The sequence below is a fragment of the Mixophyes fleayi genome, chromosome 7, assembly GCF_038048845.1.
Source record: "Mixophyes fleayi isolate aMixFle1 chromosome 7, aMixFle1.hap1, whole genome shotgun sequence".
NCBI lineage: Eukaryota > Metazoa > Chordata > Amphibia > Anura > Limnodynastidae > Mixophyes > Mixophyes fleayi.
The window spans coordinates 136,362,907-136,651,264 of NC_134408.1; the positions used below are offsets into that span (position 1 = coordinate 136,362,907).

General features: G+C 40.0%; 1 protein-coding gene across 7 annotated transcripts; it reads left to right on the plus strand.

Moving 5' to 3' along the window:
* Positions 1 to 12,614: 12,614 nt before the first annotated feature.
* On the plus strand, positions 12,615 to 221,044 carry GALNT13 (polypeptide N-acetylgalactosaminyltransferase 13). 7 transcript variants are annotated; one of them, XM_075180900.1, is made up of 13 exons: positions 12,615 to 13,345; positions 102,670 to 102,838; positions 132,574 to 132,740; positions 135,307 to 135,514; positions 138,053 to 138,223; positions 140,423 to 140,540; positions 144,995 to 145,175; positions 165,722 to 165,861; positions 174,141 to 174,239; positions 188,900 to 189,034; positions 206,768 to 206,797; positions 216,018 to 216,216; positions 219,580 to 219,702. In XM_075180900.1, exons 1-12 carry the CDS (start codon positions 13,204 to 13,206, stop codon positions 216,201 to 216,203), a joined length of 1,746 nt encoding a protein of 581 aa, XP_075037001.1. In that variant the 5' UTR covers positions 12,615 to 13,203; the 3' UTR covers positions 216,204 to 216,216; positions 219,580 to 219,702. The 7 variants fall into 7 exon arrangements, with proteins under 7 accessions (XP_075037001.1, XP_075037002.1, XP_075037006.1 ...); XM_075180901.1 differs by lacking the exon at positions 206,768 to 206,797 and having other exon boundaries at positions 12,617 to 13,345; XM_075180903.1 differs by lacking the exon at positions 216,018 to 216,216 and having other exon boundaries at positions 12,622 to 13,345; positions 219,580 to 221,044.
* The last annotated feature ends 67,314 nt before the right edge of the window (positions 221,045 to 288,358 follow it).

Here is a 288,358-nt window from a genome sequence, read left to right on the forward strand (position 1 = left end):
ATTTTTTCCCCCTCCCTCCCCATAAATAAGTCCTCTGGTTTGATTCTTAAGGGCAACATTATGACACAGAGTATATAAGTAAAACAAAGTATTGAAAGCCATGCTCTTGGCAACCGGTGAATACTCTGGCAATGTATTGTGTGGCTAATCTTTGAATTTTTGTAGTAGGGGTGCAGGCCACATCATCTCGCAGCATCCTCAATTAGTTAGATAGCAACAGCAAATTAGGTAGCTCTTTACAATAGGGTATCTACATGTCTAAATATCCACTGATGCCTCTGTCCATCTAATGACAATGGATTGTTGCACTTTTCACTCTCCATAATACCTGTGTAAAGTTTAAAATTTAGTGTGTGCATAGCGTTTCAACATTTGTATCTCTTGCACCTTACACTAATATTTTGTTGTTGTTTAATTTATCCAGTGGGCTTGCTTCAGTTAGTGGCATGGCAGATGACATTTTATTTTGCAGCCGCTGAACTGTTCTACTTGCAATCCTTGAATGTCTAAAATTCACAGAAAAAACCCTGTAACAAAAACTCCCTTTTTTAAACATAGATTTCATTGAATGACCCTTCCAAAATAGACAAGTATTAAAAAATAGAAAAAATACAATATATCGTTTTCGGGGGGTCCAGCTGCGTGCTGACACTCACAAACAGCCTTCTTTAAATATAGATTTCACTGAATGACCCTTACAAAATATAAAAGTATTGAAACATAGAACAGATTAGAATATGTAGCCTGTTTTTGAAGTGTGCTGCTGCGTGCTGACCCTGACAAACCGCCTTCCTTAAATCTTTAAATATAGATTTCACTGAGTGACCCTTTCAAAATATAAGTATTGAAAAATAGTAATAATTAGAATATAAAGCCTTTTTTTGGAGGGGGTGGGGGGGGGGAGCAACTGCTGCTGATTCTCACATGGAAACACCCTGGTTTTTTTTCAAATTATTTCACTTGTCACTGCCGCACACAACATTACTTTCACTAGAAAAACTTTCGATTTGAAAGGAAATAAATCTGTTTGTTTTTTGGATTCTGCTGCTAATAGTCTGACAGCAAAAGCACTGTTTTTTTAAAAGAATATACTAGTTAGCACAGAATGCTATCTATATAACTCAGTCTGCATATACTGTCTATTACTATTAGATCTATGCAATACAACGCATTAACAGCAATCAGTAGCCACTAGTCTGTGTAAAGTCTGGAAGTTTCTCCTCCATTAAGCCCATTGCTGTAATCTCAGCAGTAACATGTGGCAATTATTACTCATGTGGTAAACACAGAATATACTATTGCAGATTATGCATCTTTCATTCAGTCAGTGAGTCCACCCTGGGAGCTTCTTTGTGCAATAACTTTTGCATTGCACAGTGCAGTTATCTCTGCATACAGACATGACACATGGTGCATGTGAAACCAATATGAGAATAAAGCAGAACATTCCTTGTACAATAGAGTACATTGCTGTAACACAGAGTGACAACACAGTAACACATTAAGGAACAGTGCCACCTGCAGTCCCTCCAGTGTAATCACTCAAGCTGATCTGAGTCTGTTGTAGAATTTCAACATATGCTAATATGCAAAGCATTTAATTATGAGAAAATGTGCCTACATGCTGTAGTTAGTACAACTTGACACAAAATTGACCACTAAAAAATACATCATTTGTATTGTTTTAAGATCGAAGTGCTCAAAGTCAATATCATTTTCCAAAAGAGAAAAAAGAGATATATAGGACTCACCGTATATATAAGTGACTTGCTGCGAAGAAATTAAATATATACTACTCACCTATTACAAGAGTAATAAGTACCTCGCAGCAGACACTATTTTGGTGGGACTGCCCAGATTTGCAGACCCAGAAATGGGAGTGGACTCTCAATCATATGGGTGTGGTTGGGTTTGGGCAGATCAAGGGACTCATATTCTCTCAGTCATGATGTACTTTGGCCCCTCGTGGTCATATGGAGGCAAACTTTAGTTTTCATTATATTAAAGAGGCAAATTATGTTTTCTGTTCCAGTAGGAACTCAATGGTGGTGCTGACCTATAGGTGGCATACCCGCAAGGAACGGTTTATTCTACAAAAAGGTGCCTCGATTACATAAAGGCAACGTGCACACTTTAATTCTTAAAAATAGACAGTGATTTGAACAAACACATCTTGACTCAATTACAAACCACAAAAAAACGCAGATCGGCACTTCTTTAATTCCATGAGTGCACCTACTTGTATGCCAAGCTCCTTTGTAGGTGCGCGCCCACTTTGCAGTTGTTGGCACTGGTTTGGAAAATCAATCTGTGCCCAGTATTGCAGATACACCTAAAAATGTGCTAGATGGAACGAGTGAAGGCATTACTTGAAAAGCAAATATTCTGACTCTTTAGGATCACTCAGTTCATTCATTTCAAGTTCTCCATTTTTCTACTATAATACTGCTCAGTTTTATGTCTTAAAATTACTCATTGTGTCACAAAATGTTTGAAAGTTTGCATAACATTGCTTATAGTACACCTAGAAATACTCTTATTCACAAAATTGCAATTGGAAGGTGCAAAATGTGTGTCACTGTAATTAAGTAATAAAGCCTGATTTAAAGGCTGGGGGGGTATATTTGCTAAACTGCAGGTTGAAAAAGTGGAGATGTTGCCCATAGCAACCAATCAGATTCTAGCTATCCTTCTGTAGAATGCACTAGATAAATAATAACTAGAAACTGATTGGTTGCTATGGGCAACACCTACACTTTTCCTTTTTAGAAAGTTTGATATATTTACCCTGAGATATCAAAAAAGGAATATTAAAAGTAACACACTAAATCACCATAAAACAAGTAAATTGCTGTCCTCTTGTACAGAGCAACTATAGTCATGTGTCTAGTATGGGCTCCATAGTAAATTTAGCCCTGGGCATCGTCTATCACCTGTATGCCTATCTACCAATGCCACCCTCAAACCACACCACAGACCCAGCACCAATAGCAGTATAACCACTTTATGTCCCTGCAGCTCTGTGTGGGCGGCACGTTGCACAGTGGTTAGCATCACTGCCCCACATGACTATCATCATCATCATCACCATTTATTTATATAGCGCCACTGATTCCGCAGCGAACAGAGAACTCATTCACATCAGTCCCTGCCCCATTGGAGCTTACAGTCTAAATTCCCTAACATACATACATACACACATACATACAGAGAGAGAGAGACACTAGGGTCAATTTTGAAAGCAGCCAATTAACCTACTAGTATGTTTTTTGGAGTGTGGGAGGAAACCGGAGCACCCGGAGGAAACCCACGCAAACACGGGGAGAACATACAAACTCCACACAGATAAGGCCATGGTCGGGAATTTAACTCATGACCCCAGTGCTGGGAGGCAGAGGTGCTAACCACTGAGCCACCGTGTTACATGACTATGGGTTCAGTGTATGTTTATTTGTTTTGACTGTAAGCTCATAAACTAAATGATTAAAACAAAAGAACTATATGCTATAACAAATCCATTTTAATTGCCAGTGTTCCATTATATCACCCTGCAATTTGTAGCATGCTGATACCATCCCACACATATTACTTCTTATCTACTATAATAAATACTGAAAATAAAAAAATAATTTTATTATAGAAAAGAAAAGGTGAGATAGAATACCATTCAATTATGCAAGCAGCCGAAATGTGATGAATAGATTCAGTGTTCCTTTTAGGAAATTCAATAAGAATTATTTATTTATAGTTAGAAAGTAATGAATCCTTGTTAATAGCCTGAATTGTTAATGTCACAGCTGGGTGGAAAGACCCTGCCATTAGTTACATTTTAAATTATAAAATGGTGTAATGATGGGAGCTCGGAAATCTGACTGAATGGCCTAGCTGTGTGATCCAGAGGCGATGCTCGTTTCCATTATGCTCACTATTGTAATGAAAGGCCAAAGTCCTCTCGCAGGGCAGTCGGCCAGGACAAAAGGCTGAAATGTAACAAAGATTCTAAAACATTCTATATTTCAATCGCATATCTGACTCTCTATTCTCACAAATTGTTGTTTAAGTTGAACCTGCCAGGCAGTTTTTATCAGTCTAACAGTAATAGTACAGTCTGAATCAGTGGTGGAAGTGGGGGGTGTATACGGTGGTACGCCATACCGCCACTCCTCCTACTACCTTCATTGTAAAACTATCAAATGACATTAATTTCCCATTACATTTTTCATACCGTCGCTTCTAAATTTACATTACGTTATTTTTAAATTTAGATCACCGGTCTCAATAAAATCCATATAGCAATATACAACTATTAACAAATACACACCATTTTTGTAAAACTGTGTTCCCTCTTCTCGTTCTTTTACTCCCCGCTAAAATCACTAAGGCATTATTTTAATTAGCTCATACTTTCCTACTCCCGATTCGCTGGCCACCCGCCTACTGCGTGATGCTGCAAATCACGTAGTCATGCCCCCTGTACTGCCCCTTGGACCTTAGAGATCCTGGAGGGGAGGTATTTAAAGCATACTTGCCTACATTTGAGATCTCCCCTCTGGGAGGGTGATCTCACTGCCCTGGGGGTGTGACCAGGCGAATCGAGTCATCAGCCCCGCCCCCTCTGCTGAATGACACAATTTTTGTCCTACTGCAGCAGGGGGCGGGGCCAGGATGACGCAATTCACTGTGAATCGTGTCACTAAGGCCCGACCCCCACCCGCCGGTACTGAATCCCTCTGATACTGATCTCAGGTGATCATTCAGAGCTAAAGATTTATATAGATTCAGAAGGTTTTAATATCTTTTTAATGTACAGTTTTTATAGATGACAGATTTGTGTTCATACAGGGATTGAACATGCTAGACACTGCTTATCTATCAATACAGTCAAATAGCAAACTGAGAAGGCTGTGTCTGTCGGTGGTCGTCACTTTTACGAACCAGTAAAAGCCGACACTACTTACTCCGGCAGGATGGAACCGAACAGCTCATGGCCGACTCGCTGAAAAGACTGACACCTTCAAACGTAGACTTTCCTCAATTGCGGCACCTGAAGAAGCCGGCAGCGGTTGATGATGTCACATTGAAGAGACTGAGGGGTATATTTACTAAACTGCAGGTTTGCAAAAGTGGAGATGTTGCCTATAGCAACCAATCAGATTCTAGCTGTCATTTTGTAGAATGTACTAAATAAATGATAACTAGAATATAATTGGTTGCTATAGGCAACATCTCCACTTTTACAAACCCGCAGTTTAGTAAATATACCCCAGAATGTGATCCGAGTTCTTTAGGTAATAATGTAAGAAGGCAACATCTGTACAAGGTACATGGTTTAGTAATGAACCTTGTACAGGCGTTGCCTCATTAAAATATTACCTGAAGAACTCGTATCACATTCAGTCTCTTCAATGTGAAATCATCAACCGCTGACTGCTTCTTCAGGTGCCGCAATTGAGGAATGTCTGCGTTTGAAGGTGTCAGTCTTTTCAGTGAGTCGGCGATGAGCTGTCCGGTTTCATCCTGCAGGGGTGAGTAGTATCGGCTTTTACACGTCCGTTATATTATACCCAACCCGTGTCTGTCTCTCTTTTGCCTGCTCTTTGTCATTTCCAGAAACTGTCCATGCCCCGAGTATGCCACGCCACAGGAATAATATGATAAATGTATATCTTTATATTCGCATTAGACAAATACAAAGAGAAAATAAATATCGTCTTTGTGCATTTACTGTAAAATGCATTTGATTAAAATGCTCTCCAAGCACATCGACTGCTCTGAAATAGAACAAGAAGTAACACACTGTACCACGTCTCAAGTTAAACTCACTTAAAAACACATTTGGTAGAATGGGTTTTATTTTCACTTCCATTTACATAATTTAATTGGCATTAAAAAGTCATGTAAAATGCAGAATTTTAACACCATAGGGTACAAGTCAATACAGAGTTTGAATGTCGAATAATCCACTGGTATTTATGACCAATGTAACTTTAATTGCTTCTTATGAAGTCCCTGGCTGAGATTTATAAATATATATAATGTACACTCATTTTACCCACCTGCTTCAATTGCAATTCAGCATTCTATTCATAACTGAGAACTTTAGCCATTAACTAAATGCATTCTTTGTTCAGTTCATGCCATAATATGTTTTGACTATAATTAATTAGACATATGTACAGAACTTGCTGGGGTTAGTGATACTATATGCCACATTAACTATAATGTTTATAAATAATTGTAATTCTCTGCTAGGCCTCGTATTTTATATGGATTAGATAGTATTCTGTGCACATGGTTTGGGTCAATGTTTGATAACATTGGTTTACAGTTTTGTTTTGTTACAGTTTTAATAGAACTATGTGTTTATTTGTGAATCCTTAAGGGACTCAAACTGTGTTACTCCCCGGCCTAGCTGTCAGTTCTTTTGATTGGTTAGCTAAGCGGTACATATATTGTTTCTGTTGATTCATTTTGTTATCCATAACTGAAAGTAACAACTCCTTGATGATTCCGGGAAATTTAGTTGTATTTCAATTCACTTGAACAGTTTGATTGATTAGCTCCTCTCTTTAGCAGAGCATGTAGCAAGAATAGGAAGATGTAAGTGTTATTTGCTTGTGGAAATGAATCGCCAGCAATTACTCTCATTGGCATAATGTCCGTTTATGGGTAGTCGCAGCGCGGAATCACGTAATATACGCTACGCAGACAGACGTTCGTCTGAACATGAATCATAGTGTATGCAGGGGAGGGCTGGCAAATGTTAGCCCACTATGGGACCACCCCGGGGCAGATGCCCCTCCCTGCCCATCAACTAAGCCTGCCCCTGAGTGCATATAACTTTGTTAGAGGTAGTAGAGTCATGCCGTAAGAAAAATGCTTGCCTAATGGGGATCAGTATGGTGGCTCAGTGGTTAGCTCTTCTGCCTCACAGCACTGGGGTCATGAGTTCGATTCCTGACCATGGCCTTATCTGTGTGGAGTTTGTATGTTCTCCCCGTGGTTGCGTGGGTTTCCTCTCACACAACAAAAACATACTAGTATGTTAATTGGCTGCTATCAAATTGACCCTAGTCTCTCTTTAGACTGTAACTCCAATGGGGCAGTAACTGATGTGAGTGAGTTCTCTGTACAGCGCTGCGGAATTAGTGGCGCTATATAAATAGATGACGATGACCAATATGCAGTCATTAAGTAGTATTCATTTCCGTGTTTAACTTCCAGTCAGTCATCACAAAAAAAAAAATACAAAAATTATGATGTAATATGTAAAAGAAAAAACAACTTGTGAACAAATTGGTCCCGCAGGACAAGTCACCCTGATCGGTTCTTATCTCCAACTTTCACTCCCCCCCCCCCCCCCCCACCCGCACCAAGGAGACTTCACCACTGTATCATGTAGTGTTGCATCAGATAATGTTATGTGGGGACTTGTGGGGGTTAATGTTATGTGAAGGCTGTTTAATGATATGTGGGGTTGGTGGGGTATTAACGTTATGTGGGGGATATTAATGTAATGTGAGGTTAGTGGGGGTTATTAATATATTTTAGGGGCTTATTGCATTATGGGGTCTTTGTATTAAATGTGAATGATATTGATGGAAGAAGCTGAGCATATGGGGCCGTTGAAAACTAAATAGAGCTGGGCAAATTAGTGCACCTCAGGTTATGTCCTTATGCATAAAAGAAATATTGTATTGCAGGAAGAGATAATAAAATTATTTTTAACACGTGAAGAGGGTGCATTTCTGTGGGCGCCGCCTGGTTTGCAGGTGAATGAAAAGCATTTCTTCTGGTTTGCTAATTAAGAGAATGAGGGTAGGAGGGCACGCCTCCTCCATAGCCTCATTGGCTGGTGGTGGCACACACAGAGACACTTGGTTGGACAATCACCCCAGGGCTAAAAGTTTCCAGCCAACCTCTGTTCCTCTCCATTGCCCTGGGAGAGCCTATTGGTGTAAGAAGTCCCCCTATTCACACGAAGATGTAGCACTTTGAACGCTATATGCTCTGATCAGGGTTCCATGAACTGAATGGAACAATTCCGGCACCTTCTCTGGATTTCCTGGCAGTCACTGATGTACGAGCACCTATTGTACGAGCTCCCACAACAGCATGTAGAACTGTTAAAATAAAAAAAAGTGTCAATAGTTTAAAAGGGAACTCCACACATCATTTCGAAGATCCAAAACCATCAATAGATCAGATTTGCTGCCTTCTGTTGAAAAAGAAACATTTATGGTGTTTTTTTATATAACCTATCTACTTGTGAGCTGGAAATGTCATCTAATGGATATCAATTCACTATGAAAATATACTCATAAGAGCTCTCGCATCCCCGTTCCTTCTCTGTACACCACATCTGTACTTGCAGGCAACCAAAACTAGAGTTCCTTTTTTTAAAAAAAAATAATTGTTGAAACAATGTGCCTGCATTCTGCACAGCAGTTAGCCCTTAGTGTTACAGAGAAGCTGATAAGTTTTTGCTATCAACAGAAAAGGAGCAGACAAAATGAATTATATGGGGATATTCAATTGTCAGCATGTTGGTTTTTTTTGACCGCGTTAAGTCATTTTAACGCTGTTTTTATCATTTTCAAGCGAGTTAAATTTACCCACAATTCAATTCCATTTTTAACGCTACATTTTTTGTCCATGAACCGGTCCTCTCGTGCTCCAGTAGAAGGTCTATTGAAAGTATAGGGTGTGCAAGAGGCAGCCGCTTTAAAAGCTATTCAATTGTTTTTTAACGTGGCGGGTAAAACAGGAAAAATATGCTGTTCTATCTCGCACCTCCTTGGGGTGTGTTAACAAGTAAAAAACCTTTGAAAAGTATTTGAAATCATGTAAAAATGATGAAGAAAAGTTAAACTTATGTTTATCACTAATGCCTAACTTGTGTAAGTTGATTTTCTTGTGAAAAAATATTGAAATAAAAAAAGCAAAAAAAAAAAATTAAAAAATAAAATCACTAATTAATTAGATTAATGTATGTTTTTGGTACAAATATGAATGTAGTAATGTGTTTTGACATAGTGTAGATGATTATATGGTAAAAAAAATAGTTCAATAAAAAAATATGCTAAAAGAAAGGACTGTATGTAGATATTATCAATGTGTATCAATGTGTAATGCAATCTAATGTATGGAAATGTATTCAAACTTTTTTTTTGTGTTATACATGACAGCGTTATAACTCCCCTGCCACTCCCCTAAAATCTCGCAACCACAATTGTCAACGCGCTGGGGCAGCGTTCCCTTTTTTTCAACTGAATTGCACAAGTTTTCCCGCTGCGCTAACTGAAAACGGTCGCTACTGCCGACAAAAAACCCGCGGGAGATTTTTTTTTTTTTAACACGCCAGGGGAAAAAAAATCTCGCTAACAATTGAATACCCCCCCCCCATAATGTTTGAAAATCTATTTATAAATTGGAGGATGTGAATTTAAACAGTTACATTTCAGTGGACATTTCTTTTCAGTGAAATATCCCTTTTAGAGTATCTTTATATAAAAGAAGAGCACAGGAAAAGTTTCTACATTTACATAAATTGAATTTTCCCTGAATTATTCTTTAAAACCTGCAAGTTTAAGCGTAAGGTCAATTTTCCAGCCACTTGGGCAGTAAATCAGAGCCTTTCTTCACAGTCCATAATGGAACGGTGCTAATAGATTATCACATCACATTAAATCATTTATCACTGCTGAAGCTAAGCACTGTGAATAAGATAAAACAGTGTGATACAAGACAGGAGTCCTGTGGATAACAACAACTAAATGTGAAACATAAATGCATTTATACCAGGGCAGTTACTGGATTTGTCGGGGTTTAGTAAAATAACATGGCAGAAAACATAACTTTGGATACCTTTAGCTGTACTGTAGATGGCTTATAAGATAGACACGTTTATATACCACCCACCAGTAACAAAAAATGCAGGACTGGATTTCCTTTATGTGCCACCCTAGGCCTCTAGCTCTGCACCCACACTGTTTCTGCCCACAGCATTACACTGCCATCCCCACACAGGGGCAAAGGCAGGATTTGTAGTGGGGGGTTTCCTCACCATGCCACCAGTGGGCGTGACCAGCATGCATGGGGGTGTGGCTATAATATTAGACAGTGCTTGGCTGCACTCCAACACTTCCTAACCACATAATATACATGGGCAATGCTGCGTGCACTACTGTTAGGTGCAAGCAGAGCCGTGTGAAGCGGGGGCAGGGTCCAGCCACCTCAATTATACAGTGCCCCAGGCTTGGAGGGGGGTTTTCGGGCACTGGGAACCCCCCCCCCCTCAGTTTTCCCATGCCACATGCCCCATTAGTATAAAATAAATAAATGAACATTGGTTATCCTGAATGTTAGAGGGAATACAACGCCCCACAAAGAGCCACGGAGTGCATCCGGAGCAGCAGGGAAGGCACTCCACAGCGATCTAACATCACAGACTTCTCCTCGCACCCCGTATAGTTGCACAGGAATATCAGCGTTGTCCGGGTAGCATGGTACCCAGAAATGAGCACAGCCATGATTCCCGCCCCTAAGAGTAATGCATGAATCTAATTCATGTTATCCACACTGGCCATGCTGAACCCATGTCTGTCCAGTGTTCGCTTATGTACAGCAAGCTCTTTTTTCTTAGGGGGGGGCAATGCAATTCATTGCAAGATCCTGTAGGAGCCTCGCATGGTGTCTCACTGCGGGATGTTTGTACACTGATTATTGAGGTGCAAGCATAATAACCAGAAAAGAGCTCAGCGGTACATCGTGTGAGGCTCCTACGGGACCTTGTGCTGAATTGACTTTCACCCATAGGGCTTGAGTCGTTAAAGAGAGAAAAACAAAAAAATAGGAGTATGTTTGCTTCTGGAGAAACCATGTTACAATGCAAGGGGTGCAAATTACTTTATTATTTTGCACATAAGTTAAATACTGGCTGCTGTTTTTAGCACACAAATAATTGATAGCTTTATTTTTACACTGAAATTTAAAGTTGAACTAGGACATGCCCTACCCCAACTACAAATCTGTCCCCACATTTTAAATTTACCTCCCCCTTCCAATGCAACATGGTTTTGCCCGGGTGCAAAGGTACAATGACCCTAGTTTGGTTAAGCTTCACTGACCAAGATGTGAACGTGGCTAAAATAAAAGTACCAGAGATATGGGGATTGTGCATTATCCCTTTAACAAGTAGTCATTATTTATCAGCAAGACAAGAAATCCCTAACAAAGTTTCAGGGAAATGTATCTGATCATCAGCTGAAGAAAGGATTGCTACATCCTGGGTTTTTTTTGCTAATGAGCATGCATGACACTGTGAAAGCCTGAGCCGAACAAAAGGCATATTTGCACTAAACTAAATACACTGCACACCTGGATAGTTTGCAACTTGTAGATGACAAGTTGCAAAACTTGTAGATGAAAAATGAATTAAAATGCATTGAAGCAGCAAACTTTGTGAAAACCAATACTTGTGTCATTCTCAAAACTTTTGGCCATGACTGTACGTCCAATACATATGTTACCCAGTATTGTTTTATCTCCTTGAATTTCTTGATGATCCGATAAATGGTTAATTTAGATGCAATCTTACTAGCAGCAATATCCTTGCCTGTAAAGCCCTTTTTGTGCAAAAACAATGATGACTGCACGTGTTTCCTTGCAGATAACCATGGTTAACAGAGGAAGAACAATGATTTCAAGCACCACCTTCCTTTAAAAGCTTTCAGCCTGTTATTCTAATTAAATCAGCATTAGAGTGATTTCCAGTCTTGTGCTCGTCAACACTCTCACCTGTGTTAACGAGGGAATCACTGACCTGATGTCAGCTGGTCCTTTTGTGACAGGGCTGAAATGCAGTGGAAATGTTGTTTTTGGGGATAAAGTTCATTGTCATGGCAAAGAGGGACTTTGAAATTAATTAATTGCAATTCATCTGATCACTCTTCATGACATTCTGGAGTATTTGCAAATTGCCATCATAAAAACTGAGGCAGCGGACTTTGTAAAAAATATAATTTGTGTCATTCTCAAAACTTTTGGCCATGACTGTATTCTGCAGTGTCTTGTCTGTTAGAGCAGAGCGGACCTAGACCCGTATTCATATACAGACGCATCTTCAGATCAGCTCCTTGCTGAATCTGGATGTGCGTATACCCACTGTACGTATGTTTTCTTTAAAGAGAAACACACATTACATTTGTTTTGCATTTTTTCATTTGCATTTATACATGTTTTTTTATGTTGCTTGTAAAATAATGACTCCAATATGCTACTATGAAAACGCAAAAAAATGGTTCTAGCTATTATGGTGCAAACTACCTGCGGTCACTTATGAGTTAACTAAGGTCTTCTAGACATGACATGATGTGCAGTACCAGCTTTCTCCACTGTGCCTCAGCCTGTTCCTTGTTTCTCACCTCGCTCTATAACGTCGTCTATTAGACAGCTGTCCTGCTGTCTATGAAGCCGGCCCCCCTGACCACCACGTGTTTGCAGTCACACAGACTGCACAGCCCTTATTCAACCCTCCCTCTGTTTAACCTTCTGTTTCCCAAACTGCAGCAATAAACTAAATAGCCCCCCTTGCACTTCCAAAATGGGAATATTTTGCACCCAATCAGGGATGGAGAGACCCAACCAATCAGGAGCTTGGTTACATCCTGAATCCTGTTTCATATCTCAAGGATTCCTTGGCGAGGAATCAGTCATGTAAGGAGCTTTTACATTCCTCCTGGCTGTATGTATTTGCACGGATGCATGCAGAGAAGATGCTAATTCCACAGAAAGACAAGAAGCCAGGATTGGAACAAAGGGGGCTGAGCAAGTGATATCAATAGGAAAAAAATAATTAAAGCCCCTCTTCTCTCAAGTAACCTGGCAACACAGAATCAGCAATTCCATACAGTCCCCCTTTTCTGCATCTTGTCACCTCTAGCCGCTGCAGGCAAAGCGAACATCAAGGTGCCGAGGCTGCTGGGTCCATCAGCCGTGACAAATGCATTTCAATTAGCATCCATCACAATCCCGAGGCCATAAATTAGCCTTAAAAGTTCATCAGTCGTCTTCCTGCTGTTAATTACGCTGGGATGTCCTTTTCTGGGCTTTCATGCTGGATTATATCTGGGAGGTCTGGACTGGTTTCAGCAGTGGCTCGATCCCATATACAGTGTGACAAGTAGATTCTCATTAAAGGACATGAGAAGATTTATCTATTGCAAAGTGGTCCTGGCCACGTCTTTGGTGTGGGTGCTGGTGGATGTCTTTTTACTCCTCTACTTCAGTGAATGTAACAAATGCGACGACAGAAGAGACAGATCTCTGCTGCCTGCACTGAGGGGTAAGCCTTAAACTCTAACACTGTATGGTCACTTTGTATAGAAACTGCTGCAGACAAGGAACACCTTGTATCAAGCTCCAGGTGACATTGCAGAATGAATGTTATTGGGCAGAAGGCACAATATTGACATTATGCAACCTGGGTGCACCATATATTATTGACAGATACTCTGCAAAGTTATGGTTAGCAATACAATGTATCCATTCATCTGTAAAAACAAATATACTTTAAAAAACAAACAGAAATGATTACAAATGTAAACTATTTGCAATGACATATATATACATAAGATCCATTGTTCAATATTTGAACAAATCTACTCTTGGTTTGGTCAGGGGGATTATGTGGTGGTCATGTTAGCAACATGTGTAAATATGTATAATTGTGCACTACTGTGATGCTTTTATATAGCCATGAAGGTTTGTTGGACTCTTCTAGAATAATAGATTAACAGCAGAGATTTGTACAATCGACACACTGTCTTACTTGCATACCCCTAATGCCCTTTAAATGTGCCTGAGAAAAGTTGTTAACAAGGTATGTTTTGGGCTGAAGTATTCCTGGATTGTATTTAACTTGTATAAATATATTTTCAATCGTTTGTGTAAAACTTGTGTTACTAGGTGCATTACATATTTAAATGATACTGTACCTTGAAGTTGGTAACAGTTGGTGTTTTACCCGCCCAACATTATAACATTGTATAGATATAGGGTCATAAGCCTTGAGTGGTAGAACACAGAACAGGAAATAAACTTACAATAGGTTACTCATGGACAAAAAAAAGTACAGATGCAAAAAATTAAGATGACTTTACTGTCTTGTTTATTTTTGCAGATCTGAGCTGCTCTTTGTGATTAGAAAATTATGTTTAATTCATTCTTTGAATGCTGCCATATTTTTGCACAAGTCTGTGCCACTTGTCACATCATTGACTTGGTTGAGTATATCAAGTGTACTATTGCCAACAGTATACACTTCGGTGTAGTAGACATGTATTAAATATCTTGAACTAATTTATTTAATATTTTATATTATACCTAGACAATGAGAGCCAGTGTGATTGAATTTCCTTGGACCTCGGAATGTAGCACATTATCGTCTACCTTGCCTGGATCATTTCAATAGCTCTCAGACACAATCATTACAACTGATGTAATTAATTGCACAGTGGCATTTAATAGGTGCCCGTTGTAGTGTTTAATGCAACATCAAATTATATCCAGAACATTTGAAATGGATATGTGCATGCTACACTTCCCCCCACAAAAATGCTCTTAGTGGATGAGTTGCATAAATTGTCATTTTAGAAGATACACCAGTGCTTTTGGCATGTTTTAAAAGCCAAAATGAAAAGACAAATGTTCATTTATGTTTATCAAAGATAAACTAATCCAGCAAAGAAAACAAATAAAAGATTTCTGTATTGCAGGGATTACAGTCATCTCTGTCACCAACATTCACCCAGAAGATAGTCTCCGCATATAAATAATGTACACGGACGAACACATGTGTAATCCAAACACAGCAGAAAACATACATAATACATGCATTCTGCCATGAAAGACCTTAACAATCACATGTATTTCTAGAGCGAAGCATATAGGACAATATATTGCTGTATATGGATTTGAAGTATATTTGCAGTAAAGTCTAATTTCTTGGACATTTCAAGCAGATTAATGCAGCTTTTTACACTTTTAAAAGAGTTTAGTTTATTGGTTTGCTCCTGCAAATTCTACTAAATATAATGATTGTTTTCTGACTTCCTTCTGTGTTTTTCACCAAAGCCTTTACAGTATCTAGGTAGCCATATGTATTTTTTATTGTCATTGGGTACAACAAGGCTTGCTCCTGCTCAGTGAATTGAGTACAGTTATAGATGTAGAGTAGCATTGTGTCAAATCCAGAGGCAACTGAAATAAATAACTCTGGATGATATAATAGCTTTGATGCAACACATGTACACATTGTTTTTTTTTATTAAAGTCATCTATGATACCTGGTAATAGGGCTTCCTGTGCTCTTTGTGACTGTGCTAAGCACATTGCCTGGGTCGTTTTAATAATTAGATTATTGAATGGCTCCAATGCTGTAAAGCTATAATAACCAGTCTTCTGTGGCCCCCGGGTCTTTATAGAATGATCCTTTTCAAAGGTTTGAATATTAAAGACACCACCCCTGCGATATCTGTAGCAATATGGATGATTGGTCCGCTTTTGTGTTAAATGTGACACCAAAAAGACCTACAAGTCCAATAGTAATCCAAACGATGTTGGATAATTATCGTACATTTGGTAAATGCAGTCAGAAGATCATCATCATCATAAGCTATTTATATAGCGCCACTAATTCCGCAACGCTGTACAGAGAACTCGCTCACATCAGTCCCTGCCTCACTGGAGCTCACAGTCCAAATTCCCTAATACACACACACACAGACAGACAGACTAGGGCCAATTTGATAGCAGCCAATTAACCTACCAGTATTTTTTTGGAGTGTGGGAGGAAACTGGATCACTCAGAGGAAACCCACGCAAACACGGGGAGAACATACAAACTCCACACAGATAAGATCATGGTCGGGAATTGAATTCATGATCCCAGTGCTGTGAGGCAGAAGTGCTAACCACTAAGCCACCGATGACAGTATGACAAGATGGCAGTAGATTACCAGAATCGGGCTACGCTTGTTGTCTTCTTCTAAACGCACTGTAAGGCCCCAGTGACAATGGCAACTCAGCCCGAGCGTGATAAATATTTGTCCATTTTAGACACAATTGCAGAGCGTCAAATCACATATTTAATGTAAGTTGTTGCCTGAGTTTAAATCTTCAAGCTATTAAGTTATCAATGAGTTTGATATAACTGTCAACATTTTAAAAATAATGAGCAGCTAAGGTGTCATCCAAATCCATCCACTGGAAGGCCCAGAACAGGCTTCCTGTGTCAAAGTTCTGCCCAGCGTACACTAACGGGAGGTCCGGCCAGGACCCCAATCTCTCCATTAGACATCTCACACCCCTCTGTGAAGTTTTCGTCCAAATCCATCCAGTGGAAGGTCCAGAACAGGCTCCCGAGGTCAACGTTCTGCCCAGAGTACACTAACGGGAGGTCCGACAGGGACCCCAACCACCCCTGAAATCTGTTCAGGATCCAACTGGACCACTTTACTTTGGTTTTATCCCAATCGGTGCAGGGGTGTCCAAATGCATAACCGGGCAGACAAACAAACAAATGGACCAATGATTTTTATATATAAGATGACTGCTCATTAGGGAAGCACTGTAATTATTATCAGTATAGTGTGTTAATTATACTCAACCAACACAGACATCCTATGGCTGCAGATGACGGTGCAGATCGAAGTACATGGGTCATGTCCTGAACAGAAGTGGGATCTTTTCAAAAGTAGCATAACTGTGTATAATATGCATGGGAAGCATCAAAAAACCCACAATTCTCAGTTTTACCATATTCGAAGAATCTAAAGGGTATATTTACTAAACTGAGGGTCTGAAAAAGTGGAGATGTTGCCTTTAGAAACCAATCACATTCTAGTTATCATTAATTTACGACATTCTGCAAAATGACAGCTAGAATCAGATTGGTTGCTATAGGCAGCTATGGACAGCATGGTGGCTTAGTGGTTAGCACTTCTGCCTCACAGAACTGGGGCTATGAGTTTGATTCCCAACCATGGCCTTATCTCATACTTGCCAACTCTTCCGGAATGTCCGGGAGACTCCTGAAATCCGGGTAGGTCTCCCAGACTCCCAGGAGAGCTGACAATTCTCCCGCATCTGCCCACTTCCTAGTGAAGTGAGCAGATTTCAAGCCTCATCATTTTGGCCCACCCCCTGTGGTAAAAAGACACGTTTGCGTCATTACATCACAGGGTGGGGGCAAAATGCGGCAAATCACGGAGCCCTGCCCCCTCACGCCCACCTCCACGCCAGACTACCGGAGACCAATCTTCAAAGGTTGGCAACTATGCCTTATCTGTGTGGAGTTTGTATGTTCTCCCCTTGTTTGTGTGGGTTTCCTCCAGATTCTCCGGTTTCCTCCCACAATCCAAAAACATACTAATTGGCTGCTTTGAAATTGACCCTAGTTTCTGTGTGTGTGTGTGTGTGTGTGTGTTAGGGAATTTACATTGTAAGCTCCAATGGGGCAGGGACTGATGTGAGTGAGTTCTCTGTACAGCGCTGCAGAATTAGTATCACTATATAAATAAATAATGATGATGATAGGCAACATCTCCACCTTTTCAAACCCGCAGTTTAGTAAATATACCTCTAAGTCCCAGCTAGAAAGGACTGGTCCTTACAGCGTATAGGATAACACGATGCACTTCATTAAAGTACACTATATAGAATGTTGGGAAATAAAATATCATGCCAAGACTACGTTAAAAGTATAATATGGCACCCCAACCCTTTAGGTTACCCCCAGTCTAGGTGCAGGCCTTCACCATCACCCCGAACGCATACATCTAGTAAAATCATAGTTCTTTCTCAACATTTCTATAATAAATAATGGAAAATCTGCCCCAATCTGTACAAATAAGTAGTAAAATGATATTTTGGCCAAATTGCAGTATATCACTCTAAATAAATGTTTTGATGTAAATGATCATTAAAGAAATTTGATATTTTCTCTTTAACAGAATAGCAAGTTGAGTTATATTGTTATATATTTTAATTCCTAAAGCCACTCAGAAAACTGCCTCTATCGATGAACTAATGAACTAACGGAGCTTCTCATTCAGCTAACTGTTCTTTAATGCATTTGATTACAAAGGGGAGAACGCCGTGTCTGGAGCTTACAATGGTACAATTGCTCAGCTTTAATGGTGGCTGTCTGATAGAGAAACTTTTCTGGGGAACACACTGTACCGTGGGCGTGTCATACACTTCTTTTAATACTTTAGTTTCCTATAAGAAATTCACCAAAGCTCATCTGCTTTACTGTTTACTACCGAGGTGAATATCACACAGCTGCTTGTCTGCTTTTCATATTCCACCATGACTGTGCAGTTAATCAGATGTAATAAGACGTATTAGCATATGTTATTAGTCCTCCACTGCTTTACAAAATTAATTACATTTTTCAGCTGCTGATTTCTACTTTGCGCAATTTTTGGTAAAGGTGACAATGTATTAGGTACATTTGGAATACGAATTTACTAGTGTGGATTTTCTGTTCTTTTTTTCTGTTTCTTTTCATGACTGATAGTAGTTTTTTTGGGAGCTTATTGTGGGAAGTAAATTCTTATTAAAAAGGTAACACCTATAACCACTGCATCAAAAGCAGAATCAATGTGTGAGGGTCCTGACAGAAGGATTTGCATTTTATAAAGTCCTACATTTGTAGCCTGGTATTCTGTATACTATAGGTTATATAGGGTTCTTTATACTTCAATCACTGTGTTCGGCCACAGAACTGCACCCAGTGCGATTGTAGTGATGCAGGAACCTATGTAAGAAGAACACCGCTGGCTCTGAAGTCCGCTATGAGCAGTTCTTAATTATCACCCAAGAGGATAAACTGTAAAAGTCATTTAATCAAGTCCAAGAGTGACATAGCCATACTTTACAACTTTTCATTGTTGGCCTTTTGGAGATCCCAGGGGGAGGTGGGCGTGTGGGGGTGAGAATGTCCTGCTCTCCCGGGAGTCCAGGAGACCTACCCGGATTTCAAGAGTCTCCCGGACATTCCAAGAGAGTGCGCAAGTATGGACTGCAGAGAAAGCATCCTGCTGGTTTTTGGGGGCACCAAGCCAGGCTCATATTTGGGGAGTACAATAATTGGTATGACCAGAGGAAACCTACAGGGATTCCACACTGCTACAATCCAGGTCTTTAGATTGTAAGCTCTAGTGAGCAGGGCCCTCTTCCCTCATGTTTTCATTACCTATAACTTTTGCTTCCCAGCTACACTTCGCACCTCCTCCTTGGGCTCTCTGCCCCTTGACTCCACTCCTCCATTGGCTTTGCACCTCTTTCAGTGGGTTTGAAACTGTTAGTTGCGACCACACTAATGGGCACAGGTTTCAGCTTGCGCTGAATATACCCCTTACACCCCGTTACCCATCCAGGCTATCAGTAACTGTGTTGAGAGTTGTAGTGTTATTTGTTTACTGTATTGAGCTGTTACAACAAGCGCTGTTTTGTCGTTTGCCTCTGTACGGTGCTGCGGAACTCATGTGGCACCATTTAAATACAGTTAAATACATTATTAATAATAGTAATAATAATAATAAAAAAAGGTCCAAAGTGTACAGTTCATTGTCACCTGCCGCCAGCTGGTAGTTTGTTCTTTACATAGGTAGGATGTGCAGTCCTTCTCAAAGCTAAGGTAGAACTACACTCTATGCTAATACAAGTGGTTGCTTTATTACATGACTGTCTGTAAAGGGAAACAATAGAGCAGGCCTAATGGACAGTATGGTGGCTTAGTGGTTAGCACTTCTGCCTCACAGCACTGGGGTCATGAGTTCAATTCCCCACCATGGCCTTTTCTGTAAGGAGTTTGTATGTTCTCCCTGTGTTTGCGTGGGTTTCCTCTGGGTGCTCCAGTTTCCTCCCACCCTACAAAAACATACTGGTAGGTTATTGGCTGCTATTAAATTGACTCTAGTCTCTCTTTCTCTCTGTGTGTATAAGTTAGGGAATTTAGACTGTAATCTCCAATGGGGCAGGGACTTATGTGAGTGAGTTCTCCATACAGCGCTGCAGAATTAGTGGCGCTATATAAATATTATCTATTGATGACTAGCGGTCCTGGGTTTTATTCTGCTGCACATTTTAATTTCACTTGTTTCTGATACGCCTCTCTTTTTCACCTGTAATAGTTTTAGTAGTATCTGTATTTGGTAGTCGCCAACATGCTAGGTATTAATACTAGTGTGTAGAGGAGACCAGATCCGGACAACCCAGCCTTTCCGTCAGCTACACCTGGTTATGGCAAAGTTGCGATTCACTTGATTAAGTAATTGATGGTGTTAAGTTTAAATACAATGTACAATAATCCGGGGGAGGGTTAGATTAAGTGGCTCCTGGCCACTCTACCGAACAGGTTGTCATCAATAGCAAGGGACTCAATCAATGCAAACACTTGTATGAAGATATAACTGTTATCTTTACAAAATGCTTTTGCTAATGACCTTGATAGGAGGCTGAGAAAATTCCTCCTCTGACCTACTCTAATATAGTACCTGCATACAATAAACAGATTAGGTACATGTCAATGTATTTAGAGAATGTTCTACATGCATGGGGATATATTATAAAGGCAGCTCTTCTATTCTGAATTCATATAATGAAATTAGTTCTTTTTTAGAAGCATTGTTTGGAAAAAAAACAGGATTCCTTGTTCAGATGTTCAGCAGCTGTTTTATCACAAGATTGCAATTTCTCGTGAATCATGAAATGATTTTGTTGTGCTCTACAATGTGCATCCTGATTTCTTACAACATGAAAATAAGTCATTTGAATGAAGTGCTATTTTCAGTTTGATAAAAGGGGATTTAGTGGCATTGTACTGATAAACCCCCTCCCCCCAGATGAGAGAGATCTGATGTCAGGACCCTTGATATTCAGTAGATGCTCACCCTCCATAGACTGTCTAACAGCCGATTTTCCTGCTGCTGATGGTAGGAGAAATTTTAAACTTTGCTTTTCTGACACACAGCGGCTTGTAACTTGTCCAAGACAGTCTTGAAATGTTTTTAAAGCAAATATTGGCCAGCAGGGCCGCCATCAGGGGGGTACGGGGGGTACTGTTGTACCGGGCCCAGGCTCACCAGGGGGCCCGGTACAACAGCTTAGCACAGACTTACCTGGGGCCCGCCGCTGGTTTCCGCTATTCTGTCTATTCTTCCGCTATTCTCTGCCTGTGACAGATCACATGATCGCAGGGGGAATGATTCCTCCACCCCTGCGATCGGATCCTGGTGCCTGGCTGTCATGGGGGGGCCCGTACTGGGCCCGTACTGGGCCCGATTTTTTTCTGAAGGCGGCCCTGTTGGCCAGTGTTCTTGGTACAAACTGCAACGTGTCAAAAGAGATGAATTTTTGAAGTTCTACTTCCAGGAAAATCATCAATTAGACAGCCACCCGAGTGATGACCGGGACCCCTGCCGCTCTGCCATCTGGGGCAATATAATATTTTGGGTTTATATTTTCTTTAGTGTTTAGCAGTCCAGCCCCGTTGGCTCTTAAATGGCCATAACAAAGAGATTCTGATTACATTGCTGTTGTCTTGACAGTGAAAATGCAAACAATGGCCATTATTTCAGGGCTGTACGAAATGCACCTGAGAGCCCCTCTCGCCATCTCTTCAGTGACCTGTTCCACAGCATCATGCTTAGAGACTGCTTGGCTGGCACATACAGACTTTCATAGGCAGTAGCAAAAACGCCCATGCAAAGAGCGATGAGTGATGGATTTCATTTAACTAGATTACCTCTGTTGTTTGCATTCTGGATGGAACAGCAAAAATTAATAAACTACATGTCAAAAAAGTAATTTAATGTTGAATATTTCCTTGATTCTTGTGTTTGTTTGTTCCATGTCAGGAAAGGACTGGTCTTGTGACCATGTGATTTACCATGATTCGATTAGGTCCCTGTCAAAGCTTGAAGAAGCCTATACAACGTAGACAGTGGAGGTAAAAGTTCCGCCACTGTCCTCCTATCGTTATCGACATCTCAGGATAAAGCAATTTTTCCTTTTCTTTTGTAAATAAAGTTATTTTATTTTTAAATAAAAATCCACTTTATTTTCTTTACTTTTAACAATTTTTTTATGAATCTGGAACTGGAAGCTTCTATTCCAGTGTGCATGTGTAAGACAGTAAGCTGACTCATACATGGGCAGATTGACCCCAGACTGGCCTGGCGAGCCTTAAGAGTCCTCTTACCGCCAGGAAGCTGAGCATCACTCAGCTGCCCTAGCGACCTTCTAATAATAAATTGTACAAAAGAAGATTTTCTATCTCTGCAATAAGCAGCAATATCTTCATTAACAATGGGTCTTGATAAAGAGACTCCTAAGAGAGGAAGTTACTCTACTGTAGAGGTCCACATGTTGCCGTCTGGTCTCTTGTTGCCAATCACTGGTTTGGATGGCATTGAAATAAGACAAACTTTCTCAGTGTCCTCTGGTACATCCAGAAATCCACCCAGCTTACAGCTAGCGGCATCGCACTTTTGCCACTTAGGCCTAACTGTACTTTACAGGGAAGCATTGTCTACTTTATCTTACAGGGTGACTAAATATAAAATACAATTCATCTAATAATACGAGCTATTTATGACATTCAAAAGTACAAATACATATTTCATATATTTTCAAGTTAATGGTTTGTATTTCAGGTTCAGTGGCCTATAACCCATTCATGACTGGCGATAACGGTTCTAGGCCAAAAAATAAAACAAGAATTAAGCTAAAAAGCGATAGGTGACAGCTTACTAAGATGATTCATGAATTATCAAACCAACATAGTTCTATGCAAATATACAGTTATACCCCATTCATACTGCACCAAAATCCCGGGTTTTTGCCGGGGCGAGCTCAAACGACCCGGGTCTTGGTGCAGTATGAATGGTACAAGTCAAAAATCCCGGGTCTAAAAACCCGGGTCTTCAACCCGGGATTTATCAAGGGGTAATTCCCGGGTCGGACCCGGGTTGCCTGCACTATGAATGGTGCAACCCGGGTTTTTCAACCCGGGTTGCACAGAAAACAAGCTGATTGGCTGTCTGCCTGTCTCTGGAGGATGATGTCATCGGTGGGAGCCTGTGGAAGGTTCGAAATCCAGTCGCCTTTAAATAACATCACCATTTTTCAGCCAATGAAAACTGCTCTGGTGATGACTCCCACAAATTGCCAGGGCACAGACCAGTGCAGTATGAATGGGGTCAACCCGGGAAATTCCCGGGTCCGAGGTGCAGTATGAATGGTGTTTCTGAGCTGGGACGCTCCGAGCCCCGGCAAAAACCCGGCTTGAAAAACCCGGGATATTGCCGGGGCGGCAGTATGAAAGCGGTATAAGGCTGCTTCTTATCCTTAAGCACCTGTTTGGAAGCGCAATACCTAGAACAAAACAAACAAAAAACAGAAGTGTATCATCGGTAGCCGCGGCTACTCACCACACTGTTTTTGATGTATTACTGGGGCTGTGTATACTACACTGTGTTTGGCCCTTCTGTTTTTTATTTTAAGGTTCTAAACTGCCCCGGAACACAAAACAGTCGGCTGCTGTCAGTGTAAATCTATGGACAGCAGTTGGAAAGGGGTTAAAGTGAGTACTGTACTACATATTCTGAGAGGTCATCTGTATGTTAATGTGATTTACTCTAATGGCAATTTTACAGTGAGTTAAATAGGAAATAAACTTAGTGCATTATTCACTACGACTGGTAATGATATATTAGGACATTGCAAAACCTGTTTGCCAAACGCTATCGGGTTGACATACCTCTATGGATGGCCACTAACAGTTGTTCTACTTATAAAAAAACAGGAGTACTGGATCTAAATAAGATCTCTTGCTATGGTGATGTTTATTCAGATTACCAAACGTCGAAAACGTCTATATTTCCTTGTGCTGCTGTGAAGGGACAAATTAAATCAGCAATCAGCCCGAACAAACCAGGCCTTGTGGCCACACCCTATCACCTTGTGACCACGCCCCTATCACCATATGGTCACGCCCCTATCGCCATGTGGCCACGTTCTCTGTGCTTATTCACAGCACTCGAAAGCTGGGAGGTTCGCTGACCAGTGATGACAATTTAAACAACAGATCTCCATGAGGAGATTGAAAAACTTGGAAGTGATGCAAATAGTAGCATAGCAGGATTTAGGTACAATTGTCATCAGATTTGTTTTGTGAAATGTGAGCTGTTTAGGTTTGTACTTCTTCGATACTGGTTTTATTTTTTTTGTCTCCCTGTATCCCATAATAATATATTTTCACAGCTGGCCCTTTGCTCCCCGTCTCCTAATCATTATTGATTTTCTGTTAAGATCTGACTAGATTAGCATTGAAGCACACTAATATTCAATTTATAATTAGTTTGCAAATGTTAAAGCAGATGGATTTCAGTATCATTCAGGCATTCAATTTAACAATCTATAAATGGGATACTTTCGAGAATCCCTCTCCTAACATTAGCTCAGTTTAAACATTTGACAGAAGATAGACAAGTGTTAACAGCTACCATATAAATGCATGATAATGCCTCTCTTGCATCTGCCGGCTTCCTGTGTTTGTATAAGGATTGCTACTGTATAATAATGCAGATATTTAATATAGGAGTAAAATTAGATAGAATGTAGAAGCTGAGATTAAATCACTTAGCAGAAAGATGATGTTGCAATAGTGTATATAATATTATATATATATACATGGAGAGAGATAGATAGACAGACAGACAGATAGATTTGAGACAGATATAGACAGACAGACAGATAAATAGATGTGAGATGGAGAGATAGATAGATAGATATGACATAGATTGATATGAGACAGATAGATGGATAGATAGATAGATAGATAGATCGATATGAAATAGATAGATTTGAGACACATAGATATGATATAGCTATAAGATAGATAGATATGAGATAGATAGATAGATAGATATGACCTAGATTGATATGAGACAGATAGATGGATAGATAGATAGATCGATATGAAATAGATAGATAGATAGATTTGAGACACATAGATATGATATAGCTATAAGATAGATAGATACGAGATAGATAGATAAATAAATAGACAGACAGACAGATAAATAGATATGACATAGATTGATGTGAGATAGATAGATAGATAAACAGATAGATATGAAATAAAGATATATAGATAGATATGACATAGATCAATATGAAATAGATAGATAAATAAACAGATAGATATGAAATATAGATAGATAGATAGATATGAAATAGATATATAGATGAACAGATAGATATGAAATAAATATAGATAGATAGATAGAAAGTAGGTTACTAGTAGGTTAATTGGCTGCTATAAAGTTGACCATAGTCTCTCTTGGTGTGGGTGTGGGTGTGTGTGTGTGTGTGTGGGTGTCGGTGTGTGTGTGTGTGTGTGTGTGTCGGTGTGTGTGTGTCGGTGTGTGTGTGTCATGATGGTGATGGTGACAGAGAATAATAGCCCCATTGATTTTAAATAGTCCCGGCCTGAAAACAATATTTTTTTCTTCAATAAATATTTTTTTGCCATTCTATTGTCTCCGATAATACTATCTTTGATAAATAGGTTTCACCCTGGGAATGTGAAATGATCTCCAATTTTCTAGTGTCCCAAACAGAAAATATCTCATGAATAAACAATAATTTCTCTAGTGCAGTTAAGAAAATGAAACAAACAACTGACTGATTGCTATGGGCAACACCACAATTTTCTCATTGTACCAGTTTTCATAAATATTCCCCACAGCGCAGGGAGATCTCCATGGAAACCGACAAGCTACAGAGCTGATTGGCCTCTAGGCAGAGATCTAATGTGTAGAAAAGGTTAGTGAGCGCTGTCTGCTCTCTCATATAGTGCATGCATTGCTAATGATAGTCTTTAGTGCTTCTGTAAACCGTTCCATGATTAATATAGAATGATTGTTTTATTTTTTTTTAATATTGCTATTAAAAATTATTTGCATAATGCTTTCGATCTGCTTTAAATGTTTTGTTTGTTTTTTCAATCTCAATTACAGTTATCACTATCAAGTTAATTCATACGTTATCTTATTGTCAAAAGGGTTATCGACCGTGATAGAAGCATTTATAAATTAAATAAATGCTCAGTGCCAGAGTCAATGCTATCTTCTGTGCAGGTATAGATGCCATAATTCCAGTGCTCTCTTCAGAGGAGGTCAGAGTCCACTAGCGGGTCAGGGTCTCCTTACTGCCTCTGAAGAGAGCGCAGGAAATATAGCACCAACGTTTGCACAGAAGAGAGCAATGCTTCTTCGGCGCCTCAGTTATTGGATTTTTCATTATTTCATTTTTTTTTAGCTTAAAGAAGCCGAGCCACGTGACTGCAGCGGTACACTCACCCGGGCGGACCGTGTCTTGAGCCACCACTGATTAGTGCAATGCAGTAAACGGGTCTGAAAATAGAACCTATTGTTTGTAATGCCACCTTACCCTCTTGCATTTTTACTAGCATTCTGGTGCATTGTGCTCCTCTGAATACATCCTGTTCCATCTAATGTGTTTACTGCAAGTTAAACACATTAAGGATACTTAAGGTTATCTGTAATGATCTCAAAATGTGAGTAAAAATGTAAATAAATAAATGGGGTCATTTTCCAGGGACGTGTTTGAGCACAAGTGGTGCACAACCTTTGGGTCACAAGTTCGCAACCCCAAGTACCAGAATCTGATTTTAGGGTCACCTGGTTGTCAGAGGTACAAGACATTCTTTCTGAGGTTTCATAGCAATGTCACACCCACACTTAAGGCTAAAGAAAGGGTGAGCACCACTGTTTTGCACATCGTGGGGATTGACATATTTTGGGCTCCAGCAATGTCAATGAGCTTGCAGCCTATCAGTTCACTAGAAGCCAGCGATATCACTAACAAACATTATGCACTCTGGCACTTATTGAGCCTGCAGCCAATCAAATGACTAGGAATCATTGACATCATTGAAATACTTCTCGTGAATACTGGCCCACAAAATGACTGCCTCCATTGTAGACAATATGTCAAGACACAGTTATCTAAAAGGCAAACAAACATTTGCACCCATAACTAGAAACACTAAATGATTTATCATAGGGGGGCATACCCCCCAACATTTGGGGCCGTGACCATGACATGATGGGGTGTGGTCACACCTCAATGGGGCGTGGCCACATCCCCGGGGAGCGGGCTGCCTAGCGGCTTTACAGCGCTTGGCTGCCACAATCTCTCCTCCCCTCTACACCCACTTTATTGCTGTGCACAAGGCGCTCATTGACGGCTGTACTGCCATGTAGAACAGCAGGGACCAGACAATACTTCATAACTTTCCCACTGATCGGGACAAAGCTGTCCAAATTAGGTTGGCAGAACAGAGCCCTCTAATCAGAACTGTCCTGCCTAAATTGGGATGGTTGTGAGGTACAGGGTGGGGGGTGTAGGCGTCAGCTGACTGGGTAGCGAGCAGCCCAATCTATTTTACTAGCCATAGGCAAACTGAAGGGGGGGGGGGGTCCTAGTGCCTGGAAACCCCCCTCCAAGCCTGGGGCACTGTATAATATAATTGAGATGGCTGGACCCTGCCTCCGCTTCACACGGCTCTGCTTCAAAAGTGAGAGCTGCGTGCACCTAACAGTAGTGCATGCAGCATTGCCCATGTATATTATGGGGATAGGAAGAGTTGGAGAGCAGCCAAGTACTGTCTAATATTATAGCCACGCCCCCATGCATGTTGATCACGCCCACTGGCGGAGTGGTGGGGAAACCCCCCTCTACAAATCCTGCATTTGCCCCTGCTAGCATTACTTTGCATTGTGTTGAAAACCACTCTCTAACAATTATTTAAACTTATTGTTATTTGTATTTAGCGCGAGCATTTAACGTTTTGTGTATGCATTTGAGCTGTTAGACTTATTACCACGGTTATACCTATATTACCGTGCAATGCCTCTTACAGGTTCTCTATATGCCCCCTATGTCCTGTGTCATGCTTCTAAGCAATCATTAGCAAGATGAGTAACCAGCCGGGAAATACACAGCAAAGCCACTTTAATGTGCTTAAAGCGCCCTCACACTGAGCAGATGGCCAAGAGGTTTAACAACCTTACTTTAATTTTTTTTCTTTCCTTTTTTAATCTCTAAAATCCCTGACTTCATAATTGTAATTCTGCTGCACTTCAACAACCGTTTAAATGGACAGTTTAAAATACGTCAGAGGTAACATAAGAGACAGACGTTCGGACCACATGTTATGCAGAGAATTGTTGATAAAAGCAACTGGCAGAAAATTAAACTGGTTACATTAGAGCATTAGTAGTTCTGAAAATTATTTCACTGTCCCTTAAACAGCCATTACTGTAAGAATCAAACCTTGCTTATAGTACATAAAAAAGTATGGCTCTAACTGAGGAGTGTTAATAAATACCATGTTTATTTGTTTTTTTTATAACAAATCTATTGCAATATAATAATTTATTAAACCTATATAAAAATAAATTAAAAGCTATAAAAACACACGATAGAAACTAGATCCCCTTACATTACTTAACGCATTACTGCGGTAATTCTTTTGCACATTCCATTGCAGGCAGTTGTCACAAAAAGATGGGGGTCAGAGCATGTTGATATATGTGGGCCACTTCTTGCTTGAAATAATCAGCTTCCTGTTGTCTGATCCGCACAGCTCCCGCTGGCTGCTGTCAGTAACTGCTATAGACAAGACCTACTCTTATAACGGCTTAATAATTAAATTTTTATTGAAACATCCATTATTATTACCATTATTAGTAATAACATTTATTTATATAGCCCCAGCTTACACCACAGTGTTTTTCCACTGGGAGCAAACATAATAATAAAACGGAGGAGTTATTACATACAAAGAGGTAAGAGAGGTCTGTTCGCTCGTTTTCCCATCTGCATGTACAGCTGCAAGGTGCAGCTTCTATAGATAATACAAAGATAATTCAAAGATTATGGGTAAAGTAAGAAAAAATAAAAAAGTAAAGAGCAGGTGAAAAAAGAAAAAAAAATGTGCGGGGGAACAGAACAGTGGAGTATATTATAAATTATACAAATTCTTCATAGATCACACACAGGCCATAAACATTGGTATACATTGTGCACTGATGCAGTAGGTAATCTCACAATGTAATACCTCCCAAAACAATATGTTTGGGGATTGGGACATGGTGGCATCTCATTGTGGGCGTGTCACAGCCCCTGGGTGCATGCCCAGCACTTTGGAAGGGACAGGCTGCAAACTATCCTCCTTCGTTGGAATCGGGACTGCCATCCTTAAATGGCATAATTTGGAGTATGTAACAGAAAAGACAGTCACTCTAGATATATGACAGGACCCCTTCTTATATTATTTACCTAATATTGGGGCCACTGGGGTGCCGCTCCAGGAATCCCAATCTTGCTAATTACTCTGGTCTCCACAGCCTGCGAAATTGAGAAGAGACCAAGCATTGCTCAGTGCAATGATCAGCCTCTGGGAGGAAGGGAGCACTTTTTTTTTTTTCTTAACCCCCCCCAGCCCCCAAGTGTAGATACAAGTCCTACACTTACCACACTTGAGCTGGTTCCCATTATAACAGGGGGGCTCCTTCATATAATGGGAACCAGCCCAGGCTGTCTAGCCCTGGGGCTGGTTTAGACTTTGTGGAGGGTATGTGCTGCTTGTTTTAAAATTATTACTATTATTATTTTTATATAGTGCACAGGAATAGTTTTGTCTCCATAAAAGTATAGGATGAGACCTGGTCTCTGCCAACAATGAGCTGGTGCAGAATTCAAGTCCTCCGCAAATCCAGCCACTCTGCTTCACAAAGCTACGGAGATTTGCGGATATCTAAGGGCACTTGCACAACCTGAGGCGCACAGTGGACCAAAAATTCCATTTGCACCGCAGAGCGGCCACTTTGCGCTTTGTAAATGACCTCCACTATTTTAATGACGGCAGATATCTTTTCACACTTTCTGCATGATCATTTGTCTTGTTGGGGGAAGAACTTTCGATGAGGAGGCACTTGTGACCCTTGTAGCAGCATACATGTGTGAAGCCATTTTGTTCACTATGTTTGTATAGGATGAATCATGACCATTAAGGAGCACTGCCCAAACTGATAAATGTATAGCCAGGCGGCTCCACCAGCAGTGAAATAAATCTATTTTACCTCCACATCCCCTGAAGCAATTGTTATCTGGGAGAATATAGTCTGTGGATTTTTTTAGGATATAAATATCAGTAGTAGAAATCAGGGCCATCTTAACAACATTATGGGCCCCCGGGCAAAGCAGTGCACCGGGGCCCGTAGATTTAGATATAGATATATAGATGTATACAGATATAGATATATAGAGATAGAGATAGATAGATGTACTTGCTCAGTGACCCTTGAAGGGTTTTTTTTCTTTGGCAGGATTATTTATTCTCATTAAGAGCCGTGCCTATGGGGCCCCCTTGCCCGTGGGGCCCCCGGGCAGCTGCCCATCGTGTCCAATGGAAAAGATGGCCCTGGTAGAAATCTCAAAAGATTTTCTTTTATTAAAACGTAGAGAGATAATTTGGCCATACTTTCAAAAGTCTCTCCCGCTGTTGGTCGTCCAGTGGAGATCCAATAGTTTGCTCCCAGAAGACACTGAGATTGGATCTTGAGGGTTGCCCACTATGACCCAATACATTGTACATGTCGGAGGTGAATCCTTATTTCAGATGATCCTTTTTGCGATCCATTCAAGCTTGATAGGCTCAAACATCGGACATTTTCTCATTAATGGTCAAGCAAAATTATATAAAAAGTCAGATCAGACAGATAACTATACAAGCCTGTAGACAGTAAATATAGAGAGATGGCATCTAATAGTGTAAAATGTCAAAGCAAGACGACACTATGTGCAGATGTTTGGAGAGGTGCGAACCAGACAGAAATAGGCTTCTTTGCTTATCTTGTGAACTTTTACCCCCCCGACAACTCTTCTTCAGAGAAGGATGAGATGCGGGTCTGGTGGTCTCCATCATTATGTCCTTGTACAGACCCTTGTATCTTTCCAAATACTCCCTCTCCAGCTCCTGCTCAATTAGTCGGTGACCCAGAGGGCCTTTTCTGTAGAGTTTTCCGTTAGTAATGTCAGTTCAACTCTAAAGCCAGATCAGACAGACAACTTTAAAAGCCTATCAAACAAATTACATTTATCAGGTCCAGAAATTACATAATTGTAGACAATTCTTCTTTCTTGTTACAAGAAGATATATATGGCTGTGTGTCAGGTATAGAATTTTCAGTGGTATTAGATTGAAGTATTGAGTTTATCGCTGCTTCAGTTTAAGGACCTGAAATCAGTAACTTACGGTCTCCAAATTCTAGAATGAGTAGCTGCCAAGAATTTGTGAAAAGTAGTCATCACAGGAGCGTGAATATTTTGTTTTATGTGCACCAGTTGTGTGAAAGGAACAATCGATAGAGTCATGACAGTCCACTATTTTATAATTCCACTATAAAATGCTATTTATTGAAATATCAGAAAGAGCAAATAACAGCAAATAACCATAAACAGTAGAAATGTCTAATATCCCCAGGAAGTGAATGACACTGATCATTACAGGAGAGTTTCCAGCCACGGCTGGAAAAGAGAAAGCTATTTTCTCCAGCGCCAGAAGTCACCGGGGACTCTATCACAAACATAAAATCGATTTATTAAAATGCACAAAAACAAGAAATCCAAAAGGCAATAATATCTAATAAAATAGACTTATTTTATATAAGGAATTGCATTGAATTGCAATAAAAATATTGAAATAATACTATATTGTAACTATTTTACCAAACACTACAAAACCAACCAAGCATAATGTAAGATGCTCAGCAATTTGTAGCTAATATATAATGATGCGATCACAAAATGTTCCCTCCAGTGAGAATCAACTCACATGAGTGCCCACAAACAAACCAAATCAGTGGTAAATATGTGTGTGTATATATATATATATATATATATATATATATATATATATATATATATATATATATATATATATATATATATAATATATATATATTATATATATATATATATATATATATAATATATATATATTTATATGCATATTCATACGAGTTATGCAATGTAAAACTTGACAAAGAATTAAAATCCCTAATTATATACAGCGGGCCTGAGTCATTAAGGAAAGCAAAGCAAAAAAAAGGAGTAGCTTGCAAAAACAATGTTGCATTGGAGGGGAGGTAAATTTAAATTGGAGGGGGAGGTACATTTAAAATGTGGGGACAGATTTAAAGTTGGGGTAGTGCATGTCCTAGATCATCTTTAAATATCAATGTAAAAATAAAGCTAGCAAGTATTTGTGTGCTCGATGAAAAAACAGCCAGTATTTAACTTATGTGCAAAATAATAAACTAATGTGCAGCCCTTGCATTGTAACATGGTTTGTCCAGGAGAACATTTACTCCTTTTTTGGCATTAATGATTTAGGCCCAGTGTGTGCTACTCTTTGTTTCATATATGTACCTTCTCCATCAACCTTGTATGTCCTTGCTCTGTTTCAATTACCTTTATTATTATTATAGTTTATTTTTAGGCCACCAAGAGTAAACATAACACGAGTAACAATACCTGACAAGGTTAAATCATAACATAAACAGCATAAAACAAGGGAAAGCATAACGCAAATAGCATAACATAACAAGAGTGAAAAAGACAAAAATTGGTTAACCTAACACCTGTAACATTACAAAAGTTAATTTACTTTGATATAGTAAATCCATTCATACAAGAAGAGATGGGGGGGCAATAGGGGGTGTGGTGGAACAAGAGGAAGGGTGGGGGCAAGAGGAGGGAGAGCTATGAGAGCTTACATTTTATTATTTGTATGATTTGTTACTTTGTATGATTTGCTATACAGACTGTCCAGCACTGTGGAGTTGTGTAGCACCTTATAATTAGTCAATGATTTTGATGATGGTGATGATGGGTAAGATGACGATTGTGATGGGTACGCTGATGATTATGATGATGATGGTGATGATTGTTATGATGCTATACTAGTCTTAAGGATACAATAATCCAATGGAGGGGCTTATTGCTTCAAATCTATACATACGATTATAAATATGAACATCTTAGAAAAAAAGATGCCAGATTTGCCAACCGGGAGTTATTGTATTGACATTCATTAAAAAACAAGTTACATTTACACTTGCCAGTAAACATAAAGTATTGGTTAGTAAACATCAGACCCCACCTGACACTACAAAAATACACACAGAAGTGTAGCAAAAATGGTTTTAAGACTGTACATGGTTGCATTTTTTCAAAAGCATAAGCCCCATCTTGCAGCAAATACTACAGTCATGACCAAAAGTTTTGAGAATGACACAAATATTATATTTCACAAACTCTGCTGCCTCAGTTTTTATGATGGCAATTTGCATATACTCCAGAATGTCATGAAGAGTGATCAGATGAATTGCAATTAATTTCAAAGTCCCTCTTTGCCATGACAATAAACTTTATCCCAAGAACAACATTTCCACTGCATTTCAACCCTGCCACAAAACGACCAGCTGACATCAGGTCAGTGATTCTCTCATTAACACTGGTGAGAGTGTTGACGATGACAAGGCTGGAGATTACTCTGTGATGCTGATTGAGTTAGAATAACAGACTGGAAGCTTTAAAAGGAGGGTGGTGCTTGAAATCATTGTTCTTTCTCTGTTAAACATGGTTATCTGCAAGGAAACACGTGCTCTCATCATTACTTTGCACAAAAAGAGCTTCACAGGCAAGGATATTGCTGCTAGTAAAATTGCACTTAAATCAACCATTTATCGGATCATCAAGAACTTCAAGGAGAAAGGTTCAATAGTTGTGAATAAGGCTTCACGGCGTCCAAGAACTTTCAGCAAGCGCCAGGACCGTCTCCTAAAGTTGATTCAGCTGCGGGTTCGGGGCACCACCAGTGCAGAGCTTGCTCAGGAATGGCAGCAGGCAGGTGTGAGTGCATCTGCATGCACAGTGAGGCGAAGACTTTTGGAGGATGGCCTGTTGCCAAGAAGGCCAGTAAAGGAGCCACTTCTCTCCAACAAGCGCCAGGACCGTCTCCTAAAGTTGATTCAGCTGCAGGTTCGGGGCACCACCAGTGCAGAGCTTGCTCAGGAATGGCAGCAGGCAGGTGTGAGTGCATCTGCATGCACAGTGAGGCGAAGGCTTTTGGAGGATGGCCTGTTGCCAAGAAGGCCAGCAAAGAAGCCACTTCTCTCCAGGAAAAACATCAAGGGCAGACTGATATTCTGCAAAAGGTATAGGGATAGGACTGCTGAGGACTGGGGTAAAGTCATTTTCTCTGATGAATCCCCTTTCAGATTGTATGGGGCATTTCGAAAAATGCTTGTCCAGAGAAGGAAAGGTGACCATCAGTCCTGTGTCATACCAACAGTAAAGCATCCTGAGAGCATTCATATGTGGGAATATTTCTTACTCACAATTTTGCCTAAGAACACAGCCATAAGTAAAGAATGGTACAAAAACATCCTCCAAGAGCAACTTCTCCCATCCATCCAAGAACAGTTTGGTGATGAACAATGCCTTTTCCAGCATGATGGAGCACCTTGCCATAAGGCAAAAGTGATAGCTAACTGGCTCGGGGATCAAAACATCAACATTTTTTGGGTCCATGACCTGGAAACTCCCCAAAACTTAATCCCATTGAGAATTTGTGGTCAATCCTCAAGAGACGGATGGACAAACAAAAACCCACAAATTCTTACAAACTCCAAGCATTGATTAGGCTAGAATGGGCGGCCATCAGTCAGTATGTGGCCCAGAAGTTGATTGACAGCATGCCAGGGCGTATTGCAGAGGTCTTCAAAAAGAAGGGTCAACACTGCAAATATTGACTCTTTGCATAAACTTAATGTAATTGCCAATAAAAGCCTTTGACACTTATGAAATGCTTGTAATTGTACCTCAGTATACCATAGCAACATCTGACAAAAAGGATTAAAAAACACTGAAGCAGCAAACTGTGTGAAAACCAATACTTGTGTCATTCTCAAAACTTTTGTCCATGACTGTACTTTCTTGGCAACAAGTAGTCGCACTAGTGAAATTTTAGGGACTGTGAACTCCTAAATTAATTTTGTATTCTTCTATCTGATAATCTGATGTTTTTGTAAATTTTCTTTACCTTTGTCTTAAACATCAGGTGGAGGTGCAACCAGCCAGTCGCTATTAGCATCGATTGTCAGGAGAAGAATAAGTGGAACAGCCGCCCATTAGAGGTGGTAGAGGCTAATACAGTAGAGCAGTTTAAACATGCTTGGGATAGACATAAGAATATCCTTATAAGGGATCAAATAAGGTTTAAGTTTACCATAGGTTGATAAAACAATGGGCAGACTAGATGGGCCAAGTGGTTCTTATCTGCCGTCAAATTCTATGTTTCTATAAGGAAGAAAAGAAAACCAGGTTTAGAACACACACAAAAAAAAAAATTTCTATAGGACTGAATAGTGCACTAGTGAGTATCCAGCATTCTTTCTTCTCCCGACAATAAAATTTGCTAGAAGATGTCAGAATTTTTTTTATTATCAGTAAAAATATTTTTATGCATTGGTAGCCATGAAATAGGAATGGGAGATTTGGGTATATCAAAGGGACGGTACCCCAAAGATGTGTCACATATTATGATGATAGACCACATGTTTCAAGACACAAACAATAGAATGTAGTAATTATGAGAAGGAAGATTATGCAGGAGGATATGCAGTTATTTAGATTTCATTCTTAGTGCACTTTAAGGTAAACAAATCTCCAATTAAAAACATCACATTGAAATGATAATGAGTATATTGCAGTAGTAGAATTCCGCACAGTCATTTTCTATTTTTAAGAGCAATTGACTTCAGAGTCAGAGAAGCAGTTGGCTGTGATCACACCAGTGAGTGGGGTTAGGGCCGATTTTAGCACATCAAGAGCGTTTCATTTATATCATTTCCATGGCAATGGGTTCATCTGTCAGTGCACAACATGAGCAAGATAGACGCTATTAGGCTATCAACACTTTCATACCTTGTGTCATGTTAACAGGATTAAGAAGCTGTCACTATATATCAATATAAGGATATGAATATTTTTAGATATCCTTTGGTGTAGGTTGCTGAATGTTAAAAAAAAGACTTTGCAGGATATTAATAAAAACTGGTGCACAGAGGAAAAAAATGCATCTCTGAGCCCAATAGCAAAAATTTGGGTAAGGGCCCGGCGATGCCAATTTAAACTCCCGGCTCTTCTGCGTAGTCCAGCACTTGGCACAATGTGCATGCACCGCCTCAGTAGCCTCCTCCCCATGGGTGGAGTGGGGTGCTTGGGAGGGGGGCAGCCTCCAGGCACTGTAGTGGCTGCACCCCCTTAGCTTTCCATAGTTACACCACTGGCTTTAATCTACAATAACCAATCAGGAATATGTACCACAAAAATTGCAAAATCTGAAGGTTGCTATGGGTAACAGCACTTTTTTGCACAATTATGCAGTGTTCATAAATGTCCCCCTGTCAGCTCCCACACATGTACTTATTATTTATTTAACAGTTCAAGTATAGTGAACGGCTAACAGCCAAAACATTGCTTAAAAACAAACAGCAAGCACCTAAGATAAATATTAATGTTCTTTAAAAGCATTAAAATATTGATTTATCGCACGCGGGGCATCCGCAGTCCTTAAAAAGTGGGACTCAAATAAAAAAGAAATGCAACTCAAACATGTTTAACATACACTGGGAGGACATTGAAAAGAATCTTTAAACTCTGGAGACTATGGGGCCACAAGAAGGGCCATCGCTATGTTCCTGTGCGTTCCAGCACAACCTAAGTCCTGGGTTAACCCAACAAACAGCTCTGGTAAAGTGCACTTATATTGCCTAGTGAAGCCCATCTGATCACATGGACATAATAATAAATCCACACTATGCATAGTACACTTGGAGCAATCAGCTTAAGCCAGTGATGGGAAACCTGATCCACATTTGGGGGCTGCACGGTGCGGCCCTTTAACCTTCAAAAGGGCCGCACATTACCCATAATCTTAGTAATTAGGTAAAATAATACATTTAATCTGAGAAAGAGGTGCCTATCTGCAATACCATACCAGCAGGCCTTTTAAAGAAGTGTTACAAGCTATAACAAACACATCTGATAGTAAAACAGGAAGGATCTGGGGGCCGCAGGTGAGAGCTTGGAGGGCCACCTGTAGCCCATCACTGGGTCAAGCGGATTGGATTTGGGCTGAGACTGCTGTGAACGATAGACACAGATGTGGAATTTTTTGATGGGGAGCTACACATATTTGCAGTCTGCCTTAACATAAGCACACGGGGCCTGATTCATTAAGGATCTTAAATTAAGAAGTTTCTTATTTAAGTCTCCTGGACAAAACCATGTTACAATGCAAGGGGTGCAAATTAGTTTTCTGTTTTGCACATAAGTTAAATACTGTCTGTTTTTTTCATGTAGCACACAAATATCAACTTTAAATTTCAGTGTACAAATAAGCTATCAAGTATTTGTGTGTAACATGAAAAAACAGTCAGTATTTAACTTATTTGCAAAACAGAATACTAATTTGCACCCCTTGCATTGTAACATGGTTTTGTCCAGGAGACTTAAATAAGAAACTTCTTAATTTAAGTTCCTTAATGAATCAGGCCCGTGGTCTTTATTGTGGTCTCATGTTGTTACATTGCTTTACACTCACATACCACTGTTTCCATCTATGTGATGCATGTATTTCCTGTGTTTATTATATTAGCTGCAGGACTGAACAGTATAAGTGCACTTTACCAAAGCCTTTTTGTTGGGGGAAATCTCGGGTTTCCTGACTGGAATTATACAATAGCCATTCATTACATTAGATGTAATTTAAAAGGATATCTCCACCTAAAACTACAAAACTAGCTTTGGGTGGAATTGGGTGACATAAATAAAATAAGATATTGCTCAATCTTCCAGTCTGGATCCTCTGTCCCGCTCAGTTATGGAATTCTCTTAAACTGCTGCAGTGTTGCCCTTAACAGCTGCAAAATCCTGTTCCATTCTGCTCTAGCGGAGCTGGCTGTCGACAATGCTGCAGCTTCGCCTCGCGCGGGAGAACAAATCACCACCTTGGCTGATTAGAGACAATATGGAACCCGCCAGATTGTGGGAGCACAAATAAATTAAGTCTTGCTATTTTATTTACCTCACCTAGCTCCACCTAACTCTACCCGGAAGTAAGGACGTGGTACAATAACAGGTTAACACAGGAGATGAAATAATATACAATAAGGAATTGGCAAGCTTATGATTGGACAATGGATGTTGGATGCAAAACCGTGTAACACCCCAAAGGCTCATCAAAATCAGATTCACAGACAAGCTGGAAGAAGTGACAGAACTGTGTTCCTGTGCGCTCCAGCACAAATTAAGCCCAGGGTAACCCCAGCAAAAGAACTGTGGTAAAGTGCACTTATATTGCCCAGTAAAACCCATCACTTCAGATGGATATCATATAAATCCACACTGTGCATAATATTTTAGTTTATGTAATCATAGATGCAGCGTTTTATGAGGTTCATGACTAATAATAAACTTTAATACAAATAAATGCTCGACACTCTGGAAGATTAAGCAAGAGGTACCCACCAATCATTGGGACCTAGTGTACCCCAGATATACAATAGGGGATTGTACTCTTTAACTCTCATGTGACAGCATCAGTACAAAATATCCTCAGAATAAGCAAATCAAAAAGCAAATTGCTCTGGTACATATGACCTATGAGCATTAATGCACGTCATGAACAAGCAGGATCTACCTCTCTAAACTGATGAGACGTAATATTGTGTATCATTGCATGTACCTTGTCATTATTTAGTATAACACAGCTATGCACCAGGGGCTGAAATTATGTACATATTAATATCTTATTATAGAAATGTCCATCATAGCTTTAAAGCATGAAGTCACTACTATCAGAGGACTGCAAAACTGCTACAATAGAGCAATCAAAGGTTCGGAAACTAATAATAGAAATGGTTAAGTGGAACACTGACACACAGGTAACCAAATGATCTTCGTGAGTAATAAAAAAGATGGAATATATAGGAAAGGATAACCTGGCTGCTTCATGGGCTGGGTCTAGATATTATAAATGGAACCATCATTTCCTTTTTTTAGAATTGTTATAATATTGTTGACATAGGTGATTCCAATGTAGAAGCCTATTTGATTTACCTTTTTAAATGAAGACTGTATGAATGTGAAACATCATTCATTTATGCTACTTGTTTTGATTGAGGAACCAGGAGTAATGTTCAGCTCTATAGTCATTACAATTTGAAGACAGCAGCTTGTGAAGGAAACATTAGTTGTACCAATCAAAAGGTTGATTATGTTACTGATGTTTAAATTGCAATTTGAAGTGCGTCTGACTCCCTTTCAGTGTCCAGACATCTGCAACATTAGTAATAGCTAAGACTTAAGAAAAAATATATTCAAAGATGGGATGTATAGGCTATTGGTAAAGAAGTGATTTTTAAAGTTTTAAATCTTAATAAAGAAATCAGTCAGAATGACTGGTACTGAACATATGTGCATCCAACAAATAGGTCATTTGGAGTAACAATTAATTATCATGACATCATTAAATGATTAGAAATATGTAAACAATTTATCTATTTTACAATTCTGTAAATATAGAAAAGGAGCATCTTGCTGATCACACACACAAATGAGCCAATCAGGTCACACGGCCAAAGGCTGAAACATTATATAACATTCACCACAGGGAATGCATTGGCTTCCAGTCTGTCTTGCCAGATACCTCCTGCTGTGCAATGGATGTAACATCAGGTCCAGGGACCGCACACATCAATGCACCCCACAGAGTGCATCAGATGGCACTGTAGCATAATCCATCCACACAGAGAAACACACACTGTAAACTAGCTCCTATACACAGCTCTCCCCATGAATGCATGTGTATGTGGTGAAATGCATGTATATGGTGGAATGCATGTGTATATTGTGGAATGCATGTGTATATGGTGGAATGCATGTATGTATATGGTGGAATGTATGTGTATGTTGTGGAATGCATGTATATGGTGGAATGCATGTATGTGGTAGAATGCATGTCTATATGGTGGAATGCATGTGTATGTGGTAGAATGCATGTCTATATGATGGAATGCATGTATATGGTGGACTGCATTTGTATGTGATGGGATGCATGCATGGGAATGTTGGTATGGAATGTAATACATATTTTTACATACACTACGTGTCAAAATCAGTGGCGGAACTACCATTGGTGCAGCAGGTGCGGTGCATCGGAGCCCATGGAGATAATGGGGCCCACTGCTTGGGGAACTAGCAAGCTTTGGGCCCCGGTTCACTCCTCCCCACTTCCCTGCACCGGGGCCCCCCGCTCGCTAGTTACGCCTCTATTCAAAATATTTGTCTGTATGAGGCTACTGGCATGATGGTGCGTGATAGAGAATGCAGATGTGTAGAATAGAAGACAGGTTAACCGAGTTCGACCTTTCATAAATTCTAATTATGTTAATTCAAGGGAGGGCAAAACCAACCCCCACTATGACAGGTGCTGGTTTAGACTCACAAAGGAAACAGTTCCTCTACTGACCCCAAAATGGCAATAAGATGAATTCAGTGGATCAATCATCCCATAATGTCCTCTACTAATTATAGCTACAGATAATATTTCTTGTAAGAAAGGTATTCAGTACATTTTTATATTCTGTTTGTGAATCTATTACTGTGTCATGTGGTAAGGAAATCCACAGCTTAACTACCTTTACAGTAAAGAACCCTTCCTATGCTCATGGTAAAACTACTTTTCTTCCATTTACAATTGCTGAACCCTTCATCCTTTGTAGGAATCATTCATTAGACGAATCTTTGTACTCACCTCAGATATATGTACACATAATAATTTGGTCACCTCTAAGGCGCCTTAGTTTTGCTATCCTCTCTTTACACAGTAAAGCTTCCATTCCCTTTTACTAATGAGGTTGCTTACCCCTGAATCTTCCTGATGAGGCGCCCAAAACCATACCCATTATTCAAGATAGGGTTCAACTAGTAATTCATACAATGTTAGTGTCATGTTTGCACCATGTGCATGTATCTCCCTTTTTATACATCCCAGGATATTATTTGCCTTTACAGCTGCTGCCTGGCACTGTGCTGCTACTCAGCTTGCTATCAACTATTATTCCCTTTTCCATCTCAGTTTCCCAAATTGTATTGCATTTAATGTGTAAAAGATTTAAAAAAAGGTTCAGAGCCCAATACTGATCACCGTAGTACACCACTAGTAGTACTGATCACCGTAGTACACCACTAGTAGTACTGATCACCGTAGTACACCACTAGTAATACTGATCGCCGTAGTACACCACTAGTAATACTGATCACCGTAGTACACCACTAGTAATACTGATCACCACAGTACACCACTAGTAATACTGATCACTGTAGTACACCACTAGTAATACTGATCACCGTAGTACACCACTAGTAATACTGATCACCGTAGTACACCACTAGTAATACTGATCACCGTAGTACACCACTAATAATACTGATCACCGTAGTACACCACTAGTAATACTGATCACCGTAGTACACCACTAGTAATACTGATTACCACAGTACACCACTAGTAATACTGATCACCACAGTACACCACTAGTAATACTGATCACCACAGTACACCACTAGTAATACTGATCACCATAGTACACCACTAGTAGTACTGATCACCGTAGTACACCACTAGTAATACTGATCACCGTAGTACACCACTAGTAATACTGATCACCACAGTACACCACTAGTAATACTGATCACCGTAGTACACCACTAGTAATACTGATCACCACAGTACACCACTGGTAATACTGATCACCGTAGTACAGCACTAGTAATACTGATCACCGTAGTACACCACTAGTAATACTGATCACCGTAGTACACCACTAGTAATACTGATCACCGTAGCACACCACTAGTAATACTGATCACCGTAGTACACCACTAGTAATACTGATCACCACAGTACACCACTAGTAATACTGATCACCGTAGTACACCACTAGTAATACTGATCCCCACAGTACACCACTAGTAATACTGATCACCGTAGTACACCACTAGTAGTACTGATCACCGCAATACACCACTAGTAGTACTGATCACCACAGTACACCACTAGTAATACTGATCACCACAGTACACCACTAGTAATACTGATCACCACAGTACACCACTGGTAATACTGATCACCGTAGTACAGCACTAGTAATACTGATCACCGTAGTACAGCACTAGTAATACTGATCACCGTAGTACACCACTAGTAATACTGATCCCCACAGTACACCACTAGTAATACTGATCACCGTAGTACACCACTAGTAGTACTGATCACCGCAATACACCACTAGTAATACTGATCACCGTAGTACACCACTAGTAATACTGATCACCGTAGTACACCACTAGTAATACTGATCACCGTAGTACACCACTAGTAATACTGATCACCGTAGTACACCACTAGTAATACTGATCACCGTAGCACACCACTAGTAATACTGATCACCGTAGTACACCACTAGTAATACTGATCACCGTAGTACACCACTAGTAATACTGATCACCATAGTACACCACTAGTAGTACTGATCACCGTAGTACACCACTAGTAATACTGATCACCACAGTACACCACTAGTAATACTGATCACCGCAATACACCACTAGTAGTACTGATCACCACAGTACACCACTAGTAATACTGATCACCACAGTACACCACTGGTAATACTGATCACCGTAGTACACCACTAGTAATACTGATCACCGTAGTACACCACTAGTAGTACTGATCACCACAGTACACCACTAGTAATACTGATCACCACAGTACACCACTAGTAATACTGATCACCGTAGTACACCACTAGTAGTACTGATCACCACAGTATACCTCTAGTAATACTGATCACCGTAGTACACCACTGGTAATACTGATCACCGTAGTACACCACTAGTAATACTGATCACCGTAGTACACCACTAGTAATACTGATCACCGTAGTACACCACTAGTAATACTGATCACCGTAGTACACCACTAGTAATACTGATCATCGTAGTACATCACTAGTAACTCTGAATGTGTCTAATATCCTTCAGCCAGTTCTCTACATACTCCCCCCCCTAGTACTAACATCTTATGCACCAGACTGTTATGTGGATCAGTATAAAATGATTTCACAAAATCCAAATACATAACATCAATTGCACTACTAAGGTTCAGTTTGAAACTTACTTACTTAGAAAGACATGACTGGTCTTTCATTAAACCTTGCTGCAATGTATTTCAGAATAAATAATTGGTCTACCAATTTCTGAACTAACAGTAGTTCTTTAGCCCACTTTGCTGAATACCATCTGGGCCAGGTGCTTGACTTGTCTTAAACTTGGGTAGATGCAACTACACCTCCTCCTGTGTTAGACAGGTGATATTTATTAGTTTATGTAGACCATGCACAACTTTTACCATATCCTGGTACTTTTTCCTCCTTTGTGAATACAGCCTGGCTAGGTGCTGATTGGCTGATTGGTTGTGCAGGTCCTGGAGCTTGAGATTCTCCTCTCCACACCCAGCAGCAGCTTAGTATAAAGCTTTTGAAGCTCAGTGTGGGGCTGTGTAAAGGGCCATTAACATGAGGTCTGAGAAGACGGCTTAGTGAAGAGCTCGTTAGACAGACAATCGATAAGCTGGGGTGTTACTGTAGCCACTAACGGAAAGGCCTAGCTGCCCATTGGTTAGAGAGGGGCCTAGAAGTGAGTTGGTGCCCTGAATGAGGCCTATGTATATATGTATATGTTATTTCTAGCTGTTTTGTTGCCGACAAGTAAAATCGCTTTTCTGTTTACCCTCTGAATGGAGACTCTTATTTTCCACCAAACACTAGGCACTGACCAATAGACCTTTCAGCTAATTCTTCCACAAGATGAAAATAAAAAACATATTTAGAAGGTCAGCTCTCTCTTCTACAGTTCTCCTATATTATCCTTTAGTGGTGAAATATAAGTTTTATTTTTCTTCCTATGTAAGTGCTTGAAAAGCTTTTTTTGGGATTAGACTTGGTATCTTTTGCAATGCATTGCTAAATTGTTTTCCTTTTTTAAATATTCTGCTCCGTTGCTTGTATCTTAGTCTCTTCTAGTTTTTACAATTCAAATGCTCTATTTTCCCTTATGGTCTCCAATACTTTCTTATTTAACCACATTGCTTGTTTTATTCATAGATATTTTGTTGCCATATGGTATGCAATTGCAGCAATATTTGTAAGAAATAAATTACATTTTGGTCTCTGAGCTTTATTTAAGGATAGACTTTTATAGTTTAAATTCTTCTCTGAGCTGATCAGACTTTGCCCTTCTAAATTTCATAGATTGTGTATCTAACTTAAAACTTACTGTGTTGGGATCAGTATTCTTTTAATGCCCACCCACCCAGTGGCGCCGAGAGTGGGGGGGGGGGGGGGCAGACGCAAAGCACTGGGACTCCTGCCTTCCTGGGGGCTCAGGCCTGCCTGTGTAGTAGGAGGAGCCACCAAACTGGTGTAGCCACACCCCTTCGGCGGCTTAGGGGCCCTAAGCAGTTGCTGTACCAGAGCCCGAAATTATTCAGTTGATGTGAACCCATCATACTTATTCAGACATCCTATGTATTTTTAATTTAATGTTATCTCTTTGTGTTGTCCCTTTTTGCGTGATGTAAAATACATTTCCGTCATTAAATTGTGAGCATGTGGATGACATTATAAGAACATCCAGTGCCTTTTTTGTCATAGAACTCACCGAAACTATGTTCAACGTTTCATACATTTCAAACCGGAACTATGTTCAAACATTCATACGTTGAATGTTTTTCCAACGTATTTTCCAAGTTTTAAAAGTAACTTTTCAGCATTTGATGTTTGGTCCACGTGGACTTGAATCGTCCTGTCGAGCGTAGCAGGTCGGCGGCAAAATCATTAAAACGGTGCATGCGGGCTGCTTGTGTGTCGAGTCCGATGCTTGCGTGCTTCGTCCGCGCTGGTTGTGATGGCGCTGCTCGGCTTGTGGCGCTGCTCAGCTTGTGATTGGTCGTGTGGTCGCGCGCAGAGTGCTTACTGCAGGCGGTGACCGTTATGTTTCGTTACACAACTGACGTGTGTGGGTGTGTGTACAGTGATTGACTACGTGATGTGAGTTCCGGCATCTTTTTTTCTTACAAAAAAAAGCACTGGGAACATCCATTATAGTGACAAGACTCTTTCATCTCTGTCCTATTTTATTAAATAGGTACACCATTGGTCTGTGTGGGAGTTACAAACTAACAACCACCTACATGGAAATAACAGTAATGACATAGTACTGATGAGCACAATCATCAAAGTCAGACAAGATGAAGAAAAGATCTAATTACACTGCATACAGGACACTGTGTATCACTCTCCAAGCTATCCCCGTTAGGTACAGAATATGGGCAGCAAGCTGCAGGTAATTACAGGACGTAGCTGTATAAATAGAGAGTATATTTCATTTTTCATTACGACCATTCTTACTGAACATGGCTCTTGCAGAGGCTCTGTTTCTTGTTCTTTGTTTGATGTATCTAAGGACATTGGGCCTGATTTAGAGTTTGAGACTAAGGTGTAGTAGACTTATGAACCCTTCTGAATAGGTGTTGCCCTTAGCAACCAGTCAGATTCTGCGATCATTTGTCTAATACATTCTAGGAAATGATATCTAGAATCTGATTGGTTGCTATGGGCAACACCTCCACTTTTCTTTTTTAGAAGGTTTGATAAATCTAACCCTAAGTCCAATTGCATGCTGTTACAGTCCGCTTCGCCATGCTGCGCATGCGACTAGTGCAGATCTTCCAATCTCCAGCTAGACACAAGCTGCTCTGTTATGTTTCTTTTGTTATAGATCCCTATGGACTACTTTCAGAGAGAAAGAAAAAGATTCCCTACGGATTTAGGGGTATAAAATAAACTAAGGGTTTGGGAAGATTTTATTTTAGTTGGCTCCAGCATACCCAAGCAGTCAATGACTGCCAAGCTGTACTAGGAGTTGGAGTTCCACAAAATTATTGACAATTAGTTTTACACCATAGTTACCTACTCCCAAAGTTCTAGGAGTTATCGCAGTCTTCCGCATCCTGTGCACACTCCCGCATCCTGGCCTCCTCCCTGATGAAGTGAATGGGGGCCATGGCTTAATCGCGTGATTCACAACAAATTGTGTCATCCTGGTCTCGACCACCCCCCCCCCCCCCCATCCCCCAGACCCTTCCGTGTAACTTTGCAGAGAATTGCAGCATTGAGCAGCAGAGGGTGGAGCAAGTTTGGTGTGGCCGTGCTCCCAGCACGTTACCCGTATCTCCTCTCTGGAATCTCCCGGAAGAGAGAATAAACAATAAACCCGTTAGCAAGTATGCTTTACACTATTATTTCTGCCCATTGTTTGTGGTTCCAATTCCTCTTCCGAATTCCGCTGCAAGCAGTTCTTTGTTCATTATACTAGCCACAAGAAAAGGGGTCTGTATAGTACACCAGCCACCGGCAATATATTGAACACTAGCCAAGCGCATCTGTATGGCACACTAGACATCTGTAGATCTTTGGGTGTAATCTTGAGGTTCTTTTAAAGAAGAGCCAAATTTAAAAATGCAATTTTTAAAAGGCAATACTTCAATAAGTCTTTTGAATGTTTCTACATTCATCAATCCTTCTTTACTAGGGGTTTTTAACCTGTTGGCTGGGACTCAAAAAATAGGCTCCCATGCTGTTTAGAGGTTAACGCCATGATCGTATTTAGCATTTACACCACTAGAACCTGTAGACAAAAAAATAACTTAACCTCAACTGTACGTTTCATTTCCTCTGCAGCTACATCATGCTTCCCAGGTAAACCTCTTCCCATCCACGTAATTAAACCTTTTTGTCAATCTCTCAGGTAATTGTTCTTTACTGCAGAAAAAATGTTCAGCATACGTGCTATGCAGGCACAAAGTCACCCCTCAGCTTTTGCTGCCTCTAGGCATAAGCCTTAGGTGACTTATGCAAAAACTAACCTTGATTACAACTAAACTGTGTCTCCCATATCAGATTCCCAAACCTGATCTTGTCTATGCTTCCAAAAACAAATGAAGAACCTCAGGTGTACTGGGTCACTGTCATGTTGAGTGATCCTGGCTGACAATCGGTAGGAGAATAGTGGTTCCCAAGCTTGTATAAACTTGATCCTCCTTTAAGATTTATTTAATCTATTCTTCAAAACCATGTGACAAGTTGAGTGATAGATTATGGAAGATCAACACCCAGGTGACCCAGGGATTTAACACTTGTGACACTGCTGTCAGAAGTGATGACACCTGCCACAACCGGACTTGTTATTACACATCTAGCCGTGATCCCGTAGCGCACATTAATAAACCGGGTGACAGAAGTCGAAAGTGCCCAGACCCAGACTCAATAAAAATCTACTTAGCTAACAAAATCATCTTCTTGTGCCAGGCTCATAGATTAATTTAAGATGCTGACATCGTGTTATATTGTATCCCAATGTTAATTACTGGAGTACTAATAACAAGACTGTTAAAGAAAAGTTTTTTTATTTTTCAACTATGAGGATGTTCAGTAAAAGTGACATAAATGAATTTCCCATACTGGAACACCCCAACAATAAAAGGAGAAACATTTACTGGTCAAAATCCAGTCTGAAAATCGCAAGTGTCCCACACATGTATTCATATTTAAATACATTTTACAGTATATAGCAATGTGGTGTTCTGGATAGTTTTACTTGCTAAGAAATTAAGCTTTAGAAATAAATGCTTAGAGTTATGTACTCTAACCTGTGTCTGCGCTCTACGACCATTACCAGAGTTGATTATCTATGTTTGTATTCACCATATGTGAAATCTGCTGCATGCATGTAGGGAATGGAGCACAAATATAACTTTAAAAATAAAGGCTTATTAATCCATATTCTAAACCATAGAAAGATGGAACAAGTCCGCACTTGCTTCATTAAGCTTTAAAAGCGTTATGTAGTATCCTTCCAAACAATTAAAAAGTTATAAAGAGTTTTAAGCAACACCATAGGGACAAAAATTCAAATAAACCACCTATTCCTCAATCTGTCTCAGCACTGGCCTGCGTCTGAATGTGCAAATGCCAAACCTCAGTACTACAGATACAGAATGGCTTATTTGCATGTTTGTCAATAGAGACTTGCATACAGCTCTCCCTTTCTTCATTGTTTTGGTGAGGCTGCCCTTATAGCATATCCTATCTTGACAGCATAGGCAAACCGAGGGGGGGTTTCCTAGTGCCTCAAAACCCCTTCCAAGCCTGGGGCACTGTATAATTGAGGTAACTGGACCCTGATTCCGCTTCACATGGCTCTGTTTGAAAAGGGAGAGGTGCGTGCACCTAACAGTAGTGTATGCAGCATTGCCCATGTATATTATGGGGATAGGAAGAGTTGGAGAGCAGCCAAGCACTGTCTAAAATTATAGCCAAGCCCCCATGAATGCTGGTCACGCCCACTGGCGGCGTGGTGTGGAAACCTCCCTCTACAAATCCTGCGTTTGCCTCTGGACAGGTATCTCTATCCTACACTACTGAGCTCCAACAAAAGCTGAACAGTTTGTCTAGGACTGGTTCCATGATAACACATTATTGTACTTTTATACAGCTAACAACAAAGATATCTTTTGTTACTTTTTTTTTAATCTAATATTCTCTACTTCATTTCTTGTTCCTGTAATACTTCCGGAGACGGACCATTAATTGTATAGCAGAATAAATATAAGGAACTATTCCTATTCATGTAGTTTTATGTTGTTGTAGCCTATATGAATGGTTTCTACCTTCTCTGCAATGGTTAATATGATGCTAATACCAATTTAATTATTCATACTTACATGTAAGATGGATAAGAAGAACAACATTTGCCCCCTCCATCAGCAGAATATTAGCAGAACCCTTGAGTAAAAAGACTGGAATAGACCTCATCCAGCCGTTTATACTGTTCATTACTACAGAGTGCTTATAGCACAGAAGCTCCAAGTGTCTCCTGCTGTCAGCAGAAGCCTCATCCTCGGCTTTCCTTAGCTTTTAAAGCTATAATATTGACCTGTCCGTTTATTAAAGAATAAATATACACTCATTTTTCACGCAGTACTAACCTGACTATTGAGGTCTTTGTATCTGAAGTAATCTTAATGCAATGAAAATTGAAAAGAGTTAAATTGCTTTAATGCCTTCTTCCATGTTATATGTAGACTATAGGCCCAAGTTCGAAAATGTAGCTTGCACCTTTCCTCTACCTAAAACACCACTCTCCTTCTTTTGGAAGCTATTCTACCTCACCCCCAGAGATCTGTCTGTACTTCCAGCCCCCTACTTTCTTACATTATATCCCCATTTCTATCAGTACTATACTTACCCCACCTCTCTCTGATTCCCACTCCCTAGTTCCTCTCTGTCTACATGATCCAACAATATCATTCTCCAACTCTTCTCTAACAACCTCCCGTAAACTTATTCTTCATTTCTTCTTTTTCATTCATTACGAATCTGTCCTATTGAGTATTTGTAACAGCAGGTGAGCTCTCCACAGAATGTAGGCCACAGCTCACCAGTGCAAACTTTGAGCGGGATAATGGTACCCAAAATAGCTGTTTGCAAAAAAACAAACCTGCCTCATCACTTCTATTTCCATTGTACGGTGTTCACTTGTTCATATTTGTTTTAAAGGGGGGTTCTTGATGCGGTTCGTCAAATTGGCTCTGAGATTTCATGATCACACCATGAACGAGTTTGAGGTCCTCAAATTGAATTGAATTTTGAACTGGTTTGAATCATTCGCACATCCTTGCAGCCTGTGTGTTCAGGAGGTGATGTTCTAAATAATCAGTGGTCCAAGTGATGGGGCAGCTCTTGTTGTTAATTCACATAACATTTGCAGAAACAATTGTATACAAGGTCATCGGGGTTATTTGGTGTTGTAAGGCTTCCTGTTGACTGGAAATGTATAAATGGAAAAATCGTCTGGTCATTGAGACCATATAATATGCTGGCTATTGGAATTGTAGAATATGATGGTTTTTGCAGTAATATAATATGCTCATCATTGAGACAATAATATACTGATCCTTGAGGTTGCAGAATTAACTGGTCATTGGGAATGTATAATGTGCTGTTCATTGTGGTTGTAGAACACGCTTGTCATTGCTGGAAATGTTATGCTGGTCATTTTTGGGTACAATAATGTTATGTTTGTACGATTTTCAGTACTTGTAAGAGTCCTTTGAGTGGATATTCATGTAATAAGAACAACAACGCGCCCCTAAGGAAGTCATATTGCCTAATCTACCTATCAGTTGTTCTGTGAGATGTTTGGGTTATAACAAGAGAGAAGTCCTGGGGGTAAATTTATCGAGCTGCGGGTTTGAAAAAGTGGAGATGTTGTCTATACCAACCAATCAGATTCTAGCTGTCATTTATTTAGTACATTCTACAAAATGACAGCTAGAATCTGATTGGTTGCTATAGGCAACATTTATTATTATTAATATTTATTTATAAGGCGCCACAAGGCATCCGCAGCGCCGTACAGAGACAAACAAAATCACAATACAATGGGAGACAGCACAGTACAGTAAACACAGCAACTCAGTACGCTCAATGCACAGCTAGAGAGGGCGGGGAAGGGGGGGGGGAGGATCCGCAAACGACGGGGCCCAACATCTCCTTTTTCAAACCCTCAGCTTGATAAATGTACCCCCAGGAGTATAAACATGATATGAGAATTTCACATGGAACCTTATGGTCAAATTCCACCGGGGAAACATACGGGATTCCGCAGCCAAAACAGTTCAAATCATTTCGTTCCTCTCTACTTTGCATACATTGCAACCTGCAATTGGGAATATGAATAAACTCATTAGTAGTAGTGAAATAAATAAATATAATGTATTATTTCCATGATGTACCTAAAATAACTGAATGCCGGATCCACATGGCAGTTCTAATACGTCATGGTTTTCTTATTTTATTGTTCCTTGTGAATGTGTCCTAAAGTGTCGTTTATCACTAATACACAGGTATGATACTTCTTGCCAAAGAAATACACTGGGATTATGCTGGGATGGTTCCAGGTACAGTTTTATAATTGGCCCTTATGAACAAAACTCTACCGCTTGCTTTTTCCTCAGATGCTGAATGAATAATTCATCTATTTACTTTACATAATGTTTCATTTACTGGTATGTGTTTATACACGGTTACTTTCTACAATATGTGATGATTGACACATCATTGAAGAAAATAACTGAATTCCCCCTGCTGCTCTTCAAAGTGGAGTTCAATTTCGGCAAAGCCTGGCGTGCGAGGCAAAAATAGCAACTTTATATAGAAATGTCAAATCTTCTTGCAACCCAAGATAGGGATTTAGGGCTGATCATCATCATCATCATTATCATTTATTTATATAGTGCCAACATATTCCGTAGCGCTTTACAATTGAGGACAAACATAGTAAACTAAAAAACAAACTGGGTAAAACAGACAAAGAGGTGAGAAGGCCCTGCTCGCAAGCTTACGATAATGTGGATGTAATTTATATTGTGCCATTAAGGGCCTGGTTATCCCCTGACCACAAAAATATTAGGTGTTTGGTCATGCATTCAGGGGCGTGGCTAGCCAAACGGCGGTGCAAAAAATTTGGGAGGTGTGGTCATGCATTTGGGGGCGTGGCAAACATGCCATTGGGCGTGGCTAACATAAAAACCACTAGGCTCTCAATTCGCCGGAGCGTCACATATGTTCAAGCACTCCTGACTTTCAGGACATCTACCACCGCAGGGTAGTATACAAACAATGCAGTGTGTACACAAACAGTTCAGTCTTGGCCTACACCTTACATTGGACACAACATTCACCAAAAATTGGTATTGTCCCTACTAGAATCACAACATTTCACACACTGTGCTGCTCTCTCCTACCTGTTCTTCTCACTTTCTCCACCTGTGGCTGCTGCTTTCTTTAGTTGTGGCTTGTCCGGATCCAGAAATGTTGAAGGACCTATTTTGAAAAAAAAATGGCTACATTTAGAAAATTACAGCCAGCCCCGGCGTTAAATCAATGGCACCCACGATTAATAATTAGGCCTTCCTCCAGCCCCAACATTAAAATAATACTATTCACATTTAATAAATAAACTTCCCTTCCTGCAAACAGCCCCAGCAATACCTATTTCCCGCAACCATCACTGCCATTAAATAATTCATAGTCACATTTAATAAATAGACCTCATTCTCCCTAAACTCACCCCAAGATTCAATAGCCCCCAAACCACCCCATCTTAAATTAATAGTCCCTACTATTAAATTGCCTCACCATCACCCTACAAACAAAATAGCGCCCATTAATTAGCTGCCACCTACCTCACACACACTACATTGCAACAAGCCCCCTGTGCCATCACACACACAATACTGTGCCCCTTCATCACAACTACACTGTACCCCCTTATGCTCACACTGCGACCTCCATGCCGCCTTTCCCCCTTCTTTTTTACTTTGTGCCTCTCTCCCACTTTTTTTCCTCCTCTGTTCCTCTCTCCCCAATTTTTTTTTATTCCTCTGTGGCTCTCTCCTTTTTTCCCTCCTCTGTTCCTCTCTCCCCAATTTTTTTTCCTCCTCTGTTCCTCTCTCCTACTTTTTTTCCCCTCCTCTGTTCCTCTCTCCCCAATTTTTTTTTATTCCTCTGTGGCTCTCTCCTTTTTTTCCTCCTCTGTTTCTCTGTCCCATTTCTTTATAGTACTGTCCCTCTCTGTTTTCCTCCCCTTGCCTCTCTGTTTCTTTACTTACCTTTTGTCAACTTCTTTCTTTTCTTTTCTGCTCTTCTGTCTCCTCTTCTGTCTTCTTTCTTCCTGCTGGCTGCGGCGCTCCTCACTGACTGACAGGCGTGACTTGATGACGTCACGCCCGGCAGTCAGTGTGAATGGAGGAGAGGAGGGACACGGCGCCGCGCGATCACATGAGTATTTTTTTTTTTTTAGTTTATTCTTCCTCCCAGCTCCCAAGAAACCCAAGACCCCCCCGGGGCAGGGTCCAGCCACCTCAAACATACAGTACTACAGGCTGGTAGAGGGTTTCCAGGCACTAGGAACACCCCCCCCCCCACTTGGTTTGCCTATGACTGCAACAACTATATAAGATACATGTTATGAATGATCTGCAAGTGTATTATCACTATCAGTTGATCACGGTTTTTAGCACACACTTGAATAGATACAACAATGGCTAATGCGCATTAAGTTTTTATAATGTTAGTGTATTGTCGAGATGGCATAGCGATAATAACTGGATACTTTTAAAATAGGATCGCAACAATTAATTAGTTGGTAATATGCACACCAACTGAGCATCCAAACCCAGGAAATTGTAGCTGATCCTAAATTCATAAAAATGTGCAAAATTGACGGGCTTTTAAACATAAATAACACATGTAGTTCAAATCCATTTAATTGCATAAAAAGCGCTTGAAGATTTTAAAGTGCTGTCTGCTGGAGGCGCCTTACAATGCCTCTGCTGCTCCAGCCAGGGCCGTCGTTCTGACTGGGCACGATGGGCAGGCTCCCGGGGGCTCAGCGGGAAAGGGGGCCTGAGGCAGGATGAAAATAAAAAATCCTGTTTAAAAAAAGCAAAACAAAAAAAGAAGAGAAGGGGATCAGGAGGTAAGTTAAGGGGACGATGAGTGAGCACATGTAAAAAAAGTGACATATATATATATATATATATATATATATATATATATATATATATATATATGTCACTTTTTTTTACACACATATATGGGCCCCGGTGCACTGCTTTGCCTGGGGGCCCACAATGTTGTTAAGATGGTCCTAGACACCGGCCTAGGTACGGTCCTGTTACTGAGAAAATCACACTCTGGGGATAGTTTATTGCCAGATGGTATCTTACCTGGCTCCTGGATTTGTATGTTTCCTCTTCTTCAATGAGCATTTCCTCCTGTTTCCATTTTTTTTTTTTTTTTTGCATCTTTGGACCTCCCACTTGTGATCATTTCACGAGTTGTAACGTAGTGTTCTTTGTTCTTTTCACCCGCGTAAAAGACGAGAATTCGTGCTTGAAAAGGGACATTAATGTTGTCCTTACATAAGTGTGATATATTGTGATGTTATTACCTAAGTTGTATACACCTAGGTTGAGCTAACAAAACTCCGTTGTGTGTTGCTGATAACACCCCTTCCTAGCTGATGTTAAAATCAAGGTATTTTAGGCAGTAACAAAGATCTGCAACTCCCAGTAAAGTCTATAACCATACCTTGTAGCTCATTTTAATATCTCTTGTCAAGAATTCACTCTCATATTCGTGATTTAGATGCACCGGTACGCACATAAACTCTGCAGTAATCTGGCCATCATCCAGAGGAGAAATGCTTCCTTTGCAAAAGACACGATCCTTGCTGTGCAATTCCATGGAAAGGAATAGGGGGTAAAAATGATGTAACAACAGCTTTTGCACTGACCTGTGCTATTTCTACTTCCTAAATTACCCCTCTTGTTTATTGTGGGTTTTGTCCAGTGCACAGTTTACTGCATTATGGAGATAATTCAATTCTCTCCCTCGCACATTAAGACTTTCCTCTGGTCTACAAGCTTTCAAGCGTTCTCTGAAAACCCATCTCTTCAGACAAGCTTATAATATTCCTCAACCACCCTCTTAACCTCACTACATTACCCTATTACCACCCGTTCCGTTATACAACTACCCCTTGACCAACATTGTTGTGTGACAGGATCATTTAGCTTATGAGTCACTTTTACCTTGGCAGTCTGGCTGGGCCGACTGCAAATGTAGACTTAACCTCATGTGTCAAACTCCCATTGTCCCATAGATTGTAAGCTTGCGAGCAGGGCCTTCTCACCTCTTTGTCTGTTTTACCCAGTTTGTTTATTAGTTTACTATGTTTGTCCCCAATTGTAAAGCGCTAAAGAATATGTTGGCGCTATATAAATAATGATGATGTTGATGATGATGATGTAGGTAATAATTTACCTGTGAAAATGCAAATTTTTTTGTACCGCTTGTGATTCAATTCACATCATTTTCACACTTTTTCATGCATTCACTAGCAAAAAGTGAAATACCTGCCTCACATTTTTTTGCTATATAAAAGTATAGGAAGGCATGGAAAGTCCAATTCAATTGCTAAAACCTGTGAATTTATCGCACGTGCATTGGTGATAAATTCTGTAAAAACCGATCATACTTTAGAAGGTGGTGAAACCTTTGGCACATCAATAACTTTAACAGAAAATACCCCTGAACGTATGCAGAACTAACTGCTATAATTTATTTTATACTATAATATTTTTAATAAGAATAAATCAGAGAAATAATTGTCCATTGTGTCAGTGGTAAGTCCTTTCACTATTTTGAGATCAATCATCATAATAGTTATTGCAGTGAGAACGTCATTTTTATTGGCGTGATATAAGTGATTTTTATCTGTGAATTACCATTATTTTGTGGTAGCTGAGTGATACTCAGCCTGTACTGACAGACCGTTGTCTTCCAAGTCATACTCACTGTCAGTGAAATAAATATTTCAGTAGGTGTGGTTCAAATTATTATCTACAGTATATACTTTATATCAACTGCGTCTGATCAATTCATGTATCCACAAACTTTATAGCCAAATTTGGCTTATCTGTTGCAAAAGGATTCTTTACTAGATAATGTTGAAAATAAGATGCTCATCTATCACTATGGGGGGTATTCAATTGTCAGCGGGTTTTTTTTTTTGACCGCGTTAAGTCATTTTAACGCTGTTTTTTATCATTTTTGAGCGGGTTAACTTTAACCGCGATTCAATATCCATTTTTAACGCTCAGGTTTTTTTTCATGAAACGGTCCTCTCGCGCTCCAGTAGAAGGTCTATTGAAAGTATAGGGTGTGCGAGAGGCATCCGCGTTAAAAGCTATTTAATTGTTTTTTAACACGGCGCGTTAAACAGGAAAATATGCTGTTTTATCTCTCACCTCCTTGGGGTGTGTTAAAAATAAAAAGCCTCTGAAAAGTATTTGAAATCATGTAATAATGTGGAAAAAAAGTTACACAAGTTAGGCATTAGTGATGAACATAAGTTTAAGTTGATTTTCTTGTGAAAAAATAATGAAATAAAATCACTAATTAATTATATTTATGTATGTTTTTGGTACAAATATAAATGTAGTAATGTGTTTTGACATGATATAGATGATTATATGGTAAAAAATAGTTCAATTAAAAAATATGCTAAAGAAAGTACTGTAATGTAGACATTATCAATGTGTAATGCAATCTAATGTATGGAAATGTTTTCAAAACCTTTTTTTTTGTGTTATACATGACCCCCCTTCGACTCTGCGCTAACTCAAAACGGTCGCTATTGCCGTCAAAAATCCGTGGGAGTTTTTGGGTTTTTTTTTACGCTGCGATGAAAAAAACAAAACTTGCTGACAATTGAATACCCTTCTATATTTGGATGATTAATCTTCACAGGTCAAGCTCTTATATTAATACATATATGTAATAAAAGTTAGATTCCTTGTGTGTAATAATTTAAGACATTTCCACTTTTAGACAACCACCCATTAGTATAACCTGTGTTCCCTCAGGAACCCTCTTGGTGCTGGGAATTTAGGTCAGGCGAGTCCTTTTCAATAGAGCTCCATATTCCTCTCTTGGGGTCTGGACACGTGGTCGTACTTGGCTATAAGCTGCAGGGTTTCTAGTGGGATCCTGTTCCTAGATTCAGGAAACTGGGTGAATTCCTGCTGTTAGGAATGTTTTTAGTTGCTGTAGTGGGTTTACAGTTATATTAAGGATACGTCCAAAGGTTTTATTGCACAAACATTGTTTTAATGTGTTTAGGATATGGAAATGTACAACCAATTATCCTAGTGGGATCCTAATTATGTTAAATAAATGTATAACATGCAGTAGCTTGTTACATTTGAAGTCTACACTGTAGCTTATAGGAAGAGACACTGGCACAGAAATTATTGGGTCATACACCCTGGAGGAAAGATTTGCTATCTGCTGTCACATTCTGTTATCTGCAGACTTAACTAAAACAAGTGTGATAGGACATTTTATACATAGAAATGGCTCATCATTTCTTCTTTCGTTATTTGAGACCATTAGTCTTTACGGGTAAAATGTTCCTGTATGTCATGTGACCTGTGATGAAAAGATAATACAGACAAAAGACATTTTAACTTAAATTTAAAGAACAACTGGTACTAAACTACTGAAAACAATGAGTTCAATTCAATTCCTGACCATGGCCTTATCTGTGTGGAGTTTGTATGTTCTCCCCGTGTTTGCGTGGGTTTCCTCCGGGTGCTTTGGTTTCCTCCCACATTCCAAAAACATACTGGTAGGTTAATTGGCTGCTAATAAAATTGACCCTAGTCTGTGTGTGTGTGTGTTAGGGAATTTAGACTGTAAGCCCCAATGGGGCAGGGACTGATGTGAGTGAGTTCTCTGTACAGCGCTGCGGAATTAGTGGCGCTATATAAATAAATGGTAATAATAATAACTATGGGTGTTATGTAGGATCAGACAGCTCACTGTAACATTTTGCTCTTTGTCCAGAGGAAGATCTAACATGGGGGAGAGTATATTGTGAGGTAGTCAGAGATGTATGCAGTGGGGTGTGGGGGGACTGGTGAGGGCTTTGAAGATGAGCGAGTAGCTTGAATTGGATTCTGGAGTTCATGGAGGGCTAGTGTCAAAATTTGCATAGGGATCCCCTCCTTTGAAAACCTACCCAAGACCTAAATTATCCCTTTGTCCACATTATACTCTTTTGCTGTGTCACCCGCACCTGCTGCTATCTATTACATTTCCATACAACATAGTCAGTGCAGAATGAAACAATAAATTGCATTAAACATATATATTATTAACACATGCAGCAGTATGTATTGGTAAGAGCTTCACAGGAACTGAGCAGTTTATAATGATGTAATATAGAGTACCACAGGGAAGCAAATTCGATCACATAATAGCTAAACGCCAATGGGCTGATTCCACCACACTGTTCTTAACCCTAAATACCTTACAATAATGACTCACATAATGAACCTGAAATAAACCACACGGACACAGTAATACATTTTGGCGAACTAAAGTCACAGTTTATTAATTAGTTAGAAATTGTAGAAAATGGTGGCAACGAAAGCGGATGCAGACAGGCTACCAGTCAAAACAAACTTTATCAGAATACTTTAAATGGGGGTGGGCAGCCGGCCCAAATACCCCGGCGCAAACCTTACGGCGTCAGAAAGACTCCACCCCCTCTGGCCTCACGGGTACGCTTACTAAAACAATACCCAGGGCACCTGCAAAGGTGACCACTAAAGAGACAGGATCGGAGGGAGGATGACTCCCGCGGCCAACCAAACTAACTACGCCCTGTATTAACCGCTGTCTGCACTGCTTTCCCGCCTACTGCGCCTCAACTGAATGCAGAAAGAGAAAAATGGTTAGAACACATAAGACGTACTACATAAACCACATGGGTGGGAGGGCAGGTGTTCTAGGAGAAGAAAGTAGGAGCAACACCTCTTCACACAGGATTGTCAGGACGTCTCAAGACTCCACCTCAGCCACCTCATTGGCCCAGGAAAACTTAACAATTTAACCCTTTAGGGTAAACAATCAGTGTGCCTGACACAAGCCCGGCCTTTTAGTGATGGGAAGTAAATAGTGGCAGAGGAGAGTTGAGGCTTTGGTTCACCAGATGATCAGTTGGATGATCTAGAAACTATCAGATGACCAAGCGATCATCAGATGAGCTAGGGGCCATCAGAGTAGCATAGTCTAGCACAGGCCTGGTCAACCTGTGGCTCTCCAGATGTTGTGAAACTACAAGTCACAGCATACCTTGCCAGCTATCGGATGTTTATCTCCTGGCAAAGCATGCAGGGACTTGTAGTTTCACAACAGCTGGAGAGCCACAGGTTGGCCAGGCCTGGTCTAGCACAAACTACTAACCATCAGTAAGGTCTACTGTTGTCCCTCACCAGTCTTCTTCTCCCGTGTGAGCTGTCGTCTCCTCAAGTATCTGTAACACTCACCACACACAGGCTGATCTTGCCTGATGTCTGAATGGCACAATTATTGGCCAAGTTGGTCGCATACAACACATAGGTAGTAAGATTGGGTGCAATGCTGCTTAACGCACAAGCCGAAGAGCAAAATCTTCTCCTGCATCACTAGGACTTGTTAGGAAGAAGGCTGCACACACCGACTAAAAATATTCAGAGTATATTTTCCACCACGCACAATAATAATCCAATCAATTTTTAATATAATTTCAATCTGATTATTATTTGTCTCAGTTTGGCGCTAGATACAAAGCAATATTAGACCAGTATGGCAACATTGCCAGCAATATTCTTAGATGCTTTAGTTATAGTACTGTAAATTTGTTTTATATTTACAATATTTTGTAAAGAGGCGATAGACAGCATGATACATTAACCCACATATGGGTTTGATCATGGTTGAAACCTCATTTTTGGACTATAGTTGAACATTGTGTTGATGTGGGAGCCACAGAATCACTTTTCTCCAAGTCTTCCAGTTTAATTTTGTCTTCATTGAGACAGTTATCTAGATCCATTCCCAGAATTCTAAGATCAAGTGGCCAATGTGAGAGATCAATAAATGTGAAGCCTGGCTGAGAGCTGGAGATCCAGCATACTGTGGGGATTGATTATGATGATAGGATAATTGTTCTACCATATCTCTACAAGATTATTCTTTACCATAAAAAGTTGTCAGATGGCATCCAAATCTTAGACAGTAGATATCAGTGCCATGAAAATCTAGGATTTTAAGTCTTATTTTAAGCATTAAATGTTCTATCAATTAATGTAAGTGAAAATGTAATATAACGGTCCGTAGTCTTTAAGGTTGAGATCCTTTTGGATGATCTGCGCCCTGTTTTGATCTCAAAATATGGGAGCTTATTGAGAAAAGTTGTAAAAATTCTTTTGACAGTGGTTTCTACATTACTATACTCAGCGGCTTCAAACAGACCTTTAATTCTTAAGATGTAGACACACTTCTCAACACCATCAAGGGCTAGATTTACTAAACTGTGGGTTTGAAAAAGTGGAGATGTTCCCTATATCAACCAATCAGATTCTAGCTTTCATTTATTTATTGCATTCTACAAAATGACAGCTAGAATCTGATTGGTTGTCATAGGCGACATCTCCACTTTTTCAAACACGCAGTTTAGTAAATATACCCCCAAGTTTCTCCTGGTAATTATAATTCCTAGTTGTTTAAGGACAAGTGACTCTTCACCCACTTGTTCTCTTTTACTTCCCAGAGCCTCCTCTTATAAGACAAATAAATGGAATCTTGTCTAAGCTGAGATTTTTCCATGGTATGTTGAAGGCTTGTGATCAAAACATCTTTTGCAGACAGCATTGTAATGCCATCATTAAGGAAAACATATTTTTCATGATCCGGGTTCTCCAACTATTTGCAGCACGTTGTGAAAAGAGACTCAATAATCTAACTTTTGATCTTTCATCCACGCGACCAATTTTGTTATTCATGGCCGTGATCATGGTCAGCCGGCTAAGGAAAACAAACCTGTACAACGGACTGTTTGACTGAGTCTCTGAATGTAAGAAAATCCAAGCCTACCTTAGTTCCTACACTTGGATAGCATGGAATAGGTAAATTTCATAGTACGTTATTTCCCAGTTCAGTTACCACAGAAAATAATGATTACCACAGAAGCTTCAAGACACACGAGTCTCTATTGCTTATTCGTAAATCCTGTTTCCTGGATCAGTTCATTCTATTTATCTCAGATAATGCACATTTGAAAAATCATTTGTCTCTATTTAACACTGCTGAAATATAATATCTCCGGCACGTATCCCAGGCTGCACAACCACTTGAAAACCATCTTGTCCTATTTTCTGTTGTTGATTAATAATAGCTCCAGTGTTCTGAGGAGTAGGAACATCCTCTAAAGATAACGGGTTAGTTATCATAACCTATCTCTGGTCTGAAAACCGTTCTGTACCTAGTCCTTACCATCCAAGGTACTGCCACTGATGACCTCATGCTCCAGTGGGAAGAGATTGTTTTTCAAAACCACATATTAACTTTCTTTTAATAGTAGAACAGATGTCAACCTATGTCGGCTCATACAACAATATACCAGGCTAAAATAATGTCCTTTGGGGATTGATGCAGTAGCTTTGATGTATTATTTCAGATATAATGCTTCCCTCCAGCTGCTATCTGTGGTCTTTGAAAAATAATGGTAAGATATTAACCATATGAATTAAATAGCCCTGACATTATCAGGTCTATAGAGATTTAGATACAATTATTAGAAAATAGACGGTAAGATAGAGTCAGGTATATCTGTTGCGTGCCACTGGAAGGATGCACAGAGGCGTTTTGTCAATGTCCGTGTTAAAGAACATAAGAAGGAAAAATCATCATCATCATCACCATTTATTTATATAGCGCCACTAATTCCGCAGCGCTGTACAGAGAACTCACTCACATCAGTCCCTGCCCCATTGGGGCTTACAGTCTAAATTCCCTAACATACACACACAGACAGAGATTAGGGTCAATTTGTTAGCAGCCAATTAACCTACCAGTATGTTTTTGGAGTGTGGGAGGAAACCGGAGCACCCGGAGGAAACCCACGCAAACATGGGGGAGAACATACAAACTCCACACAGATAAGGCCATGGTCGGGAATTGAACTCATGACCACAGTGCTGTAAGGCAGAAGTGCTAACCACTACGCCATGGCTTTTACGTTGTACATGTTTATTATGCCCCAGGGTTAAAAGGCCCCTGTTTATCATTAGCCGGCGTTATGAAAGATTTTCTGTCGTAATTTAACAATATTTGGACAATACTCTCTGGCAGCGGTAAGGCTGAACCCTCCGCCTCGCCAGGCCAATGTGGTAGCATGTGAGCTTCTAGGTCCACTTTTGATTAAAATAGGAAACATTTTTTGAACAGTTAATTAAAAATAGGAAAAAGTATATTTAAAGTAAAATAAAATGATTTATTTGAGTAATAAAGTATTTTTTCTGGCGCAGAGCCTCTGTGGCGATAGTAATAGTAAAAGAGCACTATCCCTGTTAAATAGATTGCCCCATCCCTTCGCTACAGACCTCCTGGCGAAAACCTATCGCTGGTGAAACACAGCGATTGTTTTCACCGGCCGGTGTTTTGATAAATAGGGAGAAGCCCTAAATCTGGTGAAAACTCCCAATTTTCGCTGGAGAAAGGGCTTTTCTCCCTACCATAAAACTCAAACAAATAAATGTCTCTGGAGGCAGTCAGGCACTTTAAAGCTGACATTGGGCCTAATTCATGAAGGATCTAAAATGAAGAGGTATCTTATTTCAGTCTCCAGAACAAAACCATGTTTCAATGCAAGGGGTGCAAACTAGTTTTTTGTTTTGCACATAAGTTAAATACTGACTGTTTTTTCATGTAGCACACAAATACTTGATAGCTTATTTGTACACTGAAATGTAAAGTTGATATTTGTGTGCTACATGAAAAAACAGTCAGTATTTAACTTATGTGCAAAACAGAAAACTAGTTTGCACCCCTTGCATTGAAACATGGTTTTTTCCTGGAGACTGAAATAAGATACCTCTTCATTTAAGATTCTTAATGAATCAGGCCCATTATTATTATTTTTCTATAAAGGTTTAGTAGCACATAGTATGAACATCATTGCTAAACACATTGCACAGTCACAGTCATGACAGCCGCAATGCACAGACCCCTTTTGACACCCAGAGCCCATTATTGGGAGCCACAATGCACACAGACTGCACTGGAAGCCAGATTTCAAACAAATGTTCATCCTAAAAAAGTCTCTTGAACTGTCTGCGCATTGGTTCACTGCTTTCTCCTCCTGTGATGTGATATATGCTGAGGGCAAGAGGAGCAGCAAAAGGGGGTTAAAATGTCTGCTTTGCGGCTCTGCAGAGTAAAGCTCAGGAACAATTCAAAAGCGGTGGCCAACTTGAGAAGTCAATAACATTGGAGCCTGACTGGAATGCAGGAATCTGCATACTGTGGGGATGGATGAAAACAGAGTGTGGGACCATTCTTTCCTGCTCTCCTGGAATGTTGGACCCCCTAGAGAGCAAGCCTTTATTCCAGACGCATTTCACTGCTGGGCGGGGCCAAAATGACGTTAGTCAGTGATAAGTTTATGGCTGTATGTGGTATTTTATAGGAAGGTGTGATTGTGTATAGTGTAGCTGATAAGTAGAGGATAAGAATGTCTATGGCAGGGATGTGTTGGCTGCAAAGGCAGAGTAATGTGTTTCTGGTACTTTGCTTCTATATATATATATATATATATATATATATATATATATATATATATATATATATATATATATATATATATATATATACACAAGTTAACCCGTGCATGATACTCATGCATTCTAGTCAAATCAAGCTACTTAAGGTCTTAAAAAGGTTCTTGTCATGCATTTGGGCCTAGCCCAGGCCTCCTCAGGGGAAGAGCGTTACTTCCCGACGCAAGCGCCCTTTTTAATGTGTGTTCATGAGGTAAAATTACCTCACGAAAATGAGTTTGAGCCCTCAACTCGTAAATTTAGCCTCTACTACCCCTCCCACGGGGGGAAGGGGGGATGATGGAAGTTAACTGACTTCACTATTCTAATTTTTTTGTCAAATAATGTCAGTATACCAAATTTCAGGTCAATTGGATGAGCCCTTTCTGAGAAAATAGTTTTTCCCACACACACACACACACACTAACACACGCCACCAGGCTTTTACTTTTATATATTAGATAATGCTAAGAATTTAGTAGGTCAGTGTATAACTCCGCCCAGCAGGTTGGTTTTTTTTCCCACACACAGACTTACACACGCCGCTAGGCTTTTATATTTTATATATATATATATATATATATATATATATATATCTATATACACATATATATCAGTTTCAATAGAGAAACAAGGTTTGCTCTAGGAGATATTTTAGCAATACACAATTTGTGGACATAGTTCCACTGGCAAAGATAGATATAAGAAACTATTTTTCACTATAAAATACCTGCCTGTTTTGGGGTCCAAAACCAATTTAAATTTGTCTCTCCTTTTGGTCAGAAGTTAAATTGATAAACTCCTCCAACAGCAACATAAATTGTCCATTGTAAATTAACACAATAGCATCTACATTATCTACTATATAAATACCTAGTGGCGTGTGTGAAAAAAAAAACAAACCAAGCTGCAGCGCCACCTGCTGGGCAGAGTTATACACTGACCTATATATTTCTTGAAGGAAAAGTGACAGTTGAGAGTGGTTGGTGGTTGCCGGGGGTGACAGTTGGGAGTGGTTGGTGGTTGCCGGGGGTGACAGTGGGGAGTGGTTGGTGGTTGCCGGGGGTGACAGAGCGAGAGGAGTGTGATACTCAGGACCGCTGAGAGAGATCCCTGTGTCTGGATAGATGTGGCGATAAAGATGAAGGATGAGGTGATGGAGAAAAATGATGAGGTGGTGACATGTGGACAAAACCACGTTAAAAAAGGGCGCTTGCGTCGGGAAGTAACGCTCTTCCCCTGAGGAGACCTGGGCTATGGCCCAAATGCATGACAAGAACCTTTTTAACACCTTAAGTAGCTGGATTTGACTAGAATGCATGAGTATCATGCACGGGTTAACTTGTGTATTTATAAATGCTTTGTAATATAACGGTTGATCAGATTCTAGCTATTATTTTCTAGAATGTACAAGATAAATTATAACTAGAATCTGATTGGTTGCTATGTGCAACACCTCCAATTCTTCCTTTTAGAATGTTTGATACATTCAACCTCAAGCGTACCCAAGGGTACAATAAGTATTGCACTGATATGTGGATGAATAGTCAGGCACATTGGAGCATTTAATGGGCTTTTCCCCAATAAGACCAGGTAATAATCGTGTCCAGCAATGTACTTGTAAATCATTCCCTTCTTCAGGCTCCAAAACACAATTGCTAGGGAGAGCTTAAAATATAAACAATAAATGCCAACAAAGCTGCCATTCTTAATTGCCATACAAGATAAGCAAACTTGATTGGGAGAATTTTAACATACAAGTATAAATAAATAAATAAATAAAAATAAAATAAATCAAATAAATAAAAATGTGATATAAGAACACAACAAAAATATACAAACATAAATACGTGTATAATATAATATACAATTATAAAAAAAGTATTTAAAACAGACATTAAGATCATAAAGCCATGTTGGGATGATAATATTTAGGGTATACATATAATAGTTTCTCTGTTTCTTAAAAGTTTCAGGAGGTCATCTCCCTTTGGATTTAATTTAATAGACTCTATCTTATGTCCTTATAAAATGTCTGGATCCCTGTTGTGTAATTCACAAAAATGTCTATAAATCTGCTAGGTAGAAGTCGTTTGTTTTATATGTCGTTGGTGTTTATATAGTTATTGTTTAAATGTTCTTATCGTTCTGCTCACACATAGTGATCAACAAGTGTCAAATAAAAGGTAAACTACATAAGCAGAGTTAATGGATCCTATCATTTTATAAGTTTTGACATTGCTATATGACTTAGATGTGGTTTTCATATCAGTACAAAAACTACACATGCTGCAAGAATGACATTCTCCCATTGATCCTGAATAAGCTTCACTTGTGATATTTATTAGTGCTGGGGCTATACTATAGATGCAATCAGAAAGCACTTATGTTTTCCACACACTCTTAGGGTTAGATTTACTAAAGGGCGGTTTGCTCAAACCGCCGCTTTTTGGCTATTTTTCCGGCGGTTTTGAAACCACCAGATTTACTAAAGCCCAAACCTCTGTAAAAACGGCCAGAAATTACATTTTTCAAAACCACCACTTTACAAACCGCCATTCCGATTTTAACAATGAAGAACATACAAACAGCCAGATTTACTAAACTGGGGTTTTCAAAACTGCCGCAAAACAGCCATCCAAACAGCCAAAATGAAAGAGGTGGTTGTGAATGGCAAGATTGCTCAGACTGCTGCTGTTTGAGCAGTTTTGCTATTCAGAACATAAGAGAAAGTACCATTGACATTTTAATTATTTGGAAAATCGTTATCTATTGATTAAGGGACAAAATGAATTTAATAACTTATAAGGGATTTTTTTTTCATATATATTTTTTTAAAGGGGACACTATTATAGCATTATATTATGTGGGAAATGTGAATATATAATTTTATTAACTGATAGTTCATGGTGATATAATTATTTATGTTGCACAATTTGTCATTACATATTGTCCAAATAAAACAGTAATTAGTTTTATCCCCTTAATATAATGAAATGTTTTTTTCCTCATAAGTTAATATTTATTTCATTTTTCCACTTAATCAATAAATAATGATTGCCAAACTAAGTTAAATGTCAATGGTGCTTTCTCTTATGTTCTGAATGGCAAAATAGCATGTGCGAGCTATCCAGCCATTCTGAAGCAGGTAAAATTGTCCTGTCCTGTCTTTTGGGTGGCGATTTCATCCAAACCGCCGGAGTTTAACTTTTTCAATCCGCCGCACATCGCCAGTTATTTTACATTGAAGCCTCAAACCGCCCTATAGTAAATGTGACGGTTTGGACCACTAAACTTAGTAAATCTAGTACTTAGTTTGCAAATTGGCGGTGCATTGTGTGGAATTTGGCTGCATTTTGTTTGAGCGCTGGGTTAAAATATACTTGGTATTGATTTTATATATGAAATCAGGTTTATCTTTTAAGACCAACTGTAGTACAGGGTCCAATATCCCAGTTTTTCTTAATGCTATTGTCAACTCTCTTTATTAAAACCGAATTGGCAACACAGAGGCACAGCCAAGGGCCTATCTGTCTGGCGTTTATATGTTCTTCCCATGTGTTCTCTGGATGCTCTGTTTTCCTCCCAGACTCCAATAACATATTGGTAAGTTAATTGGATCCTGTGCGCTAGTTATTTAGAATGTAAGCTCCAATGGGCAGGGACTGATGTGAATGATTCCTTACACTCTGTACAGCTTCGTAATATGATTGGTGCCATACTAATAAACAATAATGATAATAATACTAGTAATACAAAAAACTATATTTGTAGTTACTGTTATCATCAGCAAGTATATAATGTTTGTTTAGAAGCAAGTCACATTATGTAATACCTACTGATTGCTTCACAGTGTTAAGAAAATTGGGTGTATAACCCATAGGCAAACCGAGGGAGGTTTCCTAGTGCCTGGAAACCCCCCTCCAAGTCTGGGGCACTGTATATTTGAGATGGCTGGATCCTGCTTCTGCTTCACACAGCTCTGCTTGAAAAGGTAAAGTAGTGCACGCAGCGTTGCCCATGTATATTATGGGGATAGGAAGAGTTGAAGAGCAGCCAAGCACTGTCTAAAATTATAGCCACGCCCTCATGCATGCTGGTCACGCCCACTAGTGCATGGTGTGGAAACCCCCCCTCTACAAAGCCTCTGTAACCCTTCTTCTCAGATCATTCAATGTAAAACTCTTCTGTTTCTCATAAGACTCTTTTATGGAGCAGTTACACTCTTTGGGCCTGAGTCATTAAGGAAAGTAAGGCAAAAAGGAGTAAATGTTCTTCGGGACAAACCATTTTACAGTGCAAGGGGTGCAAATTAGTTTATTATTTTGCACACAAGTTTAACACTGGCTGATTTTTCATCTAGCACACAAATAAATAATAGTTTTATTTTTACACTAAAATTTAAAGTTGATCTAGGACACACCCTACCCCAACCATAAATCTGTCCCCACATTTTAAATCTACCTTCCCCTCCAATGCAACATGGTTTTGCCCAGGTGCAAAGTTACTTATTTTTTTTTCTTTCCTTTCCTTAATGAATCAGGCCTAATATGTTCTGAATTGACAGTACGGGTGAAAGGAAGGATATTTTTCAAATATGCAGTAAATGAATCAAGGTTATGTATCCCCCTCCCCCGTACATATAAATAGAACATAATATATATTTTCCATGTGACCAAGTATCCCTGGAAGGCATTAATGTCCCAAATGGACTTGTTTCCCAAAACTCCAGATTTGCAAGGCTAGGAGCCACAGGCATACCAATGGCAAAATCTATATGTTGCCTGTATAATAGACCATCACAGAAAGTAATTGCTGCTAAGAGAAATTTAGACATTACTTTCACATAGGTTGATAACATACATTCAGTTTTTTATAAAACGCTACACAATGGGGACAAGTGGTTTCAGAAAAGAATAAAGACATTAGGATAAGTTCAAGGAATTAATCCCTGAAGTAGTTGGTCTACCAGATGGCTTTATGGAGGTTTTTATGAACCTTGGGCAGCTGATGGAATGCAGGATCCTAGGTTACTTAATAATTAAAAAACTGAATTCATCATTAGTAATAATACTGTCAGTTACACCTTGATCAAAATTAGTTTTAAGCCTCATATTATACCATACTTGGCAAGTGCAGGTATGATGGGGAGTTGGGCATGGCATCTCAGAGTACGTCATTTGGCCCCGCAACACAATGCCGCATTTCCCAGCGGGGTGCAGGGCCAAAGTGACGCAATTTGTGAGGAATCATGCCATGGAGGCCTCCATTTTGCCCACTTCACTAGGAAGTAGACAGGATGCGGAAGAATGGCCTGCTCTCCCGAGAGTCCGGGAGACCTACCCGGAATTTGGGAGTCTCCCGGAGTGTGCAAGTATGTATTATACTGAAATATGGGGTCATAGTCTAATTTAATATAAAAATATGTGTCACCCAACATATACACAGATCAGTCAAAACATTATAATCACTGACAAATGAAGTGAATAATATTGATTATCTTGTTACAATGGTACCTGTCAAGGGTTGGAATATATTAGGCAGCAAGTGAACAGCCAGTTCTTGAAGTTGATGTGTTAGAAGCAGGAAAAATGTGCAAGCGTGAGGATCTGAGCGACTTTGACAAGAGCCAAAGTGTGATCTCTAGACGACTGGGTCAGAGCATCTCCAAAATGGCAGGTCCGGTGCGGTGCTCCCAGTATGCAGTGGTTAGTACCGACCAAAAGTGTAGGAAGGACAACCGGTGAACCAGTGACAGGGTCATGGGCGCCCAAGGCTCATTGATGCGTGTCGGGAGAGTAGGCTGGCGGGCCGTTAGGCTGGCGGGCCGTCTGGTCCAATCCCACAGAAGAGCTACTGTAGCTCAAATTGCTGAAAAAGTTAATGCTGGCTATGAGAGAAAGGTGTTGGAACACACAGTACATCGCAGCTGGCTGTGTAGCCACAGACTGGTCAGTGTGCTCATGTTGACCCTTGTCCAGCTCCGAAAGCACCCACAATGGGCACGTGAGTGCAAGAACTGGACCATGGAGCAATGGAAGAAGGTGGCCTGGTGTGATGAATCACTTATTTTTTTACGTCATGTGGACGGCCAGGTGCGTGTGCAACATTTTCCTGGGGAAGAGATGGCACCAGGATGCACTATAGGAAGAAGGCAATCCGGCGGAGGCAGTGTGATGCTCTGGGCAATGTTCTGCTGGGAAACCTTGGGTCCTGGCATTCATGTGGGTGTTATTGTTATACGTACCACCTACCTAAACATTAATGTAGACCAAGTACACCTTCATGACAACGGTACTCCCTGATGGCAGTGGCCCCTTTCAGCAGGATAATACGCCCTGCCATACTCCTAAAATTGTTCAGGAATGGATTGAAGAACATGACAAAGAGTTCAAGATATTAATTTGGTCTCCAGATCTCAATCCGATCGAGCATCTATGGGATGTGCAGGAAAAACAAGTCAAAGCCATGGAGGCCCCACCTCACACCTTACCGGACTTAAATGATCTGCTGCTAATGTCTTGGTGCCAGATAACACAGCATGTAAGCCATCCAGAAGTGTAGCTAAAAAAATACATTCATAAAAAAATACATATTGCCTATCATGTGACATATAATGAAGGTATGAAAAACATGGCAAGAACTTACTTAATTGCCTTATAAATTCATAAACAATTAGACACCTGCTGATTACAATGTAAACCTTATAAAGAGTACATACACAAATATATGTATATGTTGATGTGATTCAAAGCATTAGTGAGAAAGAAAATTAACTCCACGATGGCAGAGGGATCCCGAATAGGCTACAGTGGCAATTTACAGATGTAGCCAAAGTTGCTCCCTATGTCCCACTGCCGGGTCCCTCGTTTCTTGGACTGAACTTTAAATATCAAGACAGCCGCTGCGCAGGGGGAATCAAGACTTCCGGTTCTATTCAGCTGTAATTCTAATCACCTCTCTTCCATTCTGCTTTGTTGAATAGAACACATCTCAGCTCTCTGCATTGGATACAGTTGTATCCACAGAACAAGTTTGTGTCCAAAAGAAAAACAATTCTGCCTGGATGATGTAAAGGATTTGGTGAAAGACATAAAGGGAAGCAAAAAAAGTCAAGCAATATATTTAGCAAGGGGTTACAGGAACGCATGTGAAAAAAAAAGAAAAATGGTGGAAAACCCCTTCAATATCACTGTTTAAAACAGAAATGTCTACCCACCCCCACCTGTCATACAATCAGATTAAAAATATGCACACCATACAGTGAACCCTGCTGGTATTTTTTCTGTTCTTACTGCATTAGTTAGCTTTATGCTCTATGTCAGTATAATTATATACTTCACCCTGCCATTATTTCGCTCAATTTTCCTTAGTATGCTCACACAATTCGCGCTTGTTTAAATAAGACTTATAATCTCAAATGCCGCACTGCTGAACTTCACAATACATTTACTGGTTTTTAAGGTTTCAAAATGTTTCTCTCCTTTTTTGTAGTAGTGTTTGCTGATATCTTTGTACTCCTACTTTGTACTTTTCTCTGGTTTAATCCCCCAGTAAGCCACATCCACTAAATTTCAAATAACACTTTGCATTCAGATGTCTTTGGGAGAGATTGCAACTTGCCGATTTTATCAAGTTAATTGTGACATCTGTATTTGAAGAAGTGTTTCTTATACGGCTTGGAACACCTGTTGGATTGAAGATCTTTGACGATTGCTTCATCCTTTTATATTAGTATAATTTCCCAAGGTAGAAGCTGAAAAAACTATGAACATATGGCATTTTGTCTTGGGGGAATTACCTGAATCAGAGTTAATCACATTCTCACTATTAAGCTGTTTTCTATCCTTTGCACTTTACATATATTTGCATGCAAATTGTGATCTAGTTTTTCCAAGTTGTTGAGCTGATGAAACTACATAATACGATATGCAGTGTGAAAGTAGAGTAATTAAGGCAATGCAGCCAAGGGTGGGACATAAATGATCAATGTCCAACCTTGTGTGATTTTCAAAAGACTTTAATAGGCACTGGCGATAGGATTTTATAATTGCAGTGATAAAAGTCCCTTATCGTCACAATGCATAGGCAAACCAAGGGGGGGGGGGGGGTTTCCTAGTGCCTAGAAACCCCCCTCCAAGCCTGGGGCACTGTATAATTGAGGTGGCTGGACCCTGCCCCCGTTTCACACGGCTCTGCTCGAAAAGAGAGAGCTGCATGCACCTAACAGTAGTGCACACAGCACTGCCCATGTATATTATGGGGATAGGAAGAGTTGGAGAGCAACCAAGCTCTGTCTAAAATTATAGCCACGCCCCCATGCATGCTGGGGGCATGGCATCTATGCAATACCTATGATACCGCGATCACATCATCGTACTGCGGGGGGGTCCAAAATGATGCAATTTGCTGCAAATCCATGGTCCACTCCCTGCTCTACCCACTTCTCAAGTGGCCAGGATACAGGATGGCCACCTCCCCCAGGAGTATTGGAGAACTACCTGAAGTTACGTGTTCTCCTGGACATTCAGTGAGATTAGGCATGTATGATTGCAGCAGTGACCGGTCATCTAACGGCAACTGTTTTGCCAGTTATGATTGTATTCTTATAATTCTTTCACATGCTGGCATAGCTCCTCTCACCTGAACCTTACCTACACATGAACAGGTGATAGCTGTCTGTGCTGAAATATTCTGTTCTGGCCACACCCACTTAATTTCCAGCGCATCCATGTGTAAACAGCTTTAAAGGATGACTACAATGGGCGCTGTCTGATCCTTGTCAAACTTGCCTTATAGAGAAGTGTCTAATTAGTTGCTATAGGTTACCATACCATACCAGAATAAATATTCGACCTTCTGAAGTTGTTACCTTATGTTCGTCACAATATGCGCCATTAATAACTACATCATATGTACGGTTGGCACCTTTCTGGAGAAGAATACCAATTATTTTTCTGTCATATTATTAGCATTGAAACTGAGTCCTCTGCCTGGTAGGTGGCGAACCTAATAATAGGGTGCTGGCATTCATGCTCTGTCTGCCTGCCAGTCGGGTACCTTTTGTAATTGGCTTATTATTAATAATAATATCCTTATGTAATGCAAACCCGGGCTGGTGGAATAGCTCTGTGCGTCATAGGGCCCCTTCTCCCAAGAACAAAATTAGATAGATATATAGATATAGATAGTTATAGATATATATATATATATAATATATATATATATATATATATATATATATATATATATATATATATATAGATATAAGCCCTGTCATTATTGGGTGTGGTAATGCTCCACAATATATTAGCATGTGCTGCAAGCTAGCTGTAAAAGATATGTGAGACATCATTGTTGGTGCGGTATTAAATTATTGGGTTCGTCACTAGGCCCAGAAAGGTCCAAAACAATCGTAGTTAGTAGATAGAGACACTTGAAAATCTGTCTCTCAAACTGGGTGTCAAATCTGGTATAAAGTTCAAAATTTCAACAGATAATCTTTAGAATGATTTAAAATAGAGATAAATTTGAGCAAGGTCATGATTAAGCTGTTTTGTGCATGACCTTCAAGTGTTCCTTGAAAACTTAATTCTTTAGGCTTATCAAACACCTAAAACCACCTTTTTAACCTCACTAAGCTATTATATTCTTTCTTTTCTCACTATGCCCAAACAACTGTCTGATCCTCAAACCAACATTACTGTGCAACTGGCTCAGACATCCCTACTAAACACCTTTTTCCCATTGCAACCTGGCTGGACCAACATGCAGTAGGAATACCTTCCACTATTTCAGTTCCCAGCAGCGGGACATGGGACATGTCCACTTCACAAGGGGGTCTCTATGGGGGCATAGCCACGCCCCCAGATGGCTACCTAGCGCTGTAAAGCACTAGGCTTCCCATTAGAAATCTTTCCTTCCTCCAGCATTCCCACCAACGGGACAAACATGTCCCTAGGCAGGACGGAACCCTATAATCCAGACTGTTCCGCTGATATTGGGACAGTTGAGAGGTATGAATATGTGTATCATACTCCTATTATCCTATAGAGTGTAAGCAGGGCCCTCTTACCACTTTGTCTGTATCACAATTCGAGCAGATAAAGTGGATTCACTTTCACCCGCCTGGATTAGCGCTGACAGTAACAGAGGCACGAAGTCTAACGAATCACCGGTTTTCACCAGGGACTCCCGCAAGGAGGTTTGAGCTTTGCTGCAGGTAAGTTCCTCTGCGCTGCTTTCAGGTGAGACGAGCTGGTATCAAACTGTAACAAGAGATTGGTCAACGTAGCGTGCCCAACGGCAGGTTTGAAAAGTAACTGCCGGACTTCAATGTGTGACAGACTGTCTGTTGATTACCAAGGGTAAATATATCAAGCTGAGAGTTTCCGGCGGGTTTGAAAAGTGGAGATGTTGCCTATAGCAACCAATCAGATTTTAGCTGTCATTTTGTAGAATGTACTAAATAAATAATAGCTAGAATCTGATTAGTTGCTATAGGCAACATCTCCACTTTTCAAACCCGCCGGAAACTCTCAGCTTGATATGTATACCCCTCCCCCCCCCGGTTTTGCTTTATTGTTCTCAATTGTAAAACGCTGTGGAGTATGCTGGCGCTACATTATTATTCTCATAGATTTGGCTTTGCAGTGCCGTACAGTAGGGAAAACAGGACATACATAAAACAGGGACAAGGTAGACAAAATAACTGCAGATATGAAAACAAAGAGTAAGGAGGGTCTTTCTTATAAGTGGAAGTGGGCACAGATGAAACGAGGAGCGAGTGGGACTTGGAGTGGAGACTGGGACAGTTATGAGGGTGCATTAGTGTGAATAGTGTTATCGGGGTAAGGTAAGCTATAATAAAGAGATGGGTCTTCATTAAGCATCTAAAGATTTCAAGGCTGTGGGAAAGCCTGATTGGGCCTGGTAGGGAAATCCATAACTGGGGAGCAGCACGGGAGAAGTCTTGTAGACTGCAGTGAGAGGTGGTCACCAGAGAGAGCTATATAAATAAATGTAAGTAATAATATATGAAAAATTGTGCCCCCTTCTATGACATATAATGATAATAGAAATCACCTTGGAGTTCTTTGACCTGTGTTTGGTCACAGAACCCGTAGACTAATAATATCCCTAAATCTAATCCAGAACTCTGCTTATATTTCACTGTAGGAGGTGTATTGTCCCATATACATTTTAGAATTCTATGTTTATGCAAGCAACAAAATGCTTATTCATCTCGTTATCCTAAAACATCCCGTACCTTTCATTGCGCTCATAACGGATTCTTTTCTTCTATTATATAATACGCGTCCTGTCAGAACTGGGAAGAAAACAGGCACAGTGATAATGGAAAACATATTCAACAAAATTGATGGCATAATGAAGAAAACCTCATAGTCCGCTTTAGATATACTGAAATCCCATCCATTACGCTGGATAAAGCTCTCAGTTCATCTTTGTATATCGCTGCCAGCTCCGCAGGAGAGCTGCATTATATTTTATCTAGATGCCTTCTACCCAGCATGACATTTATGATGATTCAGTCTTAGAAAGTTCCTTCCTAATAGATTTCTTTATATACTTTCTGCTGTAAAAACACATGTCACTATCACTTCACTGCAATGTATTAAATCTGTAACTAAGCAAATGTTTGTCTGTAAGATAAGGGTCATGGGAAACATGAGCAGGAGCTGCAGATTCATTGGGAGTACTCCCATCTAGATTAGCCAACATTCATCGTCATTTGCCCCTGGCTCAAAATTGTTACATGTGTTGGGTATAATTGAATCCATTTGTTATTAAGCCCACACCAAGATAGATGTCTTAAATGAATTTGGCAACAGCATAGATCTATAAGCCTCATTCTGTATGTAAGGACAGACCTCTTCTTCCTGGTTGTAATTCTCAATATCACAGTATTGTGGACAGCATGGTGGCACAGTAGTTAGCATTGCTGCCTCACAGCACTGGGGTCATGAGTTCGATTCAACAATGACCCTATCTGTGTGGAGTTTGTGTGTTTGCATGGGTTTCCTCCCACAGTCCAAATACATACTTGTAGGTTAATTGACTTCTGACAAAATTATAAAGGGCCTGATTGATCAAGGCACGTATCTGCTGATTTTGAGGGTTTCGTATGCAGAATTACTCTGCTCATGCCCAGAACCAGGATATACAGCCATGAAAGCAGCCCTGTCCGCTGCATGCACGAACGCAATGGTCACTTACTGCAGCCTGCGATTTCAGGCAGTGAACGAGATCTTCCTCTCTCACCGCTCCACACCTGCTGCACCACCTTGCAAATCTCTACACTGGCTCTTTTTGTCCTCCAGAATCAAATTCAAATTACTCACCCTTACCTACAAAGCCCTCAACAACACTACCCCTGCGTACATCTCAAATCTCATATCAAAATACTCTCCCTCCCGCCCTCTTAGATCTACCTCTGACCTGCGCCTTGTCTCGTCTCTGGTAACCACCTCTCACTCCTGCCCACAAGACTTCTCCCGTGCTGCTCCCCACTTATGGAATTCCCTACCACGCTCAGTCAGACTTTCCCACAGCCTCAGGGCCGGATTAACCATAGGGCTAACTGGGCTACAGCCCAGGGGCCTATGGCATCCAGGGGGCCCTTGAAAGTGCTCAGCAGCAGTATTGATCGGTCCGGGGCGCCCCCAGGCGCGATCAGTGCTGCTGAGCACTTTCACTGCGGTCCTTCTCCGGCGCGCTGTAGACTCCTTACTGAGGAGATCTCGTGAGTCTCACTCTCACGAGATCTCCTCAGTAAAGAGCGTACAGCGTGCCTGAGAAGGAGGTAAGTGCCGGGGGGGGGGGGGGCCCTCACGGGGGAATGGAGGCCCCCTTAGCCCAGGGGCCTCCATTCCCTTAATCCGGCCCTGCACAGCCTTCAAATCTTTAGACGCTCTTTGAAAACCCATCTCTTTTTTAGATGTGACCTTATCCTCGATAACACTATTCACACTAATGTACCCTCACAACTATCCCAATCCACACTCTGAGCCACACTCACTCCTCTTGTTTCAGCTGTAGCCTCTTCCACTTAGAATGTAAGCTCTCTAGTGAACAGGGTCCTTCATATCCTTTGTTTTAAAGGTTTGCATTTATTTTGTCTACATTGAATGTCCTTGTTTTATGTATGTCCTGTTTTCCCTACTGTACGGTGCTGCAGAGCTCTGTGAGGAAATTGCGTCATTTTGGCCCCACCCCCGCGACGTAATGACACAAATAGCGTCATTTGACAGCGGGGGGCGGGGCTAAACGCCGCGATTCACCGGGAATCGTGGCGTTTGGGATCTAATTCTGCCCACTTCACTAGGAAGTGGGGCACTTCCTAGTGAAGTGGGCAGAATTCGGGAGATTGCCACACTCGCCCGGGAGTCCGGGAGACTCTCGCAAAATGCGGGAGTCTCCCGGACATTCCGGGAGAGTTGGCAAGTATGGGTGTAGGGCTAGTCTAAGTCCTGATTACTAGTGACGACAGGCTCGTATGCCTGCTATAACATGTGTCTGCAATCAGACGCAAACTGTAAAAATGTCTATTTTGTACAGTAGCATTAAGGACAGCCTAATAAATGTTTTTCTAAGGTAAAAAAAACATTAAAAAAATCCTTTTTTTAAAAAATTTCCATTTATAATCATAAATGATCATATTATTGACAGGTACCATTAATTGCTTTTTAATTTTTTTCTGTGTATTCTTTTTTGAGTTTTTATATCCCACATAGGTATTGTACGTACCCTGCAGTGTCTGGTCTAGTAGAGCAGAGTAACACTACCCTCGTAGTCATCACCACACGTATCTTTTAGATCCGTTTCTTATCCGATTTACGTGCGGTTTATAACAAGCGCACAATGCGCTCAGTATGCGTGCTTTAATGACTTAACGGCCCATAGTGTATATGTGTTTGCCCATGTGGAAGAGAATATAGATTGCAATCTCCACTGGGGCAGGGACTGATGTAAAGTGCTTATTAATAATAATAATCTGTTATTATTCTGTGTGTGTGGAGATCTGCACAGCTGCTCGGGACCACTCCCCTGGGCTTCTGTGCTAAATGTAATCATCGGTATGTTTTCTTATTCTCTATACATTGACAACTGCAAAATCCCACTTCCCTAATTGTCACACTTGGAGTCGCCCCCTCATTGATTAAACCTTTAACTTTGTTCGTCTCGATATCCTTCTTCTTTTACCATTGTTATTGTGTGTCATGTAACTGCTGACAGCAAGGGGACAGCAGCAATGTGACACATTATTGAATTCTACTCTCTTAAATACATTGTTATATGTTTGCATATCTCTACGCATTGCGGCTCGCTGGTTTACATCTCTTTTGCCACCTAAGCCGTGGTCTATGTTCCTGGACATGTTGCGTAAGTTAAAAGTCCTACAGGGCCAGAGAGGGTAAATTAGGGCACAGTCTGGAGCAGGAGGAGGCAGGACAGACAGAAGACTGCATGACAGTGTCTGTTACCCAGCACAATCTATCTAAACGTTATTAGTATATAGCGGGGCAGACATTACTTGCAAAGCAAAGCTCAAGGATACTATGCTCTATTGGCAAATATTAATATTTGGGTCTAATAGATATAATGGAAGCAACTTCATCATCATCATCCATCATCATCTATTTATTTATATAGCACCACTAATTCCGCAGCGCTGTACAGAGAACTCACTCACATCAGTCCCTGCCCTATTGGAGCTTACAATCTAAATCCCCTAACACACACACACACACAGAGAAATCGGATTTCATCCATGCAGACAAAGTGGTATATTTACTAAACTGCGTGTTTGAAAGAGTGGAAATGTTGCCTATAGCAACCAATCAGATTCTAGCTGTCATTTTATAGAATTTACTAAATAAATAGCTAGAATCTGATTGGTTGCTATAGGCAACATCTCCACTCTTTCAAACCCACAGTTTAGTAAATATACCCCCAAGAGTGCATAGAATAGACTACCATAAACTAAAAATGTTCTGGTGTCTCTTGAGACTTGTACCCTATAGAGTTGAGCTACTTAAAGGCAATTATATGCAGGGTTGGCTTTGGTCCAATGTTTTGTAAGTTTATAATTACACCTAGAGGAGGGTAAGGACCAACAAATACTCATCTGAGATTTTCCAGCTGGTCATCGAGACCAGACAAGGATGCCCTTTTTCCCCCATTGTTATTTGTCTTGGCAATCAACCTGTCACATTGTTGGTTGCTCCCAGGAGAGAAGCACTAGGCTAGATCTTGCAGCCAGGTGATTGCAGAAACTGACTTGTCCCTACAGCATACTTGCCTACTCTTCCTATAGGTCTGGGAGTCTCCTGAATGTCAGGGAGCCTGCAGACTCTTGACACTTTCATTTCCCCTCTGGAGTTGGCTATTATTCCCTACAGTGGTTAGACCACTTTGACAACTTAAGCACCATTATCCATGGTAATGTTCCTACCTAATTAACCCTTAATCTATGGCCCATACTGGATGTATTTCAAAGAAAAGTTTGTCTTTTGTTACAATCTATTTGGCTGAATTTATATACTCAAGATGATAATGGTACCAGAGTTGCTTCCTAAGTTTCACAATTGCTTAATTTATCTTACTAAAAATACTTAAGTGTGATCAAGCCCTGCATATGACACTAGTTTGGATTGAGGCTTCCCATACGACTGACAAGCAAACTCTACTGGCCTTGGTGGCAAGAGCAGGTGTAGCCCAGCCAGAATCTCCACGTATACTATTTCACATCCTAATTGGGTTTTCTTTATTGGTTGTGTTTTCCTGAACTCACAAAAATAGCTCCAAATTTAGAAGCAGCTGTTAAAAACTCTCATTACCTACTTACCAATGCTATCTGTAGAGGGGATATTTCCAATGGTCCTTTAAGTCCCTCAACAAAATGCAGTTCTTAAACTACAGAAAAGCCCTCTCTCTTTATTGTCCCCCTAATCAGCACATCCCTTTCCTCAATGCCCCTCCATGTGACCACCCTCAATTTCCTATACTCTCTGGGTTTACGGACTTTGTGTATCTGGCTAAGGCCAGGCTAAATATATGGTACATATTTTCAATATATGCTGTATATTTAAACGATTTTAACATATTGAAGACCCAGTTTAGAGTTTTGCACCTCATATATTGTAAGTACTTAAATTTAGGCATGCAGTGAATGCATGTCTGTCTAATGATCCCAAAATGGGACCACTAGAGGCCACAATGCTCTGTAAAGTAAAAATCTGTGCATACCAGTGCCTGTACTAAACCCCTCTAAGATAGCGCCTGTTGATTAACCTTATAGCAAATGAATAGAGTATACCCAAATCTGTCTGAAGAACACTGGAAAGAAGTCCAATTGTCTTTTATGGATATTGTGATTAGAGTCAAACTAATACAAATGAAATGTAATTACAGCAGGGGCATAACAATAGGGGGACTGGCAGCTATGAGGCCTGGTGGCAAATCTCCTGAGGCTTGGTTCTTGGGAGTTGAGGAGGCATTCTTTCCTATCTGGACAGTACAGGGATTTAATGTTTTTTGACCTTAACCAGTAGTGGAAGTAGAAATTTAATGGAAAATGTAAGTGAATGGAATGTTATAGTTTTACAATAAAAGCAGTAGGAGAAGCGGCAGTATGATATACTACCATACAAGCCCACTTCCACCACTGGCCGGAACGCAGTTGCCCTCAAATGGAGATCTGCTGATCTTACTGGGCTAATGTTATAGTCCAAGTTGACAAATCTAGCACTCCCTTATTGCCAGCGTACTTATACAAGTAGAAAAACAATTTGGACTTTGGGGGTAGATTCAATAGAAGCAGCAATCCCTAATTCAGCCATATATAGGACCTGCTTGGGTATGAGAAGACCTAAATAAAGCCTTGAGAAGAAGAGAATACAATGGTGCAAGTTTTTGAAAAGTGAAAGTCATTAAGCGCCCTTCCACAAAGCAAGGAGCACCGGTGAAAATGGGCTTTTTCCACTTGATTCATAAGAGCAATAAGTGCGCGTCGTAAAATTTGTACTGTACCATCATAGGTGTAACATTACATTGATTTAGAACAAAGAAAAATTCTGTGACAAGTAGAAACTCCCTCTTTATATATGTTGTTTGGAACACTTAGCAGGTAATTTAGGCAAAGTGAAAAGTCCTCTTTGGTGGCTTCACGTGCCCCAACTTGTTCTGCAAGATAGCGTAGCGTTGCTCCTGCCGATAGAAGGGCTAGACATATGGGTTGCCTAGTTTTGCACACAATTGCAAAAAGATATTTTGTTTGGTGAGCAAGATTATTAAGATGCATAAAACGTCTAGGAGTGCTCCTTGCTTTGAAGAAGGGCACACCCCTATTTCTACTCTGCAAAAACACTTGAATTTGGTGGAGATTGGATTTTGTAATTAGTAGAGATGAGCGAGGTTGCTCTGAATTTCTGTTCAATTAGAGTTTCATAATGGAGCAAACAATTTCACAAAAGTGCAAAGTGCTGGGGATACAATCGTCAAGTTCAGTGTTGCTTTGCTGTTCTACAGAAGGCTGTTCTGCATTTCATTTATACATTTTTTAATAGAGAGGTGACCATAACGGTCAACTCATTCTGGCACACATAAAGCCAAATTCCACCAGCAAAATGAGTGAATATTTTGTGGAACAGTTTGAAAATTCCGCTCATTTCCCGTCCCTAGGTTTATAGTGGGATGCAATTTGCACCATCTATTTGTAGTTTTGTGGAGATGCACATACATATCCACACTTTGCCCAGTGTAATAAATAGCTTCTAACACTCAATAATGTCACATGCAATAAAGATAGCCCTGAGATCCCCTCATTCTCAGGATTCATTAAAGCCATAAATGATTCTTAACCGAGCATATTGTCAGGAGAAAAATGGAAAACATTTATTTAATAATAGGGTGGTTATAAAGTCGTAGGAGGTTAGACTTTGATGTGATGACACTTATGTTTGTAAGTGGATGTTTTTTTCTGCATCGCTGCAAATCTAGATGTACTTCTGGTTTGCAGAGTACTTATCTATTTGTAGCTGTGGATCTCTCTATGGGGTTTTTTGATGACTGGTGAAGCGATATCTGGGGTGGTGTAGCACTGAAGTCAGGGCTTTTTATTGGGTTTTACATAAGAAACAAGTCAAACATAATGGACAATGGAAATCACATTACTAGGTGGCTCCTGATATGTCCAAAGTGGAATAGCATCAAGCCATTATCGGAGCATGTGAGCAAGTTGGCCCCAAGTACTAAGAAAAATTACAAACCAGTAACAGACAACATAAGGACAGGGAAGGGTTAAGAGATGGGAGGAGGGGGTCAAGGGAAGGAGAGGGAGGCAGGTCTATTCTGCAGCACCCAGGAGAAGACCTCTGATGACCAGAGGCTCCAAATGACGTGTTCCTTGGGTTTAGAGCTAAAGTATGTCCTATGTAAGCTGGAGGGGAGGAAGATATGGCAAAATTTTCAAGGGAATCAATAAAGCCCAGCCGAGAGAGGCATGTCATCCATAGACCTGTAGAATTCCAGTCTTCTAAACCAATTGTAGGGGGTGAGGTTGATTGCCAATGGACCAGGATGAGTACCTTAGCTGCTGATATGAGGAACTTCAGGAGAGATTTCCTAAATGTGTGCATAGAGGCTCGTAGCCTTGCCACTAAAACCCCAGGCTGCTACTGATAGCAGCACATATTATACTGAACGGCTGCCATCTCTTTGTTATGGGGCCTCTGAAAGAGATAGTTAGTCCACTGCAGGGATTTCTTTCAAATATACACTATTCATAACCGATGAAAACGAGCATTGATATCAGACCTGGCCAACCTGTGGCTCTTCAGCTGTTGTGAAACTACAAGCCCCAGCATGCTTTGCCAGTAGATAGCCAGCCGATAGCTGGCAGAGCATGCTGGGACTTGTAGTTTCACAACCCCTGGAGAGGCACTGGTTGGCCAGGCCTGGTCTATATAATCAGAGGTTTGTACAGAGGCTAGGAGGCAGAGAGGCAATGTACCATCAAAAGACTAAAAGTTGAGGCTATGGGCTAGATTTACTAAGCTACGGGTTTGAAAAAGTGGGGATGTTGCCTATAGCAACCAATCAGATTCTAGCTTTCATTTATTTAGTACCTTCTACAAAATGACAGCTAGAATCTGATTGGTTGCTATAGGCAACTTCTCCACTTTTTCAAACCCGCAGCTTAGTAAATGTAGCCCTATGTGTTTTTGAGCTGCAATCTAATTCATACCCTTAGACTAATACATGTACTGCCACCCAACAACAACAACAACAGCATGTATTACATGATACGGTTTATTAATAACTTCAATGTGGTTTGGGCTTTTCATTTTCTGTGAGCTGTAATTACCTACTTGAATTTCAATAAACAATTTGCATTTACTTGTGTCCCAAAGTTTTTGTTTCTTTTTTGGTTTTTTTAAACGTAACTTGCCGGCACTATTACTTTTTATCCATTTACCGAGTTACTTTATTACTTGAAACAGAAGTGAGTTAATAAATGGAAATGCACAATAATTTATGATTAAAGTGAGATTGAATTTATATAGGCCTATGTAACACAGGAGTGATGTTAAGCTTATAACTGTAACACAATTGAATGTATTCATCACGTTTACCTGTAATGAAGGCTTTAGTAGACACGTACAATATGCACATCTTATTAAACATTGCATGTATACATTGATACACCTCCTAATTGCGTTACTTCTACAAACATTCATTGTGTGCTTTCATTTGGGGAGGAAAGGAAGTTCCCGTTGGCACTCCGTGGCTAATTGAATATGCCCCTTTGTGTTTCAATATTTATATTTGTCTGTGATAAAATTGCACCAGTCTTTCTTAGAAATTAAGTTTCACACTGCTCTTTAGATAGTGTCTATATGCCTGATAAATCTCTATGAATCTATTACAGCTATGTCACGTCTCCCAGTTATGAATGATACATACAATGTGTTGTTTTGTAAGATGACGTATTCATTTCTCTTCTGGAAAAAAAAAATCAATAAAAACAGCAAGTTATGAAACGGTAGACAAAACCTCATTCTTTGTCCTCACTTTGAACAGTGTTCAAAACATGTTTTCAAAGCCTCCCTGCAGCACAGTGTACTAATGAATGCTCCTATAGAACTCCATATGTTGTATTGATTGTTACCACTCATGGACTCTGCAGGCAATGTTACAAATAATGCGAATCAAAGCAAAACGAACACTTGCCAGCAAGTTTATGGATCCATCATTTTATGAAACTCACTTTCATCCTGTTTAATCCTGTTAATATAAAATAAATAATGCATTACTAGTAGCCACTTAGGACTAGGGTTGAAATCAGTAATGCTGGTTGTAATAAAAGGGATTTAACCTATACCTGCCTACTCTCCCGGAATTTCCATGAGGTTCCCGAATTTTGGGGAGTCCCCCGGATGAGTACGCATCTTCCCTTGTAGTGGTGGAGGTGGGGCTTATAAATGCAATTTTGTGTAATCAAACCACGCCCACTCATACACTTGTCACATGACTTGTCCGGGATCTCCCATGAGGGAGATTTTAAAAGTAACCAAGTATGATTTAACCATTTCTTCATGCAAACATCTCTAGGCTAACTTTTCTGAAATGTCTGCATTTTTGTGCAGCCACTGGTGTTGTAGTATGGTTGGAATGAGGAGAGACAGCAGAAGGTAGAGACACGGAAAATAAACTAGTCATTATAGACAGGCTGTCCATTGTCTTTTATCATAACTGGCTACGGAATATGTTGGTGTTATATAAATAAATGATGATGATTATGATGATAACTGGACCTCCCTACTCTTTTGGATCCAGCGAAGGTTATCTGCTCAGAGTAGCTGGGTGCCCAATTTTTTTATATGGCATCATGGTTACTTTTGGACCCAGAGTCAGGACACTCGTTTCCCATGTTTGCAGAAGTTGTGGCACCAACTGCTGTCACCAAGGAGGCTGCCGAGATCACCAAAGGATTAACAGAGAAAGTAAAAGCAATGACAGTGGAACTCTATTGGTCCAGCATCTGAACTGAGATTCCACTAAATCTTCACAGCAAGTAGGTGCCAAGCAGTCACAGCAGGGAGTGAGTTAGTCCCTGGTGTAATTAAACTCCTTGGCACCGCATTGTAATTCCCCACTGCCTTCACACATTTGTAACAGTTCTATATTAGTGAGATGATTATGTGGTTGGTAGACCACAGAGCTCATCTAGAGTGCAGCCATCTCTAACTGCAGCCAACACACCCCATGGATCTCTGCAAAGAGTCTTTAAGGTATAGGAAAAACAGAAACCCCCCAAACAAGGCCTATGCAGATTTGATGTTTACTAACCTAGCACTTCCAGTGCCCCCCTGCTGCCCACAAACCCCCCTCCCCGCCTTTTGAACCGCCTGTTCTGATCCCTGCTGTGTTCAGAGCCGGAACTAGGAGGCTATGGGTGAAGTCACCAGAGTCGGAAAAACATTTTGCTTCAACTTGGAGGGCTGGCGGGGAGCCTCAATTAGCGCGACGCCCTCCTGCCACGCTTACCGTCTTCTGCCAGCTCTACCCTGAAGGAATCTACAAAACATCACATTAGCGCCTCAAGCTTACAGTAGCCTCCAAAACTGTATTTATTTTGACCCCTTACATACTGAAGATCTGCAGTACTCTTCGAAGCTCTGTTCCTGGAAATAATTAATTACATGAACTTCATCACACTCCTCACTGGCAATTTTTATATTTTCAGCATAAGATCCAGAACTTGTATAATAAAAACAGGTAGCACAAATTAAATAGCAAATGATAACAAAAAGACAGATATGCTAAACAACCGAGTTTGTTCCTTCAGGACACGATATAATACATCTTTTCTTTGAAATAAACAAAGAACAAACATATTCAGCTCAGTCACAGAATAGGCAGAGTGGACTTTTCCTGTGCTTACCAAACACCCAGAGAGATCATAATAACAATATTTGAGAATATGTGAAACTGAAGGGTTCTTGTGCTCACCAGATGTCGGATTTAAATGATTTTTTATTTTGCATCAACAAGATTATGAAATGTCAACGTTCCTACTGATAAAACAATGGCGCACTGAATTTTAATTGGTCCTTGTATTGATATTAGCTGTCCAGATTTCTCTTCTGATTCCGAGAATCTGCTTATTACCATTAATTAGAGATAAACTAAACCGTATTTCTGTCTGGAGACTTCAGTGTTAAGGTAGCTCAATGAAAGCGCAGCGTACGACCGTCTAAAAGTCAACATTGAAATTATGGGTGGTAATGAAAACAGTGTCAGACAGTATTTTGGTTGGTGCAGCAGATGGATATATTTAGAAGGCTGCGAGGCACCTACGATGCTTTTTGTGCCGACGAGAGTGTTATGCAGCATCCATTTATTCAGAAAATCAAATGATGTGGGAATTGTGCAACTAATGTGTTGTGTTAATTACTAGAGCAACAGATGTTAGTTACACCACTGTCAGTGTGAATATTATCTATAGTCATAGTAACATATGCTCATTTGTTTTGAAGGAGTCTGTGCTTTCTATGTCCCCCAATAACCTCTCCGCTGTATCGCCACCACTACTATCAAACCACAGTAAGTTAGTTCTTTGGAAGCAGTGGATCAACTTGTAGGGTTGGCTGAGACGTCAATGCTGAAGTGCGCTGTCATCTGTTTTGACCACATGCATAGCGTACGGAAAATAAAGCAAGCATTGGGATGATTGACTCACAAGCCAGCACACCCCCCTTCACGTATAAGCTAATTTTCACCACACCAAGAATGTTACCTGCGTAGAGGAGTCTAGCACACAGTAGTATGTGGATGGAGGGGGCACGCTGGTGTCAGTATAAATAATCCATTCTCTATTTTAAGGGCACCATGACTTGGCCAATCTGTACCCCATGCACAGCACACTGATTTCTGATTGAGGCCTGGGATAGGGCTTAACTTCTTCCTACCTAGACGTGTGTTTTGTTGTTGTCCACATCACAATGGGGGTGTGCCAACACTTCTGAAGCACTAGGCAGCCCCCAAAACAACCTTGAACTGCATGGCACACCGGAGGCAATTGTGCAGCACTAGATCATCACAGTGAGTGAGGACATATCCCGCTAGTCAGAACAACCGCTGCGACCACGGGACTGCCCCAACCAATTCTGCTGGTCTGGCTCATGCTTCAGAAGAGGCCCTGGATCTGCTCTTTTGAGAGGGAAACGAGGGACCTGGGAGGCTGGTGCGGCATTGCCGGCCCTCTCCCCAAATTCAACCGCGTCTCCATCGTCCACTGTCTCTACTCATTGCCACATTTGCCACACTGCAGAGAGCTGCAATGGCCGCATTAATATTGGTGGTTGATAATGGCAGCACAGTGACCTAGTGGTTAGCACTTCTGCCTCACAGCACTGGGGTCATGAGTTCGATTCCCGACCATGGCCATATCTGTGTGGAGTTTGTATGTTCTCCCTGTGTTTGCGTGGGTTTCCTCCGGGTGCTCCGGTTTCCTCCCACACTCCAAAAACATACTGGTAGGTTAATTGGCTGCTATCAAAATTGACCCTAGTCTGTCTGTGTGTGTGTGTATATTAGGGAATTTAGACTGTAAGCTCCAGTGGGGTAGAGACTGATGTGAGTGAGTTCTCTGTACAGCGCTGCAGAATTAGTGGCGCTATAAATAACTGATGATGATGATGATTATTATTCGGCCTTACATTAACCACACACTATCCCCACCACCAGCTGTGATTGTTATTCCACTACATTATGTATCACGAGTTTCCCACAGCTCTTAGATTGTAAGCTCATTTGGTCAGAACCAGCTTTAACTACTGTTATATGTCACTTCATGTAATGTATTATTACCATGATCCCCGCAATGTACAGCCCTGATGTGTACACATACCATGCACACAGTGTGCAGTAAAACATACTCTATCTGCACTGGCAGAGCCCCTGAGGCTTCTGCATGTACATATTTTTCTTTCTGCAAAGCTGCACATTTTATGCTACTATTCAGTCCTTTAACCACCTGCCTACAACGATTCTCTACTATTTCCATCGCCATCTGAATACAGACCTGAAACATGCTTGAAATAAATGCCAGTGCGGTATCTTGTGTATCACAAGGAAAAATTTCTGTCCTTTACAATTGCACAAAAGAAGCAACAATAAAGCAATATCAGCTGTCATTTTATAGCCAATAGCAAAAGCTCCTTTGCACTAAAGCAGAACTAGAACTCTGCTCTGTTCTCACAAAGAGCCATCTCTCTGACAGATGATGAAAAATGACTAGAGGCAAAGTGCATAAGCAATACTGTATTTTGTATATATCCAGGTATCCTACACGTCAGATTTGTTAATCTTCTCTGCTTCCTACAGGTCAGAGAGTAGATGAGATGATAACTTGACACATTTGTTTTCCAAATTAATTTATTGTGTTGTCTTGAATAAAAAGGACATTACAAGTCCTTGAAAGGCTGGTGAACTGACTCCAATGCTCAGCGTCATGCTGAACAAGGTCACGTAATACACAGAGGGTACTATTTATGTAGCTGCAATGAGCAAAGAATCTAGAGTAAACAGCTGTTTTCTCCGGAGAATGTGTATGGCAGCTCTTCTCTCAAATCATCTGAGATTGTTCCTGCATTAATCTAATTTCTGCTGGTTTTCCGCAGTCCCCATAGATCTCTATGGGCACTGTGATTTGACACAGTCTTTAAAAACTAACCTTTTTAATGGGGTCCAGCATCCCTGGAGAGGCTTCACTGGATCCCTCTCCGAGTCACTATACGCATGCCTTTATTTTATTGTTTAGAAGGGGGATTTTGCCAGGGCCCACCAACAACGAGCATGTTAAATAGCTGTGGAACTAAGTTTTGTATCGCTGTGATTTGCCCACTCTTACGGAATGTTCGGTTGACTCCTGAACTCCAGGTACCTCTCCCGGACACCAGGAGATCAGGCTGTCCTTCTGCACCCTGCCCCCTTCCTAGCCAAGTGGGTGGGATGGGGATTTCAATGACTCTGTTCTTTGCGAAACATGTAAATGTGGTCCCGTCCCCCATGGCACGCCGATTCACTGTGCCCCTCCACACTAGCCACTTGACCTCCCCTTTGAGTTTATTTTAATAACATAAAGGGGGCACAGTTATTGTATTTTTCTCTTAAGGGGGCCAACACTTGTACTGGCTATTCTTGTGGCACTACAAGTGACAGTATACACTGAGGCTCCATGCTGGCACTTGTAGTGATGCAAGAGTGATGCAGTGATACTTAGCATTGGGCCAGGCGTCTCTAGGTGCCAGAACCTGAAGAAACATCCCACCTAGAGGACTGGGACCGATGCTGAGTAGCACTGGGCTGGAAGCTAATGTTTACTAAAACCAGATGTTTTACATCCGACTCTACCAGTTGGTTTGCAGTAAGCCGTATATGATTTACGGGATATCGAACCACCACAAATTGCCAGCAAGAAATCCTGTTGTTTGGAGGTGAAAACCACTAGTGATGTTGGCAGGTTAAAACCACCAGAAAAATCGAAACCTGAGCCTTAGTAAATTTCCCGCGGAAAGGGTTAACCTCCTGGGAGTCAGGAGGAAGTCCCACCCATTCCTCATAGAGGAGGAGTTTGGGACTATATAAGGGCTCAAAGTCAGTCTAGTCTTGGCTGGTGTCTGGATAGGGTGAAAGACTCACAATATACCCTGAACTTTGTGTATAGCTCTTGTTTGCTGTTCACATGTGTTGTTCTGTGGATCCTCACAATAAAGCTCTTGTTTGACCCCAACTCAAGACTTTGGTTGGTGACTTGATGGTAACCCACATCAATAATGTTGCGTGCTTCTGAGAGCACCAAATCTAATTATCACGCATCTCACCGGTTTAGTTCCATTCTGAGCCTTGTATACATGGGTTTCCCGTGGTTACCCCTATCTGTTGCACAGCCTGACATTCCTCTATCCTTGGACGCATTCTGCACATGCGCAAACCTGGGAACCTTTTAAAACCTTTGCTCCACGGTGATAGGAGGATCACCCATTTATCTGGGTCCTGCTCCTTTCTATGGGTGTTAGTTCATCAGGTCCCCCTACCTGATAGGAAGCATCTCCTCTGACTCCCGTCTGTGCTCATACTCACCTTTGTTCCTGTCTTCGCGAGTTAGGTCGTTCGTTCATCGGCTGCAGCATCGCTTATCATCGGTCCTGTTCCAGAGTTATAACCCCTCTGTGGATCTCTGTGCTTTTGCTCTCCGCAGTTCATTGCTTCACAGCACTACCTGTTCAGCTTATTCCACAGTCAAGACCGTGGCCTCACTGCAGAGCATCGCTCATCGTCGGTCCTGTTCCAGAGTTATAACACCTGTGTGGATCTCAGTACTGCTGCTCACCGCAGTGCATCGCTTCACAGCTATAGCTGTTCAGCTTATTCCGCTGCTTAGACCTGTGACTGTACTACCTGCTCAGCCTATCCTATTATTGAGATTTGTGGCTATACTGCTGATCATAGCACAGCACCCGTCCTGTTCCCGAATTCCATACACCTGAGGGTATATTCCATTCTGCCTTACAGTTACTTTGTGGTTCTCCGCACCTCTCCGGGGGTAGCTGTCACTCAAGCAGAGATCTGGACCATTCCAACTATCTGACTTTCGTGACACTAATAACATTACAGATACCAGGGATTGCAGCATATAAAATAAAAATGCATTACATATGTTCCACCGGTGTGGTGGAACCTTTGAAAACATATATGAATCTTACATCATTCTTATCACGTTAAATTGAAAAACACTTCTGTTACCTGTAGGGGTAGAAATAACCTGATATGGTATTAGGAGGAATTAAGATTGATGGAATGGTCAACCCAAGAATTCGGACAGAATCATCAGTTTATGACTGCTCTTCATGGGTCTAAACATTGGGGAAACTACAGTCTGGCTGAACGTCGATGTGGTGATGGGCTTTGGATGGACAAGTGGTTCGGTTGAAATGATTGGGAGAAAAATCTTTTCCTCTTTGCTAGGATATACTAGGATATTCAATCCTCTGGCCAAACTAATAATGTCATGAGTCTTGATGCCAGTTGTTCCAACATCAATGATAGCGTTTAATTTTATGCAATCATTCTCTCAATATGTGATGCCCTGGTTTGGTTATGTCTCATGGGGTATATTCAAGAAGCTTGAGCGTGATATGCTTTATGATATCACGCTCAAGCTTCTTGAATATACCCCACGAGACATCACGCATAATCTGTGTTTTTTCTATAAACCCGGACAGGATATTAACACCAGTTATTATAGAATTTTGAATATTCACATTCCTTATCTATCGATTTCAACTAATATAAGAATTATGGTACCATAATCTTGGACATCTAGCGCATATGGAACCTTGATTTACAATAATTTAGGTCATTCTAACGAAAAAAGACCTCTGTACCCAAAAGTAGTCTTTTTGCTATATTTGGGTCTAATGTGATAAGAACTATCCACATTATGCATTGTTTTAAATGTGTTTATATGGTTTAGGATGCTTGTGCAACTTTTTTTTACTATTAAATTGAAAAAATATTTCAGATGCCAAGGTACGTTTATTTTATTTTATTTTGTTCATTTAGGAGGGTGGGATCGGCCTCCAATTTCACTGTCCCTTATTTGGCAGCCACCATACATAGATCTCTATAAGCGCAGAGTCCCACTCCTATATTCTGCTAAGTCATGAAAGGGTCTATTTGTCATTGGTGGCTAGTCGGTAGCAGTAACTATCATTCTGTATTGCTGTACATACACCCCCAGCAAAAATAAATCTATCTATCTATCTATCTATATCAGAAGTTTGCCATTTGCTTTTGAGGTTCGCAGTTTGCCATTAAAAATCGTTAACACGTATCATTTTAAGCTCAAATTTGTCCAAGCCAATTTGCACTTGCCCATATGCAAACCAGCTTGAACACTGTCCATCAGGCAAATATGGTTGAACCTATAGCTCAATAGTTTTTAAATCAATTAAAATTCAAGAAATGTCAAAATTTTTTAGTTTTTGTACAGGTTTAGTACGAGTTTAGCCCTGCAGAACAATAAATTGTTTGCAATTATCTGGATCATAGTCTGACATATCAGAAGCATTTGGCGACTCCGGCATGACGCTATCTTGCTGCGCAAATCCATGGCCAGACCTGTAAAGATATTCACATTAGTGCAAATGTAGCTCATGGAATTTAGGTTGTTTTTTTTTTTTTTTGTAATGGAGGATGAAATAAAATGTGTTGTGCTCATTAAATGGGCCTTGCATGACTTTAGTCAATTACTTGGTCTGCTTACATTCTCTAAGTAGAGTAACTAAGAAAAACAGATGCATCAGGTAATCAGTGTGGATGAGCGCTCTTTCACATAACTTTGTCTCCACATTACGACGCTATGCATTGATTTTATTCTTCATGATGGATAGGGGGAAATTAAGGCCACAGGAGCATGGCAGAAAGATATAAAATTCTATGTACAGAGATTGTGGCAGCAACTGAAACAATACTTACACTCTCATGCTTCTAATGCTTCTAAATGGCATGGCTTATATCATTAGTGTTATTGAGTGAGGGGTTCTGACTGCTGCAGTGTTTGCTGCACATCACATCTGTAATAAATACATAGACTAAACAAGCTGTATTTTTGTGTTGTGCTGACAAAATAGGCCACCGCATACTACTCTTACAAATATAGTAGACGTTCTTTTAGTTTGGAAGCAGAAAGCAATATTCGGATAAACCAGTGTTTCTGAACTCCAGTCCTCAGGACCCACTAACAGTGCAGGATTGCCAGGTGACCAGTGAAATAATTATACCACCTGCTACAATGTGTCAATCAGTAATGACTACACCTGTGCTCCAGCAAGGAGATATGGAAAACATGTACTGCTAGGAGGTCCTGAGGACTGGAGTTGAGAAACACTGGGGTAAACAGAGTCCATATATATGGATCAGTCTCAACATTACTGACAAGTGAAGTGTATATATATACCGAACAGTCTCAACATTATCACCACTGACAAGTGAAGTGAATAACTTTGATTATCTCATTACAATGACACCTGTCAAGAGTTGGGATGTATTAGGCAGCAAATGAACAGTCAGATCTTGAAGTTGATGTGTTGGAAGCAGGAAAAATGGGCAAGCGTAAGGATCCGATTGATTTTGACAAGGGCCAAATTGTGATGGTTAGAGGACTGGGTCAGAGCATCTCCAAAACGGCAGATCTTGTGGGGTGCTCCTGGTGTGCAGTGGTTAGTACCTACAAAAAGTGGTCCAAGGAAAGACAACTGCTGAACAGGCGACACCCAAGGCTCATTGATGTGAAGGCTGGCGGCCCATCTGTTCCAATCTTACAGAAGAGCTACTGTAGCCCAAATTGCTGAAAAAAGTTAATGCTGGCTGTGATAGAAAGGTGTCAGAACACACAGTGGATCGCAGCTTATGGTGCTGAGTACCCATGCTGACCCCTGTCCACCGCCAATAAAGCCTACAATGGGCATGTGAGCGCCAGAACTGGAGCAAAGGACGAAGGTGGTCTGTTCTGATGAATCAGATGATCACATGTTCTTTTACATCATGTGGACGGCCATGTGCCTCATGTACCTGGGGAAGAGATGGCACCAGGATGCACTATAGGATGAAGGCAAGCCGGCGGAGGCAGTGTGATGCTCTGGGCAAGGTTCTGCTGGGAAACCTTGGGTTCTGGTATTCATGTGGCTATTACTAGGACACATACCAACTACCTAATCATTGTTGCAGACCAAGTCCATTCCTTCATGGCAACGGTACTCCCTGATGACAGTGGCTTTTTTCAGCAGGATTACGCCCCCTGCCACACTGCAAAATTGTAATGAAATTTTAATGACACAAACTTTTTTAAAAATGTTGCATAATTGTAAGTTTTATATTACAGAGTAGTCTAATATATATAAAAAACCAGGTCATATATATATGTAAATCAGGGCCATTAATTCAGTATACGTTAATACAAAACCAAACCTATTCCATAACATTTTTCCATATTCCATTCTAGAACTAGAGAGAGATAGTGTTATGATTGAGCAGCATATCTCAAATCCATATAGTAAAACTTTTCTGTTGCTATTTTAAACTATAGCATGGAATTATTGAATTATTTATGTCTATATCAATTTCTGTATTGATTTTACAACAAGTGTCAATTGAACAATTTATTATACATGCAGGTTAATGGAATTCTATTTACTTGACTTCAACATTCTATAGTTTGATTGTTCCTCAACAGCTCTGCTGGGTCTACGGCTGGAAGACCAGCTATTTAAAAAAAAAAAAAAAGCGCACATACAGTGGTGTCCCTAATGGCTAACATCTTAGTTGAAATTTAGGGCTGGATTTAACCCATAACATGCCTACTTTCGAGGAATGTTAGTGGGACTCCTAAATAAAAAGACACTTGTTGTCAGCGCTTCGCCTTAACACTTCATATCTGTGTGTATCTATCAAAAGTAAAACATGAGATATTAGTTCATATATTGATCAAAACATTTAACTAAGGAACTAATACCTCATGTTTTCATTTTGCTAGATACACCAAGATATGCAGTGTTAAGGATAAGCACTAACAACAACTGTCTTTTTGTTTTGTATACAGCATTTATATTGCCACGCAGCTGGTACAATATATAATATGTGATATACCAGGTGCAGGCTTATTGCCATACAGCTGGTACCATCATCGTCATCATCAGTTATTTATATAGCGCCACTAATTTCTCAGTGCTGTACAGAGAACTCATTCACATCAGTCCCTGCCCCATTGGAGCTTACAGTCTAAATTCCCTAATATAGACACATACTCATACGCAGATAGACAGAGAGGGAGACTAGGGTCAATTTTGATAGCAGTCAATTAAACTAACAGTATGTTTTTGGAGTGTGGGAGGAAACCGGAGCACCCAGAGGAAACGCACGCAAATACAGGTAGAACATACAAACTCCACACAGATGAGGCCATGGTTGGTACTCGAACTCATGACCCCAGTGCTGGGAGGCAGAAATGCTAACCACTAGGCCACTGTGCTGTACCATATATAATATGGGATATACCGAGCACGAGCTTATTGCCATACAGCTGGTACCATATATAATATGGGATATGCCGAGCACGGGCTTATTGCCATACAACTGGTACTATATATAATATGGGATATACCGAGCACGGGCTTATTGCCATACAACTGGTACTATATATAATATGGGATATACCGAGCACGGGCTTATTGCCATACAGCTGGTACCATATATAATATCGGATATACCGAGCACGGGCTTATTGCCATACAACTGGTACTATATATAATATGGGATATACCGAGCACGGGCTTATTGCCATACAGCTGGTACCATATATAATATGGGATATACCGAGCACAGGCTTATTGCCATACAGCTGGTAATATATATAATATGGGATATACCGAGCACGGGCTTATTGCCATACAGTTGGTACTATATATAATATGGTATATACCGAGCGCGGGCTTGTTTTTTCTCTTTTTTTTTGGACTCCACTGACTCTGTGGAGAGCAGCTAATTCTCCCATGAGGGCGCTTACTTGCCCACAAGGTATTTGGGGATGTGGTGTGAGGACACAATTGGTGTCATCAAGCCACACTTATCTCTGTGAACAGTGATTGAGCAGTGGTGTGATGACTCAGTTAGCCATTGCTGCCCACCACTTCTTCCGTAGGACAGGTATGAAAGGTAGTTCTAAAACAGAGTTAATAATATTCCCACCCGCCAACAAGAGCATACCTGACATATCTATCTCTGTTGATAACATGACCATAAATCCCACCCCACAAGCTCGCTGCCTAGGTGTAATCCTTGATTCACGCCTATCCTTTGTTCCCCACATTGACTCTATATCTAAATCATGTTACATACATCTAAAGAACATTTCCAGAATCCGCACATATCTCACACAAGACACTGCTAAAACCTTAATTCATGCACTAATCATCTCCCGCATTGACTATTGCAATTCCCTCCTTACTGGTCTTCCCAAAAACAGACTCAAACCCCTAAAATCTATTTTGCATGCTTCGGCAAGACTGATTTTCCTTGCAAATAGCTATTCCTCTGTTGAATCACTCTGTATGTCTCTACACTGGCTGCCTGTCTTCTACCGAATCCAATATAAAATACTTTTACTAACCTACAAGGCCATCAACAAAGCTGCACCAACATACATCTCCTCTCTTGTCTCAAAATATCTCCCAACTCGGCAACTCCGTTCTGCAAAAGATCTGCGTCTCTCATCCACCCTCATTACATGCTCCCATTCCCGGTTACAGGACTTTTTTCGGGCTGCACCCACTCTATGGAACTCTCTCCCTCGCACAATAAGACTCTCCTCTGGTCTACAAACTTTCAAGCGTTCTTTGAAAACCTACCTATTCAGACAAGCTTATAATATTCCTCAACCACCATCTTAACCTCACTACCTTTAGCCTGTTACACAATTTCACACAAGACAACTACCCCCGGACCAACATTGTTGTGTGACAGGATCATTTAGCTTATGAGTCACCCTACCTTTGCAGTCTGGCTGGGCCAAGATGCAAAATGTATACTTAACCTCATGTGTCAATCTCCCATTGTCCCATAGATTGTAAGCTTGCGAGCAGGGCCTTCTCACCTCTTTGTCTGTTTTACCCAGTTTGTTTATTAGTTTATTACGTTTGTCCCCAATTGTAAAGCGCTACGGAATATGTTGGCGCTATATAAATAAATGATGATGATGATGATAGTTACATAGCCCTATTGGAACAGGAATTTTGGACTCTGTACTACTATAACAAGGAGAAAGCCCTGATTTATGGTCTGTTTAGTCCTTCTTTAAAACAAGTCCCTAATTCTCTAACTGGCATCTTATCCTGAAATAACTACAAAATAACATACCTCCCAAAATGTATGATTGAGGTTTCAGGACAGAGTATGCATGCTGGAGATGTTCTGCTCATGTTACATGGGGCAAGGCAGTGGTGGAACTACCATTGCAGGGGCAAACGCAGGATTTGTAGAGGGGGGTTTCTACACCAGGCCGCCAGTAGGAGTACCCAGCATGCATGGGGGCGTGGCTATAATTTTAGACAGTACTTGGCTGCTCTCCAACTCTTCCTATCCCCATAATATACATGGGCAATGCTGCGTGCACTACTGTTAGGTGCACCCAGCTCTCCCTTTTCAAGCAGGGTCCAGCCACCTCAGTTATACAGTGCCCCAGCCTTGGAGGGGGGGTTTCTAGGCACTAGTAACCCCCCACCTTGGTTTGCCTATGCATTAGTGCAGCAGGTGCAGTGCACTGGGTCCATGGAGATAATGGGGCCCGCTGCATGGGAGATGTAGAGGGTCAGCGGCCGCGGTTCCCTCTTCTCTGCCTCCCTGCACCGAGGCCTACAGCTCGCTAGATCCACCTCTGGGACAAGGCCACATCACATGGTGGTTTTCCATGTTTTCCAAGAACCTCAAGCCAGGACTATCTCCTCCTAAATCAGGACAGTTGGGAGGTATGGGATAGACTTATTAGAACAAGAACCTATGAGACCTAGACAACAAATTGAAACATTCCCTCACTAACAATGTCTCTAGCCTATGTAACAGCATGATCACCAGTGCAGCTTGTCCTGGAGTCTGCCCAGAAAAAAAAGAGCAGACTTTAACTTGCTGCTGCCCTCTGCAGGCTTGGAGGTGGCATTAGATGCAGGGCTGTTCTCTTGCCATGTGAAATTATGGCGCTAATAAATGTATCATATAGGTAGTTCCTAGTATATCTGATACTATAATTACAGCAGAATGATTTATCTGTTCTCTGGAAATTTATCTAATCATACAGTCATGTGCATAATAAATAGTTAATCAAAATCTCAGTAAATGTAAGTAATGTTGCAGATGAGTGACAGTACATTTCCTCCAGCTGAAGCTACATCATCTATATCATATTATAAGTATTCCTTGGCTCAGGAGTGATACGTTGGCAGGAAATCTGTGGACATAAGTGAGATGGTTTGGCAGCAAATTAGAGAGTAGTTTCTCCATTCATTATTTGTTGATTACTCAGTCAATGTTCTAAAGTTGTAGAGTTTCTTTTGTTTTGTATTTTTTAAACTGAGGTCACTGAAATAAAACTGTATGCTGCAGCTATTTGGGGGTCCTCATAAAAGAACCACATAGTCTTCTGCCCTGATCCATCTGCCACAATGTACTTATTAATTGATTATGGGTATTTGGAAACACCTCTTATTTATATACCCTTCAAGTAGGGTGCTTCCCAGCCCCAACTGCTTCTGGAATTGGGCTGTGCACCACCAGCAAATCTGACAGCCCGGAGAGGATGGATCTGGCAGGATGAACCCATCTTAGCTGTTCAAGCAGCTACCACACAAGTGTATAGTAAATCATACTGGCATATTTTTAGGAACTCCTATCTGAGAGATCCTGGTCCAAGTGGTAAGTGCAGGGAGTGTGGGGGCGCAATTCACATGATGAGATGATTTGCAGCAGAGAGGGTCCCCTGCTCTTCGGAGAGTCCGGGAGCAGGCAGGTATGGAGAGAACACTGTCAGAGGCTGTCAGAAGATGTATTTTAGTATATACAGACTAAGTTTCAATCTTATACCCAGTTTTCAATGGCAATGGTGGCTGCACTTAATTCTCCCTGCTCTCAGCGTTACAGGTGCACTGTTGCGATCCAATTATGGTGAGAGTTCCTTGGGAGCAGCCACACACCAGTAAGAGTTCCTGGGTGGCAGCCAGCTACCAGTATGAGTTCTTGGAGGACAACCACCTACCGGTGAGAGTTCCTGGGTGGCAGCCACATAGCAGAGATAGTTCCTGGGTAGCCGCCACCTAGCAGTGATAGTTCGTGGGTGGCAGCCACCTAGCGGTGATAGTTCCTGGGTGGCAGTCACCTACCGGTGATAGTTCCTGGGTGGCAGCCACCTAGCAGTAATAGTGCCTGGGTGGCAGTCACCTAGCAGTAATAGTTCCTGGGTGGCAGTTACCTACCAGTGATAGTTCCTGGGTGGCAGTCACCTAGCAGTAATAGTTCCTGGGTGGCAGTTACCTACCAGTGATAGTTCCTGGGTGGCAGTCACCTACCGGTGATAGTTCCTGGGTAGCGGCCACCTACCGGTGATAGTTCCTGGGTGGCAGTCACCTACCGGTGATAGTTCCTGGGTAGCAGCCACCTACCGGTGATAGTTCCTGGGTGGCAGTCACCTACCGGGGATAGTTCCTGGGTGGCAGTCACCTAGCAGTGATAGGTCCTGGGTGGCAGCCACCTAGCAGTAATAGTGCCTGGGTGGCAGTCACCTAGCAGTGATAGTCCCTGGGTGGCAGTCACCTAGCAGTGATAGTCCCTGGGTGGCAGTCACCTAGCAGTGATAGTTCCTGGGTGGCAGCCACCTAGCAGTAATAGTTCCTGGGTGGCAGCCACCTAGCAGTAATAGTTCCTGGGTGGCAGTCACCTAGCAGTAATAGTTCCTGGGTGGCAGTTACCTACCAGTGATAGTTCCTGGGTGGCAGTCACCTACCGGTGATAGTTCCTGGGTAGCAGCCACCTACCGGTGATAGTTCCTGGGTGGCAGTCACCTAGCAGTGATAGTTCCTGGGTGGCAGTCACCTACCGGTGATAGTTCCTGGGTGACAGCCACCTAGCAGTGATAGTTCCTGGGTGGCAGTCACCTAGCAGTGATAGTTCCTGGGTGGAAGTCACCTACCGGTGATAGTTCCTGGGTGGCAGTCACCTAGCAGTGATAGTTCCTGGGTGGAAGTCACCTACCGGTGATAGTTCCTGGGTGGCAGTCACCTACCGGTGATAGTTGGGCAGCACGGTGGCTCAGTGGTTAGCACTTCTGTCTCACAGCACTGGGGTCATGAGTTTGTATGTTCTCCCCGTGTTTGCATAGCTTTCCTCCGGGTGCTCCGGTTTCCTCCCACACTCCAAAAACATACTAGTAGGTTAATTGGCTGCTATCAAATTGACCCTAGTCTCTCTCTCTCTGTCTGTCTGTCTGTGTGTGTGTGTAAGGAATTTTAGACTGTAAGCTCCAATGGGGCAGGGACTGATGTGAGTGAGTTCTCTGTACAGCGCTAAGGAATTAGTGGCGCTATATAAATAAATGGTGATGATGATGTTCCTGGGTAGCAGCCATCTAGCGGTGATAGTTCTTGTGTGGCAGCCACCTAGCAGTGATATTTCCTGGGTGGCAGTCACCTACCTGTGATAGTCCCTAGGTGGCAGCCACCTACCGGTGATAGTTCCTGTGTGGCAGCCACCTAAGGGTACATGGAGTGAAGGTTGTCTCAAAATAACATCCATGTTAAACAGGCTATCTGTGAAATTCCTCCATGTAGAATGGAATGTGTAACTGAATCAGTGAAGACAATGCACACCTAGATATGAGAACAATGTAATACAACTAATTTGTTATAAAACAAGATAAAAGCAGACACCGGTTGGTGATCTTGAAAGAACAAGTATCATTCTTATGACTAATTCTGTGTTCTATCCCCAGAGTGAGCCCCAATGATAGAGGGACACCCAGCGACGTTAAAATAGTGACATTATCAGGGCTTGCACTGACTGTAGGGCAGCCCAGGGCGCTGCAGGAGAGATCTGAATACCAGTGCTGGAAATATGGATGACCTGAGACAGGTTCCCCGTTACAAATAACAAAAATATCATTTGGAGCAAAAAAAGATTTTAAAAAAATATTAAAATATGAATATTTAAATTCACCTTTTTAGGGCCTTGTAATTGCATCTTACAATACATAAAATTATAATTTACCATTAGCATATCTCCTAATAGTCCCGATTTAGATAGAACACTCCTGATTTAAGGGCTCTGTCCCGAGGTTGGGAAATTTGGGAGGTACTGTGTGCACGGCAATGAAGGTGGATGTTTGGAGGGCAGGAGAAAGTGCTAGGCATTCCCCCCGGAGGTGTGACAACGTCCCCATAATGACATGACCGCATCCCCTATGTCCCAATGGCAGATTCATGCACTTATCATCTCCCGAAATGACTATTGTAATTCCCTCCTTACTGGTCTTCCCCAAAACAAACTCGAACCCCTACAATCTATTTTGCACGCTGCGGCAAGATTGATTTTCCTTGCAAATTGTTATTCCTCTGTTGAATCACTCTGTATGTCTTTACACTGGCTGCCTGTCTTCTACCGAATCCAATATAAAATACTTTTACTAACCTACAAGGCCATCAACAAAGCTGCACCAACATACATCTCCTGTCTTGTCTCAAAATATCTCTCAACTCAGCAACTCCGTTCTGCACAAGATCTGCGTCTCTCATCCACCCTCATTACATCCTCCCATTCCCGGTTACAGGACTTTTTTCGGACGGCATCCACTCTATGGAATTCTCTCCCTCGCACAATAAGACTCTCCTCTAGTCTAGAAACTTTCAAGCGTTCTCTGAAAACCCACCTCTTCAGACAAGCTTATAATATTCCTCAACCACCCTCTTAACCTCACTACCTTACCCTATTACCATCTGTTCCACAATTTCACACAAGACAACTACCCCTTGACCAACATTGTTGTATGACAGGATCATGTAGCTTATGAGTCACTTTTACCTTTGCAGTCTGGCTGGGCCGAAATGCAAAATGTAGACTTAACCTCATGTGTCAAACTCCCATTGTCCCATAGATTGTAAGCTTGCGAGCAGGGCCTTCTCACCTCTCTGTCTGTTTTACCCAGTTTGTTTATTAGTTTACAATGTTTGTCCCCAATTGTAAAGCGCTATGGAATATGTTGGCGCTATATAAATAAATGATGATGATGATTCCTAAATGTTCTGAGGTGTGCGTTAGAGGTTAATCCATCTGGATTTTCCAATTTTGCAAATTTAAAAAAACATGTTGCACTGCAGGGCAGCAAATTTAAAATGTGTGGATGGCTTTAGAGTGTCCTAGCTCAACTCTAAATCACAGTGTTTAAATTAAGCTGCCCAGTATTTGTTTGCTACATGCAAATTCAGATTCCGGTATTATTCTTGCATGCAAAAATATTTGCATCTGCACTCCATGCATAGTAACATGGTTTGTCCAGGTGCAAGTTTGCTCCTTTATCTGGATTTCCACATAACTGTAAATAAGTCCCAAATTAAACATATTTGGGAGAACAAACACTAAGTGGAAACACTGTAGAAAAGTGCCGTTGTTTTGCTTATTTTAACTTTTTCTTGGGTAACACACTTAAAATATCACAATGTCACTATGCTACAATGTGAATTTTTTCAGGGTACATTAGTTCCTTTATTTACACAGGTGCGCCCATTCGTCCGCCAAGTGCTTTTCTTGGTGCACACCCACATTGCGCTCTTTGGAAATATCCCTGTAAAAGATGGATGCATCTAGGTTTGCGTGTTGGCGGATTCACCTGAAAATTAACTTTGTGCAAGCAGCAAAAACGTCACTTCACAGAATAACCATTTGTACTTTTGTATAGTCAAAAATGAGCTTTAATGTTTACCATGTGACATCACCATAGCCAATAGAACACTTGCTAAAAGCTCTGATCATGATCATTTTGTTTGTTGAATGTTTGAACTATAAGGGACAGATTCAGTTGACCACTGTCGAAAGTATCGCGACTCGGCACTATTACTGTTACTACGGTAATAGTGCGCTTTATTACCGTTACTCCGGTAATTTCAACGCTGATTTTTGCTCACAAGCAGAAATCCGTGTTAAAATTACTATATTGACGGCAATAGTGCGCAGGTCAGTTAAATCTGCCCCAAGTGACATAATTTAAGAGGCAACAATGTGATTCTTTAAACAGTATTTTCTTTGATAACAATGGCATAACACTGAGTAATTTCTGCTTTTTTTTTCAATTGCAGCTGTCATTTCAAGAAACCAAGAAGGACCGGGAGAGCTGGGAAAGGCAGTATTTATCCCTAAAGATGATCAAGAGAAAATGAAAGAATTATTCAAAATTAATCAGTTTAACCTTATGGCCAGTGATTTAATCGCTTTAAACAGAAGTTTGCCAGATGTTAGACTGGAAGGGTAAGTTTTACAGTATGAAAGCGGCTTAGGCAGTCTGCTACTTGTGAAACAGAAAACATCTAGATGAACGATGGTAGACATAGAACAAGAAAATGCAAGGTAACCAGACCTGGGGGTATATTTACTAAACTGCGGGGTTTGAAAAAGTGAAGTTGTTGTCTATAGTAACCAATCGGATTTTAGCTGTCATTTTGTAGAATATACTAAATAAATGACAGCTAGAATCTGATTGGCTGCTATAGGCAACATCTCCACATTTTTTCAAACCTGCAGTTTAGTAAATATACCTCCTGATCTTCCATTTACAAGTTCAGAACTACAATGGCTGCCTTAAGTTGTGTACATGGTTATAAGGGACACAGACATAGACAGAGATGCCAATTTACTGATTTAATAGATTTCAGATTGCATTTGAAGTTAGACAGGGATAGTGTTAGGTGCGCAAGTGGATATATGGCGTTTTGCAAGTTCTTAGCATCCAAGGAAAACGTTATGGCATGAGCTGGCAGTGGTAGAGAATGAGTGGTGTAGAAAGGAGGGAGCTTTAAGATGACCAATAAATCCATCAAGGGATATATAGAAAAATAAGAGAGGAAATATGAGAAGGAGCGGCTGAGTTTAATGCTTTAAAGGTGAGAGTGAAGACTTTATAAGTAATATGGTGGATCAAAGCCACGAGAGAGTCTGCAGACTATAAATTAGAGACAGGGGGAAAGATTTATCAAAGCTTCTTAATCGGAAAAAATGGAGGTGTTGCCATAGCAACCAATCCAATTCTAGCTATTATTTATCTAGTACAGTGGCAGCCTGTGGCCCCGTAGAGACTTCAGCTGGGGCCCTTCAGCCAGCTACTTCTGATCTTTGTTAAAGCAGAGAATAAGGCAGACCATGGGCAGCCGATTTACGCATCACGGGACCTCACCCGAAGCAGGTAGGTTACGCCGCATAATGGAGGGGGATTGATAGCTGGATTGGTTGCTATCGGCAACACCTTCACTTTTCCTTTTTTAGAAGGTGTCATAAATCAGCCTCAGGATATCCTGGGTTCTGTAGTTTAACAAACGCACTATTTGCCCCAGGGCACCAAATTACTGATAGAAGTGCTAAAATCACCTCCAAACCTTTTCCCTCCGGGCACCAGTGTGCCTACGTAAGGGCATAATGGCTTCTCTTGTGTGACAAATATAGGAAAATCGGCTTTTGACCAGGAAAAACTGTTTGTTGCAGGGTGAATATAAATTGTGGGTGACTATCAATATATTGTATGGGGTTTAGCGGGAGATATAATGGGATGGAGTATACTGGGAAATATAGGAATAAAAGGGGATTCTTTTCTTAATATGAAAGTCAAGTTGTATGTCCTTTTAATTATTTTGCTAATTATATTATTTTTTAACTATAAATATTGGGTAATTAGTTTTTTTGTCCTAAACAACATAAATATATTGTATTCGTTTTTAGTGCACAATAGCAAAAACTAGTAATAAGAACTCAATCTTGCTAGGTAGCGACCTATAGGATAAGATCCTCTGTCCTAAGTTATACACCACTTAGATGTCCAAGATCATCTTGCTGGGAGCAGGAAGCATTATCTCCGCCGTTTAGATGCCCGTGTCCCTTACATAGCCTTGGTGGTTATATAATGCAGTCCACACACTGTTTGATACATTACTTTTATCAGATTTAACTCTGCAGCTGGAAAGATGCCGTGCTGATTTCCAAAGACCAGAGCTAAGCTTTAGTTAGCATCTCTTGTAAAAAAAAAGAAAATTGAGATTGAATAAGAGCTAATGTGGAATCGGCTCCTGTAGCAATCGCTGAAACGCATATTTCACTTTTAGCTCCCGCTCCTTAATGTAATTGCTGCAATTCAACCCGGGAGGAAGGCGGCTGTAAATATTTATAATTAGGATAGACTAATGGATTTCTTAGATTAGTAGAAATTATCAATAGCAAATCATTTATAAGGCATTTCAGTGGATGTGAAAAATGAAAAACATCTCAATATTTCTCTGCAGACTGTGTGTGTGCATGGAATACATTATACAACTGAAGAAGGTTTTCTTGAGTGGAATGATATGGGTGCAGGGCTGGATTAAAGAAGAGGTTAAGTTATTATTATTTATTTATATAGCGTATTCATATTACACAGTATGTCTTTGGAGTGATGGAGGAAATCAGATGGAGGCTCAGTGGTTAGCACTTCTGCCTCACAGCGCTGGGGTCAAGAGTTCGATTCCCGACCATGGCCTTAACTGTGTGGAGTTTGTATGTTCTCCCAGCGTTTGTGTGAGTTTCTCCGGGTGCTCCGGTTTCCTCCCACACTCCAAAAATATACTGGTAGGTTAATTGGCTGCTATTAATTTGACCTTAGGCTCTCTCCATCTGTGTGTATGTTAGGGAATTTAGACTGTAAGCTCCAATGGGGCAGAGACTGATGTGAATGAGTTCTCTGTACAGCGCTGCAGACTTAGTGGCGCTATATAAATAGCTGATGATGACGATGTACATTATTTGATTTTAAAAGCTAATAGATGAAAAGCAAAAAGAACTTCTGGTCAAACCCTTCTTTAAGTTGAGCCCCAAAAAAGTGGATCTCTCTCTTTCTCCCCCCCTTTCTCTTGAGAACCAAACAGCTCAGTCCTATATGATAGCGAGCTCCTATTCTACTCTACAGCATTAAAAACTGGACAGGGCCCCCTTGCATGTGAGCTGCTCTAGCAGCATGGTCCACTACCGAGCTTCAGGTAACGTGGAGAGGACAGGACATAATCTCTTCCTGCCCACCGTCGGTACATTAACACAATGTTTGATGCCTTTATTGTCTGGAGCTACATTCCTGTTCACCTTGGCTGACATGATCTGCTCTGAGTCTCCTTTATCTGTGTCCTTAACTTAGATTAGAGTTTATGGTTCTGTCTCCTTGCACCTTTGGGTTGCGCTCAGTTGCTATGTTTGACTGCCTTCTTTGGCCTCGACTTCACTAACCTTGCTACCGCCATCATCATGATTTTGTAGAGTTGTGATCATATTGCCTATTCCCTTAGAATGTCCAGGAGACTCTAGAATTTTGGGGAGTCCTCCCAGACACCTGGCAGTGTAGACCACCCTCAAGGATCCCACTTCCATGAGCATTGTGTCATTGTGACTCTTCCCCCACGACCCCCCCCCCCCCCGCAGCGCAACAACGCGATACGCACTGTTGCGCTGCGGGGGGAAGAGTCATTATGACACAAAGCCAGAGGGGAGGTACAGAAAGGAGACAACTAAAGCAGTCGATTATGTTCTGTGGCTTTTTTTTTACCACCAATGACATTTTTCCTGGAGTGTCCTTGGTTCTTTTATACACTATCTCACCAACCTGACTGTACGTTCAGCTTCAGAACTTCTAAGTTCCACTTTCACAGTGGATGCACACAACAATCGTATAACCCAGTTACAGGTTTATGGCAGAAAAATAGTCGACTCCTTTGAGATTTACACTTTTGAACTCGAACTGTTCCGTTTTGCTGAGGGCATTCTGAGAGATAACAAATGAATCACGTAATCTTTAGTGTTTCGCCACAGTAATACATCATCCTGCAAAGTGAATGCAGATTTAAGACTTCAAGGTTAGTCTAGTATGAAATTGACTTCCTTTGCTATTGCCTTCGCCTTCTGCTGATAGGTTATGGAATGCCCAGGAAATGATTAGTGCTGTCTTTGGCTTTACAACCTGCTAAATAGGAGATTAGTAGAGAACAGCACTTATACTGGAGCTGAATCACCTCTTCCCCAGCTCTTTATCTGAGTGTGGCTTATACCTGAGTAGGTGGGATCTGATGCTCCGTTTCACTCTGAATACCAGATGCTGCAACTTCTAGCTCTATAGAATTATCAGTCTTTTAGGATTCACATGCATTAGGATCACGGAAAACAACTAAATAGAACGGGCCACAAAAATAAGTCAATTTGTTCAAAATAATCAAACATTTAATTCACTTTAATTAAACATTTTAGTGTCTATCGTCAATATTTGTTCTGCAGTTGTACATTGATGTAAATAAGTAAAGACAAATAAAATTATGCTAATATAATTGTTTGATGTCCTTTTGGGGGAAATCTGAAGATGAATTTGGCAGTCATGTGACATCATCATCATCATTTATATAGTGCCCTCCAATTCCGCAGCATTGTACAGAGAATATTTACATCATAATCTCAGTCCCTGCCCCATTGGGGCTTACAGTCTAAGCCTTAACAGACTAGGGTTAATATTCTCAGCAATTAACCTACTAGTATGTTTTTTGAGTGTGGGAGGAAACCGGAGAACCTGGAGGAAACCCACAGAAACACAGGTAGAACACTCAAACTCCTCACAGATAAGGCCATGGTTGGGAATCAAATTCATGATCCCAGCTCTGTAGTGCTAATCACCAAGCCACCGTGCTGCCCCTGACATATGTACCATGTTTGTTCCAAACTCAACCAGGAAAGTTAGATAATACCAAAGCAGGTGAAAGTGGTGTATGACACCTTTCATTATCATCACCATCACCATTTATTTATATAGCGCCACTAATTCCGCAGCGCTGTACAGAGAACTCATTCACATCAGTCCCTCCCCCATTAAAGCTTACAGTCTAAATTCCCTAACAAAGACAGAGAGAGAGAGAGAGAGACTAGGGTCAATATTGATAGCAGCCAATTAGCCTACCAGTATGTTTTTGGAGTGTGGGAGGAAACCGGAGCACCCGGAGGAGACCCATGCAAACACGGGGAGAACATACAAACTATACACAGACAAGGCCATGGTCGAGAATTGAACTCATGACCCCAGCACTGTGAGGGGGATTTGCTAACCACTAAGCCACCATGCTGAAAACAGTTTGTGTATCAGCTACAATTTGAATTCAATATTCTTATTTTCTCATAGTACGTAGATGTCCAAGATAGCAATTGTGACACTTGTACCCAACGTTTCAGGTTAATGACGGGGGAGTTCTTGGAGTAGTAATAACAATAATATCTCAGGAATATCGTACATGACTCATTATGTAGGGTCAGGATGTCCTCCGCTACTGTTTCATAGGCAAACCGAGGGGAAGGGGGGGGGGTGTCCTAGTGCCTGGAAACCCTCCTCCAAGCCTGGGGCACTGTATAATTGAGGAGGCTGGGACGCTGCCCCTGTTTCACATGGCTCTGCTTGAAAAGGGAGAGCTGCTGCACCTAACAGTAGTCCACACAGCATTGCCCATGTATATTATGGAGTTAGGAAGATTTGGAGAGCAGCCAAGCACTGTCTAAAATTATAGCCACGCCCCCATGCATGCTGGTCACGCCCATTGGCGGTGTGGTTTGGAAACCCCCCTCTACAAAACCTGCGTTTGCCCCTGTGTTTGACTGTTGCAAACAGAACAGAAATTGTAATACCATGATAGAAATAGGGATCCAATTCCTAATCAAAATAACGCATCTTGTATTATCCTGTATCACAATGAATGTGTGCCACCCGCCCTCAGAAGCAGCATCGTTTATTATATATTTAATATAATCTATAACAATTATATATTTAATATTTTTCATATCTGCCAGTTCAGAGGGTCTTGTGTGCCATCAGGCAGTTCCACTTATGCACTGAGACCAGTGATGTCAGAACAGTGAGCAAGGCTGATATAATGCACTAATATGTGCTGACCAAAATTAAGCTTTTGCCAGCAGCGAAGCTCAGTAATGCAGCCAAGGCTTACGGAATTTCGAAGACATTTTAAAAAGAAAGGAGGGATTTATAGTGAAATGTATTCTCTGCCGGCTGTGCTGTATTTTATCTAAGGAAATGAGAGATAACAGATAATGGGAATAATGTGCAAAATATAAGCATAGCTGAAGCCACTGAGGATATCAGCGACTTTGTATAAAAGGCATCATGTCGAGATGACTTGTAATATGGTCTTTATATTTTACGGTAAGGTACATTATTATTCCTCATAATGCACAAGTTCCAAATTAAAACAAAGCAATTTACTTGTATGAGGTTATCCTCCTATCCAGGTGTGTTTTACCTTCCCTGGCCACACAACACTGTCAATATGAGTCATGTGACACAAATTACATATTGGATCACCAAATAGGAAGTTATATAATACAGGTGTATCCATGGAGGGTGAAACTAGCAAGCCATAAAGCAATTCATTATTCTTATCACCTTTCTTTTCTCTTTTGAACTCACCGGCATTAGTCCAAGTCCATTCATTGTTGCCTTCAGGATCTCTTAGTAACTTTTTTGCTGAATATTGTACATATAATTATATCACTTGTGTATTATATGTTATTACACTAGAAGAGAGATGACATGGTGAATGGTTGGTCATTATTGATCTTTACTTTTTTCTTAACCATTAGAATTACATCTTGATTTAGAGCTTATTCAAGCCCTGTGTGTTATAATAATGGAAAATATACAGAACTTACAAATAGGTTTTCTTCTCAATTCCATTTACTATTCCACAGCTGGTCATTAAACCGTTTTAAAATAAAATTCTCCATCCATAAAAATGTATTTGTTTCAATTAGCTAGTCTAGTGTGAACAGGCATATTGCTTGGGCACTGGTAAGAAAAAATGACATACCTTAATATGAAACATTAAAGGTTAATTATGAAGGTGAAAAAGTGCAGTCTTTGTGTGCGTAAATATGCTTATATTTCTGCCAGTGCATATCAAGGTGAACTCCCATCAGTAATTTGTCAGTATAGTTAGCAAATTCTAATTAAGATGAACTAAATAATTTTGGAATTTTGAATAAGCCCCAATTCATAATAAGACGAGTCACAATGTATTATAATGAACTTCTCTACTACCTTCTGGTGAAAAAAATAAGCATTAAAGCTATTACTAATCTGTCCACTAGTCTGCTAGAGATTACAGCCAACATACGTCAGTTTGGAAACATAGAAGTCTGAGCTCATATTCCCCTCCCTTCACTAATTTAGAGCTTGACAGGCAGCCAAGATTGTTTATTTCTTTAATTTGCTAAAATAAAAAAGATGGTTGTCTTCTACAAATTAGTTAATATTTAGTACCAAGGGTGTAACTACCAAATTTGAAGGGAGTACATTTGCTATGGGGCCCACAGCTGAGGGTGGCCCTCTTTCCCTGCCAAATCCCCATTTTCCCTGCCAAATCCCCATGTTCATATTTAACTTTTAATCATTGGGGGTTATGACTTTTTTTTAAGGAGGGCCAATACTAAATTTTGCTTAGGAGCCCACAAATGAATACTTACACCCCTGCTTAATGTTGTAGAGAAGCTAGTAAGATTGCTTATTGGTTTTTTTTCGACCATAAGACAACAGAATCAAGATTAATGTTTGCAAATCATTTTATTATCTACGTTTTAACTTAAATATATATAGAGTGAATACAAATTTAAGTGATAAAAGAACATTCCAACAGTGTCTATCGAACCACAAGGTGCCGGCTGCTCAGGAACATGAGAGTTCACTGTCTAGAAGGTTTTTTGATGTATGAAGCTCTGTCAGATCAAGGATAATATATAGAGAGAAGTGACCTTTATACCGAGCTGCGAGCAAGTAATCATCACTTGACTGGTGCCGTTTCTGTTGAATATTGTCAGACGAGACATTGAAAGGTAAAAAAACAATTCAGAGGCCAAGCAACTCTATAAAAGTCACTAAGAGATCCTGAAGGCAACAATGAAAGAACACGGCACTAACGCCAGGGAGTTTAATAGCGAAAAGCAGCGTGATAGGAATAATTAATTGCTTTATGGCTTGCTAGTTTCACCCTCCGTGGATACATTTTGTTTTTCTCAAACTGAACAAACTAATATCTAAATTACATCTGTGTTTTCCCCCAAAACTTTGTGGAGCGCGTGATCATGGTCTTCCTTGATCCTTTCCTAAGCAAAATCTAATTGAAGTCAGTACGCTCTTGGTATGACTCGCTGATGGCATCCAGTGGGATATTCATTGTTTACCGCAACTCATTATGTAATATCTATAATATAAAAGCCTGCTGGGCGGAGTTATACACTGACCTACTAAATTCTTAGTGTGTGTGGGGGAAAAAACTCAGAAAGGGCTGAAATTTGGTATACTAAAATGTTTTTAATTTGTTAATTTCATTTGTTAATTGTTAAAAGTGTTTATAAAGATTTTAAAAAAAAAAATATATATATTTCTTGAAGGAGAAGTGACAGTTGGGAGTGGTTGGTGGTTGCCAGGGGTGACAGTTGGGAGTGGTTGGTGGTTGCCGGGGGTGATAGAGTGAGAGGAGTGTGATACTCAGGACCGCTGAGAGAGATCCCTGTGTCTGGATAGACATCTGGATAGATGTGGCGATAAAGATGAAGGATGAGGTGATGGAGAAAAATGATGAGGTGGTGACATGTGGACAAAACCACGTTAAAAAGGGGCGCTTGCGTCGGGAAGTATCGCTCTTCCCCTGAGGAGGCCTGTGCTAGCCCCAAATGCATGACAAGAACCTTTTTAACACCTTAAGTAGCTTGATTTGACATATATATATATATATATATATATATATATATATATTATTGTTCAATCACAATAAAACAGCATCACTTCTTTGTCAGGATGACACCAGGCAACCTAACACTTACTAGTCCCAGATTCCCGCTCTGGTCACCGGCCACTAGCTGGCATCGGTCGCAATGCACACATGCACAACCCAGGTTTTAATACTTGAGACTCCTCCCACAGCCTTGGCTTGATAGACAGGCGCCGCTTCCCCTTTGCCTTTAAAAGCAGTTCCCTGTAGATATTCTGAAACCTCTCTTGATTGCCGACACACCTTTTCAGCTCTGTTGTTAGCTGTGGAAAAGAAACTGTGAAAGCATGTGACTAAAATCACATTTTACACTTCAGCTTGGTCACACATGTCTCACACCTGTATATCTCTGAACCTAGGTGCAATGCCTGTGTAACCTGGTCTGCAGCCTTACACTGCAGATTCCTCGGGACCTCACCTGTTCATACACAGGAGAGGTGTGGCATTAGGCCTCTTTGCCACAATATATATATATATATATATATATATATATATATATATATATATATATATATATATATATATATATATATATATATATATATATATATATATTATATTTAGTTTATGGGTGCTTATATAGCTCAGACCAGAGGAAGACAACCTGGGGGTTTCAGCTGTTGGGAAAATTTAAGGGAGCCACAGGTTGCCACAATTTTTGTAGTGGTTGGCTCCCCATGCAATATAATACCAAATTTGTATAATAAACTACAGATGATGCAATTTATATTTGTGGGATGTGTCCATTGCTACCTCAGTTTACAACCCCCCACATGGATGGATGACCTGCGGAGAGCTGCTCCAAGTTGTGCTGTTTGAATAAATATACATCCCCCCCCCTTCTATTCTTCATTCTTTGTATATCACAGGATCTCACTGATTAGTTACCATTATTTTCTTATTCCTAATTGCCTGTTTGTTACGGTTTTTCTTGGGCATATTTTATGGTATTTCCGTCTTATAACTTGCAGGTAAAGACTGACGGATCTCATTGCCTAGTTTGCCTTTTGGTTTTTTTAAAAATTCTTTCTACATTCACAAGCTATGAAATAAAGCAATGAACACAATCTACATAGTATCTGTTGTAGGTTCTAACATATCATCAAGAGGACGCTTGATAGAAGGTGCGGGGTGCATAATCAAGAAGGAAAAATTGGAGCAACAGAAGAGAAATTAAAGTAAAGGAAGGAGGTTTAGAGGGGACCGGTGGGGGCAATAGCTGTGCATAGTTGTGTCACGTGAAAATCTTCTGACCCCAGACCGATTGTCAGCTCTGGCCAGTTGCACAGTATCAGCAGATGAAGCCATATTTACATTTTGACTACATTATTCTCAGCAGCCAATGACTATACTTGTTTCATTTTCATTCCACCAGAGTGTGATATTTCAGTTGTGTCCTCTTATAACCCCATACAGATCATGTGAACAAAGTACGAATCTGTTTAAAGAAAATAAACTTGGGGTTATATCTAAACATATCCGCCAAGTCGGATGAGACCTTTACTCCTCAGTATTTATTGTGTCTAATTTCCAGCCAACTGAAAACTCAGAGTAACTTCTATGTCACTGAGTGATATATTGAGGTTTTTAGTCTTGGTATAGTTCAATTTAAAGATAGATAATGAAGCGAATGGGGTCAATTTCCGAACCAGGGAAGGTAAAGAGCTTTGGGGCTCGAAATAATTGCTAATACATCATCAGCAAATAATTCCAGTTTATGTTCACAGAGATCCACGATAATGCCCTTGGTGTTAGGATTGTGTCTGATTGCCATCACCATAGTCTTCATGTAGAGACATAAGAAACAGGGAACAGCTCTACTGTGTATTATAATTTATCTGAATCATAGAGTAAAGGAGTCCATTAACACACTAATGCAGATGGATGGATTGTCGGACCATGATTCACTGCAACATTGTGTCCGCTAAACCAAATCTCTTTAAGATACGATACATAAAATCTCATTCTACTCGGCCAAATGTCTTTGCAGCGTTGACCGATAGGACCATTGTACAAACATGAGAAGTACAGGCATAATGAACCAGGACCAGACGTCTAGACCTGTTAAATTTACCTTCACGGCTCCTCACAGAGCTCATCCCATCAGAATCTACTTATGGTGAAAGGTTCAGGTTAAGGCGGTTGGCTATCATTTGGGCAAACAATGTAAGATCTACATTTAATAGAAAGAAAGGGCAATAACTTTGGCAAAACACCACTATGTGTGCCTCCATTGTTTGTATTTCCCTTGGAACAGCTTTGACATCAAAACAGACTTTACAAGTTTTAGAAAATGAGGGTCCATTTGTAGTACAAAAGGGTGAGGCCATTAAGGCTTTTCCCCACTCTGAGTCCACTGAAGATCCTGAGGATGTTCCTCGATCAGTTATGATGTTTCTAACTGCTCTGCAGAGGGAGGTGTATCTGTATTTGCAGATCAGCAACATAATCTAAAAGTTTTTGTTGGCGTATTGGGTTATTTGTAAAATAATCTAAGTTAAGTAAGTTATATAGGGAGCTATAATATGTTGCGAACATGTTTGCTTTGTGATCTGGTTGGGAAGGACAAAGTCCCACATCATCTACAGTTCTCGGAATATATGCAAAGAGCTGTCTCTGTCTAAAAGCTTTGGTATGGAGACTAATACTATTTGTTACCCAGCATGTAATAGCAATGTTTGCAAATCGTAAAAGCTTAACCGACCTCATCATTAAGGTCTTATGTTTGCGTCGTACAGCAGTATGCTGGGGCTGGTTTTATGTTGTGACTCTAAAACGTGAATTCCTCCCGTGAGGTCTGTTATTTCCTGCTCTTTAGTGCATTTGCGTTCTGTACCTAGTTTAACAAGCGCACCTCTAGGAATACATTTGTACGCTTCCCACAGTGTAGCTAATGAAACATCATCGGTCTGTTTATCAGTAAAATAGGTGTCGATTTCTTGGGACAATTGAGCATTAGAAACGGGATCTTTTATTTATTCATCATTAAATTCCTTTTCCAAGATCTAAGAAGTGGGACAGTCATTGTCAAAGTGGGGAATATCGGAGCAGGTAACCCTGGCATAGTTTGATTAATTTTATATAGTTTTATGTGGCACAGTATGTCTAATCACTTTGGGGTTTATTTACTAAACTGCAGGTTTGGAAAAGAGGAGATGTTGCCTATAGCAACCAATCAGATTCTAGCTGTCATTTATTTAGTGCATTCTACAAAATGACAGCTAGAATCTGATTGGTTGCTATAGGCAACATCTCCACTTTTTCAAACCCGCAGTTTAGTAAATGTAGCCTTTGTCTCTGTTCACAGGGCGTTGGCTGCTTCCTGTGCATGCAGATAAACAGGTATTCTTAAAGTCACTATTTAGGGGGCTACTGCGGATTATGGCTCACCAGGAGTGGTCCGGGAACTTTAATAGCCAGTCTAAGTCTATGTGTGTATAGATGACAGGTGCGCCTTAATTGAAGAATAAAATTGCTCTGCCAGCCTTTCATAAACAAAACACATTTCTGGGCTTAGCCTTTAATTAGTAAACCGCAGGCAATTATGCAAAAATATTGTCATCATCATAATAATCGCAGAGGCTTCCCTTGACAGCTACTGTGAATTTACAATGGAAAATGAGGTTGTTATAAGTATGAAAATAAGGAATTTGTTTAGACTATACACACAGACAAATAAACCATTCAATTAGATGTAGATGATATTTAATTTAAAAAAATACAAAGTATCCTGTATTGAGTTGGGCTGCTGATTTTACAAGGTCAGTCCCATTGTTTACTTCCTAAAATAATAATGCATATATCTTAAAAATCAGACTGATGATGCATTTAACAGGATAACTAGGGGGAGGATTCTATAGCTGTTTTGCATTCTTTTCAGCCGTAAAGGAAGTGGATTTTGTGGTGAAAGCAAACTTTAGATCACAGGGTTCTCCCATTTTTTTAGTTTGAAAGTGATGGAAGCCATCATCATTTATTTATATAGCGCCACTGATTCCACAGCGCTGTACAAAGAACTCATTCACATCAGTCACTGCCCCTTAGCTTACAGTCTAAATTCCCTAACATATACACACACACACACACACACACACACACACACACACACACACAGAGGGGCATATTAAATTGGCCGCGTTACTGTCAAAAGTAACGCGGCTTGCGCACTATTACCGTTATTACGGTACCTTTAACGCCGGCTTTCTGCTGCGAGCTGAAATCCGGGTTAGACTTACCATAATAACGGTAATAGTTTTTTAACGCAAAAGTATGTTTTTGGATTGTGGGAGGAAACCGGAGCACCCGGAGAAAACCCACGCAAACACGGGGAGAACATACAAACTCCTCACAGATAAGGCCATGGTCAGGAATCGAACTCATGATCCCAGTGCTGTAAGGCAGAAGTGCTAACCACTAAGCCACCATGCTGCCATAATTGTTGGAGAATAAAAATGCATACAGCTTAAAAAAGTGGCAGTGGCTAGGGGTTAGGTAATGATTGGAGCCTCAGAAAATGGACCCCCATGACAGGTTTAAAGTGGGAAATTAAAAAAAAATATATTTTTCTATAAAAAGGTTCTGCTTGTTCACCCAACAGTTTGGACAGCTCTGCTTGACAGCTTGCCAAGGTCTGTTGTATTGAATGAGTCAAAACTAAGAAGCAAGGTATGGGTAGTATCAACACCAGACTTGATAAAGGTCAGTTGGATTCTCATGCAGACCAGAAGATGTGTTTAAAAAAAAAAAAATACACTACAGCTTTATTTCAAACAGAAGGCAGAAGAAAAAAACATAAATATCATAAACTTAGTACTATTTTCCATGTTGTTTTCTCGCATGTAATACAGATTCCATAAAACAAGGCGATTCAATTCATGGTATTTGTGCAGCACGGTGGCTTAGTGGTTAGCACTTCTGCCTCACAGCACTGGGGTCATGAGTTTGATTCCCAACCTTGGCCTTATCTGTGTGGAGTTTTTATGTTCTCCCTGTGTTTGCGTGGGTTTTCCCTGGGTGCTCCGGTTTCCTCCCACACTCCAAAAACATACTGGTAGGTTAATTGGCTCCTATCAAATTGATCCTAGTCTATGTGTCTATATTAGGGAATTTAGACTGTAAGCTCCAATGGGGCAGGGACTGATGTGAGCGAGTTCTCTGTACAGCGCTGCGGAATTAGTGGCGCTATATAAATAGCTGCTGCTGATGATGATGTAAGTTACATATTTCCCTTAGATTGTACGCTCCTCTGAGCAGGGCCATCTCTCCTCCTGTTTCCACCACTTCTAACTCTGCTCTCCAGCTACTTAGCCCTCCTCCTCAAAGGTCCTCCACCCCACGTCCACTTTCGCTCCCTCCTCCCCCCTGGGGGTCTCCCTGTCTTCCGCGCCCCCCTTCTTGGGCCCCGTCGTTTTCGGATCCTCCCTCCCCTTTCCCCGCCCTCTCTAGCTGTGCATTGAGCGTACTGAGTTGCTGTGTTTACTGTACTGTGCTGTCTCCCATTGTATTGTGATTTTGTTTGTCTCTGTATGGCGCTGCGGATGCCTTGTAGCGCCTTATAAATAAATATTAATAAATATTAATAATAATATTTCTTTACCAACCTTCTGGTTTGTCTTATACAAGGAGCTGCATCTTTTGGCATACACCTAACTAAACTCTAACATGGTCTCTGGAAATGTGCTTGGTCTATATATTCTAATCCTTTATCAGAAAGATATGCAGAATTAAATGAATTAACTGTAAACAACATGGTGTCTTCACACCTATTCCAACCCAGAGGGCATTGTGGTGCGTACTCAATTATCAGAAAATGATGAAGTTCAGGGAAAAGCTAAAACGGGTCATCCATTGTTCTATTTAATATTAGTTCCTCTCGAAGATGCTGATCTTGTTCTATTTATTTGTTACACTTTTCTAAATTGTTGAGAAATGTGTGTCCTTTAGCAGAATTTGACAGTCTGCAAATGTTCCTTTGAGATGTTTGCAGAGGTATCTGTGCTTATCAATCTTGCAAAAATAAATAAATGCTGTGGGATCTATGTACTAATGTACATGAAGCACTTGAGCTGCCACATGGTTCATTTTTTTTGAGCAAAGCAGTTCCATATGTAAGAATTGTTTCTGATGTTATTGGTTGCCATTGAGTGAGTGGCCCCCGTAGATGATGTATGAATAAGTGCACTGCCTCATGGGCGACAGACTATTGTGGCCCGACTGAAGGTGTTCTGTGGCCCTATTTGAATACCCAATTCGGTGCCCGGGGAAAAAAATAAACTTCCTTGGGGAAGGGCCTCCTTCCGAACCTTTCAGGTTAAAGAATATAACTTTGAGACACATATCACCATTTCTCTTCACCCGTAGCTGGGTTCACCACAGGCAACGTTTGAGTGCCAGAGGGAGAAAGAGAGAGGGTCAGCTCTTGTGACAAACTATGTGATGCTCTCTCATTTATTAATGAAACCAAGAACTGTGCTGGGGAGAATACCTACATGTACAGGGTGACCCACTTATTAACCTTTCACAACCAGAAATGGAGAGGACTGCGCTAGTACCTGGGTAGTGTAGCAAAGTTTCATGGAGCCCAGTGACAGCACCAGCTGAGGTGCCCCCAATATCTCTGTTGGTACAACAGCACGTGTGTCCCGCTGCCGAGTGCCCCAGCAATGGCACTTGCTCCTGTAAATTATTATGGATATTAGAGGTCATTTTTAGGTCTACCTCTGACCTGCTTCTCGCTCCATCACTGCTAACCACCTCTTACTCCCGCCGGCTACCGCATCGCTGCCCACTTATGGAACTCCTAACCACTTCCGACCAGGCGCTTTGCTAGCCTTCAAATCTGTAAATGCGCTATGAAAAGCCATCTCTTTACTAGAGCTTACCCTACTGCCGCCTATACTACTCACCCTGTGCTCCCCCACAATTGTTCCAATCTCTACTCTGTGCCAGACTCGCTGCTCTTACCTCAGCTGAGCACTCTTAGGGCGTATTCAATTGTTCCGAGATCCCGCCGCGTAAAAACTGCTACCATTATTACGGTAGTAGTTAGCTGGATTTCAGCTCGCGGCTCAGGGAGCTGCGAGCTGAAATCCAGCGAGAAAATTACCGTATTAATGGTTTTTCCGCGCACTATTACCGTAACAATGGTAATAGTGCACGGACGCGGGATTTTTGGCGTTTCCGCCAACAATTGAATACGCCCCTTCCAATTAGATTGTGAGCTCCGAGTGCTGCAGAGCAATGAACGACTTTGGATCTTTGTCCAGCACTTTTCCTGCAGTCTTGTTTTTTTTTGGTCAAGGATCTCATTGCTGACCTCTATACTTTAAGCAGATACATTATCCCATATGCTATACTTTGGAGTGCCAAATTGAGTCCAGCAGCTATAGTATTGTATTCTCACCAAATCTATGAACCAAGAAGCATCGGAAGTCTGAGTTCTTGGATACACATTTCTGAGATAAATATTTATGATGCCAAAATTCACGACTGTCTTAGGGAAATATGGGAGGCACGGGGAGACCCATAATCCTGGCACTGAAATGGTTAACAGAAACTGAAAGGAAGTCTGTTCCCAAGAGCAGAAGTGAAGCTGACAGCCAGACGCAGCAGATCAGCACGCCTAGAGAATTAGTGATAGACAAGAAAGCAGCTTTTAGACAGCAGGGGATCTCCCTGTCAGCAAAAAGAACGGAATTGTCTCCGCTAAGACTTCAGTTGTCTCCAGTCGGTCTTATTGCTACTATATTACAACATTGAAAACAGTTAAAATCTATAGAGTGCTGTTCGGTAATAATTCTTTGTTGTACTTTCCTCTTATGTATTTAAAGCATTTAGTACAATACTCGAGGCAGCCATATGGTCAGAATTACTGAATGCCCTTAAATTGCCAGTTTTAGTTTTGTAAAAATTAATTCTTGGTTGGTTTATTATTATTATTATTATTATTATTATCATTTTATTTTTTAAATACTGATTCCACAATACAACTTTGCTTGTCCTGTTGGTTCTAATCATCATCATCTGTTCCTACTTACATAGTGTATTACATATCTGCCAACAGCCGCCATAAAGGTTGTGGTTTAATGTAACTACTGCCGTGATGTCCTATGCAGAGTGTATGGGATCCAGCGGGAGAAGCCTGGTGGGGGGAATGGCGATGTGTGGCGCACACATCACACATCGCCAGTCCCCCCACCAGGCTTCCCCCCCCCAGCTCTGCTATTGAGCATGCAGAGAGGGTCGAGGTATGGGGTGTAGTACGAGTTATCGGTGCTGTAAACACCGACACTGTTTGCTCCTACATAATTATTCCGATAATAAACAGAACGACATAGAAAAAATAACTACTTACCAGTAAAAAGACACAGAGGAAATCCGATGAGAGGACATCGCGACACTTCCAAATGATGTCACTTGCCTTTTTTTTTTTTTTAAAAGCGGCGACCCACGGACTATGGTAATATTAATTTTATTCCTAACCCTATCCCTAACCCCTAACCCTAACCCCTAACGTAAAGGTAATACCTGAGTCCTTGCGTTGCCCGTTTAAAAGCCGAAATTACCAAGTGGTGCACGCAAGTGACATCATTTGGAAGTGTTGGTGTTTACAGCACTGATAACTCGATTACCACCGGAGGTATGTACAGTGGAGACTGTTTGGCCTTTCATGTCCACTCTGATGGAGCTGAAAGCAAAAAAGGGGGTCCCTTGCACATGCCCCAGCCCCCACACTTATGCTCAGAAGAGTATTGCATCTTTGCCCCCCCCCCCCCCTCCCCCCCATTCCCTTAGGGTATGGATGTAGTTTGGCTGGATTTGGAAATAGTTTTGGATAGACTGGGAATGTGACCTAGTTTTCCAGCCAGGAATGTTGGAAAGTCTGGTATTGTATCTAAACTCTTGCACTTGTATTTGATACAAGGTATCATTCTCAACTTAATTTCTTTAATGAGGTTACTTTGTCATAATGATTGTGTCCAGGGGTCCTGTCACCCCAGAGGATGCATCGCCACATGTCCGCTTAGGCCAGCAATGGCATTAACGTAAATAGCAAAGACAACAGACACAGTTCATACTATTAACTGAAATGCTGATAAGACAGAACAATGCACATTAGTTAAGAAAATCCAGTTGTCACTTTACTGTATCTTACTGTGTTGTTACTGTCTCCATTTTCCAGTTCAGTTGTCTCAAGGAACTATCATACTGATGTCAAACTCTAATCTTGCTTAAACTAATGATATTAGACCACATCTAAACCCTCATTGTCCATCACCTGGACACAGGACTATCTAACATGTTGAGCACAGGTTTGTGGAAGGTATTACGCATGCGTTGAGTACATGCTGGTGTAATATACTTTGCACCGGCTGGTATAACCTGTTGGACACTGGCTGGTATGTTTTTTGGGTAATAGGCTGGTATAAGAAGACGGGCATCAGGTATCTACTGGTGATGGCAACAAATTGCTTTCAAGGTTTGGATCAGACTTCAGACAATTAGGAGAGCGGTGAGAACAGGAGGAGCTACGGAATATGTTGGCGCTATATAAATAAATGATAATGATGATGAGGAGCATGCGGACAATGGACAGAACGCATGTTGGAAATAAAGGCTGCAGACATGATGCAGGGGTGCAGGGGAAGACTTTGGGAGACCAGGAGGAGCAGAGATGAGACGGAAAAGACAACTGGACATACAACCGGGGATAAACATGATATAAGGTGAAAGATGAGGATAGGCATGGGGGGGCCAAACCATGAGTTCCCGCCCTCCGGAAAATATTGTCGTCACGACAAAAGCAACGAGACTATTCAGGTTATATGAATGTGCCCTTTTTTTAGGTGTGGAGGATTGGATTGGGGGGTTTGGTGGATTCCAGTTGAAAATGGCTCAGGGTCAGAAGTCATTTTAATAACTAGGGTACATACTGAGTTATTCACATGTTTCAGATTATACTATTCTGACTTTGTATGTAGAATTAAGTAATGCTCCGAGGTATGAAGGAATTAATAATAAATGTAAAGTGGGTCATGAACAGGGCAAGATTAATAGTTTTGTTTGTATTTATAAAAGGAGATTGAAATCAGCAAATATAGTTCTTTACATATTGTGTTTGTTACTTTGTATTATAAACCATTAAGATTGTTGATTATTTATAGTATTGTAAAAAAAAAACACCTCCATAATCATGTATGTAATACCTGTTGGCATTTTAGTGCATCGTTCATGACTCTTACGTGGCTGTACTGGGGTGTGGCTCAGTCTCTCCCACCATAGGATCCAGTAGGCCAAAATAAGCAAAGAAGCAGGCAGATTTGACAACACTTGAACAGCTGTAATGTATGTGTAGCGATGGAATGGTAAATCACTTGTACACTCCATTATGTTTGCAGAAACACCAGGGTGTAAATGTATCACACAGCTGCAAATCGCTCAAGATCACTGGCGATTTTATGTGCAAAGTCACCATATGTATTAACCTGTGATTTTGACGTTCCAAAATCCAATCTCTGGTGATGTGTGTCGATTTTAAAACCCCTATCCTGCCGGAGGTTTAATCAAACTCGCCCGAGATTCAACAAAAAGAGAAACTCGCCCGAGATTTAACAGGAAAAATAAAGCATTCTGTTAGCGCTATCTGGACATTCATAACATAACAGGAGACACAATACAAGTTTTAATTATGAGGGTAATCATGACTTTTGATTTAGAGGGGTAAAAATTATTATTATTTATCTTATGTGGGCCAAATTATTTTATGAATAAATTGTGGGCGAAATTTAATCAATGATTATATGTATGGGATTTTTTTTTATGTTATTATATTCTAGTGGCTTACTATTTTATTAGCTGCGAGTCAATCATTATTGTTTTCTGATGTGGCAACACTTACTATTTCCAGATGGGACCACCATTTAAAGTACATATTTATGGCACTACAAGTATCAACATGCACATGGGCACAAGAGTCTCTTGCTGTACTGTTATTCTTAATGTTTTGGTACACGGGTTCAGCACTGTCACATAAACTTACTGTGTACTCATAATTTTTGGGTATGACTCCCACTCAGATTAGATTAGCGGCTCTCAGTGCTGAGCTTATCTTGTAGTCCGCACCTGCCCTGCATCTCCCTCTCTCTAGATTTCTGTCTCAGAGTTGTGAACTGCACATGTCCCTGTATCTCTCTCTGTGTCATTGCTCTATTAATCTCTCAACTCTCCAGGGACGTTTCCTTCCAGCTCTCTTATGCTGGGTACACACTATTGCATTTTACTCCTGATGTGATTTCTGTAACAGTTTCACCATGAGCATGCTGATTCATGCGTACCAGGGGCGACTAAACTAGACATTTTGCATAATCACGCCTCTCCTTCATTCTGACTGGCCGGCCCCGGTGGCCTCGCCCCTCCCATCGTCGATCGTGATTTGTAGGAAGTTTATAAAACCAAATCAACAGATGCGCCGTGTTTTGATACAATAAAACATGATCGTGGGAGCGTACACACTCTTCCAGTATGTGAGCAAGTGGTCGTTTATTGTGTGATCTGTTCGATAATTGCATCAGTGTGTACCCAGCTTTACTCTCAAGATTTTATTCCTGATCCTGATGATACCACTTGTTAAACTGTCTCTCGCTGAAACTCACATCTCTTCCCATCAGGGAGCGTTTCATGACAGATCACTCTCAGGTGATCACTCTCAGGTGATAAACATCTTTATTCCAACATTAACTTTGTGATGTTGCCAGTAAGTAGAATTATTGGTTCTTAACAGTTTAATAATATGAAATGTACAGTGTTCAAAGGTAATGGCAAAATAGTGACCACAGCAATTAAATTGGAAAAATATCAGTGGAAAAACATTTCAAATATTTTACCACAGACAAAGAAGTAGATGTACTAACCCTTCTAAAAAGCAAAAAAAAAAAAGGAGTTGCCTGTAGCAGCCAATCAGATTCTAGCTCTCATTTATCTTGTACATTCTAGATAACGATAGCTGGAATCTGATTGGCTGCTATGGGCAACACCTCCCATTTCGCTTTTTAGAAGGTTTAGTAAATCTACCCCCAAGAGTTAGATAGTGGAAGGAGCAGGGTCTTCAATACCACTAGAAGTAATGTCAGTTGCCTGAGATACTGATGCAAGAAGATTGTCATGTCATTCATATGTTCATTCATCCAACTTGTTTCATGGATTTTCCTCATTTGAAGTCTGAAAACATTTCTATTCATTTTTTTCTTTTTGTTGCACAACAAGCTGATCAGTTTTTCTGCAGAACTAAGGGTTAACTGCTTTTGATATTTCAACAAAGTAACAAACTAGCAGGATTGGAATGTGAGAGGTCTGATAACTATCTTCTCACTTCTGGGGGCCAATGTATCAAGTTGTGAGTTTCCGGAGGGTTGGAAAAGTGGAGATGTTGCCTATAGCAACCAATCAGATTCTAGTTGTCATTTATTTAGTACATTTTACATAATGACAGCTAGATCTGATTGGTTGCTATAGGTAACTTCTCCACTTTTTCAAATCCTCAGTTTAGTAAATATACCCGCTGATGTCAGATTAAATCGCGAGCTCACATATAGATACAGTAGTTTAGAAACCACTTTAATATATTTTTTATTTATCAGAAGGTAACAGTCAAGGTAATAATATTAAACGGCAAATCATCTTAATATAATTTAAGGGATGCAAATAAAAATAATCTTTTAAGTTACTTTTTTTTAATTTAAAGCTATTTGTTTCTGGGGTATTGTAATAAATAGTTTATTTTTATACATAAATGTCCTGCTTACAGCAAGATTCAAGTATGTAAACATGTGTTTTGTATTACCTTAGTGCTAAAAAGAGATACAGTGTAAAGCACCTTATATAGTAAACATATACATAACAAACGAGCAAATGTACATCAATTTGTGCAATTATGTTATTGCAAAGCATTGTGGGAAATCATGGCCAACAAGCTTATTTACTAAGAGGCACAACTGCAATAAACTGAGCAGAATATATAGGGAGAGTGTCTGACATTATAGGACTGCCTCTGTCTGTGTGTACACGCTATCATAAAGCGCCTCTATGGAACAAACACATTTTATAATATTAATCAGTTATATGCTGTAAATATTTACACTCAAAATTCACACCACCTCGGAATCAGAGGTGACAGAGATCAGTACCTTTTGCAAAGATTTAATTAATTCCCATTCTCTATGCAGAAGCAAATATGCAATTACAGTGCAAAATAATAATAACAAACAAAATATTTGTCACTTGAAATATAGTCAGTTCCAATTTGCCCTCTCTGCCCCTTCACAATTGTTCCTTACGGTCACAATCAAATTGGATTTGAACGAGCAGAATGAAGAGCCAGGTCAGTGGATGATCCTTATAATTGAAATAAAGCCAATACCATTAGTTCATTTCCTTTCTTATAACAAGTTGTTTCTTTGTGTTACTGCCCTATTTATGTTGTCATTTTGATGAACTATTGTTTTGTGTTCATTCAATTTGCCGTTGTAATACCAGGCTTGAAAGATACAGGCTGTTAGGTATATAAGAATTAATATAACTGTTCCGGTAGCTGAATAGAACACTATCAATATGTCAATAAGTCTTTGCCAGATTGTAGTGGAACAATTTTAATTTTAACGTCCTTTTATACTGACAAGCCACTGCCACGTACGTCCTTAATAAAGCATATTCAGACCTATTACTGTGATCTTGAAGGCTTTTACTACTGCACATTTGCAAGTAAATACCAATCTAAACCGTGCCATTCTGAAACATATCATTTTGTCAGAGGTGGCGTAACCTCCCTGCACTGCTAACGGCTGTATCATCATTTATACTGGCGGTCATACACTACATTACAGTTTTATAGCTGTTATGGTTCTCTGTAGACAGAGTGGGAATGATGAATACTCAAGGTTGCTGATATGACAAACTGTGTTTTTATGCCTATTTATAGGTGAACTAAACATGTACTTGTACAGTGCCCTCTCATTATATACCGGGCGGAAGTTAGCGTATGCCAGAGATGGTCTTAATACCGCTCGCATCTTCTAATCACTGCAGCCCTGCAAGATGCATTTTACTCTAATCGTTAGATTTAATTGGGGACGTTTAAGAAATCCAGTACATGGGAAAATGAGCTATAACCCACAGAAACCAATTAGATTCTAACTGCCATCTAGCACTGTGGCCGGATCACTTTCACCTCCCACATGGTCAGGATGGCATGGAGGGGGTTAATACCCGATGCTGCTGGGCCGAATAGTTAAACTCCAAGGCTAGGGGATGTAAATATGTATTAAAGGGAATTTCTGTTAGTTTACATGTTTATATTTAGTGTATCATCATCATCATTTACATCAGCGCTGCACAGAGAACTCACCCACATCAGTCCCTGTCCCATTGGAGCTTACAGTCTACGTTCCCTAACACACACACACACACACACACACACACACACACACACACACACACACACACACACACACACACACACACAGACTAGGGTAAATTGTTTGATAGCAGCCAATTAACCTACTAGTATGTTTTTGGAGTGTGGGAGGAAACCGGAGCACCCGGAGGAAACCCTCGCAAACACGGGGAGAACATAGCACTGTGGCCGGATCACTTTCACCTCCCACATGGTCAGGATGGCATGGAGGGGGTTAATACCCGATGCTGCGGGGCCGAATAGATAAGGGCATGGTCGGGAATCGAACTCATGACCCGAGTGCTGTGAGGCAGGAGTGCTAACCACTAAGCCACCGTGCTGCCCCAGTGTATGGACGATGTGGCGTACAGTACAGTGCCAAAAGGGTTAAGTGCCGGTGCTGGGAGTGTAAATGTATTTATTTGCATATTGTTTATTAATTGATTTATAAGTTAGTTTGAGATTTTGGAGGCATCTTGGTTCTGTAACTTTTCTGAAGAAAGGAAATCCCATGCTAATTAAGCCTTTTTATCTAAGAGTGACCAACACATTTTTCTAGCCTGAATGCACCGCAGGGGCTCGTTATCCTGTTAGCCTATGTGTTCTGTTGAGATAGAGGTACTATCTGAATAATTAAACAGCAAGTAATTTGGGAAATCACAGATTGATGGGAGTTTTTTTACATTTTTATTCCATTAAATCCAAGTTTCGAGAATATATTTCATCCTCATCCTAAACACTGAATTTAATATCTCAGATTTTGTGGTGCCCGGTATGCAGAGTGGGCTGGATTATCCCCTGCCAATATGTGTCAGAAAATGTATAAAAAGAGCTGTATTTAGTATTTCGACTGTGTATATACCACCTGTACTTCTGGATGATCACTAGTACCTCTAACTAGTGTGTAACGGTCCTTATAAAGCCCCTCTCTCAGTAGTAAACATCACTGTTTCATGATCCTGCTTTGATGCCTACTTACCTGTGATTTACAGATTAGACCACTTTAATCCATTATCCAGCTGTTCTGAAATTTGGGACCTAGCGTCTAGTAACAACACTCTGCCTGCTACCCATTGTGAGAGGGGAGGGGGAACCATCCACAGCAACCCTGACCTGAAGGAAGAGAACATCACTACCAGCCCAAGGGCCCAGCAAGGGGGTGCCCTAGCAGCAAGTGTGTACCCAGAAGGAAGCAGTTCCAGGTGGCAGTAGAGTGCCACCTATAGCGTTTAGTGGGGGCGCGTTTGGGATAAAGAAAGGGGGCGGTGGCAAGGCAGGCCCTGCCGGTCGCCTGCAAATGACAGGGTGGCATAGGAGGTCCACCTTGTTACAAGTACAAACAAGCTTTGTTTGGTTGCCATGTGTTAGAATACCTTTGTCTTGTGGGCCAGCTTTCATAAATGTCCCTGACTAACCTTGTTGGATGGTGTACTATACTGATGTTAGATGGTCCTCCATTATTTTTACTAGGAAGAACAGGTTTTCAGTAAACCTCAAGATGAAAAAGCAAAAAATAAACAATAATAACAGTAAACCTCAAGATGAAAAAGCAAAAAATAAACAATAATAACAATAATAATAATCATAATAATAGCAGTAGTAATATAAAAGAGTGAAATAAAAATAACATCAAAGCAATTATATGCTGCCCTCTGACCTTTGCATGTACAGGGAATACAGCCCAAAGAGTACCCCAAATAACAGAGAAAATTGTGTTTATATCTAGAATTATCTATTTCTGTTTAACAATGACTACTTCAGTTTTTTCAAGTACATAATATTATATTTAGAACAGTTATTCACAGACTTTGATATGTTAATGTCAAATAGTGGGCTAACTTGCATTTTAAATGTTATCATAAAATACATGTTCCACGGAACCAAAATATTAAAGTACAACAACCAGATTACCTCCAGATCATTCCATCCCTGCTGCCTGACTGAGAGGGATGAACAAGTGACAGATATAGGAGGCATCTCCCGACACTTAAATAATTGAAATAAATGGGCTGCAGACTGTCCTTGAGAGCTACAGTAGAGGGCAGATTGTCATGTGACAATGGGTAATATACTTATATCGCACTACAACTGTACAAGAGACTGTGAGAGCTATTTACTAACATGACAAGTACAGTAACCCACACCATTTAATCAGCTATTAATCTTTACTGGCCTAGACTGAGTCAAAAATATAATTGGTTGTTATGGGCTAATAATGCACGTGTGCAGCTATATTAGTAAGTAAACCTCTGTATAGTCTGTTAGACAGTGGGTTCTATTAGCTATAGCAGCCTGTGGCTCTTCAGTTGTTGTTGAACTGTAAGTCCCAGCAGGGCCAGACTGAAAAAAATCCTAACGTTGCTAGTCGTAATGTTTACTGTCAGTGTAATTGTTGTTTCGCTAAACCTCAGCAACAACATGTCGGTTCTCTACTCATTTTCCATGACAATGTGCAGAATGTAAAAGCAGAGTACCCATATATGTATATATTTGCTGAACAATTAAAGGGGAAGTACTTTTATAAATGTAAGTGAATAATGAACAATCACATCTACTTCTCCTGTCCTGACCTCTCTTCATTACTATTATCTTGTGTTACAATCTGTCTCTTTGCTATTATTATTTATGTCCACATATTGCCTGAAAAAAACATGTTCAAAATATAGCTTATCTTCCATCCTCCCAAAGTCACCACTAACATCTCACTCATCGTCAATAACACCACAGTTTCCTCCGCCCCCCCCAAGCCGGCCTTGGCGTTACTCCTCACTTTCGGCTCTTTCTCACAGTCTTGTCACCTATACCTTTTATAAATCGCTAGAATGCACAGGTTTATTACCCAAGATGCAACCAAAACTTTTCCATTCCCTCATCCTCTCCCGCTTTGACGACGACAGCCTCTCCCTGTTGTTAGAACATAAGAAGTCAGCTGTCCTTAAAGACAGAGAGCTTTATTTCCAAAACAGTGCAGCAGAGCAAGTGATACAGAATTATTATTCATAGCAAACGTCGCTTAAATGGTCCAAGCATTTTCTCCCTCTCAATTACTTCTTAGCTAACTTTTTATGCAGTTGCAGCTTAATATAAGTTTGTGTAGTTTGCAAAGTCATCCCAGTTGGTAAATATCCAAAACTCCAAATGTTTCTTGTAACCCCCTAAACATCTTTCAGTAACCAAATGTTCTTTCTCATATCTACAAATAAGCTTGATGTTCTCTCTCAAATGGTGAATTTATCTGAGAGATCTGGTGCATTGTGAAGATACAGGACCCTCAAGTTATTCTGAGTTCATTAGAGGTAAAGGATTCCGGTGTCAAAGAACTGTTTAAGGATCAGCTCAGATAACAGCTGCTACTGTTGCTCACCAGACAGCACCACCTTCCCTAAGTCCACAAGACTAGAGATCTAGTCCTGTGAAGTCCATCTGCATTTTTTTCTTCAGATCCCAACATTAACAAGACTGCCCAAGCCTTCAACTTTCCCAATCTCCATTCCAAGATATACTCGCTCCTGTTGCCTCATCAGCATCCTTTTCCCTCTAGATTGTAAGCTCATAATCAGGGCCCTTCCCACCTTTTGTTTTCAAATCTGCATTTATTTCGTCTATTGTATGTCCCAAAATACTGTTAAGCTAATGTTTAAATGTTGTGCTATAAGCGTGTATCACCAGAACAGCTAATAATGATAATTTTTATTCACTGTATTATCAATTATAGGATTTCAATAAAATGTCTGTGGTTCTCCTTTAAGGGCTTTTGCTGTGTGCATGTTGAAATTCTCTGATAACATATTCATGATCAATTAATTCCAGCAAACACCATACCGTGTTTAGTAGCCAAATAATAATTATACAAAACAGATGCATGATATATCCCTTTGTGGTAAACAAAATGTGTGACAATTTGACTTATTGCCAAAGTAATATTCAAAGTTTCCATTCATTGTGTAGCGCAAGTACCGGAGAACTAACCTGTGCCAGTAAGTCATTAGCCATCTGTACATGCTAAATGTTCCACATTTTGCTAACATGCCCCATTTTTTGGCAGCCACGTCCTCACAGTCTCTGTACCCTTGTTGGACATTAGATTACATCTGTACAATACATTCTACAAATTATATTCATTTTATGGATTAGTTCATAGCATGCAAGATAGCAACTAAACGCATCTTGGCATCCTTGGCCATGCTAGTGCTAGTTATGCAAAAGAATACAAATGTCTGCTTGATATGAGTTATTGGACATTTATGCATAATGACAATAAATTAGCCATTCTGCATCCTAAGTTTGTAATGAAGTAGAAACTGTTATTAATATGAAACAATAGAAAAAGTGGTGCAGGAGGACACACAATGTAAATTCGGGACTGAATATTAGTATAAAGTGTTCCTGATTTGCACTTAGTTGCACCAAATATCTGGCTGCTACAAACAGAATTCTCAGATGAATTGGGAATGTCTGTCATTCTTCTACCTTGTGTAACATGTTTACAGAATTGCTTCACTTTAGACTTTATACCAGGTCAGTCCACTCTTTGCCTTTTTGCTTCTATAAGTTTTTAGTAATTTAGATGTAATTAATATATATCAGGTGCTGGGATCTTGTTAAAAAAAGAAGTGAAGGAAAGAGGGAGAAGGTGATCTGAAGGAAACAAACGTGAATCAGATGGGAGCAGAATAACTAGAAGCGAATCAGAAGAGAGCAAACGTGACGTCTATAAAACAAAGGGTGATCTCCTTCCTCCATCAACCAACTCTGGTGCTCCTTCCGCCTTACTTCGGGTGAAGAAGTCCACTCCATCATTCTTTCCACTCCCTTGTCCACCTGCCACCTGGATCCCATCCCCTCTCACCTCCTTTGCTCCCTCTCCCCCACTGCCTGCTCCCACCTTGCACACTTCTTTAACCTGTTCATTCTCCACGGGCATTGTCCTCTCTTCCTTTACACATGCCCTCATCTCCCTCCTTCTAAATCTTCACCTTCCCCTTGATCTCTCTGTCACTGTTAACAACACCACCATCTGTTCTGTTCCCCAACTCCTTCAACCTTGACTCCTCCCTCTCTTTTACCCCCCCACATACAAACATACAATCTCTTGCTCAATCCTGTTGCTTCCAACTACGTAATATCGCCCACATCCGGCCCTTCCTATCTCAGGATACTACCAAAACTATTGTCTATGCACTCATCATTTCCCATCTGGACTACTGCAAATTTCTCCTCACCAGCCTCCCCCACTAACCTCCTCGCCCCCCCCCTTGCTCTACACTCATCGCAGCTGAGAGACTTATCTTTCTTTCACGCTTCTTATGCCTCCCCTCTCTGTATTGCCTTACACTGTTTTCCCCTTCCTTTTCAATCTCCTCACCCTCACCTACAAGACCCTTTCACTCTCCACTGCCCCCTATATCTCCAACATCCTTTCCATTCGCACTCCATCCTTTTCCCTGAGATCAGTCAATGACCGTCACATCTTCTTTCTGATCACCACTTCCCACGCCAGATTTCAAGATTTCTGGGCTGCCCCCCTCCACTGGAACGACCTCCACGTTCCATCCGACTGTCCCATAATCTGCCCTCCTTCAAATATGTATTTAAAACTCAAAGCCTACCAGCCATCCACCTAACCATCTCAATGCTTGATCTCCTCTCTCTGCCCCTGTCCCTGTACTTGCCCCTCTACCAAGTGATCCCTATCCACTGAGTTCCTTGTGTCTGCAGTCTGTTTGCCCTCCCTTTAGTATGTAAGCTCTTACAAATAGGCTCCTCTCCCCATCTGTCTCTATACCTATTCTTCTCCTCCAGCTTCACAGTATTAGCTATGCTTGGAGCTTTTGGAGTCTTGGTTTTGCTTGTTTATTGTCCTGTACTGCCTTACCCTGTATGGTCATCTGTTTGTACTCTGTACTGCAGGAAATCTTGTGGTGACATATAAATAAATGCTAATAATAATATAATAATAATCTGAGAGAAATGCAGCAGATAATTGGGAGAGAGCAGAAGAGAATCCTTAGGGAATAGGAAGTGGAGGGTATTTGAGAAGGAGCAGTTAAAGGTGACTGCTAGGAGGAAGAGAGTGGAAGGTGACCATTTGGGAATTGAGGAAGGTGATTTGGTGTAAGCATCTGGTCACCAGGAGGGAATGGGAGAAGGTGATCTGAAATAAACCTACAATGATCTGTAGAGAATGCAGCAGAAGGCATTTGGGAGAAAGTAGAAGATGTTGACTAGTAGGTCGTTATCTGTTGTATAATACCAGTTTCAAGAGCAGCCAGAACTCACCAAAAATAGCCATATTATTAATGTCAATTAATAATATTTAGAAAATATTTTCAGCACATTATTATTAATATTGTTTTGAAAACTTGATCTGGTGGGAGTGGGACATTGTGGTTTGAAGTAATCAGGAGAAGGTGGACAAGTAGGAGCCGTAGAAGGTGGCTGGGACGGTGTTTGGAAGGAACGAAAACCAGTGATTGACTAGAGGTGGGACAAAGCAGAAAGTGATAGGGAATAAGTAGGAGGATCCAATCAGAAGTAAGGTGAAGAACTTGATACATACTGATCAGGAAACTACAGGAAAACTGGTCGTCAGGGTCCTGCGTTTATTTCTCAGATGTAGCAATAATATAGCCCTCACATGGCAGAAATGTGTATTATAATCATGCAATAAGGAGGTGTTAATTTACTGTTCATATCTCTCTTGATACGTTTGTTTTTGACAGATGTAAGACTAAGGTTTACCCAGATGAGCTTCCAAACACAAGCATAGTAATAGTATTCCACAATGAAGCCTGGAGCACTCTACTGCGGACGGTCCACAGCGTCATCAACCGTTCCCCACACCGTCTTTTATCTGAAATCATCTTGGTTGACGATGCAAGTGAAAGAGGTACAGTATATAATTTCTTATTGCTTCCTTTCCAGTATATTTATAGGAGAACTATGCAACAGGTAAAACATTTCCTTTCTGCAGTTAATAGATTTAGTTGTGGTTCTTGAGAGTAAGTAAATCACTGTTTTAGTCAACGTTTTCTGCAGTGTCTATAATCAGCCAACAACCTGCACATGTCCTGTTTAAGTGATGCTTTATGAGACATTTTACATAAAATAGAAATACTGTGTTTGCTGCCAAAGAAACTGTGCATCTTTTTAAAGAAATGTCTACATGAAAGTTGTTGTTATTATTATTATTATTATTATTATTATTATTATTATTATTATAATTCTCTTTTATTTATAAAGTATTGATATATTACACAGTGCTGTACATTGAGGAGATCATGGCACAAACAAATCATCTATAATGACATGAAGCAGAAGGTAAAGATGGTGTACAATGAGTGTACAATCTGAGAGGTGTTGGTGGTAGAATTAATAAGGTAGCAGTATAACGATTGTAGCAGGTGGTGGGGAAAGTGTGTGTGGATACTGTAAGGTAGAACACCTTAATAATAGCCACCAATAATAAAGCAGTCATTGGCCACCGGCATTTCTTGGAAACTATTCGTTATAAAACGGGGGTATGGAAAACAGGCATTGTCGATGGTCCCTGAGAACAAGGTTTGAGAAACACTCTTCTAAATAACACTCCATATCCATTTTCACTTTCACTTTTCTCTTCTCGTTCCTTTATACTAATCTTCCGAGTTCCTGATATGGAAAACTTTGGTGTCGTATTATCATATTATACTTCATGAAGTCTGGTGTATTGATTCCAAATTTGTATAGGAAAGCAAATGATGTAAACTGTATATACAATATTTCAGGCTGACTAACTGTAGCATACTTTGACATAACTATAAAAGTTTAAATTATAGTCTTCTTCCCCCCAATCAAGCAAGAAAACTTATTTCTGTAATTTTCTGTAATTTTGATGCCACCTAATTTACAAAAGTCCAGCAAATTAATCATCAGCAAAACTTAAAGTGTTCCTATGACCTACACAGTGGAGGGTAATCATTTTGCCTGCTGATATGAACCAGTATTCAGTGTTTCGGTGATGTCTGTGCTTCTTAGTGTAATAGAAAAATTATGGTACAAATATATGTTGGATAAAACAATATTGATGTGTATAAAATCTGTTGGTCAAATGATTTTATTCTGTATTCTGTGAAATGGTTAAATTGTTTTTCTATGTAATACCCTACAATAGGCCATCTATTCATAGGATGTTAGAATGGCTAACAGTTGTCATGCTATATAAAGAAAAGAGTGTAAAAGGTCACATATGCCTTTTGACCTGCTTAGGCCCAGAGATTTTAAGTACAGTGATGAGTTTGTAAACATATATATAACCAACTTTGTGCTTATGAGGTATATTCCTTAGTACGTGAAGTGATTAGTGACGTATGTAAGAGGGGTGGTGTTACTTCTATATAACGTGTGTTTTACATAGAGGATATTGTCGTGTTTCATGATGAATACAGACCATTGCATATGCAATTTGCAAGAATAAAGATAACCTTTGCTTTTTCAAATACTTATATTTTTTTTGAATCATTTATGCGTTAACACTTAGTGTATCCATAGGCTGCAATCTACAATCATAGCAAAATCACAGAAGTCAGATATTTTTGCATTGTAAACTATAGAACAGGTGGCATCTAGTAAACGATGATTTTGTAAATTACTGTGATGTCATCACCAGTGTCAGGCAGTCAATTTTTCTTGCCCCTTTCTAACCAATGAGATGATTAAGACGTTTTGATCTGCAGTAGTCCAATTGGGAATAAAATATTTTCATCTGTCTTGATCTTATCCAATGTTGGAGATACAAAAGCGAGGCATCCATACACTAGCGCTGCCAGACGCTAAATGATCAAACCAGGTAGTACCTGGAACTTCCCTTCACTGTCGTCCAATCACAAATTGTTAACCGCAGTAGCCTTGTGATTGGCTGGTGGTAAAGGGGAGGCCCAAGATAAATAGAGACTAATTGAATCTTTATTGATGTGGGAGAAAAAAAAACAATTAACAATGCTGTGGAGCTGTACTCATTTCACTAATCCATTAATTTCAACAGCTCATTCATTTCAGTGGGGTTTCTACATGTAACATACAACCCCATTAATATTGGGAAATGGAAAAACCCTGATATTTAGAGAGTAAAACCTTTTTGTGGATCTTTCCAAAATGTATTAGAAGCACCAAAGTTTGCTTGATTTAGAAAGTAAATTGCTATATTAGAAAGATTGGTTAATGAGTTTATGATTTTACTTTGGCAATTTTTTAGGAAATATAAGTTGGTACCCAATAGATATAAAGCCATGCAGCGTGTATTTTTACATGTGTCATGTTCGATAGCTGAAACATCCTCCTTATATCTACATATGGTCTATAGCATATATAAATAGATACAAATAAGATGCAAATGATTATTATTAATTCTTTAAACAAATAACTTTCTGGTTTCATATTTTCAGATAATTTTTTTTTCTTTTCTTCGACTTTCTTAGATTTCCTGAAAACGCCACTAGAAAGCTATGTCAGACACTTGGAAGTTCCAGTAAAAATTCTAAGGATGGAACAGAGATCGGGACTGATTCGGGCACGCCTCAGAGGAGCAAATGTTTCAAGGGGTCAAGTGATAACATTTCTAGATGCTCATTGTGAATGTACAGCTGGATGGTTAGAGCCACTGTTGGCAAGAATTAAAGAAGACCGGTGTGTACTATATTCTGACATTAATTAATTGCACTGCATCTTCTTCTTCTGAACGGATGATAGCTGTCAGAACATTCAGGCTTAGAGAGTAACTGCCCTTTAAAATGATGTTGCCTAACTAAAATCATTTTTGCGTGGAGTGACACTTTAAGTAACTGATGAAATATAAAACTCTTGTCTATAAACAGAACAGTCCCAATTATTACTACCAGGAATCTAAGGGCATTGTTCTCACCTACTAGAATAAAAAGAACAACAATGATTATACCACAGAGTCTCTCCATCCCACCGCATATTCAATCTGCACTTTCTCATATCTCATTATATTTTAGCTGTAGCTATCACTTAACTGAGAATATTTATGTTCCCATAATTCAAACACTTGATACACCTGGATTAACATAATTTAAACATTTCACTGATTTTGGCATGTAAAAGAAAAATAGGGGGTTCTGTTTATAAATGTAGACTATGTCATGTATTATAATGTGCCCCAGTTTTATGCTTGAATAAAGGAGAGAGCCCTAGTCCAGAAAAAAATTGCAGACTTCTCAAGGTTTGAGCAAAGATTTGTTAAAAATAGAAAAAACACATGGTCACCGTTTTTGCTATAATTGATTAAAATGTTGTCAGTAACCATTTTACTGCATGTAATAAATGGAGAAATAGTGACATTAATACACATCAGACTCATTGTTACTACCTCTGATAATATTTTTTTAGCAGTGCTTGTAGCTAAAGAAAAAAACAAAGAAAAAGGAAATTAATCATCTATTATGTCACTAAAACAAAAGCTGCTTAATCAACAAGTTTGAGGACCTTTTAAATATTATAGTATTACATTGTTTCTAATTTTAAAATATTGTATTTCTCCTTAATAATTTTCTTGATCCTAGCTGAACTCAGATTGACCTATGATACATATGAAAGTGATATGTGCATCTAAGATTTATTACACTTACAGTCAATATTGATCCAGGCTTTAATAAATCCTGTCTGCTTAAAGATTTAGGTTTACCCACAACTCTATTGAAAAGGTTCACTGGATAACCAATATCATGAAATGAAATAAATACTAATCTTGATTATTAAAAAAAAAAAAAAAAAAAAGTTCATGAACAATTCTGTCCTTCAAAACTGTCCATATGGGATATTCTTTATCCAAGGTTTTCTGGTTTCTTAGTACATATTTTTTGACTGGCTAAGGCAGATAGGGTGATATCTAAATAACTTTGCATTAAAATCTTATACGTAAAGGTAAAGAAGTAAGATTAACATAGTTATTGTTATTTTAAGTGATAAGTGTTGACTTTCCAAATAAATATTAGGTAATAAATAAAATGTCACAGAACACATGATTTGCCCTAAAGAGAACTGACTATTTAAATCGGTCTTCAAAGCTTCCCATGTATAAGTTGGCATAACTAGGAGTGAATCTTGTGCCCATGGCCATCCCTTGTAGTTGTATATAGTATTTAAAAAAAAGTGAAAAGGTTGTGTTTAAAATAAAATTAAAAGAATAAAAAATAAGCACGTTTCCTCTTCCAAATTTTGATTTCAGTGATAATGTACCCCAAATCAAGTACACATAACATGTAAACCATATATAATAATTTCCCCATAGAATTCCTTCAAATTCAAATCAGACAGTACATTTTTGTACAAATGATGATTCTCTAATATATGATGGGCCTCCATGACACAATCCAATTAATTTGGAATGACTATAGCTCCTCCCTTATCGGCAGATTTTATAATGATATTATTATCTGGCATATAAATGTTCACTATTTGTTTTGGGCAAAAGTTATTAAACACCTTTAGTATCACCCAAGCTTCTATATACATCTCCTTATGTTGATAAGGGTAAACAAAGGATTTCCTTTTAAATGTAGATAGTTTTCCTATTCTCTGCTTAGTATCTAGGTTAGTGTTAATAGAATTAACGTACATCACCCTAAATGAAAACAACATATATTACTTCAGCAAACAAAAAAATATTGTTGTGTGTGTGTAGATGTGTGTTTGTGTAGATAGACATGTGTTTACATGACTAAATATATATGTATCTGTGTAGATGTGTGTTTTCATAGATGTGTGTATGGATGTATATACAAATGTGTGTGTTTAAATATCATAATCATCATCATCATTTATTTATATAGCGCTTTACAAATGGGGACAAACACAGTAAACTAATAAACAAACTGGGTAAAACAGACAAAGAGGTGAGAAGGCCCTGCCTGCAAGTTTACAATCTATCTATATGTATAGGTGTGTGTGTGTGTGTGTGTGTGTGTGTGTGTGTAATATACCACATTGTTGTAGATAAGTATATTCATTGAGTTCAAGATTGATATTTAGGAGACTTCTTGACAGTCTGGCAGCAAATTATATAGATGATGAAAAGAACACAAATAAGTGTGTAATTATTTATAAGAATTCAGGTGTACAGAAGATGGTGTGGAATAATGTATGGACTGAGACATACTGATTTACTTCATTCCATTTCATTCTGTTTCATATTTCTGTCTCCAGAAAAACGGTTGTTTGTCCAATAATCGATGTAATAAGCGATGACACATTTGAGTACATGGCTGGTTCAGACATGACTTATGGTGGATTTAATTGGAAATTGAATTTTCGCTGGTATCCTGTTCCCCAGAGAGAAATGGATAGAAGGAAAGGAGACAGAACACTTCCTGTAAGGTAAATAACATGGTCTTTTCATATGCATGGTTTGTTATACACATATACTTACACTGGATATTATTTTTTGCATGCGTTATGATGGGACTTTATGTTGCACATATGCATGTGTGTATCCTGCACTGTGTTCTGTCCGTCTACATACGGCCAGTAACATATAACAAGAGCGTACTTACACCCAGATTGAAATGGAAACGTTTCTTGTGATCCGCTTGTATTTGAATACAGGTGCACGTGCTTACTAGTTACCTGCATGTTTTTTTAAACGCAAGTTGCGTTCACATGGCGTTCGAAGATGAAACAGTTTATCTAATTGAAACCAACGTATAAATTTAAATTTTGCATAACATTTAAAATATATTTCTACAGGTTTCCTTTAGTTGTTACATAAGCTACATCGGTGTGGGACGCTGCTAAGTAGCTCGTAGCCTCAGTTGTATACACTGGGGGACAGTTATGAAAACCTGCAAACCATAGCAACCAAACTTTAGCTGCAATTTCCATAGTACAGCTTAGAAAACAAGAAAATTACAGCATGGTTGTAGAAGTTAAATAGGAGAGACATTATTTGTCTCCATCCAGAATACATTTCTTTCCTGTTTTTTCAAAATTGCAACTGCTTTATCTCTACCCGTCAATTAAATATCTCTAAATGGGCATCAAATTTCACCTGAAACTAATACACTTTATCTAATCCACACCAAGTCTACAGCTAGTTACTAGACTTACGGCATTTTTAAATTGTTGAGTGTGCAGGTGCTTGTCAGTGTACTGATCGCTAGCGCCCTCTGCTGTAATAGCTGTAGAAGGCTAAAAGAACCAGAATATATTGAACCTCAGTTTGTGATCAACTCAAGGAGAATTAGATAAACCTATGACTCTGCAGCCACGGGTCTGCTTCTGGCTGGTAGGGCATGCTTGTATTTGTAGTTCCACAACAGATTGCTGACCTCTGACCTGCAGTTTGTCTAGACATACATAAATCTATCAGTATGCAATAATTAAATATATATAGTGCTGCTGTGAGCATTCCCATCATCCAATTGGATAATAAAACGGGCATATATGGTACAAGCCAGAGATGAATAAAGTGAGGGGTGGGGTGACTGTAGTCAAAAACAAAGTAAGGAAGGAAAGAATATACATATATGGTCAGATAGGTGCAACTTTGTCTTAAAATAAGTGAACATTCACATTTTTCCCCTGTTTGTAGCTAAGGGCCAAAATGTGAGAACAGAACCGTTTTTCATTATAGCTCTTTAACATGCCACCAGCCCATAGGGTCCATCGCTCCCATTCCAACTTTGTATGGAATTTACACTACAAATAAATGGTATCTTTATATCTGAAGGAATAATATAACTAAAATTGGGGGTGAGTTTCTGGGACTTAAGCTAAAATTGTAGCATGGAAAAGTTTATTTACTTTTTCATTTCTACTGGTTTTCCCTACGCATTAGCTATAAAATAAAACCCAATAATTCACCAAATTCATCAAAGCGGGCATTAGAGAAGACCTACACCCAATCCCAATTGTAAAGCGATGGCACTATATAAATAAATGTTGATGATGATGATGAAACAAGTGTTTTGCTAGTAACCTCTCCACAACCCCATGTCAGACTGGCATTGGCACAATGCCCCGACCTTTGAGATGATCCTGGTTCTTCTCTAGGTTGACTCTCCCCATCTGAGAATTTTAAACTGTTCTGTTCTTTCAACACATTGTAGTTCGTCATGTGAGAGAAGACTGACCAATAAGTGATCTGGACATATCACAAGTCACAGTGTATCAAAAGAATGGATTGTCTTGTTTCTCTAGAAGAAGCGACAATTTGGCAGCCACCACAAAGGTGACCATCTCCTGAGTGGCAGGGGTTCCAGTCATTGGAGTCCAGCTGTCTTGGCATCTGGGGAGAGGAAGGTTTACTAGTAGAATACTTCTATTGGTCGAAATCTTTAAAATGGCCTGGTCATGAAAGGGATAATTAGAGTCAAATTGCAACTTTTTTTGGCTGAATGGGGCCCTAAGCTGGTAGACTTAGTATGTCTACACTTTATTAGTCATTATAGTTCACCTTCGTTATAGACATACAAAACATTGACTATTATTATTATCTTTGACTTATAAGGCGCCACAAAGGGTCCACAGCGCTATACTGTACAAGCTTTCAAAGCATACATTCTCTGTTTTCACTAGAACACCTACAATGGCTGGAGGCCTTTTCTCCATCGACAAGAATTATTTTGAAGAGCTGGGGACGTATGATTCAGGAATGGATATATGGGGTGGAGAGAATCTGGAAATGTCGTTCAGAGTAAGTATTTTATTATGTATTATTTTCTTTTTGTTTTTACATTTTATTAACCCATTTTTTTTCCCAGGAATTGGATTACTAACCTTTTGATCAGACTATTCCGATTATGAAATCAATGTATATGTATATTGTCTTAACTTACCTGCCTTTTATTGTCGACTAAAGTGTAGAACAAATCTTGCAAACAGAATATTAAAATAACTTCACTCTGGATGTACGGAGAGGGCTTTCAAACACGGGAGGTACCACCTTCTTCAATACTGTTCAACTATTTCCCGTGTTATTGGCGTTAATGATGTAATTAAGCTTTTTGGGAGTAAGGTGCAAGACTGTTACAACTTTTCCTTATCTGTAATGCAGATTGGTTGTATTTGCAGTGTTATCCAGAATTTGAGAACAGGTTTCTATTTGAAGGTTAATGCCCAATTAATTTTCGCATATAGATAGATGTTTGTCCTGAAGAATAAAGAAGAAGATGAGATTATAACATGGAGATTATACCTCGTCATCTGGGTTTAGAGTTGTCACAGTATTTTGTTGGCCTTCTACGCACTGTGGAATTGTTTTAGCAAAGTGATGTTGTTTATAAAACATTTATGAGAAAGGAGGTGAATATCGGTCGTTAAAGGAGAAAGGAAACTATTACCTGGTTACGGGATTTTCACCAGTTAAATTGAGGGTTTAAGAACCCTAAAGTATTGGCTGTATTGTTGAATAGGGAAATCAATGGGCGATAAATTCCAGACTGGTCTTTAATTTGATCTATAAAGATAAATAGTAAAGCAGAATTGGATTTTTTAGGCTCTAACTGGGCATATGTTGAACTTTAAGCCATATGAGGTCAGGTGGAGTATAGAGAGAGATTAGGGTTTTTTTCATTTTCCACCCATTTTTGGGAGTTGAGCTGCCATTGGGTTTGATTATCGACATGGACAACATGAAGATATCCAATCCACCAAGGGACTCAGGGCCCTCTATCCACAATTTTCCTGATCAACGTTTCAGACGCCAAATACCCAGGAGGAAACTGATGCTGCTTGAACTGTGAACTCTGGATTGCAGTAGTGCAGCTTTTGTGCAATGAGCCACAGGCTCAGTTAACAACCTACTGTACCCTTTTCATTATCACTTCTGTGCAGACCGGCATCATGGAATGGCCTAATGACCTGCTAGTAATGATTTCCAAATACCTGAGGCTTGTTACCATGTAAATATGTAAATGGCAAAGTGTACAGTCCAGGGATGGTATTTTGTGATCAGAAAAGAGTTGAAAAATCTTGCTATAGGTTTGGGTTCCACATATCCAACTCTCCTCTGACAGTCCTGTTTGTTTCCACCAGAAATCTATAACTTGGAACGTTTAACAAACTTGGCAATAACTGTTGTTCTACATTTGGCACAATATAGGAATTATTTAGTAAATGTTATGGTCTATGCAAACATAATGTCACATGGATGTTGCAATGTTCGGTTTCATAGTTCAGCTATCACTAACTATATGTCACTGATCAATAAACCAGAGCATAATAGAAGATTTCTCTTTCACTAACTGAACATGAGTCATTTTATTTACCATCCAGAGCATCATTTTGCAAAACAGTCCTTTGCATTTTAAAATGAGAATTTTCAGATTATTAATGTACTGTGCTCTCAGGTCTGCTGACTATTACCTACTTGGACTATCCTTGGAGAGATCCATATTGATAGACCTGGCTGCAAGCTAGCACAAAAAGTGTTTATTGCTTTCTGCAAACATCTGCAGTTAAGAGAGCTCAGTTCCCGCATATATTTTTTTACAAGACCTTCGCTCCTACACTTTGCCCCTTACATCCCTAAGAGTAAAACTGTAATAAAAACATTTTATGTAAAGAAAACCACATCTAGACCAGGCAGTGAACTAACTCCTGCACTTTACCTATGTCAACTAAAATGATGCACAATGTATCTCTAATTTATTTCTACATATTTTCTCTAGCCAAAAAGGCACTCTGTAAAATACAATGTGTATGTAATGCAGCTACTTAAACGGTGGAAGCATTTTACAATGAATCCATAGTGCAATATTTTCAGGAGTTATAAACGTCTAAAGATTTCACCTTTTCCACTGAAATGTAGTTAGGTTAAATTGGTTTTGCTATGTTGTATTGGATTACGTTAAAATTAATTAGAGAAGGCAGCTGTAAAGGGTAAGTCAAGTGCATGCTAATTAGATTTACTGTTAGGTACTACAGAGGATGGTCACTTTTCCTTTTTAAAGTTTGCTTTTTTATGTTTCTTTTTGCTTTGTTGCCACTGCAGTTATTTATATAGTATATCCAATAACATGCCACCTGAAATAGACCAAAGCAACCCCCACCCCCAATTGTGTCAGTGATAAAATGCAAGCGTTAGTATCAGAGATATAAAATGCACCAGTTAACATTTGGTACACATTCCTCCTTTGGTTCTTAACAGAGTACCCAACTTTATACCTTATGTGGCTGATGCAGACTTTCCCACAAAATCATGCTTGCACACTCTCCTGGAAATCTCCGAGAGACTCCCGAATTCTGGATAACACTCCCGAGAGAGTTGGCATTCTCTGGCATCCTGCTCGCTTCCTAGTGAATCATAGGCAAACCAAGGGGGTTTTCTAGTGTCTGGAAACCCCTCCTAGCATGGAATACTGTATGCTTGAGGTGGCTTGCCCTGTGTATATGATGGGGATAGGAATTGCCTGTGTATATGATGTGGGTAGGAAGAGATGGAGAGCAGCCAAGCACTGTCTAAAATTATAGCTACACCCCCATGCATGCTGGTCACACCCACTGGCGGCGTAGCGTGGAAACCCCTCTCTACAAATCCTGCGTTTGCCCCTGTGAATTGCGGTGAACTACGTCATTGTGCCCTTTCCTCCCACAGCAAAATGACACTTTTGCATCTTTGCGTCGGGGGTGGTTGTGAATTGCGTAATTTTTGGTCCCTACCCCAGTAAGCAGTGACGCACAAGCGTCATATTTGTTGGTGGGGTCAAAAGTACGCGATTCACCATGAATCGCATCATGGAGGCTCCTATCCTGCCCACTTCACTAGGTTGTGCGCAGGATGCAGGAGAATTGCCTGCTCGCCCTCAGTCCTCATACTTCATCCCGCCTTCGGGATCTCCCGGAGGGCATGAGTAAAAAGTTGGTAAGTATGCACCAGATAGGAGTACGGAAGAGAACAGAAAACGAGCATATTTCCACCCAACTGTTGAGCAGTTAAGGGCAGGAGGTGTCTCTGCTTCCACATCTGCAGCACATGCACCAGGGTTATGAGAAGTCGTCATCATTAGCCTATATTTGCAGCTGCCCTAAAGCAGGTGCATAAGATATGTCTCCTAACAGGCGCATGTGCGTGTTTCTGCAGGTCTGCATGAGCCGAATTTGCGCAGACACACTTTTACTCTACTCGACATTAGAACGCCCCTTAACTCTCCTCCTGGTGCAGAATCTCACACACGATACGCTACTCAAAGTGGCAAAAATTCCACAATGCATCAGCCCCTACATCTATTAACCTTTACTTCCCTGTGAAACAAAACAAAATGAAATAAATAAATAAATGAAATTGCAGCGGAGGTGATATATGTAATACAAGGCGGGGAGTTGCAGGGCAAAATCAGCTTTGAACCCACTGTGCACCTCAATTTATATGAATGCGATAAGGTTTCTGCTAAAGCGCATGGGATTTGCGGAGCAAGATGGACATTTGTGGAGTAGAAGACGTTTGCGCAGACTGAAGTGGGGAGTGGGCAGTGAAGGTACTGATGCACCTAGTTATCTGGAGATTTACAGAAACAAGACTTCATTGTGTCATAGCTAGGATGGAGAGGGTGCATTTCTAGCCGCGTCCCTTGGTGTTAGAAGTGGGGCACAACCATTTCCACCTCACATTATTGCACATAGTGGACCATCTAGACTTCGCATCCATTGCTTTGCAAATCATCTTTTGGGTGATATCAAATTGTATATAAAATGCGTGTAGTTCTATGTAACTTGCTTGTGCCTCTGTAATTACATAGTACAATGTCCTCAATCGTACTGTAACCCATAGCAACCAAGTATACGGTTACTTTCATTATCTAAACTGACAGTTGCAGTCTGGTTGCTATGTACCATGTAATAAGCCCCGTTGTGTACAGTATATATGCTAATATTTAGAAGATGAAGAAATATGAGTACTTTGTATAGTTGAATGATTTTCATTTTAACAAGAGTTTCAAATAAAATCTAACCTGGTTTCTCTCATCGGATGTGGCCTTTTATAAATGTCATGCTGTGGATTTAGGATTAATCCTTTCACATTGGTAGCAATCTTATCTCCGTTAAGACAGTAGAGTGAACCGTGGGATTGATGAGCTGAGTAAATTTTGTTTTTGTACTAAATATCCTCTTATGTTAATATATTTTATTCAACTTTTATTCAACCTGTAGATTTGGCAGTGTGGCGGGTCCCTTGAAATAGTGACATGCTCTCATGTTGGACATGTGTTTCGGAAAGCCACTCCTTATACCTTCCCTGGCGGAACAGGTCATGTGATCAACAAGAACAACAGAAGATTAGCGGAAGTCTGGATGGACGACTTTAAAGATTTCTTCTATATAATATCGCCAGGTAACTACGCTGATTTTTAAGTGTACCCATCACATGCACTCACATGGAAGGTAGCCATTTTTGTGTGTTGAAATATTTTCATGAGAATGAATTACTGTGGCATATGGTCCCGTTAGGCCTCAGTGATGTCATTGGTTCCTATTGAATTGATAGGCTGCATTGCCATGAACAGGAGCAGCTCAAGGGTAAAGTCGTTAAAGCAGTTGCAGTAGGCCTCAAGCTGTTCAAGGCAACTTAATAGTTCATAACTATCTGTAGTCTATAGTTAGTTGTGTGTCTGAACTACGGCCCCATAGTGTAGTCTACCCTGGGACCTGAAGAAGCAAAGCTCCGCATTTGTACAGGGCAGAGGTGATTGACCAATAGCAGCACTGTACAAAGTCACATGTCTACTGCTCTCCACTGCCCCATACGCCAGTACCCCCCATACCCCTCTGATGGTGGCCCTGAGCTGGAAACCCTCCCAGGTGGTTTGGTCAGTGCCCTGAAGGGATGTGATACAGGTCAGAAAAACGGAGAGTGCCAGGCATTTAAGCTGCTGTGACATCACCGGCCCTGCGACTGAGTTTGAATCAACCAACTCACATATTGCTTTTCTGTAAAGCATGGCAAGCGGTCAGTCTCTCTCTGTCTCATGTCTTACGGAAGCATCTTCTCGTAACATGGCAGCCTGCTGCAGAGAAAGAGAAGCATGGTGGATATATTGACTTAAATAAAAACACTCCAGTTACTTCATGCAAATTATTCAGCTCAGTAATACACAGCTTTATTATTATTATTATTATTATTATTATTATTAATATTATTATTATTATATTAAAGGGGTTGGAAGCCCACGGCCACAACACAATATTTACCGCTATTAACCGGGAAACTGGGAAGCATCGGGTCCTAACTTTCCTAAGAGCCTACACTGTGACTTGTTAATATGACATCCAGTCACATCTAATTCCCTTTGGCTGCCGGGCTCTCGAGGACAATCATAATAAATATTCTGATGTGGCTGGGGAGTTCTATCCCATTTAATGTCAAATAGTAGTGTCACTCGCTCGTTAAATCATATTCTAGACCCCTTTTAAAATTGCAATATATATTATATATAAACAGTACACCTAGAATATAGAGATTTTTTTTTTATATATCTTTTCATGTATTGGGAATTTATTGCTAACAATTTGTTATATATTGATGTAATCTGCTAATTCATTTTTATGCTCTCATTCTGATGTATATCAAACCTAATATTATTTATGATACACACTGCACCTTCGGATAGCTGAGCTGCACGCAGATTTTTTTTTTAGATTGTTCAGAAGTGACCACACCCCCAGCATACATGGCCATGCCCCCAACATGCATAGCCACACCCCATAAAACATGTGAACACTCCCGTCATGCATGGCCCCGCCCCCAGCATGCATGGCTATGCTTGTTCTGATTCTTCGAGGACCAGTATTGGGAGGTAATCTGATAGGTGGGGATATATGGCAAAATCACCCTGGCTATATGACATGACATGAGTGTGTAGAAGTCTATATATTAATAAGGCCAGACTTGTAGCTTGTAGTGGCTCGCTAAAGATTCTAAAATAACATTTAGATCAGGGGTCAGGGAACTTTTTTACTTTTTACCCCCAAATATATTTAGATACGCCGACGTTACCCCCTTGATTTGAAAGGGAGGAAATCATATATTATTATTGGAATTCAAAATTTTATTGAATCTATTCAAAATTTCTTTTAAAGCTTCAACTTCAAAACTTCAGGTTTTGGAGAAATGATGTTGCTTCATTTTTGATACGAGAGCATCAATATTGAGGCATTTTGATGTCAGAGCAATTTGGATACAGTCTTCAGCGTCCAATCAATTTCTCTGCTTTGTTTTTATGTTCGTTAGAGTGGAAAATCATTGTTCGCAAAGGTAGGTTACAAAAGCCAGCAACTTTTTGACTGCCTCCTCATTTGCAATTTTGATGCCTTTGCAGCTGTTGACATCCAAAATATGACAGGTCTGCATTGCTGTCAAATGCAATACGTGCTTCATTATTGCATCGAAGCTCAAGAAGTGCCTCTGCCAACCCTTGAGGCTCTTCTGGTGCAACAGCAATTTCACATTTAAAGGGGTCTACAATCCAACTGACAGCATGTGAATCTGCATCATTACCCCCAGGAATTAAATTTTCACCCCATCTGGGGTAATTTACCCCTGTTCCCTGACCACTGATTTAGATGATCAACACAAAGATCTACAATATACACATAATTCTGGGTTGTTGACAGATAAGAGAGGGAAATATATCAGTGTATCAATTTTTTCAAGTTTCTCTTGAGTAATTCAGAGGCCTTCCCCGAGTTAGGAAACCACCATTATATAGCATCCTTGATGACCAACTTGAGCCTGACTGAGCCAAATAATGTATTGCTTGAAAAAATGATATTGCATTTTTGGTCCATCCTTATGAATTATACTGTACAGCTGTTTTCATGTTGCCTCTGTGCAGGGGCGGATCTAGAAAAATGCTGTACTCAGGGCGATTTAGGGGGGAAGGGGGCGATTTCTAGCATCTTAGGCTGCCGACGGCTGCACACTATGTGCAGGTCCGTCCAGCCGTGACAGGCAGGGACAGTGTGCTGCCCGGCTGCTCTGATTGTGTTTTAAATCCCCCCCCCCTGGATCCGCCACTGCCTCTGTGTTTCACTACACATGCTAGGGACATTTGTGGAAGCTGGTCTACATATACCAGCATAGAAAAGGTGCTTTGTCTTTATTTTTTAAGCTACTCTAGACAATGACAGATAGAATGTGACTAGTTGCTATGGGCACCACCTCCTTTTCTACAGTGTCATCTCTAGATGTTCTGGTTGCTTTTATGAGTTTTCAGCAAGTTGCTGCATATAATACAACTCCCTCCTGGGAATAGAGAGTGCCGACAGGTACACAGCATAGATCTGCTTCTCACGCAGCTCATTCTTGCCTGGTAGGCACTCTCGTTAGATGTAATTGACAATAAGATTTTCATGCAAATACATTGCTGGAATTGATACTAAGGTGTTTGCAAGCTGAAATATTATATTGACATTTATTGTCCATAATTGCATAACCTGGGCTGTGTCATCATATTTATACTCTGGACATGTATTTGTTAAATCGGCATAAATATAACTGTATAATTTAAAATACAAGACAGGTATGTTGATCTGGTTCTATATATCATATACCGTTTTCTTTCATCTCTTTGTTTATTTTATTAAATGTTTTGCCAGGTTCCCTCTCGTTTTTAAGTATGTCCATGCACATTATATACAGATTTTCTGGTTATAGATGAAAACTATGCATTACACTTACACATGTGATTACAATAAGACTTGATAGATGTTTAAAAAATATTTTAGGCTGCAAGCAGATTTACCAGACTAGTAGATTGTTACAGACATACGGTGCCTGGTAGGAGAATGTAGACTGACCAGATTGTGAGTTGAATTGAGGATCCATTAGCAGGCTTCTGGAAGTGGATCTAAGGTGATACGTCCTATGTATTGGTGGGGAAAGAAGTCTGGACAGACAATTGGACAACTTCTTTAAAAAGTGTTTTGACAGACAAAGTGAAGACTTTGCCTGAACTCCAAGGACATCAATAACATATTGCAATGGCGGATACTGTAGTTAAATGGCAAAACAAAATGGCAGATTGTGTTGTAGAGTGGTTCTAGTTTTCAATGATATGTTTGAGGTGCAATACCATAAACTAGTTAATTTTATCTAGTTTCTGGGTTAGTAATTCTAAAAATATTTCAGGTGACAACAAGATTGCAAGATTTTCTAACTTCTTCCCCTTCTTCATTCACACAATTATTTCATTACAAAGGTCAAATGTTTGTCATTAAAACCAAATATTCTAAATAAGTTGGAAGCATCAGCTGCACTTTTATTTACTTCATTACCACTGACACTAGCATTGCTTCTTTTATTGTAAAATACCATGTAGTTAGCTGTGTGGGGTACTCAGAGCACATTTTCTCTTTTTTGCCCATATCTCATTTTGGGTTATCACTTGATGATAAAGTCTCCACCACCCACCACCGTGGGGATGAGTACAAATGATTGAAAGTTCTCTAGACCTGAACGAGAGCTGCAAAAAGCTTCACCAAAAACTAGGAAAGCTTAATGGGAGCACTGTACCAAAGTGTATCATTCATGAATCAATGGTAAGATAGTAAGAATAAATTATACTCATAAATGTAGCAAAAAAAGTTGTACAGAATAATGTCTGTACACTCTTTTAGGGGTAGGTTTCCACCATATCTACCATCTTAGTATAATTATTCCTTCACTTATATACATATCCTGCTGCACTGTAAAATCAGGGAAAAAAACATATAGTGCCTGATTCATATCCAATGCAACTTGCATTTAATAAAAAGAGAGTACAGAACTTCAGTATAATTCTGTGCGTATTCAAGTTTATGTGAATTTGTAAGTACGCTCTTTCTAAATGTTACTTACCGTATGCTAACAGACAGAATAGAATGCAGGATACAAACATGCATAAGTGCGATGTAAATTCACAACACAACGCTTTTTACAAAAACTATATTAGCAAATAAATGAACAACACACCCTTGGCTTTAAGCCGTAGGCAGTCGTAAGTATCATTTGTTTTTGGATATGAATTGCATGTAGTTGCGTTCATAGTCGTAAGTTCTTACACATGCATTCACGCAAGATATGGCATGCAAATGGACTTATATTCAGGCATGAATCAGGCCCCCAATAACTAACAAATACCATAACAAACTGCGAAGCAACGGGTGAGAGGGCTTCTAATTAATCTAAAGGAGATAAGGGAAACGAGACATAAGTGCTTGCTTTGTACAGAGGACCACAAAATCTCACAAAAATTGCAGCGCCCAATACGCCACTACAAAATAAATCCCTAAATTTACCACAAATGGCAACGAGATTAGAGCTGCAAATGGTCTTTACATTCTAAAAGAATATTTACTCAAACACCACATTCCAAAATAATATATATTCCATGCAACAACATAATCTAAAAACAATACAATTTTATATAGGGTGAGCGGTGGACAGTGAATATTTAACACTTTATCCTGACCGACTTGCTGTGCCAGAATCTAAAAGAGAATCCAATTCTCTTATGGAGAAGGAACCAATTTCATAAATGTGTAAACTTGTCTCCAAATGTCAAGAGTCTGAAATTCAGGACCAGAACATAGTCTCAAGTAGAGGCAACAATCACCACGTAATAGTTACCCACTCATGGTAAAATCTTCCAATCGTACCAAGACTGCGGAGCAAATACAAGGTGCCCACCTCATCGTCATCATCATTTATTTATATAATGCCACTGATTCCGGCCACCTGCTACAGGTCTCTCACAATCCTGCTGAGATCAAATCTACGATTATATTGCAGAAAGTCACAGATGAAACTTCAATGACGGCATTACGCAAGTCACACATACACCTTCCCTCTTCACCTCTGACGCGTTTCGTTGACATCAACCTTATCAAAGCTGCAGACAGGCAGCTTTATATCCTGATCGCAGTAGCAAAAGGAACACCCACCTCATTGTGTTAAACAATTTAAGCAACTGTTTCTTCATTCTGGTTAAAAATATATAATCATACCTAATATATAGATCTCAATTGAAAAGATTGTAAGAACATTCTTATTAGAAAAATATTAAAAATGCAAATATTTAACAGTATTTCTTATTACATTTACCAAAAATCCTTTTTTAAACACTTTTACAAACAAAGGTTGCAGCTATAAAAGATACAAAATAAATATTTAAGAAAGTGTTTTTGAAACCATCCTAATCCATATACATACTAAGATATACTAACGCATAAATTAACCCATTCCTTCCTGCAGAGCAAAAATGGAATTAGTCTTTTAACAAGCAACTATTTATAGCTAATATTTAAGGAATTCTATAAAGGACTCCAAGGGGTAAATGTATCAAGCTGAGAGTTTTCTGGCGGGTTTGAAAAGTGGAGATGTTGCCTATACCAACCAATCAGATTCTAGCTTTCATTTTGTAGAATGTACTAAATAAATGATATCTAGAATCTGATTGGTCTTTCTAACCCACCGGAAAACTCTCAAATAAATAAAATGTTAAGAAGGAGGAACAGGGGAGGACAAAACTAATCAGAAAGATTTAATGAGACCGTTGTAAATGAATTTGTGTGTGTTAGATGTGGATGGTGTTGTATGGAAACTACTAATACTAATTTAGAGGATTTAATATTAGGGTATTTAGGGCGTTTCAAGATATACTTCAAGGCAGGTCCTCACATGTAGTTTGTTTAAAGCCGTTATTCAGACCATGGCATCAATTTAAAAACAGCAGTTTATAAACTGCCAATACTGTCAAGATCCTTTCTCAAACAATTGCATTATTGACACATTTGCCAACATTTAAACCTCCCCCCCCCCCCCCCCCCTGTCCGGGAGATCACGGAGGAGAGGTCAGGTGGCACATGGTGGGGGGATGTATTACTGGCATCACTGTGTCCTTGTCCTTTGCTGTACAGTGCTGCCATTCACTGCACTATGCAAAGTGGGGCTATAATAACGCAGATCACGTCATCAAACCCAGTTCACACCCACTTCATTAGTGAAGTGGGTGTGATCCAGGAGGGAGGTCCGCTTTCCTGGGAGTCCTGGAGACTCCCTGAAATTTGGCAATTGGGAATCAGAGTTGTTGAGTTAAAGAGGGCAAGATGTAAAGGAGTAGGATCCAGAGGGTCAGTAATCCAGTGGGATCCGTAGAGAAGAGATGGATGACGCCAATTTTTTAGTTGTGAGATCTGTTTTGGGTGACTGTACTTTTGGGCTAAGGAGGGAGTTAAAAAAATTCTGAAGAGCCCATTGGGATTACTGGACAAGGAGGAAATGATAGATGTCATGTAGGTCTCTCTTGTTGGAAGACTACTTCTGTAAACTCACATATTCAGCAGAAGATGAAGGTCTCCGCGGGTCATGTTAGGCTGGGTACACACTACAGAAAATTTGTCCCAATGTGATATCTTAATGATTGACTGACAGTCCCGATCAGCATGTCGATTCATGTGTACACTCTGTACACGTTTTACACGATTTGCCCTCAGATCTGTGCTCTTCATCTGTCATAACCATCAGCTGAAAAGATTGTGACACACTCCATAGAGATCTGCCTACACTGCTGGTGGTGAGTGCGTACACACTTCCATATTTGCCCGACATCGTTCCATCGTTGATAGTGATTTTTAGCCAGTTAATAAAATCAAGTCAAACGATACGATGAGCTTTGTTACAATAAAACATGATGGTTGTAGTGTACATACTAATGCAATATGGGACCTAACAGTCGTTTATCTTGTGATTGACCCAATAATTGGGTGAAAATCCTATAGTGTGGACCCAGCCTTACTGTCCTATATGCCTATATGTATGGTATAGGCGTTTATTTGAATTATAAAATAGGTTTGTAATCTGTACACTTTTTTTCAAAACAGAGACTAATCCTTGACAATCTGATGACACTGGTTGAATACTGCCATACATGTAACAATACAGGACCAGAGTCTGAACAATGACACCTTGATGTGAATGTATCGTATGATACTATTATCACTTTTGCCGAATTCTAATACACACAGGAAACTTTTCTCACCACCTCACCTTGCACACAGGAACAGATGTAGAATAAGTTCAAAAAATAAGTTTAGTTGTTGTTCCCAAATACCGGAGAGCAGCTCGTTAGCAATGCTGTAATTATTTTAATTGGAGTGAAAGAGAGCTGCCTTGTGTTCAGAGTACGGTGACTTTGATCTGAATCTGCTGACACTGCGCAGAATAATTGTTCATAATACACTAATGGAAAACTGTCTCCAGGGTTGCTTTTAAGGTGTCTAAAATCTCGATTTTATATTTTATTTTAAATACAGTGCTCCCTTCAGTAGAATTATGTTGAGCTGCAAAGCAGGAATTTTGTAATTTTATGCTAATTTGTGACAGCTTTTGCATAATTTTCTATTTAATTGCAATTTTAATTACTACAGGTTAAAGAGAGTTTAAGCTGTCTCAAGTAAGTTATAGTGAAAGGCCTTATTAATTGGTATTAAAGAAGAGGAAACTATTTAAATCTAATTATATGTAACAATCAGCTTTAATGCATGCAATTCTGTACACATTACTTTAGGTTCTCTTCCCCTGCTCAGCTGAATTAAAATCTATCTTGCTCAAACCTAAAAAGGATACGTATAGGTGTTTGCCCTTAACATCCAATAAGATTCCATCTATCATTTTCTAGACTTTACCAGATAAATGATAGCTAGAATCTGATTGGTTGCTATGGGCAACACCTCCACATATGCTTTTTAGAAGGCTTGATATATATACCCTTGTGTTGAGACCAGTACAAGTTTTATATAGGTAAAATGCATTTGAATGTTCGGAGATAATGTGCCTCCCCCCCTTCTTGTAAGGTGGAACAAGAATGGTAAATTAAAAGAGGAATCTTTAAAATATTTGTTAATGCTACCAGTTTAGTTTGTAGTTTACCAAACAATATAGTGGGGTTAATGTCACAAAACTATTGGAATACTCAGTCGCACATCAGATGTCCATGGAAGATGGACAAAACGAGATCGGAAAAGAACGCAATCTATAAATTAAATGGAATTAATTTAGGAGAATCTAAAATGGAAAAGGATTTGGGAGTGCTCGTAGACAGTAGACTTAGCAATAGTGCTCAATGTCAAGCAGCAGCTGCAAGGGCATATAAAGTATTGGCATGCATGAAAAGGGGCATAGATACAAGGGAAGACAGTGTATTTTGCCACCGTATAAATCGTTGATAAGACCTCATCTTGAATATGCAGTACAGTCCTGGGCACCACTCTATAAAAAAGATAATTTGGAACTAGAAAGGGTTCAGAGAAGATCGACAAAATTTTTTAAAGGGTATGGAGTCATTAAGTTATGAGGAAAGGTTAGCCAGTTTAGGCATGTTTACTTTAGAAAAGAGGCGTCTAAGAGGAGATATGATTACTATGTATAAATACATTAAGGGTCAATACAGAGAACTTTCATGGGAACTTTTTACCCCAAGGACTATACACAGGACACACGGTCACCCACTAAGGTTAGAAGAGAGGAAATTTCACAACCGGCAAAGGAAGGGGTTCTTTACAGTAAGGGCAGTCAAAATATGGAATTCACTGCCAGGGAAGGTTGTGATGGCAGATTCAATAGATATGTTTAAGAAAGGGTTAGACAATTTTTTTGTGGAAAAGTGTATCCAGGAATACGACCGTTAATTAAAATGAAGGATAGTAGTGGATATAGGGTAAAAATTGGATTGCAATATTGGGTCTGGGGGGATTTTCACAATTGAAACAGATTGGCGGTTGCTTACTCTGGATCAATTTCAAATATAAGTGCAGGATCGCTGGAGATCCAAAATAGGTTGAACTTGATGGACTGGTGTCTTTTTTTCAACCTCATTAACTATGTTACTATGTAAACGGAGATACACTGCAGCAAGCGTACATACTATCAATGGTCCTTGTACATGTGTATTATGGATGTGCCACGGGACCACAGGGGTTAGCATAAATGCCTCGCAGCTCTGCAGGCCATGCGTTCTATTCCGACCAGAACACAATTTATCAATGGTCCGCTACATGGCAATACTGACTGGTAGCGGTAAGCAGACTCTAACCACTTCGCCAGCAAGTGCACCTGAGTAACCTGGACTATATTTAACAATAAAGCAGTATTTTCATGACCAGAGAGTCTGACATTCTCATCCTGAGATTGCGATAGTAATACGAAGACCACAACCAGTACTTGTACCGCCATTATCCTTGTTACATAAGCGATACCCGATGATTAACTTCACTGTCCAGAGAGCTTTGTTAAATAGAGAGTAGCCTAAATCCATCCCTTAGGGCTAGATTTACTAAGTTGCGGGTTTGAAAAAGTGGGAATGTTGCCTATAGCAACCAATCAGATTCTAGCTTTCATTTATAGTTCATTCTACAAAATGAAAGCTAGAATCTGATTGGTTGCTATAGGCAACATCCCCACTTTTTCAAACCCGCAGCTTAGTAAATCTAGCCCTTAGACTGTGACCCCAGACTAAGTGCCACTGGGGAAAGGAATGATTAAATGAAACATTCTTTGTACAGTACTGCTTAATATGTTGGTGCTATATATAATAAATTAATCAAATAATCATGGATATGATTATTTTTCTGCTTTTTCTACGGTTGAAAAAATTGCAGATAAAGTTAGTCCCTATAATATTAAACGTGAACTGTTTGAACCCTGGCAGCCAGATCTGTCGCATTGAGTGGTTGTGAAGAAGGCTGTGAATCCTCTACTATAATATTTTTTCGAACTACTTAAGAAAAGATGTTTGAGTTCTATTTTAGAACAGTAAATATGTTAAAAATAGCCATAAGAAGTGCTTTATGTCCACCATAAGGCACTAAAGTATGTTAATAATAAAAAAAAATGCAAATGATCCTGTTATAAATTAGGGGATACGATTCTAAGAACTCACATTTTTGGGATGAAGTTCCATGTTACATGCATTGTATGCAATACATTTATTTTAGGGCTGTGTAGTCTGTGTGTGCAGTGGTTTTGTAATAATGGTGAAGCATCACATAACATATGTTTATACGATTGTATTATACCTGCAATCAACCACTCTGCAGCAAGTGCTTAAATTATGCACTTCTCCTGGTTACTTAATAAAATAATCAATTGGCAGATATTTCAGAGAATTATTAAAAACACATTAAATACTGATTTATTTTTCTGTGTCTATTGACGACTCCACTCCTTCTGCTGCTAAGTGCGTATTGATTAACGCCAGGAGGGACACAGACCAAATGTTTATCTCCAATCGATAGAAATTAAATCTGCACTATCCTGTGTAATTGTGTGTGTGCTCAAACTTAAAATTAGCGTTGTTGTTGTTGTTGTTTTTTTAATGGATTTAAAAACACAGTTTTAAATATGTGTGTGAGAAATGAGCTGTTAATTATACTATACATGTAATTAAGAGATATATTACTGTTTTATACCTCTGGCACAATTACACTGTCTTATGTGATATAGTAAGACATATACAGGCTTGCAAATATACTTTGACCTTATCATACATTTATAAGGGATAGTGCTTCATTTTCTTTCATAACCCACTATTCATAATACATATAGGTGTTCAGTTAGAGTTGAAATTAAGTAAACATGTATCTACATACTTGCATTACCACTTGCATTACCACATCTGTATTTACAGTTGCATGCATTTTAAGCTTAGTTGCCTACACTCTCGGAATGTTAGGAAACTCCGGAATTTATAGGAGTTCTCTTCTAGGAGACCAGTGCAACCTCCTGCATTCTGCCCACTTCCCGGGTGAAGTGGGTGTGGTCAGGACTAATGACTCGATTCACAGCAAATCAAGTCATCTTATCCCCTCTGTATTAGGCCCCAAATTGCGGCCTTGAGCAGCGGGTGGGCTAATGGCGGGATTCACGCAGCCACGTCCCACATTAAGCGGCAGGATCTCCCCTCTAGGGGTCTTCCAACAAGGGGGAGAAAAGAAAAAGGTTGCCAAGTATGATTCTAAGATATGTGCAACCTTCAATCTAAAATATAGATACGTCCGGAGCAAAGATGCAACAATTATCATCTCCAAATTTTGCATCTAGTTTATATAGTTTACATCTTGTTGCTTATGTATATTGAGATTGAATGTCAGAGGCATCACAGGGATGTGCTTAACTTGTATCTGCATTCCCTTACTGTACTGTTCGTTAACACCCTTCATCTGCCTCTCCGGGAACAATGGGCCGCAAGCGCAAGATAAGTGAGACCAAATATAGACATAAGCTGTGGTCATAATCTTTTCTTTGACTTGTCTTGAATGTTCTCTGAGCTTCCTGATGAAACTCTTATTTGAAAATGCACTAACCGACCTCTCACAGACAGATGTATTTATTTTGAAATGAATTAGAGCACTTTAATAGTACAGAGGGAGACTCCAGTCAACTAATTATGTGACTCAGAAATGAATAGATTGCACCAGAATTTATTTTATTAGAATTATTATGACCTGTGTAGGAGTTTAATGGGGATGTAAATGTTGTCCAATGCTGCCATAAAACTGAAAAGTGATAAGACTGCCGTAGTATCACCAGAATTGCTATTGGACGTATTTTGCATATAATTGATTTTGCGTGCTTTGCTGGGCCAGATGTGTAACATTTTGAAGATCACTTGTGTGGTTTTTTTTTAAAATGCTTTACTTGTGCTAGATTCCATGCAAACGTCAGACATGATATATGAAAATGTTTCCATACATATTTGAAAGGCTCAGTGTCATTTTTTTGTTTTAGAATTAATGGTCCTTTAACGTGTTATCTGCATTTCAGCAAAAACCGTTGAAGTATATCAAAAGTTTACAAAATATTTAAATTTAAACCTGGTTTATTCTGAAAAGATTGGCAAAGCCGCTGAAATCTGAGTGAGATATGAAGATCTGTCGTCTTGTGTTTTGTTCTATTGCTGATGAGATTAGCTTTTTTTTCTCAGTAATCTGTTCAACTATCGAATGTGTTTGGCACAACTTTAGAAAATATATTAAAAAATAGCTTTCATGCAACTTTGTGATTGTTGATAAAAGTTCTGTTTTATATGATAAAAAATCTTGTTTATTATTTCAATGGTTTATTGTAACTTTCATTGAAGGAGTTATTTAGGCCGATAACCTCAACAAATGTCCCTGCATACTTTATAATGGAGGGAACGTGCCAGTTGCTATATTGCTTGCGGCCAGCAGGTGGAGCTGCAGAATAGATTCATTCTTTAATAGGATATTTACTGGATAACTGGACGTTCCAACACATGTTGAGCCTTGATTAGTTTTTCCTGTACAATTATCCATAAGTATACACAAAACAAGAACAGATAGTAAGAATAAGACACAACATACAAAGGAGAACTGGTCCTGTGCCATTATCCATACATTAATAGTTATATTTCAGTTTGCAATATCTAGTAGTACAGTGATGGGCGACTGGCGACCCTAGGGCTATATGTGGCCCTTCTAGCATTCACCTGTGGCCCCAGCTCCTTCCTACTTCAGATTCATTGTTATAGATTGTAACACTAGTTTAAAATACCTACTGATCTGTTATTACAGATAGGTGTCTCTTACTTAAATGTATTGTTTTAACTTATTACTGAGATTAAGGGTGATATACAGCCCTTTTTGCAGGTTAGAGGGCCACACCATGTGACCTTTAAAGTGTATCAGGTTGCCCATCACGGTTGTAGTATGTCATACTAGCCAACTTTTCCTCCTTGGCTTCAGGGAGATCCCGGGGGTGGTGGGCGTGTGGGGGCGGGGCTTGACAAATCACATTATTTTGGCCTCGCCCCTAAACGATTGTCACAAGTTTGGCCATTTACAGCAGGGGCTGGGACTAAGATGATGCGATATTTGCGTCATTAAACCCCACCCTCTGCCACTTATCTATTGTGGGGACGAGAACCGTGAGGTTGCCCTGCTCAGGAGGTCTCCCAGAAATGCGGGTGTCTCCCGGAGATTTCGGGAGAGTAGGCAACTATGCGTTAAAGAAAAGCAGCTAATGAATCTCTAGAGACTGAAGTGTCTTTTACATTTCTGTCTCCATTACTGAAGTCATGTTGTCTTACCTGTCAGTCTGATTAAATCTTGGTCTCCATGAAAATGGCCACCTCCATAGGCATCAATACATGGACATAGGACACAATTTCTGAACTGTGTCATCATTCCACAGATGGTGAAGCCAACCACGTCTTGTACTGGCTCAGCCTCAGGGAGAATGCCAGACTCTTCAGGGAGTGAGGGAGATCACCCCTATTTCAGGGAGTCTCCCTGACATTCAGGGAGAATTGGCAAGTATGTAGTATGTACAGTATTATATAACACAACACAAACAACCCCTAATCACAGTATACTGATATTTAAAGCAATTCCAATTGCTTGCGACAATACCAGCACATTCCCATACCCATTGCCCTTACTAGCTTTCTGGGACTACTGCTGCTCCTGCCCCATGGTGACAATTTAATAATCTATTGGGCGGACAATGATTTTCGCAGGGTCTTGATAAATAAACCCTTATATGTCATATATACAATTGAATATAACACTAAGTTTAAGTTAATTTTGTAAGTGCTAAATGAAGTGAGTCAGGCAGTGCTTACACATAGCTGCACCTAGAGTGCATGGAACATACAGAGGTCCCAAAGGAGCGGCAATCATTGAGACTAGGCAAACTTACAAATGGGCAGCACAGTGGCTCAGTGGTTAGCACTTTTGTCTTACAGCACTGGGGTCATGAGTTCGATTCACAACGAGAGCCTTATCTGTGTGGAGTTTGTATGTTCTCCCCGTGTTTGCGTGGGTTTCCTCCGGGTGCTCCGGTTTCCTCCCACACTCCAAAAACATACTGGTAGGTTAATTGGCTGCTAACATAATTAACACTAGTCTGTGTGTGTGTGTGTATGTGTGTATGGTAGGGAATCTAGACTTTAAGCTCCAATGGGGCAGGGACTGATGTGAGTCTGTACAACGCTGCGGAATTGGTGGCACTATATAAATAAATGGTGATGAGCAGCACTACAGCTCTGTAAAGGGGGAGTACTCTGGACATATAACTCTGTTAATAGAGAACCTGGATTGGTTTTTGTCCACAAGAGTTAGGTTGTAACCAATGACAGTGGTGCTAGGTAGAAGTGATGCCTTACTGGGTAAGGAGCGTGCACGTGATGAACTCGTCTCACTGGGTAAACCTGTACCATGGTACCTGGTTTGGGTCTGTCTCTTCCCTTGTTTATTATCTCTCTCCTAGTTAGTGTCTCTCTCCAATCTCTCACTCTCTCCCAGTTTCTCTCCCCTCGAGAGTCTTTCTGTTCACTGCTTCTCTCTCCTCTTGCTGCCTATCTCTCCCATTTGGGCAGTCTAGTGCGGTGGGGAAGTGTCAGTACTCCTCTATTATCGATCATGGGACATGAATAGGGAAAAACAACTAAGTGGCCCAAGGAGTAGATTCACTGAACACCATCTGGGGTAGTAAATTGAGTAACAATTTCAACACTGTTTCTGTTACACATTTATATGCACATTTTTCCACATTTTGCTGGCAGAATTTGCTTCATTCCTGATTCTACCCCGACCTCGCCTTATAGCAGAATGAATTGTTGTCATCTTAGTTCTCTACATAGACTACAAATCCCACAAAATGCTCATTTACAGTGCGGAACATCAAAGCTAAAGCGACTATGAAAGATTGTATCACCGGAACTTCGCACCTCGGCAAAACAGCCTGTTCTGCCGGCGAATTGGATTTGCGCAAATTTATCCTGCACCTTCGCTCATCTCTAATCTGGAGGATTGTCTTCAGATCCTTTAGCATTGAGGTACCAGCACTTCATCGCGTTGACGTCGTATTTCAGTAATACGGACAAATAGAGCAGTGGCATTTTGTCCTCACTATTCCTCTGCTACGTCGCTGTGTGCTCGTGGCTGGAATACGCATCCGTGTCACTTGTCTGGCTTAGTCTAACCCTGGTAATTCTTGTATTCAAGTCTGGTTCACAGGAATAGAAAATCTATAGTAAAAAAAAAAAGAAATCCTTAAATCTAACTAAGGAAAGAGATTGACTGACAGCAGAGACAAGTAAAGAAATTAGATTTTCACTTGTGTGCGGTAAACATTGCGAATTGCTGACAAGAATGGGGAAACAGCTCCATCTACTGGACACATGCAGTAAAGCACTATTAGATTATGTTGGATGAAAACTTTTCATTTGCTCTTGTCCACAATTACATACTGTACTATGCCTTAAAGCAGGCTTAGGAAACATGTTGCTCTCCAGGCAGACAGGTTGAGACTTGTATTTCCACATCCTGTAAAGCCTCTATGTTTTGCACATCCCCCGTCACATAGAGTCACCAGCCATGCGCTGACCAGCTGCAGTTTTATCTGAATCAGGTCTAAAATATTTTACTTTTTTACTGCGTGTTCATGTGTGGTTTGAAAATTAATGCTATATATAGCTCATTCTTGCCTACTTTGTGTTGTTATCCCAGAGGAGGGTGTGGAGGGAGGGCGGTAGGGGGAGGGGCATGGTGGATGACATCATTTTGGTCCTGCCCTGCAGCAAAAATCTGCATATTGTCAGGTGGGGTGGCAAAATGACTCGATTCACCATGAATTGCGCCATTGAGGCCCATTGGGGACAGGATGTGGGAGAATTGCCTGCTCTCCCGGGAGTCCGTGAGACATACCTGGAGTTCTGGAGTCTCCTGTACTTTCCGGGAGAGTAGGCAGGTATGATATAGCTGCTATGCATAGTTTTTATCTTGCGCAGGTCTCAAAATCATCATTGCAGTTTGCACTTTGCCAGTTTTAAAACATCAAACTGCATGAAAACTGCAAACCAGAGGAAGGTGGAGGTGTTGCCCTTAGCAACCAATCAGATTCTAGCTGTCATTATGTAGAATGAATGAAAAAAGTAGTGTATTACATTTTGCTTGATGCACTGTATTATAAATTGGGCATCAAGCAACATTTTCAAGACACAAAGCAACTAGATACAATGAAATGCATCTTAAGTTTGGAAATGTTTATATTTGTGTTTGCAGATGTTGTACTTGTGTAACACACCTTCTATTTCAGGCTTAATAAGCAGGTGATAGACTCAGCATGTGATGCTCCCCATTTGCTGATTGGCTGATACATGTTTGAGATTATATTTTCCTTCCTCTGAACGATGGTCTTGCTTAGACATGAAGAAAATTAATAGTAACAAGTATATTTTGGGAGAAAGATTTCTCACATTGATTAGTAGTCTGGCGTTGAGTCTTGTTCTGCTTCGACCTCCCGCTGGGTTTTAATCGTGTGTGTTGCATACTGCCAGCAAGCCCATTCAGTTGCTAAGGGTTTCTATGTTGGGGCTTGTGGGACTGAAAGTAATTTTCGTTCAACTTTCCTTGTCAATGGTTTAATAAAACTGTACATATTGGCGAGAAAATTAAATTTTAATTAACTGACAGAAATGGTTGAGCGGGATGCAAAATTAGTTTTCCCCAAGTTTGTATTTGCAATGTTAAAAATAGTTAAACATAGTTTGCTCTTGCGATGAGTTCCCTTTACAATTATTGCGTGTGCAGATATTTATTGCCAGGATAAGGACATCATTAGGGAAAATATGTTTTAATGTTTGTGATGAGGCTGACACGTCATTAGAGAGGATGGAACACTGTAAATTATACGTTTGGCTTATCTTATTTGGTTTTGAAGGTGGAATTATCTACTGAACACTGTTTTGTTCTACTTGAGATGGATCGAAGCCTCTTGATGACAGACTTGGAGGTATATTTACTAAACTGCAGGTTTGAAAAAGTGGAGATGTTGCCTATAGCAACCAATCAGATTCTAGCTGTCATTTTGTAGAATGCACTAAATAAATGATAGCTAGAATCTGATTGGTTACTGTAGGCAACATCTGCACTTTTTCAAACCTGCAGTTTAGTAAATATACCCCCTGGTTTCTGACATAATTAACCCTAGTGTGTGTGGTAGGGAATTTAGATTGTAACCTCCATTAAGCAGCGAGTTATGTGAATGATTAAATATTTTCTGTAAAGCGCTGCAAAATATGCAGACGCTGTATAAATAACTGTTAATTAATAAATAATAACGTGCATTGCAATCGTTGAATAATATGGATAGAGTAGACTTTAGTACCCATCCCACAGTATACTGCAGTGTATATATCACAGATATACCCTTAACAGTCTGTAATCCGTGCCAATAAATGAACCAAGTGAAAAATTGCTGCAGTAGAGAATGCTCCATATTTAAACATATTTTGGAGGAATATTTGTTCGTTTATGCACTCCAAAGCTTTTAAACTCGCAGTAGTGAACAGGAACTAACAAACGTTAGTTGTAGAATAACTTTATTAAAAATAAAAATGACAATAGCGGCACAACAGCAAGACTAACAATCTCTGAAGAGCTACTTCCCAGTCCGTGTACCTGAACGGCAGATCTATCACGCCTTCGTCACACAATGTACTGTACAAACTCTTCAGAAATCAGCCCACGTCAATAACTAAGCCTAGTCCCTCATTAAATAACTGACAGACTTGAAATAATTTTTTGAACAGTTTAACAATAAAATATTTTCTGATTTAGAAACAGTCTCCATCGCCGTAGTACAGATAGTAACGATCTTCTGATAAATACTTAATAAGCAATAAAACATTGTACAAGTCAGAATGATATAACCAGACTTCTGTCTTCTTAGCGGTCAGCTTCAGGGGCAAATGTTGGATTTCTAGAGGGGGGTTTCCAATGGTTACAGTACTAGGCAGCCCTCTGGCCCCCCGTCGAGATGTGGCCACCCCCCTGCCCCGCTACCGGGGACAGAAGGTATGGTTTTACCATGTCTTAGATTTAGTAGTTTATGACACCCCTTTTAGCAAGGATGATTTCAATCAAGCATTTTATGTACCAGTGCATCAATCCATCATCATCATCACCATTTATTTTTATAGTGCCACTAATTGTACAGAGAACTCACTCACATCAGTCCCTGTCCCATTGGGGCTTACAATCTAAATTCCCTAACACACACACACACACAGACTTGGATCAAGTTGTTAGCAATCAATTAACCTACCAGTATGTTTTTGGAGTGTGGGAGGAAACTGGAGCACCCGGAAGAAAACCACACAAACACGGGAAGAACATACAAAATCGAGCACATCGACTTGAAGGTCACCACTTTAGAGATCTGCTTTGCACACTGTTCATGTCTTGCATGAACTGCTCATTTTCGGTCATGCCACTATGAGCCTGAGTCAGTAAAGAGAGCAAAGCAAAAAAAAAGGAGTAACTTTGCACCTGGGCAAAACCATATTGCATTGGAGGGGGAGGTAAATTCAAAATGTGGGGACAGATTTACAGTAAGACATGTCCTAGATCAACTTTAAATTTCAGTGTAAAAATAAAGTATTTGTGTGCTAGGTAAGAAAGCAGCCCGTATTTAACTTATGTGCAAAATAATAAATTAATTTGCACCCCTTGCATTGTAACATGGTTTGTCCAGAAGAAAACTTACTCATTTTTGTTTTTTTTGTTTTGCTCTCCTTAAGGGCCCGTTGTGTTATTTGAGTCAAAGTCGAGAATATGACTCTTTGCCATTCCATACTGCAAACTTTCTTCTGTTTAGTAATTATTATGTAGATGTACTTATGAATTCAGGATAGAGTATAGAGTCACGTTGAATAACTCACATTTTGTTGCTATTCACTCTTTATTAGAGACAAGCAAAGTTGCAGTGAACTATGGCACAAATTGAATTTCGCAAGCCATTTCGTAGAGTTGTAATGTTCCGGCAATAAAATCTTCAAGTTCTGATTTTACTTACGTTCCATTGAATGTCATTAAACACTATGGGCCTGATTCCATCATGCAGGCATTCTGAGCGCAAATCATGCTTAGTATTCTACGCAGGTGTCCATGAGTTGCGGATCCCCGCATTCATCAAGGATTAATGTCACACGGTAATATTAAAGGCATTAATTAATTAACAGTGGGGTAAAAAGTGGTTTTGGTTTTTTGTTTTGTTTTTTCCCCCCATGAAATACATTTATGAGAACGTTGTTAATGTCTACTGAACATAAAAATAAATTTTACAGTTGCTCGTGAATGCAGACTCATCTTACATCATGCATACCGGACTGTCATCACTACCGATCCGGACTTAGACTAGCGCCAGAGCTAGTGCAAGCAATACGGCAGAAAAACAAGTAACTTTATCATGCGTAGGGCTTGATACGGGCGTGGCCGCGAGCGCTCGAGTTTAACACGCCCCTATTGTACAATAAGTATGGCAAAACTCCCCTTCCCCGCCCAGTTCACTCCCCGAAATCGTAAGCTTTCACGGCCGTATCTGTCTGTTCTGGGCATGCGCTGAGTGATTCTGCGTACCATACGCTCAGAATCTGCAAATATGCACCTTGATGAATCAGCCCTGTATATGTAAATTCACATTTTGTGGAATTCCTGAATACAGCAGAGACAATAACAGTCAATTCATTGTACTGTGTGGTGTGGCTGGGGTAGAAACATTAAAGTCCAAATTCTGCTGGCGACATGTACGAAATTTCATGGCTAAATTTGGAATCAGGTGAATAGTTTATAATTTATATTTCGGCTGTGTTTTAGTGTGAATACTCCGAAGAACAGTTTTTAAAAGCTCTTTTGATGAAGTAGAGTATTTCCTTCTTTTCAAACATAAAAAGTATTTCAAACAGACTCTTCAGTCTACAGAAGATTCCAATAGCTTCTGGTTCATTCAGGCATAGGTGAAGTTTCTTTAGAACAAGACGTGATCTTCCATCGCCTGTGCTGTTTGTACCTCTGAATATCGTTTGTCTTCTAATATTTCAGGTGTTGTCAAGGTTGATTACGGCGATGTATCCGAGAGGAAAGGTCTCAGGCAAAAACTGAAGTGTCACCCGTTTTCCTGGTACCTAGAAATGATCTATCCCGACTCCCAGATCCCGAGGCGCTATTATTCACTTGGTGAGGTATGATTTTTTACACTCTTCCATCTTGTTTGTTTGTTGTTACGCTGCAGATTGTTCTTTTACTAGACTCACAAATGATTTGCAGAACTTTGAACCTGACAGATTGAGAGAGTTATGACATCATTTATTGAACGTCTCATAATTGGAAACCACAAATAGACTTCAAACTTATTAATTGTTTAACTTTGGTCAGGTCTCTACTATATATGAAAGATTTAACTTTCCACTAGCCCAGGGTTTTGTGTTTTCTGACAAGTCAGAGAAAATATTTAATTTGCCCGTTGTGCTCGTACACCTCATGTTCTTAGCAAGTAACCAATTAAGTGAGTTCAGCGCAGGATCTGTGCCCCCAGGACTCCCTGCAACCAGTACAGTTGACTGATCTGTCCCTGCCTATAATTGTCTAGCCCTAGGGGCAATGAGGGAATAGTCATGATCTGTAAGAAATGGTTTGATTAAAGATAATTATGATTGTCTCAATTTGTCATATATATGTCATCTATACAGTGTATATAATTACTGGTTTAGTTTACTCCGTTGCTGCCCTCTGCACTCCAATTTTGCACAAAAGAGAGTAGCACATAAAATCCAGATGAGGTGGTGGTCAAGGAATAGTACAAATGACAGTCTCCACAATAGGTTTATTCCAACAGATTCCAGAGTTTCAGTTACAGTGACATGTGCTCAGTTTCAGTGACATGTGCTCAGTTTCAGTGACATGTGCTCAGTTACAGTGACATGTGCTCAGTTTCAGTGACATGTGTTCAGTTACAGTGACATGACATCACACCCCTGAGGAAAGTTATGCCACTGCAACTGAAACCTTGTATTCTGTTGGAATAAACACCTATTGCGGAGACTGTTGTTTGTACAATTCCTTGACTGCCACCTCATATATACATATATATGTATATTTATAGCTTTGGTTAGCGCTCTGCTATTCCTGTATTATTGGGGTTATATCACAGGGCACTTGCGAGGTCCGTCCATGATATATGCTTGGCTGCCAATTATTTGTCTAGTATAATCTTATATGTTTATACTGTAGCCAGTGGCACATTATGTAGATTAGGTAACACGCCCCTTCTCAGAACTGTCCAGCACCGGACTATTTTGTTATCACATGACCACTGATGTGCCTAAACAATTTCTGAATATTATTAATCATTGTTCATGTAAGTGGATGTGTTTATGAAAGTAACATATGGGGCAATAATATCTATGTATATTGATATTGTAATAAGCTTCAGGATGCAGCATAGCCCTTCCAAAATGTTGTTGTTATTTTAGTGTCTCTGCACTGAATCAATAGACATCATCCCTCTTAATTCCAGGATGTGCGTCTCGCTGTTTATTTATCTTAATAGCTTTGATTAGGGCTCCAAGAATTATAAACTGAAAAATCGCGATACCCGTGTGACCTGCTGTTTACTGGGGGCGTAAAAAAATCCAACTTTTTTGGGAGCCAAATGAAATGAAATTGTTATAGGAGCTTCTCTCTCTGAATAACTGTGTACAATGTATGTGTTCTATTTTCAAATGATACAAATCAGAATATATTTTGCCATAAAGGCCGCTAGAATCTAATGTTTAGTCAAGGTTCTAAAATACGTTTGAATACATGATTTACCTCGCAGAGTCACCAAACGTTGTAGGCAAGGCGATTCTAAGCTCTCACAATGGAATATAATGAGCAGCGCTGGCAAACTAATTTGTGCTAGCTCAAACATCACGGCTTCCTTCACAAACAAGGCCCCTGGTGTTTAATTATGTTGTATTTTGTTGCTAATTTGGTACCGCAACTCAGTGGTAGGGGATGTGATTTAGTATTTCCTCCAGAAACTGCATGTGCATTTTATGCATGGTACTGACAGTATTCTGTCAGGGATAGAGCTTGGAGATATTCACAGAAGGAAAACATGTCTCTGTGCAATCAAAGCACTCTGTACAGAGAAATGCCTTAAAGGGACTGTACCCACTTATGTAACTGTGCAAAGCCTAGGAATATGTATATGCTACATAACGATTTATGTTATTCCTCTCTGCCAGATATGTGCAAACCACATATTGTGAGGGAGTTGATCCTCTCAAAATTTGTGACCATCGAAAGCAGAGTTTGAAATATAAAATAAACTTTATTGAAACTTGTTTAAAACTACATACTTAAAAAGGGAAATATCGTGGCTACCTCTTTCTATCTACACGATGATGAAAGAAAACGCCTACAAAGTTTATTACAGGTGGTACTATACCCCTGACAAACTGTGCAGAATGTACCCCTCTAGCTCTTCAGCTTGTTGGTGAGGTTGTGGTCAGGTGGGCTCGTTTATACACATTATGGCTGAAAATCTCCTCCTTGTGGGACCAGATCAGGTCCCTTCTCTCCTCACACCTCCCGTGTCCGTCCACAAGAGAGCCCTGTACCCTTCTCCTCTGCTATCCGCTCCTAGATTCTGCTAAGTACTCTGCGAAATTGGTATCCTATATTCTGGCCGCTGCTTGATGTCTAATAAGATCCACTCATTCTTTCTGCATTTGGTTCATCGCTGGGTTGGAAAAAATGACCCACCACTTACATGATAAGGACGACAAACAGGGCCGTGCAGGGCGAGGGCGGTGCAGCCGCCTAGGTTGCAAGGCTGAGGGGGTGCCACGGCCCCCTGTTTTTAAACATGTCACAGCCCCTGGTACACATCTGGGGCTGATGCAGAATCAGTGCCGGTGGATCACGGTATGAGCAGTGGGGTGGTGGCGCTATGTTGTAGTGGCGCACCGCCCACTATTGCCACCATATAAGGAAAGTGCAGTATAGGACTTTCCACCATGAGGCCGGTCTGCCCGCCCACTCATCCTCCCACTTAGTGCTGATTGGTAAGCTAAACAACGCGCCCCTCCCCCATGGACAGCCCACCAGATAGTCCAGCCAAGCAAGCAGCAGCATGATTATGGTGAGTGCTCAGCAGAGGACCCCCCGACCCTCGGACTGTCCACCAGCCTGTCCTCCATTTTACACCTGCCTATGCTCCATGTTTCTAAGTAAGTAATACTCAACATGTGTCTCTTCCCCTGTCTCCCTCTTTGCCTGTGACTCTCCTTCTGCATCCTCTCTGTCTCCTCCTCAGCATATGAGTGTCTTCCCCGCAGCCTGTGAGTCTCTGCCTCTCCCTCTTTCCCTTCCTTTTGTCTCCCCGCTTCAGCATGTTTGTCTCCCCTTCCCCCTGTCTCCTCCTCAGCCTGTCGGTCTCTCCGTCCTTCCTCACTGGCTATTAATTTAATGGTATTATGGGTCTATTAATTTAATAGTAGTGGGGGTTACTAACTTATTGGTGGGGCTATTCATTTTATGGAGGTATGGTCTATTAATTTAACAGCAGTAGGGGCTATTCATTTATTGGTGGTAACTATTAATTTTATTGGTGGGGCTATTCTTTTACTTGTGGGGTGATTGTGGTGCTGGTTGGGCTATTCACCACCCTAAGCTGGAGGATGGTGTGTAAATTATCAATCCAATTTAATGGAAGACCAGAGATGTGTAGAGTCCCCTATGAAGGAACCTGGTGGTTCTACCTTACAATGGACAAGCTGATGAGCAAATGACTAGGTTGTATTGTGACAACCGGTGTCACCGGCACATTCACTACCAGACGGTGTACACCGAGCCTTGTACCTGAATAGTGTAAGTAGAAAGGTGGCCAATGACAATGGAGCTGGAATAAAGAAGTAACTACGTAATATATTAATGGTTTCAACACAACATCAATGAAACAAGTCCTTTATGTTTTAAAGATGTTATTGGTTTTATTAATAACAACAAAAGTTGCATGCATTTGTTTTTTATCTCTGTGTCTTCTTCTTCACCACCAGCATTCCCCAAACACTAGGGCTTTGCTTTCACGGATTGTCCCCAGTGACTTCCACAATGATTTGGCTGCAGCTACTCCAGCTCTCTTTACGTTCTCATTATCTGAGTTACTGGCTTCTTGGAGGCAGAACCAGAGGCCCATCAAGTGTGTTGGTGGAATCTCCTTGTATAAGATGTGTCCTTTCACAACATCTATGAATTCAACTGTAGCCTCTGCATCGGTACAAGTTGTCAAATCTAATAATGTCTGGTACAGAAGTGGCTTTAAGAGATGTGTATTTGCCAGTTCTTGGTATATGGCATCAATATTCTCTTTGTCCTCTCCTGGCTGGATGTTATGGCAGCCCAGGTGCGGGAGGCAGCGTATCACACAGACCACGGCAGATGTCCTTATCTCACAGTTGTTATTATGGAGCTTGGTCAACAGACTCAGGCAATTTTGCCTTATGATTTTGCTGCGGAGAACCCTATCCGTCTGTGCCAAAGAGAGTAATGGCATAGTTCTGCACTGCCTCATCCTCATGGTGGAAATATCTGGGGATGTGATGGATGATATCACAATATTTCCACAGTACCTTGCTCTTCTGCGTCTGAACAGCGTCCAAAAGCATTTTTAAGATACCAGGAAGCAAGGTGTTGTCTGCATTCTCCAGCTCCTGCACAAGGCACTTTTTCAGTGTATCCATGGATGGTCTACAGCAGATGTTGTGGCTGATGTCGTCCTGCCAGAAGATGTTCTATCGGCAGTTGTTGTATACCAAGTAGATATCCAGATCGTAATCAAAAGCCGTTGCCAAAGTTCGTTTCCAAGAATCAGTCAATTTCAACAAGCAAGTATTTCGCTGATGCTGTCGTGCCAGAAGATGTTGTGTACCAAGTCGTTAATCCAAATCGTATACAGTTATATTATTATCAGATTACCAAATAGTGTAAACTTCAGTTCTTCTAAAAAAAAAATACATAATTTATTTCCACATGATATGATTAGTCTGAATATTATTTTCAAAAGGCAACATATAGAAATCTACCATTGGCTTAATTAATGGTCTGAAGGTAGGACAATTATGTCCCTTGCGCCTTCAAGGTAAACACTTGTTATTCAAATCCAAAGGTTTGGGTTCCAAACACTTGCAGCTCTTAATAAATGATAAACGATCCGCCGCAATTGGAACCATAGCCTCAAAAGTGTCTGTTTAATTATATACAATATTGTAAATGGATATTTTTACATTATATTCTTGTCTGATTATATTCACAGTTCCATGGATGGAGACTTTTCAGCAGTCACAGCAGCTTTATGTCAATTTGTGTCTCATAAGTAATTTGTATTTAATAGACCAAGAATAAATTATTGTCTCTCACACATACAGTAGAGTCTGACTTGATATTTGTTAGGTCTGTCTGATCATGTGACCTGAGAGGCGAGGAATTCAAACTTCTCCACTATTTAGTCTTCACTCTGACACTCTCCTGTGTCAGAGCAACAAGTGTACTTGGAGTCTGGCTGCTCCTGATTCCTGTGCTTTCCCTGTGCACTTCTCCCTGTGAGTACCGGCTGACTTTCTGTGTACCGACCCAGCTTGTCTGATTAACCCTGCATCTGCTGAATTCCTGGCAACACGCACTGGCTGACTTTCTGTGTACCGACCCGGCTTGTCTGATTAACCCTGCATCTGCTGAACCCCTGGCAACACGCACTGGGTGACTTTCTGTGTACTGACCCGGCTTGTCTGATTAACCCTGAATCTGCTGAATCCTTGGCAACACGCATTGGCTGACCTTCTGTGTACCGAACCGGCTACAGTTCCTGACTCCTCTCATGTTTGTCTCCTCGTGCCTCTCTACTAGACAGCAAGTTACGTCTGGCTTCCTACTACTTACAGTTAAGCTGTTTAATATCCAGCTAGACAAGGCCTTTTACTGTGCTCCCAGAACCGTTCACCCTACTACTATCTCTCTACCACGCCGGTGGGCTAACCCAGGGGCCGCGACCTGCGGGCCTCCAGCAGCTAAAACCATCCCGCCTTGCGGCGGTTCTTGGAGAAGACCGGGGGGTCCGTTAGACTCCGCACCCTGGGAAGACCAGTGCTAATACCGGTTGGTAGTTGTCTCCAGTGAGACGTAACAATATCATAATAGGTAGTAACTGTGCTTTAAAGTAATATTTCTATTATATTATGTTTGTCACAATCTATATAGAGTATGAGTTATATTTTGCAGCCTAATAGAAAATATACACCCCCCCTATCTTTCGGGGCTAAATTGTCTGCTGTGATTGGTCATAGCTCATGACCAATCATAGCTGTGAAAATTGTGACAGGAAAATGATGAGGTAGGATACCCAACATCATAAGGTAATAAGAATAGTGTAGCAGTAGGAGAGAAGTTGTGATAAATGCCATAGTTCAAACTGGACGGACTAATAGTATAGACCATAGTTGCCGACTTTCTGAAGACAGGGCTTGGGGCCAAATGTCGCAATCCCCTGAGAATCGCTGCATTTTGGCTCTAATTCTGCCCACTTTCTAATGAAGTGGGCAGATGCGGGAGGATGCCATACTCTCCCGGATGTTCGGGATACCTACCCGGAACATTCGGGGAGAGTTGGCAAGTATGGTATAGACAACAAGCTGCTTACATTCATAGCAGCAACAAATCAATATTTCTTGCAATTGTGTCCCTTGAGAAGTACCCCTTTGGAAAGGATAGGCTTTTCTATATCTCTTTTTTATTTAAGTAGTCCACACCACAAGCTATTGTATAGGGATAGGATGATCACACCTGAATAAGACTAACAGGAGAACTCTGGAAGGTAATAGAGATTATCAGGAGGATAGAACAAGAATTGCATCTCTGTGGAATGATGAACTCTTTAAGCAGATGTACTAGAGCCATCACAGAAACCTGATGACATCTTATAATAAGAACATGTTATAATCTGTTAGTATTTAAGTTAGATAAATACAAGGGGAATAGCAAAATATAGGGTAAGAGTACTACTTTTAGGCAACTGGAGTAATCTGTTACCATTATGTTATAAGCATAGATTGTAAGCTTGTGATCAGGGCCCTATTACCTCTATGTCTGTATGTATTACCCAGTATTGTTTTATTACTGCGTTTGTTCCCAATTGTAAAGCGCTACGGAATCTGGCGCTATATAAATATATGTTGATGATGATGATAATAATCATCAGGGTCATACATTATGCAGGTTCCCTGAAAGTGCAGCTATTCTGTAATGATATGTAGAGGTGAACAAATAGGGTCAGATCACTGTGGGATCCATCATATAACGCAATGAATAATTTGCATTTCATTGGGGATACAGAGCAAAACTTTGCTTTAAAGGAATGAGTTGAAAAATGTCATTGGAAAGCATGCAGGCTACTTGGGAACATTTCTGTAAACCACAGAGCACACAGTAATAGTTATTAAGGGTTGGCCCCAAAACGTGCGCAGGAAAAGATGCATGCGAGAAAATGCGTATGTTCATCTCAAGATGCGTCGGGCTGTACAACACTAGAACATATATCAAAGATCACTTGGACCAATTTAATACAAATCTTTAAACGCTCAAAAGTGACACATGATAATAATTGTCCCAATGTCCCCTGACTCTCATGTTCGGCTACCTCTCTCTCTCATCCCTTCTTTCCTTCTCCCCCCCTTCCTCGACTCCGTCTCTGTTTCTCCCGTCTCTCCGTCTCATCCATGTGTCTGTCTGTCTTCCCCTCCCTTTTGATTGTACGCTCCTTTGAGCAGGGCTCTCCTACCTTCTGTTTCCATCACTTTTAACTGCTCTCTCCAGCTTACTCTGCTCACCTCCTCTCTGTCCCTCTGCCCTCTGTCTCCTCTCGCTTCTCTCCGCTCCCCTCAGTGACTCTCAACCTGTCATCCGTGCCCACCCTCTTGGGCTCAAGTTCCTGCCTGTACTGACTTTCCCCACCCTCTCTTTTTAGCTGTGCCATGAGCCCTCAAAGTTATAATGCTTACTGTTACTTGTACTGTGCTGTTTCACCTTGTACTGTGCCATTGTTTGTCCTTGTACAGCGCTACGGATACTTTGTTGTGCCCTATGAATAATAATAATAAAAATCAGCATAGGGTATTACTACCCATTTGTAATTTGGCAATATATTTACCATTATCTTTCCCTTCTGTTACGTGTACGTGGGCAGCTGCAGATAATCATTGATTTTGGCCCTAATATTCAGCAGAGATTTGTTCAGAAACACTGTTTTAGCCATACGCGTCCATTACCACCTAACGAAAAGAAATTCCTCCGACGTCTTCTGACTTTGTATCATTTGCTCATCTCACATACGACGGCTTCCTGATATGATCAACTTGAAAACATTTTGTCATTTTATTTCCCCAGATATAGTTGTTTAACTAAGTGTTTTCTTACTTATTAGATACGAAATGTGGAAACCAACCAATGTCTGGATAATATGGGCCGTAAAGAGAATGAAAAAGTGGGCATATTCAATTGTCATGGCATGGGAGGAAATCAGGTGAGTGCACACGATGAACGGCTTCCTACATGTTGTATGATCCTGAAGTAGATACCATTCACTTCTAGCGTTCATTCCAAAGCTGTACATTATATAATGTGGTGGATATAATGCAAGGATCAGATCATCTCTGTACCCGTATGTCAGTGTGCTCACGGCATACTTGCCAACCTGATGCCTCATCTGTCAATCATTGTCAACAGTGATTCTCACCATAAAGTCATATAGTTACTGTGATACAATGGCAAGCCATGCAGTCTGCCATGGTTTGCAAGTAAAACTAATTAAAGGCTTGGGGCTAGATTTACTAAGCTGCGGGTTTGAAAAAGTGGGGATGTTGCCAATAGCAACCAATCAGATTCTAACTTTCATTTATTTAGTACTGTCCACAAAATGACAGCTAGAATCTGATTGGTTGCTATAGGCAACATCCCCACTTTTTCAAACCCGCAGCTTAGTAAATCTAGCCCTTGGTGTTTAACTTTGACATTATGTATTGAAAGATTGCACTGTGTGGGCTATGTGATGACATAGAACCTCCCAACGTTAAAAGCCAACTTGATGCTCGCTAAATCTGTATACACAACATTTTAGCGTTAAAGACCCTCCTGCTTAATATCGTGCAGATTAGGGCTTAGATGCTGTTCAGTGTTCATCTGAATCCTATGTGATTAGCACTTCTGCCTCATAAACTGGTATAGAGACAGAAGGGAAGAGGGCCTTGCTCGTAAGAGCTTAAATACTAAAGGGAGAGCAAACAGACTGCAGTCACAAGGGGGAGTCAGTGGAGGGTATCGCGCACAAGAGGAGCACATAGGGGGCTGGGGAAGGGAGAGGTGAGGAGATCAAGCATGGAGATATTTAGGAGGATGGCTGGTAGGATTTGAGGAATAGATGAGTTTTGAGTGCCGGTTTGATGCACAGATTAGGGGACAGTCGGATGGAGCATTGGAGGTCATCCCAGTGGAGAGGGGCAGCCCGGAAGAAACCTTGAATTCTGGCGTTGGATGAGGTGATCAGAGGCGATGGCCATTGGCCGATCTCGGGGAACGAGGTGGAGTGTGACTGGAGAGGAGATTGGAGATATCAGGGGCAGTGGAGTGGGAGAGGGCCTTGTGGGTGAGGAGTTTGGAAAGGGTTCTGAAGGGGAAGGGAGGCCAGTGTAAGGCAAGGCATAGAGAGGAGCCAAAGGAAGAGCGTCGGGAAAGGAAGATAAGTTTCAAATCCAGCGAAGGTGGACGAGGTGGGAGCAGCGAGGCTGTTGAGGAAAGGGTTACAGTAATCAAAATGGGAAATGATGAGTGCATAGATAATGATTTTGGTGGCATCCTGAGATGGCAAGGGCTGGATGTGGGCGATGTTGCATAGTTGGAAGCGACAGGATTGAACAAGAGATTGAATGTGAGGGGCAAAAGAGAGGGAGAACTCAAGGTGCAGCCTTTCTAACTTAACTTAATGACAGAGGAGTCACAACTGTGAAAGGCTTCACTATTTTCAACCCAGTTGCAGTGTACCACCCTACCACTAGAGGTGCACTGTAACATCATATGGCTGTAGTGGACAGCATCATTGGCACTCTACATGGAGGTATATTAACAATAAAGGTAAAATGAGTAGTGTGTGCCCTATTCCAATCTGGCACCTGGTTCTGTCAGTGATGGGGTGTAATGTGCATTTTTTTAGGAAATCAAAAGTGAGAAATAGGGTAAAATGCAGGAATAATGGGAGTGCATCAGAAATCCCTATGCTCCCTACTTCTAGCCTTTTTACCATAGGTTTATTACACAGTACATGTAGTTTATACGTAGTTCACTTATTAGATAAGTTTGCAAGCTCCAAATTGTTAGTCCACGCCCCTTGCCCATCAGAATCTGGCCTGTTAGAGAGTCTGCTTTTAAGAAATAAAATAACTTTTTTTGTTGTTGTTTAAACAGAGAAGTAGCATTTTCCTTGAAACTTCATTCAGAAATTCCATATAAATCCACACCAATTATAGTTTATGGTACCTGTATAAAGTTATTTTATTTAGATTACTTTTTATTCCAAAGAAGTTTAGTTCTATTCTATAGCATCTAATAACATCCAACATTAATGTCATGGCAGATAATTAAATCACTGTGACATTTCTTTCATAATTAGAAGAGAAGTATAAGACTTGGGTGACGGGTATTCCCAGCGAGTAGACGGAAAGAAATAGCTTTGTCATTTTTTTTCTACAGAAGATCCTGACAACATAATACTCTATAGAACAAGAAAGGTCCGTTTAATCACATCGGCTTTGCCGCGCTACGTTAGGGAAAGCTACAGCATTTGAACCAATGTTCTTTTTTTTTTCCCTGTGAGATCAAACTCTTCCGAATTTGTCTCTGGAAATAAATGTGCCTTAGAAGTGTGCGCTTGATGTGCGGGAAACTGTGATTGTTCAGCCCTGCAGAGAAGAAGCAAGAACTGAAGCTGGATGTTGTTTTGATAACATTGTCTACATCTTTCTTTATAGATTTTATAGACTGTGTACATTTACATATACTATATGGAACTGACTTATTGAGCAGCGTTTACCATGGATGAAAATCCTTAAGTTGAGGTTCGCTTTGAAGTCAATAGTTGTCAAATGTTTAGTCTGGATTTAAAGGGCACTTAACCCTTTGATTACTATTATTTTATGTAAAATAGTCACTGCTAGCATTCTCAGACATGTATGATTTTACTTTGAATAATTATGTATAATATCAGTATACATCCAATTCCACCAGTAAGTTGCACCTCCGGTTAATACTCTTACCCATCTGGTTTAATGGCTGAGTGGTTAGCATTGTGTCCTCACAGCACTGGGGTCATGAGTTTGATTCCCAACCATAGCCCTATCTGTGCGGAGTTTGTATGTTCTCCCCGTGTTTGCGCGGGTTTCCTCCGGGTGTTCCGGTTTCCTCCCACACTCCAAAAACATACTGGTAGGTTAATTGGCTGCTGGCTAAGAAGACTCATGTGTGTTTATGTGGTAGAGAATTTAGACTGTAAACTCTACCGGGGCAGGGACTGATATGAATGATTAATGTTCTCTGGAATATTCTGCGTAGCATTGTGACACTATGTAAGCACATGATAATAATGTGCTTATAGATTTAGTTGATTTTGGCTGTATTCAACACTCTCCATGAGATGTAACTTGCTTATTCTAAGGACATAAGATAAGAAAGTACACAGGTATATGCTGCAAGCCAATACACCGGTTAATAGAATATTAAGAAATGTGTCACGAGGGTTGAGAGATCAATAAACGTTCAAAGAAATGACGGAGGAGGAGGCGGTGTTTTGACCTGATTAGCCTTGGCATATCTGTGCTCATTATTATTTAAACCCCTAAGAACAGTGTGAAAAATAATCAGAACTAGCGAGCTAATATTGCTTGTTGGGGTGTGTGCTAAGTCACCAGTCACTGTGCGCTAAATGAGACATGGTTGCTTCACGCTATTTCTTTGCTATGTAAATAGCTCCCAGTGAATACAAGTCAATGCTCTTCTTCCTTCCAAACAACACATCAAAATAGTGTTTTCAGATCTTAGTCTACTTTAGGCCAGAAGTTCAACAGGCCCTGACGCCGTAAGTCAAACGTCAACACATCCGACATGCACCAATCCGCAACATTCCCGACTGCAAGCAAGAATGCTAGTGGGTATGGTGATATTGGAAGCCATGTCACCCCTGTTTACATGTGTTCCGCTAGCTTTAAGTAAGTGTCTGTATTCTGAACCCAGTGGCCTTAAGCACAGTCTGACTTTGAAATCTAAGCATTTAAAGTAATTTTCATATACAGACCAGTAATATGCAGTTACCGCGCTCTCTCTAATAAATGTTATTTGGAATCAGGATCTTACATAGTGATTTCTATAAAAGAGAAAAATAACGACACATGCTTAGGATAGATTATTCATTGAATGTCTTTCTGCTGTGATTTTCATTTCTGTAGCTGTCTGGTTGAAGCACTTCTCTGTCCTTTGATTGCTGGTGCACTGGAGTTCAACTGGGAAGGCAGAGGAAGTGACAGCTTAATTTAAACCATTTAAAATATATTTTCACCCAAGTACATCAGACAAACCTTTATATATGTATATATAAAAAGTAAGACGTGGAATAAAAGAGAAGAGCAGAAGAACATACAGAAGAGTTTTCACTTAAATTCAAAAGGTATTTCTTAATGGACCCCCTAAGGGACTACTGAACCATAAAATCCAAATTGTCATATATAAAGCATGAAAATTAATAAATATTTTCAGTATTAGCTTGATAATATGTTTTTTAATTAAAATGTATATTATTACTTTTATTTTGATCCGAGAAATACTACCATGTTCGAGGTTCACTGTTTAAGAATCACCATTGAAAACTAAAGACAAATGTATCCATTTAGCGTGTACATGGCTGAAGAGGCGCGAATATGGCAAAGCCAACCTGAACATGATCAACCTTGTTCGACTTTCAAGTTCGCTTTCATTTTCAAAAATTCAAGAAATTCCTTAAAACGTTTGTACCAGTTTGACTAGAAAGACATGGTGGCCGATTTGAACATCTCTAGTTCATATTTTATGTCTGATTTTGTTAAAATGACTCTTTCGTATTTTAATGTTCAAGTATAATTTTGTAAACAACACAGTTTTTGTATTCGGTCTCAAGTGGTGAGGATAGAATAATCAGTAGCCAATGAGACCATCAAAATGTTTCCTGCAGCACAGAGTGTTTCAGGAGATACGTGTTCTGGTGTTGTGGTAGGCAGTGACCTGTCCACTCATGGGATTAGGTGAAGACAGGGCTGCATGTCATATGGCCAAAGTCATATGTGAGGAGTGTAATGGAAGTGGGGCACAACATGCTCTCATTCTCATGCATTCCTTATTGATGGCTGCTTCGACAGAGCGTAGGAGTAGGGCAGCAGTACACTGTACGCCCAGTAGGTTTGGCAGGAGGGCACCGCTTGCTAGACAATGTACACCCAAAAAAATAAAATTGTTCTGTTCCTGGTGGTTCAGGGCATGTCAGTCCACCTTCCGAGTCCTCCGCTTTCCTCAGAATGGAGGCATCAGAGAAAGAAGTAGGGTGGAGTAGAGGTAGGGTGGAGTAGAGGTAGGGTGGAGTAGAGGTAGGGTGGAGTAGAGGTAGGGTAGAGTAGAGGTAGGGTGGTGTAGAGGTAGGGTGGAGTAGAAGTATGGTAGGGTAGAGGTAGGGTGAAGTAGAGGTAGGGTAGAGTAAAGGTAGGGTGGAGTAGAGGTATGGTAGGGTGGAGTAGAGGTAGGGTGGAGTAGAGGTAGGGTGGAGTAGAGGTAGGGTAGAGTAGAGGTAGGGTGGAGTAGAGGTATGGTAGGGTAGAGGTAGGGGTAGGGTAGAGTAGAGGTAGGGTAGAGTAAAGGTAGGGTGGAGTAGAGGTATGGTAGGGTAGAGTAGAGGTAGGGTGGAGTAGAGGTAGGGTGGAGTAGAGGTAGGGTGGAGTAGAGGTATGGTAGGGTAGAGTAGAGGTAGGGTGGAGTAGAGGTAGGGTGGAGTAGAGGTAGGGTGGAGTAGAGGTAGGGTGGAGTAGAGGTAGGGTGGAGTAGAGGTATGGTAGGGTAGAGGTAGGGGTAGGGTAGAGTAGAGGTAGGGTAGAGTAAAGGTAGGGTGGAGTAGAGGTATGGTAGGGTAGAGTAGAGGTAGGGTGGAGTAGAGGTAGGGTGGAGTAGAGGTAGGGTGGAGTAGAGGTAGGGTGGAGTAGAGGTATGGTAGGGTAGAGTAGAGGTAGGGTGGAGTAGAGGTAGGGTGGAGTAGAGTAGAGGTAGGGTGGAGTAGAGGTAGGGTGGAGTAGAGGTAGGGTGGAGTAAAGCATGTAGAGTGGAGCTTCTTCCATGTATGCAATGTGAAGCACCAAACGTGGCTTCACAGGGCATGCAACGACCTCATGAAGGAGAACGTCAAACCCTCTATTTACTACATGGCTCCAGCATGTCTTATTGAGGATGGTTTCTTTAAAAGTGGACAACCCTTTTCACATTAACACATGGATTTATATTTTAGTTTTAATTTAATTATGACAATATATTTTGTTATGTTTTTATTTGTTTTTAGTATTTGTAAACATGGGCTATATGCTTAAAATTCTGGCGTTGTTATGCTTGGGAGAGCCAACTGATTACATTTTTTGGGGGTAAATTAATGGAGCTGCACTAAATGTGTAAGAGTTTCAAAAAGCAAAACTTTAATAAAGTGGGGTTTTTTTGGATAATTTTGCCACCTGTACCTGACTTGGAAAGCTAACTTCTTAAGTTACTATAAATTTCCAACAATAGTAACACATCCTAAAACGTGACAATTGGATTGCTCACGGAAGTGTGTGTGTGTGTGTGTGGGGGGGGGGGGGGAGATATCATCTGCTTATGAAGTGATTAATTATATACTAATAAACATTTAATGTATGACATTGATTTATAGTAATTGGATGTTTTAGTGTCAAGGTTTGATATTGGTAACACGTTAAATGGTTAAAAATGTGATTACTTTGTAAATGTATGATACTTGTCTAGTTTTCTTTAAAGCTATTACAGTATGCTGTGGGAAGCCACTTGTAGCAAGGAATACAGTAACACAGCTGATTGTAATTAGCCAGCAAACAAGAGTAACAGTTGTAAAGCTCTTAAATTTGTTGCATTTAAGCTGTTATTTTTTGTACTTCTTCCTAAGTAGCCAAACACTCATGGGGTAGATTTATCAAACCTTCTAAAAAGAAGTGGAGGTGTTGCCCATAGCAACCATTCAGTTTCTAGCTATAGTTTTCTAGAATGTACTAGATAAATGATAGTTAAAATCTGATTGGTTGCTATGGGCAACACCTCCAATTTTCTTTTTTGGAAGGTTTAATAAATCTACTCCATGAGTGTTTACAGTTTTAAAGGTCTTTGCTAGTCTGGAAATGTGTGCGCTACAAACACAGTAATTCTCTACCTAATTAGACTGTAAAAAAGTTAAACTGTTAAGTGACCTTGGATTTCCTTGAACTAGATGTCAATAGTGGTGCAGCATAAAAGTTGTCCCAATTTTATTTTGGTGGCCGGGGTTGATGGAGAAATATGGAATTTATAGTAAAAATATTGACTAATAAAAGTGAAAAAATAATGAAAATAACTTAATAGTTAATGAAAAAATTTAAGAAATGTTATTAGATGGAGATGAGGGTTAAACATATATATAACAATGATATAGAAGTGGTCAAACAAGTTCTAAAGAAATAAAATATATATAAAAAAAAAAAAAGTAGAACCTTTTTCTAACAAGAATTCCAATATCTATAATCTAAATCATAACAAATTCTAACTTCCTACTTCCTACTCAAAGTTCACAAATCAGTCACTAGCCCAACCGGTAGACTGATTGTATCATAAACTCGATACCTAAATATTTATCAAACTACATAGACACAACGCTCTTGAGGCCATATGTCATAAAAGCAGCATTATATTTTAGAGGCATATCAAGTCCTAAACATCCCCAAAGACTACATATAGAATCCTACACAAAAATGGTACACTAGCCAACAGTACAACATTAAGAATGGATCAGTGCCAGATTAAGGCCCCATGCTGCTCTAGGCTACAGTTAAGGGAAATGTGGACCGCTTCCTGCCCACTGGAACCTTGGTAGGAGCCTAAATCGCCTAATGGATATTTCGGCTATGGAGAACATGCAGAGAGTGAAAGAGACTAAGTAAGTAGCATACAATACATACTAACAAATTCAAAGAACAACTATGGGAACTAAATTGACTCCCAGCTATGCCAACCTATACCTGAACACATTTGAAGAGAATTCTGTAAATAATCACAACGCATACAAATAAAACCTAGTACTTTAGAAACATTTAATTTAGCATAGTTAGGGAACAGAATCTAAACTCAACAAATTTGTCACACACTTAAACATAAACATACGCATATTAAAATTCACAGAAAAACGCAACACTGTATATTAAGAATTCTCAAATCAACTCCAAAATATTCTACCAACCCATGGACAGTAATAACTATGGTCTAATGGGCAGCTACCACACAAACGTATGACTTAGCAACATATTATTCAGCCAATTCAGACATCTAAAAAATAAACTGCAGAAATAGGACCACTTACAAAGACCAAACAAAAGATATGGCAGAAAGATTTAAAGAAAGAGGTTACAGTACATTCACAATAAAAGATGATAAAAACAGAATAAAATAAATAGACAGACCAGAAATAATCAACATACAAGTAGTTCTGATCCCCTCCAAGCAACTTTAAAAGGATGAAATTAAATTCATAACAATTGGAACATTATTAAAAGTGATGAAAAAAACATGTGCCCCTACTTCCGGATAAACTACATGTAACACAATAGAAAAGACTAAACAGGCTCCTGAGGCCAATTAGTACCTTTATACTTTAAAACTATTATTAACTTCCATCATGAGAAAATAAAGTACCAATAAGTTCAGCTCCATAAACGCCACAAACACATATGAATTCACTAAATCAGGTGAACAATTAAAATACATAAAATAATTACATGCAAATCCTCTAAATATAATAACATGCAACCTACACTATGTAGGTCTTGCAGTAAGATCACTAAATAAAGAGATGCTAGATCACAGGAATAATATACAAGAAAATAAACAAACACAACACTTTAGAATACTTCAATACAATGCACAACGGTAAAACTGACAAGTTTAACTTTATCGACATATATACTCTAAACACTCTCTCTAGACTGTAAACCTACTGGATAGATAAACTAAAAATAATTGCGCCTAACGGCCTAAACAGAGACATGGACCTTTGGAATGTCTGCTGGTAAATGCATAACACCAATCAAAAAGGAAAAAAAAACCTCCAACTATAAATCACACTAAATAACTAAGGTCAGTAATCCAACATACTCTTATACTCAGTTTAGTAAACAGAGATGAATTACCATAGTAAGGATTAAGAAATAACATAACTGTTGGGCATAAAGCATAAACATAACTGCATTGTAAATATCATATATCAAATGAATCCATTTATAATTGGTGTTTTTCTCTACGTTAGGGTGTAAGGAAAATTACTTCAAAGCAGAGCCCTGCTCTCAAAGGGTTAATGTTTATTCTGTGGCTCTGCAGACTCACGAGCTACAAGATACCATTTTCACCTGTAGGGGAAACTGACCTGCTTCAAAGACCCCCTGGGTTGAGATATGGGGCATAAGAGTGGATTTTGGCACCTGAATAGAAGTTCTGTTCACAAAATACCACTTAAAATCCATTTAATTAGTTACCAACCACATATTGATAAATAGCATGAAGAAGAGCAACCAACTCATCAAATAAAGCTGTCTGTCACTTCAGGAATGAGAGGAAATCTGTATCAGCTCAACTAATCCACTGGACCTATGCATGTTTGGTATCTATAAATTGGTCCGTTTGTATTGGATTTATTAATAAAAAATGGGGTCAATGTGACACTCCCTAGGAAAGTTATGTTACATTTTAGCATGGAGTATGAAACAGAAAAGATGTAATTCTGGTTGTACAATGATGTCACAGGCTTCCCCTTGAGACCAAACTCCCAGGGGAGGGGAAAGGTGATAAAGTATCTTTAAAAAGATGAAACCACTTGCAAGAAATTGTCAGTCTTTTGGGAAATCAATCAACATTGACAAGCTGTCCATCTTCTAAGCCAATTTCCCTTGGCGCAGATTATACAACGCGTATGTAAGTTTATACTCTGAAACTTTGTCCTTTAATTTTACATGTTTTGCTGTATATGTCGTCACCTTTTATTAATAATTTTATAACCTGTAAGCGTTGTACTTTTTGGATATTAAATCTAACATTTAATAAGTGCTGTCCTTATTCATCTAAATGATTTCACAGCCTTTTATGAAGAAGACTGCTTCACCATGCTAACCCTTTGAATGCTGATGTGTGACTTGTTAATATATTTGTCTACCAAGCCTAGTGTGTGCCTGTGTGTACATTTGTGTAACAGATCCTTGATGTGTTAACCCTTTAAATATCAGTGTGGGAAGTGTTAAATCTTTTTAGCTATGAGAGAGTGATTTAATCCCTTAAAATATTTCATATATACATTTAAACAAAAAACTCTTCTTCATTATTATTTGCAGGCAGGTAAGAGCCTTTGCGAGAGAATTGTGTGCTCTCTTAGATATCTGGGAGGTCGTACCCTATAGGTGCTATGACTTTAACACAGATTTGCGCCTTTAAGCAGTATTAGTAAATAACCCTCACAGTGTAACTAAAAACCCACATCATTGTGTACTTAATAGGCACATGGTTTATGGATATTATTATAGAGTACAGATGCTCAGTGACCCATAGTGACCAATTGTTATTTAGCAAACCACTTATCTGTTTGAAATCATAAAAAGAAATACTCCATGAGGTTAGTATTATTGACCTAACCAGAAAACAAGCAAAAAACAAAACAAAGACAAGTTTATTTTTAGTGCAGTTAAATGTTATGAAATGGAAGGTTTCATGTGTATTAATATCACAGTTGTATTACATGTGTAAGAGAATATATTCCATGTTGTTATATTTTTAAAATTGCTTTTGCCCTGCCCTACAATCCTGAATCTCACAGTATAATAAATGTCCCCAATTTTGCGCTATCAACCTGATCCTCTGACTCATAAAGTGGGTGGGGCTTTGTGGGAATGTGGGTGTGGTTTAGGCAAATTAGGGAGAGGTTTAGGTAGATCATTGGAGGAGTTTCTTTGGTGAACATCTGGTGTTTTAAAATGTTGGGAGTTATACAGTAACAAGATGCACAACTCTCCTACGGAGAGCCATGTGTGACATAAAGCTATGACTTTACATTTGATAAACTGCTGCAGCTGGACATCTACAGATCGTCTTCCTCTGTTATCAGACAATATGTTAAATTTTTTCCCTGAAATGAACAATGCAGAACGAGCATTTACTGTCTGACTACTGACCAACATATTGTAATATAGGTACAAATTTCAGGAACAGTAACAAATTATATTGGTCTCCTAACTGTGTGAATCGAAATATAGTTTTCAATGTTTTAATCATTGTTGATATTTTATTTACAAATACAATCTGGTTATGCATAAAAAATGTTTTCACATTATCAAGACTCAGATTTCATTAATCACCATGGCAACTGGACAGAGCACATTGTAGACTGTGAGACTGCACAATATACTTTTATGATCATATTATCAATGCTTTAAGTATGGTGCAGTATAGTATATGTTTGCTTATAAAATGTACAATATTGATAAGCGCTACTTATCATCTCTTATATCTCTAATATATTGAATACACATTATTTTCTAAATTTTGTCTCCAAATGATTTTTTCTTTTGGCTTAGTGGATCAAAAAGTGGGTAGGTCTTTTAAATAAACATTATAAAAGAGCCTCGCTATTACACTGTTCTCCTTCTCTCCCTCCCTCCAACTTACCTGTTGGCTGAGCAAAGGTTTTGAATCAGCAATTGGTGGAAACGAAAGTTAAGAGCTACAAAAAAACCACACATATCCTCCACTAGGGGGCTCCTGCTCTGTGTGTCTTTAGCATTATGCTACAAAGGGCTAGATTTACTAAACTGCAGGTTTGAAAAAGTGGAGATGTTGCCTATAGCAACCAATCAGATTCTAGCTGTCATTTATTTAGTGCACGCTACAAAATGACAGCTAATATCTGATTGGTTGCTATAGGCAACATCTCCACTTTTTCAAACCCGCAGTTTAGTAAATATCCCCCAAAGTGTTTAATGCATCCAGTGAATGATACATAGGGTTAAAGGAAATGAATGCAATATAGTCACATTTTTTCACATTAACAGTGTTGTTCCCCTTCAGATGACTTTTTTGTTTTATACTTGCCCTGCAAATTTTATTAAACACCTTGCTTAATATTTTGTCTCAGTTCCTTCTGTATTTTTCAGCCATATATTTATATCATCAGCTAGAGTTGTCTGTTTTTATTGCCCTGCCATACAAGGCAAAGTTGCTGTGCTCTCTGCATGGGATGCAACTGTATCCAGGGAACAGCTATGTGTCGTATGCTGCGGCAGCAAAACTATTCTGCCTGCTAGTATAAAGACATTGCTGAAAGGCACAGAATGGGTGCTTAAAAACATACGACAAACAAGTAAATAAATTAAAATTGCCTGAAGGTTGTAACACCTAAACGCACACATACATTGGATCGAATTCTTGTTCAGAACAACTGATACTGGTATACATTACACAGATCCTGTATATAAGTGGTGAGTGCCCTATGCATGTAATGGAATATACAGCACTGTGATCAGCTGTAATACATGGAACCTATTTTCTCCAGAATGCAATAATATAATAATGCACTGTCTCAGCCAGTATGACTCAGTGACGACCGTTCACATAAACAGAGAGGATATTAAGCCTCTTCTGGTTATCCGTGGAATCAGTACGATACATGCTCCGTGACCCAGCATGATTTGTGTATTGATTGTTAGTCATTTGTAATAAGCAGATGATCTAATATACATGGGGATCACATAGACTGTAATACACTCTATAAATCTCATACTGTCATGTGTGAGATTGTAGCTAAATAGAACCAGACTTACAGTAGATAACAATTAGTTTTTATTATGTTAAAAAAAAGTAGAAATATAATGGTTAGCGTAGAAAGAAGATGCGTTTTAAATCATTCTAAGGGGGATTTAAGATGGCCGCGGTACTGTAGAAAGTAACGCAGCCTGCGCTCTATTACCGTTAATATGGTCATTTTAACCCAAATTTCTCAGGGAGCCGTGAGCAAAAATCAGCGTTAAATATTACTACACTAACGGTAATAGTGCACACTATTACCATAGTAACGGTAATAGTGCACAGGCCACGTTACTTTCGGCAGTAACGCAGCCAATTGAATCCCCCCCCCCTCAACAATATATTTAACTAAACAGTAAATAAGTAAATGATAGTAATGTGATCCTACTTTTCGCATTAGTATTTATGAAGAGGTTTGGGGGTATATTTACTAAACTGCAGGTTTGAAAAGGTGGAGATGTTGCCTATAGCAACCAATCAGATTCTAGCTGTCATTTTGTAGAATGCACTAAATAAATGACATCTAGAATCTGATTGGTTGCTATAGGCAACATCTCCACTTTTCCAAACCCGCAGTTTAGTAAATCTAGCCCTTGGTCTTCATCTTAAACTTCCCTGTAGACATTAACTGCAAACATTAAACCTCCTCCTTATAAAATGATGCAAACTCCACCAAATAAAGGGTTATGTGCAGTACCTGAACATATATAATTAGTTTATAAAACAATAAACTCGTTTGGAGCGTCCACATCAGAGGATTGTCTCAGTGGGAGCAGCCAACATGTCTGCATTTTACCAGCAACTGGAAGGGTAAATAGATGTGCCCAACTTCATGTAACTTTAGGAATTACTTAGTGAAAACATAATTTTGCACAAAGAATGACTTATGTTGCTTTGGACAGATGAATCAGCTGTAGCCTTTGCATTTTCGACCTAATAATACTGTCAATGTCATTATTGTCGACTTTCCAACCCTGTCTATATTATGGGGTTGATGATATAAATGTCGATCATGTAGAATTGCAGAATTGGGAATTATTAGGCCCCCGATTCACCCAAAACTAGTCCCCAATCTGCCCATACCATGCCTATTCATAGCAAGATAATAAGGAAACCTGGTATCTTCCTGGGAAAATTGAGACTATTGACAGGTATAAACTATGAGTAGAATTATGATTAATTCAGCTAACTTCCGATTATTTATTATTTATATGTCATGCAGTTCATAATTGTGATGATGGCATTTTTTCCTTTATATACAATGAGTGACAAACCAGAAGCCTATTTTTTTGAAACTCAATTATTGCTGTGTTGAGTATTTGCAGTATACACACACACACACACACATACACACACACACACACACACACACACACACACATTTAGAATTATAGAGTTCTATTTTTAGAACTGCAAAACTATATCAATAAATTAGCGTTTAAGTGTCTGATGTTACCATGGCAACTGCAATGACTACAGTAAGCTCCACTTATTGATTTTTTACTTCTATGCAGCTATTAATGGCTCACACCGTACTGACAGTTACCAACATTTTAAAAATGCATAGCCAAATTCCACCAGAGAAACACGCACAATTCTGTGTCCAAGTGAGGAATGAAAACGTTTTACATAAACATGAACCGGTCTAAATGGACAATCCGCATTAAGATATGTTTATTAAACTCCGCTGTAATACAGAGTTCTATATTTTAGATACTTAGGAATTTGCTGGCGCTATATAAATAAATGCTGATGATGATACTTTTCCTCAATAATTATTCACACATTATAAAGTATAAGAATAGTGAGAGTTTATTTCTATATACAGAAGAAGAGTTGTACTGTGCAATTGATCAATGAAGGGACAAATATAGAAAAATAGGGTCATTTCCAGGGAAAGTCTACGATCACTAAAAATTAGGGACAGTTGGCGACTCTGCTATACTGTACTTCCTTTGGTACAGTGTCAAACATTGGTAAAAAGTCAATAAAAAAAAATATTGTTTCTGTTATAACCCTTGACATCAATATGTTTTGCAGGTATTTTCGTACACAGCGGACAAAGAGATTCGTACGGATGATTTATGTCTAGACGTATCTAGATTGAACGGCCCAGTCATCATGCTGAAGTGCCACCACATGAGAGGTAATCAACTGTGGGAATATGATGCTGAGGTATGTCCACTACTGAACGTGCATGCACAATATGTATCTAATGGTCTTACGTATCTGTTTAGGTACCATATTAACCAGACTTATCCTTCTGTCCAGTCACTTCCACAAACAGTAATCGCAGCATCTGTTAGGGCTATTTACTAAAGCTGGGTACACACTACAGAATTTGCCACCAACTTTTTATGCCGATCGATTTTACATGCGATCGATGTTCCGATCGCTCGGTCCATGGACTGCATACACACTAGCCTTGTTTAGGACGATAAAGGGAAGAGCGGACGTCCCTTTAGTGACTTTTTACAGCCATGTTGTCGTGAGCAATGACTGTAATTTCGTACTCACTGTTGTGGATCGGTCGGAAGTTTATACACACTACACAACGGAAATGAGATTGGAACGAAAATATTAAACGGTACGACCAACCAAATGAGGCGACAATCGTCCATTTGGGCAGACTTTTGACCATCGTGTCACTGCACACACTGATCCGACTTTTGAACGAGCGGTCGTATGTCGGCTGATTTAGCCGATTATTGGACGAAAACCGTGTCGTGTGTGCCCAGCTTTAGAGTAGGGCAAACGTACCTATGATCAGCTGCATTAATCCATGCACATAGCATTCTGTGTACTCTGCTAGTACATAAACCTGTGTCACTACTGGACCATAAGGCATACTTAGTGGTAGATTTCCCAAACCTTCTAAAAAGGAAAAGTTCCGGTGTTGCCCATAGCCACCAATCAGATGCTAGCTTTCATTTATCTAGTATTCTACACAATGATAGCTAGAGTCTGATTGGTTGCTATGGGAAACACCTCCACTTCTCCTTTTTTTAGAAGGTTTTGGTAAATCCACCCCTTAGATGAAATCAGTGAAGTCGTTTGTGCAATGTGAAATGACGTTTTACCCTGACCTCACACAGAAATGGTTTAAGATTTGGCCTATTCAGCAGGTAAGCTATACTAACATTGCTGAGGTTTGGTTCATTTTCAGGTATTAAAATGACCGCTCGTGTCTTAGGCTATTAGACAGATGAGGCGGATCTCATATTCCTTGTGCTTTCAATAAATGCATGGTTGTCACATTCCTCGTTTATGGGCTTTTGCTCCTTACTGTTGCCAATAAGGTCTTCCATCCAGCGCTCTGGTGGCATCTCCATACAAACCTTTGCTCTCAAAACATCCGTAAGTTGATCTAAGTGAACCTAGAGTTTACAGGTGCTGTTTGATACCTTTATGTACCAGTCACGGGGCTTCACTGCGCATGTGCCACGCTGGCGCATGCTCAGAAGGACCCCTCACTCGCTCTTCTGAGAGCACAGCGGGGGTGGGGCTCTCTTCTTGGTTATTGATTATTAAAGTCTTAACAAAATCACTGTTAAAAATTAATAACTGCTTCCTTTAATAAGGGAACTATTTGGTGAAACTGAAGGGGCCGTTATTTATTTCTAAGATTGGTATTAGAAATGTTAGCACAACAGGACTAATGGAAAATGGCTTCCAATACCAGAGATGGGCACTATGAATATTTAGTGATATAAAGCTCTGACCCTCTTTCAAGATTTGGCAACCAATATTTTAGAGTATTTTTATGTAATATATCTCAGTCATATTCTGATTTTTTTACCCTCCTTGTCTGAATACAGAAGATACGTCATCCTAGCCAAAAAAATGGGTTATTTGCCAAATTGCAAAAATGTATCATTGAAGTCTCTGGGTTCTATCATTTCTAAAGATGACTTCCATGTGGATCCAGTTACAGTTCAGGCAATCATAGACTGGGTTCGGCCTATGGATCTAAAATCTATGCAGCAATTGTTGGGTTTGACAATTACCATTGCTGCACCAATTACTGCATTAACCAAAAATAGGAAATCATTCATTATAATCTCCAGAAGGCTCTCTGCTCTTGACGAGTTAAAGAAAACCTTTGTCGCAGCCCTAACACTTCAACACCCTGATTTATACCATATGTTCATTGTTGAAGTCGATACTTTTGGAGCCTTTCTGTCCAAATACTCCAGAAATTCTAAAAAAACAAAATACATCCCTGTGTATATTTCTCTTCCTCTGAGGTCAATTCTGATATTGGGAATCCTGAATTGTTGACTATTAAAAGGACCTTTATTTGGGCCTATATTGAATGGTCACAGAGGTTGGCAGGAACGTCTCATCAGTATATTTAGAAAATCATTACACAATTATATTATTACGTTATTAAATATTATTTCAAGAAATAGTTAATACGATGACCCCTTTCCATGTGGGAAATTCATCTAGTCCTGGTCGTTTATCTGCTGCCTTCAACAAATGTTTATTTAAGGAACCTCTTATGCTGCTGGGAAGAGTGTATAATACAATAATACAGGGAGGTAAAGCTCTTCCCTTCAGTAATTTATCCTTTATTAGATTGTTTCATAAGGAAGGAAAATATCCTAAGACTGTTTCTACATATCTCCCAATCTCTCTCTTAAACCTGAGCATTAAGAATAATAACCAAAATAAATGCAGTCAGATTATCTCAGCTCTTACCTAACCGATCTGTCAGATCTAGTGGCTTTTATAAACTGTAGAATACAAACCAAAAAAAATTAGAAGAATAATTGCTTTGACGTTACATGCAAAAGAAAGAATTTGGAAAGTGCTATTTCAGCAACTGATGCTGAAAAATCTTTTGATACACTTAAGTGGAATTATCTATAGCTGTCTATATTTTAGCCACCTATTTGGTCAATTCTCTGGCAATAAAATGATTCATTGCAAAAAAAAGCAAATCTTTTTGAGTTCAGGGGACAATAACCATTAGAAATCATCTGAGAATCCTCTTAGTTATGTAATACATAACATATCTATACATATTCCATCTGGTTTGATGCATTATATCAGTATAATATTTCACCTACTCTCAAAGCTGCAATAGAAAAATTAACAGCTTGGATAAATTTACCCATAGTTTAAGAGGAATAATTGCTTTTTTGAAAATGTCCATTATACTGAAATATTTATAAATTTTGTCTCAATTATTATCTACTATCTATTAATAAAATATAAGTATAATTTAAGTTTACGGTCTAAGATTATACATTTTACTTGGGCTGAAATTGCACCTAGAATTTCATAGTATACATTAAAATTAGACCTTTTATATTGTTACTATAAGTTAATACAAGACAGTCATATTTCCCAGATCCCATACAACTGTACAACGATTGTTCGTTCATGTCTGTTGTATCTTTCTTTCTCTATTGTCATGGCTTTAACGATCAAAGCTGACCTACACACAAGATCATGCTCTGTCCCCTTATGGCATTTCACATAGCATTTACTAAGACTAGGGATGTCCCGTGGAAATACATCTATAGAGCTAGTGACATACAATACGTAGTGTCTAGAACTGAAGCCTTGTTATATATTCTGTTATAGTCAATTTTATCGCTTGCACAAAATGCTAATTGACATATGTGTAAAGCAGAAACCCTCACACATAAACTTGTAACATTTTTATTTCCAATGTTGATTTTTTTATGTAAATATATGAAGATCCAGGTACTCAAAAGTCGACTTGCAGCTTCCTTAAGGAACATATTGCCATATTTATTTATTATCGTGCATTATTTAGTTCATAGCACATAGTGCAAACCAATTACATACAATAACATGAAAGATAAGCAGCACAAGTAGAAGCAGCCAATGAGTGCATTGTACTGAATACTGGCTCAGCCCACACAATGTCTTCCTCCAGTGTGTGTGAAAGGAACATGTAGGGCCTCATTCATTAAGGATCTTAACTTAAGAAACTTCTTATTTCAGTCTCCTGGACAAAACCCTGTTACAATGCAAGGGGTGCAAATTAGTATTTTGTTTTGCACATAAGTTAAATACTGACTGTTTTTTTCATGTAGCTCACAAATATCAACTTTAAATTTCAGTGTACAAATAAGCTATCAAGTATTTGTGTGCTACATGAAAAAAACAGTCAGTATTTAACTTATGTGCAAAACAGAATACTAATTTGCACCCCTTGCATTGTAACATGGTTTTGTCCAGGAGACTGAAATAAGAAGTTTCTCAAGTTAAGATCTTTAATGAATCAGGCCCGTACACTTTAAGACGTTAAATTCTATTATTCTACTGTAGTTTTAGTTCTTCTTCAAAAACGCAAAAAATAAAATTGTGGGCTGTTGTCAGCACTTGACCCAGGACAACAGGTAAGATGCAGAACAGATGGGAAAAACGGGAGAAACACCAGGATTTTACTGTGTCACAACGCCAAATAGTAAACGAATAAAGGGCGAGTAAATTCCCCTGAGACACAGAGAGACAGAAGTGCCCACCAATAATGCTCAAAGGAGTGAAATAAGTGAAGGCACAGGCGCTCAGTGGTTAGCACTTCTGCCTCACAGCGCCTGGGTCATGAATTCAATTCCCGACCATGGCCTTATCTGTGTGGAGTTTGTATGTTCTCCCCGTGTTTGCGTGGGTTTGCTCCGGGTGCTCTGGTTTCCTCCCACACTCCAAAAACGTACTGGTAGGTTAATTGGCTGCTATTAAAAAATTACCTTACTCTCTGTGTGTGTGTGTATATTAGGGTATTTAGACTGTAAGCTCCAATGGGGCAGGGACTGATGTGAATGAGTTCTCTGTACAGCGTTGCGGAATTAGTAGCGCTATATAAATAAATGGTGATGATGATGAAGTGAAGATAAACAGGAATTACCATAACAGCGTACTTGCCAACTTTACTCTTCTTCCCTCCAAGAGATAGGGTGGCAAGTGAGGGGGGGCAGTTGCATGGCACTGTGATTCATGTCATTTTGGCCAAGTCCCCTGACGGCGCAATCTCTCCATCACAACACGAATAGTATGATTGAGACCCCCCATCCTGCCCACATCACTGCAACATAGGTAGTGGGTAGGATGCAGGAGGGTTGTCTGCTCTCCAGGGAGTGCAGGAGAACTACCCAAAATTCGTGAGTCTCTCAGACATTCCGAAAGAATGGGCAGGTATGCGTAACAGACCACTCCTTACTGAAGTGAGACCTGCCAAGATCAGGACAGTGTCAAAGAGGATATCATCAAGGACATTTTCACATGTAACCCAAGTATTTTCCATTTAACAACACTATGACACTGCCGCTAGACCATGTGGTTGCAAAGTATTCCCGTACAAGCAGTCTTGTACCCAGCAAACAGGAGAATTTATAGACTACTAGAAGTAGCACAGAAAGAGAATTATAAACAATGGAGGTTTTATTTCAGAAAGGGGAGATCTAATATATTTTAATGTAGCTCACTACCATTATGGTTTGTTGCAGTGTTCTGTAGGCGATAAAGTCTAGCTTGGTACTTCAGCCTCTATGGCTCTCTTAGTTTCTTGTTGGAACTTATAAAGCCAATGTGTTTGCCAGTAGTTGCTGTGTGATTGATGTCTGACAACGCAGCACTGATGTAATGCAGATAGAATACGTAGAGAGGCGCACAGTGGTCTGTGAGTATTCACAAAACAATACACCCCTCCCTTTTTATTGCATGCCTCTGACATTAAAGATCTTTACTTGTAATTTCTATACAACTCCCAGTACATAAGCGAAGATGGCACAATGCCAAACTAAATGCATATGCAATTTTAACGCAATGCGGTTCAATAATTTACAGAATGAAAAGCAAAAATTGTATGTGTTATTTTGCGCCTTTGCCTCTAGTTGGAAGCTGTGCACATTCCAGCAATGTGCATATATTTTTCTGATCTTTCTACCTGTCTGAAATGGATTTGTAAGCCCTATAATAGCTCTGCCTGTGTACAGGTCATGTAGTCTATCTATGTCTTGTTTCACTGAGGGGGGAGTCAGGTGACAAAGACACTATGTTCTTGACATGGTTTTCAAATGGACACCAGTCCTGAAAAATGATTAAAATAGGTGCTGACATCTAAGTGTAGTGTGCATAAAAATTTGGAGTTAACAAATAAATAGATGGAAATGAACAGAAATGAAAATATATTTAGCAATAAAAATGTGGCCATGTCCCCCGACGGCACAATGTGGCCATCACAACACGAATAGTGTAACTTAGGGTTGGTACACATGGACATTGAAAAACAATGCCTGTTAAAAGCCTAGATTAAACCTTGTACTTTGGCCTTTCTTTTAACAGTGTGCTCAGCCCCTCTACAGCATAGTGTATTGTGTACTTCATGAGCGCTCCGCGAGAACGCCGTTGTACTGAGCGTTAAAGCTCGTTAAAAATTAAGCGAATGCTTGTCAGAGATTGTATGTACGATCCATTCACTTACAGTACTATTTGGACTCTCAGCATTAAAGCTCAAGAATGCAAGAGGGGGAAGGTCAAGGAGGTGATCAAAGCAATAAGTTACAATGCAGACAGAATCTTTTGGTCCCCATGGCATTAAAAGGGGCATTGCATTATATTTAGGTATTAACAATATAGGACAGTATCACTTCTCCACCCCGCTTGTCTAAGTCACCCCTTGATCAATTGTCACACACAAATTTGTCAATGCGGAAGCCATAGTGGGTGAGCTATTTACATAGGCCTCAGTGCATTTTGGTCTCCAGAAAAATGGCTGCCATGTGATATAACTCAGCCAGTAAAAGAAACGTACCGTAAGATAAAAGTTAATTCTCATGAAACTGATGTTCTGGGGTACGGTCCATTTAGGGACTTCTTAGCAAAGTGAGAAAAACTGGCATTTTCCTGTTTATTTCTTCTATAATACTCAGCGCCATTCTCAACATTCTTCTCATGACACAGACAGGTTTGGCCATACAGTAATAATTACTGACTCGCTGCATTAATTTCTGCCCTAACATTCATCACACAGGGTTTCAGGGGACTGTCTCACAGAGCCAGATATAATCATAGTGTCACAACCAAGAGCCACGCACCCAGTCTGCAGAGCCGAGGGTGCAAGGTAAGAAGCAGTGGGGGGGGAAGGGCCGCCACTTCTGAGAAGGGGGGGGGGGGGGGGGGTCACTCACAGGGTTTGCACTGGCCCTGGTCATCTGTTATATAAAAAATAGGGATTCTTCAGTTTCTAAATATATAAAGCATATAGAAAAAGTAATGTAAGTAAATATATTCAGACAATAATATATCAATGATGAAAATCAATAGTAGAAATAAGTAATTACTGGAGCTCTGACACCAAGGAAAAATATGAGCCAATAATCTGTTTGCCCTAGAACCATTGTGATTTGCATTCATAATTCACAGATGTAGGTTAAGGTCAAAATTAAAAGCTGAAATAGAGACCAATATACTTTAATAGGAGTTGAATAGTTTAATTAAAGCCATTTATAGCTACGAAACATACATTACGCCGACAGCTAAGTATAATATAACACGTATGCCATGTAATAAGTAGTTATTGCAATAAATAATGAAGTAGCGGTGAGTGAATGTTCCCAGCTCCTGACAACGTGTCACACTGGCATTTGTCAGCGCCCTTTTCAGGAGGAGATCCCCGGGGGATAGTACAATACAATTCCCAAATGACTCATTAGCGGCAAATCAATGCCTGGTGTTACTAAGTTGCAGCTTCATCGATATACATTTAGAGTATGTGGGTCAGATGTTTCTTCAAGAAGATTAAATCAGCAGCTTATTAGAGTCTAAATTTGCAGACGCCAAGACCTTAATTTACTTAGTAAATATTGTTCTTCTTCTAGAATTACCCCTAAAAAGGTATGTAAAGGTGTAATATATACAAACAAGATACTGTACATACCATACTTGGCATTAGTATTGAGACCCTTGACCATACCTCCTGACTGTCCCAATTTCAGCGGGAGAATCCCAATCTTAGGGCTCTGTTCCACTGTCCCGCCTGGGGACAAGTTTGACCCGCGGCTGGTAATGTTCGGGAAGGGAGGTATGTAATGGGCAGCCTAGCGCTTTACAGCCCCCCACCCCCGTAGTGGTGTGGTCACGCCCCCATTGTGCCATTGCCACGCCCTCAGTCCCGCTGCCGGCCACAGACATGTTGGGAGGTATGCCTTGACCAATTCTCTCATCTTACTGAGTTATACATCTGACACTGCAATTTGGTTCTCTGTAATAAAAAATGCAATTAACATCTTATGAAATAAGCTAAATCCTGGCCGGGAGGTCAAGTGGCAAGTGCCGTAGAGGGGGGCATGGCAACGCGATCACTCGTTGTGAGTAAGTTTTCTGTATAGCGCTGCGGAATTAGTGGCGCTATATAAATAAATGATGATTATAGGCCGTTTTATACATATAAAACCTATTGCTTTTAGTGGCTAATATGAAATATCTTGTATCCCTTCACTTTAGCTAGGGAAATGACTGTACAAACTCACAATGGCTCCGGTCACCCTTATAACCTTGCTATATTTCATTTATGTGCTGTATCGATGTTGTGACACAGGGTGGACAAATCACCTTGTCTGTATTAATTGTGCTGCGTGCAGTGTGCTATAATCAATCTAACCATTAGGTGGAGCCATTGAGAAAGATTTTGTTATTCCTTGGAAATTGTTATATGTTAATGGTGAATATAGTTGCAGATGCTTCTTACTCAGCAGTATGCATTGAGATGTGAAAACTGACATGACATCTGAAATGTAGATTCATCAACAAAGTTACAGCACAAAAACAAAATCTATGGGAGATAAATGGAGCTAGAAAAATACTCAACTGCTCCAGTTCTCTTTAGCTGTCCTAATTCGGATTATTTCTGGAGCCCTCACTTGTTAGTTTATCGGGAGATGAATGTGTTGTATATTATGCTATGGTCAGAATATATATTTATAATATAGCAGGAACGCTCTTACTGCCCACTTCATGAGCCGTTGTAATCAGGAAACTTAGACCTCATTTCGTCATGTAGGAGAGAGCATCCAAAAGGTTTTGGTGAAGTGACCCTCTGCAGGGTGGGTGTGAGGTTCTCCTCCTCAAGTTGCTGGGCAGGCTGTTGATTATTTTAATCTATAAATAAATAATAAAGCTTTTCTTCCTTTGTAAATCAGAAGCTGGAGTTAGCTTCATTTTTTGTCAACAGTTTAATATAGTGTTTATGGCTAAGAAAAGACCAGTTACATGTTACATTATATATGTATAAGTGTAACATGCCTGACAGCGCTGTGTCATGAGTTTGATTCCAAGAGAAAGAGAAGAGATACAGAAGAGAGAGGAGAGAGAGAAGAGAGAAGAGAAATGAATGAGAGAGAGAAGAGAGGGAGGAGAGTGAGAGAAGGGAGAAAGGAGAGAGAGAAATGAGTGAGAGAAGAGAGAGAGAAAGAATGGATAGATGAGAGGAAAGAGGAGAGTGAGAGAAGAGAAAGAGAGAATATATAGATGAGACATAGAGAAGAGAAAGAGGAGAGTGAGAGAAGAGAAAGAGAGAATATATAGATGAGACATAGAGAAGAGAAAGAGGAGAGTGAGAAGAGAGAGAGAAGGAGGAGAGAGAGAATAAAAAAGAATAGATAGATGAGAGAGAGGAGAGTGAGAGAAGAGAGAATGAATAGAGAGATGAAAGAGGGGAGAGTGAGAGAAGAGAGAGAAAGATGTGATAGATGAGAGAGTGAGGGGAGAGTGAGAGAAGAGAGAGAATGGAGAGAAATAATTGATAGATGAGAGAGGAGAGTGAGAAGAGATAGATGAGAGTGAGAGAAGAGAGAGAGAGAGGAGAGTGAGAGAAAAGAGATGGATGAGAGAGAGAGGAGAGTGAGAGAGAAGAGAGAGAGAGGAGAGTGAAAAAAGAGAGTACAAGACATTCAGGGGCATATTCAATTAGGGTTCCGGTTCGCGGGATCGCGCCGGAACGGGCCGCGAACTTAATCCACGTTACCGCAATAACGTGGATTTTCGTTTGCAGCCCATAGGGTTGCGTACGAAAATCCGCATTATTGCGGTACCGTAATACCGGCAAGAATGCGCACTTTTCGCGGTAACGTGCGTTACCGCGAACCGGAACCCTAATTGAATATGCCCCTCAGAATGTAAGTTTCAATGGGGAAGGGACTGATATAATACTCCCTGTGCAGCGCTGTGTAATATAATTAGTGCTATATAAATAAACAGTGATAATAATATTTATATGATTCAACCAACTTTTTATAGTAAGCTTCAACATATACGACAAATTGGGAGGAACAATACTTTAGCTATTAAAATTGAAATTAAACTTAGAAGTAAGCAATTGTCTATATTCACAAGTTACCGCCACACAACTGCCCTTAGTAGAGTTATGGAGTGGACTAGGGGAGATGGGAATGAACAGTGGGTGGGGGTGGAGAACACCACTACGGACACCCCTCTACATATTTTACTTAGACACGTAATTGTGACTCCGCACATCCCTACCCATTCTCCCCCAGTTTATTTAATCCAGATTTTCCTCCTGGTATACTCAGGAAACGTTCAGAAGGTGGGCTTTAGAAGGTGGTCAACTGGTGGTCAATGGGCAACTCTGCTCTTTCACAGAATTACAGGCTAACTATTCTATGGAGGGTAATGAGTTTTGGGGTTACCTTCAATTGCAGCATTTCTTTAGATCTTGGGGGGGGGGGGCATTAAGACTTTAGGTAGGGACCTGTCCCTCTTCGAGACTCACAGTCCTTTGCATAACGCCCCCACACATACCATCTCAGGCATTTATAAAATTCTCTTAGATGAGCGATTTGCCTCCAGAGTGACATTCGCAATGTCCTGGGATAGGAATATATCTTCGGCAGCAGTCCAAGTGTCTTGGTCCAAGATATTTCAAGCTACACATGGATGTTCTCTCAGTGTAACGGTTGTAGAAACACAATATAAACTCTTATCCAGGTGGTATAGATGTCCATCTTCCATATCTTCCACAACACAGTTTATTAGACCTGTTGGAAATGTAACAGGGCTCCTGGATCGTTTACCATATATGGTGGGAGGTATTTTGGTTGTTGGAAAAGATAGTTGCATATGAGGTCCCAGTTGACCCAGACCTTTGGCTGCTGCCCCCACAGTAGCGTCCCTATCTCAGAGTATAAAAAGACTTTGCTGAAGCATTTGACTAATGCAGCTAAAGCCATTATCCCATTGCACTGGCGTTCACCGTCTCCTCCATCAATTACTGAATGTTTCCATCGCATAGACTTTTACTTGTCGATGGATGATATTATCTTGTCGACTATGGATAAATACTCAGGCTTTCTGCTCCGTGGCTCAGCTGGCTGGAGTTAAATGAGTCTAGGGATTACGCGGCTACTTTCTCCCCGCTCGGTTCCTCATAATGTTTCTACCCAACGACCCGCGACTTTACGTTCTCCTGTCCCCGGCCTTTCTTTGACACACTCATTAAAGATGCTCCCGATCAATCCTCATTCTTTTTCGTCTCCTTCTGTCTTCTCCCTTGGATCTACTTCACTCCCTCCCCACTTCACTTCACTCAAATGACCCCCCTCCCCCCGTTTTCTATTTTTCACGTCCACGTATAAAACAAAAATGTTCTGATGTTTTATGTCAATCATGACTTGACTGTTGTACGTCACTGATCATTGGTTTTATGTGTTTTACCAATGACTCTTTGCCGTCCCGCTTGTTCCTGTTGATGGCCAGAATACTAAATAAAGAGTATATTAAAAAATAGAGTGCATTTAAACAAAGGACCCTACCCCTGGTGAGCTCACATTTTAATTAGGATTATATAAGTAAATATTAATTCAATATGTAACCATTAATTACATTAATGATAAAATATCCTCCGTCTCCTCTGTTATTTCTGCTCAGTACAAGCCATGGACTTTCCAGCGGTCTCTGAATTACAAGTCACATGGCGCTGACCACCATGGGAAAACTGGAGTGTCCACCCACACACAATGTTTACTCAGAAGAAGGCGTATGAATACAATAGGCTTAGAGAGACTAAACTAGCAGCTGATAATTGCAGTATGAAGATCCTAAGTTAAATTATGTATATTACAGTTTTTTACAATACCTAGATTATTTGTTATTTTAATTACCGGAGCTTTTACAATTTTCTGTATTGTATAAGTGCTGAACGTGGGCTGTGAAAGCTGTCGGGGTGAAGTCATGTCTTTAAGGCAAACCACACAGTAGAAAGAAACTTTAATAATATATTGTACTTGCAACATACGTGTATACATTTATTTTTATTTATACCAAGGTTATATACCGCACCGAGTATGGTCCAAAACCCCCATCATCATCATAATCATTACCATTTATTTATATAGCGTCACTAATTCCGCAGCACTGTACAGAGAACTCATTCACATCAGTCCCTGTCCCATTGGGGCTTACAGTCTAAATTCCCTAACATACACACACACAGACAGAAAGACAGACAGAGAGAGAAAGAGAGAGCCAATTAACCTACTAGAATGTTTTTGGAATGTGGGAGGAAACCGGAGCACCTGGAGGAAACTCACGCAAACACGGGGAGAACATTCAAACTCCACACAGATAAGGCCATGGCCGGGAATTGAACTCATGACCCCAGCGATTTGAGGCAGAAGTGCTAACCACTAGCTGAAGATACTATGGTTAAATATTAGGGGGGGGGGAGCACCCTCACATAAATATAATTCACTGAGAAGAGAAACAGGAGAAAATGTGTTGAACCAGGGCACTCCTAGACCAATCATTCAATGGAATACAATTCCATAATGCTTTATTGGTATACATTAAAAATATAGAAGAATCCATAATGGAGAGGCTACCGGAATATTAAAAATCAAAAAATGAATTATGACTCGTAGAAATCAATTCAAAGCTGTTAAAAAGGCAGCAAAGTGCTGCTAACCACCTCACTACTCCCTACTTTCATATCTTCAAATTATTGATCCTTAGTAATGTTCACTTTAAGTGTCAATGTTCATATCACGTATCTAGTGATTTCGTGCTGGAACATTCAATAAAATATTACAACCAGTGTGTGTTCTGAGTTAGTTATTGAAAATACAAAACTCGTGTTGTATCTCAAAGGATTAATTCCACATGTATAGTTATCCACTATTATTGTTCCAATGATTATATATCTTCAACATATGTCTTGTTAAAGGGAATGTGGCCAGATCACAATTATAATTGTAACCTAAAAAGGAGATATAAATGTTTATAAGTACATTTCTACACCAGCTATGTCCTATTATACAATAGCTGATGCGTCCTTAAGGGTTGGTTCCACCCTTCAATGTGTAAACATATTACCCACAGCTGGTTATTTCAATAGTGGTAGGGTAGTCCCTTTATTATTGTCTTTTTAGGAATAACCAGCTATGCTGCTGAGATTTATCATACCACGTAAGCACGCTGAAGAGTTCTATTCATATGTGATATAATTGTGGATTTGCTCATATATATGTCTCTATACAGCTTCCATTCCCTGTAAGATATGGTCGTTTCAGCCAGTCATTAAGCTGACCTTTAATTTCCCTATAAGAGAAGGCGCAATTATCTAAGCTTATTAAGAACACATTTATACCGGATTCTCATTCACATAGATATTGCCTATATTGGCTAATATACTGAGCATAAATCTGCTCTGGTTCTAATAGGAACATTTCTTATAAATATAAATTGCACAGTTGGAGTAGCGAGGGTGGCATGTTGACGACGCGCGTTTCGCTAGTAGCTTAGTCAAGGATAACCGAAGGGTAATAAATGTCATTTTTTATAGTACTAAGACACACCTACCTCATCAATATTCACCCCTGCTTGGAGACGTTTGTTAGTAACGGGCCATCATTGGATCATGCGATAGTATAGTAGACCAATCATCAAGAATCCTACGGTCTCCAGTAATGTGTCTGTATATAAGATGGACTTTTAATCCAGCCTATCGGATGCTAAAACCCGCCTCCTAAAACGCCCTGATTGGATAACATCCATTTGTTTGCTTTGGACAAACGGAGACTGTCATAGATAATGTGATCGGGTCGAAATGTACTGCATCGCTTAAAACATAGGAACATTTTAAATGGATTAATGGAATAGATAGTGTGATCGGATCGGAATTTACAGCGTCACTTGAAACATAGAACCATTTAAGTGGATTTACAGCTGAACGTGGGCTGTGAAAGCTCTCGGGGTGAAGTCATGGCTTAAAGGCAAACCAAAAAAGTAGAAAGAAACTTTAATAATATATTGTACTTGCAACATATGTGTATACATTTATTTTTTTTACTTTTTTTACTGTACCTTAGTGTTTGTGGCTGAATATATAACAATGTTTTTGTTATAGGACTTTATCTTCTTTTTATGACTACGTTTGCTTGTAAAGCTCTCTATTCAGCATAGTTGCCATTCTTTGTTCCCTCTTTCCTATAATCCCTTTATCTCCTTACTGAATCCTCCTGTCAATCTTATTGATGTCTGCTAAGCCATGCACAGTGCAATATCTTTGTGGATGTGGCCTATTAGCAAGGAATATGTGTGACATCATTAGGGCAGGGTATGATGCAATTTAAAATGTGGCCAAGTCCAAAAAGAGACATGAAAATATGATAGTAATCAGGCAAAGATTTGACAGATAAAATTCCCTAATTTTCCTGAAGCTTGCATAGATGGATAGTCTAAAACTATATCTAAAATATACATTTCCCTGTTCTAAGCACTATGGGCCTGATTCATTAAGGAAAGTACAGCAAAAAAGGAGTAACTTTGCACCTTGGCAAAACTATGTTGCACTGGAGGGGGAGGTAAATTTAAAATGCGATGGCAGATTTAAAGTTGGGGTAGGACATGTCCTAGATCAACTCTTAGGGGCATATTCAATTCCAATCCGATTCGCGGTAATGCGCGTTACCGCGGAAAATGCACACAACTGCTGGTAATACGGTATCGCAATAACGCAGATTTTCGTACGCAGCCCTACGGGCTGCGAACGAAAATCCACGTTATTGCGGTACCGTGGATTACGTTCGCGGCCATTCCAGCGCGATCCCGCGAATCGGGATCGGAATTGAATATGCCCCTAAATGTCAGTGTAAAAATAAAGCTATCGAGTATTTGTGTGCTACATGAAAAAAACAGTATTTTCCTTATGTGCAAAATAATAAACTAATTTGCACCCCTTGTAATATGGTTCTGTCCAGGCATCTGACACTTGTGCCTGGAGTGGGGAGGGAAAGGGGCCATGTACAGTAGAGACATGTTCACATACATGCAGCTGAGGTAGACCAGCTTGGAGACCCTTATACGTATGTCAGGAGCTGTGTCTTTTGCAGCTGCTAGAGCATACCTCCTGATGTCCTGATTTTAGGGCTCTGTCCCACTCGGGGACATATTTGTCTTGTAGGTTGGAATGTTGGAGCACAGGTGTTATGTAATGGGCAGCCTAGCACTTTCCTTTCCAATGTTAGCCACACCCCCTGTCTGGCTGCCAGGGACAGACATGTTGGGAGGTATGACTAGAGGGCAGGTGAAAATACACAATGATGATGATAACAGTTACCAGCACTAGCTAGCCGCTTCTGATTTGCTGATTGCGAATTCACTCCTAAAGCTGTATTACGAATCGGGGTCTTAGTCCTGTTTACACCACTCGGCGGTACCATATCACTGTACATCTCCCCTTTGATTGAAGGCAGCATTCTTTCCTGGAACAAGTGTGACTTCTGTCTGCAGTACTGTAGGCTGCCATCTTGGGCGAGACATTTGCTAAACATCCTACTGAGTCTGAACAACTGATCTCATCCACCAATTAGCTTCCTCTGCAGACTATAAGAGTCTCCTCCTACACTCAGCAAATTGCTAGTGCAACCGTTCCAGTTGCTGTTTGTTTGCTGCTTCATCCTGTCTGCTGTATACAGATCTCAACCAGCAACCCTTTGTGTGAATTCAGCCTCATCCTGTTGCTAATACATGGACTTCAACCATTTACTCTCTGAGTGAGTATAGATTCATCCTGTTTGCTGTTGGATGGACTTCAAACCATTAATCCTTTGTGTGAATTCAGCTTCATCCTATTGCTGTTATATGGATTTCAAACCATTAACCCTTTGTGAAAATTCAGCTTCACTCTGCTTGCTGAAATAAAGACTTTGGCTATTTATTCCTCATGTGGATTCACCTTCATTCTATCTGCTTGTTTACAGTTTACAGCTGTTACCTTCTGTGTGGATCCTCCTCTCATCAATCTAGCCCTGCCTCTACTACTGGCTATCTGGGGTAGTAGGTTGTTGTTCTGAGTCATCCACTTTCTGGAGCAATCTCTGTGCTTTGGGGTACCGACTTTCAGTTCCAGGCCTACCTCAGATTCTGAGCTCTGAGTTGTCCAGGGCCAGCTCCAGGCTTATTCTGTTCAGGAGGTTGCCACCCCCTGTATTGTCTCTGCCTGAGTTCTGACTCTTCCCAGTCTCAGTTGTGGTACTATATTTCTCTGAGTTTCTGAGTTCTTGGCAGTATTGAGTCTCTGGTCATGGGGTCAGGTCCTCTCTGTTCTCACGTCCAGGTTCCACTCCATCAGGTCCAAATTCCAGTCATTTATTCCAGTACAGAGTCCAATCCAGCATTCCTCCTCCTAACGTCTGGTATACAGGAATAGAGGTACCCCTATGAGCAAGACACTCATCCAGCCTCCCAGTTTCCACCACATCCCTGCCACAGCTAGCCCCAAGGGTCCCGAGACGGATCCCAGAAACCCTATTGCTGTGACAAGCTGATAGGTGCTTTCTTCATTGATCGAGCATATATTATGATTTTGTGGCCGTATTCTATATCTGCTATATCATGTTAAGCCCAATAAGAATTTGTTTTTTTACTATCAAAACAAACGTTAACTAACTTTTCTTGTGTTGGTTGCGTTTATGTGTAGGCGGGTGTATGTATGCCTGACGTAAAGCTGGCGCCTATGCAACAGGTGCAGGTTAGACGCATCATACGATGTGTGCCGCTCAGCATGTGGGCATAATCACGCTATTTTTACAGGCTGCCTTTTTTTAGCGTAAATAAGGCCCAACATGCATTCAACTCAGCATCCAGCCCAGTGTGTCCCTTCAAACTTCCAGTAATGACACTAGTCATCCCCCAGTGTATGAATTCACCAGTAAAGTAGATACATTTCTATTACATTGATGACTGCAAGCTTCTCTGCCTTTTCTCTCTCCTTCCCCATTCAAGTCTAATACAAAATACAGAAACTTCGCTCCTTAACAGTTTTTAAACATGTCCATGTTCAACAGAGGATTGGGGCCATATAGGTTGATGGGCATAACTTATAAAACATACAATTTAAATTAGTAATATACAGGCTTTGGCATATGTCAATGAACAATAGTGTCAAAGTTAAGTTGTCAAGTGACCAGTGAAGTTCAGATTCATACGGCCGGAGAGTGAACACACACAGGTGGGTGTTGCAAAATACTCCCGAGTTTATTAAACAAGGCAACATCTCTAGTGCTTAAGTCACATTGCTCATTGTCACTGTGCAAGCGTATCAGCTGTGTAGCTTATACGTCACTGAGCCAGCAAAAAACTTAGTACGTGTCTTCAAGGTTAAATAAGCTGGAACAGAATATAACAAGTGTGGGTGTAGATTCATTTCAACATTCCTTTGAACAAAACAATTTGGACATTAACTCTTTCAATCGTAAGTTTAGTTTTAAAGATTCTGCTACATTTTTATTGCCCTATGTTTTAACATACTATATACGTACTTGAAACAATTTCTAGTAGTCCTGTAGTTTAGAAGGAAAAATGTTATTTTAAACCTTATTTGATTCATTTTTTTTATGTTTTTCCTTTTGTCAGTATGCAGGTAAATGGGAATATAATTTTGAGGTAAGAGAATTTTGCAACATTTATAAATGTTTCAAAAACTAAATAAATAACCAAATCTATTATGTTGTTGCCATGTAGATAATAATCACAGTATTGGATTTGCGATACCCGTTATTTATTGGAAGACCAGAAATGTTTTGTTCACAGATTTTACAATTTATCTTAGCCACAGTTCCCTCTAATCTGAATAATCTAGGAATCATTATGTTAAATTTAAATTTGGAAACTCCACTGTGGAGGGTTGCACTGAACAGCAGTTTCTCAGTTCAGCATTTCAGGGTCGTTCTCATAGATTAAGCATAATATGCAAAGCAAATTTTATCTTATGTCTACATTTCATAGTATCTGATTAATGCACCGAAGAATTTTTGTATCAAATTTGCAAAAAAAAAAATGTTTCTTTTTGCACCCCAGTTCTTGCGTTAAACTTAAAGGGGATATCAATGGCCCTATTTGCTTTGTTTGTCCCCCTAGACTGATTTTGGTATGTTACCAAATCCTCTTCTCTTTGCAACAGCTTTGTGGCCTAATCACCGCCATATCTCATTTGTACAAAACACATAAATACGTTCTATAGGTCATTAAAAAAGATCATGGATTATTTAAAAGTGTCATGTACACATTAGAAAATTATTATGAGTATGACTTTAAAACAAGGATCCAACTGCATCTTTGGCCTTTTCATAAATCCAACGATCGTAGATTTACAAAATGTAAATTTCTTTTTTAACCCTCCATTTTATGGTTAACAGAAAGGAGGATATTGATATCTGGGTGTAAATGTATCAAGCTGCGAGATTTCCGGCGGGTTTGAAAAGTGGAGATGTTGCCTATAGCAGCCAATCAGATTCTAGCTATAATTTTGTAGAATGTACTAAATAAATGATAACTAGAATCTGATTGGTTGCTATAGGCAACATCTCCAACCCGCCGGAAACTCGCAGCTTGATAGATTTACCCCCAGGAGTATTAATAAATGGGTAGAAAGTGTCTTGACAACTTGTAAGGTGATGTCACGAGATTCAACACTGCACTTTTAAAGCAGCAAAAGTGTAAAGTTTGGTAGAAATGTAAAGATAAATGCTCTGAAGATGCTCCAAAATTAAGGGGAATTGCCCCTCTCTTGTTACGTGAGACCACTTTTATGTGCATTATCTTCAGAACTGAAATACCTCCATGTGGCTGGGTAAGAAATTTTACCCTTCACTTTAATGCATTATTGGAGCAATTTAGTGACTCTGAACTGGTCAAGCTGGTAAGGTTGTGTATTTATTCAATGCCATTTGGCACCAACCTAAACTTGATGTTAATTCTCTTTGGAGAAATAGTCAGTGCTATAATTGTCAAACGCCACCCAAGATAAATTTTGTCACCCTATGACACTTTTCACTAGCTACATTTATACACTTAATTTAGTCTGTGACTGAGTATCTTGAGGATAAGGAGACACATACAGGGTCCAGCTGTTAATCACCATGTACAGTTGATGTAATGGAATGTTGCGGTTCTGCTTTTGGGTATAATGGAATCGAAATAAGTGTACTAAGTCTGATGAGGCGACAAGGAGACTAATATTAATGCTCTTGTACTTTCAGAGTGTTCTTCACTGAGCTTAATGCGCCAAGACGATAAACTATTGTAAAACTTGAAGTCTGTAGCACTTATCCACAGCATTTTTTAAACACTTAACTAGAATAATATATGATGTATCATTGAACATGACACATTAGAACATTTGGAGGTTGTGATGCCAAACTAATTTTGCCTGATACCATGGCTGGCCTTTGATGTTTGTGAGGTTACAGAGGCTACCAAATAGACTGATTTAACGTTGCCCTATTCTAGTGCCATGTAAGAGTTCAGTAGCAAAGGTTTGTGCTCCATTTATAAAAACGAAAATCTGAATATTTAGGCCAATGCATTTCTCATGATTAGGACATTTCCTTAACATAAAATACCCAAATTGGACCACCACCTGAATAGTAGGCATGGCAGCAGATCAGAGAGAGTACGTCTCATAGGCAAACCGAGGGGGGGGGGGTTTCCTAGTGTCTGGAAAACCCCCCTCCAAGCCTGGGGCACTGTATAATTGAGGTGGCTGGACCCTGCCCCCGCTTTACACGGCTCTGCTTGAAAAGGGAGAGCTGCGTGCACCTAACAGTAGTGCACGCAGCATTGCCCATGTATATTATGGGGATAGGAAGAGTTGGAGAGCAGCCAAGCGCTGTCTAATATTACAGCCACGCCCCCATGCATGCTGGTCACGCCCACTGGCGGCGTGGTGTGGAAACCCCCCTCTACAAATCCTGCGTTTGCCCCTGCGTCTCACTCCTCAATATCCACACTGATTAAAGAAACTGCTATAAAGTATATCACCGTTCATATTACACCCGTCACAAGTTAAATAAATTGTTCCCAACAGCTGACCTGCGCTGTTAGAGGAATTGTGGCAACAGAGGGACTTTCCTCCACATTTGGTGGACTTGCCAACCTTATTTTGGGATGAGATCTATAGAATCCTTAACTCTATATCGGAAGCCCCAATCTTCGAAGATCCATGGATACTCCTTCTTTGTTATCCTCCCCAAAATCTTTCATTCCATAAAATTAGTTTTGCATATTTTGACTATTGCTGAAAACAAGTTGACACCAATCCAATGGAGCAGATCACATATTACCTCCGTGACAGATCAGAGGGGAAATGTATCAAGCTGTGAGTTTCAGGCAGGTTTGAAAAGTAGAGATGTTGCCTATAGCAACCAATCAGATTCTAGCTATCGTTTGGTAGAATGTACTAAATAAATGATAACTAGAATCTGATTGGTTGCAATAGGAAACATCTCCATTTTTTAAACCCGGTGGAAACTCACAGCTTGATACATTTACCCCCAGTATAGGCCCCATGGCTTTTTAGGGAAGATAGAATTGCCCTTGTGACGACTAACACCTAGTCCAATTTAGCCAAATTCATTGATTATAGAGAACAGGTTTCTCCATGCCCTGGTTCCTCAGTTCACCAGCACACACTAACTATCTGTGACCACCCCCCCCCCCCTCATTTCCTACCCCTCTTTTCCTTGTTTATAGTTTGTATTCTTGTAAATATTATTCTTGTATGTATTTTATGATTATATCATTACACTATTTGTAACTGTTACTTGTGTCCGTTGAAAATAAAAAGTGTAAAAAAAACAACACCCTAATTACTCCAGTGTGGGCTGTTTTCTTAGTCCACAAAAGCCACTTACTCCCTTTGGGTACAATAATACTATTGCGTTCTCCCCAACAATACAATTTTTGTGGGACAATCTGATTTTCATAGAGGTCGAAAGGAGGTGTGGCCTACAGATCAGGTCATGAGGCAGTTTGAGGTGTGGCTGATTATGGACATAACCAAGTTTATCCCAGTTTTTCTTTTAATTATTGGCAAAAAAAATGCTTGGGTGGCACAGTGGACAACATTGCTATCTCACAACGCTGGGGCCACGAGTTTAGTTTATAATAAGGGTGTGCACCGGCCACTTTTATTGTTTTGGGTTTTGGGTTCTGATTAGCTTGAGGTTTTGGGTTCTGATTTGTTTTGCCAAAACATCCGACGAAAGGTTTTGGTTCTGATTTATTTTTAAAAAAGCATAAAAAATGCTAAAAACCAGTTTTGTGGTTTTTTTTCACTCCTACGCTATTATTAACCTCAATAACATTCAATAACAATCATTTCCACTAATTTCCAGTCTATTCTGAACACCTCACAATATTGTTTTTAGGCCAAAAGGTTGCACCAAGGTAGCTTGAGCACATAATGCCAAAAAAAGAGGTTCAAGATGGAATTGTTCTGGGCCCTCACTCCCACCCCTCGCGAGATTCGACGCGAGACTTGGACGACAGAGCCTCGTTTTCAATTTTTTGCCCGCCGGAAATATCCGAACAGTGCTCGGATCCCGTTCGGATCCGCACTGTTCGGGTGGGCTCGGATTAGCGGAATCCGAGCCCGCTCATCTCTAGTTTATAATTCTTTTTTCCCCACTGTTTTACAACAGTATATGTAGCAGGAAACTGATCTGTAGGACAATAAGCAGTCTAGGTAACAAATTACAGTGGCTAAAGCCCAGACACTCTCATATGTCTTTAAAGGTTTATCTAGGAAGAAAAGGGTCTTACTGAGAGCTGTGTGTTCAGCCCGCTGTGTTCTCTCACGAGCAGACTGCCCATTGCCCGCTCTCCTTCACTTTCTTTGAGTCCTTTCCACACCTGGCCCCACCCCTTATGACATCACACAAATGCTTTTCCACATCCCCTAGCTATTGTCCTGTGAGAGGTTCGTTGCACATCAATAAGACTGTCAGGGGGGCTCTGAGAGGGGCTTATGGGAAAGAGTCTGTGGGCTAGATTTACTAAGCTGCGGGTTTGAAAAATTGGGGATGTTGCCTATAGCAACCAATCAGATTCTAACTATCATTTTGTAGAAGGTACTAAATAAATGAAAGCTAGAATCTGATTGGTTGCTATAGGCAACATCCCCACTTTTTTCAAACCCGCAGCTTAGTAAATCTAGCCCTGTGTGTTTTATAAAACCTAGGTTAAAACCTTCAATAAGAATCTTTTTATATTCATTCCTTGATATTTAAGTTAGACAAACAGAAAAAGAGGAAAAAAGGGGTCCCTTAAAGGATCTGAACAGAGTCAATCCCAACCCCTAACAGATCATTTGAATATCAATTTACAAAGAATATTTTTTTACATATCAGGCACAATATAGCACCTATAATACAATGCAATCCAGGTACAAGATTTGCTCACCGAGCCATGGAATACATTTTGCTGTGTAAATCGATGCACTATCATGGACAATAGGCACCACATTGCATTTAGGGGCAACATTTTAACTGATCCACAGCAACGAAACAGCGATTAGTTTTTATTTGTCTGGTGATGAACAGGCAAATACAAGTGTTCCTTTATTAGAATTAGAAAAGTTGCATATCCCCCCCCCCCCCCCCCAACTGTCTTATTTTTAAGGGGCGGGTCTTACAACAATGGAGGCGGGGCCATGATATATCAGGTGTGTGTCTGACCCATTGATTCCTCTGAGATGAGTGATTTGGTGATAATAATGGAACGATCCAGCGGAGAGTGTGTGGAGCCCTGGAAGGTGGAGTCATCATTTAATTTAATTTTTAAATGTTGTGCGGTATGAAATCATAATGTGAAGTGAAATAGGTAATACAGTACCATCAATAATATATATATATTTTAAATGCAAAGAGAAAAAAAACATCTACTGGTTTATTGTTGGGATAAATGCTTCCTCTTGCGGAGATTCTCTCTGTAGCTTTTCATCCTTAGTCGTATTTGCCTGTTACTTTACTGTGTTTATATTGTGTGCAGACAGCTTTATTATCACTAATCCGTCGGTAGCGTTGTCTATAATTTAGCTGTTGTGTAAAGCTATTGCAAAGGCACAGTGAACCTTCCGTACACACACACAGCTTTTCCAAATCAATAAAATAGCAAGAAGTTGGCACTTAACAATTACATTTGCATTAATGGCTATAGGACAGAATCCTATATATAAGAAACATAAGATTAAAACATTGTTTTCAGTTGCAATGTCCCTTTAGAGCAGGCCTGTCCAACCTGCGGCCCTCCAGGTGCTGTGAAACTACAAGCCCCAGCATGCATTGCTGGTAGACAACCAGTTGATAGCTGGAAGGGCATGCTGGGACTTGTAGTTTCACAACATCTGGAGGGCCGCAGGTTGGACAGGCCTGCTTTAGAGCTATGCGGTAAAGAAATGTGCTTTTATAAACATATAGTGGGTTCACTTAATATAGGGGGATATCTATGATAGCAGTATATAGTAATCATACAGAAGTGCCGTAATAGCCAGTATATAGCAATATGCAACCAGATCAGTGGTCAGTTTGGAAAGACTTGTTGTGTAATTCTATACTGCAGAGGGCCTGGTAACCAAGACACTTGGGCAGATCTTCCCTTCATACCTGTGGAGAGTGGATCAGATAACCAAACAGCTCAGTGGCACCTAGAGGTTTCTGCTACATCTGAAACAGTCACTGCTCCCTGTCATAGTGCTGGTAGTAGTAGAGTAGCCTGTAACAGAGAGGAACACACAACCTGCTCCTACTACTTCTGCTCTATGGGCCTGATTCATTAAGGAAAGGAAAGCAAAAAAAAATGAGTAACTTTGTACCTGGGCAAAACCATATTACTTTTGAGGGGGAGGTAAATTTAAAATTTGGTGACAGGTTTATAGCTGGGGTAGAGCATGTCATAGATCAAGTTTTAAATTTCAGTGTAAAAATAAACTTGTCAAGTATTTAATAATAAAATAATTTTCACCCCTTGTATTGTAAAATGGTTTATCCGGGAGCAAAGTTACTCTTTTTTTGCTTTGCTCTCCTTAATGACTCAGTGCCAATGTATACAGGACAGGACCTGTCCAGTGAGACAAGCAGTCAAAGTGAGACTAAGGGGTATATTTACTAAACTGATTCTAGCCGTCATTTTGTAGAATGTACAAAATAAATGACAGCTAGAATCTGATTGGTTGCTATAGGCAACATCTCCACTTTTTCAAACCTGCAGTTTAGTAAATATACCCCCAAGTCCAGCTCACACTGGATGCTTTATTGGAACTGTGAGTGTAGAGTCTTTCTATGAGAACTTGTCTGTATAATAAATAATAATGATAATAATAATAATAGCAATAAAGGATTTGCATGATCCAGCTAATCTGCTGCATTTTTGGACATGATCGATCATTCCACTTTCAACAAACAAACAATAAATACAAAAATTTAAAATTTGCAAAAAAAGAAAAATAGCAAAAAAATTTATCAAAATGATGCTGGGCCTGTTTTTAGGGAAAAAATACTTTATTTAAATAAAGCATTTTTTTCAATCAATATTCTGTGCTATTGATAGTTATGTGAGGATTGCAGGAGTACATGTCCCACCGCTATCCTACTTAAACCGGCTTCAGCGTTTTTTGTTTTCGGGAGAAGCCGGAGGGGAATACCGCCATCAGTAACCGCAGACACGGAGATACCCTATCGCCAGCGAAAATAGATTTTATAAAGTTAGGGTCATGTGATAGTGACTATTGCACTGTGATTGGTTCCTTTTTGTTTGTTTGACAATGATTTGTCTTATTCTATAGGGGGTGTAATTTATCTGATGAACCTTATCCAAATAAGGGCTGATTTGATGGGCCTGAATTGAAGAAATTGATACATATTTCTATTTTGGACAAACACATTTCATTTAACTGTACCCAACCCTTCTTCAGCATCATGTTTAACCCACATACACAGGCAGCCAGTCACAGAGAAACACCATTCTCACAAACACAGCTGGTTCCCAGCTTCACTTTTCTCATTAAAATAAATAAAAAAGAAAACAATGAAACAAAAATGTAATAGTATAAAACATGAATTAATATAATGGTAATAAAGACACTAAACTGCTTAATTTTTTACTTGTCAAAAACTGCTTAATAAGGAATAAGGTCCTAAAAAAAAATTTGAGGAGGCAGTTTGGAGTTTTGTGCCCTCTACAAAATCTGTAACCTCCTATAGTTGTATAGTTGTGAGTGTACAGTATTTAATGTATGGACTTCGTTTTAAATAGAGGTGGGTTTGAAAGAACACATATTTCTCATGCAGTTGGATGTGCAGTTTAATCCATGCAGTGTATCAAAGGAAAAACTGCAGACCAGATTGCAAATGCTCATAACGTACCTGCATCTTTAAAATATGAAACATATAAGCAGTTTGTAAAATGTGTGGTGTACTAATAGTCCATGAGGAACAGGGTGTCTGATCGGGAGATCGCAAAATCATCCTCAGTCTCTATGAGCAGGTCAGGGATGAACTGTAGCCTTTAACAGCCGATTTAATGCAAGTTCTGCCCTTCACACATTATCCTGTGTGCTTTCAATCTGTGTGCTTGAATGTGATTACACAGGCAGTGCACTAATATGACGGTTGCCTACATATATCTGCATCCTATCCTAGACTGACAGACAGGAAGCTGAGCCAATCAGGGAAGTGGGTCTGATTCCCGCTGTCAGTCATTGGACATTTAATGCAATGGCTTTGTGGTTATGACACGGTCTACCTGTAACTCTCCTATCCTCACTCTCTTATTTGTAGATACTCTGAGGTCACAGTCCTGCATCTTTTAGTGAATTTTAAACTTTCAAGCTTTTGCATGTGGTTTCTCACATCAGATACAATTTTATGCAAACATCAAGTTAATAAATACAATAGTTTGTGTTTTGAAGCCACATCCAATTGATGGTGGTTTTAAATCCGCATACACAACTGTGGCTTTATAAATTCACGGTCTCCTTTATCCATAAACAAAGTATTTAGAGAAACGACTGGGTTCTTGTTTTTTCTTAGATACAGTAAATACAACCTTGCACAAATAGTATTTTCGTACAATCATTATTAATGCTTCGATTTCCTAAATAAATGGCATAGATGGAGCTCTGTTGTATTAACCCATAAAATAAGTCCTGATTATAACTTAAAACATATAGGTGGACCCTTTGTAGGTAAATGCACAATAGGAGTTATAGGATCTGGCATTGAGGAATCTGGAGATTATAATTCAGTAGTAACCCTTCAACCACTGGGTAACGGGACGTTAGGTTGTGTGCCCGATATGGTGATAAATCGGCCAGCCGGTGCTCTCTCTCCGCTTCCATCCCCGGTCTAGGTCACCAGTCTCACCAGTAGGAATCTGGAAGTGCTGATATCATGCAGACATAACATACTCATCAGTCTAAATTGATGCACCCTCTTCCCGGTGAACATTGGGGAAGAAGGGAAATAAATGTTAGATTACGTTTCAGTCTCTAAGTAAGTAAAATGCCCAAGTCCTTCTGATGACAGTTTCTCGTTAAGTCAGCATTTTATGTTCTTGCATTATTCAAACTCCCATCAGCCATGGATAGAAACAATCCATGTGTATGTGTAGACTCTTAGAGGTAGAGGTGTTGCCAATAGCAACCAATCAGATTCTAGCTATCATTTATCTAGTACATTCTACAAAATGAAAGCTAGCATCTGACTGGTTGATATGCCAACACCTCCACATTTACCCCTTCATCCTATTCATGTATGAGTTTTTCCATTTTTCATTCATTAATCATGCTGAGTTTTTGCTTTCACTTGTTTTATTTTCTGTTGCACAGACCCATTCATTTCTTCATATCATAACCCAATCATGTTTGACTTTAAGCCAAATAGAGGATGGCACATTTGGTCCTACTGTGGAATACTGTAATGGGTACAGCCGGCAATCGTGGATACTGAGAAACTATACCAGACTGGAGGTTTTTAGAAATATTTTTTACAGCCCCACTGATTATTTTCTATGAAAGCTTTTTTGAGGTTGGTATTCTGTCATGTTTATAATATAATACATTCTGTAAGTTATCCGAGAACTAAATACCCACTAGCATAAAGTACTAACTCTATAATATTTATTTTCAGTTAGATCTATTTCAATTAAAACATGAATAAATGAATGAGTGTACTACTTAAATGAGGCATGAATGAACGGAGGTATTAATTACATTTATTATAAAGTATTTAAAGGATCTATATATTCTAAGTATTTTCCTATCTAACCCAGCTTCCTAAACCAGCCTATATTAGTGGAAGACTTACCCGTTATAACAACCTTATTTCCATAACCCAGAGATGACCTCTATCACTTCACGCTCTGAATTTCCACCAGGTCCTGCTCCTAAGCTGTTATACTTATATAATTTCACTGAGGCCCAGGTTCCATATCCCCTGCCAGTTATTCCATATTGGTGAAGCCGTAAGTTCTACCCCAGCTTGGCTATTCCGTGTTTGCACTTAAGTTGAGGTTAGCCATTGAGGTTTACTAGATGAGAATAGTATAGAAAAGAGCTGTGATTTTTAAAAAATCATTCCCTATGACTTTTATTTAATGTTATAAATAAATGTTGATGATGATGATGTTAGCACTATGTAAGCTTTTCTTCATTGTAATATATACAGCTATGTAGATACATGTAATCAAAAAGTTAAAATTGCAAAATAGCAGACAGTATTTACATTTAAGTTTTTATAGGAAAGAAATGAAAGTAGCGCGTTTGCCAGGTGCTGTTATCACTAGGATAACTAGTGTCTAAGAGGGCCGCTAGCTCACACTCCAGGTGTCGTTATCACTAGGATAACTAGTGTCTAAGAGGGCCGCTAGCTCACACTCCAGGTGTCGTTATCACTAGGATAACTAGTGTCTAAGAGGGCCGCTAGCTCACACTCCAGGTGCCGTTATCTCTAGGATAACTAGTGTCTAAGAGGGTCGCTAGTTTACACTCCAGGTGCCGATATCTCTAGGATAACTAGTGTCTAAGAGGGCCGCTAGCTTACACTCCAGGTGCCATTATCACTAGGATAACTAGTGTCTAAGAGGGTCGCTAGCTTACACTCCAGGGGCCTGATTCATTAAGGATCTTAAATGAATAAGTATCTTATTTCAGTCTCCTGGACAAAACCATGTTACATTGGAAGGGGTGCAAATGTGTGTTCTGTTTTGCACAAGGGTTAAACACTAACTTTTTTTTATGTAACACACACAAACTTGATAGCTTATTTGTACACTGAAATTTAAAGTTGATATGTGTGTGTTACATGAAAAAACAGTCAGTATTTAACTTATGTGCAAAACAGAACACACATTTGCACCCCTTGCATTGTAACATGGTTTTGTCCAGGAGACTGAAATAAGGATCCTCTTCATTTAAGATCCTTAATGAATCAGGCCCCAGGTGCCGATATCTCTAGGATAACTAGTGTCTAAGAGGGCCGCTAGCTCACACTCCAGGTGCCGTTATCTCTAGGATAACTAGTGTCTAAGAGGGCCGCTAGCTCACACTCCAGGTGTCGTTATCACTAGGATAACTAGTGTCTAAGAGGGTCGCTAGCTTACACTCCAGGTGCCGTTATCTCTAGGATAACTAGTGTCTAAGAGGGCCGCTAGCTCACTCTCCAGGTGTCGTTATCACTAGGATAACTAGTGTCTAAGAGGGCCGCTAGCTCACACTATTCTAATATCAGAAGATTTGTTCTTTACTTTTTTATTTGTTAGCGTTAAAACCTTCCTTCACAGAACAGTTTCTATCTGAACTTTACTTACGAAGAACTTGTATAGTTTACTAGAAACAATGTCACAATTCCACTGACAGCTCATAGTTATACATAATAATAAATTATTATGGTTGAAATGTTAAAGGGACACTTGCTGTTGTTATATTGCTGTGTCACTAAGACTTAGTAACAAGAGACGTGAATAGTGGTGTTTGGTTATTCCGTGACCAAGATATAAAAAACATCTGTCATCTGTACACTGTGAACATGAGAATGCAGCCTGTTAGTCAGGAATATCAGTCATCAACTGCCTCAATGATATCACTAATTCCCAGCCAATCAATGGGCTGCATACTCAGATATTTGTTCCGACCACAAAATTGCTGCCTCTTTAAAGCATACATGCCAACTCTCCCGAAATGTTCAGGAGACTCCCGAAATCCGGGTAGGTCTCCTGGACACCCGGGAGAGCCAGCAAGTCTCCTGCATCCCGCAATTTACTAGCTAAAATAACGCAGTTCGCAGTGGATCGCACCAAAATGACGCTATTGACCACACCCCTCACCCTCCCGCCCTCTAGTCACGCTTCCTCTTCGTGATCTCCAGGACTTCACTATTTGAAAGTAGGCATGTATGCTTTAAAGATAAACACCGTCGATGGTCTTGATTTATACTGGATACCTTTAATCTTTCTCTCAAACTGCACTGATATAGAAATGTTATTTCTGGCTAATTTATTCTAAAATGTGCAAGGTATTTTTCTCAAATTATGTCAAATATTTGTTGGACAAGCGTAATATGTACATCAAGAGTTTGTTGTAAACTAGTTGCCTACTTATTCATCCCATTGTAGCAAATGAAAAAGTATGTTATCATCAGAACATATTTTGATATGCTGCTTAAAACTAAACATACTTGAACTAAAGATTAATTATAAATAATGAGTTTGTTATACTGTTGATTGAATTATGATGCTGTAACTTTTCAGTAATTACAACGGGCCTGATTCATTAAGGAAAGTTAAATAAAAGTAAGTAAGGCAAAACCATGTTGCATTGGAGGGGGTAGGTAAATTTAAAATGTGATGGCCAACTTATATTTGGGGTAGGGCATGTCCTAGATCAACTTTAAATTTCAGTGTACAAATAAGCTGTCAAGTATTTATGCTACATGAAAAAACAGACAGCATTTTCCTTATGTGCAAAATAATAAACTCATTTGCACCCCTTGCATTGTAACATGGTTTTGTCCAGAAAACTTGAGTAAGAAAACTTACTCAATTTTTTGCTTAACTTTCCTTAATGAATCAGGCCCAACATCTTAAAACAGGCGGATGTCTCTATTGCAGCTGTGGATAGCATTGTTCACTGACCGAGATCTCTCTTTAATTGAAAAAGAACACAAAAATGACATCTACAGGCTGCTGAAAAGTTATAAACACTGTATAAAACAGTGGAACATTCCTGTAGGTGCATCTTCCATCTATACAATAGCTGCTTTAATCAAAAATTCTTAACAAATAAATTGTATATTCTATCCATTGAGCAAACCATGTAACATCAACTTTAACAACGTGTTGTGCCCTCTTGTCATGTGATATTTAACCTTTAGTTATTGCTGTTTATTTTGCAGCATTTTATTTTGAGACACATAAACAGCAACCAGTGTTTGGACGAGCCCACGGATGACGATAAAATGGTCCCTACCATGAAGGAGTGCAACGGAAGTCGATCCCAACAATGGCTGTTACGTAACATGACCTTGGGCGTTTAGACCTCAATAATGGTTAACGAGCTATACTTTGCAAAGTCAGTGGACCTTAATTAGCAGCTAGAAGAAGACTTGAAAGGCATACAACACTTTGCTCACTCTTACTGACGTGAAATAATTGAAAACCTCTTTGAATCCAGCTGGGAGGACATAAATAGAACTATTTTCTAATTTTTCTTCCGTTAACAATACATGACCGTACATGCCAAACTGCAAATTGTGTCTGTTTACAGGAGGAAATAAATGGCACATCGGAAGCCGTCTATTCAACCACGCATTGGAAACAACTATATTTGGTAAAGATAATACTACATTGAAAAGATTGGGTTTATTGTAAAAACAAATATTTTATTACAAAAATATAGGATATGGACCACAAAACTGTATGTCTAGTATTAAACATAACCCATTGAATAATACTGACACAATTGAAGAACAATTTGTATCGTACAATGTTTGAGGGCTTCTCAAGAATCACTAACATGTAGGGGTAGGTGTTTCGAACCTCCTTAAAAGGAAAAGTGGAGGTGGTGCCCATAGCAACCAATCACATTCTAGCTATCATTTATCTAGTGCAGTCTATAAAATGAGAGCTAGAATCTGATTGGCTGCAAGGGGCAACACCTCCAACCAATTAGATTCTAGCTCTCATTTTATAGACTGCACTAGATAAATGATAGCTAGAATCTGATTGGTTGCTATGGGCAACACTTCCACTTTTCATTTTTAGAAAGTTTGATAAATCTTCCCCGAATTGTGTATTGTTGAAGAGAATTATATGTAGAGGCCGTTCAGTGAAATCTAGAGTTTAGTTTTGTTCCCGGAGCACCTTTCGTCTACTTGATGTAATGTTTGCTTGCTTCTCTGGACCAACAAGAATGTTTTGAATTAAACCAGACTAAATAGTCTTTTCCAGATTTCCTTGCTTTTTATGTGTGAGTTTTATTAAAAAGGACAAACAAACTTTCCTCTAGTATTTACTAAGACACTAAAATACACATATAATAAAAATGAATGACTAACCACAATAACTGTCTAAATTCAGGGGGTCTTTGTACTGACATATATGTAAATGAGATTAGTGATTACCATGCAGCGTGTGCACCGCTCTCTCCATTACCTGTTGCACCCAAAAAAAATTCAGCTGAGTTGTCTATGGGACAAAAAAAAGCTTATTGTTGAAGTCCAGTTACTCTGTACCCGCTTTATAAAGTGTGTTGATTGCCTACGCAGTCTAGATCGAGCCAATCTTCATGAGAATGCAGCCTATGACCTCAATAGTGATCAGTGATGTCATCATTGTGACAGAATAAAAAAAATAAACAAATTGCTTGACTCATCTGTAATGTTAACAGGGCGAATATGTATGAAACTATTGCAATTGTTTTACATGGTTCTGTACCCTAAATAAACAGAAAAAGATGAGCCCGGTGTTGAGGTATATTTGCACACAGATGGTGGGTTCTGTACCCTACTGATTATTATTATAGTAGATCGGTAAGGCGTCACAGTTCTCCGCTGCGCCGTACAGTGGGGAAAACAGGACATACATAAAACGGACATACAAGGTAGACAAAATAAAGGCAGACATGAATACAAAGGCTATGGAGGACCCTGCTCCTTACAGAGCTTACATTCTAAGTGGAAGAGCTGAAACAAGAGGAGTGAATGTGGTTCAGAGCGGAGATTGGGACAGTTGTGAGGGGGACTCTACTTGTGAGAGTACTTGAATGAGTTCTTATCTCCAGTAACTACTGTGGTCCAGTGTAATTCCCATACCCTCTCCTGCTCTTGGCGGCTTTTTTAGAATTGCCAGACTGACGTTACTGAACTGGAACCCTACTGTGTTTTAACTTGGCGTCTCACCTCTGAAAAACACATGAACAATGCATTTTTTATTTCCACTTTAAGGGCTAGATTTACTAAACTGCGGGTTTGAAAAAGTGGAGATGTTGCCTATAGCAACCAATCAGATTCTAGCTATCATTTATTTAGTGCATTTTAAAAAATGACAGCTAGAATCTGATTGGTTGCTATAGGCAACATCTCCAATTTTTTTAAAACATGCAGTTTAGTAAATATACCCCTAAGTGACTACTAAACTTCAAAATTGAAATTTTCAAATAAGAAGCATGAAGGTAAAATACGTTGTTCTATGTTACTCTGACATTCCGATATAACTCTATTTACATTTCTTAATTTGGTTAGAGTGCTGAAGTCACATCTCACATCTTTAGGACAAAAAGCTTAAATGTCATTCAGTTAGGATGTTTTGTTATTATTTACATTTTCATGTGTATGCATTTACCCATCTATACAGGGCAAGCCACTCCCACACTGCTGGCTCAGATAGAGAGGCGCCACCCTCTGAAAAAAAGCATTAAATCAATATTTTGGTAATAAACATGTATTTTGTGTATAGGTATCAGCTTGGTTACATACACCCTTTGATATAGTAATGTGAAAAAGGGTTTTCATACTTTTTAACTTATAACGCCATCAATGAAATACAACAGCCTGCAGACTTTTCCTTTTCTATAAATATATTCTTTTGAGGCTTTTGATCTCAACAATTCCTTTTGGAAAAGTACAAATCTCCAAACCACCAAACCAAAAGCACGAGAACTTCAATCTCAAACTGTTTCTTTAAGAAAAAAAAGACACAAAACGAATAAATAATAATATTTATTGGAACACTATAAGACATTTTTCTGCTATTACAGCTGGGAGAAGATGTATCTTCATTCTCAGAGTGCAGAATAATCAATTTATACCGATATTATTGTCATCTGTTGTTTCGCGTAGTCGTTCAGATTGTATGTAACACTTAGGCACGTTGTGTATTAAATATGCCGCTTTGCGAGAATTATAAAATGATTATTTGAACCTGGGATACTGGAAGTCATTTACATGGTGCAACATGACAGGTCTGCAGAGCAAACATAGCTGTGGACCCATCGTGCACCTAGATATCCACTGGGGCCCATAGCTTTGCAGCAGAAGACGGCCGTATTGCAGAGGAGAAGTGTGCACAGAGGGGAGGAGCTGGCAAAATGTCCTGAGGACGTGCGGAGCAGACGCACCGTTGTGAATCATTTTTCCAAGCAGGGCGCAAACAAGATTTTATCTTGCACAGTGCGATTATTGTGATAAGATAAAATGGTAAAAAAGGTGCATATCCCCCACCCCTAAATCCTCAATCAGTCCTGTTATTTAAATGAAATCCAGCCCCAGGCGAATGCATCTACAGCAGGGTTGGGAGGAGAGCAGAAAAAGCCCCCACCTCCCAGGGCTCTAGGACAGGTGTAATGTATAGGACTGGGACCTTTGAAGTCATAACTTTGCAAGGAGGAATGGGAAAATATAGCTCATCACTGCTACTATCTGTGTTACTATCCAATTCCAGCACATCGTCCTTATATTAGTAGTGTGTTTAAGCAGCGCCCCCTCTTGGTGAATCTGCATGAACAGTCATTACGGCAGCAGCTATGGTAGTGACCTGTACCCACACTTATGAGACGGTGCAGGCATTGGGGCTATTATTCTGGACTTTAGGGCTACTGGGTTCCAATTTGATCTTCTGCTCTGGGCACTGAGTTACCTCCCAATTGTCCTGATTTACGTATTAAGGACAATCCCAATTTGTGCCAGGAACTATAATTGAGGCTACTGTGCCTGGGATTGGGTGTACTGATCTGGGCATTAAGCCTAATGTGTTATACCTAGTGGCTAACATGGTGGTAGTATGAACATTTTGGACCTAAGTTATTAAGCATAAAAAAAGGAGTAAATTTGCACCTGGCAAAACCATGTTGCATTGGAGGGGGAGGTAAATTTAAAACGTGGGGACAGATTTATAGTTGGGATAGGGCATGTCCTAGATCAACTTTAAATGTCAGTGTAAAAATAAAGCTTTCAAGTATTTATGTGCTACATGAATAAGCAGCCAGTATTTACCTTATGTGCAAAATAATAAACTAATTTGCACCCCTTGTATTGTAACATGGTTTGTCCAGGAGCAAATTTGCTCCTTTTATTTGCGTTGCTCTCCTTAATGACTCAGGCCCTTTATGTGAGGCAGGGAGGATCTATTTTTTCTTTAAATAAAGGGCCAAGTTTGCTTACTGAGAAGCTGTAGTGATGTTTATGTGTCACAAATGTTCTGGGAAACTCTGTTTGAATATTTAAAACATTGTATAATAGTTTGAACTAAATTCTTACTTTGTGAGCTTGTAGATTTTGTTTTACTTATTTGCCTGGAAAAGTCCATACATCTAAATGTACACAAACATACTGTATTTAAATAACATGATGTTAATATACTTGAGATAAATTTAATCTGTCCAGAAAAGCTTACAATGTAACCTTAAAAAAGGACTGGTGTTAAGGGAATCAAAAGGTAGCTGGATAAAAAATGCGCCATCAATACAGAAAGTTCACCTTCAATAATGAGATTTCACCAGTAATAATGCAATTTCACCATCAATACAGAGATGTAACACAATTTATGCTGTAATTTTGGATAAAAAAGTTAGAAAGGCCATTATAATCCACAGAAGCCATTCCATTGAATCTTTAATAACCTTCATTGTACACTGCTCAACATCTTTACTAATAAATGTACTTGAACTACTATTAAACAGTTTGTATGACACCCATCTACGCCAATCCCTGGTCTACACTATACATGCTGCTCAGTTCAGAACCAGTGACCTTGGGCCTGATTCATTAAGGATCTTAACTTAAGAAACTTCTTATTTCAGTCTCCTGGACAAAACCATGTTACAATGCAAGGGGTGCAAATTAGTATTCTGTTTTGCACATAAGTTAAATACTGACTGTTTTTTTATATAGCACACAAATATCAACTTTAAATTTCAGTGTACAAATAAGCTATCTCGCCACCCCTCCCCCCAGGTTAAAATTTGCCAGCCCCTGAACGGCAAAACTATAGAATATACTCAAATGTAAATGTTATGTTACATATCTCTAGGATTGCTGGATTGCTAATTTTTGTGTGTATATATATATATATATATATATATATATATATATATATATATATATATATATATATTGTGGCAAAGAGGCATACTTTTAACAGTTCCCTATAAGAGAACTGTTAAAAACAAAACTAGTCTGCAGCAGCAGGCTAAAGGTTCCCTAGGTTCCTCTTTGAGCACACACACACAGGTGTACCACATGGGTGTGATTGGTTTGCTGTGATTTGTTTGTAGTGCTTGGGTGGAGGATAAAGACACTGTCTGCATGTGTGGGTGGAACCACCAATGCCAGTAAGTGGCCGGCTTGCAGACAGGGAAGTTATGTCTAGCCAGATGTAGGTGGTGGGGATTTTTGTGTACTGTTACTGGATATGATTGCTGAACCAGCGTTGGAACTGTTTACCATCCTGACAACTGCTAATAAACAGCTAAATGGTTCAGTGGTTAAATGTTTTTTCACATTATATATATATATAAATGTGATTAGTATGTTTTTAATAGAGCCTCTAAATAATAAGCCTATTAAATAATATTTCATATAATTTGGTTAAATAAAAAGCAAAAAGCAAAACTTGTGTTCCAGCATGGTTAATGAATATAATTGTTTAACCATAGTGCACTTAATTATGTACTGATATTTACTGTGTACAGTTCAATATGTACTTATCTTGTTGACTCTACAGGAATCTGGCTTCCTAAATTCTTCTTACAGTAAAGGAAAAACTTAGATTATATTGTAGACTTTTTGTGGTACTTCCCGGATTGTGCCATTCTGCTCTTTACTGTAAATGTGTCTATTTATACCATTTTTTTGTAGGAAAAAAATAAACATCTAATAGTTTATTGTTCCTGTTGTACATTTGTCTTATTGATTTTAGTACTTTCACTGAAACTGTAGATCCAACTGTGTTCTAACATAAAATCAAGAGCGATCACACAAATGGTTTTGCATTATTGTGTAATGGCTAAATTGTAATTTCTGGAGCCTAAAATCAGGATCGCAGGAACGTGAAATTGTCTACTGGAATTCAAGCCAGTACCTCTCTATTATAAGGGTAGCGGCACCTGAGACAATGGTTTATAAAACACCTGTGTAATACCACCAGGGATCTGAACAGCGGCTGAACTATGGGTCAGGTAACCCAAGGCTAAAACGCTTGTAGCGACTTCCCCTCGACTTCCACGCAGGCTAATACACGGTAGGTAAAAACAAACTTACTCTTGATTTAAATTCTAGCTTCCTTCACCCCCCCATCCCCTATGTTTATGTTCCAGTGCTTTTCGAAACTCATCTCCACTTGAATTAATTCCAGTTTATACCTCTCCTTGTCCTAATTTTGTACCCCCCAAAATTTGGCACCCCCAAAAGCCTTGTGCCCTAGTCTACAGCCGAGTCAGCCTATTGGTGACAGATTGATCATAGTTACAGGAGTATGGGGACACTACCGCTCCCGTTGCTAGCAGTAGCACTTCCACTAGGCATTAGGGAACAACACAGTGACCTGATATCCTTAGTGAATGGCACTCTGCATTGCATTGTTGAATATCCCAATATGCTCAAGGTATCTAATCCCCACCTTTTTAATGGAATGGTTCAGAAAATTAAATAGTTGAGTGGTGAGTGGATGGATCTATGTCAGTCTGGGCCAAATTGAATGGCTGGACTCATGGGGCAGAATTAGTGCAGTCAGACAAATTGACACACAAGGAGGTATATTTAGTAAACTGCGGGTTTGAAAAAGTGGAGATGTTGCCTATAGCAACCACATTCTAGGTATCATTTTGTAGCATGTACTAAATAAATGACAGCTAGAATCTGATTGGTTGCTATAGGAAACATCTCTAAGAAAAAAATGAGTAACTTTGCACCTGGGCAAAACCATGTTACATTGGAGGGGGAGGTAAATTAAAAATGTGGGGACAGATTTATAGCTGAGGTAGAGCATGTCTTAGATCAACTTTAAATTTCAGTGTAAAAATAAAGCTATCAAGTATTTGTGTGCTACATGAAAAAAACAGTCAGTATTTAACTTATGTGCAAAATAAAAAACTAATTTGCACCCCTTGCATTAAAAAAAAATGGTTTATCCGGGAGCAAAGTTACTCCTTTTTTTTTGCTTTGCGCTCCTTAATGACTCAGGCCCAATGTATACAGGACAGGACATGTCCAGTGAGACAAGCAGCCAAGTGAGGCTAAGGGGTTTATTTACTAAACTGCGGGTTTGAAAAAAATGGAGATGTTGCCTATAGCAGCCTTTCAGATTCCAGCTGTTATTTTGTAGAATTTACTAAATAAATGAAAGCTAGAATCTGATTGGTTGCTATAGTCAGCATCTCCACTTTTTGCAAACCCGCAGTTTAGTAAATATACTCCAAGATCACAGTTATCATCCAACCACATTGTCCACCTGTCCCGATAAACGTCTTATAGATCCCAATCAGACGTTCATCAGAAACGGGAGTCATTTTAGTTTCCATGCAATGTGATTTGTGGCCAGTTAGGTCTAAAACTACCTAATTAGCCGGTGACTCATCAGCATGATTCATCTTTACTGCTCCCGAGATAATCATGTAAATAGTGCCTTCCTTAAGTTAACAATATTTAAGTTAATAAAGCAAATTAACTCAACACTGTAATGTCATCTAATCATTAATGAAGACTACAAGTGTCCTACACACAAATGATCAGACTTACTATTGAGGCTTACTATATAAAACCCCTAAGAGATCTTCATGATAATTAGCAACACAACAATGATTGTTTCTTATGGAAAGTTACACAAGAAACTTTACTATGCAATCCAGAATTGCTTTATTGTATAACTCAATGCTTATTTTAATTAAAAGAAAGGTTTCTTTGTACCGTGTATTCACTTGTCCCCTTGAGGATTTATCGTAGGCGCATTTGCATATTTTAGGATTCTATCTTAGAGTTTTGAAATTTAAGTTCTCAATTTCCAAAGGTGTTTGGAATTTGAATGACGATGTTTATATTTTATTATGCAAATTGCTGGCGTGCATTATGCTGCCAATGGGAATTCATCTATCAAAAAATGTATAATTACATAATAATTCCCAACAAATAGATTTACATACATTTTCTTTAAATGCTCCTATAGGAATAATAATGTCTGAAGGCAATTTAAGAGTTTTAAAAAAACATCTGTGCATGGCATTTTTTTTTAATTCTGGAAATATGTTGGGGTAAATATCGCCAGAGGCTGACAGAGCCTCTGCTTTGATATACAACAAAAAAAAAGCTCTAGTAAGCTAAAAACTAGTAGCTGTTAATGGTAAACTATGGAATTCTAGATTTGACAATTTCAACATTAAAGTAAACATTCCCAAAAACCACGGGCCTGATTCATTAAGGATCTTAAATGAAGAGGTATCTTATTTCAGTCTCCTGGACAAAACCATGTTACAATGCAAGGGGTGCAAACTAGTTTTCTGTTTTGCACATAAGTTAAATACTGACTGTTTTTTCATGTAGCACACAAATACTCGATAGCTTATTTGTACACTGAAATTTAAAGTTGATATTTGTGTGTTACATGAAAAAACACCCAGTATTTAACTTATGTGCAAAACAGAAAACTAGTTTATTATTATTATTATTATTATTATTATTATTATCATTTATTTGTTAGGCGCCACAAGGTTTCCGCAGCGCCGCACATAGTACAAACAGTAGACTATACAGGGTATAACAGTACAGAACAATAAACAAAAGTACCAATACTTCAGAAACTCCAAGCAGGCAGATGCAATAGACACGGAGCAGAAGAACGGGTAAGGAGACAGGAGGGAAGAGGGCCCTGCTCATACGAGCTTACATCCTAAGGGAGGGTTAAACAGACCAGGCACAAGAGGAGCCAGTTGAGGGAATGGGAGAGAGGGGAGAATGAGCGGAGGAGATTGGGGTTAAGTGGATGGTTGGTAGGCTTTGAGAAAGAGGTGAGTTTTGAGTGCACGTTTGAAGGAGCACAGAGTAGGAGAGAGGCGGATGGAGCGAAGGAGGTCATTCCAGTGAAGGGGGCTGCACGGGAAAAGTCCTGGATTCTGGAATGGGAAGAGGTGATCAGAGTTGAGAGGCGGCGGTCATTGGCCGAGCGCAGGGAGCGGGTGGGAGTGTGAATGGAGAGGAGGTTAGAGATATAAGGGGCAGTAGAGTGTGAGAGAGTCTTGTAAGTGGTGGTGAGGTGAAGAATTCAGTAGGGGTAGGGGAGCCAGTGTAGGGCATGGCAGAGAAGAGAGGCAGAGGAGGAGCAGCGTGAGAGGTAGATGAGTCTTGCGGCCGCATTGAGTATAGAGCGGAGGGGGGAGATTGTTACAATGCAATGCACCCCTTGCATTGTAACATGGTTTTGTCCAGGAGACTGAAATAAGATGCCTCTTCATTTAAGATCCTTAATGAATCAGGCCCCACATGAATATCTATGTTCCCCTGTGTCAAAATCAAATTCCTGAATACTTTTCAGGTTTTTCTTTCCTGGGATACAGGTAGTGGCACATGGGTTTATCAAATGCTTTCTAGAAAACATAGCTGCTCAGTCCACTAATGGTATGATCCACACTGCTGTCTGTCACTGTGATGAAACGAGGTATTAATATCACCTCAACCAGTCTGCACCTCGTTTCTCACAAACTGTGGGCAATAAAAACATATACTTTTTCTAGCCCTCTGGATCCCCATATTTGTCAATAATATTTAAACTTATATATATTGTATTTGTAAGAAGTTAACATGTCTACCAGCATGGTTTACTTATCTTGCAGACTAGTCCATTGTTTCCGCCTAGCTGGGGCGGATCTAGAAAAATGCTGTACCCGGGGCGATTTAGGGCGGGGGCAATTTAGATCCCGCCCCTTTCTAACATCTTAGGCTGCCGACGGCTGCACACTATGTGCAGGTCCGTCCAGCCGTGACAGGCAGGGACAGTGTGCTGCCCGGCTGCTCTGATTGTGTTTTAAACAAGCAAGTGTCTGCTAGGGGGGGATCGCCCCGATCGCCCCCCCCCCTGGATCCGCCACTGCCGCCTAGGCAAAAGGATTATTGTCCACCAGTCCTGTATGAATGTACATCACACCAGGAGGTCTAATGTATTAAGACAGGGAAAAGATCCACAGATAGAGCTCTATGTTTAATTACAAAGGACTGCATTGTGTATTTAAATGTATTGTCTCTGGATTGTGATCTCTCCTGTTTAAACAAACTCTGCTGTGTAGCCACAGAACAATACGTGTCTCTAATTGTATCAAGAGCGAATCATCTGATATCTGTGAAAAGGTAAACACAGAAAAGGACCAATCAGGTCCTGAAACTCCTGAGAAGGTCATTTCTACCTTTATAAAGGAGCCTCAGAGAACAGCAAGGAGGCATTCACTACCCAGTGATAGCTGAAGTCAGGCTGGCATTGAGGCTTCGGTCTCTGCTCTGACAAGGAAGGGACAATCGGCCCCTGGAGTTCTGCCATTGCCCTGATCTACCTCTCCAGGTCTTGGGATGCTGTGTGTCTGCCAAAAGTGGAGTGACAGCAGCTCAGGACCACCGTCTTGCTGGTAGCCTCAAAAGAGAGAGGGGGGAGAAGCTTGAATGGATAGACAGCAGTCCCTGAGAGTGACTAGGCTCCTGATTGCAGACACATGTTCTAGCATACGATACTGACATCACTAGGACTCAGGACTTAGACTAGCCCTGTAGCTGGTGCAAGAGATATGGCAGAAACAGAAGTAACTTGGAGACAACCAGAGCTTGATTTTGACGTAGCTGTGTCACTAGAGCTTGGCACGTCCTTACTGTACAATGACTACAGCCAAACACCCCTTACCCGGCCCGTCCATTGCCTGAAATAGTAGATTGTAGTAAGTGTCCGTTGTGTCTGCACACGCAGCAGAAGAGCTGCGTTCACGGCCATAATTTGACTCTGGCCCTGAGACTTTAAAAATATAAATATGGGTAAGAGACAGAAGTTATATGGAAGGGGGGGGGTCCTAAATTGCTAAATACATATAGGGATTATTTCTGGGTTACAACAATTTTCAGATAATAAAAATGGTTAAAATGACATTTATGTTTTAAATTATGAGTAGTAAACTGTGGAGGAAATTATTTGTGCTAATAATGTAGATAGAAAGATGTTTCCATTGTCTTGTGCTCTGCAGAAGGACAGGCTCCATATAAAGTATGTTGCCATGTTTGGCATGTTTATCATTATCATAAGCAGCTATTTATATAGCATCACTAATTCCGCAGCTCTGTACAGAGAACTTACTCACATCAGTCCCTGCCCCATTGGGGCTTACAATCTAAATTCCCTAATGTACACACATAGACAGACATAGAGAGAAACTAGGGTCAATTTGATAGCAGCCAATTAACCTACTAGTATGTTTTTGGGGTGTAGGAGGAAACCTTGCATTGTAACATGGTTTGTCCCGAGGAACATTTACTCCTTTTTTGCCTTACTTTCCTCAATGACTCAGGCCCAATATGTTTACATTCACCTATCATAGATGAGATGTGGGCATATTGTATAAACTTAAACCATGATAGAAGAAAAAAACTAGATCTCCCTGTGATCACCAAAATAAATATTGTAAAAAATAAGCTAATACCATCCACTTCATAAGAGGTGAAATGCGCTTGTTAACCTATAAACTATTCATTCTTTAAATGGATGATTATTTGTTACTCCACGATGGTCAGAAGACTACCCATGCAATGGATCCACAATGTTTTATATTCACAGCTGATTAATTTTATGATGATACCAGACTTATCTCCTCCAAATATACCCACTTTGCGCTGGCCACACAAGGTTGTCTTACTGTACCGGGGAGGTATACCCAGTACCTTCTAGGAGTTCACCAATCACTCAGGCAATGCAGTAATTAAGTACAATGGTAATTTTATTATTATACAATACACCAGAATAAAAATAATACATTTTATACAAATGCCAGGCAGGTTTTACGCCTTCTGTCCTTTACACCTCTCTAGCCGAAAGGACTGGAGTCACCTTATCTCCTGGCTCCTTGAGTCTCAGCCACTTGGCCCAAGTTTCCTCCCCCACCGAGCTATCAAAATAAAAAGACAGTTGTCAGCGCTTATCCTTAACACTGCATATCTGTGTGTATCTAGCAATATGTAAATATGAGGTATTCGTTTATATTTTGATCAAAACATTTAAGCCTGCATCCCAGCATCAAGGGCACCTCATTATATGCAGGTCCTACACTGACCGATATGCTTAAAATACCATTTAAATTAGAGATGCTCAGGCTCGGTTCCTCGAGAACCGAACACACACGAACTTAGGGGATCCAATTTCCGAGCCGAGCCGGCTCGGTACTGTCGCACGCCCTCGGAATTGAAAGAGAGGCAAAACGTCATTGTGACGTCGTCGGATCTCACGAGTTTTGAATTCCTTTTAAAGATCCAACATCACGGAGGGTGGCAGGGAGGGCGAACCCCCATTTATCTTTTCTGCCACTGCTGTGTGCCAATGTGTCCTAGATGTGCTAGGAACTGACGTGTGTTTGTGTCATTGCTCTGTCGCTTACCATCCAGCCAGGTCACTGCAGTATTTGTTTGAAAGTGTATGAAAATAATATTGTGACCTGTGAGGTGGTTTAAATTGACTGCAAATGACTTGAAATTAGTGTTATTGAGGGTAATAATAATGTAGAGACAAAAAAAGCAAAATTATGTGATTTTAGCATATTTTAGTTTTTTCTCTAAAAAATCCAAAACCAAAACCAAAACACACGAGGGCGGTTTTGCCAAAACCAAAACCAAAACACGAAGCTAATCCAGATCCAAAACCAAAACCAGTTCACTGGGGTCAGTGAGCATCTCTAATTAAAATGCAGTTAAAATCAGATGCACTCACCTCCCAGGTATAGGGGCTTACATCTAGTAAGGGCTGGCTACACTCATATGAGTCTTAAATTGGCTTGATGGACAGTTGCTATGACAATAAGGCAATATTTTGAGACAAAACCAGAGAAGGAATAAGCCTGCGTCTTTTTTTTTTTTTCTTAAAGCACTTCTAGAAGTAGAAGGGGAAGGAAACACCATAGTCAATACACCAACAATTTCTATACACTATATGACTTTCATATATTTTTTGGCTTTGTTTTCGTCTGATTGTTCTTTGCCTGAAATTGTTACTATTTGGCAACTATTCAATGACCTCTTTTTCCATCTTTCAATTTTCTCCCAACGGATCTACTTGCTCTGCAAAACAGGAAGTCAAAAGCGTATTTCAACATCAAAAGTGACAAATCCTATTGCCAACAGTTTGAGATCTGTCAGCTGTTGAAGATAAATCTGTAGGTTCTACAAATAGCGCCTTCAGTTTGCTAAATTGTGACAACAAAAGAGCAGTAAAGCTTGTCAAAGCACACCGCGGTTTAAACCTGTACTATATTATTTGGATACAGGAGAAAAATGTAAAATACAAAATGCTAAATTTAGTGATGCGGTTTATATCACAAATGATGCAAAAATAAAAGGATGAACTGGCGTTTCCCCCATAATTCACAAACCCAAAAGATGATAAGTGTCCAAATATAAAATGGTTTTGGCTCCTACTGTAATTGACGTCTAATTATTTAAGAATCTATTGAATAATATATTAGTAGACTAGTAATCAAGGACTTTATGTACTAATGTCTATAGAGCAGATTCTAATATTTATTTAATTTTCATTATGAGAGCACAGTAGAAACATATCCCCCATTACAACAGTCATAATATGAAAGAGTATATATTGCTAATTAGGTTCCTTGTATACAAATGCAAAGAAGAATTAAAGATGACAGATGTCAAACGCAGCATTAAATCACCAGATAGACAAAACAAGAGAAATGCAGATGAATTTGCTGTATGTGCAACTTTCACGAGAAAACTGTACATCACATAGCAAACAATATTCCATAATATATCCTTTATGTTTTATCCGATTATAATCAAAATCCAGACCTTGTATCCCATTAATATAAATTTTTAAGTTAATTTTTTTTTTATCCAGTGTATAGGAGAAACAATTTGACAATAGACCTCTCTCATTTGCTCTTTGTGCCTACAGTAGACATTGCTGACAATTCTGTTTTGAGAAAGCAGTTAGGAAATTAATAAAATATCTTGAGACGACGTTCGATAATGAATGCAATGTTCCAGCAGCTGAAGTCTTATCACAAAACCCTAAGTTAATATGTGCTCTGAAATGTTTTATTAAAGCCTCCTATAAATAGCAATATGAGAACAGAGATATATATAATTATACACGCTCGTGTGAGGAGCAGGCGGGTTCAAATTTCGGAACAACTAATGCGTTTTGTTAGAAGAACTATGATCAGTTTGTCCAATAAATAGTTCTAAAAGCAAAAGAGAGCCTACCATGTTAATTACATACACTTAACTGCCTTGCTACCATTATCTTAATTCTACTTGATACTTACACTGCCATTATACCACTGCCCCCAACACTTTAAATTACCCTCAATCAATTTCCTCAGTAATCTTATTTGAAAGTGAGTTTATCACCATGCATCTCATTGAAAGTAATAAGATATTAGCATAAATGGGAACTTCCGACCTAGAGATTTCGGCTGTGTATTATATTTGAAGAACAGAAAGTAATTAACACCATGGGCTATATTTACTAAGCTGCGGGTTTGAAAAAGTGGGGATGTTGCCTATAGCAACCAATCATATTCTAGCTATCATTTTGTAGACGGTACTAAATAAATGAAAGCTAGAATCTGATTGGTTGCTATAGGCAACATCCCCACTTTTTCAAACCCGCAGCTTAGTAAATCTAGCCCCATGTGTTGCGGTAGTGGGGCTAACTATGACGGGTATTAAATGAGTCATTGGCGCTGAAGCAGAGTGGGTACTATGTCAGTTTGTATAGTGTGTCGTTGGTGAAATCGCTTTGCGCATACCCAGAAAAGGAGGACACACACATGCGTCTATGCAGATTTCTGCCATACTGCTCTTATGCCGGCTTGCGCCTGGACAGATGGGATGGAGAAGGGAAGGGGCGTTTAAATGTAGACCGAGTAAGGTAACGGTGTGTTTGCGCAAATGCGGACAGAATCAGACCGTGACATACATGTGTACGCGTGCCCAAGACATATTATTTGTAGGTGGTTCAGGGCAGGTGCAAATAGCAGATAATGATGATGACAGCGACCAGAGCTAGCGAACTGCTTGCGATCGGCTGTCTGCAAATGATCCACAGATGCTGATAGATGTTTCTTCTTTGCACATTTATGCACATATTGGACCTCATTTAGAGTCAGACACAAAGTCTGTTTTAGGCGCATCTAACCAAAAAACACTGTCACGCATGTGCAGAAAGCACCATATCCGCCTGCATCTTGGACGCAATTAATACTTGCGACAGCTTGCGACTCACTACGAGAGAAGGGGAGGAACGCGGAATTGTGAAGGCGTGACCATGTAAATGCATCCTAGTCGCAGTGAGGCGCAGACGCAACACACGTCAAAACAGGGCTAAAGCTGTGCGGCAGGAATTAGGTGGCGCAAGCGGTTAGCGAGCTGCAGGAACTGCTCGCAGCTCCATAGGGTATTAGGAGTGGGACGCAACTGGGGTTGCATGCCACTTGTAATACCCTACCAAGCTGCGGCACACTCCCACTCCTACACTTCTTAAACGGATTTTAAATGAGGGCCATTATGCTTTTTTACGCGAGACGGTTATTTTTCCTGTATTGAAGGCGTTTTAGAAATAATAGCGAATACATGTTTGGCAAAAAAAACCAAATGCTTATAAACATAGGTATTAGTGTATGTGATGTATTCCTCATTTAAACCTTGTGGATATGCTACTAGTGCAAATCTGCACATATTTTGCCCGAAGTTGCGGCTTTTTTAGTGAATGCACTTTGCGGCTGCGATTTGAAGTGCAATTGCAGCCAAATCCTCATCAGCCACAATGTTTGTCACGATTTGCCCCATTCTTACAGTTGGCGCCAAAATTTCTTCTAATATCACACAATAATAATAATAATAATATCATATCTACAGCTGAAAGCCATATTACTACCTTGAGAAGCTTGTATAACACCCTTGTTATAATGTTAGAGAGGTGCTCTAACTTAAGCTACCTTGGTCCGGGAAGGGTATTTTATGAAAACAAAGATCATTAGCTACAGTTAAAGCAATATGGAATTTACTCAGGTACCAGGTCCAAACTTGGACCCTGGGACTTTAACCGAAATGCCATGGTAAAGATCATACCAACTTGCAGTCCTACAACATGGGGATATGATGACAACAGGTCCTTTGATGGGGGCAACAAGAATGGCAGAAAATACATTTAAACTAATAAACAGTATTGGTGACAGTTTGCAATAATGCGCTTTAGTCGCTTTTATTTGTAGGTAACATTATGTGGAAAGAATGAGCACTGCCAGAACCAAAACAGATATGATGGATGATTTTCTTGAATGTAACAAGGGCATTAAGCAAAGATCTACAAAACAGAATGAACTACTAAATGAGTATTGTACAGTAAAAGAGGAAATTGGAGGAGAGAAAAAAGAGGACAAAATAACACTAAAAAAACAACCCCACATACTAAGACAATCTACAGATCAGTTATGGAGTTGTAGCTGTAGAGCGCTATAAGGTGTCCCTTGATGTCTGGTGGATCGATGTCTGGGGTCCACTGGAGCCAGGGACCTGCAGTGTCATTGTTGAATGTATTAGTGAGAGTTGATGGAGCCAACTGTGCTAGGTGGATGGGCAAGAGGGGGAGGGGAGGAGAAGTGTTTGCAGAAGGACAAGTGTGGAAAGAAAGGGGTGAATGGTAAATTTACTAAAAAATGGGGATAAAAATAAATAGAATTGGAGAATAATGAATATTATGAAAAGCAAAAAAGTTAAAGAACAATTTAAGGTGAGAAAAAAGTGAGGGTTATAATAGAACAGAATATATGGAGGCCTGATGGGCATCAGAGGAATGGTGGCCCGATGGACATCAAAGGACTGGAGGCCTGATGGGCATCAGATGAATGGAGGCCTGATGGGCATCAGTGGAATGGAGGCCTGATGGGCATCAGATGAATGGAGGCCTGATGGGCATCAGTGGAATGGAGGCCTGATGGGCATCAGATGAATGGAGGCCTGATGGGCATCAGAGAAATGGAGGCCTGATGGGCATCAGAGAAATGGAGGCCTGATGGGCATTAGAGGAATAGAGGCCTGATGGGCATCAGAGGAATGGCCTGATGGGCATCAGTGGAATGGAGGCCTGATGGGCATCAGTGGAATGAAGGCCCGATGGGCATCAGAGGAATGGAGGCCTGATGGGCATCAGAGGAATAGAGGCCTGATGGGCATCAGAGAAATGGAGGCCTGATGGGCATCAAAGAAATGGAGGCCTGATGGGCATCAGAGAAATGAAGGCCTGATGGGCATCAGAGAAATGGAGGCCTGATGGGCATCAGAGGAATAGAGGCCTGAGGGTCATTAGAGGAATGGAGGCTTAAGGGGCATCAGAGGAATGGAGGCTTAAGGGGCATCAGAGGAATGGAGGCCTGATGGGTAAGGAGAGGGAAGAGTTGGGGGTGGGGTGTCGGGAGATGCGTTAGTGTAATGTAATGCTGTATATATAGGAGGTGGGATTTTGGAATGGACTATACTAACATAAAGACAAGCAGAGTAGCAGTGAACATAAAATGTAGGTGTTGGAATAGTTACAGGATAAACAAGTATGGTTTGTATAGTGAATGATACTTGATGAACAGTAATGGGTATATTGATAAGTAAAAGATATAGAATTATTGCCTCTGAAGCAATATTCCCGCCAGTGATGAAACGTGTCAGCCTGTAATGAAAAATGAGGAATTGTAGTTAAGCTGTCTAACGTGGAACATAAATGTGGAAAACTGGTCAAAATACAATATGAATGATCATTATTATATTACAGTCAGGGGTGGACCTAGACTTTGTTTTTATGGGGCGTGGCTTAGCGTAGCCCGCCCACTCCTTCACTTCGATTGGACCTGGAGCCTGAGAAACAGGCCGAGGATACTAACCGTTGCTCTGTTTGTGTTTAAAACATAATCGGATTGGCCAGACAGGATCCTGTGCCTGCCTCTCTGTTGCAAGGCAGACCTGTGTAATGTGCTGCCAGGCAATGACCCCCTCTGGATCTGCCACTGGACAGGGGTAAAATATCTGAAGTATTTATTGTATGTCATTTCTGAGTTCACTGTTGCCAGTAAAAAAGGAGTTAATTGAATTAACTGACCTCCTTCCTTAAAAAGACACCCTGCTGGGCATATAGAACGAAAGTGTTTTCACATCTGAAGGCTGTCTCCCAAGTCGCAGGATCCAGTCTGATAACTATCTAGATTAAGTTCTTTCTGGTAAAGCCAGGGGATATGGCCATGGACAGATGTTAGGTTTGTCATTTTAAAGGATGTGACTCAGTGAAATCCATATGCTGGCTAGATAAAGAGACTCAAGATAACTCCAAAGGACACCAGCTATGCGTCTATATAGAAAATATAAACTTCAAAACACACTTGTTCATATTTCATATTTTGAGAAATCTTTGTGCCAACTTAAACTCTGGGACAGGAAATGTGAAAGGAGTATGAATTATAAACAACCGCTGCAGAGAGAACCTACAGTAATGACGCATCTTCCGGAATGTGATTTACTAATATCATAATAATATCATAATACATATGCAAATGTACAGGAATCTATGACCTGTCTATTGAATGAGGGATCATGTCTCTGCAAGATATCCGAGGGAAGATATGGCTGGTGTAAGAATTTTAGACAGTTTCTGTCTAAGTTATGATTCACACCCAGGGGGATATTCTCCCCATATTAGTATATATACACTGCCCCTTTGAGGGATCTCCCAGGAGAACTTGTCCCTAAGGTATGTTATGAAAGATTGACAGCTTTTTGGGACTCAATAAATTGCATATTGGTCCCTTTTATTCTGCCCTGTCCCAGGGATACTGAAGATATGAACTATGCAAATGCTATATTTCTGTAATTTTATCCCTTTATTTTGTAACTGCATTTTATTTATTTGTATGTCATGTTATTATATATTTGTATTATATCCAATGCCCTGTGCCTTTTTATATCTACAATTTTATTCAGTTTGTCCTTGACACTGTAACAAATCCGCAAGCCAATTATACAGAAAAATATTAACTCTTTGCATACAAAGGTATGCTGTGTTAACCCTTTGAGTGCTTGAGCGTGACGTGTTAGCGTAGTGTGTGCCAATGTGCAAATCTTTCTGACAGTATTTTGGGGCCCTGTTGTCCTAATACAATAAATGGTGGTAGGAAAATTCAGCCAAACCTGTAACTTGTGATTGTGAAGTCATTATATAGTACAGACACAGCCTCCTCTATCATGATTATCTGGGTATTGAACGTGTACTGTAGGTCCTGGTGGGAACTGGCTGAATATTGCTTATGACTTAATTCCCAGTAATTAATCAGTGAAAGAATGATGCACCTAGTGTTAATTACTAATCCACAAAGAAATGAGATGCTTTAAAATATAGATATATTACAAAGTAGTGTGTAATATAATAAAAACATGATAGATGTTCCAGATTACATGACAGTAACAATAAGTAATTCCAAATTAACAAGCACATTAAGAAAGGGAAGTTGAGGCTCAATGCTAAACCAGGAATTATTGAATGCTATAGACCAGAAATTTAAAGAGTTTGTCATCCTAAAGCTAAAAATGAACTATATACTGTCTACTATGCAAATGTCTCACTCCCGCTTACAAGACTTCTCCCGTGCTGCTCCCCACTTATGGGATTCCCTACCACGCCCAATCAGACTCTCCCACAGCCTTCAAATCTTTAGACGCTCTCTGAAAACCCATCTCTTTGTTATAGCTTACATTACCCCCACCTATACTATTCACACTAAAGCTAGGTACACACTACAGGGTTTTTGTCCAATAATCGGCTCAACCAGCCGACATACGACCGCTCGTTCAAAAGTCGGGTCAGTGTATGTAGTGACACGATGGTCGAAAGTCTGCCCAAATGGACGATTGTCGCCTCATTTGGTTACGTTATAAAAATTTTCATTCCAATCTCTTTTCCGACCGATGTGTACGAAATTGCAATCATTGCTCACTACAACATGGCTGTAAAAAGTCGCTAAAGGGACGTCCGCTCTTCCCTTTATCTTCTAAAACAAGGCTAGTGTGTATGCAGTCCATGGACCGAGCGATCGGACCATCAATCGCATGTAAAATCGATTGGCATAAAAAGTTGGTGGAAAATTCTGTAGTGTGTACCCAGCTTAAGTCACCCTCACAACTGCCTTAATCTCCACTCTGAGCCACCCTCGTTCCTCTTGTTTCTGCTGTACCCTCTTTCACTTCAGAATGTAAGCTCTTGTTTGAGCAGAGCCCTCCCTACCCTTTGTTTTCATGTCAGCAAGTAGTAGTTTGAATTATAGTTTGATGTTTCAACCTTCAGTATTGGGTTTGGAGAGATTCCCAAGCTGTATCTTGATATCTTGTGCAAACAATAGGTAGTTGTATTAATGCTAATTATATGATAGCGTTGTCTATAAAAATAAATATATGATGGAGCCTTGTTACTGAGCAGACAAATATCAAGATTTAAGCATTAAAAAAAGACAGATTTTAGAATTTTTGTAAATTAGTGAGTTAATTAATTATTAGTTATTTAATTAGTCCATTAGTTAATTGTAAAGTTGCATTAATTGTGGAAAATTCATAAAATGACCTATAAAATACATATAATTCATAACATTTAATAAATGCTCCTATTTAGTTGTCACGGTACAAGTAATGCAATAAATCATGCTGATCATCCCAAGTTCTTCGGTAATGTTGATTTATAAATACCAGACACGAAACACAAATAGGAGCATAACCTTCTTCTTTATTACAAAGCTGCACTTTCATCTTCTTGGTCTATACAAATATCTAATGATGTGCTCTATATGTTCATACGTCCCTATGGCATTGGTATATTGGCAACATGCCCGGAATAATGGATCTATTGAACATATATACAGGTGCAGTAAGGTCTCAGAGAGAATGAAATCTTTGTCTCTTCATAAAACGCATAAGTTGCAATTACGACACGTGCCTGGCTCTCTCTGGCTGGGTGAAATGATATGAATAGGATTCTATGCACGCAGCCTCAACTGTATGGCAGCCAGATTGTATAGAATAAGAGATTGTCAATGCAGAATGACTTATGTCCATGTTCTGGTAATATTCATAGAAAAATAAAACCTGGATTGTGGGATTTTCAGCTGATTTATACTAATGTATCAATACACAGTGACAGCAGGGAGTCGTGCAGAAAGGGGGCTCTCTTTTTTAACCTAGTGTGCTCGCTTTTGTGCATCATAATTTTGTTGCATAAATGTGTTTCTAGTTCAGTGTTGGCTAACCTGTGACACTCCAGGTATTTGTGAAACTACAAGTCCCAGCATACCCTTCCAGCAATAAACTGCTATATATTGGCAAAGCATGCTGGGACTTGCAGTTTCACAACATATGGAGTGTCACAGGTTAGCCAACACTGTTCTAGTCAATCAGTGGTGGGATTGCAGCCCCATTGTGAGGCCAACATGAGTGTGTTCTATGCACTATAGGTGCAATGGTATAAAGCCATGTGTAAGTACTGTCTGCCTCTGATCATCTGGCCATTATAGAATTAATGCAACCTTATTGTTGATGTTTAATTGTATGTTTCACATTTACTTTGTTATTAAGGAACATGGCTGCAACTCATTACAGGTTTATGCTGCAAACTTGTTTTCGTTAAATCACACCGCCCAGCTTTCCTGAGTCCAGAGTCTTGAAAGGGGTGTGGCTTATATTGAAGTGGGTGGGGCTGTCTCATGAAGTGGGTGTGGTTGGTGGCAGGGTTTCTGCAAACTGGGTCTGTGGTTGTATAAGGGAGGAGCTTAATTTGTGGAGATTTTGTCCAGCTAAACATTGGGGGATATGGGTGAATGTCTTTTCAGCCTGCCCTGTGGCCCCAAGCATGTGAAGGACACGCCTTTACGTTTGGTCAGACAACTCCCCTTTCTGCTCACTTAAGTATCTGGGTTGCACATTTTCTTTGTTAAAAAAAACCTGTAAGAAGCTTCAAACCTAATAGTAGCTGAGATGAAATGGGAATAGCCAATTGGAGTAGCTTGGCTCTGATTGGCTGGAGCGTGAAAAACTGTACATTGGCTATTTGCCTATAGGCCCCTTGTTGTGTATGAATGAACAACATTGTACTAATGAAGTTCATTGATACATTGATATAAAGAACATTATTAATAAATTGTGGTATATTTATAGCACGGTGGCTAAGTGGTTAGCACTTCTGCCTCACAGCGCTGGGGTTATGAGTTCAATTGTCAACCATGGCGTTATCTGTGTGCAGTTTGTATGTTCTCCTGTGTTTGCGTGGGTTTCCTCCCACACTCCAAAAACTTACTTGTAGGTTAATTGGCTGCTATCAAATTGACCCTAGTCTCTCTGTCTGTCTGTCTGTGTGTATGTAGGGAATTTAGACTGTAAGCTCCAATGGGGGCAGGGACTGATGTGAGTGAGTTCTCTGTACAGCGCTGCGGAATTAGTGGCGCTATATAAATAAATAGAAGATGATGATGATGATGATATTTATAGACCATGAGGGGTCTATATGTGAATAGCCCATCAGAGTGGTTTTCTCATGATCCAGCCAACCAGAGGCAAGGTGCTATTATTGGCTATATGTGACAAGTCCCTTTTCATACACTCCAGTAGAAGCATGCCATTTACTTCAATACCCACCGTCACAGAACAAAGGCGGGCAAACAGCCCAGAGTTACCAAGTCCAGCTCTTTCCCGTTTGTTCAATTTTCATTCAACATTTGGTTAAAGAAAAACATTTTCCTACCTTTATCTGAACGAAACTTCTTTTTGCCCTTGTCAACGGCAAGATACAATCAAATGCAATCCATAACAAGTATCCCTATCTGGTTCAATCCTTCAAATAACGCCTCTATTCCCAGAAGTCTACAGAAACACTTTGAAAGGGATGGAAAACTTTAATTAGTTCTTTTGCATAAGACAGAACACAGGAAATCAGCAACATACAAAGCCACTTGTCATGTTATTTATTTTTCCTCTCGGCATTCTCATCCAGCAGTCTAAAAGAGATAAAGTCACATTGCAGGCTTTGAGGGACGTGCTAGGTAGCTGTGCCGTGATTAAAATTTTATGTCATGCCTACCCTGCATAATTCTTCTGGATTATGCACTCGTTTCTTTCCCTGTTTCTACTTCAAAACCTTTGATTAATTTTGGACACTAGAAAGAATCAGCTCTCTAGTTTAGATGATCCAACACTTCTCTCAGGTTATAAAGTATAAGTATCACATCATTACTGCACTATCTCGGGCTCATTTACTCACATGTGTTCAGGAGTGAATGTTGCATTAAACCATAACAACCAATGAGACGCTTGCTTCTATTGTGTAACTGACACTTGACAGATAAATACTAATTGTTAATTGGTTGTTGTGGTTCAGTGCAAATGTCAAACTTACACTAACACCCAACCAGGTCATAAGCACAAAAAAAGTATTATTTAACATTTGTTTTCATAGCGAAAGATGCATTGGCTCTTAGTTTTGATTTAAATTAAAACAAAACATCTCTACAATACAGCAGATATAATCTTCCTTCTGGTGTATGAATGAAAGTAACACAAATTTCAAGCTAAAATACCCCTACAAATTCGTATAATAAAGAAATGAGCAAAGATGAATGCACCTATCAGCTTCAGAGGCAAATCAGCAATCGGCCAATCAGAAGCAGCTAGCTAGTACTAGTGACGGTTATCGTATCAGTGTGGATTTGCACAACGTACCCAGGTTTACTCCAAAAATATACTGGTAGGTTAATTGGCATAAACCTAGTCTGTGTGTGTGTGTGTGTGTTAGGGAATTTAGACTGTAAGCTCCAATGGGGTAGGAACTGATGTGAATATTATCTGTACAGCGCTACAGAATTGGTGGCGCTATATAAATAAATGGTCATGTATTTTGGTTTTTGGGACAAGGCATCAAGGGCATTTAGCGTTGACTCCCAAAATCCAAGCAAGCTATTGGAACAGGATTCCACTGGAGAGCTCACCTGTAGTTTGGCTTGTTCGCCCCACCAAGGCGATACTAGTTTTCCTTTAATAAGTATAACTTTACACACGGTTCGTAGCTCTGAAAGAGGTGTAGATGGATAGAGAACACGGTGAGCAATGGCCCGACATCAGCTGAGAAGCCACAGGTTGATGAGTGTGCCTAATCCAGAGAGAATTAAAGTTTCCGCAATCTCAGACAAGGAATCAATTCAGCCAACTGCCTGTGCACTGAACACACTTCGCTGCATTGATCTTAAATAAAATAACCTGTTGGCTGGTAGGGAAAGAATTTTGTGGTGATTTCAGTATTTCACGGTCGTAAGAGCTGAACTCCACAGCTGTACGTTTCTTAGAGTTTATAAAAATAGCAAGCTGTTATTTCCAAAATTGACTGCAAAGAAAGGTTTCATGCCCATTATAAGTGATAATTAATGTCACATTTTTAGGAAAATGTGTGGAACCCATTTGGAAATCACAATGTATGCATTAAATCAGCGTAAAGATTGCAATTAATTAACAGTAATAACTCCATTAGCTTAATGTGATTTCTTCTTTATTTTTAGATGTATATTAAATAATATAAAAATGTTAAAATCTTAAGAATACATGAACCTTAATGGTGCATTAGTTTTGAAGCTGTGGGGAAAATGTGTAACTTCCATAGGCCACATGGCCTTTAATTTAAAGAGCGCACAGCGAAGGCCGTCATTTTGCACCAGACGCCTTGGGGATGTCTTCAAGTCATTAGTTCTTAGTAAATTGATAGACTGCCTGCTCATGAATATAGAGAAAATGTGTGCAGCCAATGGATCGGATGCTAGTCACCTGAGCTTTATCTTGCAATCAATATATTAGGGCCACAGTGACTCGCACCGTGAGTGGAGTTGGGCCACTAGGTGGCATTCTCTCCTACCCTTCTCCACTTAACGCTGTCAGTTCCTGGGCTACTAAGACAGTGATCACAAAAAGCAGCCAGATGACCTGAGGTATGGGAAAGCAAGATAGGAACCTGGGAGCATGAACCTCATCTCTTCTACTCCTAGTATAGTGCCGAGATGAGGATCTCAACTCACCTCATGAAAGCCATGGTCCTGGTCTATTGTCACAATATATTTCATGTATGTCAGGCTTCAGGACATCTGATCTTGCAGTCTAATCAGCCTATTATAACTTTCCAGTTCAAATCCAAGCTGACCACCCTGCAGCATAAATACTGAGGTATGTGACTTAAAATGTCAGTCTTTATATTATAACACAATTGATCAGCAAGAAACAGTATATGCAGAGTATCAGATGCAGACTATCAGGTTTAGAATCAGATGGTTCTGCTGTTATCAGGCAAAAATGCAGGATACAGAAAGTCACAATGTCAGCGCAGGCAATTAACTCAAATCAGAAGACGTGGTACAGCGGAATGTCACAGTGTAATTATCAACAGTGTATAACAAAATCCTGCGTGTCCAGAGTATTCTGAGACAGACCCAGAGCCCCTCCGAACTTACGGCCACAATAGCACTTGAAGCAGTACAAAAGTCAAAGCAAACTCTTACCACTCCAATTGTATTGAGTGGAGCTACACAAAGAAGGTTCAGCATGCAGGTAGGAATGGATGTGGAGTAACTGAGCACCAGAGAGATGTAACACAAAATGTTAGCAAACAGAACGGGTTGTATAAATGATAATGGTAAAGCTGTCGTAGCTTTACCACCATCTCCTCAGCCAGGAATGGAGCGCTGAGTATTTGGCAGCCAGGCAGGTAACCAGGAGAATGGATGGTCAGACAGAGTCTGGGATCAGAACCAGAATCTAAGACGTGGCCAGGGATCAGAACCAGAAAGCAGTCAAAGGATAATATAGCCAGGAACCAAAACGTTACCATTAGAAGCAAAACGTTATCACTGGGAAAGATGGAGTTTCAGAACAGGCCTTAAATAGTGCTGACAACCAACATGGGTAACGCTATCAATGATAACAGAAGCAGAATCCCAACACTGGGAGGCGGAGATAGAGGGATTGTGAGGGAGGAATGAGGCAACACACAAGAGAAGTCTCAGGAGTAATCCCTATTAGCTTATGTAACAATTACTTATGCTTGAAAATTTAGAATTTTTGTAATCAGTGTAGAAGGAGGTGGAGAGATGGGAGAGCAGGATCATAAGTAGATATGCTTGAAAAATTTTGATTCACTTAGAAAAATCAAACCAAATCTCACAATTTACACATGTTTGTGGTACAATCAACAATAGACCTCCGATTCGAACTGTGGGTTCAAAAATTACATTTTGCATTTGCTGTTTGTGTTTGCCATTTAGATTAGTGTTTAACTTTTTTAAAAAATACTGTTTGGGATATATCTATATTTAAATTGAACTGCAACCACAACTGTGTTCGAAGTTTGTGGTTTGGCGTTCCCAATGAGAAAAAAACCCATCAAAATATTTCAAATTTAGCCAGCCAGCCAGTTCTAATATACGTCTAACTGGTTGAAGAATTGAAACGCATCTGGCTCGAGTATCTATAAACAATAATGTAGCTCTCTAGCTCTTGTGGAATCGGACGTCTAGATTGGTCGGCCAACCGGAAGCAAAAACAGCTGGAGAGCCACAGGTTGTGCAAGTCTGATATAGACGCTTAAGGCCTGATTCATTAAGGAGAGCAGAGCAACAAAATAAGTAAATTTGATCCTGGAGAAAACCATGTTACAATGCAAGGGGTGCAAATTAGTTTATTATTTTGCATTAAGTAAAATACTGTCTGCTTTTTCATGTAGCTCACAAATACTTGATAACTTTATTTTTACACTGAATTTTAAAGTTGATCTAGGACATGCTCTGCCCCAACTGTAAATATGTCCCCACATTTTACATTTACCTCCCCCTCCAATGCAACATGGTTTTGCCCAGGTGCAAAGTTACTCATTTTTTATTTTTTCCTTTCCTTAATGAATGGGGCCCTATATGTTTATTTTATTTTGTTTGCTTAGCCTCATAGTTCCTCAGAATACACAACTACACAGAGATGTCACACCTGCATCTCTTTATTGTAGAGTTTTCCGAGATAAAGACCAACACTCAGATTAATTCCAACAAGCAATAATTACTGTACTTTTCCGTATTTGAAGAATTGGTGTAAAACTCGAAGAAGAGATTTAATGAATGTTTTCTTTGAAACACTGGCTTTTATTCAATCAATTTTACTTCACATCTGCTGCTGTCTTGTTTTATTTTGTCTTTGTATTTAGCACACACTAAAATATTCCTTGGGACATTGTTGTATGGCTTAGGCTACCTACCCTCCGGCGTTAAAATGATACATTTAACATTTATAATGCAAGTTAATTGTACGTATAAAGATGTTTAATTAAAAATCAAATGAGACCATACATAGTTCCATTTTTTAAATTAACTTGCAATGCTTTACTTAGTCCCCATTTTGCTTTGTTACCATGAATCTGACGTTCTTTAATGCAATTAAAAACTAAATTAATCCCTAAACAAACACCTAAATGCATATTAAATGTGCACGTAAATGCAAATTGGTCTGTAAGCTTTTGTACTTGTATGTTAGTATACGTTAGAAAGGGATTTTTTTTTTTAAATGCCAGTTTGCACGTAGCCTAAGGCGTTTTTATTTTCCCATTATTATTAGAAGAAAGGTCTTGAATACAGTCACTTGAAGTAAGTAGTTGCTCCTAATCCTTAGAGCATAAATATGTCTAATCATGTAAAATTGAAATTGATGTTTTCACCTTTTCTTGCTCCTGTAACGTGACTGGCTGGGAAGCTCTTAGGTTGTTAATTGTAAATTACTGTGTAAACAAGCATGCAAAAATGACTGTGCAGGTATTGGCTCTACTATCTGCAAACTCCAAGGGGTATATTTACTAAACTGCAGGTTTGCAAAAGTGGAGATGTTGCCTATAGCAACCGATCAGATTCTAGCTGTCATTTTGTGAATGTACTAATAAATGATAACTAGAACCTGATTGGTTGCTATAGGCAACATCTCCACTTTTTCAAACCCACAATTTAGCAAATATACCCTCAAGAGTTGCAAAAAGCAGAAAAAAAAAGCAAATAATTGCTGTTCTCGGTAATAATGCTACACATACAGATATTGTAACCAAGTGCTTCTTCCTACAGTCACTGTGAGGAGTATTGCTAACTAATTGGATACAGAAGGATCTATCAAGAGCAATGTGTGGAAAGACAGGTTTACATTTTTAAATAAGTACGAAGAATGTTCCAAATATTAATAAAAAAATACAGTGAACATTTTATAATCCAAGTCGCCAATAAAGTAGATTTGTTACCATCCATTAATGCTTCATGAGTCTATAGTACATCTACAGATGAGTGAATCAATATTCTCCAGAAAAGTGGGAAAAGAAGTCCCCCTCCATAAATATCTTAATACTACAAAAAAGTAAAAAATAGTGGAACCAATATATATTCCCAAAAACTTTTTATAGCATTGAAATACGTTTTGAATTGACTTTTTTTTTTTAATCAATTAAAGATTTGTGTATTGATTCATCCTTTATATAATGCCCCTAGTTTAGATTGGGAACCTCCTCAACTTTTTATTGTTTTAGTGAATTTGCGGCTTCACATGCGGAACGCCACAATCTATCCTGCACTGAAGACTTGAAGTGGATGACAATTAAGGCGGCTCAGCCTTTCATACCAGGAAACTACAAAAATCTATACTGCCCTTGGTGCATCAACAAGGAAACAGATGTGAACCTTTTTTGCAAGCGTCCCTATACACGAGTCCTGGTGGAGACCCGACTACAACCTGCTCAGAGGCTATGCCAGGGGCTATGCCACTATAGAGGCTATGCCACTATAGACAGTCCTGATGGAACATGTTTTATTGAACATATACAAAACCCTTATCCATTCTCTTATTATCTCGAGCCTTAAGTACTCCAACCTCCTCCAATGTGGACTTCCCCTCACCCATCTATATACGCTCCAATCCGTTAAATCCCCCAGCAGGAATCATCTTCCTCTTTATCATCGATCCACAGTAACTGCACCACTCTGCAAATCCCTATATTGGGGTATGGGGATTTGCAGATGCTGAAATAGTTTTTTTCTTTAAAATTGTATGTCGAATATGATGGCTCAGTGAGCTGATGCATACTTTAAAAACATGAGTTTTCTGGCAAGAGAAAAATTGAATTCTACAACAGGATTGGCTCGGAATGCTCTATGTAAGACTGGGTACACACTACAGGGTTTTCAGCTGATTATCGGGCTAATCAAATGATAAACAACCCAAAATGGCATTAGTGTGAATGTTTATCGTCCCAAAGCTCATTGTATAGTTTGATTTGATTTTTTAAACTGGACAAAAAATCTCATTCAAAGTTGTAATGATGTCATTTCAATTCTGCAGTGTGTATGCACTCAGGACTGGCAGTGTCCATAGATCTCTATAGAGTGTGCAGGGTCACAATCTTTTCAGTCGATGGTTAGGATAACAGAGGGCAGGAATTGGCCCAAAGTAGTATAAACACTGAGGTTGTCTAAGCACAAAAAAATATTGAGCTTAGCAAGAGTTAAGTTAGCAGGAAAGGTTTGGGTGAGGCTCAGCCAATCAGTGTTAGGGATTAAGAAGGGGCTATAGCTAGGGAAGGATTATAAGGACAATATTTTACAGTTAGCTTTCTCTTGCCTGTCTGGAAAGTTCCTCTCCCATCCAGGCCCTTTGTTTGTCTACTGTCTTTTCTCTCTGTTATGTTAGTTGCTCTAATTTTTTCTTCTTGAACGGTGGAGTTGGTGGAAAGCAGTCCAATCAGCGACCATTAGGACACATTTGAGTGGCGTGTTAGGCACTCTCCCCTAAAAGTGAGTGGGCAATTAGTGAGAATACCCCTTTGGTGTTATGGGGCTCCGCTTGGGCGGGCCTCAGCTAATGAGCCAAATGGGATAGATTTGGCCTCTAACACCTGGTAGTGTCCCAATATTTGGTTCAAAGTTGTGTTCAAAGTCAGCTTGTGGTGTGGTCTAAGGCTGATTGGTCTGCTTATATTTGCCACTATTTAGATAAATGTAATTTTTCATTAAATTTCTGACCTTTCATTTCGCCAAACAAGTGTCTCGAGTTGTTATTTATAGTGGTAAGATAACTTTTAGTAGGTGTAAGAATATTAAGAAAGAAACACATCTACCGCTTAGCGGATTATGACAGATGTAGAACACAGATCTGTGTAAAACATATATATTGTGTACACATGAATCGACACGCTGATCAGGACTTTTTTTTTATATCAGTCGTTAGTAAAATCGTTATGGATAACATAACGCTGGTTATCTGACCGTAGTTATGAAAAGAATTTAACAGTGAGAATCTGTACTGAAAAATATTATTCTCAGTTAAATTTAACAGGCAGAAGTAACCGTTCCATCCGTCCACTGGGGCTACAAACACAACTGTCCGACAAACTCCACTGTAGCACAATAAACCGTGCTGCTATCTCCCTCAATATACCTTTGCAGGAAGATTTTATGAGCTAGCTGTTTACAGTGTAGACTCCCAACTGTGCATCAGGAATGAAGACATATTTTAAAGTGGAGCAAGATGAAAATTCTCAACAAGTACCGAGCAAGAATGTTCTCTGCCACATCAAGTCATTTAACATATATGTAAATTTGTATGGTCGCAGCGGAAGAATTGAAACCCACTACGTATAATTTAGGAAACAGATCTTGCTGCCATGCATGAACGCTTCCAGAATAGTAATCACCTTGACTTGATATTATGTACTTTTTTTTTAAACAAGATATAAACATAATATGTGATAAATATTAATGCCGTATGCTTGAAGGAACAGCAAAGAGCAGGGTGCTGTCAATTGTCTTCTACTGAACAGTAAAGATCAACAAGTAAAAAAGAATTTCATTGCCAAGGTTGATTCTGACAGCAAAGTGCTCTGAATTTTCTCTTTGCCTTAAGGCAGCCATAGAAATAGACGTCCATATTCTGAAGCCCGCTATCCACATTTATCTGTCTGCTCAGAGGGCATGTGTGAGAGTTGGTATCTTGTTCCACAGAAATGCTGGAAGAAATTAATTAATTTTGTCTCAGTCATAAAACGTGGCATTAAACTGAGAAGGACATCTGAATTGTTCTACAGGTAGACAGAGCTGGGCACCGGTTGCAGTCACTGCTCTCATTGCTGAAAGACAAATGACCTCAGTTTTAGTAAGACCTGGGGAAATAAGTTATTTTGTACACAGGGAGCCAGATGCAGGGGCAAACGCAGGATTTGTAGAGAGGGGTTTCCACACCATGCCGCCAGTGGGCGTGACCAGCATGCATGGGGGTGTGGCTATAATATTAGACAGTGCTTGGCTGCTCTCCAACTCTTTCTATCCACATAATATACATGGGCAATGCTGCGTGCACTACTGTTAGGTGCACTCAGCTCTCCCTTTTCAAGCAGAGCTGTGTGAAGCTGGGCAGGGTCCAGCCACCTCAATTATACAGTGCCCCAGGCTTGGAGGGGGGTTCAGGCACTAGGAAACCCCTCTCGGTTTGCCTATGAGATGTTTCTGCATAATTTTATGTACTGTACATTGATCGCAACGTTACACCACTTTATAGTAACTTTTACCTCAGCTATGGTTTGTTGCTACCTTTGTGCAAGGATGGTAGCAGGGGGTGCTTAAAAAATTCACTACCTGAGTGTAGGTGCGCTTCCCTCAAGTGTCACGGCATCTGCCTCCTGGTACCATAGTGGGCTACCATGTACTTGGTCACTGACACATCTGCATTTTTTTCCTTTAAAATTTTCCTAATAGAGTCTTGCACCCTGACGATTTCCCTTTAGATCTGTGCTCTTCATCGGTCATAACCATCGGCTGAAAAGATGGTGACTCTGCACACTCCATAGAGATATATGGACACTGCTGGTCCTGAGTGTATACACACTGCAGATATGGAACAACATCGAACCCTCGTTGAACGAGATTTGTAGTCCGATTGTAAAATCAATCAATACATTGTTCTTTGGAACAATAATTGTTCTTAGTTGGAGACAGCTTAGAAACTAATGTGATAATGGACCACATGGTCGTTTATCGTGTGATTGGCTCGATAATCGGCTGAAAAACCCAGGGGCAAATACAGGATTTGTAGAGGGAGGTTTCCACACCACGCCACCAATGGGCGTGGTCAGCATGCATGGGGGCGTGGCTATAATTTTAGACAGTGCTTGGCTGCTCTACAAATCTTCCTATCCCCATAATATACATGGGCAATGCTGAGTGCACTACTGTTAGGTGCACACAGCTCGCCCTTTTCAAACAGAGCTCTATGAAGTGGGAACAGGGTCCAGCCACCTCAAAAATACAGTGCACCAGGCTTGGATGGGGGTTTCCAGGCACTAGAAACCCCCCTTGGTTTGCCTATGAAACATACAGTGTGCACTCAGCCTTATTAACAGCCCTCTACATCACAGATTCCCGCAGAAGCGGGGGTTACAACCATGGTTGACAATTATTATAATATATTTAGGAAAGACATTTAATCATCATGTAAGTAACATAAAAAAAAGGAAAAGAATAACTCAACAGAAAGATTATTTACCTAGGGCTGTCAGTCCTGCTATGGAGGGGCTCCCAAAGTCTTGTGCATCTCCTTATTCTATAAGGAGATGCACAAGTCTCCTTATTCTATAAGGAAAATGAGGCACACGTGAGAATGAACACAAATAATTGCACAATATCTGACATTAACTATCACCTGCTGAAATTTGTTGCATTCACTATTTCTTGTAACACTGTGATGAACAATTTTATTAATCCTTCAATAATACTAAATATAGACACAGCTCTTGTTTCACTGAAGCAAAGTGCGGAATATTAAACAGTTTTCATAATTTGGCGAGAGCATAAAAATATTACTGAGCTGCTGTCTCTAAAGTTATTGCTGCCGGTCTTGCAAAAATAATTCATCTACTAGAACAATTTACTATTCCTTTCTGCAACGGACATTTCTCTTAACGTATCGTTTCCAAGAATAAAAATAGTTTTCTGGCAGGAATGCTTTTAATAAGGAGGCTATCGATCACGTAAAAGGAAGAGATTCAACAAATAAAATATAGAGTAAGGTGTCGAACGTACAGTAACGGCAGACTATATTATAGGTAGATGGGCACGCTATGAATCTCATGTTTATATCAGATATTATATTGTATATATTGAAAATGCAGATATATAACAAATTTGGGTGTGGACTGAAACAATTAATCATTGTAGCTTTCAGCTACTTCCTACCAGTATTACATAGTTGCCTACTCTCCCAGAATGTCCGGGAGACCTCCGAATTTTTGGAAGTTCTCCCGGACTCCCGAGAGCAGGCAAAAATCCCGGATCCAGCTGTCGCCGTTGTTGAAGATGGTGGGGTCGGGGCTAAACGTGCCATCGCGGCCCCGCCCCCTGCTGCGATTGGCTAAAATTGCCTAAGATTGACAGGGGTGGAGCCTAACGGAGCACCACGCGTAGCCACGCCCCCTCGACGGACCCCCTCCTGGACAGCTGCCTTCAAAAGTAGGCAAGTATGCAGTATTATCTAGAACCTGAGTTCAGATGTAACAAAGAGAGGTATGTACCCATGTTGTAGACATTAAGAGGTATATTTACTAAATTTGCGAGTTTGAAAAGGTGGAGACGTTGCCTATAGCAACCAGTCAGATTCTAGCGGCCATTTTGTAGCATATACTAAATAAATGATAACTAGAATCCACTTTTTCAAACCTGCAGTTTAGTAAATATACCCCTAATAGTCAGTGTAGGATCATATCTGACAGAGGTCACTATGTCGCGGTCACAATTTGATCAAAATGTGCACTAAGAATCTCATATTTCAAATTATTTCAAATGTTATATTGTCTATTGATATTCCAGAGTCTAATACTGTATGATATTGTGATTAGTAATTCTTTAGTGTGTAAACTGTTCTCTGGCATTCTCTATTCAGTGCTTTCCACACATTACATGCTGTGGGCTGCAATATCGGACAAATATTACTATTATTATTATCATTATTATTATCTTTAATTTATAAGGCGCCACAAAGGGTCCACAGTGCCGTACATGACATATACAGAAAACAGTGACCCATGACACTACTATTTGAATCTAAAGCAGCTCGTACAGTTAGTCGGACGCTTTTCACTGACATGCAGCTTCCCTGTAGTAGGGGGGCTCCTTTTTTTGTGTTATAGGATCCCACAAATCAACTTCACACAGATTTTTGGAGCCCCTGGGGCACTATATAATTGAGGTGGCTGGACCCTGCCCCCGCTTCACACGGCTCTGCCTGAAAAGGGAGAGCTGCATGCACCTAACAGTAGTGCACTCAGCATTGCCCATGTATATTATGGAGATAGGAAGAGTTGGAGAGCAGCCAAGCACTGTCTAAAATTATAGCCACGCCCCCATGCATGCTGGTCACGCCCACTGGTGGCGTGATATGGAAAACCCCCTCTACAAATCCTTTGTTTGCCCCTGTGAGGAGCTGTGGGTAGGTGATGTTTTCCTGCTACCTGGTAGCACAGCTTTACTCATACTTGCCAACTTTTCAAAGCGGGGGCCGAAATGGTGCGGTTCCCCGGTGCACAAGCAGCCCTGGCCGCAGAAAGCCTGTGACAGCGCCGTGGCACCCCAGGGAGCCGTGGCACACACTTTGAAAACCGTTGGTTTAGTGACAACTTAATTACAGCAATGTGGAGACAGTCCCTGTAGCAGTGGAGCTTACCATCTAATTGCCCTGCCACAGGCACAAACGCAGGGCCTGTTGTTGGACTGTGGGAAGAAAGATGAGCACCTAGTGAACACCCAGCAAACATGAGCAATAACATAGTATCCAATTTGAAGAGAACATATCTGTCTATTTAACATTATATATATTGGATAAAAATATACAAATGAGAGCACTAACAGTGTAGTAATTTATAAGCGATGGAACTGAAAAGATAGATAAAAGCTGTGTACTTAAAAATAATAATTTGAATACTTTATTTGGAAGTCTGTCATGTGTACCCATCTGCATCAATCCCAAAACAGAACAGAGTCTTTATGGAGATCTTCCTTCCATGGTTATGGTCCCCGGTATAAATCCCTGGAAATAACTTAAAATAAACACATGGGGGTAAATGTATCAATGTCCGGATTCTTCAACTCCGGCGAGTTTGCCGTCTTCAGCGCTTAAATTTAAAGCAGCACTGCCTTGTAAAGGGAAACTTCCCTTTCAAAGGCAGCGCCGCTTTAAATTTAAGCGCTGAAGACGCCGATCTCGCCGGAGTTGAAGAATCCGGACATTGATACATTTACCCCATGATGTGTAGTAAATACTTTAATCAGAAAGGATATAAACTCTTATAGAATAAGTAAGATGGGAGGTCTACTGTACTCTGTCAGCAGCGCTGTATAGCAGGATATATAAATATGTGTATTATTATGTATATTAGAAGGTTATATAATAACTTACAGTGAAAGGTGCATTATCTCCTAATGAACACAGGAGCGATGACATCAGAACTAATCCATTATAAGCAGCAATATCACAACTCATCATTTATACAGATATTACGTACAGGAGTTTATGCATATATTAGCATCAATTGTATATTTTATTGTTTTGTTTTTCCTTAAGGTTGCTATTTCCTCCTGTTTAAAGCTGGGTACGTATGACAGATGCAATTTCTGTAGCGAGTTGACTGAAAGTCATCACCATCAGCTCTTTATATAGCTCAACTAATTCCGCAGCGCTGTACAGAGAACTCACCCACATCAGTCCCTGCCGCATTGGAGCTTACAGTCTAAATTCCCTAATATACACACAGACAGAGAGAAAGACTAAGGTCAATTTGATAGCAGCCAATTAACCTATCAGTATGTTTTTGGAATGTGGGAGGAAACCAGAGCACCCGGAGGAAACCCCTGCAAACACGGGGAGAACATACAAACTCCTCACAGATAAGGCCATGGTCGGGAATCAAACTCACGACCCCAGTGCTGTGAGGTGCTGCCACCGTGCTGCCCCAATAAGCATTCAGATTCATGTGTACCCACCTACACGATTGCTGGTGGTGAGTGCGTACACACTTCCACATTTGCCCGACATTGTCCCATCATTGATCAGTGATTTTTAATCAGTTTATAAAATAAAATCAAACGTTACGATGTGCTTTGATACGGTACAACATGGTTGTGGGAGCGTACACACTAATGCAATATCGAACCTAACAGTCATTTATCGTGTGATTGGTTTAAAATCTGTAGTGTGTTCCCAGCTTATCTGTCTGTTTCACACACTGTAAGTAATCCTATAATCAAATCAGTAAATATAGAAAATAAAGTCTAAATTGTTCTAATTCCGTACATATGTAGTGCAAATACGACATTTAAAACGCTGCACCAACTCCTATCCAGTTTACACACAGTACAACGACTTTAACACACAGGCGGTGCTGAGAACAGCTTGTCCTGGCAGACAATGGAGAGCTCATCTCTTCTAAGAAGTCATCTCTTGAAATAACTTGCATGAGCAGGTCAAGTGTAATAATATTGGGTCACTGGAGAAAGAGTACAAGATTAATACTTATTCAAGTCTAATGAAATCAGACAAATGTTTCTGGAATTACCACAATAATTCTATAATTCACTGACTCACAACACAGTGGCAATAACAAGAGACCAATTAACTCTTGCGGCAGAGCATGGAAGGCCAGGCTGAGCTTCTGCAAGTAAATGACAGAATAATATGTGGATATGGAATGGTAAGTGATGCAGGAGCACGATTAATCAAGCCTAGAAGGCTGACATTTACTGTTAAAGACAAAGGTAATCCATACAGCTGGAAGCCATCCTTCATATTTCCATTATAATCTTGGAAGTAAAGGACAAAGGTACGTGCGTAATGTACAATATCACAAGGGAGATTTGCTGCATAAACACATCATTTAACAAAGAAATTAATTTGTATTTTTCGAAGGGATATCCCTCATGTGTGGTCATATATACTACAAATTAGCCAGTTCTGAGTAAGTCCTATACATTGCATTTTTTTTAACCACTGCCAATGCAGAGAATTAAGAGTATAAGGCAAGATCCCACGTATAGAACAGACTGTTTCGCTCTTTTTAGAGCTCATGGGTCTGATCCATTAATGAACGTAATTTTCATTGCGTGCTGTATTCTGCTCTGCGCATGCTCAGAAACTGTCTTTACGCCAGTTGATGCAAATAATACTTCCTACAGCCTATGATTTGAAGGGTGGAACATGGGTGGGAAATGGCGTATGCATGTAATCAGTGTACAGTAAGGGTGTGCTAAGCTCGAGTGCACGCATATTCATCCAATTCTAGCTCTGGGCATCTCTCAGGTACGTGATTTTTAGACATGTCACTTGCATCGGCTATAGGGCAGGTGTAAGTGCCGATTGATAGTGATGACGGTTGCGTATGCATGCTAGTCCATGTCTTTGCAATTAACAGCAACTGTAAAAACCATGGCCTTATCTGTGTGGAATTTCTATGTTTGCGTGGGTTTCCTCCAGGTGCTCCGGTTTCCTCCCACACTCCAAAAACACACGAGTAGGTTAATTGACTGCTATTACATTAACCTTAGTCTCTCTCTCTCTCTCTCTCTCTGTTTCTGTGTATGTTAGAGAATTTAGATTGTAAGCTCCAATGGGGCAGGGACTGATGTGAGTGAGTTCTCTGTACAGCGCTGCGGAATCAGTAGCGCTATATAAATAGCTACTACTGCTGATGATGATGATAAAAATGCATTTTATGTACAGCAGGCATTAATGTCATTCTAATAAATGTATTTAAAGTTAAACAAAATGCTAGGATTTTTTTTTTATTTATTTTTTATGCATGGTTATAGTATTACCAGGTCCTAATGTATTATACTTTTTTTGTGGTGCGTTCTAATGAGACTTTATATTACACATATGCATTTAAGTATCTTGCAGTGTGTTCTGTCTGTCTGCATTCTGTCTGTCTGCATTCATGTAGCACACAAATACTTGATAGCTTATTTGTACACTGAAATGTAAAGTTGATATTTGTGTGCTGCATGAAAAAACAGTCAGTATTTAACTTATGTGCAAAACAAAATCCTAATTTGCACCCCTTGCATTGTAACATGGTTTTGTCCAGGAGACTGAAATAAGAAGTTTCTCAAGTTAAGATCCTTAATGAATCAGGCCCAACGTGTCTTCCTGTGGTTTACTGAACATTCCATAAAAACAAATGGAAATAAAGTTTACATATTAAGCCCTATTTATAAGAGAAATATTGCAAAGCTGAACTCGCTCGAGTGTGAACTTCATATTTTTTATTTATTAAAAAACTTAAAATAGTCCAATATCTCATATTTCAGATGACTTGCATACCAATGAACCTGAGTATTATCTTGTTAATTGTTAATCCACCATGTAACACCCCTTATTCTTGCTAAGGGGTGTACATGTAAAACCGTTGTGTGTGTATCACTCCCTTCTTCATGCGCAGTGCCTCCACCAAGTCATCTTAGTCTTTGTATGAATGGACGTGGATGTAATGACCACCAGGAGCGACTTGGGGACCCCCGGTAACCACACACACACTTCGCTTAACTCTTATATACAATACAATTGTTCTTTTATATAAAAATGTTTACTTGAAAATATACTTTTTAAATAGATGTACAATTAGGGAATAATATAATTTAAAGTCACAAACACTTTTATGAGGTTGAGTATTAGACTCACTATAGATATATTAATAAATATTAATACATTTGAATGTTATAATATCGATGTAATTTTGATTGTACGCTCCTTTGAGCAGGGTCTTCTCTCCTCCTGTCTCCACCACTCTTAACTCTGCTCACCAGCTACCTAGCCTTCCTCCTCGATGACCCCCTTCCCCCGTCCCCTCTCGCTCCCTCCTCTTCCCCCTGGGGGTCTCCCTCTTTTCCGTGCCCTCCTTCCTAGGTGCCGCTGTTGGCGGACCTACCCCTCTCCCCTCCCCCACCTCTCTAGCTGTGTCCTGAGCTCACTGAGTTACTGTGATTATTGTTTACTGTTCTGTGCTGTCTCACCTCGTATTGTAATTTTGTTTGTCCCTGTAAGGCGCTACGGACACCTAGTGGCGCCCTATAAATATAAATTAATAATAATAATAATATAATGTTAACTATTTCTAATAGACTTCTAATTTCCCTTTTAACATGTAACCTTTTCCTAGCATTAAGGCGTGTATGGGTATTGGTGTGTGTGGGTGTATTTCGGTTCCTGGCCCACTAGTTTATCTTTACTTGGTGCACAGTGCCTCCTTCTTGGTCTTCAGACAGTAAGCTTTTCGAGGGGTAATGCCCTTGTTCAGTGACACCAGAGGGAGACCAAGGAGCCCTCTGCCCCCTTACTCTCAACCCCAGGCTCGAATACAGAAAACACACACACCACTCTGAAACCATTGGCACATTTATTTCTAGAGTGGTTCCCCAGGCTAGTTTCTTTTTTAATAAGTTTACATAACGAGTCCGCATTTAAAACAGTATATCGGCTCACAGGTAAACTAAACAACTTATTAACCTTTAGCTTATCATATAATAATACACAGTTCTTAATATCCTAAAGACTAGCTTTAGAGGTACCTCTGCATCTTAACATTATTCTAGCGAACAGTTCACACTAAACAGGGACATGTAAAAACACGGCAGTTGAAACCAATATAACTATCAGATATAAATTTGCCTGTCCAATATATCACAATATGCAACACACATCATAAAGTGCATTTGGTATTCATATCTACAGGCTGAGTTCGTTACTTTTCAGCAATACAATAAAATGTTATTAAATGTTAGAAATAAAATGTTAACTGCAATACTCCTATGGTAGAGATCCCTCCAGCAAGCAATAACAAAATAGGAATAAACACAGATTTCTCCAATGCTTGTCACATGTAGCAGAACTCTAGAGTGGCATTCATAACAATACCGAACTCTTATAACTAATTTTCTATATGACTCAATCCATAAGCTTGTCTAACTATCCCTAAACTTACTCTTTAAAATGGAACTCACTACCGGAACAAGGGTATATATCATTAAACTTCGGGACTTCCCAAATGGTTCCAAACTAAACAAATATGTACATTTTGTTCAGTCTTTCTAGTAAAACAGGAAGTATAATAAAACTAAAGGGTACTTATCAATATGTTGCTTCAGGTCCAGTTTCAGGCAATCTCTTCAGGATCAGGGTACAGGTATTTAAAGTGGTGTAAATGATGTTTCCTCCCACACTCCAAAAACATACTAGTAGGTTAATTGGCTGCAATTAAATTGACCTTAGTCTCTCTCTACCTGTCTGTGTGTTAGACAATTTAGACTGTAAGCTCCAATGGGGCAGGCACTGATGTGAGTGAGTTCTCTGTACAGCGCTGCGGAACAGTCATGGTAGAGGAAGAATCATGCTACAGCCATTCTACATCTGAATCAATAACCACAATATTAACCAATTTCACAGGGCCCTCTCTACCCTTTGTCTCGTGTCTGCACCTTCTTCATCTACTTTGTATGTTCTTCTTCTTCTGTTCTTACATGTGATTGTATTTACTGACTGTCCAGCGCTGCAGAGTTTAGTGGCACCTTACCAATAAACGATGATGATCATGATGATGATTGTTGGGGAGTGTTAAGAATTTGACACACATTATCACATTATCTAAACATATTGCATAAAAACAGATCGATGTTGGACTAACAACTAATGCTAAAAGAACTGAGTTATACAACATAAATAACCTCTGTACATTAGTAATACACAGTAACACACAATGAAGTACAATAGAAACCTACAAATGCTCAGTGTGTTGACAATTAATCGTTTGTGTATTCTTTATGGAAATGTAGCCTCGGAGATTGAGTCAGTTCCGATGCAATTTAATATGCCCCTGGTCTAGCGCCAATTGTGTTAATTTAATGGGTCCCAGAAAAGACTTTTCTGGTAATAAACAAATAAATAAATATATAAATACAAGCGAATAATCCTGCAAACTACTGTGTGAAGAAAGTATGATACATGATCTTACCAGAGCGGAATTTGCTTCTCGAGTCCCAGCCTGATGTTGATAGAGGTCAAATGGAAACAATTTTTGCAGCTGATCCAATACAAATGCGGACGCTGTTACCAGAGCGAGTCGGGCACATGTTTAAACACTTTCTGTTAGATCAGAGTGCAAATGTTGCAAATCACAGCTATATTCCTGCAGTATATTCAAGAGCTTGTTAAGGAGCAACAAGTTAAAGATCACCACAATTACATAGTGCTTCCTCGTCTGTCTTATCCGCTTGTTCTGAATGAGCAGATAAGACAACTCCTTGACTACATATCTCTATTTTATATTATTAAAATATAAATTAGAGATACGGCCTGACAGTGTTAATTATAAATGCTAAAGTCGCATTACTCTAGGTGTATACAATATAATAACAAAACGAAGTGTCGTGCACACAAGAGAGAATGTTGTCTTGAACGTTAATAATAAATGCGAGAGACAAATTTTTTCATATCAAATTTTATTAAATAAATGGAAAAAACTCCACATCTGTCCTTTACCTCTTTAAAACGCAAATGGGAATCTTATATCCTGCAGTATTTTAAATGGAAAAGTCGATCAGGTAATGCGAATAGACAGGCGTAACTTCATATACTATAGTCACGATACTAATAATTTAGGGCGTGTCCAGAGTACACTGAGGGCGTGTCCTGAGCACACTGAGGGCGTGTCCTGAGCACACTGAGGGCGTGTCCATGTAATTGCAGCACAATAAAGACGCAGATGCGATTTTCATCTTTTAAGACAAAAATCTCTTGTAGGTAGCGGAGCTCTGGTGTAACATTACCACAATCCAGAAATACTATCTCTGATTGGCTGCTTGCGTATTGAAACCTCCATTTGATAATAGTTAATTCACTAGAGTCACAGTGATATTATGATAAGCTGCAGACGTCTATTCGCAATACTTAATTGCCATTTCCACTTGGATTACCTAAGGAAAGGATTCCCATTTGTTTTTTTAAAGGTAAAAACCAGAGATGTTGGTTTTTAATTTAGTTTTATTGAATTGTATTTATACATCAGTAAACAACGGATGTGGAGGTGTTTGAATTTAATTACATTTTATATGGAAAATGCGACTTTCGCATTTATTAATAACACTGTCAAGACACTATTCTCTCTTGTGTATATAACTCTTTATTACATTATATTATCATTATTATTATTGTTTATTTTTAGAGCGCCACAGATTCCCTAACGCCTGACATATTTGTACAAATATGACATACATGAAAACAGTAGACATAGGTACATGGGTACAGAGCAGATTAATAAATGCATGGATGCAATTAACAGAATAAATCGCATAACATACAGAAACAATTCAGCATCAGACATGACAGAGACAAGCAAGGAAGACAGAGACTGGATGGACGCGAGACATTCGGTAGAGGACCTTGTGAGAGCTTACATTCTAGAGGGAGGGGTGATGAGAAACAATAGGAACTAGAGGGACATTAAGTTTAGCCGTCCGAGTGGGAAGCAGAGGAGGTGGGGGCTACACAGTCAAATTGACAGAAGGGTGGGTTGAAGTGGTGATAGAGTAGGTTGAAGTAGGTGAGGATATTGGGATGGGAGAATGGGGAAGAGGGGAATAAGGGAGGAGAGGTAGGAGGGGAATGCAGAGAGGAAGATGGTGCACCGTCAAGCCACATTGTTCTGCTAAAGTTGGGTATAAGTGTATGCACGTTTATGTCTAACACTGGAGTTGGACCTATTTTGAGATAAGTGCCATTCAAAATGCACACATAAGACCGCAATTTTGTGGACGTCCTTTTATGAGTTTGTTTTGTGCTACAAAAGTGCTTCCAGTTCTAAATGAGACCCATGGTGCCCAATATAGGACCTGCCTTATCCATGATTTGTTACATTTCCAGATGAAAACTCTTCTGTCTATTCCAGCTCCTCTTGCTCCGCCCTCCTTTCTGTATACTGGGCATTAGTGCTTGTGTGTAAGTGTAGATAATCTCATAATAATATTATCATATTTAATAAAGTAGCAAACAAGGGTTTTTACACAAAACTTATGTGACAATTGTGCAATTGTGTTAGTAATTTACTTTTAGTATAATAGGCACTGGTCATAAGGACTCCCTTCCATTATACTAAGACCACTGGGATGGCAAATTTTTAATTACCCTGGCTCTAACTGCCCGAGGGGGTTGGGTAGCCTCTGGAAGGGGGTAACCTGTGGTCTATTTCCCCCTATAGAGGCACCAACCCTTCAATGATAAACCTGGGGCTAGTTTGCATAATAGCAGGACAACCCAACACTTCTTATCTATTTTAATGTAGTACAATATAGACCCAATCTCCACCAGCTTTGAGTTGGTGCAAAATCCAGGTTCTTCTGTGAAAGGGGAATGGCCATGCATGGAACGGGGTTGGCTCTCTCCACCTCGCTCATTACAATAATATCACTTTACAAAACTAAATCTAATTTCTGAAGTGTGCTGCATAATGAGGGCACCGGTGTCGTGGTTATGCCCACACGCTGCTCAAGTCCTCACCGCAGCCTGTGCAAATTACTCTTCCTCTGCAAATGAGGGTATTTTATTCCACAAAACTATGCATGTGACAACTTTGCTTATTATTATGGGCAGCACAGTGGCCTAGTGGTTAGCACTTCTGCCTCACAGCACTGGGGTCATGAGTTTGATTTCCGACCATGGCCTTATCTGTGTGGAGTTTGTATGTTCTTCCTGTGTTTGTGTGGGTTTCCTCCGAGTGCTCCGGTTTCCTCCCACACTCCAAAAACATACTGGTAGGTTAATTGGCTGCTATCAAAATTGACCTTAGTCTCTGTCTGTCTGTGTGTCTAAGTTAGGGGATTTAAAATGTAAGCTCCAATGGGGCAGGGACTGATGTGAATGAGTTCTCTGTACAGCGCTGCGGAATTATTGGCGCTATATAAATAACTGATGATGATAATGATGGTTATTAGTTTCAGCAGTGCTTCAAAGTAACTACTACATTTGTCTCTAAATATCACTGTTAAACTGTATCTGCCGCATCGGAAAAACACCATATAAACATGAAACAGACCAAACTCTATTAAAATGTTAAATATTTGCTCAAGTTATTTTTAAATCTGACAAGAAGCAATTTTATAGACAAGCTATAGTGCCGCATGAAATCTCAGTACAATTAGTTATCAGGAATTAATTAGACCAAAAACAGCTGAATCTTATTTTCTCCTCATATTGACTATAAGGCCCCCGAAACGATTTCGATGAAGGAAAACAGAAAATTAAGTACCTTAGGGAAAAGCTTTCATTTTGCAAACAAATTTAGTTACTGCAAAGTGTTTTAATTGATTAATTTGTTGCATCTTACATGTTGATGCAATCAGAGTGCTTTTTCGTGTTTTTTTTGTTACCCGTTAATTGTTCATTTCATTTAATGTAATGTTCATTTTTCCTAAAGGTTTAGTCTTTAAGCATTACATTATCATTGCAACTACATAGATCTAAACTGAAGAGAGTAAATTATAATAACTCGTTGCCAAATATAATAAACTACCTCCATTTTACAGTTTATCCTGCTAGCGGTGTACAATGCCATAGGCAAACCGAGGGGGGGGGGGGTTTCTAGTGCCTGGAAACCACCCTCCAAGCCAGGAGCACTGTATAATGGAGGTGGCTGGACCCTGCCCCCGCGTCACGCGGCTCTGCTTGAAATGGGAGAGCTGCGTGCACCTAACAGTAGTCCACGCAGTATTTCACTATATATGTTATGGGGATAGGAAGAGTTGGAGAGCATCCAAGCACTGTCTAAAATTATAGCTACGACCCCATGCATGCTGGTCGTGCCCACTGGCAGCGTGGTGGGAAAACCCTCCTCTACAAATCCTGCATTTGCCCCTGGATGCCAGCTCAATATAGGTTAAGGGTTTGACTATTCATATTGACTCAGAAGTTATAGAAGAATTCTACTTAACCCTAAATTATAGAGTTATAATAAACTAGTGATGGTTCGCCATCCAGGATGCTCGCTTCACCAGCACCTTTGAGAGGGTAGAATAGTTTTAAGAGCCAAAGAGTGTTCCCCGTAAGGTGCATGGCTGATCACCTTCTACAGACTGAGGCGTCTTCTGGCTATAAAGGACTAGGAATACATGAGAACACTGTGTCATCACTTATTCAAGGTGCAGGACCTGGATTCAGTCATCCTCTTGTCCGTTCCTGTTGTCAATTCATGACTATAACATCATCATGTCATGTGACTACTACAGTCATGTGATAGTTTGTGCGTGCTGCACATTAATCTGAGAAGCAGAGGACGAGCAAGTGAAAATGAGTGCACATGGGGCACAGAATGTGAGGAGGGGGGTATGTTGGTTAGGAGGAACAAAAGAACTGATGTCAGAAAGAAAATTATTTATGATAGTTATGTTTATTTAAAATTATATTAGGCTGGGTTCCCACTACATTGTTATCACCCAACCATTGGGCCAATCACATGAAAAACGATTGTTCGGCCCAATCTTGCATTAGTGTGTACACTCCAACAATGAACGATAATCGATCCACAGCACATTATATCGATTCATTTGATGACTAAAAATCTCGTTCAGGGATGGAACGATGTGGTTCCAATCCTGCAGTATGTATGCACTCAGGACCGGCAGTGTCCATAGATCTCTATGGAGTGTGCAGGGTCACAATCTTTTCAGCCGATGGCTATGACAGATGAAGAGCACAGATCTGAAGGTAAATTGTGTAAAACGTGTATAGTGTGTACACATGGATCGGCATGCTGATCGGGACTTTGTTTTTCAGTCGTTGGTAAGATCGTTAACTATATCGCATGGGGAGAAATTTTCTGTAGTGTGTACCCAGCCTTAGATGTAGTAATAGTATCGCTATATATATTATTTTTTATGCAAAACGTTATTTTACTTTTTAGAGGGAACTTATAAGAACGCTGAGTGGTTGCCACATAAACCATCCAATCACTCAACACAAGAGATGTCCGAGCTACGACATTGAGAAATCCAGCAGGTGAATTCACCTTTACAGAGTCACAAGTGGTATAAGTATCTCGTGAGCTGAGGGGTTTCTGGACCTCTCCCATCCTGTTACTTAAAAGTAAGCTAGTTTCACTTAATCAAATTTAATCAAGGTGGAACTCTGTGTAAGGAACTTAATGATAGGATGATTTGACCCTAGTTGTCACTTACAAAAGTAACATTGTGAGCAAAAGTCCAAAGTCCCCTACTATATATATATTATTAACACTGTATACTGTTGGTCAAGTTCTTCCAACATCTCAAATAGTGACACTTAGGGGGCCAGCAATTATGGTAAAAAATTTCTGCTAATTTTTCCTCGCACCCCATAGAAGTCAGACCATCTGTGAGACACTTTACGGGTGATTGAATCCTCCCCTTTTTTTGCATCTGGTATTTTTAGGACAGCTGTGCCCCGTTTGTCGCAGAAAGCCGCTTTGAAGTATCTAAACAGATTAGGAGAGCACTAAAAAAAAATACATACCCCTCCCTCTAGAATGTAAGCTCTCACTAGGTCCTCTACCCAATGTCTTGTGTGCATCCAGTCTCAGAGCGAGATTGAGTGATGACATCTCATTCATTCCCTTGTGCGGCAAAGAGAATCGTTCCCAAGGAGATTATATACACTAGACAGACAACAGTATTCATTATAGTGGTATGACCATACAGGAATAGGTTTATTAGGGACCAAAAATGGAATATTCCTCCTAAAGAGACATTTTAGTAGGTATAGCATTTATATGGCACAAAACTTTGTCTTCCCCTTGTAACTGGACGCCCACCCTAAGGCTGAGAGCGAGCGTGAGAGCTTATTGCAGCAGAGATCAGTTTCAAAATTAAACTGTGTTTGATCCTAACAAGCTTAAATGACGAGTTGACAATAATTAAATGTTTGATTGCTTATTACCATGTGTATTCTCTGCATAATCAGTAAATACAAGATCACTGGTCCTTGTATTAAATCAATTGAACAAGTACAAAGCAAAATAAATAGAGTGCAAATCAAACATTGTTGAGTAATTATACATTATGCAGGAAAACTGACACATAATAGCCTGTAATGTGTTCTGTACAAAGTCCAAGTTATACTGAGCACTCAGAATTTACTATGTGTATCCTTTAAGTAACTGGCTAATGTTCCATTGATTATTATACTCGAGAGGAAAATGTACCTACATGCATTTGTACAGTTGTACATGTCATAATTGCTAGTAAAAACATATATAACCTGTACAACGCCAGTGTTGAAATGCCTCAATTGGATGCAACAACTTGTTAGAGGGTTTCACTCTTATTTAATGCAACAGCGTGACATGCGTATATACATGTGTGTGTGAGACTGACCTTCCCAATTATGGGTGTAGAACAGGGTTGTACCATAGTTGTACTGTATTGGAGTGTAAGACTGAATTCAGTAGCAGATTATGGAACGTTAGCATTAATGGGCAGCCGTCACTTTATTAGATTTGTTTTCATGTTTTGCTGTAATAACTTAGGTGAAGAGGAGCAGATTTTCCAGGTTACCTCAAAGTGCTGTATTATTCTTTGGTGCCGGGAGACTGCCAGAACCGGCTTGCAGGGTGTGGGTGATTGTTGAGCAGCTGTAGTAGGCTGTTAGGCTGACCAGAGGATTAGCACTCTCGGAATCCCAATGGATGTCATGGACAACACTCTGGCTCTCATCATTGTCCCTAGAGCCAAGACTTGTCTATCACTACAGCACATGGTTGGATAAACAGATACGCAGACTGCCAATCAAATATATGACCAGTCATCCAGCAAAAGTGCAAATATTACCATTAAGCAGGGCCTACATTTATTATTACTGTTATCATTGATCTATAAAGCACCAGCATACTGCACAGTGATGTACATTGAGGGGATGATGATACCAATAAATTGCAAGAAACCAAATGAGCTTAAAATATAAGATGTGTTGGGAACACTTGGTATTTAAGGTACTGAAATAACAATTGTGGTGATGAGGAAAGTGTGTGTGGCTACTGTAAGGCAGAAGCCACCAATATTAAAGCCACCACTGGCCACTGGCACTTCTAGGCAGCTACCGATGGTGTGGAACTTTTGGAATGAGGAAATATAGTGGAAGAAGGAAACACGAAAGATGACGGTCAGCTACTGGCAACCATGACTGTTCTTCACCATGTATCTCAACTGAACCCCCTACCTCTTCTGGTTCTGGAGAAGGCTTACATGTGTGTGGTGAACGGGCACTCTTGTGGTCATCTCTCAGCTTGCAGTGGCTGTGTGCCCAGTATTTTTATGTGGCATTGTGTTAGCTGTTGGACACAACATCAGGACCCTTGTTCCTGTGACCCCGGAGGACACTTGTTCCTGTGACCCCGGAGAACACTTGTTCCTGTGACCCCGGAGAACACTTGTTCCTGTGACCCCAGAGAACACTTGTTCCTGTGACCCCGAAGGACACTTGATCCTGTGACCCCGGAGGACACTTGTTCCTGTGACCCCGGAGGACACTTGTTCCTGTGACCCCGGAGGACACTTGTTCCTGTGAACCCGGAGGACACTTGTTCCTGTGACCCCGGAGGACACTTGTTCCTGTGACCCCGGAGGACACTTGTTCCTGTGACCCCGGAGGACACTTATTCCTGTGACCCCGGAGGACACTTGTTCCTGTGACCCCGGAGGACACTTGTTCCTGTGACCCCGAAGAACCCTTGTTCCTGTGACCCCGGAGGACACTTGTTCCTGTGACCCCGGAGGACACTTGTTCCTGTGACCCCGAAGAACCCTTGTTCCTGTGACCCCGGAGGACACTTGTTCCTGTGACCCCGGAACTTGTGGTGACAGCTGCTGATACCAGGAACAGAGATGGCATCAACAATGACAAAGGAACTGTCTCGGGCCAGAAGATCTTTTAAACAGTCCTGTCCTTGGTGTGACAACCTTCCTTGGTACCACCTTTCCCACTGTCTTCATAAGTTTGTGATTGTTTTATGAATGTGAGAAGATGAGTATATGGGAGGTGGGGCACGGAGCTTATCAAACCTTCAACCATCCCTGACTTCTGTACACATGCCATTTGAAAAGCCCCATCCCTAATTTAACTTTTTTTGCACTATATTCCTTTTTTGACCCATGCATATGTCTCATGACAGTAAGGGAACAGCTGCGGTAATTTTGCGCCTGATCACAGGTCCTAAGAAAATAGGTGGGGGTTTGTTTATATTTTTCATATTACTTTAGCATCTGTGGACATTTGTATGTAGTAGTAAAATAGCATTGACAAAGCAACGAACGAGGGAGCCACCAACAATATCAGATGTAAAAAATATGTTGACCCACATCTAATTTTCAGCAGCCACCTGCAGAGGGGTCCGGAGAACCAAAGACCTTGCGTTCGGTTTACAAGCAGGAATCCTGCAGGTATTTGCACAGACACATTCATCCTTGCAATAAAATACATATGTATTTTTGATGTGTTTTTCATGTGTTAACCTGAGCTTTCAATCTTTCAATTAAATTGATAGAAAATCTAGCATTAAAGGATGAAAAATGCAACATGCTGTGCAGGAAAAGAGGCTGATGGAATGAACTATTCTACCTATACCTAACGCAGAGATGAGAACAGCAACAACAAATTCAATTGTGATTTATATTTATCGTGCATAAAAAGAGCAAAAGTCATATGAAGATTTCTTTGGCTATGTCATTTAACATATTAAAGGCACGTATTATAGTGGGAACCCAGAGCTGTTTCAGAGTATTACACTTGCTGAAATTTGGCAGCCAGGGATTAACAGTCATTGGGGATAAGGATTATCGTGACAGGTACCGAATAATTTGATACCAGTCATGATAAGCCCCGCCCATATTTATGCTGATTTCCATACACATTTTCTATAATTACCATAGTCACTGATGGTTTAGCTGTACAGTTGTTACTATGACAATGTACGGGTTATCTGTAACCTAAACATAGTTATACTCATCCTGTAAATGTATATAGTAAGTACTTTTTTGAGAAACATGACCTCCGGCTAGGGTTGAACTAACTAGACATATATTATTGGTTATGTAGCAGTCCTGTACATAGACTCTCACAAATTAATCTCAAACCAATACCCAGGAAACCCCCCCCCCCCTCCTAGAATAAAGAATCTTGCCTTGGTCATAGATGAGCTAATTATGGGAGATGAAGTCAGTATGACTGAATCATCCTTATTTCAACAAATATATCCTAGTGGGGTTACCATTATACTGTGACAATGTTTACAAACTTAATACCGCAATAAAACTTGCAAGAACAGCCATTTAATTGTATGGTACACACGCATTGTACCAGATGCATGAATGAGCACAGGTAGCTTGATCAAGTCTAAAAGACTTAGACACACTGTACATGAAGTAATCCTGTGATTAAGCAGAAATATTTTTAAGCTGTTCCTTTTAGAAATGCAGCAATACCCGATAGGAACCTACAAAAATTCATAGTACAGTGATCAATGAATGATTTCATATGCATTTGCTGTATCCTAGGCATAAATAAAGATAAATAAAATAATTAGGATAATTAGAATTCAACGGGGGACCTGATGCAGCATGTTTATATAATATTGTATTGCAAAATAAACCCACAGCAAATAACTTTTAAAACACACAGCACAATGGGGTTCACTTATAGAAGATACAGTTAGGTGTTAAACTATTGCTCAATTAAAAGTAGAGATGTTCACTGACCCCTGTGTTCTGGTTTTGGTTTTGGTTTTGGATCTGGATTAACTCCTTGTTTTTTCGTTTTGGTTTTGCCAAACCCCCCATGCATGTTTTGGTTTTGGATCCCGATTTTTTACTAAAATCCCTATTTTTTTTTTGGGCTAAAATCATAGATTTTTTGCTTCCCCCCCCTACATCATTATTAACCTCAATAACACTAATTTCAAGTCATTTGCAGTTAATTTTGACTACCTCACAGGTCACAATATTATTTTCATACACTTTCAAACAAAGACTGCAGATTTAGAAGACCAAGCCTGTCAGACCAATTATTTGTATTTCAGCAATGACAATTAGCAATGGAGCTCTCCTGAATGTCACTGGAGACTTTGAAGAACACTGCTACCCCTCCTCTTTCTTTTCTACCTAAGACTGCCAAGAACTGTGCTGCCCCTTCTGTGTTCCTCTGTGATATGGCGCTGAATCGCCGTAGAGGGCGGTACTTGTAGAATCCAAAGCTTGTGAGATCCGAAATCCGACGACGTAACAATGACGTTTTTCCTCGTTTTCAATACCTTGAGAGAAAGTACCGAGCCGAGCTCTGCTAAGTTCAGGTGTGTTTGGTTCTCGGGGAACCGAGCCTGAGCATCTCTAATTAAAAGCCACATGATATAGTTTCAAAATTAGGTATTGAAAGGAAATCACAAGACAAATGTTATGGAAAGTGGATATAGAAAATGTTGCAGGACAGTTGATAAATAGGATGGAACAAACATATTACAAACATACTGAAAGTCCAAACAGAAGAACTATTTCAGTATTGTATTGATATTTTCCATCATTTTATACCAGTATACGGTCCAATAATCAATATCTAAATTAAAATGTTGGAAAAGATACATAGATGATGTGTTTTTCACCTGGGATGGAGAAGAGATGGACTTCCAGGAAGTCATACATTATATTAATCGTAACACATTGAATATGGAATTCACTGCAATATACATATAGAAGATGGTGCTATAAAAACTAGAAATTACACCAAAGAATTTGGTTGCAATAATTTCTTACAATCAGCTAAAACCATAAAGGTGATATGATAACATATATAGTTTAATGGAATAGATCCAATATATCCATGTATTGTGCCTATTTTATTATATTGGATCTATTCTATTAAACTAGATATTTTATCATATCATCTTTATGGTTTTAGCCGATTTTGTATACTATTAAGTACGGGGTTTCAGCGTTGGATCGACTCTACTTTTTTGATCATATATCAATACCTCTGCGAATACTTCCACACTGCTGCTTGATCAGAGAGGAACTAATCAGCTCCATTAAAGAATGTTTAAAGGCCACGTACACAGGATTCTGGGGGGTCAATTAGATGAAGCTGCTCTCTGCTGCACTACTCAATTTGCAAAGGAAAAGAAAGATAGTGTGATGGAACGAGGGGTTTGTTTTATGTTCCCCAGTTGTCCTCGTGTATAATCCGTGAATGTGAAATGTAATCTGCTATTGCTTGACCGTCTCAACACAAATGTGCTTTAAAATATCTGCAGTCACTATTCCCTGCGCAGCACAAGCTGCGCCCCTGGGTGGGCTACAGATGTATAGCTGCAGTGACCATCCAACCAGGGTCTTCACCCTCATTCCCCATAGAAATCATATGTATAGAATGTCAGCACAGTGGCTAAGTGGTTAGCACTTCTGCCTCACAGTACTGGGGTCATGAGTTAAATTCCCAACTATGGCCTTATCTGTGATGCGCTTGTATGTTCTCCCCATGTTTGCGTGAGTTTCCTCCGGGTGCTCCGGTTTCCTCCCACACTCCAAAAACATATTGGTAGGTTAATTGGCTGCTAACAAATTGACCCTAGTCTGTGTGTGTGTGTGTGTGTGTGTGTGTGTGTGTGTATGTGTGTTAGGGAATGTAGACTGTAAGCTCCAATGGGGCAGGGACTGATGTGAGTGAGTTCTCTGTACAGCGCTGCGGAATTAGTGGCGCTATATAAATAAATGATGATGATGATGATGAATATCTTGGATGAAGGGAATCTCCCACCCCCCCACTTCTCCTCTGTTTTCCTAAGCAGGAGATAAGTTGTGATAGGATTTTTACCCTTTAAACAAGATAAGTCAACCAACTTTTGACCTGTCCTCAAAAGAAAAGAAAATGAAAATACTAAATATTATAATAACAGGATCAAGGAGAATAAAACACTCTTAGCCATAGATTGATATGATCTAATCTTGACAGCTATATTATACTTTGCAAAGCATCGCACAAACTTGTAATGAAAATTTCAAAGCTTTTTGAATTGTGTTCCCAAAATCCACAAGGACTTGCAAGCGAATTAATATTCTTCGTTTGTTAACTGGTAAAAGAACATCTTGCTACAATTAGTGCCAAGCCCTGCATTTATCTAGGAACATATTAAATACAGTTCCGCAAGTTTTTATAGGAAGCTATATTTAATTATAGCCGGAGAGATGAAGTGTGAGAAATTAAATGTAAAATAGTCCCATGTTGTACTTTATTGAAACTTGTTTGGTACTACTAAATTTTAATCTATTCCACCGTAGCCAGCAGCCGCTAACGGGTGTTAATGTGAAATGCTGTAAGGGGCGCGGAGGCACAAGTTAAGCGCACCTCTTTGCGATGTTTCTAAAAGCCGTGGAGTGTATAATTGCATCAAGCTATGCTGTGGTGGAAGGAACAAGTTCTGGAATTTCACCCCATATCTTATCCATTATTGGACCTACACCTTCATTCGACTTTGCTTTCTGGTAGTTCTATCTTTTAGTTATATCTGCCCCTTTAACTAAAACCTGCCTCTAAAATAATACAACCAGAAATGTTATGTTTTAAAAATGTTATTAGTTTTATTATGGAAGAACAAAAGTTATTTTCGGTGCAGTCGCCCATTTTCTTCGGCTGTTCTTCGGTCACCACCAGGATTCCGCAAACACAGGAACTCTTCTCTCGGTGACCGTCCCCAGACATTTCCATTTCTCACCCAGTGATTTCGCTGTGGCTTTTGCAGCTCTCTTTGTCTCCTGGTTATTTGTAGACATTGTTAGTTCAAGGCATGTCCAGATGCCTGCGAAGTTTGTTGGAGTGAGCGCGTCGTAAGATATTTAATTTTTCACAACATCAATAAACTTGAAATAACAGAGGCTTCAGAAGGTGTGTTTGAGCCAATCTATGGTAAATTACATCTATGTATTTCTTGTCTGCCCGCTCTCTGCCCTCTTCTGGCTCGATGGTCTTGCAGCCCAGGTGTGGGAAGCAGCGCATTAGACAGTGGGCTCAGCAACCGTCAACGCGCATTTCGCTGAGTTAGCTTCCTCAAGGCCTTGAACTCAGTGAAACGCGCTTTTCGGCTGCTAAGTCCAACTAATCCACATTTGATAAAAATAAATCTATACCCACTAAAATATTAAAACTAAAAACAGACTCTGAAGTTGAGATGAAGAAAGCTCTGATTAGCTCAGATCTAGTGGATCAATCCAAGGCAGATAGCAATTCACAATTACATATTAGTGTGAATGAATACATGGACACCCCATATTTTATGGGATTATATTGATATACAAAGCAATTTTAGCTAAATTATTAGCTTTAAGATACCTAGGGGTAAATGTATTAACATGCGGGTACTTCAACACCCGCGAGTTCAGCATCTTCGGCGATTAAATTTAAAGCGGCGCTGCATTGTAAAGGGAAACTTTAAAGGGAAACTTCCCTTTACAATGCAGCGCCGCTTTAAATTTAATCGCCGAAGATTCTGAACTTGCGGGTGTTGAAGAACCCGCATGTTAATACATTTACCCCCTAATCTCTGTTTCAACTGATACAAAACAAGTGAAAATGAACAGACTTTACTCTGAGCAACCTGCTACTGTAGATCTAAAGAACAAATGTATCTGATTGTAACAAATGTATCCACTTTTAAAAATATTATGAAAGTCAGAGGACAATATTAATTTAGTGTTGCAAAATAGTACAGACAGCACTAAAAGCAATGCAGACAGCACAAGTGCTGAATTAGATTTAATTACTATTTAACCTTCATTATTTATAGTGGGAATTATGTAATAGCTAACAAAGGGATTAAAGGTATGCTCAGGATTTTAAAATATTAAATACATACATTAATTCGCTATTTCCACTTTTGTTATTATATCCCTGATTTTAAGATTATTATTTTAATCATAAGTAATAGAGGTTATTTTTTAAACAAATGGGAATTTCTGAATGAAAAGACACAATGAGATTCTTCGTGCACTACATTAAACAAATTCTGGTCTAATGAACTGGTATAATTAAATTAATTTGGTAGTAGCACCTCAAATAAATTGATAAATATTCACTGTATAAATAGAAAGTTAGATATAACTTTCATTAACTACAATGAATAATTGACTATATTGAGCTACAGTCTCTCAATAATAAATACTGGTGCGACAATTCCTTATAGACTACAGTCTATTTATAATGTCTCTGCAGTGATTAACATTCTGTATTGCCGGTTACTGCAGCGATATAGAATGCTGTACCACCACTATCTACCATGCCCGGGCTGCTCTGGGAGCCCCGGTGAGAGACCTCACTCCAACGCAATGATTTTTTCCTTTTCTACTACAGCCTTACAGTACCAGTGAGAGGAGGAAGTGCTGTGTGTACATGTAGCTAACGTCAGCATATTCGCATAGCGGTTTGACTGGATGAGGCCTCAGCTGGATACTGTTTAAAAGGCAATTAATGCCATCCTGAGATGGTGTTACATTGCTGCAAAAACATTTGTTTTTGCAGCTTGATAAATTGTCTAATACTACCGTCCCCGTCTATGGGGATGTCAGTAAGGGGCAGTAAATAGGATACGGATGGAGAAATTGAAGAACTTTTCCTAAATTACACAAAATCCTGTGATAGCTATTTTGCCATTTTCAGAGTTTTGGCTCATCGCAGTATAATAGCTAGGGGCCTGATTCATTAAGGATCTTAACTTTAGAAACTTCTTATTTCAGTCTCCTGGACAAAACCATGTTACAATGCAAGGGGTGCAAATTAGTATTCTGTTTTGCACATAAGTTAAATACTGACTGTTTTTTCATGTAGCACACAAATATCAACTTTAAATGTCAGTGTACAAATAAGCTATCAAGTATTTGTGTGCTACATGAAAAAACAGTCAGTATTTAACTTATGTGCAAAACAGAATACTAATTTGCACCCCTTGCATTGTAACATGATTTTGTCCAGGAGACTTAAATAAGAAGTTTCTTAAGTTAAGATCCTTAATGAATCAGGCCCTAGACCTCTACGTCTTGTTGGCTATCAGCTGCATGCTGGGAGATATTATTCATTGATTTGTTCTTTTGCTTACACTAGTAGTGCACCCAGTCCCCTTATTTTCCATTTATATTCCATTTCTGTAGAACTTTCCATACCTAACACACTAAGGGCTAAATTTACTAAGCTGCGGGTTTGAAAAAGTGGGGATGTTGCCTATAGCAACCAATCAGATTCTAGCTTTCATTTATTTAGTACATTCTACAAAATGACAGCTAGAATCTGATTGGTTGCTATAGGCAACATCCCCACTTTTTCAAACCCGCAGCTTAGTAAATCTAGCCCTAAGTTTAATGTCAGAATTAGTTTAGTATAAGACCCCCTCGCAACCTGCACTCCCTGCCTCACCAGCATGAACATACGGCATTAACTGTATGACATTAGAGACCTAAAAATCATAGGCGTTAGGGATGTACTGTGCATATGTTCATCAGGTGGAATCAAAGAAATTGCTCCAAGAATTTTGTCACTGTTCAAAAACAGAGACATTGAGAAATGACGTGGCCATGTCATTGGCTTATTAAGCATGGTGGGGGTGCCAGTGGGACTGCCCCCCTTTCCTCTGCACAACTGGCCGCATGCTGCCTATTCCCATATAGTGTTGCCAGAGGAGGTACAGCCTGTTCCTGTGCAATCACCCTCCTCCCTGGTTCCGTCTTTCCCCCTAGCTTGTGTATGCCTTTGTGTTTCTAATTGTGTGTGTGTGTGTGTGTGTGTGTGTGTGTCTGTCTTTGCCTTTCTCTCGCCCCTTTCTGTCTACCTTCAGACCCACGATCTTCTACCATTTGCTCCCACCACCCACTTTTCCCCTGTACCCCTCACGACCCACTTTTGCTCTTAATCTGCATCTTCTCCAACCTCCCCTTCTTCTCTCAATACTCCCCTATTCACCCCTCACCATCCTACTCTGGTGAAATCAATGCAGTCCTGCTGGCCGCCAATCAGAAGTGATGTGGAAGAACCAAGGGTGACCAGTAGCGGATCCAGAGGGGGGCCGGCGATCGGGGCAATCGCCCCCCCCCCTCCCCACAGCACTAAGTTAATTATATTTGCGTCCAAGATGTCGATCAAAACGGGTGAAGGAGGTGAGTCCAACCACAGTCGGTGAGCCATTCAGAATGAAAGACGGGCGTGGTATGCAAAATCACCCCCACTAAAGATTAAGTCTGGGTCCGCCCCTGGGGGTGACAGGTAAGAACAATCTTCTGATCTTCATAATGTCTGCCCTATAAGACTGCTGTCACTGACAGCAGTAAATGTCACTGGCTTTCATTAGCGTCCCCTTACCCATGTGATCTGCACTAGCAGTATGGCGGTACTTGTACTGCCGCAATATCTATTCTGTTAAAAGATAACCAATTAAAATCATTTAATCATTTTAAAAATGCTTTATTCCATGAATAAAGTATTTTTGTTATGTATAAAAGGTTTTGAAGTATCTGTGTCTTTTAAAATACATTTTATCTATTTTTATATCTTTAAAAAATTTGTTCCACTAAATCATTTTTTTAAAATGTGTTTCTTGTGACGTGTCTTTTTTTTTTTTTTAGTACACTGAGAGACCTTAAAATATCACACTTGCAATTTCGAATAGCATTACGAGCTTCCCACGTCGATGGACTCCGCTCCCCTGCACTGGTCCAAACAAGCTACAGCGGTGGACAGACAGGACAGAATAGCAGCTGCAAGGTAGATGGGCCTTCAATCAATAACGCTTTGGTGGTTGGCCACACTTCTCCAGCAGTGCACATCCACACTACACGGCCTCTACCTTTACATTCCTCCAGTGGGCCTTTCAAGTCCCAGTTCCATACTGCCCTGCTGTTTCTTGTTTTGTACTTCAACTTGGCCCAACTTGCTGGCTGCACCCCATCCCCTGGTGCACTTCAGTACTGAGAAAGAGTGCTTGCCCTGGGTGCCATGGATCGACGCTATGCCTCCGCTGCACACAGGAACGGCTAGGATGTCCAGAATGAGGCTACAGGGCGACAGGCAACATTTTAGCTTAAACATTTGGGACCTACTATTCTATGTCCCCAGGCCGGTCCCTAATCTGCCCATAAAACACACTGCTTTTCAGGGGCCACACCCCAGACATACCAGCCCCACTTACTTGGGGTCCAAAAAATCGTGATTGCAAAATTAAAGACTTGTTGCAGGTCTGGCATCAGCAGTGTGGACTCAGTACCTTCGGGTTTGATTAACATGCAATTGTCTGCACAGTGGAGGCAGCCACCATACTGAGTCAATATTCAATGCAACCTATGAATTCCTCAGGGGACTAGTGTTACGATGTCCATTATTCCTAATACCTGATGTGTGTAGGTGTCAGGTACATCTTAGCAGTACACTATGCCTGGGTTGTATAGGTCTTAAGATGACCACACAGTGCAATCTGGTTGCTCAGCTAGATCATCATCATCATCAACATTTATTTATATAGCGCCAGTAAATTCCGTAGTGCTGTAGAATCAACATTACTGATGGTGTACATGGGATTAAAGTACTGCCCATTCAGGCTTTGTGCCATCATCTCCGGGGGTTCCAAACAAACATTGATTTATCGATTTAAGTCATATTGCGCTCGCATAAAACATCATAAATTAGTCATTAATACTTTCAGCAAGAGGAGTTTTTTTATGTTATGAATAACCGTGCTACTTTTTAAAGGATTAAATTAAACTGCATAACATTAGTAAGGTTGTGATTAATTTTGCTCTTTATTTGATCAATTAGAATGCACAGTTATTACACAACGCGGCTACTTTATTTTGTGTGCCGTTTCCATGTACCTCGCATGATCCCGGCTTTTTCGAAAATATGACCTTCTTGCAATTACTAACTCAGTCTAGCAATTATTTTTCTTTCTGCCATAGTGTTGTTCATTAAAATGTGCTCCTGTTGGGACATATAAAACAATCAGACGGCAAAACCTTAATACATTATTTACACTGAATAAATCACTGTTTTTGACTTAGTGGTCTGCAAGACATAAACCGGCCTCCAGCTAATATTTCATTAGTCGTGAATGGGGGTATATTAGCTAAGAAGGTGCTGCGGATCTTCTGAAATGAAATTGCTAATGTTTGAAGTAATGGAAACATTTGCAGGATACAGAAAAGAGTCATTTAAGAAGCTGCAAAAAAATGTGACGCATATAGAACTAACCGTACATGTGGGCCCAGCACCAAGGGTAACTTAATATTGGCATTTCTGTTTTTATCCAAAATCTGTATATAAATGCTATGTGGACAAATAGGCACATTATAAAAGGCATTGTGCATCTGCATTTTTGCATTTTCCTAATTGACCCTGAAGGGCAGATTTATCACACGAAAAGTGGAGGCATTGTCCATAGCAACCAATCAGATTCTAGCTATCATTTTCTAGAATATACTAGATAAATGATTGCAAGAATCTAATTGGTTGCCATGGGCAACACCTCCACTTTTCCTTTTTAGAAGGGTTGATAAATCTACCCCTTATTGTATACTTCATACAAAATAAATGTTTATGAAGTAGACATTAAGGGGTAGATTTATCAAACCTTCTGAACAGGAAACGTGGAGGTATTCCTTTTAGAAGGTTTGATAAATCTACCCATTAATGTATCTCATGAACATTCATTTTTTTATACTCTAGGAAGGTAAGTATGTATCTGTTAGGAACTTACCTTGTCCCCGTTCCGCTGCGCTGTCAGCGGGAGCTGACAGCGGTGTCCATATCTTCAGCGCTGCTTCTGTTAGCGCTGCCGCACTTCCTGCTTCTCCCTGCTGCTGATCATGTGACTCCTGGGCGGGGAATTCAAACTACTATATCTTCCCTGCTCTGACACGCTGCCTGTGTCAGAGCAATGTGTTTCCTGTTCCTGGCTACAGTTCCTGTGTCCTGACTCCTGTGATCCTGCTCCCTGTTTACCCCTCTATTCCTCCTACTCCTGTGTACCTACCTGGCTGTGACCGACTATTCTCTGGATCTCCCTCTGGCACCGTATACCTGATACCTTCTGTGTACCGACCCGGCTGTGTTACCGACTATTCTCTGGATCTCCCTCTGGCACCGTATACCTGATACCTTCTGTGTACCGACCCGGCTGTGTTACCGACTATTCTCTGGATCCTGCCACGCACCCATTGCCTCCGTGCATCTACCGGTTACTGTTCCAGACCTACTACGCCTGGAATTCACGGTTAGTGCCTGTACTTGCACCGCATTGTCTATTTTCTTGTCTGCCTGCCATCACTTAGAACTCTCTCCCTTACGTCAGTAGGCTAATCTGGGGGCCGCGACCTGCGGTTCTTCGGCAGCTAAGCCCACACTACCTTGCGGTGGTTCTTGGTGAAGACCGGAAGGCCGTTAGACTCCGCGCCCTAGGTAAGCCTGTGCTAATACTGACTAAGGCATCAAGATCGTAACAGTTTGGGTGGGATCTTATCAAACGCAAATTACTTCACACCTCTGCCATCAGTAAAAAAGCGTTTGACAAAAGAAGAAAACCGTCTCCACTACTCACTCCTGGTGACAAAGTGTGGTTGTCTACAAAGAATCTTCGCCTGTTGGTTCCTTCTAGGAAATTCGCTCCCCGATTTATCGGTCCCTTCAAGATCATTGAGGTCATTAATCCGGTGGCCTTTAGATTAAAATTACCCCCTACCTTGAGGATTCCCAATGTCTTCCACATTTCCCTTCTCAAACCACTTGTTGTTAACAAATTCTTCTCTTCAAGAAGACCTCCTGCTGCTATTTCTGCACCAGATCAGGAATTTGAGGTGAAGGAGATTCTAGATTCTCGGATTTCCAGAGGTTCCTTGCAGTTCCTGGTTGACTGGAAAGGTTACGGTCCTGAAGAGCGTTCTTGGATTCCTGCACGAGACCTTCATGCTCCGAGTTTGTTGAAGAAATTCCATACCAAGTTCCCTCTAAAGCCTTATAGGTTGTCCGGAGGCCACCCCTGAAGGGGGGGTACTGTTAGGAACTTACCTTGTCCCCGTTCCGTTGCGCTGTCAGCGGGAGCTGACAGCGGTGTCCATATCTTCAGCGCTGCTTCTGTTAGCGCTGCCGCACTTCCTGCTTCTCCCTGCTGCTGATCATGTGACTCCTGGGCGGGGAATTCAAACTACTATATCTTCCCTGCTCTGACACGCTGCCTGTGTCAGAGCAATGTGTTTCCTGTTCCTGGCTACAGTTCCTGTGTCCTGACTCCTGTGATCCTGCTCCCTGTTTACCCCTCTATTCCTCCTACTCCTGTGTACCTACCTGGCTGTGACCGACTATTCTCTGGATCTCCCTCTGGCACCGTATACCTGATACCTTCTGTGTACCGACCCGGCTGTGTTACCGACTATTCTCTGGATCTCCCTCTGGCACCGTATACCTGATACCTTCTGTGTACCGACCCGGCTGTGTTACCGACTACTCTCTGGATCCTGCCACGCACCCATTGCCTCCGTGCATCTACCGGTTACTGTTCCAGACCTACTACGCCTGGAATTCACGGTTAGTGCCTGTACTTGCACCGCATTGTCTATTTTCTTGTCTGCCTGCCATCACTTAGAACTCTCTCCCTTACGTCAGTAGGCTAATCTGGGGGCCGCGACCTGCGGTTCTTCGGCAGCTAAGCCCACACTACCTTGCGGTGGTTCTTGGTGAAGACCGGAAGGCCGTTAGACTCCGCGCCCTAGGTAAGCCTGTGCTAATACTGACTAAGGCATCAAGATCGTAACAGTTTGGGTGGGATCTTATCAAACGCAAATTACTTCACACCTCTGCCATCAGTAAAAAAGCGTTTGACAAAAGAAGAAAACCGTCTCCACTACTCACTCCTGGTGACAAAGTGTGGTTGTCTACAAAGAATCTTCGCCTGTTGGTTCCTTCTAGGAAATTCGCTCCCCGATTTATCGGTCCCTTCAAGATCATTGAGGTCATTAATCCGGTGGCCTTTAGATTAAAATTACCCCCTACCTTGAGGATTCCCAATGTCTTCCACATTTCCCTTCTCAAACCACTTGTTGTTAACAAATTCTTCTCTTCAAGAAGACCTCCTGCTGCTAATACTGACTAAGGCATCAAGATCGTAACAGTTTGCTCTGACACCGGCAGCGTGTCAGAGCAGGGAAGATATAGTAGTTTGAATTCCCCGCCCAGGAGTCACATGATCAGCAGCAGGGAGAAGCAGGAAGTGCGGCAGCGCTAACAGAAGCAGCGCTGAAGATATGGACACCGCTGTCAGCTCCCGCTGACAGCGCAGCGGAACGGGGACAAGGTAAGTTCCTAACAGTATCTAGTACATGTATATATTCACACATAGATAGTGCTCCCAGTAAATACTTTATCAATCCCACTTATAACACCAAGCTTGCTTACCTCCAGGTATTTTCATTAAAAAAGTGCATCAAAATATACATTGTAGGACTGTTGATTAAACAGTGTTTCTATAGTAACAAGTGTTACTATAGATGTTAATGTCGATGGCAGCAAACAAATTCATACTTTGCCCGATAACATAACAATAAAAGGGGTGGTTTATGAAGGCCAACGACAGCTGCATATTTTTGCATTACTGGCCATAGGCAATTTTATTGGCTCACAGTACAGTCAGTCAACAATCTTTCACCTTTATAAACTGTCTTGCTTATTGTAGACTTTATTTATTTTTAAAATATAACCATTGTAAGTGGAAAGACTTCTGCGTGGACATACAGTTTGCCAAACACTAAAAAGCTTAGTATTTATTTTGGCAGTGTATCTCTGTATTAAATGTGGAAAATCTTGGGGCTATTTGGGGGGGGGGGAATGAGGCCAAATTATTATACATGGGTGCTATTGATTTAATGTTCGTCTGGTTAGGAGGAGGAAGGTCTAGAGTGTTCACACATTGCTCAGCTTTCCAGGGGTGACTATTGCCTCTCTATTTTCCAAAAAGAGCCCTAACATTCCAGGATCTAGGGGAAACTGGGCTTAAGACTCCATCGGCAGTCAGTCAAAGCTGCAAGAATAGGTAGGAGAGCCAACAGTCGCAATTCTAGCAGGAGAGTCCAATATTGGCAGTGTTCATGTTATGCCTCCGGCTGTTCTCCAAATCCACCCCCAGCCAGCTCTTACCCTGCTGCAGTGTACAATAGAGGAGGGGGTCAGTGTGCTGCACTACACAGCAACAGCACACACTCCTACGCAACAATGTGGTTGGTCTGTGCAGGTGACATAATTGGTGGAATTCACCAGCATAGAGTTCGTTCCCAGGAGGAGCAGAGTTGGGAGCTGTGGTGAAGACTAAAGTCTTTCTCCACCACAAAATGCAGCAGATAAGAACCTGTTAGGTCATACGTGAGAAGAGAAGATTGAGTAAGGTAATCTTGGACCCTGGTTCAGCCACATCTTGGGACAACTCAAAAGCCAATGCTACCAATGTAGCCTAGGATAATGATGAGGAGGAGGAGGAAGAGGAGGTGGAATAGGAAACTTTTGGCGCACAATCACTTGGTTGGGCATCATAATCTGCCATCACTAGGCCCAGCCAAGCAAGGCCTGTGAATGTTGGCCCCTATCTTGGTGTCCCTGTTGGAGGACACATGTTTCCCCATCATTCTCATTCCCCTTGTCACATATGTTCCCCTCTGCCTCCCTCCCCAACCCCACTCTTGCACACAGGCCCATTAAATTCATAAAATGCCTCAGCTAATATACATGCATTAAGTTTCTCAGTATTGTAACCCTAATGCAAGTAAAAACATACATATATCTGACTATTTTGCTAAGGGGACCTCCACATGTTCGTTATAAAAAAAAAACCCATCAATTGCTGGGAAGATGCAAAATGCAAAAATGAATAATAGTAAAGATACAAAACATTCATACAAAACACTGCACTCTGCTGTTAAATTCTAACTTTTCTCAGATTAAAATACATAAAGACACCTGTGAATTGATAAGAATATATCAGCATTATTTTATTCTGGCAATGTGTAACAAACAACACACTCCGTCTCTGCAGATACCATTAAAACGAATAATAAATGTTTTCACACAGCAGCTACATTATAAAATAAATGGATATACATTAGTCACGTGGGTAGTCTGCCCTACTTAGGTCCATCATCTCAGAAGTAGCTCCCAAGCTATCAGAGTCCAGATGTCATGTAGGCATAAAGGATATGATTTCTCTGCCACAGTTGTTTTTCTAAATATTGTTAAGAATTGTCAATAATCAACGTGGGTCAAAGTAATTTTACCGACCTAGTGATCACAATTTGAAGTAAACGAAGAGAGAATCACTCCAACTGCAACAAAGTATCTCAAGGTTATGGGAAGTAATGAAAATTGCCTGTTCCCGGAGTTCCCAAAGCTAAATTGAAGATTAGCAACAAGTTGCAAAAATATCCAACCTTTGTGTAGTTTGGGTCCGGTCTCACAGCCCCGATTCACTGAGTCCTCAAAGCGAAATAGATGGTTAGCAACAAATTGCAGAAGTTTCCAACCTGATTCTCGTTCCGGTCTGAAATTCGTTATCAGCGTACCACTATTTCTGGTCTATACAAGCACAATGTGGCAAAGTTCCAATGTTAGAAAGCATAAATATCCAGTCCGTGGGCAGCGCCAATATGCTAATAAGTGTAGCAGATCTTTTAAGATGACAAATCGCTAGTGTATTGACGAGTTTCGTTGCAGAAATGTATGCAAATTCATTAGAGGAAGATAGGAAGCGTACATCTGAGTTGACCGCAAAATAGGCATAATTTAAATTTTAAACAGCCAGACGTGACGTAGGCCATCATCATCCATCTGCCCTTGACCATCTGCAAATAATACAGTGTTCTCAGATGTATACATATCTTGCATCCATTCACAATTACACATACACCCTTACTGTACTCGGCTTAGGTTAGCATGCTCCCACCACGCCTCTCCAGGCCTCAGGCAAATACGCCCGACCCTCTCTGTGTCAGCCCCATTGTTTATAACTGGAAGGAGAACTCCACTTATGATCTATAATTCTCAATATTCCCCTCCAATCTCCGTTAATGACTACACGTGCCTGTCACCTGTGGGACACTCATGGTCCTACTAGTACGGGAAACGGAAGATTATGCGAAAATATTGATTGCGGGTGGAGCTCCCCATAATGCATCAGTTCCCAACTTTTAATAAAGTGACACTTAGAATCCTGGTCATAAAAGAACCAAGCTAAGTTACGCAAATTGACATTTTGTTTTAGGTGCATTTGACTACAGTCAGAGAAAAATTTCTTATTTCTGTTCCGCTATGCAAAAGTAAGCTACAATAACAATGCGTTCCAAGCACTATACAGAAATTGTAACACAGACCTCAATGGTTGCAGAACAAAATAACAAACTGCGGACGTAGCCCTTTAAGCCTTTTATGTGACCCACAAAAGTTGTGTTAAAAGAAAATCAAATTCAGAAGAAATTAATCTATCTACAGGGGTACTAAATATATGGCAGAGTCTCTGGAAGCCTAACATTTCCCATGTAATGTTGCTAGGTAACAGTTCTGAAGAACAAAAAAAAAACAAGTCACTTTCTCCTTTCTGCACTTTTAACCAACACATACACAGTCAGTAAAGAAAGATTGGATGCCGGTATGGTGTGGTATAATTGAAGTAATTGAATTATGGCACATATGAGTAGAAATACTTTGCATTAATATTTTCTGAAGATAACAAGAGGTGAAAAAGAGATATATCTTCCCATTTAGATTTAGATTCAGGGGTGATAGTACAGCGTTGCAGTAATATAGGGGAGGGATGAGCATTCCAGCCGGTCTGACATGCAGTTACGTCCGTAACTATCGTTTAAGATAAAGATTGTCTGTGGTTACAAAGCACGTAGGTTTTATTTGCAAAATATAATAAAACAAAGTATGGTGTGCATAAGCAGGCACTGCTAGTACTAGCACAAGGTTCTATCAGAACACTCTGTGGTCCAAGTAGCGACATCACAGAGATATACAGTTACAGTTGTAAGGTCTTCATTCAGTGGTTGAAGGGTCTTGCACTCTCAGGTACCCATCGTGGCATTGGTGGATTCCTCTGGTCACTGTTAAACTGTGGACCCTCCTAGACGAGTGACTCGAAAACTGTTTGGATTTTCACCATCTACTGTGCCCCGGTATTCCTTGAGGTGGGGATCAGCTTTCCATTGTGTGGCCAGGTGTCCTTATCCAGATTCCCGCCTCTAGACCTGTTTAAACCGTCTTTTATGATCCCTGTCTGCTGGACATTTAGGGGAATATTTACTAAGCTGCGGGTTTCAAAAGGTAGATGTTGCCTATAGCAACCAATCAGATTCTAGCTATCATTTTGCAGAATGTACTAAATAATTGACAACTAGAATCCAATTGGTTGCTATAGGCAACATCTCCACTTTTTCAAACCCGCAGTTTAGTAAATCTAGCCCTTAGTGTATGAAAAAGGGATATTATTTATAACTAGCATTCGCAAACTGCGAAGGCTACAGTAATAACACCGAAAATGTTCCCATGAAATTGCAAAAATAATGATACCAAACTCGCTGTAATTCAAATGATGGAAACATTAATTAGCCTTTTAATATAAAATATATTGTGGCTAAAAGATAGAAGATACATTAAACAAACTTATATTTTATAATAAAAGTTATGTTGCGTAAGATTCTCATCACAGCTGATTGTACAGAGATTAACAATTTAAAACCTTTGCCCAATTATTTATCTTTAACAATGCAAACACCAGCACCCATCCTGGTAAACTGCGGTTAGGGGAAAGTTAGTTATGGCGAGATGAAACAAAGAACTTTTTTTTTTTATAAAAAAATAAAATAATAATAATTATAAATTTCAAGACAATGTCACAAATCTAAACTGTACATTAGTTTCCAATAATAAATTCCAAAATTAATTTCCATCAAAGTTTACAGAATAGATATAATGCCTCTTTTGCTTTAGAGGTATATTTACTAAACTGCTGGTTTTAAAAAAATGGAGATGTTGCCTATAGCAACCAATCAGATTATATGCTGTCATTTATTTAGTACATTCTACAAAATGAAAGATAGAATCCGATTGGTTGCTATAGGCAACATCTCCATTTTTTCAAACCCGCAGTTTAGTAAATCTAGCCCTTAGTGTAAAAAACTATGTAGACCAAAATTGGCTCCATATTATTAATCTCGTCTCCAGGTTTTCTAATGTCACAAACCTGAGCTGAATAACAGTCCAAAAGATTAATTAAATGAGACTTTTAACATTAATGCTGAGGACAGGCTGACAAATGCTTCTCGCCAGCCCACATATCAACCCATTAGCAGCCTGCGTATTGCTGCTGTACTTGTATATACACACAGCAAAGACAATCCCCGGGGATTTCCTCACTTTACTTATCAACGCCGGGATATTAGAGTTCCTCTGGCCGTATTTACGCAGGAGGTTTACAGACAAATCTATAAAGCCTTGGCTGACATACGAGTTCTTAAGCAATTCTTAGTGGTCAAAGGACTTAAGGATTGGTCAATAGTTATTTATAATTCAAAACAGATGCAATAAAAGGGCAACAGAATGTAAATCCACAATTAAAACCATTGATTACACTTTTTACATTTGAACATAAAGAGCAGTGTAATTCTGACAAGAAAACCATAGCACACTGCTAGCCAGTAGAGGGGGTGAATGTAAGGAGAACACTTAATTAAAGTCATGTGAAGAGTACACATTTCATACTTAGTGGCAGATTTATCAGAGGGTGAAGGGCCCTATTGGCAGATACACTGGTGTTTTCCCCTTGGTTATGTTTCACCTAATAAAGTTATAGCAGGTAAGTTTCACCAGGACAGGCTTCAAAACTACTAGAATTTTATTATTATTGTTTTTAAATAAATCTGAAAGTCCAAAACTTGACGTCCCACACTAGAGACTAGACTAGAGATCCGAGCCTAGACCGACAAAGCGGTAAGTTGACCCTTACCACTCCTGGACAGTATCTCAAGGATGGCGGAGTATAGCTCCACAACATTATCATTAAATTGCACTTATAACTAATTTTTTTTGTAGCCATTCCTATTACTTATTTTAAAAGCAACAAAGTTTTGTGTATTACTGATCTTTGTCCCCATATAACAATGAAAGGTGCCTATGCCCCAGACTTTTTTTTTCATTACCGATAACAGCCCGTACTTTCATCTTAGACCCAAATAATATAACTTCCCTTCGTTGGCCTTTGTTTAAATTTTAATTAAAAATGTAC

Excerpts from the sequence above, each read along its gene's own strand:
- GALNT13 (XM_075180900.1), top strand. The coding sequence starts at position 13,204 with ATGAGAAGATTTATCTATTGCAAAGTGGTCCTGGCCACGTCTTTGGTG. Across the intron at positions 140,541-144,994 it reads ATCTGGAAATGTCGTTCAGA|ATTTGGCAGTGTGGCGGGTC; the intron begins GTAAGTATTTTA and ends TTCAACCTGTAG. Across the intron at positions 174,240-188,899 it reads ATGGCATGGGAGGAAATCAG|GTATTTTCGTACACAGCGGA; the intron begins GTGAGTGCACAC and ends TATGTTTTGCAG.